This window comes from Pleurodeles waltl, chromosome 5 (genome assembly GCF_031143425.1).
Source record: "Pleurodeles waltl isolate 20211129_DDA chromosome 5, aPleWal1.hap1.20221129, whole genome shotgun sequence".
NCBI lineage: Eukaryota > Metazoa > Chordata > Amphibia > Caudata > Salamandridae > Pleurodeles > Pleurodeles waltl.
The window spans coordinates 1,717,699,345-1,717,987,702 of record NC_090444.1 but is presented as its reverse complement, the minus strand read 5'-3'; the positions used below and the strand labels follow the sequence as shown (position 1 = coordinate 1,717,987,702).

Below are 288,358 nucleotides of genomic sequence, written 5' to 3'. Positions count from 1 at the left end.
TCCTTACAGATGTCTTCATTCAGTCAGTTAATTCATTCATTCATTGAATAGCTTTATTTGGTCAATCAACCATAAAAGTACAATAAAAGCAGGATTTAAAAACATCATATTACCATAAAACCATAATATTGCTGAGCTATACAGAGAAAATTCACAATGCCCCTTGTAAGATTAAATAAGTAAAATTTAAACCCTAATGTGCAGTTTAATTTTCAAATTGGCCAATCATAAAAATACATCAGTGATAAACCTCTAGTATTGTTCCAGTTACAGGGCATATTTTCTTCTCAGTTTCAATGCTTGTGTGATGAAATTCAAGATAGAACAGCAAATCAGTGGGGACTCAAGGTGCTGAAGAAAAAACAGCCCTCCTGATGATTATTAAAGTGTCCCTCCGAGGATTGGACATAGAAATTGAGACCTAAAAGAAGAGTGTACGGTGCAAAAAAACAAAGTGCTTAGTTGACTGTTGAGACCTTCCATCACAAGGACGGCAAGGTAAGGTTGGGAACCAAGTACCTGCCACGGGGAAGGCCACTGAGAAATGAATCTTGATTCCCCCGGAGCCGTGTGAGATAAAATCTAAGGTCTGGGTCCTTGACCCATATCAAATAAGGCTTCATACCCATAGTAGTAGACAATGGCAAGTGTGATTGGACCATCACCGACTCCAGCATTTCCATGAGCCTAGCTTCCTCTTTAAAAACAATATACTTCTCCCTTATCAGATTTTTAGAAACTGGGGGTATCTTATCTGTCTCATCCAAAAAACCACTCAGGTTGTGCAGTGTTTTTAAAAATATATTTAAGCCAAGGAACTGCTTGCATATTACTTTGCGCGAGTCGATCTTTAACAATACAGGTTAGGTCCAATTTTAGAGGTCCAAATTTCAATCCACATGTAAACTGGGGCCATGCCTACTCTATCATCCAAAAAGTCTACCCTGAGTTCATCATGGGTAATCAAACTTGGGGTAGCCTTTAGGGTCCCTAATAGCTTTTGTAGAAATGTATTTTCTGCCCATTCTAGGGGCTCAGGTATTATATATCCCCAAATGCCTGCTCCATATATGCCCTCAGTAAGAGCTTTACTTTTATATTGCAGAACCGTTTCTACTACATACTTATGTCCTGGATTCCTGGCCAAGCTAAAAATGGACTCAGAAGAAGCCTCCATCCCCTGACTTCTTTGAAGTAATAGTCTTTCTCACTGCATGTTCTCACTGAACATAAAGCCAAAATAATTATAATCTCTTGTCTTTAGGATCTCCGTTCCCCCAATAACTCTTTTTTTGCGACCTGGTTTTCCTTGTGCCACATACGATTTCTTGCAGTTCATCTTGACTTTAGTTCTTGCATAAAATGATTAAAACCATTTAAAAGAGATTGTGTAAGCTATTTGCTTTGTGCATGATAAAAACCACATCATCTGCATATAAAAGTCCTGGGACTGGGCGGAAGCCTATTTTAGGGACGTCACAAGTAGAAGATATTAAAAAGTCTCCAATACATTAATGTAAAATAAGAATAAAAAAGGAGCTAAAATACAACCCTGCTTTACGCCTTGTTTGACGTTAATAAGCGGCGTGTGATCTCCTTGTTGGGTTTAGTGAACCTTCAGTGTTTTGAAGTAGACTTTTTACAATGTGTAAAAGCACTGGGTAAATCCCTGTCTGACTCATAGACCCTCATTATGACATTGGCGGTAAATACCGAATACCGCCGCGCTGACTGCCACCAGCATACCACCGAGGAGGCGGACATCCGTCTGCCAGATTATGACACATACATAGAAAACTGACAGAAAACAGGCACAGCCACAAATCCGCCAGACACACTGAACGTGATAAACTGTTGGTACTATCACCCATACCGTTACACCACCAATACTACGCCCTCCAAATAATGACCAATCACCACAGCGGACATTCAATTGCCGGTGAACACTGCCACTGCGGAAATGGCCACCCAAATACAAAACAAGACATTGGCCAGAACAAAAAACCCACACCTGACACAAATACACACACTCCACACACCCACCAACAGCAGTATAAAACACACACCCACATCACCCACAATCCTTTGCAAACACTTTGCTATGCCAATCCTAAAGAGAACTGCACACACATATCACAGCTTGCCTTATTCATCCGACATGCACCACACACCACACACCCCACCACTTCAGACATCACCATCTGCACAGTGTACACACATCACACAACACCCATGTCCCCACAAAGGTACCCCCGTTTCACCAATGAGGAGTTGCGGGTCATGGTTGAGGAAATAGTCAGGGTAGAGCCACATCTGTTTGAACACAGGTCCAGCAGATTTCCATTGCCAGGAAGATGGAGCTATGGCAGAGGATTGTGGACAGGGTGAACGCAGTGGGACTACATCTACCCACAAGGAACAACGTAAGGAAGAGGTGGAACGACCTACAGGGGAAGGTGCGTTCCATTGCAGCAAGGCACCAGCTTGCCATCCAGAAGACTGGCGGTGGACCCCCACCTCCTCCCCCACAGCTGACAGCAGGGGGGGAGCAAGTCTTGGCAATCCTGCATCCTGAGGGACTCACTGGAGTAGCCAGAGGACTGGACACTGATGAGTCAATATTTACTACCTACCAGCCCCCCATACCTGCATGCTACCACGACCCCTCACGCTGACACCCATCACCCCACTTCATCCCACACAGTGCACCACCACGATTACCAAAATGAAATGTCAAGCCCTGCATGCCATACCCACTGCATGTACATCCCTTCCAGCCCTGCATGTACACCCACCACCAATGCATGCACAGCATGGAGAACTCACAATCCCACAATCCATCACCACACACAACCAAAGGTGGCAGGGCAACAGTAATAACATTTGGGAAGCTAGTGATGAAGAATTTGTCACAGACATGTATCATTATAATCCACTTACATCCCCACAGGTGCCGCAGCCAATGCCAGCGGCGAGGAGGTGCCACGGCTACCCAGTCCCCCACCAGAAGATGCCCCCAGTAATGACAGCAACTCAGGAGCTCTGGATCTGGATGAACTCCCTGGCCCATCAGGGACCACTGGTCAGTCGGCTACCCCATCCCACACCCAGTCCACTATAGAGCCTCCCTCCCCAGAATCCAACACCACAGCAGCCACCCAACGTCCCCAGACCGCTGTCCCCAGGACACGTCAATCAGTAGTGTGCCCACCTGTGCAGGGACCCAAGTCCACACCTCACAGGCAAGACAATGAGGGTCCTGGTCAGGGGACACAGGCACAGGGGGCCAGGGACGGTTGGAGGACAGCTGTGCACCGGGGGGGGGGGAGGGAACAGGCCCAGGGAACCGACTGCCCAGGAGGCACTCACTAATGTCCTGGGGGCTTACCAACAGTCCCAGGACAAGATGGATCAGGTGTTAAATATCATGGAGGAGATCCAACGGCTGCAGGGGGAACACCACCAGGAGATCAAGCAGGAATTGCAGGCCTTGAATACCACCATGGTCTCCATTACAGGGGTGCTGGGTGACATGGCCATAATCATGAGGAAGTACACAGCACACCAGCGGGCCCCTTCCACTAGCCAGTGTACTGACCAGCGGCCAAATCTGCGGCAGCTAGTGGACGGAGGACCTGCCACAGGACCCACAGGCCACCAGCACCCCTCCACCTGCAGAAGGTGAACCACCCCGCAAACTGTCCGTGCAACCCAGACCGACACCAGAGACAGTTGCCAATACCAAGACCACCGCCAGGAAATGAGCCCCTCCTGAATGTCCCCCTTGTGTTCCACTGTGTCACCTTGTCCACTTTGAACTGCCGTTGCTCCCCTTCCTGTGGCCCCTTGGACACTGGACCTGTGCAACAAACATACTGGCCCACTACACTGGACTTTTCCCAACCATCACCACACTCTATTGCACTGAGCATTGTATTCCAGAATATTTAATAAACACACTCAGTCACAATTTGAGTAATAGTGCTTTATCTGAAGTGTATGTGCAATGCATTGAACTGTTCTGAACTGCATGGTCCTGTGCAAATGTCCTGTAATATCTTGATCCATCCTACATATGTGTCTCAGCAGTCTGTACACATCACAGCATTACACTGCTGTAACCACAGCAACATCAGCAATAAGGGAAGGCATAGGTGACAGTCTGGTGGGATGCAAAGGTAGTGACTGGCATTATGCGACAGCCACACAGCACAACACTGCAATGGAGAAATGTTTAGTTCAACAGTCTTTCCTGAGTGTCATTGGAAGTACTGCTGTATAATATGTGTCCGGTTGTCCACATCTTCCTCCTCTTCCTCCTCCTCACTGTCCTCAGTGCCCACTGCTGCCACAGGTGCATTGTGACCCCCCTCCTCCTGCGGATAGGGCACATGACATCTTAGGGCCAATTTGTGCAACATGCAGCACACAACAACAATCCTGCAGACCCTCTCAGGGGAGTAGCATAGGGATCCACCTGTCAGAGGGAGGCACCTGAACCTGGCCTTCAGGAGACAGAAGGTCCTTTCAACAATCCTCCTGGTATGCCCATGAGCACCATTGTACCCATTTTCAGCCCCTGTTCTCGGATTCCTATCAGGGATCAGGAGCCAGGACAGGTTTGGGTAGCCGGAATCAACAGCAAGAAGTGAGGGACACACATTAGCCTTGCACAATGGCAGGAGGTATGACTCCTGAAGGCATACACTGACACACGTTGGGTGGGGACTCAGGCTCACCTATAAGCCACACTCTGTGCCTTTGTAGTTGTGCCATCAGCTGTGGGACGCTGCTATTCCTCAGGACAAAGTCATCATGCACCGACCTAGGATACTTGGCAGTGACGTGGGAGATGTACCGGTCAGCAAGGCACACCATCTGGACACTGAGTGAGTGGAAACTCTTCCTATTCCTGTACACTTGTTCATTGGCCCGGGGGGAGGACTAAGGCAATATGGGTCCCGTCATTGGCCCCAATAACATGTGCTATATGTCCCATTGCATAGAATCCAGCTTTCACAGTGTGCAATTCATCTACCTGGGGGAATGCGATGTAGCTGCACATGTGTTTGAGCAAGGCTGCCAAACCCCTTGCAAGCACAATAGAGAACATTGGCTGTGACATTCCTGCAGCCAAGCCCACTGTCACCTGGAAAGAGCCAGTTGCCAGGAAATGGAGCCCTGAGAGTACCTGCGCAAGAGGGGGTATTACTGTGGTGCAATGGATATCAGGTAGCAGATCAGGCTCCAATTGTGCACACAGCTCTGTCATTGTTGCCCTGTCCAGATGATAGGTGAGTATGGTATGCCTGTCCACCAGAGTAGCCACATCTACCAGGGGTCTGTACACAGGTGCTTGCCTCCTCCTCCTTTTCCTCTGCAGTGGTTGGTCCCTAAGGGGCCCAAAAGTAAGAAGGGCATGACAACAGGAACTATGAACACACTACATCAGTGTACACAGAGCATGTTTGTATGTTGGACACTGGAATTGTCTAGGTGTGTACATTAGCCAACAATGACACACTTTTAAATCAGTACATGTGTACTAGCAGTAGAAAATGGCAACCGCCTGTCCTGTATGCAGGGACTGGTGGGAGTGACCTTACTCCGCCGGCGTCATGGCGGGAGGCGGTCTGCACCGCTGTGCAATTCCTCATTGGCTAACATGGGCCTCTATGGAGTATAGGAACCAATGATGATCAACACCGACGGTGACGGTGTTCACCGCCGCGGCAGTGACCACCATTTTCTTTCTACCACTTCACTTGATTCTTGACTTTCCACAGGACCATATCTCCACTGCGTGTGCCGCTGTGACCTGTGTCTGGAACCTACCATGGCCTGTGCAACCGGGCCTTAGCCTTCACGTCAGAGGAGTTGGAGAGGCTTGTGGATGGGGTCCTACCCCTGTATGGGCAGTTGTATGGGAACTCCAGACCAACAGGTGAGTACACCATGGGTACGTTGTATGTGACATGGCTGCATGGAGATGTATGTGTGCTGGCAGTGTGTCATTTGGGGGGGGTGGCCGGTGGCAGTGTCTGTGCAGTGGTACGGTTCATGTGTGTGCTTGATGATGGCCAAATGCAGTATGGGAGCCATTTCTTTGACAGGCTGGATTGTATGGTTAATGGTGTCCTTCTGTCTGTGTTTCCTCTGCAGGTCAGAGCCCATCAGAAGAAGCAGGGCAGTCAACCATAGAGAATGCCACCCAGGGGCTGGCACCCCAGATGCAGCAATGCAATGCCTTCCTGGAGGGCATTCAGGGTGGCTTAGTGGCCCTACAGAGGTCATTTCAGGATCTGGCCTCCTCCCTGATGGCAGCCAGTGTCCCTATTTCTTTCGTCCCTGTAGGAAAGTACCATCTTGCCTGGCATGTTACCCCCATTTTTCACTGTATATATGTTGTTTTAGTTGTATGTGTCACTGGGACCCTGCCAGCCAGGGCCCCAGTGCTCATAAGTGTGCCTGAATGTGTTACCTGTCTAGTGACTAACTGTCTCACTGAGGCTCTGCTAGCTAGAACCTCAGTGGTTATGCTCTCTCATTTCTTTCCAAATTGTCACTAACAGGCTAGTGACCAATTTCACCAATTTACATTGGCTTACTGGAACACCCTTATAATCCCCTAGTATATGGTACTGAGGTACCCAGGGTATTGGGGTTCCAGGAGATCCCTATGGGCTGCAGCATTTCTTTTGCCACCCATAGGGAGATCTGACAATTCTTACACAGGCCTGCCACTGCAGCTTGAGTGAAATAACGTCCACGTTATTTCACAGCCATTTTACACTGCACTTAAGTAACTTATAAGTCACCTATATGTCTAACCTTTACCTGGTGAAGGTTAGGTGCAAAGTTACTTATTTTGAGGGCACCCTGGCACTAGCCAAGGTGCCCCCACATTGTTCAGGGCCAATTCCCCGGACTTTGTGAGTGCGGGGACACCATTACACGCGTGCACTACATATAGGTCACTACCTATATGTAGCTTCACAATGGTAACTCCGAATATGGCCATGTAACATGTCTATGATCATGGAATTGCCCCCTCTATGCCATCCTGGCATAGTTGGCACAATCCCATGATCCCAGTGGTCTGTAGCACAGACCCTGGATACTGCCAAACTGCCTTTCCTGGGGTTTCACTGCTGCTGCTGCTGCCAACCCCTCAGACAGGTTTCTGCCCTCCTGGGGTCAAGCCAGGCTTGTCCCAGGATGGCAAAACAAAGGACTTCCTCTGAGAGAGGGTGTTACACCCTCTCCCTTTGGAAAATGGTGTGAAGGCAGGGGAGGAGTAGCCTCCCCCAGCCTCTGGAAATGCTTTCATGGGCACTTTTGGTGCCCATTTCTGCATAAGCCAGTCTACACCGGTTCAGGGACCCCTTAGCCCTGCTCTGGCGCGAAACTGGACAAAGGAAAGGGGAATGACCACTCCCCTGACCTGCACCTCCCCTGGGAGGTGTCCAGAGCTCCTCCAGTGTGCTCCAGACCTCTGCCATCTTGGAAACAGAGGTGCTGCTGGCACACTGGACTGCTCTGAGTGGCCAGTTCCACCAGGTGACGTCAGAGACTCCTTCTGATAGGCTCCTTCAGGTGTTGCTAGCCTATCCTCTCTCCTAGGTAGCCAAACCCTCTTTTCTGGCTATTTAGGGTCTCTGTCTCTGGGGAAACTTTAGATAACGAATGCAAGAACTCATCCGAGTTCCTCTGCATCTCTCTCTTCACCTTCTGCCAAGGAATCGACTGCTGACCACGCTGGAAGCCTGCAAAACTGCAACATAGTAGCAAAGACGACTACTGCAACTCTGTAACGCTGATCCTGCCGCCTTCTCGACTGTTTTCGTGGTGGTGCATGCTGTGGGGGTAGTCGGCCTCCTCTCTGCACTAGAAGCTCCGAAGAAATCTCCCGTGGGTCGACGGAATCGTCCCCCTGCAACCGCAGGCACCAAAAAGCTGCATTACCGGTCCCTTGGGTCTCCTCTCAGCACGACGAGCGAGGTCCCTCGAATCCAGCAACTCTGTCCAAGTGACTCCCACAGTCCAGTGACTCTTCAGTCCAAGTTTGGTGGAGGTAAGTCCTTGCCTCCCCACGCCAGACTGCATTGCTGGGAACCGCGACTTTTGCAGCTACTCCGGCCTCCGTGCACTTCCGGCGGAAATCCTTTGTGCACAGTCCAGCCTGGGTCCACGGCACTCTAACCTGCATTGCACGACCTCCTAAGTTGTTCTCCGGCGACGTGGGACTCCTTTGTGCGACTTTGGGTGAGCACTGTTTCACGCATCCTCATAGTGCCTGTTTCTGGCACTTCTCCGGGTGCTACCTGCTGCTGAGAGGGCTCCTTGTCTTGCTTGACGTCCCCTCTGCCTCCTGACGCAATTTGCGACATCCTGGTCCCTCCTGGGCCACATCAGTGTCCAAAAACCCTTACCACACGATTTGCAGCTAGCAAGGCTTGTTGGCGGTTTTTCGGCGGGAAAACACTTCTGCACGGCTCTCCACGGCGTAAGGGATCTGTCCTCCAAAGGGGAAGTCTCTAGCCCTTGTCGTTCCTGCAGAAATCTAAGCTTCTACAGTCCAGTAGCAGCTTCTTTGCACCCGCAGCTGGCATTTCCTGGGCATCTGCCCATCTCCGACTTGCTTGTGACTTTTGGACTTGGTCCCCTTGTTCCACAGGTACCCTCGACTGGAAATCCATTGTTGTTGCATTGCTGGTTTGTGTCTTTCCTGCAGTATTCCCCTATCACGACTTTGTCCCTTGGGGAACTTCAGTGCACTTTGCACTCACTTTTCAGGGTCTTGGGGTGGGCTATTTTTCTAACCATTACTATTTTCTAATAGTCCCAGCGACCCTCTACAAGGTCACATAGTTTTGGGGTCCATTCGTGGTTCGCATTCCACTTTTGGAGTATATGGTTTGTGTTGCCCCTATCCCTATGTGTCCCCATTGCATCCTATTGTAACTATACATTGTTTGCACTATTTTCTAAGACTATACTGCATATTTTTGGTATTGTGTATATATATCTTGTGTATATTTCCTATCCTCTCACTGAGGGTAAACTCTGGGATACTTTGGCATATTGTCATAAAAATAAAGTACCTTTATTTTTAGTATAACTGTGTATTGTGTTTTCTTATGATATTGTGCATACGCCACTAAGTGGTACTATAGGAGCTTCACTCGTCTCCTAGTTCAGCCTAAGCTGCTCTGCTAAGCTACCATTATCTATCAGCCTATGCTGCTAGACACCCTATACACTAATAAGGGATAACTGGGCCTGGTGCAAGGTGCAAGTACCCCTAGGTACTCACTACAAGCCAGTCCAGCCTCCTACATTGGTTGTGCAGCGGTGGGATAAGTGCTTTGAGACTACTTACCACTCTTGTCATTGTACTTTTCATAAGAGAAAAATATACAAAACAAGTTCAGTGTATATACACATAACCAAAAAGTTTTGCATTTCCTCTTTTCACACTTTTCTAAGTGCTGAAAAGTACTTCTAAACTTTCTAAAAAGTTCTAAAAAGTTTTAAAAGTTTTTTTTCTGTCTTTCTAAAAGTTCTGAAAACTTTTTTCTCTTTTTCTATCACTTTAACTCTCTCTAAAAATGTCTGGCACAGGTCAAAATGTTGATCTGTCCAAAATTGCATATGATCACCTTAGCTGGAAAGGAGCAGGGAGTCTCTGCATAGAGAGAGGTTTGAGTGTAGGGAAGAATCCTTCCTTGGAATTGTTACTTAACATGCTTAGAGAACAAGATAAGGCTAAAAGTGCCCCATCTGTTGAAAAAGTAGCTAATGGTTCCCAATCTGATCCAGGGACTCCCCCAGGAAAAGATTCAGGAAATAAACTTCTTAGCCTGCCCATTACTAGACAGTCTAGCATAGTTGTTACTGAGGTGGAGTCACATCATACAGATGATGTGCTCTCACATTACACTGTCAGCCAAGCTGATAGGGTGCCCTCTGTAAGGGACAGGTCTCCTTCTGTTCATTCTCATCATACTTCTGTATCTAGGAATGTCCCTCCCACCAACCCTGATGACAGAATGTTAGAAAGGGAACTCAATAAGTTGTGAGTGGAACAAACCAGACTGAAGCTTAAAAAGCAACAGCTGGATTTGGATAGACAGTCTTTAGACCTAGAGAAGGAAAGACAGAAGTTGGGTTTTGAAACCCATGGTGGCAGCAGCAGTATTCCCCATAGTCATCCTGCAAAAGAGCATGATTCCAGGAATCTGCATAAGATAGTTCCCCCTTATAAGGAGGGGGATGACATTAACAAGTGGTTTGATGCACTTGAGAGGGCATGTGTTGTACAGGATGTCCCTCAAAGGCAGTGGGCTGCTATCCTATGGCTATCATTTAGTGGAAAAGGTAGGGATAGGCTCCTTACTGTGAAAGAAAGTGATGCCAATAATTTTACAGTTCTTAAGAATGCACTCCTGGATGGTTATGGCTTAACCACTGAACAATACAGGATAAAGTTCAGAGAGACCAAAAAGGAGTCTTCACAAGACTGGGTTGATTTCATTGACCATTCAGTGAAGGCCTTGGAGGGGTGGTTACATGGCAGTAAAGTTACTGATTATGACAGCCTGTATAACTTGATCCTGAGAGAGCATATTCTTAATAATTGTGTGTCTGATTTGTTGCACCAGTACTTGGTGGACTCTGATCTGACCTCTCCCCAAGAATTGGGAAAGAAGGCAGACAAATGGGTCAGAACAATGGTGAACTGAAAAGTTCATACAGGGGGTGACAAAGATGGCAAGAAGAAGGATGGTAAGTCTTCTGACAAGGGTGGGGACAAATCTAAAAATGAGTCTTCATCAGGCCCACAAAAACACTCTGGTGGGGGTGGTGGGTCCAAATCCTCCTTTAATCAAAACAAAGAAAAGAAACCATGGTGCTATTTATGTAAAGTATAAGGCCATTGGACAACAGATCCCAGTTGTCCAAAGAAAAGCACCAAGCCTCCTACCACTACAACCCCTACTGCTACCCCTAGTGTCCCTACTAACAGCAGTGGTGGTGGGAGCAAACCTACTAATAGCCAATCCAAGGGAGTAGCTGGGCTCACTGTTGGTAACTTAGTTGGGGTTGGTCTTGTTAGGGAGACCACAGAGGCTGTGTTAGTCTCTGAGGGGGCTATTGATTTAGCCACCTTAGTTGCTTGTCCCCTTAATATGGATAAGTACAAGCAGCTACCCCTAATAAATGGTGTTGAGGTTCAGGTCTACAGGGACACTGGTGACAGTGTGACTATGGTCATAGAGAAACTGGTCCACCCTGAACAACACCTACTTGGTCACCAGTACCAAGTAACCGATGCTCACAACAACACACTTAGCCACCCCATGGCTGTTGTAAATCTCAACAGGGGGGGGGGTTACTGGTCCAAAGAAAGTTGTGGTAGCCACAGATTTACCTGTAGACTGTCTACTAGGACATGATTTGGAGACATCAGCTTGGTCAGATGTGGAGTTGGAGGCCCATGCAGCAATGCTGGGCATCCCAGGGCATATTTTTGCTTTAACCAGGGCTCAGGCCAAAAACCAAAAAGGACAGGGAAGCTTGGATCCTGGAACAATGGACCAAGTGCTCCCTAAAGCTAGGGCTAGTAGAAGTAAAGCACTTCCTACTATCCCTCCCTCTACAGTGGATTCTACTTCTGAGGAAGAAGAATTTCCACCCTGTGCAGAACCTACACCAGAGGAGCTGGAAGCAGACACTGCTGAGCTTTTGGGTGAAGGGGGGCCTGCCAGGGAGGAGCTGAGTGTGGCACAGCAAACCTGTCCCACACTAGAGGGTCTAAGACAACAAGCTGTCAAACAGGCTAATGGGGATGTCAGTGACTCTCACAGAGTTTACTGGGAGGACAATCTCTTGTACACTGAAGCAAGGGATCCTAAACCTGGAACTGCCAGGAGGTCAGTGATTCCTCAAGAGTACAGAAAGTTCCTCCTAACTCTAGCCCACAACATTCCCCTAGCTGGACATCTGGGACAAATGAAAACTTGGGACAGGCTTGTTCCCCTTTTTCATTGGCCTAGAATGTCTGAGGACACAAAGGAATTTTGTAAGTCCTGTGAAACCTGTCAAGCCAGTGGCAAGACAGGTGGCACTCCAAAGGCACCCCTTATTCCACTGCCTGTGGTTGGGGTTCCCTTTGAAAGGGTATGGGTTGACATAGTTGGCCCCCTTGACCCTCCTACTGCTTCAGGCAATAGGTTTATCTTGGTGGTAGTGGACCATGCCAAAAGATATCCTGAAGCAATTCCTTTAAGGACCACTACAGCACCTGCAGTGGCAAAGGCCCTCCTGGGAATATTTTCCAGGGTGGGCTTCCCAAAGGAAGTAGTATCAGACAGGGGAAGCAATTTCATGTCTGCATACTTAAAGGCCATGTGGAAGGAGTGTGGTGTGACTTACAAGTTCACTACACCCTATCATCCACAAACAAATGGACTGGTGGAGAGATTTAACAAAACTCTCAAAGGCATGATTATGGGTCTCCCTGAAAAACTCCGCAGGAGATGGGATATCCTGTTACCATGCCTCCTTTTTGCCTACAGGGAGGTACCCCAGAAAGGAGTGGGCTTCAGCCCCTTTGAACTCCTCTTTGGACACCCTGTTAGGGGTCCACTAACACTTGTCAAGGAGGGTTGGGAACAACCTTTAAAAGCTCCAAAACAAGATATTGTGGATTATGTACTTGGCCTTAGATCAAGGATGGCTGAGTATGTGAAAAAGGCCAGTAAAAACCTTCAGGCCAGCCAAGAGCTCCAGAAGCAATGGCATGATCAGAAGGCTGTTTTGGTTCAGTACAAACCAGGGCAGAAAGTGTGGGTCTTGGAGCCTGTGGCCCCAAGAGCACTCCAAGATAAATGGAGTGGACCCCACACAATTGTTGAGAAAAAGGGTGAAGTCACCTATTTGGTTGACTTAGGCACTGCCAGGAGTCCCCTTAGGGTGCTCCATGTCAACCGCCTGAAACCCTACTATGACAGGGCTGATCTCACCCTGCTCATGGCAACTGATGAGGGACAGGAAGAAGACAGTGATCCTCTACCTGATCTCTTCTCTTCCACAGAACAAGATGCTCTAGTGGAAGGTGTAGTTTTGGCTGATTGTCTTGCTGCTGAGCAGAAAGACCATTGCATAAATCTCCTAGGTCAGTTTTCTGAACTCTTTTCTACTGTGCCAGATACCACTTCTTGGTGTGAGCACACTATAGATACTGGAGACAGCTTGCCTGTCAAAAGTAAGATCTATAGGCAGCCTGACCATGTCAGGGACTGCATAAAGCAAGAGGTGCAGAAAATGTTAGAACTAGGAGTGGTTGAGCACTCTGAAAGTCCATGGGCTTCTCCTGTGGTACTTGTACCAAAACCCCATTCCAAAGATGGAAAGAAGGAAATGCGGTTTTGTGTAGATTATAGAGGTCTCAACCAGGTAACCAAAACTGATGGTCACCCTATACCCAGGGCAGATGAGCTCATAGATACACTGGCATCTGCCAAGTATCTAAGCACTTTTGATTTGACTGCAGGGTATTGGCAGATCAAATTATCAGAAGATGCTAAACCTAAAACTGCATTTTCAACCATTGGAGGCCATTACCAGTTCACAGTAATGCCTTTTGGATTGAAAAATGCACCTGCCACTTTTCAGAGGTTGGTGAACACAGTCCTGCAAGGGCTGGAAGCTTTTAGTGCAGCATATTTGGACGATATAGCTGTCTTTAGCTCCAGCTGGGATGATCACCTGGTCCACCTATGGAAAGTTTTGGAGGCCCTGCAAAAGGCAGGCCTCACTATCAAGGCTTCAAAGTGCCAGATAGGGCAGGGTAAGGTGGTTTATCTGGGACACCTTGTTGGTGGGAAACAGATTGCACCACTTCAGGGGAAAATCCAAACAATTATTGATTGGGTTCCCCCTACCACTCAGACTCAGGTGAGAGCCTTCCTAGGCCTCACTGGGTATTACAGGAGGTTCATTAAGAACTATGGCTCCATTGCAGCCCCTCTTAATGACCTCACATCCAAGAAAATGCCTAAAAAGGTGTTATGGACAGCAAACTGTCAGAAAGCTTTTGAGGAGCTGAAGCAGGCCATGTGCTCTGCACCTGTCCTGAAAAGCCCTTGTTACTCTAAAAAATTATATGTCCAAACTGATGCATCTGAATTAGGAGTAGGGGCAGTCCTATCACAACTTAATTCTGAGGGCCAGGATCAACCTGTTGCTTTTATTAGTAGGAGGTTGACCCCTAGAGAAAAGCGTTGGTCTGCCATAGAGAGGGAGGCCTTTGCTGTGGTCTGGGCTCTGAAGAAGTTGAGGCCATACCTGTTTGGCACTCACTTCATTGTTCAGACAGACCACAAACCTCTACTTTGGCTAAAACAAATGAAAGGTGAAAATCCTAAATTGTTGAGGTGGTCCATATCCCTACAGGGAATGGACTATACAGTGGAACATAGACCTGGGAGTAGCCACTCCAATGCAGATGGACTCTCCAGATATTTCCACTTAGACAATGAAGACTCATCAGGTCATGGCTAGTCTTATTGTCCTTCGTTTGGGGGGGGGGGGTTGTGTAGGAAAGTACCATCTTGCCTGGCATGTTACCCCCATTTTTCACTGTATATATGTTGTTTTAGTTGTATGTGTCACTGGGACCCTGCCAGCCAGGGCCCCAGTGCTCATAAGTGTGCCTGAATGTGTTACCTGTGTAGTGACTAACTGTCTCACTGAGGCTCTGCTAACCAGAACCTCAGTGGTTATGCTCTCTCATTTCTTTCCAAATTGTCACTAACAGGCTAGTGACCAATTTCACCAATTTACATTGGCTTACTGGAACACCCTTATAATCCCCTAGTATATGGTACTGAGGTACCCAGGGTATTGGGGTTCCAGGAGATCCCTATGGGCTGCAGCATTTCTTTTGCCACCCATAGGGAGCTCTGACAATTCTTACACAGGCCTGCCACTGCAGCCTGAGTGAAATAACGTCAACGTTATTTCACAGCCATTTTACACTGCACTTAAGTAACTTATAAGTCACCTATATGTCTAACCTTTACCTGGTAAAGGTTAGGTGCAAAGTTACTTAGTGTGAGGGCACCCTGGCACTAGCCAAGGTGCCCCCACATTGTTCAGGGCCAATTCCCCGGACTTTGTGAGTGCGGGAACACCATTACACGCGTGCACTACATATAGGTCACTACCTATATGTAGCTTCACAATGGTAACTCCGAATATGGCCATGTAACATGTCTATGATCATGGAATTGTCCCCTCTATGCCATCCTGGCATAGTTGGCACAATCCCATGATCCCAGTGGTCTGTAGCACAGACCCTGGTACTGCCAAACTGCCTTTCCTGGGGTTTCACTGCAGCTGCTGCTGCTGCCAACCCCTCAGACAGGTTTCTGCCCTCCTGGGGTCAAGCCAGGCTTGTCCCAGGATGGCAGAACAAAGGACTTCCTCTGAGAGAGGTTGTTACACCCTCTCCCTTTGGAAAATGGTGTGAAGGCAGGGGAGGAGTAGCCTCCCCCAGCCTCTGGAAATGCTTTCATGGGCACTTTTGGTGCCCATTTCTGCATAAGCCAGTCTACACCGGTTCAGGGACCCCTTAGCCCTGCTCTGGCGCGAAACTGGACAAAGGAAAGGGGAGTGACCACTCCCCTGACCTGCACCTCCCCTGGGAGGTGTCCAGAGCTCCTCCAGTGTGCTCCAGACCTCTGCCATCTTGGAAACAGAGGTGCTGCTGGCACACTGGACTGCTCTGAGTGGCCAGTGCCACCAGGTGACGCCAGAGACTCCTTCTGATAGGCTTCTTCAGGTGTTGCTAGCCTATCCTCTCTCCTAGGTAGCCAAACCCTCTTTTCTGGCTATTTAGGGTCTCTGTCTCTGGGGAAACTTTAGATAACGAATTCAAGAGCTCATCCGAGTTCCTCTGCATCTCTCTCTTCACCTTCTGCCAAGGAATCGACTGCTGACCACGCTGGAAGCCTGCAAAACTGCAACATAGTAGCAAAGACGACTACTGCAACTCTGTAACGCTGATCCTGCCGCCTTCTCGACTGTTTTCCTGGTGGCGCATGCTGTGGGGGTAGTCTGCCTCCTCTCTGCACTAGAAGCTCCGAAGAAATCTACCGTGGGTCGACGGAATCGTCCCCCTGCAACCGCAGGCACCAAAAAGCTGCATTACCGGTCCCTTGGGTCTCCTCTCAGCACGACGAGCGAGGTCCCTCGAATCCAGCAACTCTGTCCAACTGACTCCCACAGTCCAGTGACTCTTCAGTCCAAGTTTGGTGGAGGTAAGTCCTTGCCTCCCCACGCCAGACTGCATTGCTGGGAACCGTGACTTTTGCAGCTACTCCGGCCTCCGTGCACTTCCGGCAGAAATCCTTTGTGCACAGTCCAGCCTGGGTCCACGGCACTCTAACCTGCATTGCACGACCTCCTAAGTTGTTCTCCGGCGACGTGGTACTCCTTTGTGCGACTTCAGGTGAGCACTGTTTCACGCATCCTTGTAGTGCCTGTTTCTGGCACTTCTCTGGGTGCTACCTGCTGCTGAGAGGGCTCTTTGTCTTGCTTGACGTCCCCTCTGTCTCCTGACGCAATTTGCGACATCCTGGTCCCTCCTGGGCCACAGCAGCGTCCAAAAACCTTTACCGCACGATTTGCAGCTAGCAAGGCTTGTTGGTGGTCTTTCGGCGGGAAAACACTTCTGCACGACTCTCCACGGCGTGTGGGATCCGTCCTCCAAAGGGGAAGTCTCTAGCCCTTGTCGTTCCTGCAGAAACCTAAGCTTCTACAGTCCAGTAGCAGCTTCTTTGCACCCGCAGCTGGCATTTCCTGGGCATCTGCCCATCTCCGACTTGCTTGTGACTTTTGGACTTGGTCCCCTTGTTCCACAGGTACCCTCGACTGGAAATCCATCGTTGTTGCATTGCTGGTTTGTGTCTTTCCTGCAGTATTCCCCTATCACGACTTCTTTGTTCCTTGGGGAACTTCAGTGCACTTTGCACTCACTTTTCAGGGTCTTGGGGTGGGCTATTTTTCTAACCCTTACTATTTTCTAATAGTCCCAGCGACCCTCTACAAGGTCACATAGGTTTGGGGTCCATTCGTGGTTCGCATTCCACTTTTGGAGTATATGGTTTGTGTTGCCCCTATCCCTATGTGTCCCCATTGCATCTATTGTAACTATACATTGTTTGCACTGTTTTCTAAGACTATACTGCATATTTTTGGTATTGTGTATATATATCTTGTGTATATTTCCTATCCTCTCACTGAGGGTACACTCTGAGATACTTTGGCATATTATCATAAAAATAAAGTACCTTTATTTTTAGTATAACTGTGTATTGTGTTTTCTTATGATATTGTGCATATGACACTAAGTGGTACTATAGGAGCTTCACTCGTCTCCTTGTTCAGCCTAAGCTGCTCTGCTAAGCTACCATTATCTATCAGCCTATGCTGCTAGACACCCTATACACTAATAAGGGATAACTGGGCCTGGTGCAAGGTGCAAGTACCCCTAGGTACTCACTACAAGCCAGTCCAGCCTCCTACAGTCCCCCCTCCAACTACCCCTTCCCAGTCTCCTCACCCCAAACCCATCCCACGCACACATTCTGACAAGCATGCACACAAAACAACAGACATGACTTGCACAGACAAACACAGGCAGCACACTTCAGTTCACAAGCACTCACACATCCAACACACAGATGCACACACAACATCATCCACTGCCTCCACTGTACCCCCTCCTCCTCCTCCCTAACAGTCACATCTGCGATCACACCTGCATACACTGCATCAACAGTCTCTGAACCTGCCACCTGCACAGCCTTGCCCACAGTCACCACAACAGCAGGCCCGCAGACATGCACCCCACACACCACATGCGCAGTCATCATCACCACCATCACCACCTCATGCAGCACACTCACCAACTTGCAGGCACCACCACAACATCCATCCAGTTTGACCTCCCACACTAAGTCTGTCCCCCTCCAAAGACACACAAACGCTCGCACTCAGACCCCCAACAGCCATCCACTTCACACATGCACACTGTCCAGGCACCTCCACCCAAATCCAGCACACCTCCTCCTTCTACAACCACTCCCTCTGCCTCCACTCACATCCCTCCTCCCACATCCCGCCCCATTGGCCCTAAGAAGCTTTTCCTTTCCCGCCTTGACCTCTTCCCTCCCTCCCCCCTATCCTGCCCGTAAGAGAAAGGTCCCACACCCCCAGCCCAGTACCTCCAGCACCTAGTCTGACCCTGTTCCACCCCCAAAGACTTCAGCTGCCACTAAGGGGCACATGAGTGCGACTCTGGCCCCCCGCCCTAAGCCCACTTCACCATCCCCAAAATGGAAGGCTAAAGTGCAATCCCTTCCCAAAACAAAACCCCAAACCAAGGAGACACCTCCCAAAGCCAAAATCAAGGTGCCCCCTCCTAAACCAAAAGCCAGGGAAACCCCTCCCAAACAAAAAGCCAAGGAGACCCCTCCCAACCAGAAGCCAAGGAGCCTCCTCCAAATGAGAAGCACCCTGCCCCTCAGGTGCTTGCCTATTTCCAATATGATGCCCCTGCACAGAGGAGTCCCGATATTGTCAGGAGTCAATTTGGGGCTTTGACTTTGCCCTGTGTGCATTGCAGACTTTGAACTGCCCATTAGGCCTGCATGTAAATATGCAATTCTGTATTTCTTGGATTTGGGCTCTACATCCAACTGGATTACAGTGGTTGGAACTGAGGTATGTGTCCTGGCTTCATTTGCTCCTGGGTCCTGCTAATGTCGATTTACTTTGCAAATCGTATTGCTAAATTGTGAGAGTTCTAAAGGTGAAACAAGAGAAACGATCTTAGATGAGGGGTTATTGTTGCCACTGGTAAAAATATCTGTGAAATGCCCAGCCCATTCTTGCTGCAGGATATGACATTTTATGCCTGTGGGGGAATTTCTTGAAAAGAAAGTTAGATCACCAATTTCCCAGAGTGCCCGGTTGTCTTTCAAAAGGACTGCTCTTTCCAAGTCCTCCCAGGTTCTTGCCCTAATCTCAATAGCTTGTTTATTAGCCCGTCTCGTCCTCCTAACTGCAACCTGGTTCTGGCGAACTACGTTAGTTATCCTTTTTATGCTTTGTAGGCTTTTGTGCATGCATGGCTAAACAAGAATTGCACTTGATGCGCGGTCCGGGACTCATTTGAGGTTAAGGCTTCTGAGACTGATTTGCATATCTTACTGAAGCGACCACAAATATCCACTGGGTCAGCAGCATCCAATAGGCAACATTCAATCTTTTCCTGGTTCTTTAAATTAAGATCCCTGAATAATACGTTGGGGTTAACATGCAATCATCTTATTTGTACCCCCTTATTAGATGCGTATGTTGGGGGGATTGAGCTTAGTGAGTTGAGAAACTGGCAATTTGAATGCAAGGCTGACGATTAAGGGGTGGTGGTCACTAAAGTGTGAAGAGAACAGCTCAAATTGTTCTACTACGGGGACTAAATCCTCTGAGTGGAAAATATGGTCAATCATGCTGCCTTTCCCTCTTCCCACAAATGCTGGAACTTCCTTACTGTAATCACTAGTTATCTCTGAGGCAAAGAACAAGTTATTAGCTAAAATTAGACTTGTTAGGGCTTCCCCATATGCTGACTACTGGATGCATCCCACGTGCTCTCTCTGTTAGTCTCTAATTCCACAACCCGAGACCCACTGTAGAAACACTTAACAATATTAAAATGCCCCACCCAAATAATAGAAACCTTAGCAGGTTCTCTGCCCATGAGAACTGTAATAATAACTACCAAGTCCTCAATAATCCCCACTGATTGGACATGAAAAAAATTATCTCAAAGTTTCTAATAAAAGATAGTCACTCCTTATTTTTAAGCTTTGAGTACAACCCTGCTATATTCCAGGAGAGGACCTGTAAATCCTGAAAATGGTTTCCAGGTAAGTCTTTTATCCTAGGTGCCACAGCCTCAGACTCCAGTGCTAAGTTAGTGCCTGTCAATGTGCTCTTACTGGGTGAGATCCTTGTTAGATTAAGAGAATCTTGTAAGCCTGTACACGAGGGCCCTTTAATGTCAGCAATAATTGACCGAGTTAAATTAGCATGATGTAGATCGAATGTTGTCATCTCCCTCCAACCGGGCTTCAGCTTCACAGGCTGGAAGTTGGACAAAACGTCTCTTATGGCTAGAGGCTACAATTTCCTCTGTATGCTGGATTATATCTGAATGAGAATGAGAAAAAGGCCAAGACACTGATCCCAAAAGGTTCTCCAACTGGTCTGCTTTATGAGTGAGTCACTCATTAGAGTCCAGTCCTGTAAGTGGGAGAAATCTATTAGAGGTGGAGCAGGGGTGGCTACCTGTGAGGTTACTCCTTGCCAAAAGCTGCTGCTCTTTACCTTCTGCCCCTGCATGTTGATTAAGGAAGGGTGATAGAAATACCCCAGCAGTACTACACGCAAAACCGCATTTGTGTCCCCATTAGTGGGCTGTGTGCCAGACTTTATCAAATGGTAGGCCAGCTCTGGGTGTCTACAGTTTATCACTATACAATCTGCCCCAATTGATTTTAAGGATGAACCAATCCAACTGACTCTTCTCACCAAAATAATTCCCAATTTGCAAAACTGGTGTTTTGAGCAAGCCAGTGGCAGACTTTGTTTTTAAGTTTGGTATGGATTTCTTCTCCGTGAGCCTGGACCGGTGTGACACCGATCAGAACCACCACATAAGAGGTGCACTTTGGTGGTAAGTTCAGGGTCTGATGCGTTTTTATGGGTTTGAGCTGAGCAGATGTATTGTGCACACTCATAGAGTTAAGGGGCCTCTTTCCCCGGAAGCTGCCTGGCAGTTCATCTGCTTTCGATGTATGCCTTCCCCCAGAGCCCAGCTCGACACTGCTAACCACGTTGGCATCTATCCGGAGCTCGGGTCCCCCTCCCCACAGGCACACTGTGTACTGGAGTATCGCTTTCGCACCTAGGGATCATGGTGTTGGTTGATGTGGCACAATGACACAACTGCATGGGATCAGGAAGTGGGGGTTGCAATGTTAACCTAGATGTTAACTTTGATAATCCCTTCCGAGGTACTAATCTTCTTCTTGAGCGGGGAAATGGCTGTGGTCACAATGTTATTCAGTAAAGTCTGAATCTTTTCTCAAGACCGGTTCAAAGATTCCTTGTTCAATTCTGTGTGAATGGCGGTCTCGACCTCGTGTGGATATACTATATCAGGCATTCTGGACTTGCTTTTGCTAATATGCTTGTTAGATTTTCCGGGTGCAGACACAGGGTCTGTTCTTTTCTTTCTCTTTTTCTGCCATGGGTTCCTGAAAAATCAGGTATTGGCCTTTCTGTCTCTGGGACAAATTCCTCCACCCTTTCAACATATAGATCGACTGCACCAGCCCCCTCGCTGGCTCCATCTACACACTGTACCAAGCCAGGGCCACCATCATCAGCATCCTTAGAGGAAACTAACTGAGACAGACTCGTGCATGTGTGGGTAGTGCTTAGATCTTCCCCCCCCCCATTAAGGGACAACCATCTCTCTTCAAGTTCAATCTCGTTAGACACCACATTCACAGCTTGAGCTGAAAAAGAGTCCAATGTGGTGCCAGGGTGGGAATTAGTGGGATTAGTGAGGGGAGCGTCTTTCCCAGAAGCAAGTTCCCTTTCACTCATAATCAATTAGTGTAGTCTAGTGTTAGACTTTTCAACCATGGCGTGGTCTCCCTTAACTTTTTGCCTCTGTTTCCCAGGTTATTGATGTGTGCTGGAGTCTGTTTTTGCAATTTTTGTTACTCTAGGCACTTTACCACTGTTAACCAGTTCTAAAGTGAAACTTCCCCTCTACAAATTGTGTATGTAATTGGTTTATCCATGATTGGCATATCTTATTTACTAGTAAGTCCCTAGTAAAGAGCACTGGAGGTGCCGAGGGCCTGTAAACCAAATGCTACTAGTGTGCCTGCAGCACTGGTTGTGCCACCCACCTAAGTAGCTCCGTAATCATGCCTCAGACCTGCCACTGCAGTGTCTGTGTGTGCAGTTTTTAACTGTAAATAGGTAGCCCCAAGGGCAGGGTGCAGTGTATGGTTAAGGTAGGACATATAGTAATGTGTTTTATATGTCCTGACAGTAAAATACTGCTAAATTAGTTTTTTACTGTCACAAAGCCTGTCCCTCTCATAGGTTAACATGGGCGCTACCTTTAAATATGATTAAAGTGTAGATTCCCTTTGGGAGCGGATAGACATGTGGAGTTTGTGGTCCCTTAGCTCACAATTTAAAAATACATCTTTTAGTAAAGTTGATTTTGAGATTGTGTGTTTGGAAATGCCACTTTTTGAAAGTGAGCATTTTCTTGCTTAAACCATTTCTGCGACTCTGCCTGTTTGTGGATTCCCTGTCTGGGTCAGTTTGACAGTTGCACCTCTCACTAGACAGTGACATAAAGGTAGCTGGGGTGTAGTCTGCACTTCCTGATGAGCCATTTGTGCTAGGAGGGAGGGGAGGAGTGGTCACTCACACCTGAAAGGGCTGTGTCTGCCCTCACATAATGTAGTCTCCAACACCCTGGTGTGTGTCTGGGGCCTGGCATGGGAAAGGCAGGATTTCACAAACAAGAGAGACTTTGCTTTGAAGTAGGCCTACTTCAAAGGGCACAATGGGTAAAAGAAGGGCACCCAAAACCACAGATTTTAGAACACTTCTGGAAACCAAGAGGAACCTCTGCCTGGAGAAGAGTTGAAGAGCTGAGAAAGAAGAGCTGCCCTGCCCGTGACTGTTCTTTGTGGAGCTATCCTGCAGTTGCCTGTGCTAGAGGACAAAGACTGGACTTTGTGTTGCCTTCCTTCTTGTGAAGAACTCACAAGGGCTTGATTTAGAGCTTTCCTCCTGTTGCTTGAAGTCTCAGGGACAGCAAATACTTCTTTTTGCCAGCACCTGAAGCCTCTGCTGTGACTCCGACTTTGCCAAGTGGTGCCCATTCAGTTCCTGGGACCCTCAAAGGAGAAGCTGGCAGCACAAGAGTGAGAAATCCACACACCGACCGCCGTGCGGGGAAAAGATCGACGCAACTCCAATCTGCGGCTAAAAAATCAACGTGCCGCCGGCTTCACTGCTGGAAGATTGACACCCGCGGCTGGAGAAACGATACTCAGCGTCGCTTTCGGAAGCTGGTGAAATTGCAACCTGCGCTGCGTGGTTTTCGGATCATCGTGTGGCTGGATTTCTGACGCAAACACTGCTGGGCGTGTAAAAACGACACAAGGCCTGTCCGGACCCGAGCGTGCTGACCTGATCGACGCATCGCCGACCTGACTGAAGGACAAACGATGCAAGGTCTAGCTCGTGAGTGATATCGACACATCGCAAGTCCTTTTTGACCCACACTCACCCGTGAGGAGTTATTTTTGACGCGCCCAAGATACATTTTCATGCTAACAGCGTTAGCGTTGAGTTTAAAACTACATGGAGACATGTTTTGCATTTTTATTGATAACTTGACTTGTGTATTGTGGATTTTTTTCGCTTTGGTCTTGTTTTGTTTAGATAAATATTTTCTATTTTTCTAAACCTGTGTTGTGTCATTTTGTAGTGTTTTCATTAAGTTACTGTGTGTGTGTTGGTACAAATACTTTACACCTGGCACTCTGAAGTTCAGCCTCCTGCTCGTGCCAAGCTACCAAGGGGGTAAGCAGAAGTTAGCTGAGGGTGATTCTCTTTTACACTTACTAGAGTGAGGGCCCTTGCTTGGACAGGGGGTAACCTGACTGCCAACCAAAGACTCCATTTCTAACATCTAGGCATAGTAATTTGTGAATCAGCTCAACATGGTACCAGTGCTTCCCTCAATGGAGGAACCAAGAGGGTGGCCCAGCCCAGCCTTTTCCGGGCGATACAATAGTATTGTTTTAAAAATTAACATTAAAATGAAAAAGTTATTTTAAAACAAATTATGGTGTAAACATGTTAAAAATATAATTTTTTAATATTGAATGTATTTCATTAAAATTTATTTTAAAATGTACAAAGTTTAAGTACTTTATAAAAGTATAATTTATGGAATTAAATGTAATTTATTTTGAATATATATATATCTATCCTACAATAAAAACTTAGATCGATTTTCAAATTCAATATTTTACATACATCAATTTGTCTTAAAAAAACATTAAAATTAAAGATCTGCACAAATATATTTATTTTTTTAAATTTAAAAATAATAAATAATTTCATATAAAATTAACAAAATCTAAAAACATTTTTGATAAATTTAACATTTTGAATGAATTACCATATATTGGGGGAGATAGAGAGGTCAGATTTACTATGCCCAGTCCAAACTAAGCAACACAAATAAAAGTGTTGGACTCTGGAGGGGTGGGGTCAGATTTACTAGTCTTACTTCAAACAAAGCAACAGTGAGGAAAGTGTTTGAGTCTGGAGGGATCAGATTAACTTTTCACACTTTACACTAAATAGCACTGGGAAAACGTTGGACACTGGGGCAGTCAGATATACTATACCCACCCTGCATGAAAAATTGACTTTGACCTAAACTTCAATTTTTTCCCTTCCTTATTTATTCTGAAAGCCCCTCTGTTGCAAATGGGTTCCGCCCATTCAGAATGCCTGGATTTTTTGGTTTTTGGATCACCTGTTTTTTGACTTTTTACTGTGGGTTAGTTTCACTACATGTGTTTCACCCACAGTAATCACATGGCAAATGGACTGCGCATGTTTAGTGCCTGTGTCGATCTTTTAAGATAAGAACACTGCTATGCAGCAAATGTAAGGGGCACTTGGCTGGTTACTGTTACATTCCGAGGTTACTATGCCAGCCATGATGTCAGTGTGTTCCATGGTTGCAATAGGACCGGAATGGCATCGGCAGTTGTGATGTGATCTGCCATTATTGTATATTCTGATGCAATAAGCTCTACTCTACTGAAAGTGGCGTCTTTGCAAAATTGGCGACGAGGATGGGATCCTGCAGAGCTCAACCCCTGAAGTACGACTTGAAAGAATCGGGCAATCACACAGTTACAGTGTGACTTCTTCACCATTTGTTTTCCTCGCATCACTCAAACGGAGGAACTTTTGAACATTGTGGACAACGGAGAAGCCTTGGCTGGTGAAAAAAATCTAGGCAAGCAACTACGGTATGTTTTCTGACCATTGTTTGCGCTTGTGTTGTGTTGTGTCAATCCGCCGCACCGCACGCAAGGAACAGCGCATGTTCAATCCGCCACACCGCGCGCAGGGAGCAGCGCATGTTTTTACTGCTGTTGTTTATTAATTCGCCATGCGGTGAAACCGTGCGTGTGGACAACAGCGCATATCGTATTGGAAGATTACCGACGCTTCTTAAGCAGTGCATTCAGGAAAAAAGGACAATTCTGACTTACTTCTTCTGTTTGAATCGCCTGTACTGCATACAAGCTCCTCTACGTTCTCTGTATAAACAGCAATGGTAGTCCAGTTTTCATAGAAACTGAAGTAGGACAATGCTGATATTTTAACAACTAGACCGCAGAGTTGATTTTGGACAGCATGGTTTATTAGAAATAAAGGTCATTAGCAACTTTGTATTCTGTATTTGTCACCTATTCGGACATATTTATATATATATATCAACAGCATGGATGTTCAATCTATTACACCTCCTCCAAAATATTTACAGAACCCGGGCCAACCAATAATGCCATGGGAAGATTGGAAGGAAGAAGGAATCTTTTGAAATTTATCTGGAGGCTGCAGGAGGTGAAGTATTTAATTCCAAACGGAAATTAGCAATTTTAAGACATCATTTAGGTGTGAAAGGTAGAAAAGTTTTGAGAACCTTACCTATTCAAAGCAATAATGAAAACAATGAGGATGATGAATCTTCAAAACGGGATGAGGTAATGGAAGATGAATACGAGAAGGTGATGAAAGCTTTGGAAGACAATTTTGGAAGGAAAACCAGTATAGTGGTGGAATGTCACAATTTGTTTTCAAGAGCACAGCAATCTGGGGAAAATGTCGAACAATACATATCGGTATTAAGAATGTTGGCAAGTGCTTGTAAATTCAAAGACTTGCAAGATGAAATAGTGAGATACCAAGGGCCATATTTATACTCCGTTTGCGCCAAAATTGCGTCGTTTTTTTTGACGCAATTTCGACGCAAAACTAACGCCAACTAACGCCATATTTATACTATGGCGTTAGAGGCGAATAGCGCCAAAGTTCCCGGAATGTGCGTCATTTTTTAGCGTGAACCCCTTCCTTGCGTTAATGATATGCAAGGGAGGCGTTCCCGTCTAAAAAATGGAGTTGGCGTGGCTAAAAACGGCGCATTTGCGCCACTTTTTAACGCCTGCTCAGGTGCCCACAGGTGCCCTCCCATGCCCCCAGGGACCCCCCCCTGCCATCCTTGCCCACCCCAGGAGGACCCCCAAGGATGGAGGGACCCACCCCAGGGACATTCAGGTAAGTTCAGGTAAGTATAATTTTTTATTTTTTATATTTTATTTTGGTGGCATAGGGGGGCCTTATTTGTGCCCCCCTACATGCCACTATGCCCAATGACCATGCCCAGGGGACAGAAGTCCCCTGGGCATGGCCATTGGGCAAGGGGGCATGACTCCTATCTTTACAATGATAGGAGTCATGTTGATGGGGGATGGGCGTCGTTAGAAAATGGCGCAAGTCGGGTTAAGACGATTTTTTCGACGTAACCTGACTTGCCCCATTTTAAGACGCCCATGCGCCATTTTCCCCCTACGCCGGCGCTGTCTGGTCTACGTGGTTTTTTCCCACGCAAACCAGGCAGCGCCGGTCTGATTGCGCCGTCTAACGCCATTCCATAAATACGGCGCCCGCTTGGCGCTTCAGAATGGCGTTAGACGGCGCAAAACTTTTTGACGCTAAACTGCGTTAGCGCAGTTTAGCGTCAAAAAGTATAAATATGGGCCCAATTTATTAATAGAACAAAGTGTTCCAAGATACAAGAGAAACTTTTAGGGTTGAAGAATCCATTGCTCGACAAGACAATAATGATAGCTTGTCAAAGCCCAGCTCACCTGAGTTCTTGTTCAGTTCTGATGGAGGTTGAAGACAATCCGACCCCACCCTGAAACTGCTTGTTCCAGCACACTAGTTTTTAAAACAGTGCACTAAGAACAGAAGCTCAAGGGAAGGGGGGGAAGTGGATAAAATAAAAAAGAGAGACAACACCGTTCTTGCGTTTCCACTGTTGAAGTGCTGCACAAATCTGCGGCCCTTTCTGACTTCTGTAGAAACTGGTGCCTAATGAAACATAAACAAAGAACAGATAAGTGCAACCTATTCCTAAATGGGTTCCTGACTATCCCTTTATTTATTAGAAATTCTCTTCTAAAAGTACCTCTTGGATCCTGGTCTCTAGTTTCCAGGTTTGGAATGTGTTACTGCTCTGGGATGTGTTTTCTATTACTGTAAAGCTTCTAAAACATTAAACAAATACTGTTATCAGAATTACCAATATCAAACATTCATCATAATATAACTAAAGCCTAAATTCCCAATAGCAGACTCACTTTTCCCATATTTCCAGAATCTTTTATAAAACAAATACTGTACTTTTACATCAAAATACAGCATGTAATTTGTGCAAGTCCTTGATTTACTGTTTGCCTTGCTGTTAATGGTTTCCACTGTTCGATTCTTAAAAGTTCCATGAGAAAAAACAATGTTTGCTTCACAAAGTTCTGTACACGAATCCAGAAATTGTTGTCAAAGTTCTTTCAGGTAATAAAAGGTTTTGTACTTACTTGTTGCTGGCAAGAGATACTGATCAGTCTAACCTTGTCTTCTTTCTCTTTTGCAGGTTACTCATAGGAGAGAGGCTGAAGCAAGGAGGAACCGGAAACCGGAAGAAGGAAGAGCCAGAAGCTGCGCCCATTGAAGTCAATGAAAGTCTGTAAAGAGCAGGAGTGCCAGCGCCGAGGGATCTGTTCTCAGGTAAGCGGGAGGTAGACGAGCACAAGCACTGGGTGAGGCTCGGGGGATGCCTTTTATAGACAGGGCTGGGTGTGGTTTGAAGGGCTGGGTGTGGTCCTCACATGCTGCACATGTTCTTGAAAGGTGTGCAGAGTTTCAGTTATTATACAAATGAGTTGGACTAACACATGGCCTAGGGAGGAGTATTTTAAAGAAGCCTTGGTAAAAGCAAGGCCCAATGTGTAAACAAAACAGCACATTAAACAACATACATAGAAGCCTAGGGGGGGGGAAGGTGAGATAACAAGAAAGGCTTTCAATAGTAAGTTTAAAAGGGAGCTATTACAGAACCCACTAGTGCAGTGAGAGGGGACATGCTCTTTGCTGTGTACAAACCCTAACATAGCTAGGCGCATGGAAAATACCTCCAGGTATGTGAAGGAGTTGAGTGTGGAAGAGACGGAGGACACTAGCAAATCCAACAGTGTTCATCTTGTACAGAAAACGAGGAACCAGCCTAACAAGCTTAATGGTAATGGTAGCATTTAAACTTCACAAAAGGGTCAATCTTCCAGACGCCAATGTTATCGATGTTGGAAGCACTAGACATTTGGCAAAATCAGATTCTTGTCCAGCGATTAAGGCCAGATGTTTCAAGTGCAAGAAAAATGGACATTTAATTCATCAGAGGATAGTGAGGTGGACATTTTAATGGTAAAAGACAACAGACATCAAGAGGACTTTATTGGTAGTGTGAAGGAGTATCATCCTCCTGCGTGTTGGTTGCATGTGAATGGTAAAAAGATGCACATGTGGGCTGATTCATGTTCTCCCTATACTATCATTAACCGTGAAATGTGGGAAGGCACACTAAATGCTGATCTTACCACAGCTGATGTTCAACCAGAAGGCTATTCAGGAGGTAAAATACCTTTAGTCAGGGTTTTCAAAGCTTGTCTGGAGTATAAGGGGCGTGTTGCTGAGGCTGAAGTGTATGTGGTAGAGCATGGGAGAGCACTGTTAGGATGGAAGGAGCAGAGAAGCTTAGGCATAATTTTAGATCCAAACCATCCCGATCAAGTACGTTTGACAACGGATCAGGAAACTTCAATAGAAGAGATGTGGAGTAGCACATTTCCTAATCCTTTCTCTAATGGTTTGGGGTGTCTGAAAAACTTTGTACATAAAACTGTGTTGAAGGAAAATACTTCTCCTAAGGTACACAGGGTCAGAAATGTACCTTTAGTTCCAAGAAGCAAATTGAAGGGAGAACTCAATCGATTATGCAGTGCGGGTGTAATTGAACCCATAGAGTCGTCTGAGTGGTTGAGTCCTGTGGTTTTGGCAACCAAGGCAAATGGCAAACTTAGAATTTCGTGTCGACTTAAGAGATTTGAATGAGTGCATATGGGTGGATCGACATCCCCTCCGTGCAATAATGAGATGTTGATGAACATAAGAGGTGCAAATTATTTTTCGTCATTAGATCTTTCTAGTGCTTATCACCAGGTGAAGTTACATGCAGAATCAAGACACCTCACATCTTTTATTACTCCAGAAGGTGCTTTCCAGTTTGTACGCATGCCTTTTGGTTTAGCGTCTGCATCGGCTGTATTCCAGCATGTGATGCAAAGCATTTTATCTGGCATGAATGGCGTATTGTACTTTCAGGATGATGTCTTGGTATGGGGTGTTGTATAAAGTATTACAAAGAGTGGAAGAGGCTGGTTTGACTCTCAGCAAGGAAAAGTGTAAATTTTGTGTTCAAGATGTGGAGTATCTGGGGCATACTCTATCTTGTGAAGGAATTCATCCTAAGCTAAAATTGGTGGAAGCTATTGAGAAGGCACCTCCGCCGATGAATATAGAACAGCTTCGATATTTTTTAGGCATGGCTGAGTACTATTAAAAATTTGTGGAAATTTGTGGAACATTTTTCTGACAGAGTGCATGACTTGCGACTGCTAATGAAAAAGGGTATGAGTTATGACTGGACGAAAGAGCATCAGACTGCTTTTGAGGACTGTGACGGGCTAGAGCCTGCGCGCCCGCACATGGCTATCGCTTGTGCTGACTCTGCCCCTGTTGCTCCGAAGTTTCCTGGTCATGCTGCCTGTGATTGGTCAATCGTTCCGCAGCACCGGTCAAATATACCAGAGTCAGCGCTTTCAGCGTTGAGAGGGGGAAAGGAGGGAGACGAGGAGCAGAGCTCGACTGTGAACCAGCACCGAAGGTACCGTCCGGGTATCGGAAGAGGAACTGGGAGGCGATTCCGAGAAGACCCTGTTCCAGGCAACCGGGAGGCTGAAATGCAGCATCCCGCCACGCTCCAGGAGAAGCGTGGCCATTCAGGTGCGTGGGACTACGTCCCTGAGTGACTGTAAATAAGAGAGAGAGAGAGAGAGGAGTGGAGTGAAAAGGGTAACACGGGGAAAAAGGGAGGAGGGAATAGACAATCACCGAGGAAACGGGAAGGCACGAGCACTAGGGTAATAGGAAGGGAAACGGGGAAAAACAAACGAGGAGCAGGGAGAGACACGAAAACTTACCGACAGGCACCGTAGGCCACCTTTAGGGAAAACAGAAAGACAAGAAAGATTAGGAATCAGAATAGTACGAAAACAGAAGACAAGTACGGGCTAACCTGAAATAAGGAGAGTAATGTAATAGTGTCAAAACAGAAAGACAGGAAACATAACAACATTGTATAAGAAAAGAAATATCATAACAAGATCACTTACAGCTCTTGTTCTTTTTCTCTCCACATCCGCTTCCCGGGGAAAAGTCCTGTGAACAAGAGAGAGAGAAAGACGAGTAAGGAACGGACCTCAAGAACATCCCACCAATTAAGGCCAGCTTTGCAAAGACTGAAATAAACCTACCCGAATTCCACTATATACCATAACTTCAATAAATATCCTTTGTTTTAAACCTATCACGCAGTCTGGAGTTGTTCCTCCACACCCACACGGTTACAAGTGGTGTCAGAAGTGGGATTGTGGAGACACTGCCACCATGAAGGAAAAGGCAACAATGGCAGATGTAATCGTTCAGTTGGCAGAAGGACAGAGGCATCTCCAGATAATGTGGGAACAACAAATGAAAGAAGCTAAAGAGGAACGAGAGGCATTGCAAACAGCTCTTAAGAGTCAGGCAACGATTATGGCCAATAATCAACTCGTACATGAGACTGCCTTGGGTAAACTTACCGATACCATCGCTCATACAAAAGTACACCCCACAGTACTGAGTAGTGTGTTGCAACGCTATCAGGAACAGGAAGACCCTGATTCTTTTTTCACCAACTTTGAGAGGGTGGCCAGTACTGCTAACTGGCCAGAGGATAAATGGGGCCAATATATCGCTCCCCTTCTCACCGGACATTTACAAGCAACATATCAAGCTGTTTACCCCAGTGGTACTCTTCCATACAAAGATCTTAAGAAAGCCATACTGGAGAGAGTAGGTTTGGACAGTGAGAGTTATCGCACCAAGTTTAGACACATGAAAGGGCAGCAACAGGAGAACTCCCGTACTTTGTATTATCGAGTCCAACATGCAGCCGGAAGGTGGCTACTTCCAACAGAGAACATGAGAGAAGAAATGTTTGACATTATAGTCTTGGAACAATACTTAGATGCTCTCCCCCCTACCACCCGGAACTGGGTACGGCAACATCCTGGACTCACAAATGAAACCGCCATAGAGCTTGCCTGTGCTTATCATAGGGGCACGGATTTTAGGGCTAATGCTAGTCGGACCCCACCAACCCCGGCCCGTCCAGCCATACCTAGATTACATCTGCTGCAGCCTATAGGAAATTCTGGAATTGACCGATCACAACCAGCTGGCCTGGGTCTCTCTGGATATACCAGCCATGGACCCCAGTGTTATCACTGTTCAGAGTGGGGCCATATCGCCCGGCATTGCCCTCAAAAGAGAGAAACAGACGAACCTATGGAGATAGGCCTGACCAAGAGAAGAGTGTTCTGGGCTGGAGGGAAGAAACCCAAATATACCCTCCTTCTCCTCATCAATGAAGTAGAAAGGTTGGCTCTAATCGATTCTGGATGTAGTAAGAGCGTGATCAGGGATGATTTAATAATGCCAGGGCAGGTGGAACCAGAGTCACAGGTTCTTATTACCTGTGTACATGGGGATCAACGGTTTTACCCACTTATGACAATACAATTGAAATGGAAAGAACAGAGTGAAACCCTCAGGGTAGGGGTGCTCCCCAACCTCGATGAGGATATAATCCTCGGGACAGATTATGAGGATTTTCCCTCCTTGTTGGAAAAAGCAGGACAAGAGCACCTTCTGAGGGAATGGTGGAGGGAAGCACCAAGAGTAATGGATCCGGATGAACCCAAACAAGTACGAATTGCCCTCAGCAAAAGACAAAAAAGAGAACAACAACGCTCTTATATGCCGAACTGCCCGACCCCCAAAGATTCCATTGGTATTGGGAGGGTTTTCACAATCACTGGAGAGTTTCGACAAAATCAAAATGAGGATCCTACCTTAAAATATGCCTGGCAGCAGGCCGAGTCCGGAACAGCACCAGGGGTAGGTCCCCGATTCTTGGTTCGTAATAATCTCCTATATAGAAACCCCACGCCCACCAGAGGAAACGACCTACAATTAGTAGTACCTAAAAGTCACCGTCAACAAGTGTTGCAGCTGGCACATGGGGATAATGGGGAAGGACACTTAGGAAGGGAGAAAACAGAAGAAGCGGTACTTCGACGATTTTATTGGCCCGGGGTTTATGGCGTGATACGTAAGGATTGTTCTGAGTGTACCAAATGTCAGTTATACAACCCCTCTCCACAAAAACCCGTTCCCCTTCAGCCACTTCCCATTATTGACATTCCTTTTACCCGGGTGGGAATGGACCTTATCGGGCCCCTTACCCCTTCAACTCGGGGAAGACAGTATGTGTTAGTTTTGGTGGACTATGCGACGCAATATCCCGAGGCCATACACATTCCCAGTACACATACTAAAGTTATCGCTCAGGCTATGATAGAGTTCTTTTCCAGAGTAGGTTTTCCGAAAGAGATCTTGTCAGATCAAGGGACTCCGTTTATGTCCAGATTAATGGCAGAAGTATGTAGACTTCTAGGGGTGAGACAAATCCGTACCTCAGTCTATCATCCGCAAACAGATGGGCTAGTAGAAAGATACAATAAAACCATTAAATCAATACTCAGAAAAAGTATATCGGAAGCTGGGAAAGACTGGAAAAAGAAACTACCATTGGTTTTGTATGCTATCCGTACACATGTACAAGCGTCATTGGGCCATAGTCCTTTTGAAATGTTATCCGGACGACAGCCACGCACCCTGTTAGACATGTTAGTTGAACAGTGGGAGGATACAGAAGAGGAAGTAAAAGACCTCTTAACCTACACCAGGGAGTTAAGAGACAATCTACATACAGTATGGGAAGAAGCCCATACGGCCTTACAGGAAGCACAAGATAAACAGAAACAAAGATACGATATCCGGAGTGCTGTTCGCACTTTATCAGTAGGAGACAAAGCTCTAGTCTTGCTCCCTAGCTCTGACAATAAGCTATTGGCCAAACGGCAGGGACCTTTTGAAGTGATAGCTCAGATCAACCCCACCACATATAAGCTGGCCATTCCCCAAGGGAGCGGTAGGGAGCAGATATATCATATCAATTTACTGAAGAAATGGCTAGAACCCACAGAAGACAACTCCGTTCACTTTATCAACTCTGAGATTCCTGACGACATCCCATATCCCAAGATCACTTCCCAGGATCAGTCCAACCAGGTAAACCCATGGATCAATCCTGATCTTACAAAAGGGTATCACAATCAACTAACCCAGTTAGTACAGCACAATCAAGATGTCTTCTCTAGATATCTGGGTAGAACTACCCTAGTCCAACACCCCATCCGTTTGAAACAAAATACTGTCTCACGACAGAGGCCATACCGCATCCCTGACGCAGAGCAAAAGATAATTGAAGAAGAGGTCCAAAATATGTTGGCAGCGGGTATCATAGAACCGTCAACCAGTCCCTGGTGCTCGCCAGTAGTATTGGTACCCAAGCCCGATGGTAGTACATGGTTTTGTGTAGATTGATTATAGGGGTGTTAACAACTTAACCTATTTTGATGCTTATCCATGCCTAGAATAGACGAACTGATTGAGAGATTAGGCCAAGCCACATATCTATCCACCTTAGATCTCACAAAGGGTTATTGGCAGATACCCCTAAGAAAGGACGATAAAGAAAAAACAGCATTTGCCACCCCCTCTGGTTTATATCACTTTACTGTCCTTGCTTTTGGTCTCCATGGGGCCCGCTACTTTCCAGAGGCTCATGGACGAAATCCTACGTCCCTTTCAGCAATATGCTGCTGCCTATCTCGATGACATTGTTATATATAGCAAGACCTGGGAGGAGCACATGACACATCTAGAGACCATATTGCATGCTTTACGAAAGGCCAACTTAACTGCCAATCCTGACAAATGTAAACTCGGACAGACTAGTATCAAGTACCTGGGCTATATTGTGGGGAATGGTAGAATTAGTCCCCAGGTCGAAAAAGTAGAGGCCATTTCTAAAATGGAATTTCCCAAGAGAAAGAAAGATATTAGAGCTTTCCTGGGTTTGATTGGCTATTACCGGCGATTTATCCCTCATTTCTCCACCATTGCAGAACCTCCTCCTAATCTACTGAAAAACTCCTGTCCCAACACCCTTGGTCCCCCCTCTATGCCTGCATTATGTAGTTTTGAGCAACTAAAGGCCACTCTCACTTCGGAACCCGTGCTGTGTTGTCCTGATTTTGATAAACCTTTCGTGTTATTGACTGATGCCTCCGACGTAGGGCTTGGGGCAGTGTTATCCCAACAGCAGGCTGATGATTCCCTCCACCCAGTGTTGTACATCAGCAGGAAGCTTCTACCACGGGAATGTCATTATCCGGCTATAGAGAAGGAATGTTTGGCGATTAAGTGGGTGATTGAATCTCTCAGATACTACTTATCGGGCAGAACTTTTACCGTGATCACTGATCACGCGCCTCTCACTTGGCTTGCCCATCATAAGGACACAAATGCCCGTGTTCTCCGCTGGTTCCTTTCCTTACAGCCATTCTCCTTTCGGGTCCAACATCTGCCTGGGAAACACATGGTGGCAGCAGATTTCCTTTCCCGTTATCCAGCTTTGGAGCGTCTCGACAGGCCGCTCCCTAGGGGGAGTGTATGTGACGGGCTAGAGCCTGCGCGCCCGCACATGGCTATCACTTGTGCTGACTCTGCCCCTGTTGCTCCGAAGTTTCCTTGTCATGCTGCCTGTGATTGGTCAATCGTTCCGCAGCGGCGGGACGCCAGCCGGTCAAATATACCAGAGTCAGCGCTTTCAGCATTGAGAGGCAGAAAGGAGGGAGATGAGGAGCAGAGCTCGACTGTGAACCAGCACCGAAGGTACCGTCCGGGTATCGGAAGAGGAACTGGGAGGCGATTCAGAGAAGACCCTGTTCCAGGCGTCCGGGAGGCTGAAATGCAGCATCCCGCCACGCTCCAGGAGAAGTGTGGCCATTCAGGTGCGTGGGACTACGTCACTGAGTGGCTGTGAATAAGAGAGAGAGAGAGAGAGAGAGAGAGAGAGAGAGAGAGGAGAGGAGTGAAAAGGGTAACACAGGGAAAAAGGGAGGAGGGAATAGACAATCACTGAGGAAACGGGAAGGCACGAGCACTAGGGTAATATGAAGGGAAAGGGGGAAAAACAAACGAGGAGCAGGGAGAGACACGAAAACTTACCGACAGGCACCGTAGGCCACCTTTACCATTAAAAGACTCGCCGAAGCCCAAGCACAGAAATTGCTGAATACTAAGGGAAAACAGAAAGACAAGAAAGATTAGGAATCAGAATAGTACGAAAACAGAAGACAAGTACGGGCTAACCTGAAATAAGGAGAGTAATGTAATAGTGTCAAAACAGAAAGACAGGAAACATAACGACATTGTATAAGAAAAGAAATATCATAACAAGATCACTTACAGCTCTTGTTCTTTTTCTCTCCACATGCGCTTCCTGGGGGAAAGTCCTGTGAACAAGAGAGAGAGAAAGACGAGTAAGGAACAAAACTCAAGAACATCCCACCAATTAAAGCCCAGCTTTGCAAAGACTGAAATAAACCTACCTGAATTCCACTATATACCATAACTTCAATAAAAATCCTTCGTTTTAAACCTATAACGCAGTCTGGAGTTGTTCCTCCACACCCACACGGTTACAAGGACATAAAAAAAGCCATTAGTGAAGCTGTGGCATTAAAACCTTTCAATCCTCAGGATAAGACCATTGTTGTTACGGATGCTAGCAAGTACGGTTTAGGGGCTGTGTTGATGCAACGGAATGGCAATCAGGAGCGAGTGATTGTTTTAGCATCTCGCACCTTAAAAGGAGTGGAAGAAATGTACTCCACCATTGAGAAGGAGGCTTTGGCTTGTTGGTGGGGGATGCAACGTTTTAGAACGTATGTTTGCGGCACGCCATTTGAATTACGCACAGATCATAAACCGTTGGTAAATTTGTTTTCCACCAGAGGGGCGACGAAAGCGACTCCCAGAATTGCCAAGTGGTTGTTCCCATTACAGGAGTATAATTTCAAGGTGATGCATGTTCCAGGGTCTAGTAATGTAAATGCAGACTGTTTGTCACGTCTACCCTTACAGTGTGAGTGGGAACCAAGTTGTGATGAGGAATGGTTGGTAGCTAGCATTGAGGATGTGTCAAATGGGGCAATTTTGCAACTTGAGTGCCAACAAGCTGTGTCCAGAGACAGAGTTTTACAACTGATTTTGTCGAACATATCAAATTCTAAGGTCAATAAGGAGAAGTGGCCGGAATTGTGTGATTACATGAAAATATGGTCAGAATTATCGGTGTAAAATGGGGTTGTCAGAAGAAGTGGTAGGTTAGTGGTTCCAAATGAATTGTATACCAGACTCATGGAACTTATACAAGAAGGACGCAGTGGTATGTCTGCTATGAAGAGGAGACCTAGGATGGATTCCTGGTGGCCAGGAATGGACAGAGAGATTGAAAGATTTGTGAGGAATTGTACTGTGTACGCTAGAGGGGACAAATCTCATGTCATGGTTGAACCCCCCCCATCAAAGCTACAGAGTTTCCATCAAGAGCATGGGAACGAGTAGGAATTGACATTTGTGGTCCATTCCATGAAAAGGGGCTTGAAGGCAAGTATGCGGTAGTGCTTGTCGATTATTATTCCAAGTGGCCGGAAGTAGCATTTACCAAGGAAGTAAAGTCCCCGGACATAATAGCAATTTGTGATGAGATCTTTAGAAGAGAAGGCTATCCAGAAAGGTTGGTGTCGGACAAACGACCACAGTTTGTGGCTGAGGAGTTTCACAAGTTTCTCCTAAATCATGGTGTTAGCCATCATAGAACTGCTGTTTATAATCCACGAGAAAATGGTCTTGTGGAGCGTTTTAACAGGATGTTAAAATAATGCGTGCAGTTGGCTGTAGCTTCAGAATATGATTGTAGGAATGAAGTTAAAAACATGTTATGGAGTTATCGAAACACACCCCACAGTGTCACTAATGAAACACCTTTTGGTTTATTGAGAGATAGAGAAGCATGCACCAAGATTACACCTCCTTGGATGGAGAGAATGAACAAGTTAAGGGTACATGGTGACGAACATAGGATGCGAGTAAGTGTTTATCAGCATAAATATGTGACTAGGCACAATGTAAGATTAGGTAAAAGTGTTCCTAAAATTCATGAAGGAGATTGGGTAACGTCTCGGTGTGATGGTAGAGTGTCCAGGTGGTCGGATCCCCAAAGAATTGAGAAGCTTCAGGGTAACAATGTCTGGTTGAAAGATGGGAAGAAATGGAATATGAGGAAAATAACCAAGTGTAGTAAGACGGAATGGCACAGGATGGTGGGTGAGAAGGGAAATAGTTTTAAGGATCCAGAGAGACCTATGAGTAGCGTGGGGAAAAGAGTGATAAATAAACCAGTCAAGTTTGATGATTATGAAATGTAATTTTCACCAATGTATTTAGGCAATTTAAGTTGTTTATTCAGGGTTTACGGTTATATTAAATTTTTTCTGTATTGTCGTTTTTTAAGTGTTTGGATATATTTCATTTTTTTTTTGTTTGTTTGTCTAGTAAGGGGTGTGTGTTACATTCCGAGGTTACTATGCCAGCCATGATGTCAGTGTGTTCCATGGTTGCTATAGGACCGGAATGGCATCGGCAGTTGCGATGTGATCTGCCAGGGGTTGACTGTTAAACTTGTTATCGCAAACTTATTGTATATTCTGATGCAATAAACTCTACTCTACTGAAAGTGGCGTCTTTGCAAAAGTTACACATGAACATGTGTGCACATGCGCATGCCCATGTGCGTAGGCTGCGTGTAGGAGACTACTGTCCTGCACAGCCTAGTAATTGTGCACAGGTAGCCTGGTTCAATGGGGACTCTGGAATATTAGATATTCACCTGGGATATGCCTTATAATGTTAGGGTACATTGATAGGGAAATTCAGTGTGATTTACTGTTTCGTCTGTAGTGAAACTTTATTATACACAAAGGGAGAGAACTGCCTTAGGGTGCAGTTTCACTTCCCTTTGGCCTACAGAGATCATTAACTTCTTGAACTGGAGTATAACCTGTGCAGAAAAAATCAATTCTGATAATTTCCAAAATTATAGTTGTACACTTTATGGGTCATCCAGAGTTGTCATATTTCTCTGGCTCAGCTCAGGATCAGAGTCCAGCCCTTTTGTCATCCTGCTGTGTCAAGTTATTTACAGTTCTCTCCAGCAGCAGGAACAAAGGCCACCCCACACCAAAGGAGCAATTAACAGTATTTCACCCAGCTCCTGAGGAGGAAAGGGTTAGGGTAAAGTGATCTGCATTATTCACCCAGCTGTCACAGTGTACTCGGGATAGACCTGCCCAAGCCCACTGGACAAAGTAGAGAGCCTTAACAACTCGAGCAAACCCAGGAAGGGGGCTCCCTTTGAATGTTTGGTGTGTAGTACCCTGGCAGTGATGTCAGTCAGGGACAGAGCTGAGACACCAGGATCAGATGTGACCAGTGACTCTTCGATGATGCCATTTTGGACTGTCTGAGAATGCAGGAGCGTTAGGACACGGGTCGAGAGGTGATGTAGCACCATAGGATTGGCAAGGGGTGCCTGACTGCTGGAACCTTCCTCTCCCCTTCAAAAACTCTTGCACAAGGGGAAGACTCTCTCTTGCCTGTGGATTTCCCTGCTCTCCGCTGCTAGACCCTGGGACTACCATGCAGAACTGGAAGGAGGAACCCTCTGATGCCCACAAAAGTCTAAGGACTCTGCATATTTGACCCCAGGACCAGTGGATCTCCCAAGGACCAGTGAGACTGCCCCTGCTTAGACCACTTGAGGACTAGTTGGGGGAAAACAATGAACCTTTGTGTGCAGAAACCAAGATCAGAAGGAGAAATGGCGCAGGGAGCCAGGTGAACCAATTCCTTGATGACTGCACCACTTTGGAGGGAAAATGCCCATGTAGAGCTTGCCACCAATAGTAAAATAAGCTCAAGATTGGCAAAATGCCCTAGTGGGGCCTGAGATATGGCATTTACAAGTTTGGCAACCTTTGTCTTTTCCTTGCACGGAGCACATGGAGCTCTGCTGCCACGCCTAGTAAATACCTCTGGGGTAGGCCAGGGCCCAGGTGTCGGCGCAAGGATGAATCATATGTTTGCCATTGGAGGTGGTGTGTGTGAGACCCCCTCCCTTTACTCCTTTAAACGCCAGAGGCCCCATCCTGTGGGTGTGCTGCTTTTAGGGGAAGGGACCCCTCCATGATCCTGCATGCCAAAATGATGGGAGGGAGCTCTGTCGCACTCACCCCAACCATGGATAGACTGACCAACTCCCTGTGCCCAGCACAGGAGAGTGGGCTGCCCAGGCTGGGAGCCGGTGGGGGTGACCAGGGGTGGGTTCTCTGAGCTACTCCACCACACTGTGGATGTAGTGCAGGGTACCCGTGTGAGACCAGCCACCCATAAAAACAGGAAAACTGTATGATGCCATGTGGCAGAAGAGCAAAATGAACAAAGACCAGCCCAGCAGGAGAGTCGCTAATAGACTCCCAAATGAGTGCCCCATAATGCCCTGCAGGCCGGATTATTGTCTACTGTTTTGTCCCTAATTTTGGTTGCTTTTTCCTTTGTCATGGCTCCAGGATGGTGGGATCACCACCAATGATGTCAGCAAGTTCACAGCCTCCCCCCAAAAGGGACTTGTGGAGCCCCCACCCTAATTTGGGTGGGTCCCGAAAAGACTAACCTATCTAGAATTTCCAGCATATTTTCAAGCACTCAGAAGGCTGGAGCTTTTGCTCTACAGCTGGGTGTGCTGTGCTCTCTAGTGGTTATGTTTATGGTAACAGCTGGGATAGCCTGAAGATGGTTAAAGGAGATACATGTTTTGAAGTATCTCTTAAGGGCCAAATTTATACATACAATGTACTGGCATTATAGCTGGTGCCCTCTAAGGTCTACTTTTACAGTTGCAGTTTTATTGTTAAATTGTTTTTTAAGAATAAGCAACACAGGTTTTTCTTATTATACATGCTTTACTGGTTTCAATTAATAATGCCAATGATTACTGCTCACAGTGTATATGTTTTATTACCATTAATAGGAACATTTACACAACAGTATGGGTTTCAGGTGCATTTATACAGGGGCATTGTTTTGATGGTTGCATTTATGTGCCAGATGATATTTTCAACATGTGGAGTGTTGCTCTTGAACCTTGACAAAACCAATAGACTCTCTTGATAGGTTTGTGTGACCCCTTTTATGGGGAGGGACAGTGGTGATTATGCACTGTTACCTAGGGTATTTTCCACCTGCCAATGTACACATTTCTAAATTATTGCGTAGTATTTGGTAGTGTGTGCAATAAATGTACTTCTCCTTTTCCTATAGAAAAAGTACTGAGTGGACAATCATATATTGGGTGGTATTATTGTGTGCCAGTGAATGGTGATTAATAGCCCACGCCACATCCCATGAGTAGACCTTGGACTTCTCTGCCTTGCTACCCTGAGAGTCAAGTGGTACAATGGGGTGCTTGGTTCCCAGTAAGGGGATCCTGGACCTATTACTTGTGGAGGCTGCACACCTAATAACCCAGTTTCTTACACCCTCTATTTCCTTTCAAAATTCTGTATGTCTCTGTTATGTATAGAGTCCTCGGAATAGTGTTCCTATCTTAATTATTCTTTCTTTGAAACCATAACCCTTCAGCAGAGTGTTAGACCTGTCTACCTTAGGGTGGTCTCCCCCAAATACTGTGCCTGCTTGTCTCCATTCTGTCTGGATATTTGCTCTGTTGGCCTTAGAACTCTGTGCACTTTCCCACTACTAACCAGTGCTAAAGTGCATGTGCTTACTCCCCTAAACATGGTTTGATTGGCATATACCTGATTTGCATATTTATTTATGTAAGTCCCTTGTAGAGTGGTATACCATATACCCAGGACCTGTAAATTAAATGCTACCAATGGGCCTGCAGCACTTATTGTGGCACCTACTTAAGTGGCACCTTAAAACGTGTCACAGGCCTGCCATTGCATCCTGAAGGCAGTGTCTGCTATCATGTCGACTTGGTATTTAAAACCCCTTGCCAAGCCTTAAACTCCCCATTTCTTACATATAAGTCACCCCTAAGGTAGGCCATAGGTAGCCCATAGGGCAGGGTTCTGTGTAATTAAAAGGTAGGACATGTACTTTTTAGTTTTACATGTCCTAGTACTGAAAAACTCCCAGATTCTTTTTCTCACTAGTGAGAGGCCTACCCCTCCCATAGGGTAACATTGGGGATTCCTAATTAAAATTAATACGTTGTAATTGCTAAACCAGAGGGGGTAGATATCTCTTGTTTGGTACCTATGAACTTGCAATGATAAACCCTCTTTAATGGTAAAGTCGGATTTATCATCACAAATTTGAAAATGTCACTTTTCCTGCCCTTAGCTCTCTGTGCCTGTAACCTGCCTTAGGTCACATGACTGGGTGTAACTGACAGTTGGGAATTCACCCCAGACAGTTATACAATAGGGCAATTAGCTGAGCCCGAATAGGCCATTAACTGATTTGATGGGGGGTGGGCAGATCTAAGCACAGGCCCACTTGCAACTGAATAGGCTGGGCTCTGCCATCACACAATAGGCGTAACAACCCTTTATTGTCAGCGCAGCCAGCTAGGATCCAGGGCAGGGGAGGGAGGAAATTCATGGAACTTCAGATAACTTTTCTGGAAACTTCTCCCAACTTCTGGGAGGAGGCCATCTGGGTGTAAAAATAGCACTCTCAGACCTGCTCCTCAGTTCACTGCAGGACCTGCGGAAGGACTCTCAGAGGAGTGCCTGCTGCTGTGACCTGCTGTGCACTCTGCCAGACTGCTGCTGTCCCTGGAAGGGCTGCTTTGCTGCCTGGAGCCTGCTTGGGACCGTCAGAGACCAGCCCTGCTGCATAACCCTGCTTCACCAGCTACACCCAGGACTCCAGAAGGTGCTCCAAGGCCTAGTTCAGCCGGTCTCCTGTTTTGAGCAACAGGGACATAACAAGCTCCCACCATCTTAAACCTGCACCTGGACCCAGCCTGAGTGAGTATTGCACCCCAAGAGGCCTCCCTTCACCTCTGGATCATCCTTGGCTGTGGTACTAAAGGTGCTCAGGTGGCCATTTTCTAAAACTGAGGAGTTGCTATTTTGAACCTTAAACTTCACAAAATCATACCTCTGGTTCTACAAACTGGATTTTTATTGTTTTGGTGTCAACTCATTTATTAAACTTTTCTCTATTTTTCTAAATTGGTTTGGGATTTGTATTGTGTTGTGTTTTCTCTGTGTTGCTGTTTGTATACTGCATAAATACTTTACACAATGCCTGACTGATGTTTGTGCCTAGCTACCCGGGGTCAAGCACAAGGATATTTAGTGACTTTTTGTGGTTCACCCTGCAAGGGATTGTGGTTGTTGCTTGACCAGGGATCACACCACAGTTAGCCAACAACCCAGTTGCTCACACTGAGCAATAGCTATTCATTCCATCAAACATTTGCTTCTACATAACCCCCTCTAATTATCACACCTAAGTGATTAATGCACCACAAGGAAACTGGAGTAAATGCATGGAATTGTTTCTTTAAAAATACAAAATTACTTCCAATATCCACTGGATTAGCCACTAACATTCGGCTCCTGGGCAGCATGCTATTCACAGAAAAGTGCTTCAGTGTCTCTTCAGGTGTAGTAAGTGCTATATAAATGCAATTTGAATTGAATTCAATTGAAGCTAAGCAGCATTGGGGAAGTGTTGGATGCTGGAGGTAGGGATAGACTTACTCTTCCAAACTAAGTACAGCAGGCCAAGTTTACTATTCCTATTCATACCTATGCAACATTAGGAAAAGGGTTGGACTCTGAGGGAGGGAGTCAGATTTACTATTCCATCTCTAAACTAAACAACATTGGAAAAAGCGCTGGACTATGTTAAGATCAGCTTTAATATTACCACTCCAAACTAATCAACGTGAAGGGAAAACATGAAATAATGTATGGAAATAAATATAGAATTTTTTTTAAAAACATTACAAATATGAGAAATATATTACCTATTTAGTCACAATAGCAAAATAATACCATTAAAAAAAATCAAACCTGAAAAGTAATATAAGTAAAATGAAATAATTATTTTACTATATCTGACATTTATTTTTAGACTACCGTAATAATTTGATTCACAAAATGGAATTCTAAATTTCTCAAAATGTATTAATATTTAGCCTTAAAAAAATACATGTTTTCCAAAATCCTGAAAAATATTCTTAAAAAGACAAGTTATTATTTTTTGGTAAAAAATAAACAAGTAAAAATTTTAACAAAAAAGGCAAATATTTAAAACAAAAATGAAAATATTTAATGTGAAAGCACTACCTACCTGAAACCCCTAAAAATCAACAACCAGGTACATGAAATAAGAAATATCTATTTTTAAATAGTACATACATGAAAAATAATACTAAAAATGTAATGAGCCTCAAAATTAAAAAAAACATTATTCTAAAATACTTCCTACCCAAAATCGATAGAAAATCCAACATCCCTAAAAATAAATAACATTCAACTTAAGAAATTCGTTTTTTTAATGTAATTAAAATATAAAACAATATATTAAAAAAATAAAAAAATGTAAAGCATTAATCTAAAACACTAACCACTATCCCTATAAAACCTAACAACAAAGACATCATTGCAATTGCAATTTAAGTAAAATCCATATTAAATTAGCAAAAACATTAAAACACACAAGTAAAGCACAAATTAAAAAATAAAGAATATTTTTTTACAAAACAATAAGATTGTTTACACATTATTTAAAACACATTTAATCGATATTAACCATCTGGTACCTATGGGAAAGAGCAAACAGGCTTAACTTAGTGGTAATGTATAAGTATTTTTGCAGTATCAAAACAGTAATAAAGCCCTAAACAACACAAGAAAAATCCTAAATCAATTTAGAAAAATGTATTTTTAAAGTTTAAGTATAAAAATAGCACCCAAAACAATAAAGCACCAGCCAGAGTTATCTTGTTGTGCTTGAATGGTACTTATGCGCAAGGTAAGGTCTACTGGGATGGAGCTTGGGTTTGATACAGAAGCCAGGTTCGTCCCGGTCTGAAGTTTCACTTTCATACTTAGCAGCGTATTTACTAAACATTCATGCAACACAGGGCAGCAAGCTAAGTTGGCTTGCTGCATTGTTATAATCAGTAGAAAGCTGAACATATCTACTACGATAGGCTGCTGTTCTGCTCTCTACCTGGCCTGGCACACTTGAGGCTGCCTAGAGCCCAAGTAGGCCCCCATGTACCATGCTGCAGAGGTGCCAGCATTATAGGTTTTTTGTTTTTGAACAGAAAAGAACACCTTCCTGCATGAAACCAATCCTAAGAGGCAGTTTGCTGTTGCTGTGAATGATGCATAATGCATCACACATAGAAAGTGGAAGGATCGTCATTATAGCTCTTATGGTAGGCACACCATTTTAGCGCAATCACAGGATTACTATGTTCAGTAAATCTGGGATTTCATTCAATTCCATGGATGAATGAATGGGAATGCCGGTGCTCCGCCTATGGAACACTCACAACAAAGAAATGTATTGCAACACAGTGCAAGCCGCTACTTTGTGTTACATTTCCTTACAAAGTCAAACAAGATGGCTCCCACATAGCTTTTTCTCTGGCTTTATAAATTGCATTTAAGGGCTTGCGTTGCCTGCAATGACTTGTGTTATACAAGGAAAATGGAAGCCCTGAATAGATCTCAGCCTTAGTTTCTGAAATGGAAGTGAAAATGACTCAGTGGGGCAAGGCAGCAGGCTGTGGCTTAAGAGGGTTTTACAACATCAGATAGCCATTGGGCGAGGTCCCTGTGAAGCCGTTGGCTTTTGGTGGGAAACCTCCAAGTGGGAGAAGTTTTAATTTTGCGCCCACGAAAGGTCCCACGCTGGGCGTATACGTTTGTCACAGTCACACAGTGAAGAGTTTTACCTTTGAACTTATCTTCCAATAGGGAAAGGCTTCACGTTGAGCTTAAGAGGACCTCTTGAGGCTGGACTCCTTCTCCGTGAGGCCTCTTCTAGCATGTTGTTCTAGCATGTGGTGTCCCTGTAGCTTTGACAGAAGGTCAGACTTTTGAACCTTGGAGTCCACCTCTTCGTCCTGTGCACAAGAGGGAGAGCAGGTCCAAGCTTCTATGCATTTCTTATGTCACAGTCAGCCAGTCCAATCCTCTTTTGTTCTTCCACAAATCCAGAAATTGTTTTGCAGAAGGCAATGTAGGTGCCATATTTATGCTTGGCACCAGCATGTGGATGGGGGTGACTGCTGGCTCCACCCTAATCAAAAGGGCTAAAGTTCCCAGATGCAGTCCTATGCTCTTTTGCAGCACTTCCAGTGTGTCTTTTGGCTAACAATTTCACAGTGCACCCTCTCTGCCTAAATCCTACATAGTGAAACCCTTCTTCCCTTGTGCAGAGTCTGTGGCTATTTGGTTATTTGAAACCAGTTTTAGGAGCAGCTCCCCTCCCATCGATATTGGTGCCTGTCCGACTGAGGGAACAGTGAAGGGTCCCGCCCAGGTGTCAGCTAGCATTTCCCTAAGACAGGGTAAGCCTCTGTGAGGTTAATCAAGTTCCTAGACACAACCCAAATTTTCATCTTGCCAGAGAAACAGAAACCACCTCCCAACCCCCAAGCCTATGTCCTGTTCTTGGAGCAGTTTTCACAGCTGATCAAGGGGGCTGTTCAGCTGCCAGGAGACAGTTGGAGTTTGTGCAAATAATAATGTTACTTTCTAAAAATACCTTTTTCGAAATATCTATTAGAAATTCATCTTCTCCTGTGTATTGGGATTGCAACAACTATGCCAAAAGTACAAGAACTTAATTTGTAAGTGTTTAATATTGTATAGGCTATCCTGCTACAGTGAAAATAGCTTTAGGGGCCCTTTCATTATAAGTTCATATTTAATAATAAACATGCATGTGTCCCATGGCCGTTAAGGCCTACTTGTAGGTTACATATTAATATTTAAAGGAAGGTTTGGACCTGCCAAAAGGGGTTACATTGACAGGACCAATTTGCAGTTTAAAACTGCACAGCTAAGCTATAAATTGTGGGTCTGCAGTCATGTTTACACTGATACTGTAATGGATGGTATAATGGGTTCTGCACTCCACTTCTGACATTTAAGTTACAGGTCACGGCAAAACTTTTGTGCCATATACTAGGGACATATAGGTACATTTAATATGCCAATTAGGGGTACAGCAATTTCAACATGTTGAAAGGGGGAGCACAAGCACTTTACCACTGCTTGGTGGGGGAAAGGTGCACTGAGTCCTACAGCTAGCAAAAACAATGAAGGCAAACATCTGGAGTATACCATGCAAAGGATGGTAATTTCCAACAAAAACAGATTGTTAAAAAATACTATACACTTCAGTGGCACCAATATTCTGAAATCAATATTAAGGATCCATACGTGCCTCTGCATATCATCATCATAGTGCCAGAGCAAAGACAGACCTGGCAACTGCCAATGGTGCTGCAAATGGCAGATTGACAAGCAGAAGAACCTGCTGGTTTCACACACACACACAAACACAACATGTCACACACACACTTTCTCTCACACACACCTTGTCAAACCTCTGTATACTACAACTGGATATTGACTATAATGGAGTGTATATTTAGTATTGTAACTCCATGCTTGGCTTGATACAGGGTAGTTGTAAGAAACCTACCCCAGTGGATGGACGTCCACTAGTCACTAACCTGTTAAGTTCATTCAAACATTTTAGTAATTTGAATCTGAGCTCAACCCATGCTTGCTGGGGAAGAAAGCAGACAGGATTAACTAGAGAAAACATGTAAAGCATTCAGAAGAACCAAAGCACTTAAAAAGTCAAAAAGACAACACAATACAAATCCCACTCCAATTTAAGAAAATGTAATAAAAGTTAACAAAGAAAATGACACAAAAATGACAAAAGTCAAATAAGAGGAACCAGGGTTATGAATATTTAAAGACAAAAAGCACCAGGAAAAGGTAAAGCACCAATCATTAGTTCACTGTTCACCAGTGACTGCAACCTAGGCACTATTTTACCCTGACTGTTATGGACCATGGGTCAGATTTGCCAAGCAGGTCCGTCCCTGTCAAAGAGTGTACCTTAGGACTTAGGGCCTGATTTAGAGTTCACATCACACTTGTGACGGAGTAACCTGTGCGCTGTATTACAAGTCCATTAGATCCAATGGCACTTATATAGCAGACTGGATATCCATCACGTCTATTACGGAGTAAACTGCTTTCTGATCTCTAACTCAGGCCCTTAGTCTCTGAAATGAAAGTTGAAATCCTCCAGTGGAGCAAGGCTGCAGGCTGTATCCGCCGATAAATTCCACAAGGCTGGATACCTTCTCACCCTGGGTCCACTAAAATGGATTTGCTCCAGTGGAGAAATTCCTAGCAGGGGAAACCTTTTTTTCCAGACCAGCAAAGTTTCACCTGGGTTGGAATGGTTCGGCTAGTTGGTCCCAGTACTCAGGCGCCTGGAAGTCAGAATTATTTTAAGTCCAACAGATTTTCAAAAATTGTAAGAGAAGTCCAGTTAAACACAGACAGGGGTGCCAGGATCTGTGGGACCACACTAAAGGGTGAGAACTCAGTGCAGGTCCTGTTGCAACTGGTCAGGTGGTCACTTAAGTAAAAAGGCCTGCTGCAGCTTGTTGGGTTTGTAGCCAAACTGCCAACTAAACCTTGGAGTCCACAGGTCTCAAACGGCAGGTAGAGTCCATCTTCTGTTCTTCCACATTTCCAGAAAGGGTTCTGAGGAGGGCTCAGTGGATTGCCACAATTATGGTTGACCCCAACTAGTGGGTGGAAGTGACTCCTGGTTCCTCCCTAACCAATAGGGTAAAAGTTTTCAGGAGCAACCCTATCCGCTTTTGCAGCAGTTTCTGTTTGACCTACTGCAAACAATCCCACAGTACACCTTAGTCCTAAATTCCAAGATGGGGAAATATTTTCTCCATTATGCAGAGCCTGTTTCTCCACCCAGAAGTGTGCCCATGGAAATGAATAGACCTCTCCTTTCTGGTCTCTCAAACCTTGACCTAGGGTTAGCTTTCTCACCACTAGGTTTGGAACCAGCCTGACTGGGGGAACAAACATTTGCCTTCTTCAGACCTCAGCTTACATTTGCTTACATTTAAAAGCCCCTTTGCAAGTTAGCAAAGTTCATGGGCCCACCCTAACTGGTCTTCCTGCAAGAAAAACCCAATCTAGGGGCAGTTTTCACACATCATTAAGTTCAAGCAATTGGCTGGTGAGTTGCTGGAGAGCTTAAACAAATGAACCTGCAGGAGCCTCAGACAGGGAAATTGTAACTTTCTAAAAGCATTTTTCCTAATATTTATTAGAAATTCAAATTCATTTTTGAATTCTGCTCCTAATAAATGTTATAAGTAGTAGTTGAACAATTTCTCTAATTTGTCCCATATCCAAGACAGCAGGATTAAAATGTAATATTGATTCCCAGTGTTTCCCCATGGTCCAGCCAGAGCCTTCTAGAGTGAAAGTAGATTTTGAATGCATTAACTGTACGGACATGTTAACCTGATATGTATACATGTTCCACATGTATGTACCATGCATCCTGCGTTGTGGACTCCCAGGCCTACAAAGATGTGAATTATTAATATTTAAAAGGAAGGTGTCCCCCTTTCAAAAGGGTTATGTTGACAGGGCAGCCTGCAGGTTTAAACAGTAGTAGGCCTGAAGCCATGTTTTTTCTCCTGACAAAGTGGATAGCATAGTAAGAGCGGCAAACCAGATGTCAACTTTAACTTTACATGCCATGGGGTTATTTATGAACCATATTCTATGGCCTTATAACAAAGTTAACTAAGGCAATGGGCAACTGCCCAATTTTTACATGTTTTTGGGGTCACAGCACACACCCTAGACATACCCTAGACACTGAGCACCAGCTCCCTAGCGTGTAGATGATAAAAACTAGCCAAAAATGGGAGTAACCATGCAAAAGGAGGCATTTTCTCACAGTTGGTTATAAAGCAGACCAAAGCACATATAACTGTGCTTTAGTTTTTTGACCAACTGTCTCGAGGGTCCCTCACACTATGGGGACTGGTCCTCAAAGCACAATGATCCCCACAGAGATGGTGTTTGTCTAATTTAACCAGGGTTTACCAACGCTGAGGACCGGTCCAATCCCCACAGTGTATGTTAAGCATGTTCACTATATTTAAAGTGTAATTACACTTTCAAAAACAGAGGGGGCGAATATCGCCTTAAATATTGTGATTCCTGCTGAGACGCCGGTTTGCGCAAGATTTGAATTACAGTCAATGCACACTTTATTGCATCTAGTAATTAATTGCTGAGTGCTAAATAATTTGGCATTTACTATTAAATTTCGGGAGTTTAGAGATGTCATGAAAACAACTTACAGCCGTGAAATCATATTTCAAAGGTTTGCGTTCCCTCCTTAGAATTTCTAACATCATAACGTTTCTAATAAAAAATTTTTTTTAGACTTTTAGAATGTACATGATAATGTGTAACGCCTTTATTTCGGAGTGGGCAATATGTAGATGATGACTCATCAGCATTTGGAAGTAATGTTGCAATTGTTTAAACATTTTTTTAAAAGTTCAGGAGCACTCTTGGGAAGCAGGGACATTCAAAATGTTCGAGAACTACTCAGTGTGCATAGGTCTTTACACATCCATAATTCTATATGTTACACTTTCAAACACTTGTAAATGCTTAGCAAAATGCATTTACACACGGTGCCTTGAGTTTTCCCTGTGGAAGGTCCCCTCTACTTAAATCCTCATCAAACCTGGAGCTGTTTGTTTCTCACCCCCATTCTGAAAGCAAATTTACTGCTGCACTTGACACTTATTAGGTAACCTCCAATATGTCACCACTGTTTTAACAAAAAACAGAGGTGGGAATTCAGGGTGGTAGCACTCAAACTGTGATATATAACTGGTACAAAAATAATATACTCTCTACGAATATCATGGTTGATACCATACCAGCCGCAGTGGCACCAGCTGGCAGAGCAGTTCTCACAGGCGCTACCCTTTAACTGCATTGGCTCTACCCTCACTTGGATGTGATACCCTCCACCCCTCAACCAGGATAGTATTGCAGAATTGACGTGCAGTGCAAATGGTCACTGCACCAGAATTTGCGTTGTGGGACAATTGTTGTATTGGGGTCACAGTGTTTTGAGTGAGAGTTTGAGTGGAAAGAAAGATCTGTGTAAATCCTAGGTCTGCCAGCCAGGGAGTAAAGGTCCCTTTTCCTATATTTGTGTCAGAAAGAAGATCATTTACCGAAAGAACGTGTCACACACAGCTCCTGGGAGCAGGAGATAAGCTGCATAACAGAGATGATCACTTATTAACGAAAGCTTCTTCACACTTAGGAAGAAGCCAGGTTACAGCCAAGAGGGTACAGTTTACCTCTTCACTGATTACCTTCAGACAGATACTTCAAAGTTCAGTGTCAGCTTAACTTCTCTCTCATGGAGCCTACCTGTAGGCAGTTCGGCCGTGCTGGCTCCGGGGTCACAATGAACTTTTTCCTTCTCTTCTGTGTCTTCGCTCTGGATTTAACGTCCACCGCAGCCTTTACGGTATTGTCACCATTTGTTGATTTCATATTAGAACACTGGAATGTTGAGGGCTCCATTGAAGACAAAGGTGTGGCTCCTGGCATATAATGGCTGGTATACACCCGGAGCTCCAACATTCCACTGTTTGTCTTTCTGTTTTTCCCTTTTTAAATTACATTATACCCTTTATGGGTGGAATGTTCTAATAGCCTTATAGCCCTTCTGCCGCAGCTATACCGGTTGTTACAGGCCCTCTCCCTTAATAAGGGCCTTTGCCCGCAGTTTAGGTCCACAACTCGGGCTCAGGGCCTTTAACAACCATTATAGCCATCTGCAGTGGGCTATCAGGCTTAACCACCCTTCATGCACGATACTGCCACCTGCTCGTCTCTAATGTAACATTACCAATGTTGTCTCTCTTTTCTAGGTTCGCCGATCCTCGCTAGACACTGGTAATGCTCTATTACAAGCCTGTTCCAGGCAAACATTATTAGTTACAAATATTTTTTTTTGCTTCAACATAACATATATTTACAATTGTCTTTATTTTTTAATAGTTTATGATGTCGGTGGTGGACAGCCTATGCGGGACATCCCAGATATAAACGCTGGTATGTACTTGAGTGACAATCTATGAACAGATGAATGTTTACAGTTTCCAACTATTTGTTTTACATTCATTTTTGAATTTGTCCAAGCAGTAGTAATAACCTGTCTGCATTTGCTTTTTCTGGCAAAACTCAAAGTAATGATTAACCAATGACTGTATGTACATGTCCCTTGACAATGACAATCTTGTTATCTGATAGATCAATGGGAAAAGAGACGTCCCTTAATGAGACTCTTTCCATTACTATTCAAAGCGAGAGGTCTCTGGGAGCTAGAGTACATTCAGTGGAGCATTGCAATATCTTCAGGCTGGAGCAGAAAAACGTATTTTCCGTAATTTATGCCCATGATACCCCATAACTGTAACAAGTTTAGGTCTGATTTAAAAAACACTTACAACTTGAGCTGTGAACATAATATAATACTGGCGAGCTGATGGCACCAGTTAAGGAATTAATAAATGTCCTGACCACTTACGCTTTTAAAAAATAATACCTCGACGCCAGGGGTAGACCAAGGAGAAACCAATAATTAAACATAAATTGTAATGTTGTGGAGGCATCGAAGTGCTCAGCCACCAGATTTATCTATCGATATTTCTTTGAAGGCCTTTTCTTCTTCTTGATGTCCGCAGGTGACAAGCTGCAGCGCTGCTATAGGGCTAGTGCCTCTCAGAGCTCATTATATTAATCCAGCCCAAGGCAACTAGAAACGTCATTTAGTAATAACATTGAGTGCGTTTTCAGCTTTATTCTCACTGATGTAGCCAGATGAATTCAATCAGCAATTTCTTCCCACCAGCTCTTAATTTTATTCTCCTTCACAACAATACGCATCAAGCCAGCACAACAATTCCAATGTTTTAGCCAGGCCTAGAGAAAGCTATAGCTGTCCTGTCAATGTAATAATATCCAAACTATTCTAATAAAGATACATACATATTTACATACATACAATGGCTTTCAGTCAGACTCCTTCACACACTGGTCTGTTTAAGTGTCAGTGCATTTTGCTTCCACCCACCCCAGCATTAAATATCTGGCAGGGCAGTGGGTCAGCCCACCTCAACCAGTGGTTCTCATGCACTGTGTGTAATGCAGTTCAAGTGGCCACGTGTGCACAGCCACCTGCAAAAGGAGAGCCCTTCGTTGCCAGGGCTGGTGTGTCTGAACTTCTCGACCACTACATTATTTTGATTTTGCAGCCTATATTTTTGCATAGTTAGACACATATTCACATTTGCCTTATTAGGTTTTCTTAGATATTCCAAGGCACTACACCCTGCATCCAGATTGTAACGTGGGCCCTTATATGATCTGTTGTGGTGAATTTATCCACGACAGAATGCATAAGGGGCCAGATGTGATTTAAACTCCGAGGTAAGTCACATGTGACAACCAAACTGTTAACCCTTCACAAACAACCGTGTGATCTAACACAGAATATAGGGCCAGATTTATGGAGCCCTCGCACCGTTAGAATGCCACAGTAGCGTCATTTATTTTATGCTAATGTGGCGTTGGAAGGGGAAAAATGCTGCACCATATATACAAAGTGCAGCAATGCATGCATTGTGCCCCTTTGTAAACCCCCTTGCACCACATTATGCCTGTGCCAGGCATAATGTATGCAAGGGGGGTTTTACGGCAATAGGGGAGGCCGAAAAAATGGTGCAAAGGAATCTATGAGATTTATCTGCATTTTTTAACGCCTAAGATGCTCCCATTGATTGCAATGGGCCTCCGGGTGCTTTGCAGGATTAGCGTCATAATTGTTGATGCTAGTCCTGCAAAGTGCTGCACTAGCATAAAAAATTATGACGCCAGTCACCCTAACCACCTTGGTGCACCGTATTATAAATACAGCACACACATAGTGGCATTAGGGGGGCGCTAAGGGGTGCATAAAAAGTGCCACTACACTAGCTGCAGCTCCACCTTTCAGAAATATGCCCCCCTAGTGCCTTGAAAATGCCCTTGGTTTGTTAGCTGCTTCGTGGTGAAACGTGTCATCTGAGTAGTTCATTGAAATGCTGAAAAATCTGCTCTCAGGAAACCGCATGCATTGATACTAGGCTCAAAATACTCAAGATGTGTGTTAATAAGGATGTAAATAAAACTAATAAATGGTTTTGTGAATCAAAATTTTCTTTATAAACACATCTTGCATGAAGGGTCTGATTGCTTCAGAGGAGGTTTCTTTTAAATGTCGTAAGCACCCTGGTTATAACTCCAACCAGTTAGATCATAGCCACACTATGGAGGGTACAAAGAGGCATTGGTTCCTGTAGAATGATCATGGACTTACAGTCAGGGCCTGGCTTATGTCCTGGGTGGAGTGGGTAGAGGTGGTGCATAGGGATGAGGAGACAATTTGGGCGAGGAAAGGTTTTGGCCCAAAAGGAAGGAGCACTATGTGCTGCACCCGTGGTGCTAGAGGGACCCGGAGAGGGCCTAGATGTGTTTGTTTAGAGTCCATACCCTTCTCCAGTCGCAGTTTGAACTTTTGAGGATCCGCACGTGGTTTATGCAGTCAGTAATTTCAGGTAAAAGAACATCGGATCACTGATATTATCGCAGAGCGTAAACCCCCCATGGATACCACTTGATTATAATGAGGGCCTTAATAGGTGCAAATGTAATATGCAGTATTAACCCATAATATACGCTATTTCTGTACAAAGGGAAGAGGGATGAAGGGTTTAAGTGGTGTCTAATGTGGAGCTTATGATACAGTGAAGCTGACACAACAGTGAAGCCTCATCTTGTCTTCTCTACTTCACCCAACAAGTGTCCCACTGCCATTCTCCTACTCCTAATACATCACACTGATCATCACATTGCATCTTAACTCATCACCACAACGTTATTTGTTATGTAGGCTTATGTGAATACTTGATTTTGAATTGGGTGATTCCTTACGGTGATCTAGCAAATTGTTTTACATTGTTGCTTCATCATTTGCATAAGCACTTCTTCCCCTGCACTCCCCCATCTCCCCTTGATATTCAGGAACCCGAGAAGGGAGTCTTCATCTGGCTGCCTTGGATCTTCACAGACCCTCTACAGGGGATATCTTTCACCTCAGGAAACTGAGTGACATCTTAGCCAACTCGAGCTAAGCTCTTGTGACGTTTTAATGTCACTCAGAACCCTCTAGTGAAAAACATCTCCCTATTCACAGTTATTCATCTATCAATTCTACAAACGTACGTTAGAAATTTCATAGAATGCCATGTGTTTTCTTTTGATAACTTCAGAGCGCAACATGGGCCGAGGCTGTTTCAGGTAAAACAAGCATTTGCAATGCAATAGGTCTCGCATAATCTTGAGTTATAGCTAATGGCATTGTAAATTAATAACTGGACATTTCGTGCCACATAAATAGGTCAACCCTGCCTCATAATTTTGTTTTTTCCTGCCATATAATTCTAGAGGCCCTGCTTATAACTAAAGCACTTCAATTAACCTTCTTCCTCCATCTGCAGCAAAAGATGGAAATGTTGCCATTTAGCATCCTAATTTAAATCTGCCATGCTAATTCCAATGGAATACCACTTTCACCACCCTGCCATCAGAGTTGCTGGACGGCTAACATAGCTCTCTAAAAAATACACAAGAAGCCACGGAGGAGAAATAAACTAGAAGGGTCACCCAAACATATCAAGAGTGTTCAAACAGTCATTGTGTAATAAGGATGTTAAGTTGGCCTGAATCATGGTCATAATTGTAATGAGGAGAGATTATTAAAACGCATACAATTATCATATAAACCTTTATCAGAAATAAACTTCTAGCATTAGACTGTATTGCTCAAAATAGCCCCTAGAGGGCACCATAACAAAAATATTATTTGTAAGATACATGGTAATGTAACCATATTGTTAGCCCCTGGAGGGCATAACCTCATGAAAAAAACAGGAGAAGGAAATGCAGTGTAACCATATACTTAGCCCCTAGAGGGTGTTTTAGATATAGTAGGCATATTGCAATGATATTACAAACAAGGTCAATAAAACACAACTTCTACCAGCTGTAAAACAAAAGTTCCAACCAAGAGAGAACTTAAGAAAGATAATGAATGGCAGTAAGGGTTATTAGAGTCCCCACTAACATGGTGTGGGGACCTGGAGATGATGTAAACAGAAGGAGCACATTGTGGTCAATGTTGTGAAGGTGGTCCTATTGTCCTAGGACCACCATAAGCTGAGTTATAAGCAAAACTGTTTTGCAAAATATTTTAGTATGTTGATATGACTGTAATGCTTCAAACCGTCCCTAGAGAAAACCACAATGAAAATAGCATTTGTAAGAAACATGGTCATCTAACTATATAGCCAGCTACCAGGAGGGAGTAACCACACAAATAAAAAAATAACACATTATAACCATATATTTAGCTCCTAGAGGTCATAGTGCATTACACATGTTCAGGGGCTGGCAGGCCTACTGCAACAATATTGCATACAAGGCCCTTAAAACATTACCTACTCTCTGACATAAAACAAAAGTTCCGGCTAAGAGACCTTAAAAATACATTGACTGGTGGTAGGGGTTATTATTTTGGGGTCCCCACTAATCTAGTGGGATCTAGACACAAGGAGTATGTCGTGTGTCGTTTTGGTGGTGGTCCTGTTGTCCTAGGACCACCATAGGCTGAGTTATGAGCAAAAATGTTTTGTAAAAGTGATGCCCTGCAAAGCATCATGGGGCGATTTTCCTAAGTGCAGGGAACATTGTAGTATCGGCTCTCCAGCTGTGCTGGGGCAGCCGCTTTTGCTAAGAGGATTTCTGTTTGATTTAAAGCATTTACCAATTTTAAGTGATTTAAGAGGAGAGCCACAAGAAATGACTCTGATTAGGTAACTGTGAACAATTTGACCAGCACTCCAATACCGCAGATCAAGTTCACACTGTTGTGCCTGTTTGTGCTGTGAGCGCCATAGCTGCCATGCAGCACGAAGGAGAGAGACAAAAGAAGAAACAAAACATAGTTTGTTCACGCTGAAGTATGTTGCCAATCGTGCAATAATCATGTAACAGGGGCAGTCTGCAAGGCGTGACAAAAACAGCCTCAAGGCGGGACAAGCGTAAAGCATTTACCAATGACATCAAGTGATTTTTTGAAAGGCAAGCCCAAGAATGAATGAAAGTGATGGGCTTGAGATGGGCGTGGTTAAAAGCCCACAATACTTACAACAGGTGAAAGTGCTTGTGCACACGGCCTAAAAATAAATCCAAAAAAAAAACAAAAAAAAAAAACAAGCAGCTGAAACACAGCAAAAAGGAAGAGGTAGAGAGAAAGTTAGAGAGACAGGGAAAGAGAGAGAGGAAGTAGAGAGACAGAGAGATGGAGGAAGAGAAAGATAAAAAGATAAAGAAAGAAAGAGAGGGGGAGAGAGAGAGCATAGAGAGAGAGATAGAAAGAGAAAGGAAGAAAGGAACTTGAGAGAGAAAGAGAGGAGGGAGAACTAGAGAGAGAAAGGAGGGTGAGAGAGAGGAGGGAGAAAGAGAAAAAGTGAGAGTGACAGAATGAGAGTTAGAAATATAGAAAGAAAGAGAGAGAGAGAAAAGAGATACAGAGAAGGAGAGAAACATATAAACAGAAATGAGAGAGAAGAAAGTGAGTGAGAGACAAAGAGATAGGAGTGAGAGTAAAAAATAGAGAGGTGGGAGAAAGATAGAGAGAGATAAAAATGAGAGAGAAAGAGTTAGAATGACATTTCGAAAAAGAGATAGAAGGAGAGATAGAGAAAAGAGATAGAAATAAAGAGGGAGAAAGAGAGAGAAAGAGAAGAGGGAGAGAGAAAAAGATAGAGAAAGTAAAGAGACAGAGAAATAGAAGTAAAGTGACAAAGTGAGGGTGAGAGAAAGAAACAGAGAAGAAAATAGACAGGAGAGAGAGAGAGAGAGAAATATGTGATGGTGAAGTTGGATTTTAAATTACAATTTTGATAATGCCACTTTTATAAAGTTGGCATTTACTTGCCATAGCCATTTGGTTCCTACACACTGTCTCTAGGTCACATAACTAGGTGTTGTTGACAGTTGGGCTTTGAGTGTTCCTCCTAGACAGCCACACACAATAGGGTGCTTAGGTGTGCCGGAATGGCCATCACTGGCAGGATGGGAAGGAGGAGCAGGGCCCAACCCCACTTACACTTGAATAGGCTGTGGCCTGCCTCCACACAAAGGGGTTCACATCCCTGTAGTTACTTTGGAACCAGGGCCAGGAAGGCAGGACACCTGTGCACTTCAGAAGCCTGCCTGTAGATGCTTCTACCTACTTCAACAGCACAACTGTGTATAAATACTGGACTTCAGACACCAACTCTTCATTACACTTCATTACACTTCTTGATCTTTGGATATTCTGGCAGGAAGAAAGACTGCAGTGCTGCTGAAAGGACTGCCACTCTGATAGACTGCTGTTCTGAAGGACTGCTGCTCTGCTGTGGTGACCTGCTGCCTGCTGTCCTCTTCCCTGGGTGAGAAGGACTGGATCTGCATCTCTTGAACCAAGATCTCCAGAGTGACTCCAAGGGCTAGTAGGGTGACCTCCTGAGCTGAAGCCTTGGGAACATAACAGGCTTCCAACAAACTTGCAGCTGGACCTGGACTCTGCCATCTGAGAGTCTACCCTGCCAAGTGGTGCCACCCCAGTCCTGGACCCTAGGAAGTGGGTTTAAGGCACTCTGCCAGACTTTGTGGATCCAGCGGAACTGACGCCTCTCCCACGCTGCATGGCGCGACATCGAGCAGAACTTACTCTTCACAGCTGCTGCGTGGATTGAACCATCGCAAAAACCCACATCGCCACTTCAGCTTCTTCAGAACCACTGCTGCGTGACGTATCCTTGGTGCAGGGCCTCGCATTCCCTCATCGATGGCACCTTTGACGATGAAGCCAGACTCTGCATCGCAGCATCACATCTCCACCGAACCGATGAATCACCTCAACTGAGTGGCGCATACTCAATGCCAGACTTTGCATTGCAAGCCCTCGTTGGAAGGATCCTCAAAAACAATGCAGCACCTTGCATTGTAGCCTCACCGCACCATGGGACCAATCCTCGCAATGCTCCGCAAGCCAGGATTTAAGGTGCTTTAGTCAGAGGGCCTAACTGGATCCCTGTAGTCAGCCCATTCTCCATCATGGTCAGCCTGAACTTCTAACTTTGTCTTGGTCTGGCGTGTCCAGATTACCACAGTTGGTGCTTTGTGGTTTTTGATGCTATTTTCACTGATTTGTTTTTGTCATTTTGGTCTTGTTTTATTTATTAAAAAGTCATCTATTTTTCTAACTTGGTGTGGGATCCTTTTGTGTGGTGTTTTCACGTTATTACTGTTTGAAGTATTTCACAAATGCTTTACAAATTCCCTTTGAGTTAGGCATGATTGCTCTGTGCCAAGCTACCAGAGGGTTGAGAACAGGATAATTTAGGGTTGGCTTGTGCCTCTCCCTGACAAGGATTGTGGTTGCTGTCTGACCAGGGCTTATACCCCAGTCAACCAACAACCCAATTTCTTACAATTGCAAAAGTCCTTTCATTAGTTGAAAGACTTTTCAGATTCATAAAGGTCTTTAGTACATCAAATAAAGCCCTTTTCTAATCACAATCCCTGTGATTTTGGGAAGTGTAGGGTTTGTGATAGCAAAAGGTCTTTGCACATTAGACCCTAGTTTCTTTATGGCACGTCAAAACCAGTATATATTACTTGTTTCATTCTAGCATACATTGATCAGAGAACTATACCATTCACACTGTAATTGACATTATTTCATTCTAGGATCCGGAAAGAGACTATTTGAAGGTGACATCGTTTTGCCGGTAAGCTCTACTTACGAATGGAATTCTTTTATATATTACTGCATTCAAAAATGCTGTTGCCCTCTTAACTATAATGGAGCAATTCCTGGTAAAGACTGAATTCCAGCTACTCAGTCTAGTTAGTATAGCTTGCAGAAAAGTTCTGCACAGGTTATTTCTCCAGCTGTTGCCAAGGAGTGTGGCAGGTTGTGCTACTTCATAGCCTTCAAAAGATGAAGAGGTCTTTTATTATAAACAGGGTTTGCAGAAGAGTGATCTCCAAGAATCTGAAGTAAAACTTGTTTGTTAAAGATTTTCTGAGTCACTATGGTGCTAGAGCTACAGTTAATTCTTCTGGACAAAATACATTCAATTTCGTAGTTAACACGCATTGGCAATAGGTTTGACCTATAACTGAATGAGTCTGGACTCATCTGTCTGTGCTGTCACTCGTCATCCACGTGCTTTATCATTATTGCACTCATTTCTCTATCCATCCATCCATTGACTCATTTTTGCATGAATCCTCTTTCCCATCAACAATATCACACACACAGCTGCTAGTTTGTGAGGAGTGTAAGAATGCTGTTGATAGTATATAACTACTAGTCTGTGAGTTATTTAGAACGATTTTGGTTGTGTGTGACTGTTATTTTCATGCATTTGGAAGTGGTGCTCATTATCCAAACTGCTAGTATGTGATGGTATACTTCTAGAAGTGTGCGGTTAGGTGTGTGAGAGTGCTTCTGGTAGCGTTTGACTGCTCGTCTGCTAGAGATGCGAGAGTCTAGTTGGTATCTAGGGTAATTTGCTTTCCATTTTTAGGGTGATGGAGCAGGGTTTGAGTCTGTACGATGCAAAGCAAATTGAGGCTTTACGTAAACAGTTCATCATCATTTCAACAACGGGCAAAAATGGCCACAGCACACCGATAGTATAGTCCAATAGTGTGGCAGGGATAAGTGTCCCTTATCTTATGTTGCTATGAAGCAAAGTTGAAAGGAGTCTCAAGTCCTGTTTGTAGAGGGTGTCTTTTATTTGTAGATACTGGAAATCATTGTGTCATCAGCGTGATACAGCCTTTTTTTTTTTTTTTTTTTTGTAGAGGGTGTCTTTTATTTGTAGATACTGGAAATCATTGTGTCATCAGCGTGATACAGCCAACACGTGTTTCGTCACACCAGTGACTTTATCAAGGCTGCAAAATGATAATTAAAACAAGAGTTTCGGCATATAGAAGTATATGGGCACAAAAATGTGTTTGTAGGAGAGCACGTGAAGGAGACTCCAAAAATGGTAATAATGACCAGTGAGCTATGTGTGAGGCAAAGTGGGTATTCAAATGACAGGTGGGTAGGTGAGAGGTTAGAAAGTCTGGAGAACATAATAAGTGATAAGGACCCGAAGTGCAAGATTTGAGAAGAAGTGTGAATCACCGTGTTGTGTAATCTAGAAATAATGTGTTCAAAGGTATATGGACAGAATATAAGGTGGATAGAAACCATTATGTTACTGGAATAAGTGAGAAACGAATGTAAGGTAAAGGGAAAGACTGAGACAAAGAGATCAGATAAGTAGAAGAGTAAAGATATAGTAAAGGGGTTGAAAAGTCAAACGGAAGGACCACGTGAGTGGCTCATACCTGGGCCAGCCGGCCAGGAAGGTGCGTAACAAAGGTAAGTAATGGGGAAGCCGCGTGATCAGTTGAATGGGCTCAGGGACGTCAGTGGTGACTGAGAAAGGAGAAAACAGTAATCAGGTGAGCAAGAGTAGAGTAGAGAAAAAGCAAAAGCTTAAAATTGGATACAAAGAGGAAGAAAAAAAGAGGAACAGAAAGTCTGGGGAAAAGGTATAAACATAGTACGTAACGAGATAGTAGAGAGAAAAAGGAGCAAAAATACATACCTTCTTAGAGTGGAACTAGTGAGAATATGGTTGAGTGAGAGAACATGAATGCAGACCCTGGTAAGCCTGTGGTCGGAACCTAATAAGTGTTGGATATGAGGGAAAGGGAAAAGAAAATTGAGCTATTATCAAGAAAAAGAGGGAAAATTGCACATGAGGTAATTGCTGTGTGCAGAACACGCTAAAAAGCTTGTAAGAATGGTCGTGCAAATAACGAAGACTAAAATGTAGAGAGGTCCAGTATGGTGGCAAAGTCGTCATGATTGTGAAAAGTATATTAAACAGTATCCAAAGAATAGGCGAAATAATCGTTAAAAAAAGGGGGGGGGGGTTGTCGTCAGCTACGCGTAATCCCGAGAAAAGGGAAGACTTTGTGTTTAGTGAGCGAATTGGCCGTCAACCGGCGCGCACAATAATGCTGTTGAGGAGAGTATGGCGTAAAGCAAACCCGAGCACAAAGGGGCAGCGCACTAATAACGGGGAGTACTAGTTTAAAATGGGCAGGCGGTGAGACAAACAATTTAAGTAAAACAGTGCCGCAATTGAAAACCGCAGTGCGAAAATCAGAAGGGCAGCGTTTAGAGCGCTTATATGCTGACTATTAGGTAGTAGGCAAATATTGACAAATATCGTGAAAGAAGCCCGTGTGCACAGGGCAGCGCATTAGAATGCGGGAAGAAAGTAATGTAACTTGAAAAAGGGGCGAGGCACGGAGTGTAAGTACAAAATTGCAGCAACTTGGAGCCGAGGTATGGAAATAAAAAGGTAGTGCTTAGTATGCTTATGGGCACATCTAGTGAGTAGTAAGATAATTTAAATTGCTAGCAAGGAAGGAGAGTTAAAAAACAAAAATAAGGTCAGTCGAGGGCTTACCTGAAGTGGCGAGGGGACGTGTGTCAACGAGCTATTTTGGACGAGTACTGGTCGGAATAGACCTGTGCTCACAGCTTAAGAAGTGCAACTGGGAGTGGCACAGAGATAGAAGAGGGGCTCAAAGTAGGAAGTGGAAACAAACGGCGGCCATCTTGAGTGTAGGAAATAACGAGAGACTAGGAGTAACTGCCAGAGAATGGTATTCAGTAGGCGAAGAGAGAGACTAAATAAAAATTATAAAATAATAAATAATAAAGAAGAGAGAGGGCGGAACCCTAGAACGGATCAAAGTAAGCGGGAACGAAACCCTTAGATGAAATAAAAAAGTAAAAAGTAAATCGAAAGTATTAGGATGAGAAGCAAAACGAGTGGGGAGGTGAAAGAGGACGAACATATCCTAACCAGGTGCAAGTTGGAGAGCATTGTGAAGTTAGGGTAGTAGGTAGGTAGTATGAGGTAAAACTAGGTAGAGTAGATCGTAGTAAAAAAGGCAAGGGTGGTAATGTGAGTAACATGAACGGTAGGTGACAACGGTATCCTACTAGTGAAAAGGTAATTTGTGTGGGTGTAGTCAAGGAATGTAATGTTGTACATATTTAGTAGATTGCAAACAAGTACAGTGATAAAACATTTTCGTTAGGTACATTGAGTGAGCAGTAGCAGAACATACGGAGATCAAGGTCATGGGGCATGGTAATCAAGTGTACCGATTGGTTATATAAAGAAATGGGATAAGTGCTGAAATATATGATAAAAAGAAAAAACCACAACATTGTAGACATATAATACTGATACAGAGTAAACCGTGAGGTTAAACCATACAAATGTCCATTTGGAAAAAATGACCGTGAAGTGTATAGAGACCGAGGTCACGGGGCATAGTATTTACATGTGACAAGGCATGGTCTAGCTGGTGAAACAAATGAGCAGCAACGACATTGTTGACACATGTTGATAATACATCTTGATCGACATTGTTGACACATGTTGATAATACATCTTGAACCGTGAGAGAAACACAATAAGCCATATAAGGACCTAATTATGAACCAGGCAGACCACAAAGGAGTGGGAATTACCATTCATTTAAGAAAGTAGTGTAATTCTCGGTCCGTGTTCAGGCCTAGCTCCACTGCGCGGAGTTTTAGGATCCACTTAGCCTCGCATCTGCGTAGATCACCTGTTCTATCTCCCCATCTCGGAGAGTTGGAAACATGCGCGATGCCATGGAATCTGATGTTTAAGAGGTCTTTTTCCCCGTGCAGGTCGTTGAAGTGTATAGCAAGAGGATAGTTGGTATTGACATTCCTGATGGCTCTTACATGTTCTTGTATACGTTCTTTAAGTGGGCGTATGGAGCTTCCAATGTAGATTAAGCCACATACACAAATCAGGCAGTAAACAGTGCACTTAGTATTGCAATTCATGAAGGTTTTGATATGGTGCTTGGTCCTGGTATTGTAAGAGAATGATGTAGTTTTATTTAGGGCCAAACGACAGGATATGCAGCAGCCACATTTGTAGAAACCATTGGGTTTTTCTGGGATCCAGCCCAGTGGGCGAGTTGGGGGGGAGGGACAGAGAAAGCTAGGGCACAGAATGTTCCTGAGCGTGCGACCTCTAGTGTGTACAATATTGGGTGACACGCCCACTGAATTCTTAAGACATGTATCCAACATTAACAAGTGCCAATGTTTTTTGAGAATGCGCAGTACTGTTTTGCTCACAGGGCTGTATTGGGTGATGAAAGAGACTGGTCGCCTGTTAGGAGAACCCCTATTTCCAGGTTCTTTGGGTTTTTTAAGCAAAAGGGTGTGTTGGTTTTTGTTGGAAATGCGCTTACTAGCTGCTGAGATAAGTTTGTTGGTGTAACCTCTAGCCTGGAAACGTTCAGTTAGGTTCTTGAGTTCCTGCCTGAAAACAGCCGTGTCAGTGCAGTTACGTCTAATCCTGACCATTTCCCCGTAAGGAATGGCCCTGATTTGTGTGAGGGGATGGGCGCTTTGTGCATGAAGAATGGAATTGCAGGCCGTGGGTTTTCTGTACAGTCTAGACATGATCTTACTATTGGTGATGTACAACAGTAGGTCTAAGAATTCTATTTGACTGGTGTTCACTTTGTGAGTGAACACCAAGTTGAACTCATTCGTGTTAAGGTGTTCTATAAGTTGGTGGAGGTCAGTGATGTTGCCAGTCCAGATACCAAGAATGTCATCAATGTATCTCCCCCAGTACAAGATATGTTCAGTGATATGTGTAGGACAGTTGGACCACAGATGTTTTTTCTCAAATTGGCCCATGTACAGATTCGCATATGATGGAGAAAATTTGGCTCCCATGGCAACACCCTGACATTGCCGGAACCATTTACCGTCATGTAGGAACACATTGTTCTCAAGCACTAGTCGAGTAAGATCAAGAAGCATCTGCGTGTGTTCATACAGCGTGGCGTCACGGCTACTAAGAGTCAGTTGGAGCATTTCTAGTCCCTTTTCCAGGGGAATTGAGGTGTAGAGAGAGCTGACGTCAAGACAGATAAACATACAATCTTCCGTCCATTCAATATCCTCAAGTTGACATAACAAATCCCTAGTGTCCTGTATGTACGAGGGTAAGTTATGAACCAAGGGCTGTAAAAAAGAGTCAATGTACTCAGAAATGTGTTCCGTAGGGGATCCAATCCCCGAGATGATGGGTCTCCCAGGTGGAAAACCCCCTGGTTTGTGGACTTTGGGTAGAATGTAAATGCAAGGAGCCCTAGGCGTTTCAGTGTACAAATATTTGTATTCTGAGTCAGTTAGGAGACATTGATTCTTCCAAGCCGTTAGTTTCTTTTCGATGCGACTAGTGATGTCAGGAAGGGGGTTACCCTTTAATGTCGAGTAGGCCTGTGTGTCATTGAGTTGTCTATCAATTTCTGCAATGTAGTCGGTCCTGTTCATAATGACAACGTTGCCCCCTTTGTCTGCCTCCCTGATGACTATGTCCGTGCAGGTAGAGAGTTTGTGTAGCGCTCGAAGTTCATTGGGGTTAAGATTTTTGTAAGGTCTGTGGGTACAGATGTTGGTCTTATCCTCTAGGTTGTGGAGTTCCGTGCTGACGGCTTTATAGAAAACATCAATGTGATTGTCTGGTGGCAATATTGGTATGAATGTGGAGCTAGGTCTGAGTCCACTGTTAACGTCTAAGTTTGGTGTAATGTCAAGTTGAGTTAGTAGTATGTCAAGGCTCGGTGGTGATGACAGTGTATTGTCAAGGGAGAGGATGGTTTGGATGTCCTGTAGGTCTCTGATAGATTGATTGCAAGTGGGTGGTGAAATGAGGGCAGTACGGTCAATGTCTGGTCTATTTTGGAAAAACTTTTTCAATTTAAGATTTCGTATGAACTTAAACAGATCTATGTGAATGTTAGTGTAATCGGGTTTTGAAGTAGGACAGAAACCCAAACCTTTTTGCAACACATTTATTTCGTGTACAGATAGTTCCACATTAGAGAGATTCATGACCTGTACAGTATCCTCTGAAAAAGTACAGTTGTGTTCCATGGGAGGACCATTTAGGTTTGTTGGATTTTTGCGGTCGAGCGTGTTGTCATGCCCTCCCTGGTGTTTGTTGTGGTGTTTCCTGCCCCCCCTGCGGGTGGGTTTGTGTCTGTGCCTGACCTGTTGTAGTTCTGTCGTAGACCCTTTCTGTATCGGCCAAGTTCCTCTAAAAAAGAATTTGGCTGTTGGGTTGTGTTTTGTTGGTGAGCACTGGTAGAGGAACCATCTCCAGCTGAGTCTAAACAGTCGCTAGTGAAGCACATTTTTCCAACCGGAAAGTATCCACACACAAAGAAAACAAACACATTGTGTCTGACTCCTGACGGGGCACGGGCACTCAAATCTGTGCCCTAGCAAGGAGCCAAACGCAGTTCTGTGTCCTAAAAAGGAGCCAGGTTCATGTTTAATTTTCCAGTCACTACTGCTTCCCCCTCCCACATTTACTCCTAAAATGTAAACCTACGTGTGCGGAGATCTCAGCACACGTGGCTGAGATCTCGACACAGAAAAGATAGAAGAAGTGGAGGCCCTCAACCATAGTTTTGTGAACTACATTTCGTAATACATGAGCAGTACTACTGTAGAATGCAGTTTGTGAATCAGGACCATAGTTCCTCTACTCACAATGTGAGAGGAAGGCGAGGACAAGGTGAAATGGGTAAGTGTCTGTTCAGATTTCTTCTTAGCCCTACCAAACCTTTTTTTTCGCTTTACGCCTGCTTTCAATTTGGGTGGGACACAAGTGTGATACCCGTGGTAAGTCCCAGAAAGCATAGATGCCAGGAGAGTCTGAATTTTTTTTTTTTGTGGCTATCGACTTGCAATGTGAAGCTAAACCTGTAGATAAATTCAATAGATAGAGGCGAAAAGTTCTAATAGTTTGCATTCCCACTCTCCTCCCAGCTACCCCACAAGTGTGGATAGGCATTGCATCCAGGACAGGCTAGACATGACAGTGCACACAGAGGAAACTTGGCGTTAGAAAGAAATTGGTGAAAATCAGAAAAACATTTAATTAGAACATATTCTCTCATCCAGCCAGTCAGGGCAAGGGAGGTTATGCACCAATAAATTCATTATGTACAGAAGGAATAAAAAAATATATTGCTCTATACTCTCCATGCAGTTCTGTGTTATATATCTGTCATTCAAGGAATGGTGCACTATAAAGAGTGATTCTGCCACAATTTAATGATCTGAGCTAATATTAAATAATGGATTGCACAGACTGTATTCTCTTAAAAAATCCACAAATAATTGCTACTGCCAGACTTCATCTATTCAGGGCAACATTTCCTTGTTAGCGTTCTGCGAATATGTCCATTTGAGAAGTGCAATAAATTATTGAGCAAATTTGTTCCAAAAAGAAACATATGATCACAAATGTTATTCTATCTTGAGACTGCAATTAGATAAGGATTACACCAATGCATAGCCCTGAATATGTCGAAACATATATTTTTATGGGTGCACAAAGATTACCAAGAAGTACATATGTTTAAACACCTTGTGCCGATTGTTGTTAAAAAAACACACTCGGGCTCAGAATTGAACAAACACCCCAGCTGTAGGATGCTTATCGTGGAGTTCACATTGTAAAACTCCTTCCCATTTATTTGCCTCACAGTTCACAATACAAAACTCAATACCTTTGCACATGCCAGAGAGTTCACAGTGTAAACCATTACTATTGTATTTGTCAGAGTTCACAACATTACTGCATTTCTCACAGTCTTACACCTCAAAAGCTGTTTCTTCCTCTGCTTGACATGGGGTCTGTTTTAACAATGCCTGTCTCAGCTATGAGCAATGGAACTGCTTCATAGGTGGGTTTCTACAACTGCTACCCTATTGAATGCCTGTGAAAAGAATATCAAGAAATGACTAGAGCTAACACTCTATGGGGACCCAAATACTGGAGCCAAAATGAGCATCAGGTAACCCCTTCACCACTCTACCCTCAGAGTAGTGAGGCTGAGCAGTCCAAGACTTACCGAGGAACATAGGGTGGGCTAGAATCTCAGAACTTCGGAACACACAATAACACTTAATAAATCAATGTCCAGCCTCTGCAGGTACTTTAGTGCACATGCTACTCAATACTAAACATAACTTAACAAATGCTAACCATGAAAACCATCCCTCTTCAGTCCCTCCTGGACTACAGATCTGTGCATGAAGGTCTCGCAATGTTAGCTAGTGAAGGTCCCTTCCTATGACGTCTGCCACTGCTTTTGCACCGTAAAAACCCTTCCCACTGCATCTGTCACATAGTTTATCATGTAAAACCCCTCCTACCCCACAGTTTAAAACCCCTCCCACCCCACAGTGTAAAAGGCCTCCCACCCCACAGTGTAAAACCCCTCCCACCCCACAGTGTAAAAGCCCTCCCACCCCACAGTGTAAAACCTCTTCTATTCTATTGTGTTTGCTAGAACGTTCACAATGTAAAACCCATCGACACTGCATTTTTCACAAAGGTTATACCATGCAAACCCCCTTCCTTGTGTGTTTGTCAAGGTCCTTGTCTTAAAAATGTCACTATCAGTTATGAGCATTGGAATTACTTGACTGGGGACTAACACTGCAACCCAAGCAAATGCAAAACTATGGCGGTGTCTTTCCTCAACCCTATGACATGTCTGTGCACTCCATTCAAACTTCCATGAGAGGAGTTAGCTTTTAACATTTCTAATTGCACAACAAATGGCCAGCCATCCTATGAAAGAATAACATAATCCTTCCAAACATCCACTCCTTTTTTTATGTAACACCTCATGTGTTTTATCTACCTTAATCCTTCTCGTATGTGATTTTTAAAAATACACAAACAGAAATAATAATTACAAAACATCCGTTTGTTTTAATATATTCCGTGTCAATGTTTTGGGGCGAAAAGATACACAAGACTTTGAACAAATGCACAATCCAATAATTATTTAATAACTCTGTACGTGTTTCCTTCCTGGGTAGCGAGAGAGAAATGCTGTAACTGATCGATCAAAGCGATGGAAGTTTCCTATTCCTTACATCCTGGCTGATAATTTGGGTAATTATTGAATATTATTTTTTCTTCACCCACTTCATATTCACCCTATTCTCGCTACTCGGTTCACTTGAATACAGACACATTGAAAATAGGAAGGAATATGTATATAGACAACACTTACAACAGGGTGTAGGGCTCAAAACTCGTGAACACACCAAGATGAGGAATCATTCACCCCCCATCATGAAAATTACAGACAATAATGAACTTCAGGACAACATCGTCTGTGACCTACAATATGGATTCAGGGCAGGTTTAGGCAGTGTACAACAGTGCCTAAACTGTCAGTTAATGATTAATAAATACATTTTGGCCCAGGTAGGGCACATTTACCTAGTTTTCATGGACTTAAAGTTCGCTTTTGATCACGTGAATTGTGTCAAACTTTAGAGCATCATGCTAGAAATGGGAGTTGAGATCATGCTTGTCAATTTTCTTAGAGAGCTTCATAGCAAAGTCTCTGCTTCTGTAAGGTATGGTCCTGCGGGGGCAACTACCGATAGCTTTTTACTTTCTAGAGGTGTCCAGCAGGGCTCTGCATTGGCACCCTTTATTTTCACTTTGTACTAATTGCCTTGAACACTACCTGGCCAATTCAAATGCTGATGTGCCACGTATAGATATTCACTCTTTTCCCATACTACTTCACTCAGACAATGCAGTCTTAATTGCCAGGACTACACTTGGCCTGCAGAGGCTTTTGGATAGTTATTTAAGGTTGTCGTAAGGACGCTTGTATCTCAATGAGACTGCTGGTTTTGGGGCAGCAGCACCTCTGCTCGTAGGTGACGGACTCCCACACCAGTTGGCAGCTGTTGATCCACCACTCGCAGGTCTCTAGCAGCACCTCACCAAAATGGTAAAGGTGTTTTGTGGCAGCCTAGGGCATGGAAATCTGAAGACCCCTCGGGGAAGTCATGGTGAACAAGCCTTACCCTGTTCTCTCCAAATACAAGTCTCTTACACATACAGGGGCAAGAAAGGAGATGCAGTATAGTTTTCTATACATTTATTGAAAAGACTGCAATCTACGATTAAACGCATGAGCTGCAATGATTAGGATAAGGAGGAATAACAAATTCAGGATTGTGAAGATCAGAGATGTAAAGATGAACAACCCCAACATATTGCAATAAACATGAATATATAATTTCTACCTAAGGCCTATTTTCTAGCCTCTAGCGGGAGCATGGCTGTGTAAGCCCAATCTGTCCGTGCAGTGTCTATGGGAAGCACACCCCATCCAAGTTACCTTTATGCAAGCTTGGGCCCCCAGTCTCCAGATCAGGGTCTCTAGAGACACAAAGGCTGAGGTCAGCTTCAAACTGACATGCAGCCTAGATGGCAAATCCTGGCTGGAATCCCCTCTAAAACCCTTTGACCTACAAGGTGTCTATATAAGGAACATGTTTTGTTCTTGCAAAATAAGCCTGATGCAGGTATGTACCAAAGTATTAGACTGTTTGCGCAGTCTTTGGCGGCAAAACAAAAATATTATCTTGTGTTCTTCGTATTCTGTTCTTGACAACCTAGAGCAGAAGAACATGATGAAAATATGTCATGCATAGCACTGATAGTGACACTCTCTCAGAATTGCAACTGATTATGAAAATAAAAACACCACTAAAACAAGCTGTGCTAAAATGCACAAAACGAATACATGAAAACATAGCATATTATCTGGGTGGAAGGACACAGGCAGCAAGCCTAAGCTAAGCCAGATATTGTGCCCAAGCAAGGAGCTAAAATGGGCCCACAACAAGGTTTATGAACCAGCTGGAGCTGACTGTAAATCACTCCAAAACCCACATTAGAATTTATAGGCCAAAAATGAACAACCTTTTTCATTAAATCCACCAACACTGAACAAGTTTAATCTTTTCCCTACCTGGATATTCTCTTCAATGATCAAAGTACTTAATTAGGAATTGTCACCACTGCCAAGTGTTCTTGTACTTTGGAAGGCCTGTTCATGAGAGTTTATAAAGCTAAATGCCTGTCAGTGGCTACCTATGGCTCTGGAGTTTGAGGGACAAAATATTTTAAAACCCTAAAGAGCATTGAGAATGGTTGTCCGAAAATTGTTGTTGGGGGTTAAATGTAGCACAGCTAACTATCTACGTCACGCAGAACTCAGCCTTGACTATATTACTGATCTTGTTACAATCCGCCCACTTATTTTGTGGCTAGCAATTTTGAAAAATCCCAAAGCCTTCTTTAGCCGTAGTGTGATTAGGGAGTGCAGGCACTTAGAAAAAGGCTACCCATATCCTCTGATTAATGTATCATAAAAATATGAGTAATACTCTGGGCTTTTCTGATTCCTACAATTGTCCTGAGCGAATTTTCAACGGCTACTTGTGAGACCATCAAAGATTATTTTTGGAAGTGGACCGAATCAGACAAAAGTACGGTCTGTTTGTACAGCCCTTTGAATTCCTGATCCATCATTGAACCCTACCTTATGTGGCTAGGTAACGATTACCATCAGGTCTTATTAGCCAGGTTGAGATTTAGCACTTTACATTATTTGGAGGCTTTTCATGATCCTGTCAGATGTCCTACGATTCTTGCCTTGTATCCATGTGATAATTTGTCTGTACAATCCACTTTGAACTTAATGTTGTTTTTTAAATGTTATCACTTCTTCAGGAAAAATCTTTTGATTCCATTTTTAATGGTTATTAATATTAGAGATCATAGGACAGCTATGAATTATTAGCAATCTCTTCCATCACTATATGTTTGCTTGACCATTGTAAGTTATATACAGCACATTCTTAAGCACAGGAATTCTGGCTTGTTAAAGTTAAATGACTATCATGTATCATTCTGTGCCTAATCAGAGTTGCCCACACGATGAGCTTCCTTAATTATGCCATGGTGATATTTTATTGTTTATGCACATGACACTTTATGATGTTCTTTTTTAATTGGTTTCATATCAGGTTTGTGTGATGTGATAATACTCTTCTTTGCCACCTGTATATGATACTTTGCAATATTTATATTGACCATCTCATAAAGGGATATTGATTTTAACATTATGTTCATGTACTTTTATTATTAGATTTATTAACTTATTTATCTTTGTATGTATTTTACCTATCTTTTATAGCTTTTAGCCAAATAAAGTTTATTTGACTAAGTTAACTTCACTAGTTGATATTTATTTCTAACAGATGAAGGGGGAGTGCATTCTAATAATGACTGGAAAGGTCTCAAATTGTAGTCAACCTTCAAGCCCACTATGCAGGCAAAAGGTCCCGACCAGCTGTGGAACTGTTTCATTCCTGACATTTTCCTACTGGTGTTTGTGGTTCCACTGTATTTACTTTAATTAGTTTCCATATGAGCTGGGCACAGAGCCACAGGGATCCCCAAACAGTATAGCTATTGCCCATTATGGACATCCTTGGTGTACTCTAAGATGGAGGAGACCCTCAAATGATCCCCCTTTTGTGTAGTCTTAACGGTATGAGGGGGTATTCTCCCTTGATACCTTTGCCCAGGTTCTGGATGGTGGCAGTATTTTCAAGTTTTTGGGGTGCAGTATGCCCACCACAGAGAATCCACCTTATTGTAAAATAACAAAGCACCTCTTTACAGACCCTAACTCTTCTCCTCCCCTTATACCAAATCATGAAAGAACTGAAATATTTCATGAGTACCCTTTCAAAGTTTATGGGTTTTCTGTAGAAAATTGAAGTGACAGCTCTAAAATACATGACTGGACACATTTTTGAAAAAACTATTTTGGGAGAAACTTCTGATCCTCTCTGTGAGGAAGACCATCTTGGTTGCTTTGCACGCTCACTGAAGAACAGGCCAGAGTGTGTTTACACTGCTTTCGTTCATGTTCATCAGTTATGTAGAGGCTTAATCTGAACTGTGAATTAGCAGCACACATTCAAGACTTTAAACTTAAAAACAAAGGAACTGTTCACACACCCCTTAGATTCTCTGCCACAAACAAAAGATTCAGTTGGGGAGGGGAGGTGAGAGCACTAAAGCTGTGTCCAAATAGGTGGTCCCATTGGTGAAAGTAGGGGATACCAGTGATGGACACGGGTGGTACCAGTGGTGAAAGTGTACGGGAACCTCCTAAGAAGCATTCTGGGCCCTCACACCTATTTTATTGCAAAGTAGGCACTGCAGGACAGCAGGAAACACCAATGCCCACCACAGGTACTATGATATAAACTGGCTGCTCCAAGCCCACAGAAACTGCTTCCCAATGTTATGAAAGGATGTACTTTTCACTAAAAAGGATAGTCTTGTTTACATACCTGCACACGTGACGGGCATACCACTCTCATATTGGCAATTTAATATACACAAGAGGAAAACAAGTACACTGAAACGCATGAGGGCAGGAGCAAAGAAACGTTTAAAAAAAAATCTTTCTTTTTCCATTTTTTTGTAGTCTTTAACAAAGTCGCAACTTTGAGTTGGACCAAACCCAACAGCCTGCATAACACAAAAACGTAATTAGCATTATGTATACAGTGACATCACTCAACATGACTGTTAGACTTGACATCCTTAGGGTTCTCACCCCCAACTTTTTGCCTGACTCCCTCCATCTTTTGACACTGTTCTTTCTGGTTATAGGACTCTGTGAACTTTACCACTGGTAACCAGTGCTAAAGTGCATATGCTCTCTCTTAAAACATGGTGACATTGGCTCATACCCAACTGGCATATTTAATTTACATGGAAGTCCCTAGTAAAGTGCACTGCATGTGCCCAGGGACTGTAAATTAAATGCTACTAGTGGGCCTGCAGCACTGATTGTACCACCCACATAGGTTGCCCCTTAACCATGTCTCAGGTCTGCCATTGCAAGGCCTGGGAGTGCAGTTTCACTGTCACTTCGACTTGGCATTTAAAAGTACTTGCCAAGCCTGAAATTCCCCTTTTTCTACATATAATTCACCCCTCAGGTAGGCCCTGGATAACCCCCAGGACAGGGTGCTATGTAGGTAAAAGGCAGGACATATACCTGTGCGTTTTATATGTCCAGGTAGTGGAAAACCCCTAAATTTGTTTCCCACTGCTGTGAGGCCTGCTCCTTTCAAAGGCTAACATAAGGGCTACCCTCTTTTGCTGTTTGAGGGGTAAGTTTTGATCAGAAAGGGGTAGATAGGTCATATTGAATATGGCCAGAATGGTATTACACAATTCTGCTGACCTGTGAGGTTGGATTTTATATTACTATTTTAGAAATGCCACTTTTAGAAAGAGAGCATTTCTTTGCACTTTAAATCCTTCTGTGCCTTACAGCCTGTCTCCAATCCACGCCTGGGCTGGGCTGGTTGACAGCTCCCTTGTGCATTTCACCCAGACAGCCACAAACACATGATGCTCAGTTACACCTGCACACATCTGTATACTGAATGGGTCTTAGTGGGCTGGAAGGGTGGAGGGACTGACACTTACATTTCTAAGGACATTGGCCTGACCTCACACAATGGACTGCCAAACCCCCTACTGGGATCCTGGCAGACAGGGTTGTACTGAAAGGGGACCTTGTACACTTCAAAACCACTCTTTGAAGTATCCCCCACTTCAAAGGCACTTTTGGGTATATAAACTCGTCACTGACCCTACCAACTCAGACACTTCCTGTGACAGATACTCTGAACCAGATCCTGCAACCTGCCAAGAGGAGCTTCCTCGCTGCCCAAAGGACTCACCTGGACTGCTTTGCTGTGAAGGACTGCTGCCTTGCTGTTGCCCTGCTGCCTTGCTGGCCTCTGGCTCTGCTAAGAAGTGTTCTCCAAGGGCTTGGATTGAGATTGCCTCCTGTTTCCTGAAGTCTCAGGGCCAAAAATACTTCACTTCTGCAAAGAAACTCCTTGTGCGGCGCAAATTGATGCACAGCCTGCCTAGCGGTGAAAGAATCACTGCATCGCCGAACCAGAATGACGCAGCTCGGCTCCCTGAGTGGAGATCAACGCAGCACCAGCGTTGCGACTGGAACTTCGAGCCACAGCCCACTAGATCGACGCATCGTCGAGCCGGAACGACGCAGCCTGACTTCATGTGGGAGAAATCGACGCAGCGCCTGCCGTGCAACAGAAACTCTGACGCATCACCCACCGGATCAACGTAGCACCTGTGACTTCATCCTGCATGCCCAGGATTTCCACGCATCATCCCTGGGTGTCAAAAGACCCTGCATCACAAAGAGGATTCAAGCCTGCGTGCTGGAATTCGATGCAAAGTCCTTGCCGCATGGAAAATAAACAACGCATCGTCTGTGTGTTTTGGAAATCCAATGCACACCCTTCATTTTCCCCGCATACCCTCCTCTGTGGTCTCCGTGAGTGTAATTTTGACGCATGCCAGGTACTTTGTTCTTGCTAGAGACACTTGTTGCTTTTTAAAGACTTAAGACTGTTATTATTACAAAAGTGATATTTCAACTTGTACTTATCAAATCTTGATCGTTTTGACCTTAATTCACTCAGATATATCTTATATTTTTCTAAACCTGTGCAGTGGGTTTTTGTGGTGTTTTCACTGTGTTATTGCATGATTAGTTAAGCCTGACTGCTCAGTGCCAAGCTACCAGAGGGTGCGCACAGGATATTTTGGATTGTGTGTGACTTACCCTGACTAGGATTATGGTCTCTACTTGGACAATGGTATATACCTCTGCCAACTAGAGACCCCATTTCTAACAATGACATTTAAACACTACTATGTTCATGTTCTTGAGGTATTAGTGCTAGGGTCAATTATGCAGCCACGCATGGCCTGCCCTTACCCCACCCAGCACACCTCCCGGTGAACCCCCCATCATCTCCTGGTGCCTTTTTTCTGCCCCAATACTGGAGTCAGACCTGCTGCTCCTCTCGCGCTTAGCATGGATAAGCGCCCATCTGCCATATCAATCTCCGGGTGTGTGAGGGAGTCATCCCTAATGCCTTAGTGAAGGCACATCTTCCTCTGATGCTGAAACCTCCTGCAACATCTCAGCCTAGTCCATGCAGTCTTCCTGACCTCACGCATGCATCTCTCCTCTGCTAATGTCCATTCAGCCATGCCTGTCATGGAAGCCTGAAGGGATTGCCCCGCCTGTTCCATTGATAAGGCAGTGCTTCATGGAAACCTCTACCCTAAACCCAGGTCCCTTCTTCAGGTGCTGCACCATGGCCTACCAGTATCGCACCAACATGGGGGAATCTCTATATTATATGCAAGAACTTGGCACCTGCCGTGCCAGATCTGAAGTACAGGTAAGTCCTAGTTGGGTAGATTCTGCTTCACCGCAATGACAGTAGACAGGTAAGATGCAGTACATAAGAGTTAGTTAATTTAAATCCGGGTTGCTAGACACTGCATCGACATCTCTTGAACCAGTCCCCCTCCGACATAGGCTCTGACAGGTCCTCTTCCCATTTAGCTTTGGCCACCATTTTGAGCTTGCCTCTGTCCACCTTAACAGTCCCGTACAATCGAGAGACCAGCTTACAAGGAGGACTTCAAGTGTGCTTGTCTCCCGCAGTCCGTCCATTTTAGTACTTGTCAGCTTGACAAACTGGAAAAAGTGCCACGGTCCTACCCCAAATCTCTCCTGTGCCTCTAGAAATGTGATGCATCTAGCCTCTTCAACCAGGTCTCCCACGTGGTCATGGACATATCAGCACTTATTCATCAGAAAGTTTGCAGCCATAACAGCAGGAGTCTATGCTAGAAGGGGGTCTGCTGAATATGGCCTTCACTGCAGTCTCCCATGCCTGGACCACCTGATGCACAACATATTTTGATTGAGCAGGTTTGTGCAAGATTAACGAAGATAACAAAAAAAATACATTTTCGACAATCATCAAAATTGAGATCGTTAGCCACCAGACTCTGCTCGAGAACACAGATTATGATAAATTCACATTTGAAGAAATTTAAGAGGTAGAAACGTAAATACAATAGCTTTGATAAAGTGCAAGCATGCCCGGTGTCCATCAGCAACAAAACTAGATCCAATACATTATCAAATAATTAAAGATAGTTAGGTGTCAAAGTAAACTGGAGAACAGGAACTTGTGCAAAGTACGCACATATGAAATACCTAAAATATAATAAAGTGCAGGCATACTATAAAGTCCTAACTAGCTGGATTCATACACCACCCTAGGGCATAATAAAGTGCATCTCTAGCACTGAAAATTGCAAAATACATTATCAACAGCCAACAAAATTGAGATGGTTAGCCACCAGACTGTGCTCGAGAAGACTGGTTATACAAAACTCACATTTGAATGGTCAAGGGATAGATATATAAATCCAATAGATGTGATAAAGTGCAAGCATACTGTAAATCCCACCTTAACTCAATGATCTTATGTCATCCATCAGAAATCACGATTCACCCTGTCTCCATCAGCAACAAAACTAGATTCAATACATTATCAAAAAAATCATTAAAATTAGTTATGCACTGAACTGGAGAACAAAAAATTGTGCAAAGTACGCAGATATTAACTACCTAAAATATGATAAAGTGCAGGCATACTATAAAGTACTAACTAGATGAATTCATTTACCAACCCAGTGCCATAATAGAGTGCATACGTGCTGCCTATCTAGCACTTAAAATGGTGTGAAAAGTATCTAAAATATTAGGATACTGTCAGGGCTTAATCCTAGTGTACCTAAGGAGCTTCCAGTGAAATAAGCCACACAAACTGAAAGCCCTGGCAAAAAAGCGGGGTTGAACTATCCTTCAGAATTAATTCTTAGAAAGAGCACAACCATCTTCTTGAATTAAGTTCAGGAACGGCCAAGAGGCATTGAATCTCTCCAAGCCCCTTACCCATTTTGCAAATGCCTCCTCAAACTTCTTGGTTCTAAGCATTTTGTTCAACCAGTCTTGATATGATGGGACCTTATCGGTTCGCCACAATTGTAATATCAAAGAGCAGGCTATGAAAATGCAATTGATAAAAATATCTGATTCCATTTCCCAGTTGTTGAGCACTGACTTTGCTTGCTAAACCCAAACAGTACCATAGAAGATTTGATATCTATTTTTGTGCCAAAACCCCAATGCAGAGCCGAGGAAAACTGCTGCCAAAAACATGCTAGCTTATGACAAGTAAAAAACAAATATGAAGTCAATCCCAGGTGCCCCGATTGCACCAAAAGCAGCAATCCTTAACCAAAGGAAACATTCTGTGAAGGGCCGCCAGGGTACAATAAACCATCAAGCGAGATAAGAACAACATCCTTTTCAAGTTTGCCACCCTTAAAGACCTATGGCCTCCCTATGCTATAGTCTGCCAATCCTCCGGCAAGAAGCAACAGTGTGGTTGACCATATCTTCCGTAAAAAGTTAATTAAATACTGCTGTGGCCCTTCATTGTGTAGTAGCGTATGTCAACTGTCAATGACAAAAGTTTGGACCTAAAAATCGAGCATAAGGCTAGATGAATTTCCTGACTAGCTTCTTGATAACGGGACCACAAATGTGGACAATCTGTTGGTATCCTAGAAAAAATCACTTGGACTTATCGCCACACCGAGCACAGATCTCTTGCCATGTGATGCATTTACCCTGCACAAAAGGTGCCCCAACTCCTTAAATCCACGGGAATACCAGTATCTGATCTGGATACGAGGGATCCGCAGACCAGCATACCGAGACTCTTGGAGTGTAAGTAGTGTGCACCCTGATGAAATATGGTAGGAATTATACATAGCTGTCAGTCATGCACTCAAATCCTGCAATTGTTTGCATCTATTTTTTGGGGAAATTTTGGAAACTTAATAAAAACTGGAAGCGGCGTTCCAGCATCCTGCACCATTATGTCACAAAAAAAAGACCATTCGTCCCTCTTCCATCCATTGCTTTCACCAATAGATGTAAAAAGGCTGATTTATAATATGTGTGATCATGTGGAAGGGCACGCCTACCCTGTGCAATGTCCAATTTAAGTGTGGGATATTTGACCATAGGTGCCTTTTTATTCCAAATAAACTGTCTAATACGTGAATCTAAATCAGTAAAATAACTCCTGTTAATTTTAGTGGGGACGCTCGAAAAGAGTAACAAAAGTAATGGCAAAGTAGACATTTTAATGAGGGCCACCCTAACCGACCAATGTTAATGGAAGAAGTGCTCATCAATTGAGTAGCCCCATAATCTTGTGAAGCATCAAAACAAAGTTTAATTGAAAAAGGTGGGAGTAATTGTTTGTCACATAAGTTCCCAAATATTGTATCGGGCTTTGGGAATGAGCTTGTAGCTACAAAGAGACAGGAAGACAGTTGAGATATTAAAAAGAAGCAGCTCGGTTTTATTTTGATTGATTTTATAACCCCCTATACTTTTAAACAGATCAAACTCGTTGAGCACCTTCTTCACATTCTCCTTACAAGGTTTCAAGTAGAAAACAATATTGTCTGCGAACATTTTTAACTTGCTCATGGCTGGGATGGAGGCCTTGATTGCTTGCTTGGAGAGAAAGGGCACCACTGATGAGTCCCTCTATTGAGCGCCACTGAATCCACAAACTCAGAATGATCAAATATCTTTGCTTGTGCACCTTGATATAAATTCGCCAACATTCTGATGAATTGGGAAGGAAAACAAGTTTCGTCAAACCAAAAAACAACGCATCCCAATTAACCAGATCAAAAGCTGGTGTGGTTAACTGAAAAATAATCCAGCACCTCTACAAGAAAGCCTGTATCAACCTGCCCGCCACAAACCTAGTCTGGTCTCGACGAATTAAAGCCAGGGAAAGTGGGGTGGTACTTATAGCCCATGCTTTCATCAGAAGCTCATAATCGGCATTAAGTAAGCTGATAGGCCGATATGAATTAACACCCTTGGGATTTTTGCCTCTCTTTAAGAAGCTAACTATTGCAGACTCCTTAATAAGAGAAGGGACTTCACCCCCTTTACAAACTTTAACAAATCAGTCAAAAAAGGTATTAAACTGGAGGCAAAACTTTGATCAAATTTGGCCAGAAAGCCATCATTGTCGCAGGTCTTCCCACTTGGCATAGTGGGGAGAGCTGCTTGCATCTCCTCCTCAGATATAGTGGAGATAAACCCTTCAGCCTTAGAATTCGAGAGACACAGTAGCTTGATAGATTGAGAATATTAAGATATATTTGACTGTGAAGTCACATAGTTAGTTTAATAAACGGCTTTATAATGCTGCAAACAAACTCAAGAAACCCTGGCCTTTCCCGAAACTATTTCCCCAGTTGCTGGAGTCTCTAATTCCCTAACTACCAAAGCCTCCTGTCTCACCCCTGTAGACAAGGCCAAGAATTTCCCGATCATTTGATTCTCCTCATTTAGTGGCTAAGGAAAAGCTCTGGAGCGATTGATTTCCTCTAAAATAAAAAAAATCCCTCAACTTTTGCCTAGACTTTTCAAAATGGTTCTCCATGGGGGGGAAGAGGTGCCCTGGAGCCTTTTCTTAATCTGTAGGGCTTGATCTACTGACGATTGCAGCTGAGATATTTGCTCTGTACGCTTTTTGTGTTGCTGTGCTTTATAAGCAATGACGTGGCCCCTGGTCGCAGCCTTGAAGGCCTTTCACACCGAAAAGAGCAAAGCTGTGCCCCTGTTTAACTGAAAATAATACTGGATGGATTGCCTCATTTTTATGAGCCAGTCCTGATCCGAAAGGAGTGCCCGGTCTACCTGCCACCTGCGCCGTTTTCCCTTTGTTGCCTCCAACTTCACTATAACCGTGGTTCAAGAATCATCGGAGAAGGAGTTGGCCCCAATATCTGAGCCTATCCTTTAAATGGACTGGGAAATTTAAAAAAAATTCAATATGAGAGACAGTGTGGTACCGATGCAAGAAGCAGGTATCCTGAGAAATGCCAGGATGGTACACCTCCATGGGTCGATTAATGCAAAGTCATGCTTATGTGTATTCATTACCTTTTTAGTGTGATTCTTCAGTTGTTTTTTTTTGGTTTATTTGAAGTATCTTGGGCTAAATTCTGAATGGAATTAAAATCACCTTCTATTATTATTGGCCCCACCGAACCCATGGCAATGTTATAGATCTGCAGCAAAGCACCTGTTCCATCAAAGACAGGGCCATAATACTTTACCAAATTTAGAGGGGCCCCATTTACATTGAGCTTCATGTGGATCTCTCACTACATAACTGACTAACCAATCAAGCCCCCTTCCCAGAAAGGACCGCCAACTCCCTTGCTGCTAACACAGCAGATATAAAATAGGCATGGGAGTACTGCTTTGGAACAAAAATGTTCGGCAAGCTGTTCTTAAGATGGGTTTCTTGTATAAACAATACTTCTGGAGAAAGTGACCCCAGCCAACTAATCAGCCCCCCCTTACTTCCCTTTATTTGACATTCCATTTACATTGCACAAAATAAATTTGACTTAACATCCCATCACAGAGGCGCCTTTTGTTGACCAGTGATGTACCTGTATCACTCACCCCGACAATTTTAAGTCCTACTTCAGGTGTTCTCGCTTTCATTGCATGTGAAATCCACCACCCCTGAATACCACCCCAGAAACCCAAGTGCCCAAAAAAAGAAAACAAAAAGGAAAACAAGGAGAGAAGAAGAAAGAAAAGCACAAAAAGACCCCAGTCCCAGCGAGGGGGGAATTGCCCACAATACCCCACTCGCAGTTCTGCAAGATACACTGGGTGCCATGGCACTGCAACCTGTCACAGCCACATCCCTCCCACACACCCCGCCACACCAACAGTGATGTCACAGCTTCATGATCCTAGAATAGCATAGCGTTTAAATACCGGGCTCGAAAACCATGAGAAGGTAAGTCTGTCAACATGATGATCCTGTACAGCACACTTTCAATATATTTTATTTTTTCAAAAACACAATCCCAAAATGGAGTTTTCTTTTTGAAAATAAAAACAAAAACAAAACAAAAAAAACCCACCATGGGAGATTTCTGCCATGACGTGGGGGGGCACTAAAATGTTTTTACTTTCACTTACCACCATGGTTTGGATGGCAGGGTGAAATTAAATACTGCCCATTTGTCCACCCACTCTAAAAAGGGCAAGTGGACAATGGTCAAACCTCCAAAAGCCCTTACTCTGTTGGGCCATCGCAGGAGTTGGTAAGCAGCAGAGATGGAGCAGTCTCCGTCAATGACATAGTGACGTTTTGCCTGACGCTAAATGAGGCAGGTGGAACTTCAGTTTGGCAGAGAGGGTACTCCGTTGATGTTGTGACAGAGCACAAGGCGTGGCTCCTCCAGTAGGGTGGAGGAGCATCGCCCCTCACGGCCAGCAGAAGCAGCTGCAAACCTTTTACTACAAATCGATAATAAACTAGGTTTATTATCGTTTTGTAGTAAAAGGGTTCGGGCCACGGGCTGTGATGAGCACTGGGGGGGAGGGGGGTGCACATCACCCCCCTCAGTGCCCATGCATGTTTGGCTGGCCATCTCAGGCTGGCCCTGCGGACTGTTCTTTCTCCAGCCCGGCACTGTGTTGCCGGGCTGGAGAGAGCAGGCACAGGCTCCCTGTCTGCCTGGGAGCGCCCTGGCTGGGCGCTCCCAGCCAATCCTAACGCCGCTCTGAGCAGTATCAGGATTAGCTGCAGGGCAGGGTGGGAGCCTGTGCCTGCAGCAGAGGAGGGGCGCGGTGGTGGCAACAGTGGCAACGATGCAGGTAAGTGTTTTTTATTTTTTTAATTAACCCCCCTCGTGCCGCCCCGCCCCTACAAAGCACTGCGAGCCGCTCCTGCAAAAACCCTCTCCACCAAACTCTACATCAAGTCCTTTAGTAAATGTTCTGCATTGTTCATGTGAATTGCCTGAAAAAGTTGATTTGATATGTTAAGTGTTAAGCAGGCAATGATGTAATTCATACAGATAGTGCCAATCTGAGGAAAAGCCTCAAAGCCCATCTGTATGCTAATGAGAAGTATCTGAAACAATAAGGCCCAGACACAATTTTTACAACAGTCCAAATGTGAATTGAGTGGAAAAAACATAGAGATGTGCAGAAGATCACTCATTTTGTCAGGACGTAACACAGACTGAATTGACAATTGCTACTTACCAATTGTTGTTTGAACTACCAGGTGTGAGACCTTCTCACTCAGATGTTTAGATCATGCATTGTAAGGCACTGCAACACAATTATTAAAATAGATATATGTGTGTATTTTTCAGACCTAAATTCTAAAGGTGTGATCGTTCAAGCATTTGAAATGTTCCGTCTAAAGTCTTGCGTGGACTTTAAACCGCATGAAGGGGAGCAGACATACATCAAGTTTGAGAAGCTCGATGGGTAAGCTCTTTCGATTTAGGTCACTTGGGATATAGTGACAGCATATAAATGAGTGAGAGTCCAGTTCTCAGAAACAAAAAAGTGTATCTTCCAAATGTGGGTCTATATATGGTTTCCCACACATTTACAATTTTTGCAAATCATGGAAATCCGCAGCTGTACACATGGATATGTGGATCTACTAATTATGGGCCTGATTTAGGGTTTGGCGGAGGGTTATCCCTTCCGCCGAAATATGAATCCCATAGGATATAAGGAGATTTATATTTTGGCCAATGGGATATCTGTCACTGTTGTGACGGAGTAACCCCTCCAACAACCTCTAAATTAGGCCCTAAGTGTAAAAAGAAAGTCCAGAACATTATAGAGGCCGCTGGTCTTGCAAAGAAATCCATAAAACTTTGATATTTACATGTTTCCCTAAACCTACACCAGCTGTTTATCACAAGGCAGACAATTCACTGGTGTAAGGTAAGGGAAATGTACAGCTGTCCATATTTTGTCCTTCCTATTTTCTCCAACCCTTACCTTTTACTTCATTCTTTGAAAAAAAGCTGCCACAAAGGCCATGGGGGCTATTTTCCCACTTTTAATGCAAATTTTTTAGAAATGCGGACTTAGTGGGTGTTTCCAACATTTCGAACGTATCCCTATTACCGTCTCTTGGAAACATTTTAGTGATCCTGTTCTAAATGTAAAATAGATCGAAGATTGACTCCCTTGGAGGATTTCACCCTATTGAAAGTGAAATTTAAGATTTAAAATCTTGTTTCAGTAGATTAGAATTTCTAAATTCGAAGCATAAATTCAACGTTTTCCTAACTGTAGGAGACAACTGTGCTCAGAAAATGGTTTTGGCCATCAGCCCCTGAAGACAGAACCTTTGGCTGCCCAAATCAGGTGTTTGCAGTTCACGTTCACATAGTTTATTAAACAAACAAGTGTGAATGTTCATTTTTCATGTCTGCAGATGCTGGTCATACGTTGGTGACTTACAAAAGGGGCAAAGTCTGTCCATCGGGGAAAGATGCGATTATAAGTCCATTGTTGAACATGAACTCTTGCATGCTCTTGGATTCTATCATGAACACTCAAGGACCGACCGTGATGACTATGTCAAGATTTGGTGGGATGAAATCATTGAGGGTAAGCAGTGCATTACCCAATGCTTCTGATCATGTCATCAGAAAGGTTTGTCATGGAAAACTGTGCCTGTGGTGAGGCTCAGAGAAATTGTTTCCCTTCCAAATTTGGGAGATTGCTGTGATAATCCATGTTATTTCGCTGATTGGCTTCCTCTTCCACGGATGGAAAAATCAGGCTGTAGGCAAGCAGCCATCCAGCCATCGAGGGCAGTTCGTCAGGTTTGCATGGTTCGTGGATTTCACCGGACCATATTTTACCAGCAAGGGAGAACCACCTGGACTACACAAAATGGTAGGAATAGTCTATTTCTCTATTTGGCCAATATAGCAAATTTGGATTTGTGTGGCCCAAATCTGATGCTCAACAAGCAATGGCACAGCCAATAGGTCTGGCGTTGGCCTCCAGCCTTCTGAAAATTCTTATTAATTTTATAATGGTTTTGGTATAACTTTATTGTTTGAAAATATGCCAGGCCCTCATAAATCTAAAAAAATAATTTACTACAGCCAAATGTTTATTTTGTGTCATAAAACCTACATAGTAGCATAGTAAACTACTTTGTGTGGGGATGTGTTCCTTGTGAAAGGACGCCATGTTTTAACTCCTAGTTAATTCAGGTAGCGGCTAAAGTGGGGTGATACATTGCATGTTGGAGTGCATGGAAGAAAATGTGCATGACACCAACTACTGACTAATGGATGAAGTCTGGTTGAAACACATATAAGTAACCATGTTATACACATACGTTTGGTTAAAAAAAAGGTCTTGGCTAACACAGACCCAACAAGTCAATCGGTAATGAAGGAAAGAATGCAAGAATGAAGGGAAGAAGGAAAGAGAGAAAGAAACAAAGTGAGAAAGAGAAAAAGAAAGAAAAGGAAAGAGAAAGAAAGGAGGAAAGAAAGGAGTCAGAAAGGAAAGAACAGGCAGGAAGGAAAGAAAGAAGGCAATAATTATGGCAGGAAAGAAGGTAGAGAGGAAAGAAAGAGGATAGGCAAGGAAGGAAGGAAATCAAGAAAGAAGGCAAGACAAAAGGAAAGAGAAAGAAAGCAAGAAAGCAAGAAAAAGACAAGAAAGGGGAAAGAATGAAAGAGAAATAAAGAGAAAGAAAGCATGAAAGAAAGATGACGAGAGAAAGCGAAAGAAAGAAAGAGAATGAACAAAGGAAAGGAAAGAAAAGAAACACATGTGAAAAGGAAAGAGAAAGAGGGAATGAAGGAAAGATAGAAAGAGGGACAGAGGAAAGAGAAAGAAATAGCAAAAGATGGAAGGACAGAAAGAATAAGAAGCAAAGAGAAAGCAAGAAAGAAAGGTGGAAAGAATGAGACGGAAGAAAGAAAAGAAAGAAGGAAAGAAGAGATAAAGAAAGAAACAACAACGAATGAAAGAAGAGAACAAGAATAAAAAAGGATAAATTAATACAGAGTAGTTTCAAATGGACACAATCTGATCAGGTATGCTGTGAAATAGCAGCTGTCAAGAAAACAGAACACTCCAAAAGGAACTTACAACAGCATTGGTGGGAGATGGGAATCAGAGGTGTCCTGCTATCACTTCAGGCCCTAAGCACAAAAGTAACACTAAAGTCATTATGAAGTCAAAATAAAAAAACTGGCACTGAAAGGAACTAGCTTGGGTGTAGACGTGCTCCTTGTGAAAGAGCAAAATTCAGACAGTCATAGTAAAGGTAACCAGTGGCTTAAGTAGGCTGACTCACTGCCCCATGCTGTATGCTATAGTGGGAGGAAGCAACATGTGAATGATCCAACAATAGACCAATGGATGAAGAGAGGTGGCTGAGTTATATTGAGGCATTATTGCACAACATTGGTTTATTGAAAACAGCAAATTTTGAATTGTAGATTCAGCTGTTCAAATTATTTAAAATATGTAAGCCAAAAAACCTGTGACTTGTCTAAAACCAATGTAAGAAAATTGATGAGCTCAGGCAATTGTAAAGACTTTTTTATCCATTGTTGGTTCACAACCATATCGATAATCATAATCAGAGAACATGGAATATTTAGCAGTTTTGTAGCATCAATCTGTCTTTGGTCAGTCACAGGCAATGACAGCTGTAACCTCCAGCAAAATGAAACTTAAGCGGCTGCTTTAAATGCATTGTTCAAAGCCTGTGCTCTACAAGCGATCTCAAAGCTTGCAAACCATTTCAAAATATACTTGCTTTCTATATACATACATACATACATGCATACATACATACATCCTTTGGAGCTTGGCAGGTTACTCTGCAGAGTTGGAGGAGGACTTGGTTTTCCTAGAAATAACTTTATCTGTTCAATACCCAGATTCCCCTTCTTAAAGGTTATCTTTTTTTCTTTCTCTCTCCAATTGTATTCCTTTTCCTCTTATCTTTCTATTTCCCTTTCCCTTTCCCTTTCCCATCCCTACCTCTCTATTCCTTACCTGTCAGGCCCATTCCTCCTGTCCCTCCACTTTGCTTTTGTTTTTGGTGAGCTAACCGTAGCTTAGCCCTCTCTGATTTCCTGGCCTTTTCATCTTCTTTGGCCTTAACTCTCTGAAGGGGATACTGCAAGTTCAGTGTCAGTGCTAAAGAGTAACCCCTTGACTCGGTGACATTGGAAATCCAAGTGAAGATCACAGAAACCACGGAAAGCAAATTTGGGACATCCTCAATGTGTGGGGAAAACCTGTGCTTGGGCGATAAGCGAGCCTGACTCTACTCCAGTCTCTCCATGGGATCCTAACAAGGAATCCTCCCCAGAATCCATCATAGTTTATTCTATACCACCCAGTTTCTCTGATTGGTCTCTAATGTAACGCACATGGACTTCACTATCATTTGTTCTGGGAGACCCCACCGCTCTCCAAATGCAGACCCTGTAATGCTGTAAGGACTGTGTGTCAGGGTCTACTTCCTCCATCCTGGTATCTACCATGCCTATGTACTGTTAATGATATTATAATTGTAATTGTAATAGTATTTATATAGCGCTTAATACCCCTGACGAGGCGTCAAATCGCTTTTTGGCGAGAACCACGCTACTTCGGAACCCAAAAAGAATTAGTGGTGGATTAGTATAGGGAAATATGAGTACAGTTATAGTATTATTATGAGTTAATTTGAGCCGCGGATATGTGAGTTTGTTAGTTGGATTGACTGGAGTGTTGGAGGGGGGAAAAAGAGAAGAATCCAAAAGTGTTACTTGGGAGTTTACAGTAATAAGATTTAGGCTTCGAATGAGTAAAGGGGGGATGGAAGAGGGAAGAGTCGGTGTAAAGGGTTAAGGAGATGATAGTAGCAGGAGAGGTTTTGGAGGAGTTAAAGGTGAGATAAATGAGGGAGAAAAGCTGTTTGGGAGATCATGGTAGTAAACTGAGGTTTGGGTGGGTTAGATGTGGAAGAGGAGGGAAGAGCTTAGGCAGGGTTATTTAGGGGATGAAAGCAGTAGAATGGATTTGGGATGAGTCAGAGTGTGAATGGAGGATAGATTGATAGAGACATGACATATGGTGATGGGTAGACAAAGTAAAGCTTACAAGAGAGCAAAAGTATTTTTTGATCATTATTTTTATTTCATTTATTTATTTTTTCTGATTATTTTATATTTATATCTCCATATATATATATATGTATATATATATATTAGATTTATTTATAACTTGAATTTTATTAATAGATTATTTTTTTTTTCTCTAGTACAATAGGACTAGAGTACATAGTAAGGGAATATATGTCCAAGGAATATAATAATGGGTATAATATCTGAAGAAAAGTAGTATTGTATAAACACAGACCTTCAAGATTTGTAATATTTGAAGTTAATTAATAAGTGTACTTTTCTAACATTTACTTATCTTTACTCAATTTTTGAATAGCCAAATACCTATGATAATAAACATTTGATCAGTGTGATATTAAATGAGAGCAGGGATTCATAAGTATTTAATATAACGACTTATCTAAGAGCTATGCAATGACCTATGAATATGTTAAGCATAGAATAACATACACATATATATTTATATATATATATATATATATATACACACACACATACACATACATACACACATGAATACATACAAATATACACATATATATGTGCATAACTATACATATTTTAACCGTGAGTAAATATACATTAGTTAAACAGGTTTAAAGAGTATGTGTGTATTTTATTGTTATGACATAGTAGCAATACATATTTTCTAAAGAACTATATATATCTAGAATAGAATATACACATAATCAGATAAAAAATACTTGTCAACACAGGCATATGCAGTCCATAGCTGTTTGAATATGGTGGTTATGAAGGAAAGAGCCAACTCTTAAGTAGTCTTCTGAAGACAAAATAGTTATCTGTGGATCTTATAGTTGGGGGTAATGAATTCCATAGCTTGGCTGCTTGAACGGAGAAGGATGTACCACCTATAGTCTTTTTCTTGGATGGTGGTGTTCTAAGGCGGGGTGCCAATCTTGACCGGAGGTTTATTTGGTGAATGTATTTGATTATTTTGTTTCTGATAAAAAGTGGTCCTGGTCCATGAATAGCTTTGTGGGTGATACAAAGCAGCTTGAAGGTGCATCTTCTGGCAACGGGTAACCAGTGTAGTGCTCTCAAGGCAGGGGATATGTGGGCTTGTGACTGGCTTTACATGGAATAGTACCCTGGCTGTCGAGTTCTGAATTTGTTGTAGTTTTGTCATAGTAGATAGAGATGATCCATGGTAGAGGTCATTGGCATAATCCAGTTTGGATAGTACAAGCAAGATAGTAGCCTGCACATTGTGTGGAAATCCGAGGTGGGGGGAAGATGCGTCGTAGTGGCTTCAAGGTGATGAAGCTTGTTGATGCTAATTTGTCCACTTAGGCATTCATTGTTAACTTGAAGTCCATGGTGATTCCAAGGTTTTTAACTTCCTTGGATAATTGAGGAGGTGGTTCGAGATCGTCAGGTCAGGCGCACAGTGGGTCATTATTTTTCCAGTCACCACATATGTGTATTTCTGTTTTTGGAGGCATTCAGTTTGAGATGGCTCCAAGTCATCCACTGATCAACGGCTCAGAGGCAACTGAAGATTTGTGAGTTTTCAATGTTTCTGGGGCATTCTCATTTAAGTAGTATTTGTGTGTCATCTGCATAGTTGTAACATGTGAGATGAAAATCATTGATCACTTCTGGTAATGATATCATGTAGATGTTGAAAAGCAAATTTGACATGTTTGATCCTTGGGTGGCCCCTGCTTTTGTGAGGTAGGGTTTGGACGAGAAGAGGGGAGAATAGATTATATTAGTTCTTTTTTGAAGGTAGGATGTAATCCAGTCGAGAGCAGTCCCTTCTATGCCGGCTTTGTGGAGTCTTTGAATTAGGGTGTCATGGTCAACTGTATCAAAGGCAGCCGAGAGGTCCAAGAGAAGTAGTGCAGCAACTCCATTACGATCGGCTGTGTTTTTCAGATCATCCCAGATTGCTACGAGTGCCGATTCAGAGCCTCTTCCTGGGCACAATCCAGGTTGGTTTTCTGAAAGTATAGAATTGCCTTCAACGAATTGTGACATATAGGTGAATGCTGCTCTTTCTATCAATTTGCCCAGAAAAGGTCCATTTGTAGTTGATCTGTAGTTGTTGGGGTCTTGCGGGTCTAGGTTTGTTTTCTTTAATAACGGTCATACGTATGCCTTTTTCAGGTCTACAGGAAAGGTTCCTGTAGTTGAAGAGTTGTTGATGATTCTTCTTATAGGTGAGGCAGCAGAAGTAGATAAAGTAATGTTCTTGAAGATGTGTGGTGGGCAAGGGTCAGAAGGGCAACCAGAAGGTCTGCTTGCTTTGACCAAACCCATAAATTCACCTTGTGATATTTGTTTGAAGGACTGTAGAGGCTGGGTTGGTTTAATCTTAGAGGGTATTTTAGGAAAGGGGTTGGTGCTGATGGTTTTCTTCTGTTTTAAATAGGAGCCCAATGTGTCTGCCTTGGTTGTGTAATGAGTTGCCAGTTTGGTTGTGAAATCTTGAGTAGTGGGATGACTTCCTTCCATGCATGTAGGTTTTCGAAATTCATTGAGAATTTTATAAAATTCTTTGGCTGAAGAATTAGCATTTTAAATTCTGTCTGAAAAGTACCTTTTTTTAGCTTTTTTGATTGATGATTTGTATATTCTGTTAAGTTTGTATAGCTGCAGTTTGTCTTGACTGCTGTTTGTTTTGAGCCAGGTCCGCTGCAACTTTCTGATTTGTTGCTTTATCTTTTTAAGTTCTGTGTTTCTCCAAGGTGTTGATTTTCTTTTGTCGTGTTTAGTTTTTCTGACTGGTATTAGGATATCAAACGCTTCCTGTAGCCACTCATAAAGTCTTGGAACAGAATTAATTGTATCTAGATCTGTGTTGGCTATTAGTTGTGTTTCTAAGTCATCAAAACTGAGTTTGCTCCAAGGCCGATAGGTGCATGTATGTAAGTAGTTGTAGGGTGTGTTGATTTGTGGTGTTTTATGTTGGAAAGTTATCAAATGGTGGTCTGACCATGTGATTGGGGTGATGCTATGAACAGTAACTAGTTCAAGCTTAGCAAAAATGACATCTAGGATGTGTCCAGCGATGTGTGTGGGATTGTGTACAATTTGATGTAGGTTCAATGCGACTAGGCCAGGTGATGGGGCATATTGGGTTTGTCAAACTAAGTGGGTCATTACAAGCTTGGCGGGCGGCTACCGCCGCCTGCCAAGCGGTAACCGCCGTGCGGCCGCCAATGCAGCCGCCCTCCCGTGAACCCCATTACGACATTCCCGCTGGGCCGGCGGGCGCAAACCAAGTTTACGCCCGCCAGCCCAGCGGGGATGAGGCCGTAACATAGGAGCCGGCTCCTAATGGAGCCGGCGGTGTTGCGGCCGTGCGACGGGTGCAGTAGCACCCGTCGCGCTTTTCACTGTCTGCTAAGCAGACAGTGAAAAGCTGCCCGGGGCCCTGTTAGGGGGCCCCAGGACACCCCTTACCGCCAGCCTCTTCCTGGCGGTGCAAACCGCCAGAAACAGGCTGGCGGTAGGGGAGTCATAATCCCCAGGGCAGCGCTGCTTGCCACGGTTGTAATACGGGTCTCCGTACCGCCAGCCTGTTGGACGCCACATTACCCCTGGCGGTCTCTGACCGCCAGGGTCGTAATGACCCCCAAAATGTTTCGTCCCCAAGAATGCATAGGTTTGAGTATAATGTAATAAGGTTTGAGACTGTATCTAGAAAAGCTTCTGGGGATGTAGAGTTGTTAGGTGGAGGTCTAAAAAGGAGGAGAGAGTTACAGGAGGAAGTTGGAGTAGGGTGGCATCTGGTGAGGAGGGCTTCGCAACCTTGTATGGAAATGTTGTCTGTTTTACTGAGATTTATTGCCTGTTTGAATATAATAGCTAGTCCACCTCCTCTCTTGCCTATACGGCTTCGTGTGATGGTTTGATAGTCTGGAGGAAGGTCTTCATGCAACACTGGGGCCATGTCATCTCCCAACCATGATTCTGTTATGAATAGTAAATCAGGTTGTGTGTCTGTGAGCAGGTCGTAGATGTGGTGCTTGTTTTTTGAGAGTGACCGAGCTTTTATGAGCTGGCAGTTTAGAAAAAGTGTGTTAGTGGCGGTGTTGTTTTGTTTAGGAGAAGGGTGAGCAGTGTATTTTGAGCTTGTAGCGGGTGTGTTGTTCGTTGTGATAACTGTGTGAGGGTCACAATAGTCTTGTTTTTCAATATAGTGTTTCTCTTCCAGCAGGCTTAGGAGGCATTTTGTTGGGTCTGTGTGTGTGGGTGGTGGACTTGGTGGCTGAGAGAGACATGAAGAGTGTACTGTTTTTTGTGGGGTAGCCTTATTATGTAATAGACAAGGGGATGCAAAGTTGTTAAGAGTGGTATGTTGCTTATTTTGTGTGCGTCTGTTTAGTGTGGATGGAGTATGGGTTAGGGGTGGTGGAGGAGCATGTGGATCATGATGTAAGGCTCTAAATTGTGCAATGGATGAGAGGCGGGTGAATGAATGTTGCTGTGTTGGGGTGCTTGTGGTAGATGTTTGTGAAGAGTGAGACTGGAGGGGTAAAGATTGGATGGGATTTGTATTCTTTTGTAGTCATGAGGGTGGGAGTGGGTGTGACAATAAGTATAAGGAAAGTTTGTGTTGATTTGAGGTGCTGATGTGTGTGGTCTGTATTGTTTTTGTGGAATAGTGGAGAAGGGATATTGATGTAGCGGTTTTTGGTGAGGGATTTGTATGTGAGTTAGTGCTGGTGAGTGGAATTAGAGTTTTAGAGGGGGTTGTTGATGTGATTTGGAGATGAATGTATGAGGTGTGTATGAGGGGATGGATGTGAGTCAGGGGAGTTTGTGTTAGTTGTGATGACTGGAAGAGGTAATATGTGTGGTGGAGTGGAGTGTGAGGATTGTATGGTTGAGTGTAGTTGGTGAAGAGAGTGAAAGGGTGTTTGTAGATGGTGTGTTGGAAGGCTGGGCTTAGGAATTGTCATGATAAAAGGTGGTCTGTGGGGAGCAAATAGAGGTTAGTGTTGTTAGTTTGTATGAATAGGGAGTGTGTATCTGGAAGGCTGAAAGTAATGTATAGTGTGGTTTTGTGTTGTGTGGGTGATGGCAGGTTGTGTTAGTGGGAGTGGACAGAATAGTGTTTGCTGTGAGAATGAAGGTGTTTTACTGCTGTCGTTGTGGTGGATATGTGTATAGGTGTTGTATATGGGGTATTGTGTTGGATGGTGGGACATTGAAATCTGTATGTGGTCAGTTTGTGATGCAGGCTCAAATAGCCCTACTGGCCAATAGAGACCTAGTCCTAACCCTAACCAATCAGATTTCCAAACCTTATTCAAACAACCAATGGGAGACCCAGCCCTAATCACCAATCATACCCCTAATCTTGGCAACTAATCACAACCCCAACCCGAGAACCAGGAACCAATCAGAGTCTCAGCACTACTATCAATCACAAGCCCTGCCCTAAAAATCAGGAACCAATCAGAATCTCAGTCCTTCTACCAATCACAAGCCCAGCCCTAAAAACCAGGAACCAATCAGAATCTCAGCCCTACTACCAATCACAAGCCCAGCCCTAAAAACCAGGAACCAATCAGAATCTCGGCCCTACTACCAATCACAAGCCCAACTCTAATCCCTAAGCCAATAGAAAGACCAGCCCCAACAACCTATGTCAACACCATATGCAACAACCAATAGAAACTTATATAAGGGCCAAGTTAACTGAAGCACAGTCCCTGTGGGAAGGGAGGGGGGAGCTGCTGCTCAACTCACAATATCTTTGGATACAGACAGGCTGAATCCACACTTCCAAGCTAGCAGACTCTACTTTCCAGGTAAGGGAGAGATTATAAAAAAAACACTGAAATACAGCTTGTTGCGCACTCTGAAATGTGGCTTTTTTAAGGCAAAAACAGAGGATGCAGACAGTTTCTAAACACAATTTAAATCACAGAAACAGATTAAGCAGTCCCCTAAACACACTCTGGAAGCTGTATGTAGCCTTTTTACTTAGAAAAAAGGTGGAGGGGGAATTTATGCAGTCTTGAGCCACAAACTAAGAGGGAAAATTCAAACAGTCACGGCTAAAAAACAGCACTTTAAAAGGCCAAGCTGCCTGAAACACAGAGAGTCTACAGTAAATATATGTGTGTTTTGAAAGTACACGTTAGGGGTGTTTACTAACCTTTAGTTCTAAGTTAACATAATTTACAGCAGCCATAGGGAACAATTGTAGCTGTAAAGGATGCATTAAAAATACACTTAAGACTGTTTCCTGCCGTAGGTGTTTATAGTTCACATATTAAGTAAAGTACACCAGTCCAAAGGTTATGGATTGTAGAATGTTTTAACTTAACTTTGGAATTGCTGTTTTTTCTCACTTACAAATATTTTTGCCAAACATTTCTTTTCTTCCTCCACCCACCTGTAAACTCTGGTGATGGGTGCCATTTCCCATTCTTTTTGCAGCAGTTATGCTTGGAACTTTCCACTCTAAATTAAATATACCTATAAGTGTGGGAAACACACTTAAACATGTTAGTAAATGTTTAAAAAGTTACTTCTACGGTGAAGGGCATCACATTTATATTTTCCCATGACCTTGCCCTGAAATGACACTTGAAAAATTTAAGATTGTACATATTATAGATGCATACTTAAGTTACACGCTCTTATTTTGATTCCTTCTACCCTAGTAAATACAATGTAACTTACACAAGTTAGAGACAAAAGTCAGTTTTAAAGAAGAATATGTAATTTCTAAGTTAGAACTCACTGGGTGTTTACCACGTTTGTCTTGGGTTTCCTTTGTCACTGCTTATATTAACCCTGAGTATGCCCAATAATGTTCAAAAGCTTGAAAATTTAACTACATAGTCAACTAATGTGTGTGTAGATCATTTTGGTCCATTGCCTATGGATTAACACCTGTGTCTGGCTCTGTGGATCAGATGTAAATTTCACAGCTGTAAATACTGACTTTTTCCAGACCTACCACATTCAGACAGAAGAAAAAAAGTCCATGATAATTGGGATCACTAGATTTTGTCAAATGTATGACAGATTGGTAAAAATATACTGACACATCTCTTTTCAGGTTACGCATATGCCTTCGATAAGTATGATGATGATTTTATTTCCGACCTCAACACACCATATGATTACGACTCAGTTATGCATTACGGGCCACTGTCTTTTAACAAAAATTACAATGTTGCCACAATCACAACGAAAATACCTGCATTCAATGACATCATTGGGCAGCGACTGGATTTGAGTAAGATTGATCTGGAGAGGTTGAACCGAATGTACAATTGCAGTAAGTTTGTTCTACAATATTTTTCTTTACAAATCTGGCTCAGTACAATGTCACAATCAATCTTAGAAAAGATGTTAATGTCCGTATGAAAGACAGCAAACACAAAACAATTTAAAAGTCAATCCTAGTTGAAGCTAGGTGGGTCAGTGTAAGGAAAAATGTTAGACTCAGTTTGCAGAATGGATAATAGAACAACAAGGGTTTATGGAATTCATGAATCTACATCTAGCAGAAAGATTAATTTATGCTCATGAATCTGCCTACACCACAAGATTGTCAGGATTTATGACTCTGCATGCAACACAAAGATTCACAGGATTCATAAATAAAGGTAAACTACAAAGATTCTCAGGATTCATGACTGCATATACCACAACGATTCATGACTGCATACACCACAAAGATTCTCAGGATTCATTAGTCTGCCTACATCATAACGATTCTCAGGATTTATGACTCTGCATACACCAGAAAGATTCATGAACCAGAGTACACTACAAAGGTTAATTGCATTTGGGGATATGCCTACCTCACATTTGAATGCACCTAACTATTTGAGTTAGGGAATGTATTGCTTGACAAAGGGATTTTATGAATAAGGCTTCTAGGGTTTGCAGCATGGGTGTTCAGAGTAGGTCCTTTTCATACTAGAGTGTCAGGATATCACCATAAGATAAACTTACACACATTGACTCTGACTGGAAATCATTTACATTGTTAGTGGATAACCTGGTATTGAATGATTCCCTCCTGACCTATGTCGTTCATGTTTGTTTTTATTCCCAGGCAGCTAGGATGCAAAGAAGTGTTAGTAAAATCTTTGAATTAGACTACACCTGTTCCAATTGACCTCGATTGAGTTGCCTTTATTAAGAATTTCACGGAGACTGTCAGAGAAACTAAATCATATGCAAGCTGTTTTGTTAATAGTAAATTTCAATTTTATAAGGTTAGCACATGGCTCCAACACAATCACTTTTAGATAAGCTTGCAAGACAGTTAAAACAAGCCAAATAGTAAATTATGAAAATCATGATAAACCCTGTCATATTTTCACCTGTGCATGACATCTATTTTGTGTAACACAGCTTCAACGCTCGCCATGTTGGATCAATGTTCCTTTGAGTTCAGTAACATCTGTGGAATGGTCCGGATGGTACAGGATGGTGCTGAATGGACTCATACGATTAGCAAACCTGGAGAGGAAGATCATACTTTAGTTGGAGGCTGCAGAGGTAGGCTACATAGGAAGAAACCTCTTTTTGGGGAACTGTAATGTGCAAAGTACAGTACTACTGATTATAACAAAGAACATGGGTGGGAGGCATTAAATTGTATACATATTGACATAAGAAAAACTAAAAGTGTTGCTTAATTGACACTCAAAAACATGAGCCACCCTCAGGTGGGTGGACAACCAGAATACCTTAAAGGCCAATTGTATATTTGCTCTGCTATAATATGTTCAAAACATAATATACATTATTTAGAGCATTAATAAGCTGTTGGGTATATGCTGGTATAGGCATGTCTGTTTTTCAAATCGTCATATTTCACATTCTTACTCTGTTTGGAATGAGCTGTATTATGCTCCACTTTACCATCACACCTGAATCCGCAATTTATTTCAAATTGTTGACTGAAGTGTCTATATTTCCTTTTGAGATGGAGGATATTATATGTACTTGGACACCAAAAGTGGCAAACAGGGACAATCTGGTTTACTGGAGTCTCGCATCCTGTACCCGCAGAGGTCCAAAAAATGCCTCCAATTTTTTTACAAGATGAATGGGAGTCCACAGGATCAGATCATTGTCTGGATCAGAAAAGACGACGGAACTGGGAATGTTAGAAGGCTGTTAAAATTGAAAAGCATAAATGGTAAGAGAAATCTATGTGTTGAGACATGTTTTTTTTTTAAATGTTTGGATTTGATTTTTCATCAAACTTAATGTGGTGCCCAACTGTGCACCTAAAACAACAATAACATTGAAGTGGATTTGCATTTGTTCAATGTTCACAGTGGTACAGTGTAATAAAGTTGATTCTTGGCTGTCACTCAGGCATCAGGACGTGTCATGCAGTAAGCAGTCTTTCATTATACAATGTTGGCACTGTATCAAGAGGGGACCCTTCCTCCCTTTCTTCCTCATTAATGCCACAGTATTTCCGCCAAGGACCCCAAATGTTGTAAAACATCTTTGGGCATCCTCTATCCTTCTATGTTACCTTTTCGACCACCATATATAAGTCCATTCCCATTTTTCATTCCCTAATGGTGGGTGTCTTGGTGATCCCCAGTACTTGGCCACATCTATTTCGGCCACTATTAGGCCCAGATTTCTTAAAGGAAGCTTGGGTGTGATATGTCTCTGTTAGTTGGTATTTGCAGTAGGGCATATTTGGGACCTGGACGGATGTCCTCCTCCAGCACTTCTCCCACTTCTCCCAGGATTCCAGACCTGTATGATTGTATGCCGAGACAGTCCTAGAGTATGTGTAGAAATGATCCCGTCTGCCCCACATCATAGGTAGTTGGGAGACACTGCTCTCTAGAATTTGTGCAGGTAAACCCTCTTGTAGTATATCATGTGTAGGATTTTAAATTGTATCAGACTTAACCTAGATTTAATGGCCCCCTCCCTCGGGTGCATCAAGACCGCCACTTAGTCTGTGTTGTCCAATTCCCTTAATAAGGAATGTTTTAAACTATTTAACCTGCTATTCAACTATTTAACCTTCCCCTTGCAGGCAGTAAATTATACTGTGATTTGCCACAACCTTGAGGCATTTGGTATAGCACAGTTTAAATATAGGCTGCATCCTTGCACCTGTGTTTCCTCATTAAAATGGAAAAAGCTGTGGGATCTTCACCAAGTATTTGGCTCTATAAATGAGTGTTGCAGTCTAAATTCTGATGAGCACTATTAGCATTCCTGTGTGAAGGATTGCTGGTACCAATTATTATTTGTTACCATTTTCAATGTTTCATTTAGCTGATAAAATAATTGTTAGAGTACAGAAAACGACATCAGAGCACCACAACCTATATGGGAATTCTGAAAATATATGTCTTTGCATAGTTGATTTGTGAGAAGTTAGGTTGTTGGTAGAAGGGAGGGGGTAGTGGGGTGACTCCATGTTCAAGCAACAGCCACAATCCCTGTCAGGGTGGATTGCAAAAACTCCTAAATTACCCTGTGTTTAGCCCTCTGGTAGCTTGGCACAAAAGTAGTCACGCTTAATTTGGAGGCACTGTGTGAAGTATTTATGCAAAAAAGATTTGTTCCGCCCTTGCGTCCATCATCTGTTCTTTTTGCTTTTGTTGTCCTAAGTGGGAAGGGTATGCCCACATGTAGGTCCCATGCTCACTGCGCCACTCGATTCAAGCTAGCCAGGCTGATGAGAGGTGTTGGAAATGACCCTTTGTGCAGGCTTATTTCCAGACTTTTGGCTTCTGACCTCCTGTTTTTGATCCTGGACTGATTTTCGTTTTTGGTGGCTTTAGGCCTCTGGACACTTTACCACTGTTGACCAGTGCTAAAGTGCAAGTACCCTCTGTCTAAATTGCATTGGTGATTCGATTATCCATGATTGGCATATGCAATGTACTAGTAAATCCCTAGTATAGTGCACCACGTGTGCCCAGGGCCTGAAAATCAAATGCTACTAGTGGGCCTGCAGCACTGATTGTGCTACCCATATGAGTAGCCCTGTGAACATGCCTCAGACCTGCCACTGCAGTGTCTGTGTGTACAGTTTTAAACTGCCATTTTGAACAGGCAAGTGCAGCCACTTACCAGGCCCAAACCTTCCCTTTTACTACACGAAGTCACCCTTAAGGTAAGCCCGAGGCAGTCCCATGGGCAGGGTGCAGTGTACTTAAAAAAGTAGGACATTCACTGGTATGTTTTCCATGTCCTGATAGTGAAATAGTGCCAAATGTGGTTTTCACTATGGCAAGGACTATCTCTTCCATAGGGTAACATGGGGACTGCCTTGAAATATCTTTTAGGTGAAATTTCTCATTGGGAGCAGATGGAGATGTAGAGTTTGGAGTCTCTGAACTCACAATTAAAAAATACACTTTTTGGTGAAGTTGGTTTTTAAATTGTAAGTTTGAAAATGCCACTTTTAGAAAGTGGGCATTTTCTTGCTTAACCATTCTGTGCCTCTGCCTGTCTGTGAAATACATGTCTGGGTCAGGATGACAGTTGGGCTGTTTGTGAAAGTCACAGCTTCAGGCTGACCATGATGCAGCTCAAGTTGAATACAGGTACCAGGATAGTCCTGCTGAAAGAGTTACCCTCAAAGTCTAGGGCAAAAACTTCCGTCCGATTGGAAAAGGCTGCGAGGAGCAGCAAGAGCATCATGGATGGTTGTTGATGTAGCGCGAAAAGCAGGCGAGACGACGGGGATGATCGTTGCTGTAGTGTGAAGATCCTGTCAGACGTTACAAAAGGGGTTCGGTGGAACTTCATGTTGTTGGCGGGCATGGATGGAGAGATTTGGTTTGAATTGGCCCATTTCCATAGATCTCAAAGGTTCAGGATTTCTCCTTTTCTTTGGAGAGGTGCTCAAATGAGAGCCCCACCCAGGGTCCATGACATGAGTGGCACTGCTTGGGGGGGGGTCAGGAAAAGCAGAGGACTGCAGGGCTCAGGCAAGTCCAGTTGCAGGACCAGGCAGCAGGTCAGCTAGGCAGGTGCAGGGAGCCTTTGGACCTTGGTAGGTCCCTGCATCTTAAAACAGGAGGCTAGTCTGCTAACCCTTGGAGTCAATAGAGTCTAGGATGAAGGTGCATGTCCAGTCTTACTTCTTAGCAAGTGGGGCTGCAGGCAACTGAGCAGCAGAGTAGCAAGGCAACAGAGTGGCAGTCCTTCTGGCAGCAAAGCAGCACAGCAGCCCTTCTTCTGTAGCATACACATGTCCAGAGGTGTACTGAAGAGTGGGTCTGAGGGTCCCCTATTTATACATGGTACATAGAAGTAGGAGAAGTTTCTAGAGAATTCCCCTTGAAGTGCTTGAGGTTTCCTGACTCCCCTGCCTTGGCTCCAGACTAGGGGAGGATTTCTAATTACAATTTCTCAGACACTAAACATGAAATACTGTCCTGTTCCCAATCAAATGTTAGCACTTATTAAATGTAATTAAACAACCCAATGTTATCCTATAGGAGAGAGACACCTCCCAGTAGTGAAAAATTTATTTAGGATTTCTTGGTCCTGTTCACAGGTAAAACTTAAAAATACAAGTCCAACCTTTTAATTACAATGCACTCTGCCCTACGTGCTACCTAGGGCCTCCCTTATGGGTGACTTATATGCAATAAAAGGGGAGTTTAAGACTTGGCAAGGGGGAAAACTGCATTGAGGCTGACCTAGGACATGTTTTAAGGGACTACTTAAGAGGGTAGCATAATAAGTGCCTCAGGCCCACTAGTAACATTTAGTTTATAGGTCCTGCGTATATGGTATACCACTCTACAAGGGACTTATGGGTAAATTAAATATGGCAATCAGGTGTAGGCCACTTTTACCATGTTTAGAGGAGAGAGCACAAGCACTGTAACACTGGTTACCAGTGGTAAAGTGCACAGAGCCCTTAGGCCAAAAATTAATTCAGCAAAAATAGGAGGGGTGAAGGCAAAAGGTCTGGGGGAAGATTACCAGAAAGCTGATGGGTCTAACACAATTGTATTATTTATTCATGATTTTCAGTATTTTAAACTGTATAGATCTAGCTCCAAGAATTGGTGGAGCACTTACCGGAGAACATTTTTATTGTAAAGGGTGCATCTCAAACATACACGTAGAATAGCATACTGTATTGAAACTGATTCCAGAAGCTAGCATTTAATGGAACAGCTATGATGTAGGTGACATGTATTGGCAAAGTACTATTTAATGTAGAGAAACATAACATGATTTTCCAGAATCAAATGGATCCAGATTAGGGAGTGCCTAAACATTTAGAATAGGTTCTGACTTTTGACTTGGTATAGTTCTGAAAATATTTAATAGTTGGTTTATAAGAGTATCCTATCAGCAACATTTAGTCATTTGAATTAGTCAATAAAGAAAAAAAGTGCATTTCCAAATGTAATATTTTCGTTTTTACTTCTCCATGGAAAATAATCTGTGTGGAAAACATGCATTTCACCTACACCACATACCATATAAAATAGAGAGGACTATGTGCATTTTCAATGTAAGAAACAACCAACTACTCCTAAAAAATTTGTGAATAACTGCATACAATTTTTCGGAATTCACCTCATTTGCCAGGGGCATACGTTTTATGATGCCTCTTTTGGCACCTCTAACCCTAAGAAAGGCATCCCTTCCTGCAGAAAAACAATCCTGCCAACAACGCAGATCTCCTTGCACCACAGTGCCAGGGTTCCTGCCTTGGCTCTAGGTAGCAATTTGTGCACCAGCACAGGGGGAAAGGACAGAAATGCACTGAATCTTGTAAATAGAGTGCATTTCTGCCCTTTTGAAATGGCATAGAGCAGTGCAGCAGAAAGGCTTGAGGCGCTGCCCTGTGCCAATCCCTAGTAAACATGCCCCTACATTTCTGAAACTGAGATAATTTAATAAGTAAATCTTGAACATATGACATTCCTGCTTTTCAAAAAGAATAGGGCCAGACCTTAGGATGGAAACCATTAGTACAATAGAAAAATGAAATTCTTAAGGCACTATGCAAAGAATTATTGAATGCCAACTCTGCTACTGATGGCCAAGAAACCTGTGGTAAAACAACTGGAGTACAGTTCAATGGCCTCATTCAGTTGTTCAGTCAGATGGTGTGTGGATGATAGCTTGATGATTTGTAACTATTGGTGCCTGATCTATTCTAAAGTCTATTACAAACTTTTGAAACTTTGAGAATCCTTCTCTGAAATGATGACTTAAGGTAAACCATGCAACCTGACTATTTCCTTCACCTGAGCAGTTTGCAGAGTCCTCAAACCTACATTAGCATTCACAAATCATAGGTGTAAGAGTACAATGCATAGATATACACAAATGTATATGAATCAGGTGCTGCATTTCTTGAAATGGGAAAGAAACACATTACCCTGCAGTAACAAGAGTCAAACCATGAATTGTAATCTATGATCTGCAAACAAAATTACTGAGGAACCAAAAAAGATCTCTGGTGTCCGCCAGGTCATGAATTTAGCAATGTGACTTCTCTATCCTACCTGGTAGCAAAGTGTCTTTAACATGACAAAACTAAATGACTCAGAGGTATCTCTTTCTTTGTAGGTGATGCTAAGAACCTATGGAACTTGGCACACATCCCATTTGACATTGAGACAAAATTCCGCTATGCTTTCCAAGGCATCAAAGGGGATACAGCCAACTCCACTGGAGGGATCTATATTGACGACATCAGTCTGATGGAGACAAGGTGCCCCACTAATGTCTGGCATATAAGTAACTTCAGCCAACTAATTCAAACTACAGTCAAAGGTGATTTCCTTCTGAGCCCAGTGTACCATAGCTCTGAAGGTTACGCCTATGGACTCAAGCTTTACCCTCATGGAACACCCACTTCAGCCTATAATAATTATGTGTCCGTCACTTTCCATCTCTGCAGCAGTGAAAATGATGGTATTCTGGAATGGCCTGCCGGAAACAGACAAGTTGTCCTCACAGCTCTTGATCAAGAGCCCAATGCAGTTGACAGGATGTCTTTGAGCTTAAGTTTCACTAGTAAACCAAATCACCTAGTGGATGGTAAGTACACTTATTTTAATGTGCCTTAGATGTGATTAGGGGTGACGGACACCCAATCAGTGGCTACTGGCTTGTATTTACGGGTGGGTGAGGCGCAGGTGACACAATAAAAATAATTTAAAAAGAAAGAAAAGCCACTTACCTGATGGCAACACATCTTCCTCTTCTCACAGCGTCTTCCTCTTATTGTGGCTCCAGCGCAGTTGCAGGGACCAGGAAACAGCACTAACAAATCCTGACAATGCTTTTAGGCTGGTAACCATCATGAAAGCAGCATCAGGATTGGTCGGAGCGGCCTCTCTCAGCACTCCGAATAGTGCTGGATACCTATGTTTTCTCTAATCCAGCTGTCTTAAGACAGCTTGGTTAGAGAAGTTTAAAGTGCGCATGTGAGGTTGGCCGTTTCAAGATGGCCAGTCAAAGGGACATGTGCACTTTAAACTAAAGTGCACAGCTCCCTGCTGCTGTCACTCAGCAGCAGTGGCCCTGCCCCGTCCTGACACTCGGTTCAGGACGGGGTGCTGAATAATAAAATGGTAATAAATAAACTTTATTACCATTTTATTTTTCAGTTCTGGGGGCATTTTTGGCTGCATTTTTTTAGCAGGGCGACGCTCCTCCCCTCTCGTGGAGGGGCCGTCTCTGCACCCGCTTAACATTCCAGTGGCAAACAGCCTATCTATCTATCTATCTATCTATCTATCTATCTATCTATCTATCTATCTATCTATCTATCTATCTATCTATCTATCTATCTCTGTCTAGCTGCCTGCCTGTTTTGTGTTTTGCATAGTGTGAAAGCCTGTAGGATGCCAAAGTGACATCAGAGGGCCGAGTTGAATGGCATAAGTCATTTAAATAGAAGAGTTTTTATATTTCTCTAAAAGGCAGGAGTTGCTCTTTTGATCTGAGTTATTCAGGCAGACTTTTCTGAAAGTTACTTTCAAGATTTGAAAAATGATCTGCTTTTTGGGAACAGTATTTTCCAGGAAATCACCTAGAGGATGTTATAAAGAAGTCATAAGGAAAAATGCATTAGGTCCTCACTCAGCTCTGATCTCATTTTCTTTTCACGCCCACGCCAACCTCGTCTTCAGCTGTCACATTTCACCTTGTGCTCATAATACTGACACCGATCATCTTCGTACTCACACCTCTTTCCACACAGGGTCTCAATGAATTCACCCCTTCATTCTCACAGTGCTTTAAACACACTGCCACCATTCACCTTCATGTATTCATACCATTTTTCTCACACAAGACACTGTTCGCCGTCTTGTATTAATATTCTTCAATCTCATACTGCCTTCCGCACACTGACACCACAGTCTAACGCACTGATCCCTTGTCTCTCTGTGCATGTAATGTTTCACATTACATTAACCCAGCAACATAATAAAAACAGCAATATTTATCACCACCACCCTTAACTCTAACTCTAACCCTAACTTTAACCCTATGCCTAACCATGCACTTAACCCTAACACCAAACCTCCCCGTAATGCAAACCCCAAACCCAACTGGCCCATGCATTACCCAAACCTTAGGCCAAACACCAGCCCAACCCATAACCAAATCTCATAACCCTTCCCATGTCAGTGTAGCAGGTTCTATATAATGGTTAGTCAATTTAATGTGGTTGATGTAGAAGTAAGCATGGGTATAATACTATCTATGCAATCGTATGTCGATAGTGAAGGTACTGCAGGTAGTAAACAATAATGCAATACTGTTGGAAGCTGGTTATTAGTAGAGGTATGTACACCCCCACCACTAGCAATAATGCCCCCAAGTGAATGTCAAGTCAAGTCAAATTCTGAAAACATTAAAGGTCGGGTCAAGGTCTGAAAACATTAGCCCCTGGTTCAACCCCTGGTGACTTGGCATCAAGCAGGCAGGCTTAACTTAAGAGACAGATATGTAAAGCATTTACATACACCAATACAGTAAATAAGTAAGACGCAACACATAATAAAAATCTCACGTCAATTTATAAAAATAGTAAATATTTCTATCTTTCAAATGACACCAAAACATCAGAAATCCAATATAGGGAAACAGAATTATGATTTTTTTAAGATTAAATTAAAAATGTGCTTTCTAGTGCTTAGAAATTAATAGTGCCAGCTGGAGACATCTGATCTCACTTGACCAGGATAGAGTCAAAGTTTGAGGACGAGCATGATGAAGCTCTGCTTGGATACACTGAGCGGGAGGCCTCGGTCAAAATTTTACCTTCGCACTTTTCAGGAGTTTTTCTCTCTTGACATTGTGCGGTTCTGCCCAGCAAGCTAATTTTGATGCAACATCATCGTACTGCTTTTCCTCTGGGCCTGGGCCAAATCCTGGAAGTCTAGAACTCTGGAGCTTTCAGCGGGACAAACCTGCAATACTGGCCGGGTCGCGATAGAAGGAAGTCGGCTTGACTTACGATGTCCAGTTGGTCCACTTATGGAGCTTTTTCCAAAAGTTGCTCCAAACTTCTCTAAACTTCTGGAACTTCTTCCTGAAGTTTCTCTTGAGGGTTCAATGTGTCCAAAACACAAATCTAAGAAGCTTTGGGATGGTCCTGGAAGTTTAGGGCTACAATTCCCACAATGCACCTGGCCAAAGCCTTAAAAGTCCACTGTGTGCACACCAGACTAGGGACATTTGTGATAGTTGGTGCAGGCAAGCTCTGTTAACCTGTTGCTTTCAGGGAGCCCACTGCTGAATCCATTTTGAAGCAAGGCAAAGTCCTTAGGGCTGTTGTTACAGTGTACAACAGGAGCTGTACTTCAGTCCTCTGGGTTGCATACCAGGGTTCCAGCAGGCAGTCCTTCATCTTGTTGTAATTTTATGCAGCAGATCTGCGTTGCAATACAACTCTCAGATATTTATTGAATCATCCTGGGAGACAAGCAGGGGGCACTCCTATCAAATGAGCTGCAGCTTCCTCCAAAGTGTTGCATTTTCTTGTCCCATAAAGCTCTGCACTTTAAAATTCCAAGATGGACGATTTTCCTCCAGAGGAGCAAGACCTGGTTAAACCAACCTACTGATGTGGCTCATTTCCATTAACACTCCCTCTCTAGACATCTGCAAATTCCTTTCCTGGGCCTGCTATCTATCTGTGAGGTACAGGGTGAGAGGGATGGCCTGGCTGGCATTCCTTTCTGACCTGTTTCTTTTGAAGCCCAGTTTTATATACCCAGCCCCCTTCCTGGCCTCTGCAGCTGCAGACCTCCTCCCCCACATTAGATAACCTCTGCTCAGGGCAGGCCACTATCACCTCATCAAAGCAGTCTGGCTAATCCTGTTCAGGGCGAGCGATCAGGAGAGGCCACTGGCTTCCAGAAAAGAAAGTCTTATAACTTATTTTCTGTATTAGTCATGATAAATTCAACAGTGGCAAGTTGTTGGATTTATCATTACCAATCTTTTGAGTCTTTTCATTACATATTTAGCTCCTACCTAGCAATACCTATGCTTATGAAAATTATTTCCATGTTAGCCTATGGAGCTTAGCATCTACAATGAGGAAAAATGAAAGGTGCAGTTTTCACATCACCAGGGCATATAAAATATTGTTTATAATGTCCCTGCTTACAGTTACAAGGCACCCCATCCCTGTGGCATCTAGGGAATTCCTCAAGGGTGACTTATATATAAAGATTATCACTTTGGAACTACCTTTAATTACAAAGTCAAATTTGCAAACATTTTACTTTTTAAAGACAGTCGGCAAGGCAGGGCTTTCTTTAAAAATGACAGCAGGCAACACAACAGTGCACACTCCAGTGCAGGAAATCTACTCATCCTCTAAACTCCATGCCCTATTATATACTAGGGACTTATAGGTAGTTTGAATTCCCCCTTGCCCTATTATCTACTAGGGACTCACAGGAGTCTGTCAATGTCAATTGTAATTGTGCCACTTTACCATATACCTTCTATTCGGAGCAGTGACCCTAGGCCTGGTTAGCAGAGCCCAGGGCACAACTAGGGTCAATTACCACCAGTATCAGTCAGAAGACATGGAAGTGAACATGCTAAAAGGATGACTTTCTCACAGATACTGTTTATGGAAATTTATGTCAATAGTAAAGCCCATAATACAGTATACATAATGGTTTGTCAATAGTGAAGCTATTGTAAGTGGTAAACATCGATGCAGTACTGCCCGTAGAATAGTATGTAGATGGTGATGTGACTGTTGGTGGTAAGTGTCAATGTAGGTCTTCTATGTACTTGTATGTCAATAGCAAAGCTATTGTCGCTTGTAAGCATGACTGTAGTACTGCCTATGTAATGGTATGTTAACATTTTGTAGCTGGTAAGAATCAACATAGTGCTATCTAACTAATACCATGTAAATTGTGAAGCTATTGTAGCTAGTAGGTGTCAATGGGGTAATGTCTATCTAATAGTATGTCAATAGCACCTGAACGCTAAGATCCATGAGTACTGTCCTCCGAGATCTCTGCGCTCCATAAATGCTCGAATCCTGGTTGTTCCACCTTTTAAGAAAAAGAGGCAAGGGGCTCATCTTTCTCCTTTCAAGTAGCCTCAATTTGGAATCAGCTTCCATTCCACTTATGAAACATTACAAATGAGACTGCCTTCATGAAATATTAAAAACTCTCTTATTTAGTGCCCAAGGCTTCTCCATATTTGCCAAATTTAGTGACGGGACACTTTTAGTTAGCCGTGGGCTCTAGAAGTGATTTCATTCATTCATTCAATAGAGAGGCTATCATAACTGGTAAGTACTGATGTAGCACTGCATATGTAATAGTATGTCAGCAATAAGACTGTTGTAGATCTCAAGTATCGTTCTAATACTATTTCTCTAATAGTATATCAGTAATGCCCTTCAACATTTTTCTTGAAGCTATATTTTATACATTGATTGATATAAGGGTGTTATCATCTCACTGGTTTTGGTTCAATCTTCATGGTGAACAGCAGGTTTACGTTCTGTAGGAATTCTTGTAAACCGCTGGATCATTTTGACGAAAGATTTTTGTCAAGTGTATCCGTGCACATCCAGAAGGCTGGATGAAGGTTTCTAGTACTGTTCTTTTCAGTAAAGAAGTGTTTGAAAATAGGTCATTGATCATCCACCCGGGTCACATGCAAGTGCACTGAAATTTAAGGAATAGATACACAACATAACATATTGTAAGGAGCAGTTTACCACATATGCAGACCCCGAGATATATGGAACCCTCTAAAATCATACCTGATCATGCATGCACCTGACTTCCCTGAGACTCACTCAACGCATGCCTCGGAAGGGGAACTCCCCGGGGTGCTCTTTAGATCCCCTCCCCCCGCGACAGCAGTTGCATGAGCTGCATGTACATGAGATATCTGGTAATCCCGGCGTGTCCCTCGGAACACTGCATTGATGAGCTTCACCTGGTCTTGTGTGTATTGATGCCCTAGAAGCGAGTTGATAAATATTTAGGACACTGTATAAACATAGCACTGTAGCACCTGCTGTCACTGTGACCCCCATTGGTGGATGGGGAAATTTCTGTATCAGCAAGGAATTATCACCAGATAGATATAATTACCGTGTATGTAAGAATATATGTGTAACAAAGCTTGAGTGACGGATACCAAAGCTTTACTGCATTCTATGAAAAATAACCAATAAAGAACGTTAAAAAAAGTTGATTTTGACCCCCAGTATTTTGAAAACTGCATCGAAAACAATGGAGTGGCAGCAGGGTCTGAACGATAGTACACACCTGGCACAGGACCACATTTCAATGCTCCAGCCCACGGCCTCTGATCGCCACTCTCCTATGAACGAAAAGAGAATATGTTTGCACTACACATACACAAGTTATTATTACTTAGGTTCATCCTCAAAGTCCAAAAGGATACCTGCTCATTCCCGCCTATAATCGGCATGGATGAACAACACATTTTAATAAATGCAGAAGACATATTTGACCACATTTTGTTAAATTATAGACATACATGAAATCTAGTATCTGTCAGTAGAAATAATTTCATGACACCATGCAGAGTAAGTATTAGAAAGGTAGCATTAGAAAGATGGTACAGAAGGGAGTAAGACTTGTTATTGCTAACTGTGGTCTGCATGGGGGATAAGCTTTGGTGGTAGAATGTAAAAGAGCAGAGACTGGCAAATACTATAATGTTGGCCTTTCTGTAGGTGGTAAATATTAAGTCAGTTCTGGTTATGGAATTGTATGCAAACATTTGTACCTTATATGGTTTAAAGAAACAGATATATAGGGGGTAAGTAGTGCTATTGCGACCTTTCACTGCCAACTTCCATTAATCCAGTCTGGCTGTGTATTCTGCATCTTCGAATCTGCTGCTATTCACTCATTTCAACAGGTCGTCTTATTTGCCTTGAATTGCCTAAATGCCTGCCTTGAAGGTCTTCCACTGGCCTACAATAAATTGTGAATTTAAAATCCTTCTCTCCAGTTCATAAAGATTTACAAGGCAGACCACCAGACTACTCGGATAAGTCATTTGTCTCTTAACTTCCACCGGGGCGCCTATGATCTACGAACCATCAATGAATGTCCATTCTACCATCGATTACAAGAAATAGGGAGGAAGAATCCTTCAAGTGAAAGGGCAATCTGTAAAGAACATTCTTCCAGTGCATCTAATAGTACAATATGGCTGTCTTAGGTTGAGAAGGTTGCTAAAATCTCACCTCTTGAGGCAGACGTATGGTTAGTGTTTCAAGTGAGATGACCACCTTGACAACTGCTATCACCTAGACCTGCTGGTTAGGTTTCCAAACCCAGCATTCCATCTACTAAGGTCAATTCTCAGACTCTGTTGACTGCACATTCACTTCACAGACTCTGTTGACTCCTAGATAAGATTTGACAATCCTTTTATCAATATACGTGAATAATATTTTGTCTCTTGTTCATGGACGACTCTTGAGGGTGGCTAGCAGTCGCAGCTGCAACCTCTGGCAGTTTTCTTGTGACCCCTGGCGATGCCTTAGGCCCCTTGGCCACTGAGCCATAGTGCTAAATTGTACAACGGATGAAAAACCTTTTTAGAAATGTTCTGAGAGCTTATATTTTAAGTAGTACTGTATCATTACTGTGAAGCTGAATATGATAAATATATGGGAACCCTGTGCATTCATCCAGGTGGAGGTGGCCAAACACTTCCTAAACAGACTAAAGACCAGTTTAAGAAATGAGTAGGTGTTATATTTCTGCTGCAGTCTTTGCTCTCTGACTGAGGCTGGAACACAGTCAGATGATGCTTCCTTATCACAGTGTATATGATAAAGGGGCTTGGAGATTTGTGGAGGAAGAGAGTACATAGTTTATTAAGAAAATTAGGGCCTGATTTAGAAATTAGTGGACGAGTTACTGTGTCATCACAACGGTAATGGATATCCTGTCTACCGAAGTCCAAATCCTATTGTATCCTATGGATACAATCAGATTTTGGCGGACCAGATATCCATTACCATTGTGACAGAGTAACTCATCTGCCAATCTATAAATCAGGCCCATAGTGTATTGCACCCCCCTGATTTCTCCCCCTCTTTTGTCCTCCTCCCTTATCTGTTTTCCTTGTTTCTTGCTTCTCCATCCATTTTTGTAAGGAGAGAGATTGTCTGTTACCTTTATAAACATGCTGTATCTGAAAAGGGTAAAATGCTGGACATTAGAGGAACAGCTAATTGTTTCAGCATAACAGAGAATCACATGTAATACTAACTTATGGCCTGATTTAGTGTTTGACAGACAGGTTACATAGGATGTAATGGAATCGTAATATGGCGGACGGGATATCTGTCATGTTTGTGATGGAGTAACGCCATCTGCCAAACTCTAAATCAGGCCCTTAGTTTTTTGCAGACAGAATGATACCTAAGCATTGTTACTAACAGATGTTACTACTACCCACTCATGGTACTCAATTTAGTGACGTTCTGGCCAATGAATTATTGAGTGGTATTTACAGGGGCTAATGTTTAGATCGTTGAGCTATCCCTCTGGAAGTGGTTTTTTTTATACGCTTTCAAGAATTAGATGTTCCAGACTCAGGTCCTGTTGTGTGTTCATTGTCTGTTTAAATACAGAGCTTGAGTATGTCTGAGTAAGGATTTTTTAGCAGGAATTATGTTTTGAAACCAGAGCTGCGCCCCGGGGATGCCCCACACAACTTGCAGGCTGAATCTGCAGAAGGATGCGAGCCCCTATAATGAGCCGCACCCGGATAGTATTATAGCTCCCCCGCAGACATCCACTCGGACACTGCCTAGGTCGCACCTCTCTGGGGTGTGCGTTTGTTTTTTTGTTGGTTCACAGTTGGGGTTGGGATCCAGTTGGGGAGGGAGGGAGGGTAATTACCAGTTTGTACACCGCGGGTCTGCGCATAACACAAGACACATAGATGGAGGTTGGGGAACGGGCTGTAGTGGCGATGGGGAGGGGGAGGACTGCTTGGACCCCATCAGGGACCAGACTGTTAGATGCACCACTACGAAACAAACATGGCCCAGCAAACAGCCCACAACGTAAGCAAATATATCATAGTCACCTGGAATGTCAGGGGCCTAGGGAACCATAGAAAAAGGTCCAGGGTGCATGCAAGACTCAAACGCCAGGGCACACACATTGCAATTTTACAAGAAACCCACCTACTGGACCCAGACTTACAAGAACTGCGGAACAGATGGGGAGGTCAGATCGTAGGCACATCTTATTCAACCTTTGCGAGGGGGGTCCTGATATGGATGGCAGGGAGTGTTCAATTTCTTCTAACATCATACAGGATAGACCAGGGAGGTAGGTACGTGGTGGTGGAGGGTAAATTAGATGGAAAACAATTGTCACTCATAGGAATATACGCCCCGAACACTGCGTTGCCTGTGTTCCTGAACACGCTCACCCCAGCCCTATTGACTAACCCTGCAGCACCTGCAATATGGGGTGGTGATTTCAATAATACGCCGGACCTGACATTGGATAGGTCAAGCCCCCCCACACATTCAGCGGCCAACAGACGCCCCGGGTACCCACTGGTGACATGGGCCAGTGACATGGGTCTCTGCGATTTGTGGCGCATGAAGCACCCGCAGCGCAGAGAATACTCATTTTACTCAGTACCACACAAAGTATACACTAGGATAGATCTGCTATGGGGTACCCGGGACATTTGCACAGTAACCAACGGGATTGAATAATTAGCTAAGTCACTATCAGACCACTCACCGCTTAAAATAACTTTAGATTGGGGCAGGAGGCGACAAGCGATCCCAACCTGGAGATTACAAGTGGAAGCGTTGCAGGACCCTGCATTTAAAGACGCTTTGAGTACAGCGCTCAAGCAGTACTGGGAATTGAATGCTGGCACTACAAGCTTAAGAGCAGTAGAGTGGGACGCACATAAAGCACTGACCCGCGGGCACTGCATTTCCACTACATGGGGGGTAAGACGCACACTCCATGCAGAGGTTACCAAACTGGAAAAGAAACTAAGAGCACTAGAAAACGCAGTGGCCCGCAGCGAAACACCATATACGTCATTAAAAGATGCGCGCGCAGAATACGCAGCTGCAGACGCCACACTACGCCTACATGACTACAAATATCACTTGACCAGATTACAAGCGGAAGGTGACAGATCGGGTAGGCTGCTCGCATGGCTCCTGCGGGAGGAACGGCAATGCCCCCCAATAGGGGCAATAGTGTTAGGCGTAGGCGCAATAGCAACCACACAGGATGAAATTAATGATGCGTTCAGGAAATACTACACACAGCTATACAGCACACGCACATCATGCACCCCCCAACAACTCGAGTCCTTTTTGGTGGAATCCTCTCTGCCCCAACTCACACAAAATGACAGGGAGACATTAGAGGCCCCCATCACACTAGGAGAACTAAATAAGGCTCTTGAACAACTACCTAGAAATAAAGCTCCAGGGGCAGACGGCCTGCCATCAGAATACTACTCCACTTTTGCAACACACCTTGTCGCACATCTCCTAAAAGTCATGGAAGAAGCAGAGATCAAGGGAAGTCTCCCCCCCACAATGAGAGAGGCAATGATAGTGGTCCTCCCGAAACAGGGGCGAGACCCCACTGACGTTAGGTCCTATAGACCCCTGTCTCTACTAAATCTAGATTGCAAACTACTTGGCAAAATACTAGCCAACAGGCTAGCTCCTCATATGCACACTTTAGTACACGAAGACCAGAATGGATTTATCCCAAAACGCAACACCTTTCTCAACATTCGTAGGCTACTAAGCGTAATGGGCGATACCCCCCCGAGTGCATCTGAGGAAGCGGTGATCTCGCTAGACATCGAAAAAGCATTCGACACACTAGAATGGGACTTCCTGTTTGCCACCATGCAGCGAATGGGCATAGGCCTAAAATTTATAAGATGGGTACGCATACTGTACACCAACCCGCAGGCCAGGGTGAAGACAGGAGGAGTCATATCAGAGAGCTTCCCAATTAGCAGGGGAACAAGGCAGGGCTGTCCCCTTTCCCCCCTGTTGTTCGCCCTGGCGATGGAACCACTGGCCGCGCGTGTCCGTGCAAAAACAGAAGAATGGGGGGTGGTAAGGAACGGCACATCCCACGTCATATCATTGTATGCAGATGATGCTTTGATCTATATACGCAGTGTTGGGGAGGCACTGCCCCCGGTGATGTCATTGCTACGCGAGTTTGGAGAGATATCGGGCTTGATAGTTAATTGGGGGAAATCCTGTATATTCCCACTGGTTGGCCGGTCCCCAGCGAGACGAGAGAACACTTCACCAGGCCCATTAAAATGGTGCTTCGACACATTCAAATATCTCGGGGTTAACGTCTATCACAGTGCTGAAGACCTTAGGGATGGCAACCTGGGGAGAGCGGTGACATCTATAAAGAGCTCATTGCGTTTCTGGAATAAATTACCGCTCTCACCATTGGGAAAAGTTGCCATAGCCAACATGCTAGTGCTGCCCAGGCTGCTATATCACTTCGCTGCCCTGCCGATCATAATTCCTAAAAGTTTCTTCAACAGTTTAAATTCTGCATTGGTGCAGCTGGTATGGGGTGATGGCAGAAGGCGAGTCGCACTCAACACACTATATCACCCAGTGGCGGCGGGTGGACTGGGAGCCCCTAACTTTGAGCTCTACTCTGCGGCAGCACAGCTGCAGTGGATCTCAAATTGGATTCATAACTCGGGGTCGGCGGAAGCTGCCTGGCTGGTAACCCGACTCCGGGGAGTCCCCCTGCTTGAGTGGCTCTCGAGCAAGCAAACTAAAAGCACATGCGCAAACCCATTGATGGCAGCAGCACATGCATACTGGAAGAAGTATATTCAAAAAGATGCCAAAAAAATTCCCTACTCACCTCTCATACCACTAGAACGAATCCCTGGATGGGTGACAACTGGATCTCACCTATCCGCAACCTGGATAGAAGCGGGCATAATCACGGTAGGAGAATGCTTCGAGGAAGGAAAACTAATGTCCTTCGAAGATATACAGGCCCTCACAGAGATCAGCCCAGGGCAATTTCTGACATACCACGCTATATGTCATGCAATTAGAGGTACATGGGGGCCCGGGGACGCTGAGCCAGACATCTCAATGAACCTACAGCATATGCTGAGCTACGACACACGTGAAAAAGTAGTCTCAAATACATACAAACTACTAAATAAGCCCCCGGAGTCTAATCTGCAGAAAGCCCGAGAAAGGTGGAATGCCGTACTGCCTGACCCGATCACAGAGACAGAATGGCCAAAAGCCCTGAGCCACACACGCGAGGTCTCAAGGAACCCCAGATTCCGATACACACAATTTAATTACTTACATCAGACTTATTTAGCGCCAGCCAGAATTAAACGTATGTTCCCTGGATCGGACCCAACTTGCCCTAGATGTAAAACCCCAGCAGCACAGTTTTATCATATGGTCTGGGAGTGCCCGCAGGTAAGGGGGGAGTGGACCGCGCTGACCACTGCACTGTCGGAAATGACTGGCCTGGGCTTGGACGCGAATCCCAAATCCTGTCTACTTGGCCTCAGGACCAGAACAAAAAGGAGCAAATTTATGCACAGATTCGTAGACCTGGCTTATGCAATGTACAAAAGACTAATAGCCATGAACTGGAAGGCCTCTAAGGCCCCTGACCATGGAGCTTGGCTCGCCCTTACGCTTCGCTGGACACGTGCTGAATATCAGGTACTAACGAAACTGGCGCGAGGTGGTCCTCGACACTCGGGCTGTGAAACCTGGGGCACATTGGTCTCCAAACTAGAAACAAAGAATGACGAAAAACCTCCCTGAATAGCAGTCAGACGCGATAACATAGACAATTGTAGGTTTCACCCCGGTTGCAATACCACAGTAATCATGAGTAGCGCACACACCTGCCAATGGTGCCTAAGCACAGATATAAATACACTGCACCCCCAAATACACACTAGCCAATTAATACACACAGCCCATCGTCCCCAACTAGTAAACTCAGGGTCTTCAGAAGTTAAGTTGCCCCTTCCCCCGCCCCCCGCTCTCTCCCGTCCATCTTAGGGTTCGCCCTGAACTAGAACTCTTGCTGGCATCGAAACCTCCGCACGAAAGATAGTATCAAATGCGCGAACTAGCAATGCCTGTAAGTACAGACATAATAGCGCGGATCTAGCGGTGTACGAAAGATATTGGTTGTTTGTTAAATCTAATAAATAAGCGCCCAGCAAACTATTGTAACTGTAAACATCCTATCACTGCTGCTAAATGGATGCATCGAAATGTTTGATTTTATTGAAAATTTAATAAAGATATGTTAAAAAAAAAAAAAAAAAAAAAAATTAAAGCAAGGCAACTCATCTCTGTAGCCAAGAATAATGGTATTGAGTGAAGCAGAGTCAGAGGTCATCAGAATACATACCCCAAAATGGGAGTAACAACAATTTCTGGAATAATTCTTTGGGAATCAATATTGGCAGCTAGTTATAAGAAGTGGCCTGGCTAGATAAAGGCCTTCTCTAACTGTGTACTATACTTCTTTCCCTGGAAACTGTCAGTCAAAATATAAAACCAATTATATGAATTCGATACAAATAGTATCTTAGTTTAAAAACAACACGTATAAAGTGTTTACCTAATGTAATCTTACAGATTAATCACCCTGTTTTACTTTTTGCAGTTTTATCAGATATTGCATATGGCTTGTGTAGTACCAGATGAGTTAAGCATCGAAAAATTGGCAGAGTGGCTTGGGAACAAATTACGATCTTTGATTGGAAGCGAACTATTACTGCTTTACTTGCCAATGGTTCTGGCATTTTACTACATGTTGACTCCATATCCATTATGCAAACTTGACTGTCTAAACAGTGTATGTGTAGAGGTATCTGACAAACAAAGGATGCTTCACAAGCATTGTTAGACTTGGCATCATTGACATGGTCTCCCCTAACCTTTTGTCCCTACTTCCCAGGTTGCTTCCTTGTGCTGGACTCTTTTTTTGCTGTTTTGTTTGCTCTGGACACTTTAGCATTGCTGACCAGTGCTAAAGTGTAAGGCCCATATTTATACTTTTTTTAGCGCCACATTTGCAGTGCTTTTTGACGCAAAAGTGGCGCAAACTTACAAAATACAATTGAATTTTAAAAGTTTGCGCCACTTTTGCATCAAAAAATGACCCTGCGGCGCTAAAAAAGTATAAATATGGGCCAAAGTGTTTCCTGTATAAATTATATGTGTACATTACTTATCCATTATTTGCATATTTGATTTACTAGTAAGTCCCTAGTAAAGTGCACTAGAGGTGCCCAGGGCCTGTAAATCAAATGCTACTAGTGTGCCTGCAGCACTGGTTGTGCCACCAACATTAGTAGCCCTGTAAACATGGCTCAGACCTGCAACTGCAGTGTCTGTGTGTGCAGTTTTAAACTGCCAATTCGACTTGGCAAGTGTACCCACTTTTCAGGCCTAAACCTTCTCTTTTCAGGCATTTAAGGCATCCCTAAGGTAGGTCCTAGGTAGCCCCATGGGCAGGGTGCAGTGTATGTTAAAGGTGGGACATGTACTTATGTGTTTCACATGTCCTGACAGTGAAATACTGCCAAATTTCGCCTTTCACTCTTGCAAGGCCTATCTCTCTAATAGGTTAAGATGGGTGCTGCCTTTAAATATTATTAAAGTGCAGTTCCCTTTTGGAGGCAGATAGACATCTGGAGTTTGGGGTCTCTGAACTCACAATTTAAAACTACATCTTTTACAGAAGTTGGTTTTTAGATTGTGTGTTTGAAAATGCCACTTTTAGAAAGTAGGCATTTTCTTGCGTAAACCATTCTGTAACTCTGCGTTTTGTGGATTCCCTGTCTGGATCAGTTTGACAGTTGGGCTGTTTGCACCTCTCCTCTAGACAGTGACTCTAAGGGAGCTGGGGTGTAGCCTGCATATCCTGATGGGCCATCTGGGCTGAGGGGAGGGGAGGAGTGGTCACTTACACCCGAAAGGGCTGTGCCTGCCCTCACATAATGCAGTCTCCAACCCCCTGGTGTGTCTGGTAAGGCAAGATCTTGAAAACAACAGAAACTTCTCTTTGAAGTAGGCCTACTTCAAAGGCAGAAAGGGGTATAAGAAGAGCACCCAAAACTCCTGTGTTGGACCTGGCCCTTTTACAGGATCATTCCCCAGACTTTTTGCTTTTTGCCTCCTTATTTTTCTGACCTTTGTTGGCTGACGTTTTGACTCTGAGCACCTTTTCACTGCTAACCAGTGCTAAAGTGCATGTGCTCTCCCTTACAAGATTGGTATGATTGGATTATACCTAATTGGCATATTTAATTTACCTATAAGTCCCTTGTAAAGTGGTATCGCTATACCCAGGGCCTGTAAATTAAATGCTACTAGTGGGCCTGCAGCGCTGCTTGCGCCACCCACTGAAGTAGCCTGTCAAACCTATCGAAGGCCTGCTTGCGCAGAGCCTGTGTGCACAGTTTCCTGCCACAAGGACCTGGCATCTAAATTTACTTGCCAGGCCCAGAACTCCCCTTTTACTACATGTAAGTCACCCCTAAGGTACGCCCTAGCTAGCCCTTTGGGCAGGGTGCCATGTGTGTAGAAGGCAGGACATGTGCCATGTTGCGTGCCTGTCCTGGTAATGACAAACAGCCTAACTTGGTGTCTCACTGCTGTGAGTGCTGCCTCCTCAGAGGATTGCATTGGAAATGCCCTGCCTAATGTGTAAGGGGTATTGTCTGATTTATTAGGGGTAGCGTAGGCATGTTTTGTATGGTTGTGATAGTGGTGAGAAATGCTGCCTACTGGTGTAGGTGTATTTTTTATTACTATCACAGAAATGCCACTTATAGAAAGTGCACATTTATCTGTGCTTATGACTTTGGTGTGTTGCAGCTTGCCTCCAATCCACGTCTGGGCAGACTGACAGTTGGGGCTTTGTGCATACTTCTCAGACAGCCTGAACACAGGGAGGGTGGTGATGTCACAGAGGTGCATCTACATATTGTAAAGCCTTCCTGGGCTGAGAGAAGGGAGAGGCGGGGCACACCTGCATTTGTAAAGGCTGTGCCCTGGCCTCACACAATAGGGTCGTTTACCCCCCACTGATGTTTGGAGCCTGTGCTGGAGGAGAGAAAGGGCACTCCCAGAACCAGTTGTAACTGTTTGGAACCCCCTCTCCTGGCCATTGTAAAACACACTGTAAACCTAGTATAAGTACAGGGGAATTTTCCCCACAATTGAGACATCTTTTGGACATTCTTGGGACTCCAGGAACCTTACCTGGAGCTGGACGCAGGATGCTGTTGAAAGGACTCACCAGGACCACCTTGGACTGCTGCTGCTGTCCTTATGCCTCCTGGTTGTGCTGACCTGCTGCTGGGTTCTCCTGCCCTGCACCCCCCTTCTTCATCTGTTTTCTCCAGAGGCAGGGTGCTGTGGCCCCTGACCTTTGTAAACTCTCTGCAGCACGAGGAGTATGGGTCTGACTGACTAAAGCGCTGGGGAAGCGCTCCTGTGTGACTTGTTGGCACTTTTTAAAGCGCTCCCTGGCTGCCAGAAATCACTGCCGCAGCCTGGGGTCACCGTGGGGCCCCTTTGCGTTCTTCAAGAAGCGTCCTCTGTGCCAACATCAACGCCGCGGCCGTGGCCGAAACAACAAGGCATTTGCGCTTTTTAAAGCTCCCTTTTGAGGTCCCCAAAGTCACTGCCGCAGCCCAGTTATCTGCTGTGCCCAAAGTGCAAGGATCGCGCTGTTTCTGGTGCCCTCAGGGCACAAGAATAAACAAAGCCAGAGCAGACGTGCTCCTTTCAGCGCCCCGGGGGCACGGTCCGCTCTTGTGAATGCCCCCGGGGCACCAGCCGCCTCCCATCCTTCAGGAATCACTGCGGCGGCCCGGGAACCTTCTTCAGACACTCGCGGTGCAGTAGAGTGTCTTCTCGGGCCCCAGGAGGGGTCCGACCTACCAGCCTCACGAGCAGGACTCGGGGGACGGCCCAGGGAGCACCCCCTTCCCCGGGTCTCTGCATTAGGAGCAGGATGCTCCTTTTCCTGGCAGTTGTGTTCTCTTACCAAACGAGAAAGGGGGACCTCGACGGAGGCCCCCCTCCTTCTCGCCCCCATATTTGCTTGTTGGGCCTCGCCCTGGCCCCAACCCCGAGGACAGGGTGTGAGGAGGCTGAGGTCGGCCCCTATCCAAATCACGGGCCCCCAGAGGGGCCTGTTTTCTACAAGGAGAGGTACCAATCACCCCTCTCTACCCCAGAGCACCACATGGCCCCCGTTTCACGCATAGGAGCGCCGGGGGCCCCTCATTCCTCTTTTAGGCACTGTGAGTGCCTCTTCATCAGGAAACCAGGTACTTTTTAGGAATATAGTGGCTCAGTGAGCCAAGTATGGACCTAAGAGAATTCATATGTGTTACTTGTTTTTTCTGCCATTACATATACGTGCTAATGTTCCTTTTATGGGCCTGATTTGCTGATGTGTATTTTTATGACTTGGGAGATGTTTTCTAATGTTCCTTTTATGGGTATTAAGGAGTTATTCATGACAAGTGCATAGAATTCTTACTGTATTTCCTGACTACTGCTTATGTTGCAGAATCCTGAGTACTTACGTGTTCTAATGTGATAACTGCATATTCTTGCAGAGTATTAGTAACTTGTGTAACGTTCTGACAACTGCTAAGGTAGCAGGGTATTACTTACGTGTAATGTTGGTCTAATTATCTTTTGTGCAATATAGTTTATTTTTACATAGCTCCGTGTTGTGTTTACTTTGTGCTGTACATTTTGCGTCACGTGTGTTGTGTGTGTTGTGCAAACGCTTTACACATTGCCTCTGGGATAGGCCTGACTGCTCGTGCCAAGCTACCAAGGGGGTGAGCAGGGGTTATCTTGGATGTGTAACTCCCTTGCCCTGATTAGAGTGGGTAGGTTCTGCCTGGCTGAGGTGCATACCCTAGCCAACCAGAAACCCCATTTCTAACACCCTGAAAATCAGATTAATTCTGGAACCAAGAGGAACCTCTACCTTGGAGAAGAGCTGGAGAAGCTGGAGGAGGAGTACTGCCCCTTTGCCTATGATTGTGCTTTGCTGGGTTGGCCTACATTAGCTGCTTCTGCCTGAGAGAGGACAAAGTCTGACTTTTGTGTGACTTCCCAATGGTGAAGAATCTCCAAGGGCTTGGACTGAACTTGCTTCCTGTTATTGAAGTCTCAGGGACAACAAAGACTTCTCTCTGCCAGCACTTGGGCTTTCTTCTGAGAGTCCTGCCTGCCAAGTGGTGCCCTAACCTGTCTCTGTGCCCTTGAAAAGTGCAGCTGGTAGAAAACGACCGAAATCCATGCAAAGACCGCCGTGCAGGAAACTTTGGGTGCACCACCCGCCTTGCAGCGGATAACCGCCGTGCCGCCGGCCTCGCAGCTAAAATCGATGCTCCACATGCATCACGGCTGGAAGATCGACGCAACGCGGCTGGAGAAACGGTGCGCAACATCTGCAGCAGCTGCTGTTAACGATGCAAGCCCCACGCAGCGCGGTTTCTTGACACCGTGCAACCGGATTTCAACGCAACATCGATGGGCACGTAAATTCAACGCAAAGCCTGCTCGGACCTGAGGTGCCCGTCTGGATCGAGGCATTGCTCTCTTGCAGGAGAGAAGAAATGACACCATGCCAACCCGACCGCAGGAGAAACGACACGTTCTCGCTTGAGGTGAGAAATCGATGCATCGCTAGCCTTTTTCGATGCACACTCGCCCGTGCGGCTTTATTTTGACGCTACCAAGGTACTATTGTGAAATAACAGTGCTCTCACTGTTTTCTAAGGATTAAGGGCCAGATGTAGCAACTTAAAAAATTGCGAGGTGCAAAGTGCGACTCGCAATTTGCACCTCGCAAATTGGTATGCAGTACGGTGTCTCAGACACCGACTGCAACTTGCTATGGGGTCGCAATGACCCACCTCATGAATATTCATGAGGTGGGTCGCAAATTGCGGCCCCATAGCGAGTATAGGCACTCGCAAACATGGAGGCCTGCTGTCGTCAGCAGACCTCCATGTTCGTGACTGCTTTCAATAAAGCAGTTTTTTTTTTTTTAAGTGTAGCCCGTTTTCCTTAAAGGAAAACGAGCTGCACTTAAAAAAAAAAACGAAACCTTTAGTTTCGGTATTTTTTCAGGGCAGGGAGTGGTCCCTGGGACCACTCCCTGCCCTGAAAAAATATTTTTGGGTCCATTCACAAAGTGGAAGGGGTTCCATGGGGACCCCTTCCAATTTGCGAGTGGGTTACCATCCACTTGCAGTGGATGGTAACTGCGATAGCATTTGCGACCGAGTACGCGGTCGCAAATGGTATTGCATACCACTCAGACTCGCAAATAGGAAGGGAACACCCCTTCCTATTTGCGATTCTGAAATGCATATTGCGAGTCGGTACCGACTCGCAATATGCATTTCTGCATTGGGAAACGCGTTTAGCAAGTCGCAAACGGCAATTTCTGCTGTTTGCGACTCGCTAAACGTTTCCTACATCTGGCCCTAAGACTCTTATTCTTTTTTAAATTCATAACTTGGCTTGTGTTTGTCGGATTTTGGTCATTCTGGTCTTGTTTTGTTTAGATGAATATTATCTATTTTTTTAAACCTGTGTTGTGTAATTTTGTAGTGTTTTCCCTGAGGTACTGTGTGTGTTGGTACAAATACTTTACACATTGCTTCTGAAGTTAAGCCTGCCTGCTCGTGCCCAGCTACCAAGGGTCAGAGTGGGGGTTAACTGAGGGTGAGTCTCCTTTACCCTGACTAGAGTGAAGGTCCTTCCTTGGGCAGGAGGTAACCTGACTGCCAACCAAAGACTCCATTTCTAACATGCATGTTGTCAAAGTTCCATCGGTTGAGGCAATTTTGGACCCCATTACAAGGACACATGAGAGGGATGTTTGTTGGTAACTTAAAATTCATAAACATATTGATCTGCTTGGGCACACCAGAGAACAGAGGGTGATTAGACAGCCTTCAAATAAATTTAGTACTGTCCCCATTAAATATCATTAGATGTGAAATCAGGACTCTGCAATTCTTTGCAATACTGACTTTTTCTAATTGGTGGTCATTTTGAGAGATGACGCCTCAAATGGTTAAGGCACCTCAAACTAAAGAGTGGAAACCTTGGGCTTAATGAAATAATTTTTAGAAAAAATAAGCATTGTGATTAGTCCAGGCTAAGAATTTGGCTAACAAAACAATGAAAATTTTAAAGGGTTAGCGGAAGAAAATTAAAAGGGGCCCATATTTACAAAAAATGGCGTTACACCTCCTTGTAAATATGGAGAAGTGGTTAGCACCACCGGAGTACCACAAAAAGTGACACTCTGGTGGCGCTAGGGCCTTGTAAATCTGGCCCCTCATGTTTGGCTGGCATATAATTGGGACCAGGAAGCGCCTCCGAGGTGCCGAAGAAACTTGGCCTCAATGTTCTGACATAGAACCGTTTTCTTGCACTCAGGAGACACCAGGACACTGTAGCTTGAATTAGCTCGTGCTAATGAATTCCAGTCTAATCACAACGTACTTAAACATGTCTCAGTGATGTGTGGAGAACAAAAAGATCTGTAGCATTTTCTTTCATACGCTGCTGGCATTGCTCTCTGCTCTTTAGTCTGTACACAATTTTCACAGTTCGAACCTTTTAGTGTTCTCTTACCATTTCCTCTGCTACACGTTCATATCTCCATAACCAACCTTTTGTAAAATGCTCTCTCTAACAGCTTGCCAGCCATCATTACAGGAGACAACCATTTCTCAGGTTCTTCCTTCTCCCATCTCAGAATCTGAGCCCTGCTGCTTTCCTCTCTGTATGCTATCTAAAAAACACTTAGGGCCAGATGTAGTAAACTCCAATTTTGCGACTTGCAAATTGCGAGTCTGACGGACTCGCAATTTGCAACTCGCAAAAATGGATGCAGAAAGGTGTCTCAGACACCTTCTGCGACTCGCTATGGGGTCGCAAAGACCCACCTCATCAATATTCAACCCCATAGCGAGTCCCTGCACTCACAGGGATGGTGGCCTGCTGTAGTCAGCAGACCTCCATGTCTGTGACTGCTTTGTCAATAAAGCAGTTTTTTTTCATTTTGCAGCCCGTTTTCCTTAAAGGAAAACGAGCTGCAAAATGAAAACTAAACCAAAACCACTGCCTGCTCTGAAAAAATATTTTTTGGGGCATTCACAAAGGGGAAGGGGTCCCCTGGGACCCCTTCCCTTTTGCGAATGAGTTACCACCAGTGTGACACTGGTGGTAACTGCGAGTTGGTTTGCGACCGCATTCGCGGTCACAAAGCAACTCTGAATGGCGATGCGGTCGCAAATAGGAAGGGAACACCCCTTCCTATTTGCGAGTCACATTCCCAAATTGCGAGTCGGTACCGACTCGCAATTTGGGGATGAGCATCACGTTCGGCCTTTTGCATGCCGAAAACTGCGTTTTTCGCAGTTTGCGACATGCAAAAGGCTTCGTACATCTGGCCCTTACTGTGCTCAGCTATATTCCCTACTGGTAGCCATCGGCAGTGATGCCTCTAAAATCCTTAAAACCTTTCCACAACGAATGAGCCTGCATACCTACGATATTATTTAAGACCTGGGCAGCTGCTTGGCTTTAAAATGTATGCAAGGATGCCGTCTCCCAGCACCTTATGATGCAGTTGTCTATTTGAATTTACTAATGCATGAACAACCAAGTGACACACTTGTCACGGACAATGAAAGTCGACAGAACCTGAACATACACTCCCTTAACTGTAGGCCCTTTCTGAGAGACCCTTTTCAGGCCAGTGCCCACTTTATTTACAAACAACAGTCCATATTTACAAGTGGCCTTCACAGTCGGAGTGTCACTTTTTGCTTTGTGTGGCTTTTCATGGCCTTGTAGATATGGAGCAAGGCAACACAGCGCAAGTCGCTACGTTGCGTAACTTTGCGTGAGTGAGAAGTTTCCATGTGTGTTGCCTGGGTGTTCCCTCGCAACATCCATGGATTTTGACGCATCTTAATGCATTCCCAGATTTGCAAGTTTGCAGTTTTGCAAACCTGGGAATGTGTTGAAATCCTACGCCACCCCACGGCTGGCGTAAGAGTGCCACAACGGGGAGAAATGCTTTTATTTCTCTCTATTTTTTCCTCTTTCCATGTGTGCACATCGGAGGAAATCACCTACATTGATTGTTTTTGTGCATGAAGGTATCCCTTACTGCACAAAAACAATCCTACCCACAACGCAAGGACACTTGCTCTATGGTGCAAGAGTGCCTGCGTTGGTGCATGGCAGCAATTTTTGCGCCAACGCAGGGGGAGAGGTCAGAAATGCGCAGTATCTTGTAGATACAGTGTATTTCTGCCCTTTCCCAGTCACGCAGGGAGGCTCAGCAAGGCACTTGTGCGCCGCACTGCATCACAGACCTTGTAAATATGGCCTAACATATTCAGATGAAATAAAAAGTCTTAGTCCGGCATCTGGGCAAGAGTGTGTAACAGATAAAGTGCTCCACCAAGTATACCTCAGTTTTGCGAAGTCAAGTCTCAACCCGCTAAAAAAAGACAGAAAATGCCCAAGGTATATTGCATTTGCTAATTCATATATGTTATGACCCAAGTGTTTACATACAATCTACTATGAAAAATTGACTGCTCAAAATGTTTATGAGATAATGGGGAATCTATCACGTGTGTTAAAGAAATGTACTGAATTCACTCGGATTTTGGAGGATATTGAGTAATTATGCAAAGCAATTTATCAAGAATAGCTTCCTTTTTACACTACTTACACAATCATTAAAAACAACTATTAATGCATCAGCTTTCATTTGAGGAGCCTTCATTTAATCCTCCATCTTCCCTCATCATTATACCTGCCCCTTCCTTGTTCACAGCTACTGCTTCCTCCCTGCTTTACATCATGTTCTGTGTTTTCACGGCCTTGTTTAGAGCTCTCTGGTCTCCATTTGTCTTGCTTTTTTAACTCTTTTGTGCACTGTGCACTTGTCAGTTTAGTTAATAAGCTCAACGAACCTTTTTCTACGTGCGTAAATCTATTTTTTCCAGTTCACAGAAGTTGGCTTTCCACTTGTAAAATGATTTACTTACATGAACCCCTACGTGTCTGTGCACATAGACAAACGAGAACACTGTGGATCTTCACAAACCTCTCTAGGATCCAGCATGGTACGTCAAGGATTTACTCCTGTCAAGGGAAGGAGCAAAATCCTTACACTGGGAAGGGGACACCTCCAAAATCGGTGGCGATTTATGGTTTCTGCAGGGGAAAATATATTCCATATGGAGGCAAATAAAAGGAAAAAAATGATTTTGCCTTCACATGATGGTATTTTCCTTAGGTTGGTAATCATAATTAACACCTCACAAACCCAGGTGAAAGTTTAGTTCCTTGTTGTCTGCAACAGTATGCAGTTCTTGATTGAGATAGCTTTTGTTGGTCTTAATCTGCGGTTTACAGAGACTTCGTGCCATTAAATTACTTTTTCGTCTGCTTTTTTTGATTGAGACAGCTTTTTGCTATTCCTGAAAGCGGTAGGTTGGGGGTGCGTGTGGTGGCGTTTAAACACCTTTGCAGGGCACAGTTTATCATTCTATTTTTAGTACTGCAGCTGTAAATCTCGGTCACGTTTTTGTGTTTATATCTAGACAATAAATTCACGTTCCTAATAAATCTATGTTTTTATTTTTTTCAATAAACAGGACAAAATAATACATTATTTTGGGACAAGCCATCTATAACAGGGACCTTCGATACATCCTGCAACTGCTTCAGAGGCCCAGACATAGGATGGGTCACATTTGTGTCACACAATGAAATCCAAAGAAAGAACTTTCTAAAAAATGATGATTTCTTCCTTTTTGCTGATTTTGAAGGTATGGTACTATTACCTGCAGCTACTATACAACACAGATAAGTATTATGTTATTTACATGACAAACGAGATAAAAAGAAAATTAAAAACAGATCCTAGGCTCTCATGCGTTGCAAACCCCGTGATTTGCAAAACCATAGGGGTTGTGAACACAAAAGGTTTTTGTTTTATTGTTATCCAAACCCTTTCAAGATTCAAAAAAGCCTTTCTGAATCGCAAAAAAATGTTTGCCATCTTATTTTTAATCTAATTTAATAGAGGGTGTAAAAGAGGAAGTGGTAATTAATTGCTCCTGTGGAAAATTTTCCGATTTGAGAATTGTGCCAGGTGGCTTGTTAAAACAGGCAATCGTAAATGCAGTAGGTTTCGCCTACCGATTAATAATAAGCTGCTTTTTTGTTGTAAGTTCTAGCTTGGTAAAAAGTTCTGCAATATAAATTACTGAAAATTTGTTAAAGTCTTATGACTTGTTTATTGAGAAAGGCAATATAGAGTGCTGTTACTGGTGGTACTATAAAGCGGTGGGCACCAGCCCATTTAAAGCACTGGCTACATCTAGACCTATTCAAGTGTTATTTCTACTAAACTCACAAGGTATCAGTGGGGCAACAGCGGTTTCTTCTCTAGGGCAGGGGAGCGTCATCCTCCCACCCAGTGCGAGACATGCAGCCAAAAATAAAATGGCAATGAAAAGATTTAATTGCCATTTTATTTTTATTGATGTGCACACTGCAGCAGCCTTGAGCCCAGACACATGCTGGGAATGTCAGGAAAGGAGCAGGGCTGACTCAATGCTTTTTTGCGCAGGCCAAAGTGACATGCGCATTTTGAAGCTCTCCACACAGCAATCTTAAGACAGCTGGGTGGAGGCCAAGCACAGGCTTCCAGGACCTGAAGGAGCATCCGGCCAGCCCCCTCTATCCAATCCAGGTGCTCTTCTCATGCTGATTAACAGCATGAGAGCAACATCTGGATTGGTTAGGGGAGCTCTTCCTCTATCGGACAGCAGAAGAACACAGAGGCGGATGCGCAGCCTCTGGGCAAGTGTTGTTTTATTTTATTTTATTTTATTTCAAATGTGTAATGCATGTAAGTGTGTAATGCATGTATGGGCAGGGTCGGATTGGGAAGGTGGGCCGTCGGACATTGGGCGATGGGCCGGTGCCTAAGGGTGACTTGTGGGCCGCTTTTGTTAGGACATCTGCAACCGGTCCACGGCATGCCCTTTGCTTCATTCCCCTCCTGGCAGACCATCACACAGCAGGCTATGATGGGCGGGGGAGGGAGTGAGTCTGAGATGTGGCTGGTGTTACTGGGGGCCAGGTACTGCCCTACCCAGAGGCAATGTCTTTCCCCTGTTCTCCCATATCCTCAAAGCCTCTCGCAGGGCCATTACAATCAGGACATGTTGGGCAGGCTGGGTAGGGCTGTGAAGGACCTTCCTGTTCAGTTGGATTTGTGACTATAGAGTCATCTTCAGCTCAGACTTCCCTCATTCCCCCCTCAGGTAGCGGTTTTGTGCTTTTCTTGACTCCTCCCCTACCATGCCATCATCCCGAGGCTTTGGTGGCTGGGAAGAAGGTAAGAGAAGCACCATGGGTCTTGCTGGCGGGGGGCAAATGGTTTTGTGGGCCTTGACCCTCTCCTTCTTGTTGCTGGAGCAGTAGTAGCTGTGAGCTTTTACTGTCGCCCTCCTCTGTCACTTTGCCTGAGTTTCTTACAGGCCTTGGTGGGTGGGGGGGTGGTTACATAGGCCTGCTGCAACACCACCTTCCCCACAGGAAAAAAATAATAAATGTTGTAGTGTTAATGTCAGAGCTGCCAACGTTCGAACTGGGAACTACATTCCAGGAGTCCCGGCGTGGTGTCATCATCCTGTGATTGTGGGCGAATCACTCGAAGTCTAAGCTAAAAATGTATGTGGTATTGTGTAATATATTTAATCAATGGCCCCGGTGTCCTTGGGCTGCATTCACGATATATGAAGCTACAAAAATAAATAACCTTCTCTTTGACTATGTTTGAAGATTCTGGAAAGGCCAGAGCATGATCATTAAACAGGGCTCTGTATATGAAAACATCCATATTTATTTTCTAACATGAGTTTTATGCTGTTGTTTAGTCACAAGGCAGCATTAGAACACAGTGCTTTTTGCCTTAGAGCTACATTAAAGTACACGGTGATCAGAAGAAAAAACACCAGTTTTGTGTGATTTTCTTTTTTTTGAACCAGGTAGGACATTATAATACAAGTCATGTCGCCGGGTGGTAACCCTAACCTCATGGGTGTTGTGGCTCTTCGCCGTGTTTTTCACCTCGCACACCTGGCCAATTTGTAGTACTCCTAATTTTAGCCAATGTGACTGGCTCTATAAACTTAAGAATGCTTAATTTACCAACATTTCGATATAGATTAGTTCATTCAATGAGACTAACCAAATGGTGTTTCATGAAAGGGCACGGTATGTGGGCAACCTTTTTCCGGACTGCCTGGGCCTAATTGTGATCCCAATCTGACTCTGTATGTGTAGTGGTCGTGTTTATTTTGTAGTTAGTGTTAGTGTTTATTTGGGCTTTTGGAGGGAGAGGGTATTTTAGTTTGGGCTTTTTTAGGGAGGGGTGGTTTACTTTGGGGTTTTGGAGAGAGGGGGTGTTTTATATTTTTTTGAAAAGTGGTGGGGCACTTCACTTGCCCCCGTAATTTCAAAGGGTACCAGCCACCCCTACAATGGGGTAGATTGGATTTTGCTTGATTGCTATGGATTGGGGTGTGGTGAGGTGGATTGGATTGGAGTTGGGTGGATTGGATTGGGGGTGAGATGGATTGGATTATGGTGAGGTGGACTGGATCTGAGTGGGGTTGATTGGAGTAGGGCAGATTGGAGTGGGATGTATTGTTTTGGATTAGAATGGGGCAGATTGGAGAGCCAGCACGGTGAATCGTGAAAAATGAAATGATAGTAAAATTATTTTATTATCATTTTATTTTTCTTATGGCACTAGAGCCAGCCGAGACTAGGAAGGGGTGGGGCCATGAGGACAGCAGGGGAGGAGGAGCTGTGCGCACTGTAAGTGCACATGTCTGTTTGGCCGGTTGCCTAAGGACAGCCAAACCGACATGCGCACTTAGATCTCTCCACCTGAGCTGTGCTGCACAACTAGATGGAGAAGAGGCACAGACTCCCAGGCCATGAGCGAGTGTTAAACCAGCCCACTCAGGCCAATCACAGCACTGCTCTCATGCTGGTGAATAGTATTACCAGCATGAGAGCAGCGTCTTTGATTGGTGTCTGGGAGCTTGAGCAGTGTCCACCAGCCCGTGGGGAGTCTGGAGTTGGGACCAGAGAAGAGGAACACTGAGACGACAGCCGGCAGCGACAGGTAAGTACTTTTTTTATTTTATTTTTTGGGTATTTACCCCCCTGCCCTCCCACCCCCTGCCCCATCACTTGTCATTAGTAGCAGCCATCACTGTTTTTAATGTGATTGAAATCAAATCTATCGCCATATGTTTAATGAAATTTAGATTTTCTCAGTTCTATCAAGGAAATTCCCGAATATGTATTTAGAAATGTATACCAATATAGAGTGAGCATTCCAAAGTTTTAGAGTTTGAGTTCTACCTTCTGAAAACTTACAAATACATCGTAACCAAACTAAATGTATGTACTGTTTATATAATTGAAAAGACAGAAGTGCGCTATTAACCTAACTTGTAGATATTCATCTCTTCTGTGTTATATTGCAGATTTAACTCCTCTAATAAAGACTGAAGTCTGAACACATTCTGGAACGGAGCAAAACGTAACTATCTCACTGTGGACCTGGAAACAACCCTGTCATACTACAGAAATTCACCTTCTTAAACGGATACCACATTTTCCGACATATATTTTCTGTGTGCTGACTTTTTTTTTCTCATGGATTTTGAATGAATGCCTCAATTTGCACTAGTATTTAAAATGGTTTAATTTGATTTGTTGTCAGGCACTAAATATTGCGGATGAAGTATGAGAAATTGATCACTTCATCTTTAGAAATGGACCCAGGAAAATACACTGTATGTTGGAAGGAGTTAAATGTCTATCTATCTATCTATCTATCTATCTATCTATCTATCTATCTATCTATCTATCTATCTAATATAAAATAAAACAATTATGTTGTTAAGATAATCTTGACATCTTTAACCTATGATTCAACTGTTATTGGTCGATGTTGGTATGTCTTACACCATTTCTGTTTCCTCTGATATTCAGAACGCAAGTACCAAAATCCCTATCCGTCAAGTCCACCTGGAAGGAGTCACATCCTTTTCAGCAAAGAGGCAAAAAAACATCAAAATATCCCATTTGCAAGATTACACTGGTAATTTGCTAACAGGCGACTGGCACACTTCAGATTTTACAGTTACAAGGCACAAAATACAAGATCCATCAAAAAGTCTCTGATTTTCTACATCCGTCATCTCTTTACGGTTCCTCAAACAAATAATGGTGAATTGACCAGTATATACTGCACCCATAGGCAGGTGTTGTCTATAATCACTGGTACACTTACCATTTAGCACTGAAAATCCCACAGTGGCCCAACATTTGGTTCATATGTTTTAAGAAGCAGGACACCCTGATAATGATGTGAAACAGTTTATTTTAGCCCAGAGCAACAACCCCTTACCCGTCCTCTCTGAGTCCACCTTTTGCCACAGCTACCTGCTTCCTCTGCTAGAACACACAATCAAGAATCCAGCGGCGCCAGCATCGGTTGCTAGGATACAACTCATCTCCCCTTTCACAAATTTGATAAGTTAAATATATACAGAATTTCTCAAATATACATCCTAAACATTGAAACTAAATACATCTTCAATTGATAATACATTTAAGAACATACATATTATTCATGCCAGTCTGCTTTCCTTCTGCAGGGCTCTTTTCTGTTTTCCACATTAGAATTCGCATTTAACTGTGACTTATTTCCTCCCTCCTTATCCAACCAAACTTTGCATTCTAACACACTGCACAAAGTGATTTTTCTCACATTTCACTTCCTACAATCATCTAACTATACTCTATTTCCAATTATTTTTTTATTTCTTTGGGCTTAGACCATTAAGTAAGGCCATGCTTTTGACTGCCTATTAGAGGAGTTTATACCCAATCCCTTACATCAAAAGTACGGGTGCTCCTTTTCAACCTGTCATTATGTCTCTGTACATATGTCCATTGATTTGTACATCCACACAAGTGTTGCCAAGGTGTACACCAGCCTGCCTTTCAACAATGAAAAAGGAATCTCCCTAGTAGCCATATCGGCATATTGTGGGAACTCCACAGCATCTTTTTGACAGCTTCTTTACTATCGTTTGCCTATTCCTCCACCAATTGGACATGCTCTTTTAATACACAATTAAATCTCTCCACAAGACCACTTTCTCTTTGCTGGTACACTGCTGTCCTGGGATGTGTCACCCCTGTTTTAATTTTTTTTTTTTTTAATTCTTCAGCAACGAACTGTGGCCTATTGTCATTGACTACGCATTCTGGATATCCCTCTCTCTTAGACACTTCTTCACAGAAGTTTATTATGTAACTCGCTCTTGTTTCCCTTACAAATGGTACCTCGGACCATATAAGAAAGTAATCCACTAAAACTATGGCTCACTTTACTTCTATTCCCGTTATTACTAAATGATCCGCAAATGTCAATGGCAAGTTTTTGTCAAGGTTTATCCAGAAACTGAGTTGGTGAAATGGGTGTTTCTTCTGACCTGTGTTAGCGCGTTGGTCCTAAATAAGTAAACTTACAAGGTGACGTGTATAGGTCGATGAACCCTTTGATTTGAATGGAGTAACCTAGCTATGATGTGACCAATGTCTCAGTAATCAATGCACAAAATGTAATAACCATTATATAAATCATTGATCAGTTAATCAATAAAAAGCAATAAACATCACACCATGACTTTTCAGCAATGAATAACCACACCTCAGTATATGTTTTAGTATTTTTTTCCCTTTTTGTTACAATATTAAGTCATGAGATTAATTCAGATCAATTCAATTCAGGTCAGTAAAGCATTAATTTGTTAGAAGACACCAGAAACATAATCTAGTCAAAGCTTGCATCAGAGTGTATTCTACAGCATTAGCACAAGTCAAGAAGAAAATCAAAAGCAATAACTCAATTCTAGTCATGAAGTTCAGCAGACCAGTCCATCAATCATTTGTCTCTTTAATCTCTCAAATCGTCATGTAAGGAAACATCATCTAACCCAGATTAGCATCAGCATGTGGGACTTCATGCAAAACAATTTAGAAACAAGAATTGAGAAAACATCTAGCTAAGAATACTATATAGACAGCGCAAGTGGTACCTAGAAAGGAAAGGCACAAAAATACAATTCAGTCACATTGTCATATCTACCTATCCATGGTATAGGTCAGCAATAGAGTCAGTCTTCGTCCTCAGGTCATCAGTCGATCAGCATCACATCAGGCTGTTGGTCAGAGAGTATGAGCCCCATGACAGAATCTCAAATCACTTCTGCGGTCTCGCAATTTCAAATAAGGTCTGCTCTCGCAATCCTTTCCCCTAACATCTGAAGTCTTTTCCCTCTGTCACGTTGTTATATCAAAGTCACCCAGACTGTCCCCCAATTTCCAATTGGTCAATTAATCATACATTATGACTCTATCCAATAATGTCTATGTACCAAATCTATGAATTCTAATATTTCACAGTTCACATGTCATTGATTAGTTCGCCTTGCGATGTTCTCATCATCCGGCTCGCCAGGTATAAAAAATGTTGCATCTTCTTCTTCAGTCAGTGTCTTCATTGTTCGCGTCCTGGGAAAGTACATCTCATGCATGTTAAACATAAAAATGATACAGTTCTAGTAACTTCATCTCCAGTCCATCGGTAACCATAGAAAGCTTCAACTAAGCATTTTACTAAAACAAAAGACAGTTCACGGTTAGTTCATTTTGTCAGCATTTTCCACTGAACATAAATAAATACAGCTTCTGCATGAGGCCTTGTAAGACTAGACCAAGACTCTTGCTAAGCTAAGGTCTACAGTTAATGAAGAACATAGGTTATAACTCTCAATATGACATATTACTACATTAATCTAATACATTTTTAATATTTTGTGTATGTTAATCACTCATTTAGTACATTTCGTGAATACTGGTGGCCATTCTCCGAAGTCACAATTTCAAACATGCACATTATTTTTCTACTTTATTCATTTTCTACTAAATTCATTATTCAAAATACATAAACATTCATTAATAATTTCTAATTAAGACGTGTGTGTTAACACCTGTGAACGCAGGAAGAGTTTATGCTAAGTTCTTAATTCAAACATGGTTCCCCCTGATGTAGGTCTTGAAATGATTCACACCCCACCAGTATGCTAGTGCTTCCCTTCGAGGGTGTGTGAGGCAAAGGCAACTGCTCTTTCTTGTCCATTCTTCCTTTGCATCAGTACCGCCCCCAATCCATAAGTACTAGCATCCGCCACACTATGGATTCATCCTGGGGATCTAAAGGCATTAGTGCTAAACCTTTTACAATGCCTGACTTGAACCTTTTAAATGCTTGTTGACATTCTTGCATCACATATACTGTACACCTTTCTTCATTAACCCCCTCAATATACGTATTTTGTCTGCAAAATGTTACACAAATCTTGAATAATACTCGGCTAATCTGAGAAATGAACAAATTTGTTCTTTGTTTGTTGGCCAAGGTGCAAATTACATTGCTTCTGGAAGTTTCATTTTGGGTTGCACCCTTTCTCCTGCTAATGTATGTCCTAAATAATCAACTTGTAATACACCAAACTTGCACTTATCCATGCTCACTGTTAAACCTGCATCTTGTAATATGGACAATACTTCATCCAGTCTACGATCATGACCCTCCATACTCGCACCCCACACCAAAATGTAGTCTTGGAAAACCAGAACATTCGAAATCCCCTTCAGTCTACTATTCATAAGTCTGTGGAAGACTGCTGAAGCTGAAGCCAGTCCAAATGACCTCCATGGAAACTGAAATGCACCTTCTGGAGACATAAATGACGTAAGTGTTTCAAGCCAGAAAGCAACTGGATCTGATTATATGCACTTGACAGATCTATTGAGGAGAAGTACTTAGCATTTTTGATACTTGATATCATCTAATTTATATGTGACAGAGGGTGGCGATCTATCCATATGCTTTGGTTAAGATCGCTCAAATCAACACACATGCACACTTTTCTGTTGGCTTTGTGCGCTAAATCTATGGGACTGAACCATTCAGCAGATTCTATTGGCTCTATTACCCCTGCCACACATAAACGATAAAACTCCTCTTTGAGCTGAGCTTTCAAAGCAAGAAGTACATTCCTCAATTTATGCACTTTGGGTTCACATCCAGATTTCACAATTATGCTAAAAATCTTTAAAGAAACCAAATTCACTGGAAAACAATTTTAGGTACTTCACATGCCATTTGTTTCTTTGCACCTTTTCAGTTAGTAACACTTATTCAGGGTGATTAGGATCTAGAACTATGCCACGCGCATTTTGCTCTCTCTGCCCCAAATGTGCTCAGCCTTTTTCCACAACATATACCATTCGTTTGGCACACCTGTTCTTGTGCGCTATTTCACAATTAAAATATTCAATCATGGGTAATTTTACGCCACAATAACCTTCCAGTTCCACATCAGGTGGCATTAATTTGCATTCTCCCAAACCCTTCCATACATATTTTTTCAATTATAGTGTAAGGAGAACACAAGTCTGCCCACAACGCAATTCTGTTTCCATTCATTCCCATTGTTCATTTGGGAGGGTGGTACCCTTCTTTTATTTACCCCACTGTATCCTTTTCTTCCCTTATATCATCACTTATTACTAATACTTAAACTCTATTTTCATCTTCATCATCTTCTGAATAAGTATCACAATTGTCATTCACCACTTTTACTCTGCGTTTGATCTCAACATGACTCTCTGCTTTACACATGCAAAAAAAAATGTTCCAACCTTTTTCATTTGAAGCATTTTGCTCTCAACTGCATCAGCCATGTTTTATATACCACTGCATTCATAGCACATCCGTTTCACCTTCGCTACAGGATCCTTATGTATTACAAAATAAAGTAATCAGTCCTGATGACGATGACTCCACTCAACCAATTAGGTGCGGAGTCACCAGGTAAACACACATTGATTTGTTTAGAACAATTGCCCACACTCAACCATAGGAGACATGCTTCATCATTGGGCAAAGCTCCTTGTCAGACTGGCACTGCAATGCCTGACAGGCCCCACAACAGGGCTCGTTGCAGGAGATCCTTTGATTGTTACTGCCAGAAGCGATGGGGTGAAAAGGGAGGACTGAATAATGTGAGATTACAAATGACTATAGATAACAAAAAGGGAATCTTTTTATCACAGTATGGGTAGGAACCTATGTCAAGATTAAAAACTTATAGAGGGGACAGATCAGTATGATGGACTAATTCCCTACCGGTGCAAAGGTATCCTCTACTCACCATGTAAAGATGGAGAAAAATGCCAATGTCGGGTGTGAGTACTTATCTACACTCCATATATTATGGGTCAACATGTTTCTTGCCCTAACCATCCCTACGGATCGGACAGCAATTCACAAGGATCTGCTTGCTCTGCTGGAAACCACAATCTAGAACCCAGCTGAGCTAGCATCGGTTGCTGGGATACAACAAGATGTGTTCTAAGGGATGTAAGAGGTGTCCATTCCTCTGCGGAGAAATCTAAATAACAGGTGAAGATTTCAGCTTGAGGGCAGGAGTAGCACCTCAACACCCTTTGAAAATGGTCCTCAGAGTTGATACATCCAAATTTCAAAAACATTCTATGGAGACATAATCATGAAAACATACACTGAATACATATGCTTCAGAAGATTAATGGTGGATGAAAACTCCTTTCCCCAGCACAGGGTTGGTAATGAAGCATGGAAAAGTCATAACATCCCACAGAGAGAGAAATCAGGGCAAAATTGTGATACTAAGTACCATCTTTAGGTTACAGTAATACATAATCTAAAATCAAATGTAAGAAACATTCAAGTGGCAGAACATGTTGGTAAGATGATTGTACAAAGTCAAATCAAATATCCTGTTAATCTATTCTTAGCTAGCACAATCCAATTTTATAAATTGCACTGTGTGAGGAGTTGGAAATGCATGGAATCAATAAGTCAAAAGTGGTACAATTAATATAACAAAATAATATTAACATCGAAAAGAAGTGCGTAGGTGGAAAACTGTTATCTCAACACTCCTTCCGTCTGGTGGAATATCACAGCTTTGTGTGAGCAACTTGCAGCTACTGTACAGGTCTGCATGAAATGCTTCAGTTTTTCTGTCTGGGACGAGGCCACACCAAATTCTGTCAGTTTGTTAAAAGAGGTTCCAGATTTCTTATTGAGTGTATATTATTTTATGTGGCATAGTTGGGGTACAGGAATTGTTTCACATACAGAGCACACTTCTTTGGATTTGCCATTAGACTGTTTGTTTGCAGAAAGCTGAGGTTATTTTCAAAGTGTTGCAGATGTACTTTCATGCATTAGCTGAATATAACAGTGATATCTAAACGTGAAGATGAATATTAATTGTTTCTCCTTAATAGAGTGTCCATTGGCATCTGAAAAGTTACGAGTGCACTATGCAGCCCAACCCAGATCTGTGACTGGGGGTGAATGTTTGATTGGTTCCGCATCCTGTCCATCATTTGTGTTTTGTTTTGCTTTTGCCGCCATAAGTGCGACGGGTATGCCCAGACGTGGGTCCCGGGCTCACTATGCCACTGGATTCAAGCTAGCCTGGCTGATGAAGGGTGAAACCCTGAAACCAGTCTGAGGATGCTTGTTTCCGGTCCAGGGAGGACCTGGCCTGGCAGTTCGGGCTGGACTGTTCTCATGGAGAACAGGGTCAAGACTGATTTGCATATGGCTGGGTTCAAACTGGGGCAGCATGGTGAGCAAAGGAATTGATGGATTAAACCCAGATCTGTGACTGGGGGTGAATGTTTGATTGGTTCCGCATTCCGCCCATCATTTGTGTTTTGTTTTGCTATTGCCCAACTAGAAGGAAGCAGAATCGAGAAAGCCATTTTTTAATGGCAACTGCATTATCATGTCAAACCATTGATCTTTGGGGAAGCTGTCACTATTCCTTAGCAAGATCTTGGGCCCTTATGAACTGGGCTTTTCCTAATCATTTAATGAGGGCACCACCTAACAACATTGGGGACTAATCAAAAGTGGGCACTTGATTTTGCTTTTCTGAATATCAGTTTAAAACCTGGTTGATCCATTCTGCTTTAGTACAGTCACAGTGGGCAAATAATAGTCACCTCTAGAGTGGTTAGTAGTGCCCATACCTAGCATCACCCTTAAATTTAAGTGTGCTACCGTTTTTTGACCCTTTTGAATTATGTAGTGTCTTGGATATACCCTTCCGTGTACTTTGGTCTGAATAGCATGTTCATTTAGGGTAGTGCAGTCAGGTTGTCAAGAGATGAAATCCACTTTTTCTAATAAATTAACTAAATCCTATTTTTGTTCCTCAAATAAAAAACATTTTTTCAACACTCTGTAGGTGGGACTCTAGTTGCAATATTCACTAATAAAGTTTAATTTGATTTGGGCAGTATATTTATCACAATCTTCAGATGTCTACCAAATTAGAGCTCAAAAGACTACATCCTGTTAAAGATTGTTGTATGTATCTCTTAGCCTGCTTATCCATAACTGTAACACCTATACCGTTAATCCCTATACCATTAGCTCTTAAACTCTAACCCCATGCCCTTAACACCCATATCCCTAGCACTAAGGCCGAAACTTAAGGAAAGTGGCGTTTCATGTCATGAAGAGCCACTTTTCTTGTGGCCCATTGCGCACCCCTACTGCCACCATGGGTCCGCAGCATTTAACATATGGCGCACCATGGCGCAGGTTAGGAACAATAGCTTTTATAATTTTTGACAGTATTGTTGTACTTTGCAGGATTAGTGGCAAAAATGTTGGCGCTTATACTGCAAAGTACATAGAGGCCCATTATAAATAATGGTGTGCCTCTTTTTAGTGCCTGCTCTGTGCAGGCGTTAACAAAGCTGATAAAAATGAAGCAGTGGAATCTCATAGATTCAACTGCACCATTTTTTCAGGGCCCCCTAACAGTGAAACTTCTCCCCTTGCATACATTATGCCTGGGGCAGGCATAATGTGGCGCAAGGGTTCACAAAGTGGTGCAATGCAACCATTGTGCCACTCTGTACGTATGGCATGGCGTTTTTGCCACACTGTCATCACATTAAGGTAAAAAAAAATATGCTAATGTGGCAATAGTTGGCGCTAGGCCCTTCTTAAATTTAGGCCCATATCTCTTAAACGTATTTACAGTACTTACTTCTATATATTATACATAGGTTTGGGCTAAGATAATTTTGGCCCTGCGCAAGCTCAAACCTACTGGAGTGGTGCCCAACCTGGCCAGATATATAAAACTTTACACAATCAAACTTGTAGGGAGCTGTTCTGAAGAGCCACCAATATCACAAATAAAGGTATGGTAAGTTATTTTTCATTCCAATTTGTTCTCAAGATTGTCTCCTGTGTCACATTTCTATCCAACATTCTACTTCTTCCAATACCTTAGAGAAACTGTCATATAATGAAATCCAACCGAAATAATAGTATCACCATATTAACAATGTTATCTAAGGATGAAAGAAAAAGCTTCTGATCGTCACTGTCTCCTGTTGATCAAAATTATACATTTTCAGCCAACCCATGTTTTGCAGCAATACATGGCACTTCTTCGGGGTTGAAATTTACAACATCATTTTTTTTTCACTTTCTAATTGCAGGTATGTTATAAATGCATTAACCCCTTCGCTGCCAGGCCTTTTCCCCCTCAGGTGCCAGGCTTTTTTTGGTCTATTTGGGGCAGTTCGCGCTTAGACCCTCATAACTTTTTGTCCACATAAGCCACCCACACCAAAATTGCATCCTTTTTTTTTCCAACATCAAAGGAATTCTACAGGGACCCAGAATTGTTGGGTTCCCCTGAAGGAGACCAAGAAATTAGCCATAATACAACAAAAAATTTTTTTTTTAAACATTGGAAAAAGGCCTGCAAAAGGCTTGTGTTTTTTTTCCCTGAAAATTGTTTCAACAAAGGGTTTGCTGTGCTAAAAGAACCATCTTTCCAGCTTTCAGGAACAGGCAGACCTGAATCAGAAAACCACATTTTTCAACACAATTTTGGCATTTTACTGGACATACCCCTTTTTTACTGTTTTTTGTGCTTTCAGCCTCCTTCCAGTTAGTGACAGAAATGGGTGTAAAACCAATGCTGGATCCTGGAAAGCTAAACATTTCTGAAAAATAGACAACATTCTGAATTCAGCAAGGGGTCATTTGTGTAGATCCTACAAGGTTTTCCTACAGAAAATAACAGCTGAAATAAAAACAATGTTGAAATTGAGGTTAACAAAACTGTCATTTTTCTCCACATTTTACTCTGTAACTTTTTCCTGACATTTTTTCAAGCAATATACTGCTACCTCTGCTGGACTCTTCTGGTTGCCGCGATATATAGGGCTTGTAGGTTCCTCAAGTACCCTAGGTACCCAGAGCCAATAAAGGAGCTGCACCTTGCAATGGGTTTTAATTCTATACCGGGTATACAGCAATTCATTTGCTGAAATATGAAGAGCGAAAAATAGGTATCAAGAAAACCTTTATATTTACAAAATGGGCACAAGATAAGGTGTTGAGAAGCAGTGGTTATTTGCACATCTCTGAATTCAGGGGTGCCCATACTAGCATGTGAATTACAGGGCAGTTCTCAAATAGTCGTCTTTTTTACACACTGTCTTACATGTGGAAAGAAAAAATGTTGAGAAAGACAAGGGGCAATAACACTTATTCTACTATTCTGTGCTTCCCCAAGTCTCCCGATAAACATGGTACCTCACTTGTGTGGGTAGGCCTAATGCCTGTGACAAGAAACGCAACATGGACACATCACATTTTTACATTGAAAACTGACATGTTTTTTGCAAAGTGCCTAGCTGTGGATTTGATCCCTAGCTCAACTGGCAAATAGGAAAAACTACCAAACGTGCATTTTTTTAAACTAGACACCTAAGGGAATCCAAGATGGGGTGACTTGTGGGGCTCGCACTAGGTTCTGTTACCTAGAATCCTTTGCAAACCTCAATCTTTGGCCAAAAAAACACTTTTTCCTAACATTTCAGTGACAGAAAGTTCTGGAATCTGAAAGGAGCCACAAATTTCCTTCCACCCAGCACTTCCCCCAAGTCACCTGATAAAAATGGTACCTCACTTTTGTGGGTAGACCTAGTGCTCGCAACAGGAAATGCCCCAAAACACAATGTGGACACATTACATTTTCCAAAATGAAACAGAGCTATTTTTTTGCAAAGTGCCTGGCTGTGGATGTTGGCCTCTAGCTCAGCCGGCAAATAGGAAAACCTACCAAACCTGTGCATTTTTGAAAACTGGACACCTAGGGGAATCCAGGATGGGGTGCCTTGTGTGGCTATCACCAGGTTCTGTTACCCAGACCCCTTTGCAAACTTCAACATTTGGCCCAAAAAACTTTTTCCGCAACTATCGGTGACAGAAAGTTCTGGAATCGGAGAGGAGCCACAAATTTCCTTCCACCCAGCATTCCACTAAGTCTCTTGATAAAAATGATACCTCACTTGTGTGGGTAGGCCTAGTGCCCACGAAAGGAAATGCCCCCAAACATGGTGTGGACACTTCCAAATGATCAAATACAAAACTACCTGTTTTTGCGGGGGCACCTGTGTTTTTGGACCTGGGCTCAGCAGCCATATAGGGAGACCTACCAAACCCAAACATTTCTGAGAACTAGACACCCAAGAGAGGTGTGACGTGCCTGGATCCCCCAGTTTTTTCTTACCCAGAATCCTCAGCAAACCTCAAATTTAGCTAAATAAAATCACATTTTCCCGCGTTCCTGTGTGGGATCACCACACTGGCACAAATTTCCTACCACCCAACGTTCTCCTCAGTCTCCTGGTAAAAATAATACCTCACTTGTGTTGGTGGGCCAAGTGCCTGTGACCGGGAAGAACCAAAAACATTGAGGGGGAACAAAATAGGGTCCAAAAGGGCAGTTTGAAAGAAAACATTTTTGGGTTGACAAGTGGGGCAAAATATTTATCTGTATAGATGAAACAATGCTGGGTGGTAGGAATTTTGTGGATTCCTGCAGATTCTGGAAGGTTTCATCACAAAAACTAGGGAAAAAATGTGTGATTTCCAGCAAAGTTGGAGGTTTGCAGGGCATTGTGGGTAAGAAAATGGTGCGGGGTGCATGTGAAACACATCATCCCTGGACTCACCCAGATGTTTAGTTTTCAGATGTGTCTAGATCTTGTGGATTATTCTACATGGCAGTGTCCCAAATTCCAAAAAGTGCAGCCCTCACTATTCCATGTGGGACGATTTTGAGAGTTAGACAAGCTCTCATGGCACAAATGTAAAACCAAAATAATAAAATGTTCTCATGCTTGCTGTAGGATAAGATGTTTTAGTGTGCGGGGTAGAGATGAAAGACTGTTACCCCCTTCAGTTTGGGTGGGGGCATAACCATGCCCAGAATTAAAATAAAATAAAAAATAGTGGGTTGATGGCTACCAACCAGTATGGTTGGTAGCCATCAACCCACTATTTTTTATTTTATTTTAATTCTCTGCCATCTTGTAGGCTTTCTGCCCTCCCTGCGGAGTGGATCGGGGGTAATTGCCCCTTCTGCCCACCGGTGGGCAGAACAACTTTGGCCCCATTTATTTGGGGTGGGAGTATGGCCATAACCCCAACCTCTTTAAAAAAAATAAAAAAGTCTTCCCAGGTCTCTGGTGGGCTTTCTGCGCCCTTGGGGGCAGATGGGCCTTCCAAAAATAGGCCAATGCAACCATTGCCAAGAGCGAGACCAGTATTCAAATTTGACACAATATTTTTAACATGCATTCAGTGGTTTTGAAAAAAGTGTTCTGTGAAATCCCATATTAAAACAACACATTCTCAGACCAAAACACAAATACAAACATGCATCTCTCTTGGATATCCTTCTATAAACAGATGTATGGATCAATATTACTATTGTACATTACAACCTTTCAGTTAATTTCAATTACTAATAGCAAAACCTATGTGTGCTGCTTGGCAATCCTTGGATAATCTTTAATGATATTCCTTGCTTATTCTCCTTACTCACCTCTTCTGCTTGGTTTGGAATTTACCCAACAATCTGCAATGCTCTGCAACCAGAATTTAGGGCACTTTGGCTTAGCGGGCCCAACTGGGTCCCTGTAGCCAGCCTGCACTCCATCGCGGTTGGCCTGAATATTTAACTTTTTCTCAGTCCTGCATGACCAGATAGTCCCACTTGACGTTTCTGCTGCCAAGCGCTATTTTACAGTTTTATCTTTAAAAATTCATAACTAAAATTCTACTTATTGGATTTTTCTGTTTTGGTCTTGGATTTTTCATTAACTCGTACTCTATTTTTTAAACTGTGGATTCATTCTGTGTGGTGTTTTCACATTTTTACTGTTTGAGGTATTACACATTACCTTTAAATTAAGCCTGACTGCTCTGTGCAAAGCTACCAGAGGGTGAGCACAGGTTAATTTGGAGTTTGCCTGACATTTTCCCTGACTAGGATTTTCTTACTGTTTGGTTAACATTTACACCCCAATCAACCAATAACCCAATATCTATATGTAATGGAACCAGAGAGTGATAATGCAGGGGACACAACATCACTGTGAGAAATTGTTTTATTGGTTGACTGGGGTGTGAGCCCTGATCAAGCAGCAACCACAATCCTAGTCAGGGTAAGAAACAAGTAATCCCAAAATTAACCCATGCTCAACCACATTTAGCATGGCACAGAGCAGTCAGGCTTAACCTGGAGGCAATGTGTAAAATATTTCTGCTACAGGAAAATAGTGAAACAGTGAAAACACCACACAAAAAGGACCCTATACCAAGCTGGAACAATGGAACTTGATTTAATAAATAAAACAAGACCAACATCACAAAGATCCAATGAGTACAACTTGAGCTATGAATTTTTAAAGAATAAACTGTAAAAGTGCTTAGAAGCAAGAAGTGCCATCTAGGGACATCTGGTCACAAAGGACTGGGACAAGTCAAATGTTCAGGCCTATCATATTATAGTGTGGGACAGTTACAGTGACCCAATGAGGCCCTCTGAAACAAAGTACCTTAAATCCTGATTGCTGAGCATTGCTTTGGTTCGAAACACATTTTTGTCAAGCAGCCGGGGCGATGCATTAGTTCCAAGATGCAGCAAAGATGCGGTGTGAGATCCTGGTTTGCCGACATCAAGGACCCTGTCGGTGGAGCATGTGATGCGAAGACCGATGTTGATGATGCACAGCATAGTTGAGATGATGTGTTGGTTCCAATCCACTCAGTGGTGGGGATATGGAGGTTCGGAATTGTTGTTGAGGCTTTCGTCAACAAGAGATGCAAGGACCTTGTGCCAATGAAACCATTGCACAGCGGTAGTTGCGAAGTCAATACGCTAGTCTCAAGATGCAGTGATGTCAGCATGTTGTGTTGGTTCCGACCCATGCAGTGTGGCAATGCACTAGTTCTATTCCACATAATAGCAGCAATGCATCAGTTCTGCTCCCTGCAGCAGTGGATGCGTCAATTCAGCTGGATCAGGCACCTCAAGTCCACTTCTAAGGGTCTAGGACTAGTGTGGCACCACTTGAAAGGACATACTCACAGATGGCCCCAGTACATCAGCAGAGTGGCTGGAAATCCTTTATATCGGAGAGACTTAAGATCAGGAGGCCATCCAACTAGCCCTTGGAGTCACACTGGGTTCTAGGTTGGAGAGTTGCAGGTCCATTCCTTGTCACCCCCTGGCAATAGGGCAGCAGGCACAAGTCAGCACAGCAAAGCAGGAATCCAGCAACACAGCATTCCAGCAGAGTGGTAGACCTTCATCTGCACAGCAGTCCTTCTTCCTGGCAGAGTATCCACAAGTCCAGTAGTGTAGTGAAGAAGAGGTGTCTGAGGGCCAATATTTAAACTTTAATGTCTTGGTTCTAGAAGGTGGGAGGCCTTCTAGACAGTGACTTTGACTTGCAAGAAAGAAATCACCTTCCTCCACTGCCCTGGCTCCAAGGTTGCAGGAACAACAACACAGGGTCGATAAGCGCTTTGTATGTGGACAAGCCACAGCCTATTCAGGTGTAAATGAGACTGTGCAGTTCCACCCTCCAGTCTTGCCCAGGATAACCCATTAAGTCACGCCTAAGTTCACATTGTGTGTGGCTGTCTAGGAGGAATACACAAAGTCCAAATGCGAGCTACACCCAGTCATGCAACCAGAGACAGGTTGCAGGCACCAAGGCACATATTTATACTTTTTGACGCAAAACTGCGTGAACACAGTTTTGTGTCAAAAAGAATAGCGCCAGCTTGTGTCATTCCAGAGCACCAGCCGGGTGTCAAATTTATGGAATCCCACAAGCCGGCGCAAAGGGTGGGCTAGCATCTGGGAAAATGACATTAGCCGGGTGGGGGTGCTGGTATGGGGGAAGGGATTTTGCCTAAAAAAATGATGAAAGTCTGGTTAGGCTCTAACCAGCCTAGCGTCATTTCCTGACACAAAAGCATCCATACCACATCACTACTGTCTTATAAATGGCCCAATGGCCAGCACAGGAGATCAGGGTTCCCTGGGCATGACCATTGCACTTAGTGCCCTTTAGGGAGCCCATTTCACGGCCCCCAATGGCACTTTAAAAATATGTTTTTAATACTTACCTCTACTTACCCTATTTACCTGGGATGGGGTCCCCCCATCCTCTGGTGTGGGTGGGGGTATTTCTGGGGCTTGGGGAGGGCACCTGTGGCCTCTTTCCATTGTGTTTGACCATGGAAATGGATCCACTGGTCCCCTAATGCCTGCTCTGACCCAGGCGTTAAATAATGGCGCTAAGCAGGCTTAGCGCCATTATTTAGGCCCGCCTCACCTGTGCACCATTTTTTGCACGGGAGGATAAATAAGGCACTAGGGACTTCATTTTGGACGGGAACGTCTGTCTTACATCTCATTAATGCAAGGAGATTTCATGCATCCAAAAAATTATGTTAACTCCAATATTTTTACGCTAGATGGGTCTAGCGTCAAAATATACATATGAAGTTAAATTTGTGCTGAATTTGCATTTAAAAAATGACGTAAATTCAGCACAAACATCGTGTAAATATGCCCCCAAACGTCTAAGGCAAGAAAATGCCTACTTTATAAAGCAGCATTTTCAGAATTGCAATTTGATATTATAATTCCAGATACACCAAACATGAAGGGGTCATCTCTTCCCATTTGGAAGCTACACTTATGAGATGGAATATGACAACCCTAATGTTATACTATGGGAGAGATAGGCCTTGCAATAGTGAAACACAAATTTAAGATCTCCTTCACTACAGGACGTGTAAAACTAAACAGTACATTTCCTATTCTTTGAATACATTGCCCACTCCCTCATGGGCTGTGCATGGCCTACCCAAGGGGTGACTTTCATGTATTAAAGAGGAAGGTTGGGGCCTGGCAAAAGGTTTATTTTTGCCAGGTTGGCATGGCAGTTTACATTGTACACACAGTCTCTGCAAAGGCAAGTCTGGGATGTGTTTAAAGGGCTACTTGAGTGGGTGGCACAATCAGTACGGCGGGCCCACTTGTAGAATTTAATCTACAGGCCCTGTGCACTTGTAGTGCACTTTGCTACTGTGAGAAAGTCATCCTTTTTGCGCTGATCACCCACATTTTTTACTGATACTGGTGGTTACTGACTCCGAATGTGCCCTAGGGGAGTGAAGTGAAAAGTTAACCACACCTGCGGGTTGGGTTAGCCAGACTCGAACTTCAATGAGAGATTTTCTCCATTTCAATTTTTGTGGAGATGTGCTTTCTGGGACATAAATATCTCACACCTGTCAGGAAGTAGTCATGACAGAGGGTGCCAACTTGAACCCCATTGGTTGGGTGTGCCCCCTCTTGCCAGTCCAGAATCTGGAATAAATATGGGAGGACTGCACTGTACCTCAGATCCCTGTTTGGAAACATCAGGAGAAGAAGCACTGTCCTGCTGAACCCTTGAACTGCACAAAGAGAGGACTGCACTCGGGAACGACTACACCTACTGCATCCTCAAGGTTTCCCATAAGAGGACTTTGCCGGTCTTAAAAGATCAAGGAGTGGACTCTTAGATCAGCAACAAGAAGAAAAGTACTGTAAAGAGTCACCTGCATCAACTGCCACAGAACAAGCCCAGGTGACCAGCTTCACTTGGACTTTACTTGGATTGACCAGGTGCGTTGTGGGAATTGTGGACCCCAAACTCCAAACCACAAGAAGCAAATCAGGTCTTTTGGACCCTTGGCTGGTGTTGTGGATCCTTGAAGACCCTCACAGGAACATTCAGAGGATGTTCTGAAACTTTGGGAACTTTTGGACAACTTTTTGAAAAACCTCCAGAAGAAGAGTGGCTCGTTGTCGAGAGTAAAGCCACCAACGTCGAACCACTACCCAGCCTGACTGCACTGGTTTGTTCCACCTGAAGCTCCAGAACTCTGTCTATGTAAAGACAGGTGTTATGCCCCCCAGTCCAAGCTAGGCCCCCTGTAGCACTTAAAAAATATTTTTAATATACTCACCTCTACTTCCCTGGGATGGGGTCCCCCCATCCTTAGGTGTCTTCCTGGTGTGGGTGGAAGTGTCCCTGGGTCCAGGGAAGGGCACCTGTGGGCTCTTTTTTTGGTCTCTAACCATGGAAATAGGCCCACAGGTCCCCTAACGCCTGCTCATATCCAGGTGTTAAATAATGATGCTAAGCAAGCTAAGCGCCATTATATAAGGCCCTTATCCCCGTGCATGATTTTAGCACTGGGGGATAAATATGGCGCAAGGACCATAGCGTTGTTTTCTACATGGGAACGCCTTCCTTGCATCTCATTGACGCAAGGTAGGTTTCTGCGTCCAGAAAATGACGTTAACTCCTTAACTTTGGTGCTATACGTGTCTAGTGCCAAAGTATAAATATGGAGTTGGGTTTGCATTCAATTAGCGTAAACAAATGATGCTTATTCGGCGCAAACCGAGTATAAATATGCCCCTAAGTGCGAAGGTAAAAACTTGACTGGCCTTAACCTCTTGTTGTATCTGACCCGCGTTCTATCGCAGTCAGCCTAAAACTTTGACTTGGTCCCTGTCCAGCATGACCAGATAGCCGCAATTTATGCTTTTCACTTTTAGGCACCAGAAAACACTTTTTTTGCATTTAATCTTAAAAAATCATATTTCCAGTTCCCTACAATGTATTTTTGTCACTTTTATGTCATTTTAAAGATAAACATATTCTATATTCTTATAAATTGGGGCTGAATTTTTATTGTGTTTTGTGGCTTACTTATTTACAGTTTTGGTGATATTAAATGCTTCACACAACAGTCTCCAAAGTTGAGCCTAGCTACTGATAAGCCACACTACCAAGGAGTGAGAAAGGATTCATTTATTGAGAGCTGATTGGACCTTACTTGTGATTGTGGTGTTATTACTAGTTGTAGTTACTTACACTCGTAAACCACCTTCCAACAACTATGGACTTATAAGTAAATTGAATTTGCCAATTGTGGATGAGCAAATAACAACATGTTTTAGGGAATGAGAACATGAACTTTAGCACTGGCTGGCAGTGCCAAAGTGCTCGGAGTCTAGGTCCAGCAAAAATGGAGGAGAAGGGACAAAAGGTCTGAGGGAATACCCCCCCCCACCAAGGATGCCAAGTCTGAAAATCTCTAAATGTGGAATAGGTATATGAACGAGAAGAAGAAGAAAATGTTTCAACTGTGATATTTCATAGGTCATTGCCTTTTGATATGTCCAACCAACAAACACTTGTATAGAAATGGGAGAACTGGAGAAGATTTGAACGTTTTCTTAATGCAACTTGCAAGAGACACACTGACGGCCAAACAAAAAAACGTATTCATCAACTTAGTAGAGATGAAGTTGAAGAGTTATTAGTGACTTTTCCTGAACAAGAAACAAGCACATACAAAGGACTGATTAAATGTCTAAACAAAGGTTTTGATCCACAAAGGAATATAGATTTCATAGTATACATGGTCAGCATGGCTGAGGAATCCATGAAAGATTTTGTAACTAGGAACTTAAACAAAAAAGAAAAATATGCTACAAATGTGGTTTACAACTTTCGCAATTATGTCATAAATGTGTCATAAATGAACCATTTTGCTAATGTTTGCAGATCAAGCATCGTTATGGCGAATTTTAAAATTGGAAGAGATCAGGAAGAGGAGGAGAAAATTCAAAAATATATATGGAAGATTAAAAGTCACTGAAGAAGCAAGTGATAATGAAAATGTGGAAAATTAACAAGCATGTAAAATGCACAGAGATTATCAAAAACAGCAACTGTAGTGATATTGTTAGGCAGAACATTTGTTCTGCACAGTGGAGGGACATGATATTGTATGTCACAGAATATGAAAAACGTAAAGAAAAAACTGTTTTAAGTCCATCAAATGTAAGTGTATTCTAATGGGGAGTAAGAAAACCATTGACATGCTAGAAAATGTATAGATACTTTAAAATCTGAAAATCTATCTAGTGAAGAAGAAATTCATGTTGTAATAGGAGAGGTTCTGGGGCCGTGTTTGTTGAGTGACATTACTGCACATGAAATGGGACCATTTGCAATGGCTTTTAAAGTTACAATTGAACACTGTATTAAAATTGTACCTGAGTTTTCTCTAAGGGTTAGGTAAATTGGAAGGTAAAACAGTAGCAGTACACATAATTGAGGCAGTCAAATCAGTGGCAAAGACTCAGAGGCAAGTTCCTATACATCTAAAAACGAAAGTAGATGATGAAATCAGTTCTCTTCTCAACTAAGGCACTGTTCAACCAGTGAAAGGACCAACTACTTGGGTTTCTCCAATAATTGTGATGCCCAAAAATAACACTACTAATATCAGAATATGCATAGATATTAAAATACCAAATTTGTCAATTGAATGAGAAAGACACCTATGACAACCTTTGGATGATATGAATAGCAACTTAAATGGACCAGTGGTATTCTCACAACTTGATTTGTATAAAGGATATCACCAATTGGAGTTGGATGAGTAATTAAGGTACTTCGCAACTTTTTTTAGGCATATTGATCATTTCAGGTATGAAAGACTAAATTATGGTATATGTTCTGCAGTGGAAATTATTTTGAGAATCTGCAAAAACATCATTAGACCTATTGAAAATTGCATGAATTACAGTGTTTTTGAAACATAAGAAGAATAAGATCATGGATTAAAGTGCATATGTTAGAATCTTAAATGTGAAATTGATAAAACAGAGCTAATTGTCTATGGACAAATATTCTCAAAACCAGCATGCAACCAGGTCCAGCAAGGGTAACATTGTTGGTTGACCTGTCAGCCTTAGGGTGGTCTTCCCCATAATTTCCCTTTACCCTCCTATTTTTCTAAATTTTGTTTTGTAGACCTTATGACTCTGTGCACTTTACTACTGCTAACCAGTGCTGAAGTGCTTCTGCTCACTCCCTAAAATGTGGTAAAATTGGTTTACCCATGATTGACATATATAATTTACTTATAATTCCCTGGTAATGTGGTATGCCATATACCCAGGGCCTGTAAATTAAATGCCAAATATAGGCCTGCAGTACTTATGGTGTCACCAACTTAAGTAGCCCTTCAAAACATGTATCCGGCATGCCAATACCGTCTGCTGGCAGTTTTAAACTGCCAATTCAGCCTGGCAATATAACTCCTTTGCCAAGTTTAAAACTCCCTTTTTAATATATATAAGCCATCACTAAGGTAGGCCCTAAACAGCCTTGTAACTAGAAAGTTGGACAGGTACCTTTAAGTTGTACATGTCTTTGTAGTAAAAAACTCATACATTTGTTTTTACTACTAACATTGGGTTCCCTTATTAAATTTAATGAGTGCTAATGCTTGATTGGGAGCAGATAGGAAAGTCATGTTTGGTGTGAGTAGAATGGTAATTTAAGATCCTCTTTAATGGTAAAATTGGATGTTAAGTCACAATTGTAATAAAGAAATTTTAGAAAGTTGGCACTTTTTGTGGCCTCACCATTTGGTGCCTGCAGTCTGTTCTTGTGACCCCGAGCACTACCGTAGCATCTCTTTCTAGGGCTGCGATCGGGCTGGCGGTCTGAGTTTCGGGATGCCGGCACCGCCGTGGCCCATTTCTCTGTCAGCATATTTCCATGGTGCGGCCCAGGAGACACATTTCTTGCTCTGGGCCGCGCCGCAGCCCCTGCCAGCCTTCCTGAATTTGTCTATACTTACCTCCTTGGTTTTATTTCCTCTTCTTTCCTCCTTTTCTGCTTCTTTTTCTTCCATCTTCGTTTCTTCTTTTTTCTTTGGTGGCTATGTTCTCTTCCTCCTTGGTGTTCTTCTTCCCAGCATGCCTTTTTCCTCTCCTTTTCTACTTGGTCTTTTTTCCTCTTCTTTTCTATATGATCTTTCCCAATCCAAGATGGTGTCGCACTTTCTTCCTGTGTGTCACTTCCTGTTGTCTAGTATATAAGCACTTCAGTTCTTTTCGTCCTTGCGTTGCAAACACTTCAGCTCTGGTGGTGATCCTCACTCCTGATTTTCTGTGTTCTCCGTGTTCCTGTTTTTTCCTGCAAGATTTATTCTATTTTTTTCCTTTTTTCATTGTTTTGTTTTTTAGGAGTTTATGTGATAGAGGTTTTTTCCCAAATTGTTGGGTTTTTCCTCGGGGACTCCTTATGGAGGGTACGGTCTGCCTTGACGTCTTTTCCAGTCAGCAGCACCGTGGCTCCTAGAAAGGGTCACCCACTATCTAGGCCAATCCAGAACCAGTAGAAGACCAGGTGTTCCTTCAACCTCTTCAGCCAACGGTGGTAAGAGACGTACAGACCGTGACAGTTCTTCAGTCACATGAATAAGTGTGATTGGCAGTTGGCCTTTGTATATTCTTTCAAAACAGTCACACAAGAGAGGGAGTAGGGGCCTCATTTACAAGAATCTGATACATCGCCATTGATGCATCAGATTTTTTACTCTTCCCTCAAATCCCCTAATAATGCTATAGATGCACTGTATTTACAATACGGAGTTCCATGGCTCGTTTTCACAGATGCAACAGACATTCTGAAGCATCTCTTGCCGCTAAACTCATGCATTGCTGGACTAGCATTGTTAAACTGAAGCAGCTTCAACAATGACAGGAGTCTCCCATAGGAAAAAGCCCTGGGTCAATTTTGTGTCTACTCTGAGCAGGCAGTAAAATTCTGATGCAGTGAAGTCACAAAATGACACAGTGAAATGTACATTCCAGAATGCCAGTTCTGCTTTGCTTTTCCCATGGGAACGCACACCCTCCATACGTTATAGCTGCTGCAGGTATAATGTAAGCCAGGGATTTACAAACTATTGCATGGGGCCCAATGCATCAGTTTGCAAATATGGAACAGTGTAGTGCACTGCTAGTGCCACTGCTGCATCAAAAAATGATGTAGTGGTGGCACAAAGAGCTTGTAAATGAGGCCTCCGGTGTGCCTGAATGGGCCATCTCAGGCAGGATGGGGGCAGAGCTGTGCACAGCCCCACTTATACACCAATAGCCTGGGCCTTGCTCACACACAGAAAACGTCAATCTAGATTTTTGTGCCTACAGCCAGGGTTGAGCCAGGGCATGGAGATAGGAGCTTCAAGACAATTCTGATGGGGAAAGTTTGTAGTCGATTCTCTCAATTCAAAGCAGGCACCAGGTATAGAAAGGGGAACTTTCAGACTCTCCCTTCAGTTCTCTTCTGAATCTGGGAAAGGTCTCTGAGAGGACTGCCTGCTGCTGTGGCATGCTGTGTACTTCAAAGGGAATGCTGTGCTGCACAAAGAAATACTGCTCTGCTGCCTGAAGACTGGTCTGAGCCCAAAAGCTCTACCTTGCAACTTAAGCCCCGCTCTTCTGTTTGAAACCAGGACTTCCAGAAGTTACTCCAAGGGCTTGTTGGCTGGCCTCCTGATCAGAACCTCAGGGACAGAAAAGGCTCTATCTGGAACCCACAGCTGGACCCTGCGTGAGTTAGTCCTGACTCTCCAAGTCGTGCCCAACCTCCCCCCGCCCATCCTGGATCGTTTGAAGAGGTGCTAAAGGTACCCAGATAGCCTAAGTCCAATCTTTGTGACTTAGAACCTTTTCGGCTAAAAAGGGCTCTGACACCTGTGAGAAGACCATAACCTACCTGATTGTTGATCTGCTCAAGGCTTCATCGCCTGTAGGCTTGACTTCTTGGTAGCTCCTGCTATGTTCTTTTCTGCAGCAGCAAATCATGTCAGTGGCTCCTCGCAGAAGAGGTATCCAGCCTTGTGGAGCCCTCGTCAGCTGCAGCCTGCAGCTTTCTCCCTCTGCAGATTTTTACTTAAAAAAAAGAGACTGAGGGCCTTATTTAGATTTCGACAGATGGGTTACTCTGTCACAATGGTGACAGATAGCCAGTCCATCGAAATATAAATCCCATTATACCCTATAGGATTTATATTTCAGCAGACGGGCTAACCGTCACCATTGTGATGGAGTGACTTCTCTGTCAGAATCTAAATCAGGCTCTAAGTCTGATTGAAGGAATCTTCACCCCAACTTCATCCAGTGGCTCATTGGTCATGATGCCTCCTCATCGGAGATCGTCTGCTGTCTTCCCACGCTGAACTTTACCTTCTCAGACATCTTTTTCTTGAAATTTCTTCTAAGTCCAAAGGTAAGCAGACATAAGGTTCAATTTGTTTTATGTATACAAACTGTACTCTATTGTGGCTGGTCATAACTTTCAACTTTGTCCTGATCTTGTGTCCTGACATATCCACAGGTGGCCCTTTGGCCTTTTAGGCTCTATTTTCTATCTTTAACTTTGAAAATTCATAACTCCAGTTCTACTGATTGGATTTTGGTGTTTTAGTGCCAACTAATTTATTAAAACCTACTCTTTGTTCTAAATTGGTGAGGAGTTTTTCTTGTGCTGTGTTTTCACTTTATTACTGTTTGTGCACTGTATAAATACTTTACACATTGCCTCTAAATTAACCCTGACTGCTTTTGTGCCAAGCCATCAGATGGTTAAGCACAGGTTAATTTAGTGACTTTTGTGGTTCATCCTGACAGGGATTGGGGCTGTTGCTTAAAAAGGGCTCACACCCTCCTCAACCAATAACGCAATTGCTCACAATCAGTAAAATGTAATGCAACCGTCAAAAGATTTGTCTGGATTACGTTGTTAACTAGGGATGGCCAATTTCTGTTCCCAGTATATTACAGATTATGCTACAACCAGTAACCCGCTAAGACAACTAATAAAAAAAAGGAGAATGTTTCAATCGACTCAAGAGTGTCATGATTCTTTTAAGAAAATTGGGAACAAATATCTTCAGCAAAACATTTAGCATATTTTGATTCACAATTGTGCCAGCAGAAACAAGGGAGAGAAACAACCAGACATGCAGTTTAACATGCCAGTTGTAGTTCGACTGATATAGGGAAGAAAATAATCTTAATAAGAAAATGAAGGTCTTGAAGTAGTGTGTGTCACATCCTCCCAAGCCTGGGTACTCGCCAATGACTATTTCACACGCGGAGCTAAATATTACACTCCTTTATTTTTCTGTTCGTAACTACAAACTAAACATTCTAAATCAAGCTTTCATTGCATTCTGCTCCAATCACTAGGTCACACATCTATGGAGAGTGTTCAGAGCCAAAAATATTCCGTCATAAAACTTGCACGATACTACAGTGTAGGTTTGTGAACATTATTATACTTTCTTATATAGGAAGGCTTTTGTGATCACCAGGCATTGAAACAGTAGTTGACAACTCAAATGTACGCGTACCACCACATATAAAATAATAGGGCATTAGATTAATGACTATAATTTCAAACCTGTGCACAGACCAAGAAACCAATGTAGCCCCCTGGATTATTTATCAGGACACCTTTTGATAAACAAAGAAAATAAAGACTCAGTTGCTGAAAAGTACTTGTACTTTCAAATACAAACAGCAATTACAGAAAGAATCTCAGAAACAAAATTGTTGGAAACAATGATGTTGAAAAGCACAATACAAGAAGTGAAAAAAATAATTGAAACAAATAGTTAGATATTTGTTAAAGAAACATCAGGTTTCCTCAAATGAATGTATAAAAATATGTCTTGGTTTTAAAAAAAATACAAAGTGAATTATCTGTAACTTCAACCAGTATGTTATCACAAGTGTTGGAAAATGGCCCTCTCTGAAGGTTCACCCCATTTTTTACTTGCCTTTCTCCCCTCTTTTTCTGACCTCATTTTTGTTGGCCTTAGGACTCTGAGCACTTTACCACTGCTAATAGTGCTAAATTGCATGTGCTGTCTCCCTAAAACATGGTAACAGTGGCTCATTCCCAATTGACATATTTAATTTACTTGCAAGTCCCTAGTAATGTGCACTAGATGTGCCCAGGGCCTGTCAATTAAATGCTACTAGTATACCTGCAGCACTGATTGTGCCACTTCTATAAGTAGCCCCTTAACCATGTCTCAGGCCTGCCATTGCAGAGCATGCATGTGCAGTTTCACTGCCACTTCGATTTAGCATGTCAAACTACTGGCCAGGCCTTAAACGTCCCTTGTATAACATATAAGTCACCCCTAAGGTAGGACCTAGGTAGCCCATAGGGAAGGGTGTCATGTAAGTAAACAGCAGGAAATGTACTTGTAAGTTTTACATGTCTTGGTAGTGAAAAACACCCAAAAGTAATTTTTCACTCTTGTGAAGCCTGCTCCTCTCATAGGCCAGCATTAGAAATTCCCTTATGTGTTTTTAAGTGGTAATTTCTGATCTGAAAGGAGTGGCATTGTCATGTATGGTATGGTTGGAATAGAAGTGAGAAATCCTGCTTACTGGTGAAGTTGGATTTAATATTACTATTTTTAAAAATGCCACTTATAGAAAGTAGGCATGTTCTGCTCTCTGTGCCTTACAGCCTGTCTTCAATCCAAGTCTGGTCTGTGCTGGTTGACAGCTCCGCTTGTGCATTCCACCCAGACAGCGATACACACAGGACACTCAGCTGCACCTCCATACTGATGGGTCTTCCTGGGCAGGAAGGGTGGAAGGGCTCTCTCTTAGACTTCAAAGGCCAGTGGCCTGCTCCCATACAAAGGACTGCTAAGCCCCCACAGGGATCCTGGCAGACAGGACTGGGCTGAAAGGGGAACTTGTGCACTTCAAAACCACTTTTTGGAGTTCCCCCACTTCAAACACAGTTTTGCGTATATATACTGAGTCCCTGACCCCACCAGATCAGACACTTCTGGATGCACAGCTGGACTCTGTTAGAGGGCCTGCCTGGCTGCCCAAAGGACTCATCTGGACTGCTTTGCTGAGAAGAACTGCTGCCCTGCTTGTTGCCCTGATGCCTGCTGGCCTCTGACTTTGTTGGAAGGACTGCTTTCCCCACAAGTACTCTTCACGGGTTTGGACTGAGCTTGCCCCCTGTTCTGAATTCTCAGGACCCTCAAAGACTTTATCTGAAGGAGAAAGTCCACACAGCTGGGAAAACTGATGCAAAGCCTGCAAAATTCAATGCAATGCCTGCAGAATCAATGCAGCACCTGTCCCGCTGCTGAAAAATCACTGCAATGCCTGCCGCATTGATGCAGCACCTGTTATCTCTTCACAATACCTTTTTAATTTTCCATGCATTGTTCCTGGGCATCAAAATATTTCCTCATCACAGTGAGGAACCAAGGCTATGAGCCTGAAAATTGCCCCATCACCTTACCGCATGGAAAGAAACGATGCATCACCTTCGCAGCGACAGAAAAAACGACATCGACAGCCAACAAGACAGACTTCACCTGTCTCTACCTAAAGAAGGAGATTTGCTCAATATATGTTTCTGTCTGAATATCACAAAGAGGCTGTCTTTGTGTAGATACACCAATGATTAAAGAAAAACTGTGATTTTTTGAGTAGTTTGTTTTTTGTGGTGTCTGTTTCACTTGGGGTGCACTTTTTTCACCATTGCGTCTTGTGCGATTACTATAGGAAGATATCTTATGCTTGGATATTTACTCACAATAATAAAAAAATATGTGTACTTCATGCATCTGAGTACTGGTTGCAATATAGAAAAAATAAAAAAAATGTTTTTAACAGATTGCCTGACTGTCCATAATTGAGCATTGTTCTCTGATTAACTCAGTGGCAGGATTTTCTGTTTTAGCATATAATTTTCCTTAAGTGAGTTTCATGTGAATGTGTGTTCTCTAGTGTTGCTGTGTGCAACAGTCAGGTGAATGTTGGTGTGTGGGGGTTGTTGTCGTGATGTGTGCAGATGTACTGGTGTGTGCGTGTGTAGATGAATGTGTAGTTGTGGCAGTTGTGGTTGTGTCATGTGTGGGTGCAGCATCAATACTGTGTCTGTTGTGTCATGAATGTATGGCAATGTGCGTTTTCTGCATATACATGTTGTGTGGTGTTGGGATGGCAATGGATAATAGTATGTACATAGTGCGTTGTGCAGATGAACATGTGGTGAAGGTACAGTGTGTGAGTGCCACTTACCTCCATTTCTATAGCCACTGCCATTGTACGATGTCTATTGGGTCCAGAGACCGTCTCCCTCCATCAGCAATCCACCAGCAGTACACCGCCTGAAAGACTGTAACACCTAAATGGGGTCAGCAGGTACCCCCCAGCCTAGCGGCTAGGTAGAGCGCTCCATTGTGGCGGCATATGGCTCAGAAGCAATACCTCTAAATACGGCAGATGGAACACTGTCGACGTGATGGTGTTTACGAGTCCATGGCGGCGGTGGATTGGCAGTGATACTGCTGCATCTTAATCAGACCCTAAATGGCAAAAAAGAAAATGAAGAAATGTACTGATAGAAGAAGACATACGTAAACACAGGAATATCAAATTGTAGATCTACTTCTTGCTAAACAGTGCCAAACAAGAACATCTAGTACTATGTCCCATCCTGTGCCATTATCATTTACAAATATACTTGGTACAATTATTTCTAAACAAAATGAGGTGAGGTCAACCACCAGGAATATTTTTCATTAAAAAAAATTATAAGTGAACAACAACAGTAATCACAAGAACGATTGTAATGCTCATAGTCTAATTTTGCCTGATGAATTATGACAAGATAAAACTGAGCTTAATTGAATACAAATAATGGTTTGTGCAGTAACTAGAAAATCTGCGAGATCACACAAGAAACCTTGTAGATTAATTGAACATTGTTAAATCTTAATTCTTTGTATGAATTGTTGTTGTTGTTTGTTAGCTGTTGTTTTTTATGAAGCAGTGATGGTGTGAGCAGCTGCTGTTTTGTTAGTTGTCTTATTGTTAATAGTTCATGATTATTTTCTTGTTTTTTGTTCTTGTTTCTTTCTTCGTTACTCATGGATGTGGAGATGTATTGGTGTGTGTATACATTTAAGCTGGAAAATGTGTGCTAGGGTCTAAGTTAGAACAGGAATGTTTGTTGGAATTTAAAAAGGTTGTTTGCAGTTGAGTGATGAAGCAGATTAAATGCTGTGCTCCTGTAAATATACAATAAAGAGGACAAGCATAAAACTTGCTCGGTTATGGAACAGTGATTTTTAATCAACACAATATTGTGCAGAATTAAACGTGTAGAAATAACATGTAGGCCTGAAGACAAGAAAGAAATGCACTTATTTTCCTTTCTGTGCTATCCCAGCAGCTGAAAGCACAAACCAACAACAATCTGTAGGCTTTAGTTGAAGAATGTACAATCAAGCACATATTTTATTTGATTTCTCATTAGTGACCTAAGTTAAGAATGTATATTGAATAACTGCTAAAACTTGTTTAGAAACTCTTAACAACCAGCCATGCTGTAAAACATATTCTTTTTAACCTTCACAAGTTCAAATAATGAGTAAAAAATGATAGTAATATCACAAAAAGCTGCGTCTTTATGAATAAGCTGGATAGAAAAGAGTGTATGGGAAATTAAATTTGAATTGCACATATGCATTACACTAATCATGAATATTGTCTCTCTTGTTTCTTGAAATGGTGGGAATCGGCATCCAGTAGATAGTTTAGTTGCAACAATAGAACAAAATAAATACAATGTTTCTTAGCTGCTTTGTTTAGATAGATTAGTTGATGGACTTTGTCCTGTTCCCATTTAGTCATTGAAGTTTGATTGCACAACCAGTGGTGGAGACAAAAAAAGAAGATACAAGTTTCAAAATTGTGCGATTATCAAATAGGTGTTCCTAGATTAGTGTGAGAAGACTTTGTAAAACAGTGAGAAACCTTTGGGAAGCTTTGAGCCTTAGAGGCTTGGGCTCATTCAGCAGCAATCCTACTCCCAATTCTGATACTCTGCGATTTCTTGCAGACTCTCTCTGACATGCTACTCAAACACACTTTGAGCTGCTTTAATTTTGTAACTTAGATTCAATCCAAGACTTTTTGCCTGAAACTTATTTGCTCTAAAACTCTTCTGGGTTTCTAAAAGATTTCCGTCTTTGACTTATGAACTCTTTATGGGTTGTTCTAGCTAATTGATTAACCCCTTTCACCAAGCCATTCTCTAGATCAGACTAGGAAAATTAAATTGTATGGAATGCAATTTATGCATTGTTCTGTTTAACTTTGATATAGAATGTCTGATAATATCAATAAATTTGAGAAACGAAGAGAATTTATAATACAAATACTACACCGTCTTCAAACTCTTATCATTGACTCATATAAAATGCCATTGATATGTTTGAGATTTGTTAAATATTTTGATTACAACTTCTCCCTTTCTCATACTACACCTCACAGGTTCATTGCCTGGGACTCAGTAGTAAAGCAGAAAAGCTTTTACATTATTCAAACAGCGTGTTCTGCACTAACAGTTAATTTAATGATTTTCTATTTGAAGCCTCATTAGACAGGCCCTCTCAGTCTCCACACACAGGATATGATATGACATCCCCAGTAATGTCAGAACACTCCATATCTCCATGTAATTGCAAAGGGAAATGAAAACTCAGCTCTTGAAAAAGCAACTATGACACACATGAGACCGGTACCCTAATCAAACCCTTAGAAAACTAGTTGAACAGTATTGTTCAGTGCTCCATTGCTCTGCACCTAGATTTGCGCTATACAGCTACTGTTACACATATACATACACACAGGCAGTAGGTCACAGAGTGCATCTTGTCCAAAGGCATAAAACAGTGAAACACTGGGTGCACTGGAGGAGATTTGGGAAGGAGGGCAACAAACAAATTGGATCAGGAGATGCCAGCAGTTGGAGGAGAATCGGGGTTTTGAGCAGCAGATCAGTGACCAGAGCAGAACTGTGTATTTAGCTAACAAAAAACCCCATCATGCCACATTTTGTGTTCTTCTATTTTGAATTCAATATTCATATTGCTTTTACTGCATCACTGCCATAATCAGATAAATACATTAAGAATCAAAGATATGCTTTATACAAGTCAATATTAATACAGCGGATTTGATAAAATTTAAAATGTGTTAGATTATCCGAAACATCTCCATAGTCCTTCACATACCATAGAAAATCTACATTCCTAAAAGGCATTATTAAAACAAGCATTTGCAATGCAATGGGTCTCTCATTTGTTCGACTTAGAGCTATTAGCATTGTAAAGTTCTAACCGTAATTTTCTTGCCACATAAATTGAAAATGAAAAGTAATACAGTTTTACATAAGCAAGCCGATTTAAAGCACCACACCATGAGCATGATCATGAGGGAGCACACAAAAGGAAACAGAAGTTTGCTCCCAGTCAAACTTATCAGCAGTTATGCAATTATCTATGTAACAGGGTTGATGTCATGCAATGCGCTCGACTATTGCCCAGCGAGATCGCGCTGAGTATGAAATAAAAAGAAAAAGTAGTCCAGAAGCCATGCAGAAGATATGGAGCTTTGTAAGTTTTCAGTAGTTTAGCGGTGTTCTCGAGGAGGGCTAAACACTTGAAAAGGCATGATTTATGCATGCCTTTCACAAATTAAATCAAGCAAATCTTAAAAGGCAAGCCCACAAGCCAAGGAAACTGGTGGTCGTGACATGGGCGTGGTTAAAGGCCCACAGAGAGATTACAACAAGGCCAGAGCGCTTGCGCGCTCGACCCTAAAAACTAGTAACTGCAAACTGGGTTTGGTCTCTTATGAAGAGCCCATACATGTCTATGTTGCTTAATGGTGAAAAATGAAAAAGTTAAAAAAATATCCTTTACTGTAGATAACTAGTTCAATAAACAAGAAGCAATCTATGATATCCCAAATACTTTATTGCAAACTTCGGGATATGTTATTCTAGTAGGTCTTTATTATGTTATGCTATCTTACTATAACTTATAGAGAGCACATACAACAAATGGTTTCTTGGAGCTGAAGTAACTGCCCGAAGAAGGCTCAGTCTTTACAGAACCAACAGGCAGTGTGCACCTCGTGGACAGAATAGATACGTTTCGTAACCACCCAATATTCGGCTAAGCTAATGGGATATTGACTAAAGATGGACGTTCAAAACAAGGCTGATCCAAGAGATGCATCGCTAAGCCCCAAGCAGGAGGGGTGTAATTGTATTATCATGTCAAGGGAAGGGGTTATAGAACATTGTTAAATTTTAGAGGCCAGCAATATTTTTGTTATCAGAATATTTTATCACCCCTGTGAAGTTTCACTCTGAGGAACAGCAAGGAAGTCTACCTCCATTTCCAGTTCTGTAAAGATAATTGAATAAATGCATTTAATCAATTTCTGCTCAGCATCCCTTTAACAAATAAAAGAGCGTAAGCTCAAAGTAATGTGCCTGTGGTATATGTAATGCTGGACTATCTGTCAGAATTGAGACAACTGCATGTTACCTCGAGCTGCCAGGGCTTCTGGAATATTTCATCCAGGGGCGTGGCTTCCACTGGCGCAGAGGGTGCAGTGGCACCTGGGCCCAGAGGCTTGTGGGGCCCAGTGATCTCTGATTATTACTGTATTTTACAATTCAAGCAGCAGCCGGGGGATGGGGGCACATCCATCCTTGTACTATGGCCCGTAAAGCACTGTCTATGACACTGATTTCATAAGCAATGGACTTGGGATATTGATAAAGTAATGTGCTCAGCAGTCTGACACGCTTTTTCCTTGTCAAATTGCAGCTCGTTTCTCTCCGTTGATTGGCTTATTTCTGGAAAACAGTTCAAAGTGCACATTATAAATATACATGTAAAAACAGATACCTGCTCATCTGTCCCTGCAGCAGCCATGTTCTCTTCTGGGGTTTTACCGTTCCTTTTTCTAATTTTAATATTCGTAAAATCGGAAGCATTTTCGGTAAGCTTTTTTTCCTGAAGTGAGATTTTGGCAGTAATAATTTTCTACCAATAATTTAAAATCATATATTTTTCTTTCTTTAAGGTTAAACGACAGCCCTTACTAAAAGGTAAGCAGTGAGTGATCAATTGAAAGTCTCTTCTAACATATATTTCTATTTAACGCGATATTAATATTCTTCAATTTTTTTTAAGAATATGAAGCAGATGCGGGTGAATTACGAGAAGATATCCCTGAAATAAATAGTGGTGAGTTTTATTAAGTGCAAATAACATAGTTTCTACTGTGTGATAGAAATAAAATATAGAAATATATAGAAATACATAAGTGTATATGTGTGTGTATATGTATATAATATATATGTGTACATACATACGTATACAAGTAAATAAGGATATAAGTATGTAAGGATAGAAATATATAAGTAAAATTACGCACATAAACTCAGCAACCTAGTACTGCTTATATATAATGTGCATTTAATGGACGTTATTTTCCTTGGATGTCTTAAACACCAACCGCCATCTCGCAGCAAATTTTGCAGTTCCTTATTCCCTCGGTCAGTACGTGAAGTGAAATGAAGGGTGTATCTCTGCTTCCCCTGATTGGCTGCTGAGTTTGGGGACTGGTCCGAGTCTAGCTTTCCTGCAATTAGACCCCTTCCCAGAAAATGCGAACTAAATGAATTCTTGACTGGAGTCATATGCAGTCGAGTACGGTATTGGGTGGATGGGGGTAGGGAGAGAGAGAGAATAGCGGCCATTCCCCATGCCCCCTCGCCCCCTTCCACATGCCCACTGGGCAGAGTACACACTGCAAGTGCCAGGCACTCGTGTCGCTGCAGCGGCTCACATGGTCCTGACACGAAAAAGCTGCCAGGTGGTTCCCCTTCTATGCGCAATAGTTACATTCAACTGTTTGCATTAAATGATATTTGAATATGCAATTTACATCCTGCACTATAAGTGTGGCGTTATCTATCGGTATATTAAATTGCCACTTGGCGTCGAGACAACGCAATATGCTGCCTCTATTATGTAGTAATAGTTGCTAAGAGATGTCTAATTAAGTGACATCTACCCCAGAAGAAGGAGTGGTTGAGTTAAACCTGCAAGGATTCAAACGTGTGCCTTGCAGGTTACATGCAGATGTTTAAAGCAGGTGGTTGATTCACCAAGCTATTTCGCCAGGATTGCCGCCGTTATCTGGTGGTGATACAGCGTCCTTTGCAACAAGCCTATTATTACACGAGGACGTAATGTTAGGATCTTCGGGCTACCCTCAGCGCCAGGCAGGCTCCATATTTACTCTCTAAACTGTTTCATGAGGAGTCAAACTTGCGACCAGCCGACTACACAAAGATCTCTGTAGCAAGTGCATTAACCTCCTCAGCTGTCTTAGTGCAAGGCTCTGGGTTTGGGTGGCGATATTAGTCATTGTTCATGTAAGTTCAATTAATAAACAGCTGCTGTTGTGCTCATCCCTAATTAGGCAGACAGCGCCACCATGTGGCAGACTGTCATAAGTGCCGGTGCTGACCTTTAAGTATCACTGCCAAGCACTGGAAACCACTGGCTCACATTAAGCACAGCGACCTCGCTGTTCCTACCAAAGAAAACAGTAAAATAGACAAACTATCAATATTGAGTGTTTAGAGATAACATAGCTATAAGACAGAGATGTACCAAAGAGGGATACCTCATGGTCTGATATCAGGCACATCAGGGCTTGAGATCTTGCAACAGCCAGGCTTTCATTGTTTAACACATAATACATCATGATTTACAGGCATATTTCTATTTTTGTCTTGCAGCTTTTGGACAGCGTCTGTTTCAAGGTGATATCGTAATGCCGGTGAGTACAGGTGACCCTTCTAAAAATCTTCTCTGAGAGTGAAGTGAGGTGCTTCTCTACATTGGTCATAGTTTTGTAACCTCTCCCTTCCTTGAACAGTCTGAGCGCAATGGTCTGAGGAACGAGAGCTACAGATGGACTTTCCCCATCCCTTATATACTGACCGACAGTCTGGGTAAGATAACTTATGCTTTATGCTTTCTGGAAAATTATGTTGTTAAAAATAATATTTAACAATAGTGGGCTCCTAATCTTTGGAGGCAAAATGAAAAGTGTGCACAACCCCCAACAATTTGTTCTTTTATTGCCTCGATAATTGCAAATATAATTAAGTGCTTGCACTGACATTCCATAGAAAGACTTTAAACACTGAAGAGATTATGGCTCTGTTTGTAAGCTGAAATACCTCCTTCTGGTGCCACTCTCCAGTTTGAGCTGTCTCAAGAAGTCTACATAAAGAGGAGAGTGACTCTGAGGACTGGGTGCCAGGAGACACTAACTTGTGATCTGAATAAAACAATGAAGAGTATGGAGGAGTCTGGACTACTGTAGCAAGAATCAGTCGTCACGTGTCTGACGTAGGTCCAACAAAGGGCCAGGAGGGAGGATCCATGCCCTTTCTCCAACATACCCACAGAAACTATATTCGTGCATAATTAATCGGAATGAAGCTGTTTTGCAAAGTCATCGGCCTGGCACTGTGGCCTGGATCTAGTTCCCCTGAACCTATGATGGCCCCTGCCATATGCCAATGTTCCATTGCATTCTACTCTGTTTGGTTCCCATGGCCATGTGGCCTCAATGTTTTCTACATTGAGCAGCTTATAATTTATTTAAATGTCATCTAGTAAGACCCTCCAAGTGTGCGGTTATAAAGAGAGAGTGTGACTGGTACAGAGCAATGAGGTGGTCATCGACATCCATACTTTGATCACGGAAGGATATCAGGCAAATGGTTTCTTGGCTAAGACCTTCAAACCCATGTCCCAATGGAAATCTGATGACTGTTCACAAATAGGACGCTTGGGCAACTGACCTGCCCCACTGTGATGGCTTAGCGCCACAGTGGATCTTGGCAAGCGAGCCTTTTAGTTGCCTTGTCGAGAAAGAGCTTAAAGGATGACCCTAATAGTTGCTGCCCAATAGCATTATTGGGCTTTGAGGGGAGATTTTATGTCAAACATTCCTTAATGACCAGAGAAGAATGGGTGGCCACAGCGGCCTGCTACTGCTTGCAGGAGTTCGAGCGACCTCAAGCACAGTTGATGCATTAAAGCTTTGTGCTGTAGCAAATAATGCTTTATTGTAGAGTAAGGCCTAAGTTTTACTGTTGCTACGTCGACTATTTCACAAAGGTTTATCGTATGGGCGATAACCTGCAGTTACACATTAATACATGTTTGCAATCATTGATTAGGACATTGCCCTCACATGCTTGGGCCAGAATATAAATGGAGGAAGGGATAGGTAGAGTCTGGAAAATCAAGATATTTAATTGGCTGAAACTGGGCTGCGTTCTCTCTCTGGTGCTAATTACCCTTTGTAGGGCACTTTTAGCTTTAGGGTTTAGTGGGGTGCACTGCCCACCCTCTAATCCTGACTCCAAGCCTCTATCTCTCTTAATATTTTCTCAATAATCCTATTTTATTGACTTTACAGTGAGCAAATATATTAACATAATAAAATCACAATCTTTTTTTCATTTATGTGGATCACTTTCTCACTGATTGATGAGACCCCAGTTGGTGTGCAGCATTTGAGTATGGTTGTACAGCTGTAAAACTAAACTACCTGTGTGTTACTTTAGGGGGCATCCCAAGTACACAGGGCTTTGAGCCCCAAAATACGCCTCTTTGTGACAGTAGCAAAGTAGGAGAATAGTTTTTTTTCTCAAGACCTTTAAACTTTGCCTATGTGCTGCACTGTATAACACAGATACAAAGTAGGGAAAGTTTAGAAGTATATATAAGGATGGTATTTTGTATTGGAAGGGTGACAATAATTGAGGTGCATGAGTTTCATGTTAGACATGTCATTCATTCTTGGTGTGGTCTTGTCTGTTTGCCTTCACCTCTCCTGTTTTCTGAATTTCGTTTTTGCTAGCATTAGGACTCTGTGCACCTTATCACTGCTAACCAGTACTGAAGGGCTTGTGCTCTCTCCAGACTTGACACAGTGAGATTACGGCCCAGACATTAGAGGGTAGTTTTATACATTCTGCTAGGAAGAAGGGGATGCAGCGTCAATATTGGATCCAAATTGTGGCGATCATGGAGCAGCACATTTTGATGCTGTTGTCAATTCTTCCACAGTTCAGTTAAGGCTTGCTTGCAGAAAGAAGAACGTGGGCATGTTCTTAGACCACAGTGCCGGCACACAGCCAAAAAGGAAGAGTGCAGGTGTGAAAAGAGTACTTTTATTCACTTCCACGTGCCTTTTAAATACTATTGAGTAGGGGCAAGAAATATACTATATATATGTGGATCAACTAAACAACATGGCCTTCCATTTGTGATGCTCTGCAAGTGCATGCATGCAAACCATCAATGCCAATCTGTGCAAGAATGCCCGGGAGCAATGCTAGGGGATGAGAACACAGCCCCATCCTTGAATAGACTGGTTTAATGTAAAAGCAGGCAACCTATGAGGACATCCCTCCTAGGGCTAGTTCTCTGTTGAAGGTGTGTCCCTAAATAGCATGCCATAGTTTTTCTGGTATTACACTGAGGCCCAATAGTTGCTGCAAATGCCTATACCCTATTAGCTGTAAGAGGTGTATGTATTCCATAGGGAACATAGTTCAACATGGTTGCTCTCTTGCATGAGTTTTTGTTCATTCACAATATATTTGTTCATGTAAAAATCACAAAAGAACAGTTTAGATATGAGTTATTTGTAGAGTTCCCTGTTTTAGAGCAATCGTGTGGAAATAGTTATATAAATGTAATGCAGAGGGTGTACATATGTAGGTACAGCTGACAGCAACTGTCTCTAAGACCTGTTGTTACCAATGCTTCAAAATATATATAGAATGGGTTTTGACCCCACTCAAATAAGTACTTGTATCTCACCTCATACTATTGGCATCATTCTGCCTCCGGAGGGCCTGCATTGCAATACATGGGGGTCTATTTACATCTCATAAGAACACTGAGTCATCATACATAAGCAATTGGGTTACTGATTGAGGGGGGTGAAACCCTGCTCAACCAGTAACAACAATTTCTGTTGAAGTGAATTCACAAGCAACTCCAAATTAACTTGTGCTTAACCCTCTATTAGAATGGCACGGAAGCAGTTAGACTTAACTCAAAGGCAATGTGTAAAGCATTTATGAAGCACTTCAAACAGTAATAAAGTGGAAATAACACAGGAAAAATACCACACCAACATAGAAAAATAAGGTAAAATGTATAAAAATGATTTGAGACCAAAATGATGAAAATCCAATCAGTATGACCGGAGATATGCAATTTCAATGATTTAACTCTTTGGTCGCCATGGACGTAACGGTTACATCCTTGGCTGCAGCACTGAGGCGCTGAGGACGTAACCATTATGTCCTGGGACTGGCTCATGGAGGGAGCACTGTGCCTTATGATCCTCCCCCCAGCCCCCCATGGCAGGGATGGAAGAGGAATCGATTCCCCTTCCACCCCCACCCCCCATTGATGTCTCATGACATCAGCGCGCGATCGCACACTGACCTCATCAGAAGCCGCCCCCATCCTGCTGGAAGCTCAGCTTCCAGCATGATTGGAAGAGAAATGTTTGCATTTCTCTTCCAATCAGGGGGTGAGGGCGGCACAGAGACATGAAAGGAAAGGAAAGGCCTTTCCTTTCCTTACATGTCTCTTTGAGCATTTCTGCAGCCCAATCGTGAAGCAATTGGACTGCAGATATGCCCTCTAGACACCAGGGATTTTGTGTCAGTGTCTGTTTAAGTGGGTTTACATATAAGGGGAGCGGCCCCTTTGGCCAGGGCTGCTCCCCATGGGGGCAATTTATTATTAGGCCTTTTCTGCCCTCCCTGAGGGCAGATCTGCCTATTTTAATTAGGCCGATCTGCCCCCATGGGGGCGGAAACCACTTAGGCACCATGGATTGGTGTGTGTGTGTCTTGTTTTGGGGAGCAGCCCCTTGGGCAAGGGTCGCTCCCCATGGGGTCATATTACTGTTGGCCATTTCTGACCCCCTTGGGGGCAGATCGGCCTATTTCTGGAAAGCCCATCTGCCCCCCAGGGGGGCAGAAAGCCCAGCAGAGACCAGGGAAGAATTGTTTTTTTTTAAAAAAGAGGGTGGGGGTATGACCATAACCCCACCCCAAATAAATGGGGACAAAGTTTATCTGCCCACCCGTGGGCAGATGGGGTAATTACTCCCGATCCACTCCCCGGGGGGCAGAATGCCTAATAGATGCCAGGGAATTAAAAAAAAAAAAAAGTGGGTTGGTGGCTACCAACCAGTGTGGGCATGGTTATGCCCCCACCCCAACTAAAGTGGGTAACAGTCTTTCAGCTCTCCCCCACTCACTAAAAGATCTTATTCCCATGGCAAGCAATAGGACGTTTGATTATTTTGGGTTTTGGTTTTACATTTGGGCCATGAGAGCTTGTCTAACTCTCAAAATCGTTCCACTTGGAATGGTGAGGGCTGCACATTTTGGACTTTGGGACACTGCCATGAAGAAAAATCTACAAGACCTAGGCACATCTGAAAACTAAACATCTGGGTTAGTCCAGGGTGGTGTGCTTCACATGTACCCAGAACCATTTTCCTAACCACAATGCCCTGCAAACCTCCAACTTTGCTTGAAATCACACATTTTCCCCACATTTTTATGATGGATCCTTCCGGAATCTTCAGGAATCCACAAAATTCCTACCACCCAGCATTGTCGCATCTATACCAATAAAAATTCTGCCCCACTTGTCAGCCTAAAATATTTTTTCTCAAACTGCCCTTTTAGACACACTCCCCTGCAATTTCAACATGTTTTTGGCTCTTCCCTTTCGCACTTGGCCCACCTACACAAGTGAGGTATCATTTTTATCAGGAGACTGAGGGTAACGTTGGGTGGCAGGAAATTTGTGCCGATGCAGTGAGCCTACACAGAAATATGGGAAAAATTTGATTTCTTTTAGCTAAAGGCCAAAATCCACAGCTAGGCACTTTGCAAAAAACAGGTCAATTTTCTTTTGGAAAATGTGATGTGTCCATGTTGTGTTTTGGGGCATTTCCTGTTGCGGGCACTAGGCCTACCCACACAAGTGAGATACCATTTTTATCGGGAGACTTGGAAAAATGCTGGGTGAAAGGAAATTTGTGGCATCTCTCAGATTCCAGAACTTTCCATCACCGAAATGTGAGGAAAAAGTGTTTTTTTGCCAAATGTTGAGGTTTGCTAAGGATTCTGGGTAACAGAAGCTGGTGAGAGCCCCACACGTCACCCCATCTTGGATTTCCCAAGTTGTCTAGTTTTGAAAAATGCACAGGTTTGGTAGGTTTCCCTAGATGCCGGCTGAGCTAGAGGTCAAAATCCACAGCTAGGCACTTCCCAAAAAACATGTCAGATTTCAATGTAAAAATGTGATGTGTCCATGTTGTGTTTCCTGTCGCAGGTATTAGGCCTACCAACACAAGTGAGGTACCATTTTTATTGGGAGACTTGGGGGAACACAGAATAGAAGATCAAGTGTTATTACCCCTTGTCTTTCTCTAAATTTTTTCCTTCCAAATGTAAGACAGTGTGTAAAAAAAGACGTCTATTTGAGAAATGCCCTGTAATTCACATGCCAGTATGGGGCCCCCGGAATTTGGGGATATGCAAATAACCACTGCTTCTCAACACCTTATCTTGTGCCCATAGTGGAAGTACAAAAGTTTTCTTGATACCTGTTTTTCACTTTTTATATTTCACCAAATGAATTGCTGTATATCCAGTATACAATGAAAACCCATTGCAAGGTGCAGCTCATTTATTGGCTCTGGATACCCTGGGTTCTTGATGAACCTACAAGCCCTATATTTCCCCACGACCAGAAGAGTCCAGCAGACGTAACGGTATATTGCTTTAAAAAATCTGTCATAGCTGGAAAAATGTAATAGAAGAAAACGTGGACAGAAATGGATCTTTTTTTCACCTCATTTTCAAAATTGTTTCATTTTAACTGTTACTTTCTGTAGGAAAACCTTGAAGGATTAAACAAATGACCCCTTGCTGAATTCAGAATTTTATCTACTTTTCAGAAATGTTTAGCTGTGCAGGATCCAGCATTGGTTTTACACCCATTTCTGGAACTAACTGAAAGGAGGCTGAAAGCACAAACAGTAATAACAAGCATTTGCAATGCAAGGGGTCTCGCATTTGCTCGAGTTAGAGCTATTAGCGTTGTAAACTCCTAACTGGACTTTTCTTGCCACACAAATTACAAGAAAAAAAACACAGCGTGATCGCGCTGTGTAAAATGCATCGCGATCACGCTGAAATTGAAAACGGAAAAACCAAGCGCTATTGCGCTATGTAAACCCCAGCGCGATCACGCTGCGTGGAAAATAAAAAGATTAAGTAGTCTGGAAACCATGCTGAGAACATCGAGCCTTGAATGGTTTCAGTAGTTTACCGGTGCTGTGTAGGTAGGCTAAACACCGGGAAAGGCATGACGTATGCATGCCTTTCACAAATGAAAGCAAGCGGATTTTAAAAGGCAAGCCCACAAATCAATGAAGGTGACTGACGTGACATGGGCGTGTTTAGAAGCCCAAAGAGAGATTACAGCATGGGATGGAGCGATTTGTGCTTGCCCATAAAAATGGGGTATGTCCCAGTAAAATGCCAACATTGTGTTGAAAACTTTGGTTTTCTAATTCAAGTCTGCCTGTTCCTGAAAGCTGGGAAGATGGTGATTGTAGCACCTTTGTTGATGCCGTTTTCAGGGGAAAAAACACATGCTTTCTTCTGCAGCATTTTTTCCCGTTTTTTTTTTTAAAGCAAAATTTTAGCTGTATTTTGACTGATTTCTAGGTCTCCTCAAGGGTAACCTACAAATTCTGAGTACCTCTAGAATCCATAGGATGTTGGAAAAAAGGACGCAAATATTGGCATGGGTAGCTTATGTGGACAGAAAGTTATGAGGGCCTAAGGGCAAATAGCCCCAAATACCCCCAAAAAAGACCTTCCACCTGAGGGGGAAAAGGCCTGGCACCGAAGGAGTTGAGGTAAGTCTAGTGCCTAAAAGCACATAGCCACACTCACGGTAACCTGGTTGTGCGAGACAGGGTGACAGTCACAAGATCAGGCCACTTTCGATGGAGCATAGGTTGGATACAGGCACCCGGTTAGTCTCACTGAAAGAGTTAAATTCAAAAGTCCAGGGCAAAGAGTTAAGTTTGCTGTGAAGGGGACCGTGAGAAGCAGGCAAAGCATTGGGGATGGTTGTTGCTGTGTTTCCAAGAGCAGTACGGACATCATGGATTGTCGTTGCTGAAGTGCAAAGATTCTGTTGGGGGTCATGGATGGTCATTGCTGGAAATTCTCATTGGCATTCACAGTGGGCTGTCAATGCTGTAGCTCGAAATGCAGATCTTACGTTGCTAGGCATCGCTGGTGGTCGCTGGGGGAGCGAAAAGTCAGGTTCACCAGAGGTGAACATTGATGGCGACGCCGGCGGCAAGCTCTTGGCATAAATACGCTGGTTCATGGTCTCAAAGAACCCAAAACTTTAGGATTTCTCTGTTTCTTGGAGCGAGAGCTCAACTGAAGCCACTTCAATTGTCCTGGAGCTGAAGAGTACCTCTTGGGGATCTGGAACTCTCCCCAGCAGAGCCCAGCACAGCTCAAACAGCTCTATTGCCAGTCCAGTTGCAGGACCAGGCAGCAGGTCAGCTGGGCAGATGCAGGAAGGGATCTGGAGCTTGTTATGTCCCTGTTGCTCAGAATAGGAGGTCAGTTAGCTGACCATTGGGGTGACTCCAGCCTGGGATGAAGGATGCAGATCCAGTTTTCTTTCTCAGCAAGTAGAGCGTGGCTCGAGCGGACGTTCATCAGGACATCCTTATTTTTTTGTACTGAGGAGCTGGGTCTGAGGGTCAAATATGTATACCTGGTGTCAGCTTTGAAGTAGGATAAGTGGAGGATTATACCCCCAGAGATGCTTGGAATTTCCTGCTGCCTTGGCCCCAGTTTGTCACAAGTGTCAAACTCTTTGTGAGTGTGCTTGTGGAAAGGCTTTGTGATGTGCAAGCATGGTAGATGACAGTACCTTTCCTTCATTAAGTCAAAGATGACCCTTCCTGCCAACACCTATTCCATCTTTGTCTCACTGTCTCGGAGCAATACACAAAGACCAACTGCCAGCGCACAAAATGGGGAATGAAGAGCGGAGAGAGAGACTTAGAGAAATGCTGGAAAGTGAAGAAAGAGAACATACTAGAGAGATTAAGGCAATAGAAGAGAACGCACTGGAAAAACTTACAAAGATGCTGGAATGAGCTAAATATTTGAAGGGAAAGTGAAAGACTAGCATTAGTTGCAGAAAAAAAAGTTCAACAATTCAGAGAACAGTGTGAGGAGCTACGTTCCCTACTGTTTCGGAATAATGAACATCAAGTGTGTACAGAAAGACTGATCCAAATGCGTATCAAGGAACAACTACAAAATTAACAGAAGGAAGAACATGACCTTTATGCCGAGCTCAAGGAAAAAGACCAACTGCTAAAGGAAAAAGAAGAAGAAAGAGCAGAATAGAGGCATGCTTGACGTATTGCATCTCCAGATGGCAGCTACAGAGAACCAGTAGATGGAAGCAGAATGTGCTCAGAGACAAAAATGACAGAAGCAGCAGGCGACAAGGAACATGCTTGATAGTACTCTGCGCTTGAAGATAAAAAGCCTTGCACAAGGGCAACAGGAAGAACACACTCTTGACTTGAAGTGCTTGGACCAGCTACTTCAGGACACACAGGATGAAACTCTTGGAAATGAACAAAGAGGAAATGCACAAGGAGAAGCAGATCTATTAAGGCCACGTAGCCAAGCAGATAGAAGAGAATAAACAATAGGAGAAAAAAATGAACAAATTGATTGATGCCAAATTGCAGAACCTGGATTGTTTAATGCTAGATGTCATCCAACATCTACAAATATGTGAAAAATTGGCAAGAAATGCAGGCAAATTGGAAGAACTTGCCTGTGACCAAGAACTCTTACAGAAGGCAATTGAAGGGCACAAACAGCTAGAACTGGAAAGAACTTTACCAGGCAAGTAACAGGCTAAGGAATATAAGGATCAGCTTCTATGTCAGGTAGCATATCATAAGCAATGCAATGAAATGGAGACTGAAGAGGAGTGCTAGGAATTTAAAGCCAGGCTTCAAGCTGAGATAGATAGAAGAAACTGAAGGAAATTCTGTCAAGGTCGTATGTGAGCCAGATAAATGTGCACCCTTTGAGGAAATCACAGATTTGGAGTCCCAAATAACTGCTTATGAGGGTAAGAGTTCCCATTTAGCTACACTAACGTGATTGTATGATACTTTAAGACTGAACTACAATTAAGTGTAAATGGACCATGCTAACATTTGAGCAGTTGAATGTTCTTCACTTTGATTTTGCACCAATGGTATTCTTAAAATTGATTAGTGCTTAACTGTGTTTCAACTTTCCTTATTTCTGTCTGTATCATTCCCTTTGTCATCCATTCTTGATGTTACTTTTGCTTCCTTAACATTTTTCAAATTCCAGTTTTGAAGAACTATGTTCGTTTTGCCCATTATTTTGGAGGAAGACCATTCTTTTCATGCCACCATAGGCTGTACATGAGAACAATAGTAACAAGGTAATCTCACTTTAGTAGTGGGGCAATCTTTAACAAATCAATATTAAATACCTCACATGTCTTAAGTCCGCCAGCATTGAACATTGACAAATGAATCAATGGTGAACTCAGAACACAAGTGTGAGGACTTTTAAACTGTAATGCAATGTTGTTTTAATGCAATAAAACTGATTACATCTCTTTGAAGAAAATCATGAAAAATTCACCTAGTCAGATGACCCAGGATATGACTGCAGGCACCAAATGGTTGGGGTAAGAAAATGCCAACTTTCTAAAAGTGGCATTTTCAGGATTGTGACTTAAACTGAAAATCCATCCATACAATTTTTTGATGGCTCTAAATTACAATTCTTTAGACACCAGTCTTACTTGCTCCCAGTTGAAAGTTGTCAGTTATTAAATATAACAAAGTAACTCAATATTACCCTAAAGGAGTGGTATACCTTGCAGTAGTGAAAAACATTTTCACTACCACGACATGCAAAACTTAAAAGTACATGGCCAGCTTTCTAAAAATACTGTACCGTGCTCTACATGCTGTTTAGGGCATACTCTAGAGGTGATCTATACATATTAAAAAGGACAGTTTAGGCCTGGCATAATTTTTATTTTGCTAGGTCAAAACAGTAGTTTGAACTGCGCACACAGGCTGCCATGGCAGTCCTGAGACATGCTTAAAAGGCTACTTAAAAGGGTGGCACAATCAGTGCAGCAGGCCCACTAGTAGGATTTAATTTAAAGGCCTTGAGTATGTGTAGTACAATCAATCAATCAATCAATCAATCAATCAAATAATTTCTTAAGCACACTACTCACCCGGTAGGGTCTCAAGGCGCTGGGAAGGGAAGGGTCCGGTTTCTGCTCGAAAAGCCATCTACTACTTTACTTGGAGCTTACAGGTAGATTAATGTTCCAATTGGTTGGGTCCAATTCTACCATGTTATAAGGCGAGAACACAAATACTTTAGTACTGGTTAGCAGTGGTAAAGAGCACAGAGTCTGAAAGACCAAGAAAAACGGGTTCAGAAAAAAGGAGGGTGAAAGCAAAACATCTGGGGAAGTTCAACATCATACAGTACGATATTTATCTCATAATAGTATTGTATACAGGAAGCAATAGTTTTTGTTTCTTTTCACTGCAGCAGTAGTTTAAAATATTTTAGACTAGTCCTATTGACTTTGCCAGTGCTTGTTAAGTACTTACTTCTTGCTGAGCCAGGATTAATGAACTGTAAAGCTATGTATGATGTGATTTGGTGTTTCTGTGCCTTTTGCAGCCATGATTTTCATGCCTGTGGTTAAATGACTGAGTAAAGACTACAAACATGTTACAGTGGTGGCCCTTAGAGAATTAGTTTTATAAATGCCATGTGCAGTGACTAACAAATGGTTAGTTTTTATTTGCTGGAGCCCTCAATTGGCATGCAAACAATCTTGTATGTGGTTTGTTTTATTGCATTTCAACTATTGCAATATGGCTCAGTTTAATCCAGAATACGACAATAGTTTTTCTGTTTTCTAAGACGATTCCGCTTTATCTTCACTTTTGAAAGCAGTGAGCAGCTTAATAAGGTTTCTTAATACAAATCTATTGTGTTTTACAGATCTTAATGCTAAAGGAGTCATACTTAAGGCCTTCGAAATGTACCGCTTAAAGTCATGTGTAGATTTTAAACCATACGAAGGAGAGCCAACATTCATCACTTTTCAAAAGGGCAGTGGGTAAGTCTTATAATGAGATTAGACAATTATACTAATGTCAGTTTGCTATGCTGGGTTCCATTCACCTCTACCAAGAAGGTAAGAATGATGGCAGTTTTATAGTAAATCAGAAAATTGCCATTAAGTACAAATGCATTCAAAGTCTACCTTCCTCAACTTTTTAATTCTTCATACTGGAACTTTACTTCATTGACCCTATCCCAGCCAAGCTTAACATCATCTATCGTCCTACCAGCATCAATGTTACCTTTGTGGATTAACTATGGAGCACATCAAGGCCACAAATAACATTTTCAGAGTTGACTTTGACCTCCCAACAACTTCACTGTTTCCCAGTTGTCTGCCTTCCTTGTTTTACAATAATGTGACACAACAGTGGAAGAGGCCTTCATAATTTCAAAGATGCCCTTTTCTCTACGGATGGCCCCATGACAGTGAATTAGTCAGGTCACTACCAAATACATTTTACCTTTTTGTTTGCCAAAAACAAGATGATTGGTCAACTAAAACAAATGTAGGCCTGGGCCCATATCACTAAACAAATCAACCACTTTTGCAGCATGTGTTCCTCTAGTCTGCTCCTCTTCTCTAACTGCAGGAAATAAATTCCCTTCCTCTTACTTCAATGAAACCTTAAAAGGAAAATTAATGAAGACTAAGAAGTCAGTATTGTAACACAATGAGTTCTCAACATTGAGAGTACCACAGAAAGTAATTTCTGTCAAACCCTTTTTGTATAGTCATTGGCAGAAATTCACTCAGCTAGGAAATTGTAGAATAACATGTTCTTATGCTAATTTTTCTCCATCAAAGTTCAATTAAAACTCAACCGAAAACACTTTGACATTGTCAACAAGCCCTGCTACATTGTCACTGGGTTGGCCACCAAATGCAGAAAACTTTACTCCTTATTTAAGTCAGAATCACCGAACTTCATTTAAACTCGCTCTAAAACAAATGTCTGGTCAAACTTAAAGAGATTTCTCAGAATGGCCTAGTCAACATTATTCCTAATCTGAGAACCTTTAACCCCATTTTCAATCCCAAATGTGCCTCTATGGCTATGGACATGAACTCTCCTCTGGCCCAATACTGGGTGAATCTCATCAACATCTCTTTTGATATAAGCAAATTTCCCACCTGTCTTAAAATGTGACAAGCCCCAGTCCCATCTCTTCCTAGCTTCCAACAGTTTCACTGACCTGCACTTCTTTGCTAAGTTAGTGGAAATGTGTGTTGATGCCAAACAGTTCATTGGCAATCACCATCACCCCAACAACCTACAATTTGGATTCAAGTGAGGCTGCTTCACTCACATGACCATTTAGCAAATTATTCCGGATGCTACATTTATCATAGATAATGGTGACTCCTCCCTTTAAATGTTTCTTGAGCTGCATGTGACTTTCAACGCAATCAACCATGGAATACTTCTGGACATTTTGCAAGATAATAAAGCCATTGTGAATCCTATGCCAAATGATTTACTTCTTATTTCTAGTGCCTGAGTCTCTAAACATACATCTCTCCCTTACTCACTTGCAACAAGACTTGATTAGTGTTCCCACTTTACTTTGTGGAGATCTCCTCCATATCTCCGGAAGAACCCTTTATCATTATGCCAATGACACCTAACTATGTCTGATGTCCTCCGGTCCTTAACAATAGCTGTCTGATTGCCACCAGTCTTGAGATTATTGAGGTTAGAATGACTTTCCATCACCTTAAACTGAATTTCCCGAAAATGAATCTGACCTGGCTAAAATCAATATCTTTGACTTCTTACCAGCCATTATTGAGTACACTAAATCCCTTAAATTCATTCTTGAAAAAACACTCAACCTTCACACACATATCAACAAGATGACCATAAAATGACCGTCATCAGTTAGGAGTGAAGGATCCATCCAAGGTGTTTCCAGACTTCTTTTGAAAAAAACATTGTATTGGTAACTAGGCAAAAATACATTGTATGTTCACAGGTATGCATGAGATGGAATAGCACAGAAGAGACAAAAGCACAGTATGTATACTCTCCGTTTCCCATCAGAAGTCCCTCCCCCATTTCCAGTCCAGTGGAGTCATTACTAGTGCACTTTCTACAACGTGGTGCGGTCAAGTTGTGGAGTGGTGAGTTGAGCGTAGACCGCCTCCATATTCATTAATTTCCCCCAAATTTTCCCCCACTTCTGTGGGCCCCCTCGACTCTCATATGTTACCCTCTCCCCCATCATGCACCAGTCCATGTTGTACTTCCAGTCTCGCAACACTGGTGCCTGGTATGAACCCCAAAGCCAGGCAATGTTTCTCTTGGTAATCACCATGCCCAAAGTCATCAGCAGAATCTCGAGTCATCTAGGATCCAAAGTATCCCAAATATTTAACAAATACCACTTAATCGAGGTTGCCCATGCACTGTTACAGAACTCATTTAGACATACAATCACTGATGACTAGTAGTTCCTGATATTCAGGCATTCCCAAATAATGTGCAGAAATGACCCAACCAGTCCACACCCTCTAACAGAGAGACTGTCTGGTACTCTGCCTTTTTTGGCTGTAACTGAGCATGACATATACGTTCTATGGAGTATTTTCAACTGGATCAAACGAAACCTTGATTGGATCCCCACCTCTCTTGGAGATGCCAAAGCCTCGCCCCTGTGTCTCCAGACTTGAGTATGGGAACTCAATTCCATGGGCATCCCACAAATAAATCACCTTCCTCAGAAAGCTGTCCTTCACACTGCTGCTTTTCTTTTATCAAAGCAACAAAAGGTGATGGTTTGCAGAAAAACCTAAAGCAACTATTAATCACTCAGACCACATTCCAGTTGATAAACAATTCTACATTATTCTCATAGTGGGACCTGGACTGAGAATATTCAATAATATCTCCCGGTCAAGAAGGTCTCTCCATTGGCTATGTGTCTAGGAGAGGATCAATTTCAAATGTATGTGTATCTTAAACAAGTCCATATTACATCAGCCCTCTAAATGCCTGATGTACACACTTCTGTTTTTGCAAGAAGACAGAGGGCATTTTAAATCTTGTTGGAGGAGGAACTCCTTTGTCAAGCCTTAAACTCCCTTTTTATTACATATAAGTCACCCCTAAGGTAGGCCCAGGATAGCCCACTGGACAGGGTGTTGCGTAATTAAAAGGGTGGACAAATAATTTTAAGTTTTACATGTCCTGTTAGTGAAAAACTCCCAAGTTCGTTTTTCACTATTGCGAGGAGTACCCTTCCCATACTATAACATTGGGGCTTCATTATTGCATTTAATAAGCTATAATTTCTAAATGAGAGGAGGTGCATATCGCATGTTTGGTATGTATGAAATTGTATTGATAAATCCTCTTTAACAATAAAGTCAAGTTTTTCATTACAATTTTGAAAATTACCTTTCAACTATAAAGTTGGTATTTTCCCACCCTTAGCCCTTTGTGCCTGCAGCCCGTCTTGGGTCACATGACTGTTTGTAGCTGACAGTTAGACTTTATGAATTTCTCCCAGACATTCACACAATAGTGGGATTGCGTGTGCCTCAATTGGCCATCAACTGGCAGGATGTGGGGCGGAGCTGAGCACAGCCCTATTTGCACCTGAATAGGCTGTGTTGCCTGTATTCTCACAAGAGGCCCTGTATTGTCACTGCAGCCAGCTTGAAGCCAGGGCAGGGAAGTCAGGAAATTCCAAGAACGTCAGGAAAAGGTTCCAGAAACTTCACCCACCTTCAGGGAGAAGGGTACCATGGTGTAAAAGCAAGACCTTCAGACCAACTCTTCAGTTTGCTACTGAAGCTGTGGAAGGACTCTCAGGTGACTGTCTTCTGCTGTTACTTACTGTGCATTTTGCCATACTGCTGCTGTACCTGGAAGGAATGTCCTGCTACCTGGACCCTGTCTTGAACCCTCGTAGACCAGCTTTGCAGTTTCATCTGCACCCAGGACTACCAGAAGTGAGTCCACAGGTTAGTGTGACAGCCTGTTGTTAAGAGCCACAGGAACACAATATGCACCAAATCATCTTAAACTCACAGCGGACCAAGCCTCTGGGTGAGTCCTGAACCCCCAAGAGGTCTCCATCCTCTCCTGGACCCTTGGTTGTGGTGCTAAAGTTGCCCAGATGGGCATTTTCCAAAACAGAGGACTTAGACAATGTGTGGCCAAAAAGTCCTCTGAGAACCAGGAGGAGACCGGGATCAACCTGGTCGCCTATCTGCCTGAGATGCATTGATGGTTGGTTTGACTTCCTGCTTCTCCTGCTGCGTTGTTCTCCACAGCACCAGTCCATTTCAGCGGTCCTTTGCCAAAGGGGTATTCAACCTTGTGGAACTGTGTTCCACTACAGCCCTCTGCTTTGTCCTGCTGGAGATTTTCGACTTCCATTTAGGCGACTAAGGCCCATATTTATACTTTTTTTGCGCTGCATTTGCGTCATTTTATGATGCAAAAGTGGCACAACCGTACAAAATATAAGTGTATTTTGTAAGTTTGAGCCACTTTTACATCAAAAAATGACGGAAATGCATTGTAAAATAAGTATAAATATGTGCCTAAGTCCGAAGATAAAAATCTTGACTGCTGCTTTGCTCCACAGCGACCTTCCATCCTTGGACACTCTAGAAACCTTGCCACACTGAACTTCTACTTTCTCAGTCATTTTTCTCTCAAACTGTTTCTAAGACTGAAGGTAAGCACTGACTGGGCCCAATCCACTTCTTGTATCTGAAACGTGTTTTTTTGCAGTCAACCCTAACTTTTGACTTTGACTCAGTCTTGCGCGACCAGATGTCTGTGGTTGGAGGTATTATGGTTTAGGAGCTGTTTTGAACCTTAAAATGTAAAAATTAATTTTGGTGTAAAGTAATTTATTAAAATGTACTTTATTAATTTGTTTGGGACTTTTCTTGTGTTGTGTTATCACTTTATTAGTGTTTGTGTGCTGCATAAATACCTTACACATTGTCTCTAAATTTAGCCGGGCTGCTTTTTGTGCCAAGCAACCCTGGGTGAAGTACAAATTACTTTAGTGACCTTTTTTGGTTCACCCTGCAAGGGACTGGGGCTTTTGATTGGGGCTCACACCACAGTCAACAAACAACCCAATTTCTCACACCTAACATAATCACCAAAGTATTCAGGAGCTGCCTTCTTACTTACACTCCTTCTTCAGAAAACACTTACACATATATTACCTGACATAATCTCTTAGATATTCAGAAGTTATTTTCTCTCCTACACTCCTTCTTCTTTCCAGTAATCCTCTCATTTCCCCTCTGACTCTTCAAACTTCCTCTCATTTCTCACCACAGTCGTTTTTGCCTTTCTTTCTGCATCTTCTCCCCAGGGGACCTGGAATTTCCTCCCCACTGTTTTTGTTTTACATTCACCGATCACTTGTTTTGACAGCACATTTGAACACTTTAATCACCTTTATGCTCTTTGTGAATTTTGACCACTCCTAATACCCAACAGATGCTATTATTTTCACCCAATCTCTCAAACCAATTATCACATTAACCTTTTTCTTCCTTCCATAAAAATCATTCCTCCTCTTCCTCAGTCTCGTTCATTCTTTGTCCATTTTTCCATATTTCGTTCTCTTAAAACCTTGTTCCATTTCATTGAACCTGGACATATTTTTGTGTATGGAGATCTCCCTTAAAATAACCTAAAAGGAGATGTTCCTGTTACTTATTGAGGAGTCACCCTATATTCTGTGATACGTTCTTGTATCATATCTATCCAACACAAATTGTTTGCCTTTGCCATTTGTATGTGCTCTTTCAAAATGTATTCATCCTTTCCACCATTACATTAGTCTCAGGGGGATACATTGAGCAATTAATATGCAAAATACCACACTCATTGAAATCCTTCTCTTTTACACTGGAACAAAACTGTGGACCATTATCGGACAAGATACTTTCTGGGTAACTTTACCTTTTAAAAAATTCTTCCATAAACCTAATTTTGGTGATAGACTTCACATATCTTAAACTTGCAACTTCTACCCACCTTGAAAATATATCCACCAATACTACCAAGTACGGTGTTGATCATGCCTCTCTCTGTGGTCCTTCTAAGTCAAACGCTTCTTCCTGCTATGAATAAATGGGTAAATCATGACACACCATTTGGTCATTTCTAGCTTCCAAAGGTTTATTGAAGTTACTAAAACTTACACAATCTGTTATCAAACATTCAACTTCTACATCCATCCCTGACCACCAAAAGTCTTCACAAATTCTCTCTTTTGTTTTAACAATTCCCATATGCCCTTCATGGGCCAACACTAACACTGTTTTATGTAAACCCTTAGGAGGAACCAATTTTGTACGTCTTAACAACAAACATTTATCCACAGCCAACTCACTATACACCATGTTCCATGTTTTATCCAACAGTTTTCCCTTTCTAGTTTTCTACCAACTCCATCAGCTCCATTCTCAATTCCTCATCTTTGTCAAACTTGGTTGTTTATCATCATCGTTTATTGCACCTCTCGTGATTTCACATAACTTTGTAATCTAATCCTCAAACTGATCCTCACTCACAATTGTCTACCCTATGTTAACTAACCTTGACAAGTAATCTGCTGAGTTATTCCTGATGCCTAGGATGTACTCTACACTAAAACAATAATCAGATAAAGAAACTACTCACTTTCTTATTCTCACAGAAATAGCATCCATACCTTTCTTCATAATCACTAAAAAGTTGAAGATACAAACATACCTTAAAGTGTGCTCCCCAAATTGAATTTCAGAATTTATTCACTGTCCAATAAATGGCCAGCGCCACACTTTCTATCACTGAGTAATTCTTCTCTGAATCTCTCAGACATCTTGATACACAAATTATGAGCCTTTCTAAACCAGTCTATCTCTGTAACAGTACCCATTCATTTTCCACTAGCATCTGTTACTACCAGTGTATCTTCACCTGGTACAAATGCCTGTAAAATTGTAGCTCCCTTTAAGTCATCTTTTAACTTGTTAAATTCACTCTGACTGTCATCCTCCCACTCAAATTCCACTTTCCTAATCTCCTCGAATGACAGGTGTTATCAGCATAACCTCTAATGAATGTACCATAATATTCAACAAGTTTAAGAAATGGCACCAATTCGTCTTTGCTCTCAGGTTCTTCCATCTTCGAAATAGTATCCACTAATTATTTTTTTGGGGCGATACCAGCACCTGAAGGAGATGTCCTAAATACCCTACTTATTCACCACCAAATTTACACTTTCAACAGTCATTTACACCTTTGACAATCCATCCAACACACTTCTCACCCTCAAATAATGTTGAATCACACTTTTTCCATGTATCAAAATATCATCTTGATAACAGTTCACCTGACTGATGTACCCAACAAATTCATCATAACATTCTGAAACACAGAAGAAGCAGATATCAGCCCATATGGCAGTCTCCTGAATCTGACTGTCCCCATGGCATTATGAATGTTGTTTAATCATGGCTACCCTCTTGCAAATCAATTTGATGGTACAGCAAAGTCAAATCCTATGTTGTAAAAGACTTAGCTCCAGCCAGCGTTGTAAGAATTTCATCAATATTTAGAAGGTGATATTTATCTATAATCACTTCTCGATTTAAAGCACTCAGATCAACACACAAATCTATGTCCTCTGAAACCTTCTTTTCTACCACCACAGAAGCAAGCTACTAAGGCCCTCATTACGACTTTGGCGGTCAGTGATAAAGTGTCAGTAATACCGCCAACAGTCTGGCGGTAACTACCGCCAAATATTGGCCATGGTGGAAAGATCTCTGAAAGACAGCCATTGTACCACACCGACCGCCAGGGTGGAAACAACAGGCACCACAATGGTAGCCGCCTACAGCCAGGCGGAAGTCAAAGTTACGCCCACTATATTATGACAACACAATCCGTCACCTTTTCTGGGGCGGTACCAACGACATCAAAAGCCTGTCGGAAACAGAGGTCAGAAGTGAAAGGACTCACCATTGGAGAACCACGTCACCATGGAACCTGAACTGCATGTATTTCCGATGATATTCTACGCTCTGCTCCACCACGAACACCAACGCTGGTGAAGACGACAACGTTGAGTACAGCCGCCTAGCACACAAGGCAGGAGGGGAGGAAAAAGAGAGTGACACACATATGCACCACACACACCCCATACACACACATCATATACACAACCAGATGCACAAGAAAACAAGTCAATGCTCCCTAAAGTGGCTGAAAAATGCAAGGACAACACAATTTTACTAAAGTGAATGTAATAAGATCAACACATTCTAAAAATAATTTAGCCAATGTAACAGATATCTGCAAATGTACAGAGAAAGGGACACTGCCCAGTCCTCAGTTCGCGTGGGCCACATGGCCACAGGGCAAAGTCCAAGGCGCCACTTGTCACCTGCATCAATACGGAGAGAACACTGTAGGGGCATCAGTTGGCAAAAAGGCAGGCACCTCGGGGTGTGGGCACCTCAGCCGGGAGCGGAAACAAGACCACTGGTTCTGGAAGGGGCCTCATGCCATGTGATCGGTCCTGAGGAGTGAAAGGCCACAGTCTCTGTAGTGGGTGTCTCCCCCACTGGTTCTGGAGGGGGCAATATGCCCTGTGCTTGGTCCTGGGAGGGATAGGCCACAGTCTCTGGAGTGGGTGTCTCTCCCACTGATAATGGAGGGGGCAACATGCCCATTGCTCTGTCCTGGGGAGTGATAGGCCACAGTCTCTCAGGTGGGTGTCTTCCCCACTGCTTCTGGAGTGGACAGGCCGCACAGCTGCCCATGGAGGCAGGATCACATTGCACTGTGGTGGTGCTGGTGGTGGTGGTGGGAGGCTCCTACACAGCCCCTGTAACCTCAGATGGCTGCACTGTGGTGGGAGGCTCCTGCACATCCTCTGCACCCTCGGATGGCTGCACAGCCAAGGTTGGTGGTGGGGGCTCTGTGTCAGCTGCTGGTGCAGGCTCCTTGCCCTTCTTGCCTGATAGTGCAGGCTCCTTGCCCTTCTTGCCTGCTGGTGCAGGCTCCTTCTCCTTCAGTATATGTGGCCTAGAATCCTTTCCACCACGAGTAGGTGTGGATGGAACTGGGCCCGTGGACTGTGTGGCTGAGGTGCATGGCTGGGTTTGTGATACCCTGGCCATACGTGTAGGGGGGAGAGGTAGGGAAGAGGTCAACGGTGGAAAAGAAAAGTTTCTTAGGGACATTGGGGCAGCAAGAGGGAGAAGGAATGGGAATGAAGAATGAGTGAGTGTTTTTTGGAGATGTTTGTCTGCTGGATTTGGGTTCAGGTGCATGGGCTGTATGCTGTTGTGAGGTGGATGGCTGTTGGGTGTCTGAGTGCTTGCGTTTGTGTACTTTAGGGGGGACAGACACAGTGGGAGAGGACACAGGGGACGTGCGCATGGCTGTTGTGGAGGTGTCTACCAGTGATGTGTGTGTTCTGCTTGGTGTTGTGATGATGCAGGTAGTGGATGATGATGTCGTGCATGCAGATTTGAGTGTGGAAGTAACTGGGTGGGAGGTGGAGGAGGAGGAGGGGGATACAGTGGAAATAGTGGATGTTGTTGTGTCTGCAACTGGATGGTGTTTGTGTCAGCACCTGTGTGATGAAGTGTGGTGCTTGTGTTTGCCTGTGACACTCTTGGGTGTTGTCCTGTGTGCATGCTCGTCTGGCTGTGTGCTTGGGATGGTTTGGGATTGAGGGGAATGGGACTGGGAAGTGGTAGTTGGAGGGGGGACGGTAGAAACAGGGACAATGGCTGCCATCAGAAAGGAGGCCAGAGACTGGATCCATCTCTGTTGGGCTGACTATCCAGTGTGAATGCCCTCCAGGAATACATTAGATTGTTGCATCTGGGCTGCCAGCCCCTGGATGGCATTCACAATGGTTGACTGCCCTACAGAGATGGATCTCAGGAAGTCAATAGCCTTCTCATTCAGGGCAGCAGGGCTAACTGGGCCAGGGCATGAGGTGTCTGGGGCGAAGGAGATGCCCACCCTTCGGGGTGAGCGGGCACGGGCAACTCCATGAGGGGCTGCTGGGAGGGCGGTGCTGGTACCTGGGTGGCGGCTGTATCTGTAGCTGGGGTGGTCACAGAAGTGTCCACCACCACCAGGGAGCTTCCATCAGAGGAGGTATCTGTGTCTGAATTGTCCCCTCCAGTTTCCGCCGTGGTGCTCCCCTCGCCCTTCGTCCCACTGGTGCCCTAAGTGTTGGTGGACTCTGCCTCCTGGCACCTGTAAGATGCAGCTCCCTCCGTCGCTGGTGCCTCTGCTCCTCCGCCAGATGATGCTAATGCACATAAGGACAGGATGACAAAACAAGAAAGGGGGGAGAGAGACAAAGGATACACTGGGTCAGTGGCTGCACCAACACCACCGTTGGCGTACACAGCACCCTCACACACAGGGAACTGGCCTATGCACTATGCATTGCACCACCACTGATATTGCTAGCCACCAAGGCATGAGGAGGGGCACACACCGCCAACTGCAGCACAACTGGGACCCACGCAGCCCTGACCAGTAGTGGATGCTTACAAGCTAGGTAGGCAGGATTATCCCTTCAGAACCCTAGCCACCACACGACCTACGCTGCTATGTCAGGCCTGTCTAGGGGCACCCACTAACACACATCCACCACCCGGATACCACCCCACCAGCCATAAGTTGTAATGATAGCCACTGTACTCACCCCCTTGTGGCTGCTGTGATGCCCTCAAGCGCCCATCCAGCTCTGTATGCGGGCCATCGGGGGGGGGGGGGTCAGGGTTTGACGGGCACCCCTTCTTCATTGGAAGGCCATCCCAAGTTGGGCCTCTGCCATCTTCCGTGCCCAGCGTCTCAGGTCCTCCCACCGTTTGCAACAGTGGGTGCTCTGCCTGCCATAGACCCCCCAGGGTCCGCACACAGGAAAACACCATTAGACAAACAGTCCAGCCAGTTACACATATGGCCCACATACCTGTTTTCATTACCATTGGCACACACATAGCCCAGCACACAACGTGTACACCGCAAAGAGGAAATCCACCCACCTCCCTTACATGAGGCCTTCACACACACAACTCCATGCATGCATGCCACATGCCATATGCATCGCGCCCACAGTGTACTCACCTGTTGGTCTGGAGGCCCATACAGGAGTTTGTACTGGAGTAGGACCCCATCCACCAGTCTTTCCAGCTCCTCCGAAGTGAAGGCTGGGGCCCTTTCTCTGGTCACACAGGCCATGGTAGGTTCCAGACACAGGTCACAGCAGCACATGCAGTGTAGGTCCTCTCCTATGGAAGGTCAGGTATCAAGTGAGGAATCAGATAGAAAATGGTGGTCACGTCCGCACGGAGCATACTGCCACTGCCGGCGCAGATCACCATTGGCCACTGTAACCCATAGGGCCCAATATTAACCAATGAGGAGTTGCATGGCGGTTCCCGACCGCCTCCTGCCACGGCGCACAACGTCAGCGGAATTGCCTCACTTCCACCTGTCCCTCCACACAGGACAGGCGGACGCCATTTCATGGGGGGGGCAGCTCTGTGGATTCATGCTGCGTCACAGGAGAAATAGGCACATACTGGACAAATCACACTGACCCATTACAAGTTCACAGACTGTAAACTCCTGTTGTGGCTCCAATGTTCAGTTTGTGACAGCCTCCTCACTCTTGTGTCCCTTAGATACCTACCACTGCGGATGAATAGGAGTTGGAGACATACCCCTGTGCACAGACCCCTGGTGGACATGGCAACACTGGAGGACAGGCACCTTATCCTCTCCTATAGACTTGGCAGGGCCACAATCATAGAGCTGTGTGCCCAATTGGAGCCTGACCTGATATCTGCTATCCGTCACCCCACCGGGATCCCCCTCTTGTGCAAGTGCTATCTGTACTCTATTTCCTGGCAACTGGGTCTTTCCAAGTGACAGTGGGCTTGGCAGCAGGAATGTCATAGCCAATGTTCTCAATAGTGCTGACAAGAGTGTTGTCTTCCCTGATAAAACACATGTGCAGCTACATTGTTTTCCCCCAGGTTGAGGATTTGGCCACAGCGAAGGTTGAGTTTTATGCAATGGGACATATCCCCAACATAATTGGGGCGATTGATGGTACACATATTGCATTTGTTCCCCCCCACCGGCAGAATGAACAGGTGTTCAGAAATCGTAAGAGTTTCCACTCCATGAATGTTCAGATGGTGTCCTTGGCAGATCAGTATATCTCCCACGTCAATGCTAAGTATCCTGGTTTGGGTTGGTGCATGATGCCTTTGTCCTGAGAAATAGCAGCACCCCGAATGTGATGGCCCAACTACAGAGGCACAGGGTGTGGCTAATAGGTGAGCCGTGGTTCCCACCCAGTATATGTTGGTGTATGAATATGGTGTGGGCCATATAGGATAGTGTGTGGCTATATGTTGTCCCTCAATATTTGCAGGTGACTCTGGTTACCCAAACCTATCATGGCTGCTGACCCCTGTGAGGAATGCCAGGAGAAGGGCAGAAGAACGTTATAATGAGGCACATGAGTGAACCAGAGGGATCATTGAAAGGACCTTTTGCCTCCTGAAGGCCAGGTTCCGGTGCCTCCAACTAACCGGTGGATCCCTGTGCTACTCACCCAAGAAGGTTTGCCAGATAGTAGTGGTATGCTGCATGTTGCACAATCTGGCCCTCAGACGCCATGTCTCTTCTCTGCAGGAGGAGGAGACTGGAGATGCCCGTGTGGCAGCAGTAGACCCTGTGGACAGTGAGGATGAGTAGACAATTGATGAGGACAACAGAACATCAGTTAGACGACAATACTTCCAATGACACACAGGTAGGGTAGTGTAACTTTACATTTCAATCACTTTGGTTGTAATCTGTGTGGCAATGGCATGCTGATATTTCCCAGTTCTATGCCCACTTACTGTTTCTTCTGGTAGTTCATTTTGCAGATATTTGGTGAATTGACATATACTCCTGATGTGATCACTACAGCCAGCTACAGGTCGTTAATCTATGCTCATTCTATGTACAGTTCATTTGCAATGTTTGTACCGGTTTCAAATAAAACATATTTGATATATGTGACATACTCCAAATGGATTTCTTTCAAAGGATGTTTATTGAGGTGCTAACATATAGGGGGAAAGTGCAATGGGATGGGCTGATGATGGAGGAAAGTCCAGGGTATTATTCCAGTCTGTTTGTACCACAGGTGCATTGTCCAAGGGGACATAGGAAGGGGAGCAATGGCAGTTCAGGGTGGACAGGATGACTGAGTGGGACACAAGGGTGACAATCAGGAGAGTCTAATTTCTTGGCGGGGGTCTTGGCAAGTGTCTCTGGCTTCTGTCTGGATCACAGGGAACGTTTGCGGGGTGGTTCACCTTCTGCAGGGGGAGGGGTGCTGGTGGCCTGTGAGTCCTGTGATGTCTGGCTAGTGGCAGGGGCCCCCTGGTGTGAGACTACCTCCCTCATAATGTTGGCCATGTCTGCCAGCACCCCTGCTATGGAGATCAGGGTGTTGTTGATGGCCTGCAAGTCCGCCCTGATCCCCTGGTACTGTCCCTCCTGCAAGTTGGCCAGGATCTGGCCCATCGTGTTCTGGGAATGTTGATAGGCTCCCAGGATCTTAGAGAGTGCCTCCTGGAGAGTCGGTTCCCTGGGCCTGCCCCCCCCCCCCCCACCTGGTGCACAGCACTCCTCCCAGATTCCCTGTTGGCCTGTGCCTCTGTCTCCTGAACCGTGTGCCCACTGCCACTGACCCCAGGTCCCTGATTGTCTTGGGGTGAAGTGTGGCCCGGGGTCCCTGTAGAGGTGGGCACACTGCTGATTGACATGTCCTGGGGACAGAGGTGTTGGTACACTGGGTGGGTGCTGTAGTGGTGTTTCCAGATGGGGGAGGCTCTGTGGTGGTGTTTGACTGGGCTTGAGTAACTGGCTGTCCAGTGGTCCCTGATGGGCCAGGTAAATCATCCAGATCCTGAAGACCAGAGTTACTGTCATCACTGTGGGCCTCTTCTGTTGGGGGACTGGATAGTGCTGGCACCTCCTCTCCAATGACATTGGCTGGGGTACCTGTGGGGATGTAAATGATGTGTTATGGTTTATGTGTCTGATATATTGTACATCCCTGGCTTCCCCTCTATGGTTGATTTTGCCATGCCAGCTTTCACTTGTGTAAGTTAGTGTATGGTGGGATTGTTAGTTCTCTATGGTGTGCATGCTTTAGTGATGAGTGTCCATGCAGGGCTGTGATGGGTGTCCATGCATTGGTACAGCATGCACGGCTTGGCACTGGGATCAGTTAGATGTGATGGTGGAGTGTGTGGGATGTGGTGGATTGATGGGAGTGAGGGTGCAGGTGTGTGATGGCATGCAGGTATGGGGGGTGATAATGGTTGAAAGTTGACTTACCAGAGTCCAGTCCTCCTCCGACTCCGGCCAGGCCCTCAGGATGCAGTATTGCCAAGACTTGCTCCTCCCATGCTGTGAGGTGTGGGGGAGGAGGCGGGGGTCCACCGCCAGTCCTCTGGATAGCGAGCTAGTGTTTTGCTGCTATGGAACGTACCTTCCCCCGTAGGTCGTTCCACCTCTTCCTGATGTCATCCCTAGTTCTTGGGTGCTGTCCCACGGCATTGACCCTGTCAACGATTCTCCGCCATAGCTCCATCTTCCTGGCTTCTGATATCTGCTGCACCTGTGCTCCAAATAGCTGGGGTTCTACCCTGACAATTTCCTCCACCATGACCCTTAGCTCCTTCTCTGTGAAACGGGGGTGTCTTTGTGGTGCCATGGGTGTTATGTTTGGTGTGCTGGTGAGGGTGTGTTGGGTAATGTGTTGGGGTGTGTGATGTGGAGTGCGTGAGTGGTGTATAGGTGTGAGTAGTTTACAGCTCTAGTTGTGTCAGTGGTCTTGGTCTCTGTCTGGTGGCAATGCTTTGTAGTCGTAAAGGGTTGTGGGTGATGTGGGTGTGTGTTTTATAGTGGTGTGGGTGTGTAGGTGTGGTGTTTGTAAGGGTGTCAGGTGTGTGTTTGAATTGTTCAATGTGGTGTTGTTTTGTATGTGGGTGTCCATTGTGAACGCGGCGGTATATACCGCCAATGGTTTACCGCCGTTGAATGTCCGCTGTGGTGATTCGTGGGTCATAATGTGATGGGCGTTGTTCTGTTAGCGTAAAGGTGTGGGTTTTGGGACTGCCACTTTATCATTGACCTTTGGACTGGCGGATTTGTGTCTGTGGCTGAATTCTGTCGGATTGGTGTGTGTGTGTCATAATATGGTGAACCGATATCCGCCGCCGCCGCAGCAGTAAGTTGGCAGCCGTCAGCGTGGCAGTAAATGGGATTTAAACATGATTCGGCCATTTGATAATTATAAGTTGTGAATTAGAAGATTGCACTATGGGACTGAACTTGAAGTGGTATGAAATGCCTTAACATGAGAATATTCATAGGTAATACACTTGAGGATACCTTCCAAGAATTGCAGACTAGGGCATTTGGTGGGGAGATTTCATGCTAACCTAGGTTCCCTTGTACAATAAATCCAGATCATATAAAGTTCAGTTTCATTATCATGTACATTGTGAATTTCTTAGTGAGAGAAAAGTTCACTTTGGTAACATGAGCAACTCAAGATTAGGAGCTAATATAAATCGCAAGTTGGATTGGGGAAGGTCCTTTCTAAATTCTGAAATCAGGTTCTTCCTATGTGCCCATAGGATCTTACCAAATTGAAGGTTTGCACGAATCCCAACATGTGCAAATATTTTACTTGCTAAGCACATACAGTAGTCAGAGACATATGGCACATAAGAGACTAAGATTGATAGAGCTTTACTTTACCTTCTCAGTCTTAGCATGCTAATTTAGTTTCTGTATCAGTTTCTACTGTGTCTGTTTTTCTTTTTTATACTATTTTTAGAAGGCGCTAGAAGGCCGTGGGAGAGATAGAGAGCACGCTGAAAAAGACTGAGGTGGCATTCCTAGGTGGGGACTTCAAAACTGAGAATGGCATGGCTCTGTAGCCAGGCAGCAAGGGTGAAAGAGGTAAAATGGAGAGGAAGACTGGAGTTAGGAAGAGAGAGAATGGTCTATATTTGAATGGATTTCAGTGCCACTTTGAACTAAACCAACAGTAGGAGAAAGAAGTATAGCTGGAGTATCATTAAGGTTGGGCACATATTAAATGGCACTTTTAGCAACTTTTTCCCCTAAGGTAAATATCCACACCTTAATCAAAAACCAGGTTTAACTTTCTCAAATGAGAATAGGTCACTTCTGTTAGATTTCTACTTTGGAGCATCCTCTTTCCTCGGATACCAACAAGCATTCACAAACACACCTCCTCACCCAGGGCACAAGGAAATGTTTTTCATGCGCTCTAAACTCTAAAGACCCCTGCAAGGAAACTCAGAAGTGCATACTTTTTATGTCCGGCATCATTGCTTACTCATTGCCTTCTTGTGCACTGTAAAGTGTAAAATACAAACGTCTCTTCTGGATATATATTGCATAATTGTGAATAATGTGTATTGATTCATAGAGTTCTTGCAAACTTCAGTACATCAACAAATAAAGTAGAATGATGTTGTTATTGTGAGTCAGCTTCTTTTCAATAATATCTATATTTATGTGTCTCTGTGGCAACAAAATATTAGTTGGTGAAACAAAACCAAAAGTAATTTGATCTAATATCGTTGAAGAAAGGGTCAGCTGAAAACTAACTATTTTTTTAAGACTTGGGACTCTTTATCTCACTACTCCTGCGGTTCGCATCTAAAGGCTTTGTTGCCTAAATCCAAGCATATATGTTTTCTTTCTTCATTCTTTCTAAATTCTCCCTCCTTCCGGTTTATTTGACTTGTAATTCTGCACCCACAATGTGAAGTTATATATTGTCGATAGGTTTCTACCCTTATGGTTCATTCTGTGAGATCTTCATCAGGCTTTTATGGATCTATCGGGAAAGCGACTGCAGTATTCCTAAAAAATGCTCATTAGTACTTCTATCTCTGCTTGTGGTGCTCAGTCATTGGTTCATGCATTGGTTCTTCTCTTTCAGTAGCAGCTTTGGTTGTGAAATTTTTATTTCATTTATAACTGCACTGCCGCCCTAACAATCAAAATGTCTTTATATATGAACTAACCCAAATAATGTAGGACCCTAAAAGATAATCTCCAATATCCTTCTCATTTGTACACTGAACTACCCTAATCATGAGTCTGTCCTGTTGTAATTATGGTTCCTGTATGACACAATTAATGAAGTACTTCGAGTGTCTTGCTCTTCTCCATTTCAATTTTCATGAAGGATTGGCCCCTACCTTGCATCTAGCTGGGGACCCTGGAGGCTTCCACACTGAGTACCAGTATGGAGGCTCCAGAATTACTTTTATTTACAAAACACTCTGTATGGGGTAATGCCCGCACAAATAGCCTCTGGAAATATTAGTCAATCACAGTCAGTTCTACAGTTCCTCACAGTGTTTTGGCTTCAACCATCTTTCATTTCAGTAGTTATTCTTCATCTCTGTAACTTCTGCTACTGGGACACACACACACACTCAGCTTTCAGAATCTGCACATGCTCCACGTGCATAAACAGAACAACCTGCATAATGTAAATAAATGTTGTTTCTGATTGCTTGTGCCTGGCTACTCTTCTATAATAAACTTTTCTTTTTAACGTATGAGTGGTGGCTCCTTTATGTGAATGCCAGAAACTGAAAAGAAGCTTCTATGACTGCGCATGTGCTAAAAATTCTGTTTGATAATAATTGGCTGTCAAAATTGCAAATGCTTTCACCTTACAAGAAAGGAGCATGCCCACAGATGTCGGGCTTGCCGAGAAGAGTCTGTTAACATTTATAAAAGCATTTTGCCTGCAAAAAACGGAACGCGTCATGTTATTGAAGGACTGTGGCTGTTAAGACATGAACTTTCGGGTCCACAATACATAAACTACCCAAGTGGTTGGCTGAAACAGGTGATAATTACCAACAAATTGCATATTCAAAGGGAACACTCTTTTGTTCCATTTCTTTATGTCCCAGAGTATTGCTAAGGCACAGGCTGACGGGTATGGTTTCCTGCTTCTGCTCCATACTGATATAAGTAGCCTCACACCCAAATGTTTCCACTCTCTACAGTATATAGCAGAGCACATTCATTGACCATGCACATTAAATTCTAATCATTAACCTTTAGAGTGCTCCTTGGTAGGGGTGCTTTGACACAAGGTACAATATTTGAGGGTGGAATGGATTATGGAATATGTTGATGACATCTTGTCAAAGTGCCAGGACCTTTTTAGATACATTGGGCTGTATTGGGTAGATGGCAGGGGGCAGAGGTGAGGTCTACAGTATCTATTATGAGGGAAAGGAGTCCTTTGAAGGTACACTGATTATTGGCCGTTTTTCTGATCTCTTTGAGAAGTGGCTGTAAATAGCTTGGTGCAGCCTGCTGTCACATTTTATACTACTGTGGTGTGGTGTGGTGGGCATTCAACCTGGAGACTGTCCTGATGGGCACAGCATCCTTGCAGATATAAGCCAGGCTTTTGACGTGGCTAGGATACATGAAAAGGGAAGTGAGCCAAGATGGTTCCAAGGCAAAAAACCTGGAATACACATCTTCTGCCTGCAAAATCACTCCCATCATTTATCATTGCTGTGATCTCTTCTACAAGGGAGGGGATACTCTGCGAATTACTGCAAGACTACTATGCAGCCAAGGGTTGGTGTTACACTGACAGCTGACTCCCCAGAAGCAAGTGAACATCACCTGAAGTCTGATATGAAGGAGAAATTACTGACTCTTCTGGGTGCCAAGACACCCTACTTGTAAGCGAGAGAAAAAAGCGCCAACCCTACAAGAGGAGTGGATCGTGAAAGGGACTGCTGTTATTGACCCTGGCATAGTGTCTGTCCAACAGGGACTAGCGAAGCAGGAGCACTGAAGGAATCGCAGTACTACTGGATCAGGTATTATGAATATCCCTGTCATAGCCACTAGGCCCTGCGAGTCATGCAACCATATGGTGGGCTGGACTGAAACTAGGAGAAGTGCTTGCTCTTGGCCCATGTGCCCGGTAAGTGGATGGGGGACTGCAAACCTGTCAAGTGTGCATTTGGTTGTGACTGGTCCTGAGCTCTAAGTGACCTGGGAGGTACTTGGGGTACCTTGTGAAGAATCAAGGTTGTTGTCTGGGAGACTGCATGAGGAAGATAGACCTGGCATCCACTGCTTCAAGGAACCATGATCTGTGGGCTTGTGGCCAGCATGACCAAGAAGAAAATGCACCACAATGTGAGTCAAGTACTTACTGAAGTGCCAGAACAAGTTGTTGTCTGCTGCTGCTGCCCGGAATGGACCAACAATGGAAGCCTTCACTCCTGCAAATACCCCTTCAAGTGTCACACTGCATGGCTGGCTGCTGCGGAGCACCTACAGGACTGCTGTGTTCCTCCTGGAGTTTCCTACCTGCTATTGGGAAGATCACACAATAACTGGAGGGCCCAACGCAGCCCTACATTGCTTCTGGACTCCCAACACATGCCACATGGAGGATCCTCCTTGCTATGCTTGCTACTGCTGAGACCCTGCTGCTGTAGGAGACCTGAATGCCACCCTGTGCTGCTACCCTAAACTTGGGTGAGAGACTGAAAGAGGCTAGGCCACAGAGACTGAGGCCCTCATTACGAGTGTGGAGGTGCTGCCACTGTCTGACTGCCAGCACCGCCAGGTTGCCGCCAGTTGAAAGCCTAGCTGGCTCGGCGGTTGTAATCCACCAGGGCAGTGCTGCAAGCAGCGCTGTGCTCCGGATTACGAGTCCCCTTTCCACCAGCCTTTGCATGGCGCTCAGACTGCCATGCAAAAGCTGGTGACAAGGGAGTTCCGGGGGCCCCATGGAGGCCCCTGCACAGTCCACTTAGCATGGGCAGTGCAGGGGCCCCCATGGACAGCCCTGTCGAGCTTTTCACTGCCCGGATTACGGGCAGTGAAAAGCACGAGAGGTGCGATGAATCGCAACATTGCCACCCTCTCAATTATGAGCCGGTGTCAATGTTGTGGTGAGTTTCCTGCTCGGCCAGTGGGCGGAAACAGCTAGCCCAGTGAGAAACTCATAATAGGGCCCGCAGAGGGACAGCTGCATAGGAGGTCATCCCGACGCGGGACTTTGGCGGGCGGCCTCCGCTGCAAGTCATAATGAGCCCCTGAGTGTTACTGATCAAGAGGGAGGGCTTAGCTGCACCCACTAAGCTTACCTTAAGACCCCAAGCCTGCACCAGGGTGGATCCAGTGCAAGGGGAGACACCGACTAAAGGCAGGTGAATGGCTAGTCAATCAATTAATCAATCAATCAATCAGGTGGTATTTGTATAGTGCGGCTTGTCACCCGAGTGGGTATCCAGGCTTTTGCTCCAGGTGTTTATTTGAAAAGCCAGGTTTTCAGTCCCTTTTTGAAGTGGGTCAGCGAGGGTGTGGAGGTGGAGAGCGCCCCATGCTTTGGCGGTGAGGTGGGAGAAGGAGAGTCCTCTGGTGTGGTATCTTTGTGAGGGTAGTGTGTGCCGACTGGAGGTTCCTGGTCAGTTGGTGAAGACGATGGTTCAAGTAGGCAGATCCTTGGTTATGGAGGGCCTTGTAGGCATGGTGGAAGCACTGAGCTGGGCATTGATCTATTTGAGCTGCCGGGAATATTATTGATTCTTGTGCTTGAGTAACCCCCACACTAATCTCCCTGAAAAGCCTGTAACGGCAAGTGCTTAGTTTGTAGAATAATAAGTGCCAGGGCTCTTGTCAGGAGGCCACTGCAGCGTGCACCATTCATTGCCCTGTCAGCGCTGCCAATGACGGCACCCACACACCTACTGACCATCACGCTCCTACAAATGTGACAGTTCAAACTACACCAAGCCCACAAACTATAAGAATGGCTTGCAAGGCAGATATTAGTCATTTTTATGTGTATTGAATTAGAGTTGTGCAATACACAAAAAAACACAAAAAACGTAAAAAAAAAACCACCTTCAGATAAGGGTTCTGAAATAACAGAATCCCTCTAAACACACAATACAGTAGTAAGCCAACAACAATAATTATTAAAGAACCAAAAAATCATTAATGGCATTCAATGAAAAATTGATACAATTTAATGATTCACATACTTGATATACATAAACAAAGTCATGCAAACGTGCATTACCCTCCTGAGAAAAAGCAATTGCAAATAAAAAATATACAGCCATCCATACTCAGACATACAAGTTAAAAAAGAACCTAGACACAGCCGTAAACAAATGACAGTATAAATATAGATTGAAAAACAAATATCCCCTTTTCCCCTAATAAATCCAAGAAGAAATACAACGATATAGTAGTTCTATAGCAATACCAATGTACATATCCAGAACGAAGATGTTATTTTGACATTTTTCACAAACCAGTTCCTTCAATATTGAAGTAGTGTTCAGCTATAGAAAGGTCTTTTCTTATAAATTGATCAGTCTTTTTCCTCAATGGATCACACTTTCCAAAATACGGGGGAAATAAGGAAAACAAGTCCAATCAGCAGTCTTCGTCTAGGTATTTAGTGCCCATCTCCAAATTAGACAAACAGTGTTTAAGTACCAGTGATGACAATTAAGTGCTGTTGCTAAGCCCCGGGAACCACCAGCTCAAATTAAGCACTGGCAACAGCTCACTTATGCTACTACTTAGAGTCAAGTGTGCAAAGGGTTGAACTTTGTCTAGTTTTCGGAGCCAATCAATCAATCAATCAATAATTTATAAAGCGCGCTATGTTCCCGTTAGGGTTTCGAGGCGCTAGGGGGGGGGGGTGCTGCTATCGTTCGAAGAGCCATGTCTTGAGGAGTCTCCTAAAGGTGAGGAGGTCCTGGGTCTGGCGCAGTGAGGTCGGGAGTGAGTTCCAGGTTTTGGCGGCGAGGTAGGAGAAGGATCTGCCGCCAGAGGTCTTGCGCTGGATTCGGGGGACGATGGCAAGGGCAAGGTTGGCAGAGCGTAGTTGTTGTGAGGGAACGTAGTTGAGTTTGGTGTTCAGGTAGGCGGGTCCGGTGTCGTGTAGAGCCTTGTGTGCATGGGTGAGGAGTTTAAAGGTGATCCTCTTGTCCACGGGGAGCCAGTGGAGGTCCTTCAGGTGAGGGGAGATGTGACATCGGCGGGGTATGTCGAGGATCAGGCGGGCGGATGCGTTCTGGATGCGTTGGAGTCGTTTGATGTCTTTTGTTGGGATGCCTGTGTAGAGTGCGTTGCCGTAGTCGAGTCTGCTACTGACGAGGGCTTGGGTCACTGTCTTTCTGGTTCCTGTTGGAATCCACTTGAAGATCCTGCGGAGCATTCGGAGGGTGTTAAAACAGGAGGATAAGACTGCGTTGACCTGTTTGGACATGGTGAGGGTGGAGTCGAGGATGAAGCCGAGATTTCGTGCGTGGCTGGCTGGGGTGGGTGGGGGTCCCAGGGCGGTGGGCCACCACGAGTCGTTCCAGGCCGAGGGGGTGTGCCCGAGGATGAGGACTTCCGTCTCGTCAGAGTTAAGTTTCAGGCGGCTGTTGTTCATCCACTCGGCGATGGATTTCAGTCCCTCGTGGAGGTTGGCTTTGGTGGTGAGAGGATCTTTGCTCAGGGAGAGGACGAGTTGGGTGTCGTCGGCGTAGGTGAGGATGCTGAGGTTGTGCTGGCGGGCCAGTTGTGCGAGGGGGGCCATGTAGACGTTGAACAGCGTTGGGCTTAGTGAGGAGCCTTGGGGTACGCCGCAGATGAGGTTGGTGGCATTGGAGCGGAAAGGGGAGAGTCGGACCCTCTGGGTTCTGCCGGAGAGAAAGGAGGAGATCCATTTGAGGGCCTTTTCTTGGATGCCGGCTTCGTGTAAGCGGGTTAGTAGGGTGCGGTGGCAGACTGTATCGAAGGCGGCTGATAGGTCTAGGAGGATCAGGGCTGAGGTTTCGCCGTTGTCCATTTGTAGTCTGATGTCATCTGTGGCAGCGAGGAGTGCAGTCTCTGTGCTGTGGTTTCGCCTGAAGCCAGATTGGGAGGGGTCAAGGATGGGGTTGTCTTCTAGGTAGTGGGCGAGCTGTGCGTTGACGATCTTCTCGATGACTTTCGCTGGGAAAGGGAGGAGGGAGATCGGTCGGAAGTTTTTGAGATCGTTGAGGTCAGCCTTAGGTTTCTTGAGGAGGGGTTGGATTTCTGCGTGCTTCCAGCTGTCCGGGAAGGTAGCGGTGTTGAAGGAAAGGTTGATGATCTTTCGGAGTGCGGGGCGATGGTGGCGTCGGCTTTGTTGAACACGTGATGTGGGCAGGGGTCAGAGGGAGATCCTGAGTGGATGGAGTTCATGGTCTTTAGGGTTTCGGCGTCGTCTACTTGGGTCCAGGTGGTGATGTGGTCGGCGTGGGAGGAGTTGTTAGGGGTGGGGTCTGGCGGAGGTGAGGTGTTGAAGCTGTCGTGGATGGCTGCACTTTTCTGGTAGAAGAAGGTGGAGAGATTGTTGCAGAGATTCTGGGATGGAGGGATGTCGTTGACAATGGCGTTGGGGTTGGCGAGTTCTTTCACGATGCCGAAGAGTTCCTTGCAGTCGTGAGCGTTGTTGTTGAGGCGTTCTGTGAAGTGGGAGCGCTTTGCGAGTCGGATCCGTTGGTGGTGTTCACGGTTGGATTCCTTGAGGGTAGCAAGGTTCTCCGGTGTGCGCTCGAGGATCCATTTTTTCTTGAGTTTCTGGCAGGTGCGTTTGGAGGTGGTCAGTTCGTCTGTGAACCAGGCTGGTTTTTTCTTTTCTTGGTTGGCGGTGGGTCTCTTAAGTGGTGCTAGGATGTTGGCGCAGTCGAGGATCCATTGTTGGAGGTTGGTGGCGGCGGAGTCCGGGTCGGTGGGGTCGGGTGGTGGGTTTTTGGCGAGGGTGTTGGTAAGTTGATCTTCGGTGACTTTTCCCCAGCGGCGGTGCGGTGGTGTTCGGTGTTTTTCTGGAAGGAGAAATGGACGCAGTGATGGTCGGTCCAGTGGAGTTCGGAGGTGTGGCTGAAAGAGATGTGATTGCTTGAAGTGAAGAGTGGGTCAAGGGTGTGGCCGGCGATGTGGGTGGGAGTGTTGACCAGCTGACAGAGTCTGAGGTTGGAGAGGTTGGTGGTCAGTGATGCGGTATTGATGTCATTCTTGTTTTCCAGGTGGAAGTTTAGATCTCCCACGAGGATGTAGTCTGAAGAGGCGAGGGCGTGGGTGCTTGCGAGGTCGGAGACGGCGTCGCTGAAGAGGGCTCTAGGTCCTGGAGGGTGGTAAATAAGGGTTCCTCTGAGGGTAGTGTTGGGGTCTGTGTGAATCTGGAAGTGGAGGTGTTCGGCTGTCTTGAGGGTGTCGTCCGTGTGGGTGTGGATCTTAAGGGTAGATTTGTGGGCGATGGCTATTCCTCCGCCGATTCCGTTGGTGCGATCTCTTCTGGTGATCTTGTAGCCGTCAGGGATGGCGATGGCGATGTCAGGGGCCGAGGAGTCGTTCCACCAGGTTTCGGTCAGGGGCGGTGGTGTCGAGCAGGTCCCAGAGTTCGATGGCGTGCTTTCGTGCTGAGCGTGTGTTGAGGAGGATGCAGTGCAGGTGGTTGGTGTTGGTTGTTGCTGGTTTCATTGCTTTGTTGCAGGTGAAGTTGCAGGTGCGGCAGGAAAAAGGTCCTTTGGTGTGCTTCGGGGTGGCCAGGAAGCACTCTGAGGAGGGGCCAGGGTTGAGGGCGAGGAGTTCGCTGGCCGAGTAGCGAAGGCATGGGGCGCGGGGGGCGTGAGGACCAGGGGGGGTGGCGCTGGGCGCGGTCCAGGCGCAGACGGGCACAGACGGGCTTGCCTCTGGCGCGCCAGCGGCGCGTTCGCTGCGCGGATGCGCAGCTCCAGCCATTAAGAAGGGAGGGGGGAGGGAGGAGCAGCTGGGAGGCGGGAGGCGGGAGGGAGCGGCGAATGGGGGCGCGAGGGGGGCGGGGCCGCAGGGAGGCAGCGGCAGGGAGAGAACTGCAAGGGGGAGCGCCCAAGGGGCGAAAACACGAAAAACAAGGCACAAAAAAGTCGGGCACAATTAGAAAAACAGTCACAAAATACACTAATGGCACAAAATACAATCGGGGTACAGCAAGCCAGCAAGCCAGAGTATGGCTGGCCCTACAATAGCAGTGGTAAAAGCCCATAACTCCCACACTTGTGACCCAGTAGCTCCTACCTGCCCCTTAAGTCTTCTGAATAGGCTCCAACTGTGAACTATTTCTACAAATAAAAATAAATAATTGAACTTACATGTGGATCTTCTTTCCATGTAACAGTCACTACCATGATTGTTTTTAATTATTGCACTGAATACCCCAATAATTCATTGCAGAAGAGGAAGAAATATCAACACCCAAAGTTTTGGAATGACAGGTTTGACCATAGCTTATCACAAACACGAGAATAGGGGTCATTTAATCCTGTTTCTACTTGATACACCACATTACACCTTGCTGTTTATTCATCTGATGAGTACCATGCCCCTATCTTGCAAGCAACGTGTGGGCCCCCATAGATACCGTCATTTACACATAGGGCCTAATTACGACCTGGGTGGAGGGATTACTTTACAAGTACCATAGGACATAATGGAACTTGTAATAGGGCGGGCGGGATATCCGTCACGTTTGGGCCGGAGTAATCCACCAAACTCATAATGAGGCCCATATTGTGCATAGAATGGATCTAAATGAATTTATAGTACAGAAAGTATTTTTCCTTTTTCGAAGGTCATCAATCCTTTCTGTTGAGGATGTATGTATTTTGAGAGGTAGTAAATCAGCAACAAAGGGCGGAAGGACGGATGGTAAACAACCTTCTGGAGGCAGGAAGTGTAGGGTGGTGGAAGAAAGAAGCATAAGTTGGTATCAAAACTAGGCAGCCTTGGTATTTGCCAACCTTGGCATTGAGCAGAGCTGGCAATGGGGTTCTGTAACAACTTTGGTCCCCAGCAGTAATGCTTTTACAAAATAACGACTGTGCTAAATTTAATTCATGTTGAAGTGTTTTGTTGGGGCAATTCCAATGTGACAATAATTTGCTTTTAATCGTCAAATCTTGACTGTATACCATCTGCACAGTTTATAGAATACAGCTCAGGTTCCCACAATACACAATCTTTTTGATACTGAAAATTCGTGAAGAGAAGACGTTCCTACACAGGGGCACTGTTTCTTCTTTGAGGCAATCAGAATGTATAAGTATTGAGCTTGATAGTCTATTTTCTGTCTACCGTTTGCACCCTTGCATTTTCGGAAGAGATAATGACAAAGTGCCTTTTTTATAAACATCATTGGGCAGTAAACCTGTCATGAACCAGTCAAAATGTACCAACTAAAATGCCCCACAATCAATGTTTCTACAAGTCTGATTGGCCCATTGGTACACAGTCCGCCTTGTCATAATGGACAGGTCTCCTGTAATAGCTTCTAGGCTGCCTGGAAGAGGCTCTCAGTAGACTTTTCCTAGTGGAAATACTTGCAGAAAACAGATCGTTTTATAATATTTCGGACACCATGCCCAGAAAATGATTTCAAGATATCTCATGGCATTCTGCTGCAGCTGCGTCTCCTGTGACCACATTTTGAAGAGAGCAAAGCCTTGGTCTAGGAAAAGTTCAACAGTATTAGTTATATGAGTTCTGCCTAGCACTACTAATGCGTTTTACAACTTCACACAACAAGGTGGAAACCATTAAAAGGCTTGAAGCCATTCATACTGAAGAAACCTGCAGTGCCCATCCAGCAGGGCTCTTGCTTCAAACAATCTGAATTAGGGAGCGCACACTTGTAAGAGTTGTCACTGACTGGAAGTGATGCACTTTGAAGCATTGAGGGAGATTTGCTAACGTATTATGCAACGCATCACAGCAACAAAAGTTGTGTGAAAAGGAGCAGAATAGCGCCATACCTACTGAGCTCTGAACCTGTCCCCCCCCCCACGCACCAGCCCTGTTTGAACCTACCTTGCACCAAGCAGTCACCCTTTCGCCCCAAGTGCAAGTGCATGTGTGAGGTGTTTAGCATAATATTTTGTACTGGAAGGATACTCTTCCATTGCAAAACACTAGGCGTAGACATATTTTGAAACCTTTTCCACATTCCACATTGGATGTGTATTGTACAGTGCAACACACATGCAATTTTGGAAGTGATGGGAGAAATGAGAACATTCTTCAAAGAGGCATGTTTTTGGCACAAAGTCCTGTTTGCAATTTTTAGGAGACAGGGCTTTCCATCAACATCCATGGGGGGTTGGGATTGGACAATCGCAAAGGGCGCGACCCTCCAGACAAGCTTCTTGGGAAATAATCCCATCAAAAAACATAAGAAAAGGACATTTCTGATTTAGTGTTTCTGTTGAAAATCGTGATTGTCAACACTGTAATGTATGAGGATAAGGTATTTTGCTTTTTGCAGCTAAAACGATAACTGATTGAACTGAAAGATGGATGACAACTTTTAAATTGTCTTTAAGACCCTTGGTTAAAATCTAAATTTTTTCTTTTTTAAAGATGCTGGTCGTATGTTGGGGATTTTGGGACAGGGCAAGTCCTTTCCATTGGTGAGAGATGTGACACCAAGTCAATTGTGGAACATGAGCTTTTGCACGCTTTGGGATTTTATCATGAACAATCACGGACTGACCGCGATGACTACGTGCAAATCTGGTGGGATGAAATTGATGAGGGTTAGTTAACGTTTGCTCCAATTCTAAATTTGCCGCACTTAACTTATTATGGTACATGTCATTTCTTTCAGTATATCCTGTATTAGTTATTACATATTTCTATATCAGCCCTAATGAAATACTTTACATTTATTCGTTTTTCGTATTATAAAACTCTTTTTTATTGTTATTTAAGGGCAAATCAAGTAAGACATTAAGAAAATAACTTCACGACTAAATCTGGAGAGACAATTCCATTCAATTATTCTATTGCTAATTGAAATACAACATTAATTTGTTTGTTCATTATGCTCCCATCTATTCACACATTTAAGACAAATGCATGTTTATATAGCAAATAATTAATTTGGGTATGGTTTGATGTGCTGGAACCCCAAAAAAACAGAAGAGAACATACTAATAATAAGAGTTAACATTAGCAAAATTTTCATGTATCTTTTTTCTTAAAAAGTGATGTGAGAATATCACGGTATGTAACAAGCTCTGTAGGAAAGAGGATCTTTTCCCATGACTCCTCCATTTTTTTGACTGGACGTACTGTCATATTTGAATTTGGGCTCCAGGAGGCTGCTAAGCACTTTCCAGTTTGCAATCAATCAATCAAGCATTTGTAAAGCGCACTACTCACCCGCTAGGGTCTCAAGGCACTGAGGGGGGGTGGGAGGGAACTGCTACTGCTCGAATAACCAAGTCTTGAGGCGTTTCCTGAAGGTCAGGAGGTCCTGGGTCTGTCGTAAGTGGGAGGAGAGGGTGTTCCAGGTCTTGGGGGCTAGGTGGGAAAAGGATCTGCCGCTGGCTGTAGTTCGATGGATGCAAGGGACGGCGGCGAGGGCAAGGTTGGCAGAGCGGAGTTGGCGGGTGGGGGCGTGGAAGGAGATTCGCTCGTTGAGGTAGGCAGGGCCCATGTTGTGAAGAGCTTTGTGGGCATGGATGAGGAGTTTGAAGGTGATCCTTTTGGTGACGGGAAGTGACGGGAAGCCAGTGTAGGTCTCTGAGGTGGGCTGAGATGTGGTCACGGTGTGGGATGTTGAGGATGAGACGTGCGGAGGCGTTCTGTATACATTGTAGTTTCTTCTGGAGTTTGGCTGTGGTTCCTGCATAGAGCGAGTTGCCGTAGTCCAGTCTGCTGCTGACGAGGGTGTGGGTGACCGTCCTTCTTGTTTCGATGGGGATCCATCTGAAGATCTTGCGAAACATGCAGAGGGTGTTGAAGCAGGAAGATGAAACGGCGTTGACTTGATGAGTCATGGTGAGCTATGAGTCTAGGATGAAGCCTAGATTTCGTGCATGGGTGGTCGGTATAGGTGCGGTTCCTAGGGTGACTGGCCACCAGGAGTCGTCCTATGCAGAGCGGTTGGAGCCGAGGATGAGAATCTCTGTCTTGTCCGAGTTGAGTTTGAGGCGACTCTTATCCATCCAGTTGGCGATGGCATGTAGTCCGTCGTGGAGGTTGGTTTTGGCAGTGGCTGGGTCCTTGGTGAGTGAGAGGATCAGTTGGGTGTCATCGGCGTAGGAGATGATGTTGAGTGTGTGGAATCAGATGATGTTGGCGAGCAGTGCCATGTAAATGTGGAAAAGAGTTGGGCTGGGAGAAGACCCTTGGGGGACGCCACAGATGGTCTTGGTGACTTCCGACAGGAAGGGAGGGAGGTGGACTCTCTATGTTCTGCCGGAGAGGAAGGACGTGATCCAGTTGAGGGCCTTGTGGTGGATCCAGATTGGGGGATGTCCAGAATGTTGTTGTCCTCCAGAAAGCGGGTCAGTTGACCGTTGATGATCTATTCGATGACCTTCGCCGGGAGATGGGTCGGTAATTCTTGAGGTCTTCGGGGTCTGCTTTGGGTGTCTTTAGCAGGGCGTTGACTTCAGCGTGCTTCCAGCTCTCCAGGAAGGTGGCAGTCTCAAGGAGCTGTTGATGGTCATGCGGAGTTGGGGGCGATGATGGGGCTCGCTTTGTTGAAGACATGGTGGGGACAGGGGTCGGAGGGAGATCCGGAGTGGATGGTGCTCATGGTTTTTGCAGTGTCCTCGTTGTTGATGTGGGTCCAGGAGAGCAAGCGGTTGGTGTGGCTGGGTGCGTTGAGGTTGGTGGTGTTCGTGGTGGGCGAGGAGTTGAAGCTGTCGTGGATTACTGTGATCTTGCGATGGAAGAAGGCGGCGAGGGAGTCGCAGAGTTCTTGCGATGGAGGGGGTCGATGGAGCATGACCCGGGGTTGGCGAGTTCCTTGACGATGTTGAAGAGCTCTTTGCTGTTGTGTGCACTGTTGTTTTTGCGATCTTTGTAGAAGGATCTTTTGGTGGTCCGGATGAGCTGGTGGTGCTTGCGGATGGCTGTCTTGAGGGCTGCACGGTTGCTCTCTGTTGGTTTGCGGCGCCACCTCTTCTCGATTTTCCAGCACTCCCGCTTTGAGGTCTGAAGGTCGGTGGTGAAAGAGATGGTCTTGGTGCTAGTGTGGTTGTTGGAGGATTTCCTGAGCGGGGCGATGGTGTTGGGGCAGTTGTCTAACCAGTGACTGAGGTTGAGGGCAGCTGTGTTGGGGCCGGTGGTGCTGGGTGGCGGGGCCCGGGTAAGGATGGAGATCAGTTGGTCTTCCGAAATCTTGTTCCAGTTGCGGCAGGGGATCTGTTGAGGGCGGTTGTGAGTGGCGGGTTTCTGGAAGGTGAAGTGGATGCAGCGGTGGTCGGTCCAGTGGCGTTCGGTGGTATGGCTGAAGGTGATGTAGCTGCTGGTGAAGAAGACGGGGTCGAGTGTGTGGCCAGCGGAGTGGGTGGGCGTCGTGACCAGTTGTTTGAGGCAGAGGTTGGCGAGGTTGTCGATCAAAGCAGTGGAGTTGCTGTCGTTGGCGTTCTCGAGGTGAAAATTCAAGTCGCCGAAGAGAATGTAATCTGTGGAGGCCAGGGGCTGGGTGCTGATCATGTCGGCGATGGAGTCGCTGAATTGAGGACGGGGACCTGAGGTCCTGTAAAAAAGGGTTCCTCTGAGGGTGGTGTTGGCGTTGATGTGGATCTTGAAGTGTAAGTGTTCGGCAGCATCAAGGGTGTCTTTGGTGTTTGTTGAGATTCTGATGGTGTTCTTGTGGACTATTGCGATTCTTCCTCCCAGCCTGTTGGTGCAGTCTCTGCGGGTGATCTTGTAGCCTTCGAGGATGGCTATGGCGATGTCAGGTTCCAGGGACGGAGTCCTCCAGGTTTCGGTGAGGATGGCGACGTCTGGGGAAGATGAAGTGAGTAGGTCCCAGAGTTCAACGGTGTGCTTGTGGACGGAGGGGGTGTTGAGGAGGATGCAGCTGAGGTGATTGTGTGTGGTTCTGGCGTGGTGCTTGGTGGCAGGAGAAGCTGCAGATCCGACAGGAGAAGGGTCCGTGGGTGTGCCTAGGGGTGGCTTGGAAGCAGGCGGTGGAGTGGCCTGGGTTGAGTGCATGGAGTTCGTTGGCATTGTAGTGGCGTCTGGTGGCGTGGGGATCATGCAGGCCAGGGGGTCTGGCTTTGGGCGCGCCTCTGGCGCACCAGCGGCCACCATTAAGAAGGGTAGGTGGGAGGGAGGAGCAGCTGGGAGGCGGGAGGCAGGAGCGGTGGGCAAATGGGGGCGCGAGGGGGGTGGGGCCGCAGGGGGCGCAGCAGCAGGAAAGTAGAGAGCGGCAGAAGCCGCAAAAATACGCGAGGCAAGCGACAGAAGGAAAAAGTCAGTAAAAGGCAGAAAAACATGGGCAGGAATGCACGGAAAGGCAAAAAGGCACAAATACAAAAAACAATAACAGGATAGACACACAGGGGGTCATTCTGACCCTGGCGGTCATTGACCGCCAGGGTCAACGACCGCGGGAGCACCGCCAACAGGCTGGCGGTGCTCCCAAGGGCATTCTGACCGCGGCGGTATGGCCGCGGTCAGAAAGGGAAAACCGGCGGTGTCCCGCCGGTTTTCCGCTGCCCTGAGGAATCCTCCATGGCGGCGCAGCTTGCTGCGCCACCATGGGGATTCCGACCCCCTCACCGCCATCCTGTTCCTGACGGTTTTGACCGCCAGGAACAGGATGGCGGTGAGGGGTGTCGTGGGGCCCCTGGGGGCCCCTGCAGTGCCCATGCCATTGGCATGGGCACTGCAGGGGCCCCCGTAAGAGGGCCCCAAAAAGATTTCATCGCGACGGGTGCTACTGCACCCGTCGCACCCTTCCCACTCCGCCGGCTCCATTCGGAGCCGGCTTCCTCGTGGGAAGGGGTTTCCCGCTGGGCTGGCGGGCGGCCTTCTGGCGGTCGCCCGCCAGCCCAGCGGGAAACACAGAATAACCGCGGCGGTCTTCTGACCGCGTAGCGGTATTCTGTTGGGGGAACTTTGGCGGGCGGCCTCCGCCGCCCGTCAAGGTTGGAATGACCCCCACAATTCTTACGGCAACCACTAGAAACCAGGGATGAGGCGCAAGCGGGTGCCTGCGGGTGGTGGAGGGCCTTGAACTCGCAGCAGCAGCGAGGGTGGGGTCGGGGGCACAGAGGCAGTCAGGAGGGGCTGCGCGGCGTGAGGAGTGAAACCTGACCTAAAATCAGGTGAGGGGTTTGCATGCTCTTTCTCATGGCAAAAATAACTAATTGTAATTGGCATGTCCAACTCTTAAGTGAAACCATGGAAAAATATTGCGCAGAAAGCAAACCAGTGGCATAAAACCTAAGATATCACTTTTGGCTGAACTGTGATCTTACTCCACTTACATTAGTGAGCCCAAAATCATGGCATCTGGGTTGCCTCTGCCACCTTGAGCTGCTGTAAACAGAAGCTGCAGTCATCAAGTCACAGTAAACCTAGACATGATGAAATACCTACTTTTAACACTATCTAAGTAATGCCTAAGTGGTGCCTGGGTGCATGAAATGTCATAGCAGCATGCCAAGCATGGAACTGGCTCATTTCTGAAAGAACAAGATTAAAAAGTACCATTGTTTTGCATGTGACTGAAGCAGCCTTTCTATTTTGTTGAGGCCAACTTTATGTGGTAAAGTAATATGTACCCAATTTGGATTGGGAAAGCCTAGAAAAATCATTGTTGCAACACTGTGAAATGTATCAACAATCAGTTTCACCTAGATAATTACTATAAAAGGTACTCATCTCTGCCTCAGTCTGGACTGTCATCAGACTGGATCTGGGAGGCTGTCAGCCCTATGGTGATCATAGATTTTCCCAGCCCAAAGGTAAAAGACAGCCATCAAAAGAAAAAAGGTATTTTAGTGCAGTAGGCTGCAGGAAGATTCCAGGTAGTAGTGCTGGTATTCTCATAGACAGGCTGGATCCTTTTACTCCAAAAGGTGATCACTTACTGAGAAGCAGCCTGGGTACATTTTCTGCTTTTGGGCAGAGGGAGTGTCTAATTTCTATAGGCCCCATCCTGGGTGGGAGGATGAATCACCAACAGTGGAAAACACTTGAAAACTCCCCTGGAAAGTGGCTTTTGGGATTGCTTTAGCTCAAGTCACAGAGCTCCAGAAAAAGCAGCAAAGGGTCCACTGTGGGAACTTAGCAAGCATAGGTTTAGATCACTACACCAGCCACTGGTGAGGTGCTTGCTACTGTTACTTGGTACACCACTGTTGAGATGCTGCCTTTACCTGGTGTTCCCACCACTGGTGACATAGAAGACATCTGCTGACTCTGACTGCCTAGGAAAGGAATGGGGTCTAGATCCTACTCTCATTGTACTAAACGTTTTGAAGTACTCCTCAAGTGTCATATCTGCTGACTTCCTAAAATCCCAAGGAGACAACCCAGATGACCAATTGGAACTTGAATTTGGCTGGGTCTTAGCCAAAAAGAGTGATTGTGCCTGTCTCCTTCTACTGGCTGTGCCTCTTAACCTAGAAGCTGTTCATTGCAGACAGGTAGTTTAAGCTTTATTAGTAGGAAGAAAGATAGTAGTTTGAAAAAGTGGGACTTCAAAATGTTTTTCTTGAAAGGGTACTAGGATAAGGTGTTAACATTATGCGTGAAAGATGTTACCTCAGTGGGCAAGATGTCCTGGTTTTTCCCACTCCTGGCTTTTTGCTGTGAAGTTTTCAGCTCCAGTGAGACCGTTGACCCTACCTTGCTGTACCTCAGATTTGTTCCACTTGAGATTTTGAGAAGCAAAAAAGTGACACATTTGGAACATACAGTGTCAGCTGTAAAAGCGATACCAGTAGCAAAATGACCTTAGAGCTTTTGGCGCCTGTTAGAAATGGGGTTTTTGGTTGGCAGTCAGGTTACCCTCTGTCCAAGCAAAAGCCCTCACTCTAGTCAGGGTAAGTCACACACAATCCAAGATTATCCTGTGCCCACCCTCTGGTAGCTTGGCACGAGCAGTCAGGCTTAACTTAGAAGGCAATGTGTAAAGTATCTGTGCAATAAATCATACAATACCACCATATAGCACCACAAAAATACACCACACAGTGTTTAGAAAAATATATAATATTTATCAGGATAATTGTAGGTCAAAAAGAATAAAGTTGCAATGGGAAATTGTAGAGATATCACTGAGAAGTGATATAAAGTGTCTTAACTCTTTAGAATATAAACAAAGTCTCTTTCAAGCACAAGTACCTGGTTTAGAGTGGAAAAATCTCCTCCGAGGGCCACAAAGGAAGAGGTGCGTGGAAAAAGGATGTGTGCATCGATTTCTCCCCAGCACACACGGACTTGCGTCGTTATTCTCCACGCGGGGAAGTCGTGCGTCTTTTTCCGGCGCGCGGACAGTGTCTTTCTGTGGATCGCGGGGATTACCAGATGTCCTGGGTCTGTGCGTGGATTTTCCTGCTTGTTCTCCGGCTGCGCGTCGGTCTGCGGGGCTGCGCGTCGAAATTACGATCTCACGGCAGGCGTCGCGTCGATTTCTTCTCTCGAGGTCGGTCTGCGGGGCTGCACGTCGAAATTACGATCTCACGGCAGGCGTTGCGTCGATTTCTCCTCTAGAGGTCGGGCGGCGTTGTCCTTGCGAAGCCGTGCGTCGGATTTTCGATCGTCCCAAGAGCGTCGCGTCGATCAGCGTCGGTGTGCGGCGTTTTTCTCGCCGCGGAACAAGCTGTGCGTCTAAATTTTCGCCGCACGGAGCGTCCAAGTGAAAAAGAGAAGTCTTTTTGGTCCTGAGACTTCAGGGAACAGGAGGCAAGCTCTATCCAAGCCCTTGGAGAGCACTTTCACAGCCAGACAAGAGTTCAGCAAGGCAGCAGGGCAACAGCAAGGCAGCAGTCCTTTGTAGAAAGCAGACAGGTGAGTCCTTTGAGCAGCCAGGCAGTTCTTCTTGGCAGGATGTAGTTTCTGGTTCATGTTTCTTCTCCAGCAAGTGTCTGATGAGGTAGGGCAGAGGCCCTGTTTTATACCCAAATGTGCCTTTGAAGGGGGGGGAGACTTCAAAGAGTGGTTAAGAAGTGCACCAGGTCCACTTTCAGTTCAATCCTGTCTGCCAGGGTCCCAGTAGGGGGTGTGGCAGTCCTTTGTGTGAGAGCAGGCCCTCCACCCTCCCAGCCCAGGAAGACCCATTCAAAATGCAGATGTATGCAAGTGAGGCTGAGTACCCTGATTTTGGGGTGTGTCTGAGTGAATGCACAAGGAGCTGTCAACCAAGCCCAGCCAGACGTGGATTGTAAGGCACAGAAAGATTTAAGTGCAAAGAAATGCTCAATTTCTAAAAGTGGCATTTCTAGAATAGTAATATTAAATCCGACTTCACCAGTCAGCAGGATTTTGTATTACCATTCTGGCGATACTAAATATGACCTCCCTGCTCCTTTCAGATCAGCAGCTGCCACTTCAACAGTGTATGAGGGCAGCCCCAATGTTAGCCTATGAAGGGAGCAGGCCTCACAGTAGTGTAAAAACAAATTTAGGAGCTTTACACTACCAGGACATATAACTACACAGGTACATGTCCTGCCTTTTACCTACACAGCACCCTGCTCTAGGGGTTACCTAGGGCACACATTAAGGGTGACTTATATGTAGAAAAAGGGGAGTTCTAGGCTTGGCAAGTACTTTTAAATGCCAAGTCGAGGTGGCAGTGAAACCTCCCACACAGGCCTTGCAATGGCAAGCCTGAGACAAGGTTAAGGGGGCTACTTAAGTGGGTGGCACAACCAGTGCTGCAGGTCCACTAGTAGCATTTAATCTACGGGCCCTAGGCACATGTAGTGCACATTACTAGGGACTTATAAGTAGATTAAATAGTCCAATCAGGTATGATCCAGAGTTACCATGTTTAAAAAGGAAGAGAGCATATGCACTTTAGCACTGGTTAGCAGTGGTAAAGTGCGCAGAGTCTAAAAGCCAGCAAAACATGGTCAAAAAAGTGGAGGGAGGCAGGCAAAAAGTTAGGGGTGACCACCCTAAGGCATGTCAGGTCTAACAGCGCCCAAACTGAAGGTGTTAGTGCAGCCTTTATTAAGTGTACCCAACTTTGTGGAGCTCTTGTCATCTATAGTGCCCTACCTTGCCCTGTTGCAGGAATTTGACTTCCATCTGAGAACCTAAAGGCCGGATTTAGAGTTTGCTGGATGGTATACTCAATCACAAATGTGACAGATGTCTTGTTTGCATTACAATTTATAGTTATAGGATTGATGCACTTGTCATAAGGCAGATGGGATATCCATCGCAATGGTGACAGAATAACATGTCCTCCAAACTCTAAATCAGGCCTTAAGTTTAAAGTAAAACTGTTGCTGAGGTGAACAGCTACAATCTGTGTTACAATTTGGTTGGCCTGAAAAGATACTACACACACCTCATAGACTTACAGTGGCAGTTACCGTCCCATAGTTTCCTGTGGTCAATTTGTGACATTATTTTTAAAATACTTTCCTGCTCTCCTTATCACCTTATGCCATTTTTGTCATTTTAGTCTTGTTTCATTCATTACTTTAGTATTCCTTTTACTGACTTGGTTTGAGATTTTTGCTTTTTGATTTATGGACTTTAAGGTTGTGTTAGACCTGTCAGCCATTGTCACTTTGTTCTTATTTCATGTATTACATTAGTCTTCTTTTTACTGAATTGTTTTGCAATTTTTACTTTTTGATTTATGGACTTTAAGGTTGTGTTAGACCTGACAGCCTTAGGGTGGTCTCCCCCCATCCTTTTGCCATACTCCTCCACTTTTCTGATTCTGTCTTTACCTTCTCTAGGACTCTCTGCACTTTACCACTGCTAAACAGTGCTAAAGTGCTTGTGCTATCTCACGTAAACCTGGTAATATTGGTTCTTTCCCAATTGGCATATTTAATCTACTTATACGTTCATAGTAAAGTGGTACTACATGTAACCAGGGCATGTAAATTAAATGCTACTTGTGGGCCTGCAGCACTGATTGTGCCACCCACTTGAGTAGTCCTTTAACCATGTTCAAGGCTTGCCATTGCAGATCCTGTAAGTACAGTTTACACTGCCATATCGACCTGGCAAAATTACCCTTATGCATGCCCAAACCATTCCCTTTTTATACATATAAGTCATACCTAAGGTAGATCCTAGACAACCCCAAGGGCAGGGTGCAATGTATTAAAAGGCAGGACTTGCACTTTTCAGTCTTGCATGCCTAGTAGTGAAAAACTCCCAAAATCGTTTTCACTACCACTAGGCCTATCTCTTATTGAGATTACCTTATTACAGTTTAAAAATGTAATTCACACTCTGGAAGAGATATGTTTTTTGAGTTTGGTGTCTCTGGAATCACAATTTATGGTGATCACAATTTTAAACTGTAATTCTGAAAATACCATTTTTAGAAAGATGGCATTTCCTTACTTTAGCCATTTGGTGGCTACTGCCTGTCCTTGATCACTTTTAGGTGGTGGGTGACACACGGGCTTTGTGTATTCCTCTAGACAGCCACACACAATGGGAGCTAAGGTGTGACTTGATGGGCCATCCTGGGCAGGATGGGAGGGAGGAGCAGGGTACAGCCTCAATTACAGTTCAATAAGCTGTGTCCTGTCTACACCCAAAGGGTTTCATAAGCCCCTGTGGCAGGACCTCTGTGCACTTCAAGAGCTTGTCGTTGAAGTTTCCCCTACTTCAAATGCGCAACTGGGTATAAGTACTGGACCTCTGACACCACCAACTCAGTATACATCTGGACCTGTGGATACTCTGCCAGGAAGAAGGACTGCTGTGCTGCTACAAAGAATGCCACTCTGCTGGACTCCTGCTTTGCTGACCTGATGCTCGCTGCTCTTTTGCCTGGGAGTGAGAAGGAATGGACCTGCATCTCTTCAACCCAGAGTGGCTACAAGGGCCAGCTGACTGGTCTCCTTATCTGAAGTCTCAGGGACATAAAAGACTTCCAACCAACCTATATCTGGACTCTGCCATCTGCAAGTCTGTCCTGCCAAGTGGTGCCACCCCAGTCCTTGACCCGTGGAAGTGAGCCTTAATTGCTTGCGGTAGCTAAAACGATGCATCGCCGCTTCTGAGCAGATCAGAGCCAGCGCATTTCCCCTGTTGAATGAATGTGAGTCGACGCATTGCCTCTACTGTGTGGATGAACCTCAGCGCATCACCTTCAGAACAGCCGCATCTCAGACCCAAAGTATCGCTGCTGTTGCATGGGAAAAAGTTGACTCTGCTACTGTATGGGAAAGATCGACACATTGCCTCTGCTGTGGGGATGGATGCTGATGCATCGCTTCAGCCTGCTCCCCACAAACAATGTTGACATAACCAGGATTAAGGTACTTTTGTTCAGTGGGCCTCACTGGGTCCCTGTATCTGACCTGCGCTCCATTGCAGTCGGCCCGAATGTGTGACCGGATATTCCTGATTGGCGCTTATTGCTTCTAATCACTATTTTACAGTTTATTCTTTAAAAAAATGCATATCTCAAGGTTAACTCATTGTATGTTTGTTGTTTTGCTTATTACCTTTTGCTCAATTTTTCTAACCTGTTGTATAATCTTTTGTGTGGTGTTTTCACTGTTTTACTGTTTGAAGTGTTGCACAAATACTTACAACACTGCCTCTAAGTTGAACCTGACTGCTCTGTTCCAAGCTACCAGAGGGTGAGGAAAGGTTAATTTAGGGTTTGCCTGAGGCTTACCCTGTCTAGGATTGTGGTTGCTGCTTGACTAAGGTTAACCACCCTTTCAACCAACAACCCAAATTCTGACAGGTTGTTTTCATGCTGATTTAGTACTTTACTCACATTCCTCTGAAGAAAGCCTGTTGTGTTTGTTCTATAGCTACTAGGAGCAATCCCAGGACTTACCAATGAAGCTGTATTTTTCAACTAACTAACTTTGTAGAAGCATACTTTACTCTCTCCAAAGTAATCAATCTAGGATCTCAGTATAGGAAAGATTTTATGTATTCATTGTATGTACATACAATTCAAGAAGGCGTTCTTCGTTTAGGTATCAGCTAGTTAGATTTCTTCATTCATACACTCCAAAAAGAGTCTTATCTTTTGTTAAGTTTCAGTTTTTTTCAGTTGGCATATGCCCAGTAACAGGGCAGGAAAAACCAGTGGGCTGTACCTGAATCAGGCAGTAGAGAAGTGTATGTGGCAGTAAAGTGAGAAGCACAAATGAGTGCTTGGGAAATCACTCCCAACAGAGGAACCTATTCCTCCCTCTGGATGTGGTAAGAATGAAGAGATGAATTAGTCTGATGTTGAGGAGGATGAGAGGCAGCCCTCGATTCTCATTATAAATAATGAGCATAATACCACATGTAATGAGGGATCTAGTTTATTTATAATGCTGGTGTGCTGGTTGCTGGGTCACTTTTGCCTCTCCTTGATTTGGACACTGCCCGTATCCTAGGATGAGAGTTTATTTCTTGTGTGGCAGGTATTTTGAGTCAGCCACAGTGCTAACACACCTGGCATACATATCAGTTATGCTATCTACCTAATGTACACAAGCCTGCTATGTTTTCAATCAGTTGTGTCAGAGCCTTGTAGCAGGTGAGCCATTTATTACAACCAATACCACAGATAACTAGGAACAGCCAAGACAGTGATTTATTTCTATAACCATCAGAGCAGATGGGGTTTCACTGGGGTCGAAACTGAACTACTGAGAAGCAAGCATGACTACCTCCGGTTTAACAGCTAGTGCCACTTCTAATGGGGTCTATTCATCCCGTCACATCTAGCGAAGATGCCGGCATGGACTTGCTATACATTGTTATTGGAAAATGATTTTCTTTTGCATTGTCTCCCCCATTTTCTGCTGATACTGATGGTTTTTTAACTCTGCATTCTGGGGCTACTGCTGTCCAGTGCCCAGTGTATGTGGTCTGACTCCTAGTACATGGTAAAATTGATCAGTCCCCAATTGGCGTATTTACTTTTCCATCAAGGCCATTGTAAATAGTGGAGGAAATTAATCAATGGCATGGGCATCTAAATCTCACTGAGGGGGTTTGAGGTGCTGTACCTATTGTACCATCCATCAGATTGGTACGGAAAAAAACATGACTTGGCCTGACTGCAGCAGCTTTTAAACCTGCAGGGGAACCTGCCAAAATAACTATTTTTTAACAAAAAGGAACCATGAGTTTAAATATTAGGTACATCACCTCTAAGTAGGACTTGTACCCCACAAATTAGGGTGCCTAGTAACTAAAGGTGAAAAATGCAAGAATTTAATGTTGCCATGTTCCTACAATGACTAGCCCCTAACAGTAAATGACGCCATATAGGGCTGTAGATGTTCCTATGAGAAAATCTAAAGTGCAATTAAAATACTAGTTTTGCAAATGTTGGTTTGAATAACCTACATAATTCATACAACCGGAGTATTTCATATTTATTAAAAATCTAACTCAATGGTGACGTTGGATTGTTGATAAATATATATGAAAAGTAACTTCTAAAGTGTTAGTTCTAGTCGGCTAATTAGAATTATCCTGCCGGTCAGTGAAGTCTACCCATTCATAGTTAAGTGTGAAGTTCAGTGTAAAATGAGAACTAGCAAAGAGGAGCCATTTGATCCCAGAGCACGTTGTAGCCTTCCTGGTACCATCTAAGTGGGAGGGGGAAGATGGTCCCAGAACTAGTTTAGTGCGGTTGAGGAGGGACTGCCCATTTCACTGGACACATCCTTCTCTAAGAATAGAGCACTATGGGGTGTTTTGCGGTAAGGTAAACAGAATGTGGCGCACCAGTCAAATATCTGTGACTAGACATGTATCTTCTCATTTTCCTTCCCAGTGGGTCTCTAGGGAAACGTGCCCAGAGCTCTAGGATGTATTTTTGTTAAGGACAGTCTTAACATTCCTGGCTGCTTCTGCCTCCCATTTTGTTTAGTGTATTCTAAGTGTTGTATTGTAGCTCCATTGAACAAATTGTAGTTTTATCAACTACAGAATTCCACATATTTGACGTCATCTGGAGCAGGTTACTGGAATGATTTGTGTCAGATGTACAGGTAATTATGAGACAGTTTCTCAATATATGTTGGTAGATGTGCAAGGAGTTGCCATTTCATAGGTGTTTGATAGTCTATGTACAGAGAGGCTGTGGTGTCAATTCAGATGCTCCACATCAGGCTCCTGTTTTTCATACCTCATTCCCGGTCCAACAAAAATCTCGCAAGTGACCTAAATATGTGATATATAAAAGCCCTGTGTAATTACCCAGTTAACAGGAAGCTGAAAGTCAACTGCACGGGAAAGATCCCTTAACATGCGTGCACTGGACTCCACGTTTCACAGAATAAGCAGTATCCCGAAGGAAGATCCATGCAGCCTGTAACAGCAGGCAGCAGACTGAGCAGTAGAGTAAACAGAGCTGGTCCTGATCAACAGCCTTAAAATGAAAGAATGAAAATAATGTAACAATCTGTAACGTTGCTATTGGGAACTGCTAGTATTTCTCAGACATAAAGGGCCGGCAGCTTTCCCTTGGAGGGTTAGAATAGATTCACAGCTTGTTGTTGATATACAACTTTTGTGGATCCACAAACATCCCCTGACATACTTCTGTAACTCTGTGGCAGCTGTAGATTTACTGGAGTACTCCTTCCAGCAAAATATCTTCACGTTGGTGTTTCACAGGGTACAACATTGGAATGAGTAGGTCAGATGGGAATGTAAAGATGCAGGTTTACTTTTTCTACAATTAGAACATGCGCTTTGCTGGAAATGAATATCTTTGCCTACACTTCCCTGGGATTTAATGGTGTTCTGTACCTATTACCTCATTGCAAATACAATTTATTTCACCTCATTTGGAAATAACTTAATAAATGTTCCCAGGGTGAAAATGGGCATGTCAATTGTTTGTGAACAGCCACAAACCTCTGGGTCTGTGAGTGATCCATATATACATTTAGCATAGCTATAATGCCTTTGCTAGTTCATATGTCCTGCTGCCAGAAAAATACAGCGATGAAAAATCTAATACACTGTGGGGTTTCCATTAAGTAGGTTGCCTACCATATGGTGTTGTTTACTATATTTTGTCATAAGAGAACATTGCTGACACATTTTTGACAATTAAAGCAAGATTTGCCTTGACAAATATTTTTTTCTCCACAGGAATGGAACACAATTTCAACACGTACAATGATGATTTCATTACTGACTTGAACACCCCCTATGATTACGAGTCGGTCATGCACTATGGGCCTTTCTCCTTCAACAAGAATGCCAGCGCCCCTACCATCACTGCCAAAATAAAAGAGTTTGATGACATCATTGGGCAGCGCTTGGATTTCAGTGCTCTAGACATAGAACGCCTTAACCGCATGTATAAATGTCGTAAGTACATTATAAACACCTACATGCAATTCACAGGGATATTAATTTGTTAGTTGAATGAATGATCATCGAACAATTGCAGTATTCAGCCCTATAAGAAGCATATATGTGGACTTATATTTTTCTTTGTAGAATCTTTTAAAAACTAATCTCATGCATACTTGTTTTATGTAAATATGCTACCAAAAGACTGTTGTTTTATGTTGAATGTCACTATATCACGTGATAAAATTGACATACAATAATCTTGCATCTAATATTCCCCTCACCACTACATCATATGGTGAGAATGGATTTACTCTTTATAAACCCACCTGTACTGTCCTCCAAAGTTTTTTTTTTTTTAATTGAGTTTGCTTAGAACACATCCAAATTCAAAAAAACTAAACAAAATGGCAACGAGTCAGTCATAGGTGATACATATTAAAAAGAGAACAATTCCTTATAGGGGGGGGGGTACTGAGAGAAGAAGATAAGGTAGGGGAGGGAGCGGGAAAGGGGGACATTCAGGAAGTTGGCCAATCAAGTTGAATTATGCACCAGTAAAGACAGAATACTGTTACAACACAGCCAGTATAATTGTCTCCAGCATTATTTATCATCTCTGATGTGTGAGGAGGCTCATGGGGAGCCTGCAGTATTCGCACCCAGGTAAGTTACCAGTAGAGACCGAGGCCCTGATTATACTTTTTGGTGCAAAACTGAACTAATGCAGTTTTTCACCAAAAAGTTTAGCACCGGCTTGCACCATTTTTGAGCACCAGCCGGGCACCATATTTATGGAATGGTGCAAGCCGGTGCAAAGGGTGGGCTAGCGTAAAAAAAAAGTGACGTTAGCTGGGTGAGGCAGGTGGTATGGAAGAAGAGGGTTTTGCACCAAAAAAAAATAAAGCCATCTGGTAAAATGATAAAGTAGTCTTGCCTACAGTCTATATGGTGGCTTGCATCAACACAGTCTTGGAAACCATAAAGTGCCTGTGGTGGAGTCAACCCAGGGGGTCCCCAAATCCTATAAGTGGTGCCTGGTGCATGGGGAGCAGGTCGTTACTAGAGCAGGTTTGAACAGTCTGCGTGCCTGCCTTGACAGTCGGGTGGTATAGGGCCCAAATATACTCTCTAGAACATAACTTCTTGCATATAAGGGTCAGTTGTCATCATCAGGGCCCCCAGGGTCCATCCGGGGCATGTCAGATCCATCCCAGGACCAGCCAAATTAACGTGGTCTCCAGCACATTTAATTGTGCATAGCTAGAGGGCAAACAAGTGCCATGGGCAGCTGAAGCAAGGGGAATCCAGCCCACTCCTCTGTTTCCTCTGGGACCGCCTGAGTCCCTCCTCAGAGTGGCGCAGGCTGCACCCACAATCTAGGTTGCACTGCGCCAGGTCATCAACTGCCCGCAGCCATCCAGGGAGTGGGGCCCGCAGCAGAAAGTTTTGTGGAAAAATAAACGCTGCCTCCTGTGACGGTGAGATGCAGGGCTGGCTTTGCCACTGGTGGCGCCCTGTGCAAAAGTCTTTTTTGGCGCCTCTCACCCCATGAACACCTTCTTGGATTCACTCACTACCACTTGGCAAATGTGCCCCTCATCTCTCCATAGCCCCCCTTTCACATACATTCATTTGTTGTAAAGCACTTGTAAAGGCGGGCTTTACTAATCCCCTCAGCTATCCACGTAAAATATGGTTCTGTCCTTTGCAACAGGGATCTTAACCCTCTGTGCTACTTTATGGCGAGTCAAAGCTGCCCTAGACAAAACTCCCATCTCTCTCCCTAGCAGGAACATTAATCACAAGCGGTATCTTGACATTTTCCTGAAGGCTGGACACACAAGGAACGTTTCAGCAGGTGCTTTCAAATCGCAGGTTTTGAAAGTCATTGCTAAACATAGTGCCCAGCTTCGGTCAGCGCCCCCCCAATCAAGGTCAGCACCCGGTGCGGCTGCACTGCCCGCACCACCCTAAAGCCAGCCCTGGTGAGATGCATGGATATCATACCATCCCAGTGGGGCGCCAATCTTTGGTCTGCAGAGCCTCACAAGGTGGCGGCCATCTTTCTGTCGGACTCTTAGGCACCCCCATAGACACTGTCCAACCTCAAAAGATATATTTACCTTGCAATGTAGAGGAAAGATATATATGTAATAGCATTGTTATGTGAGATATGACATTTGACATATTGCCCCCCCCAAAAAGAAAATTCTGCTCTAAAAGCATTTTGAAAGAAATACAGTTGCTTTATAGTTAGATGTATTGCTGTGTGTCCCTTCCTGCACAAAAACAATCCTGCCTGTTAGGCAGGCGCCTTGCAACATGGCCTACCAGTGCCAGTTTTGATGCTAGGAGGCCACAAGTGTGGCAGCTCTGGGAGAGAGAGGAAGAGCACCATACCCTAACAGATATGGTGCTCTTCGGCTCCCACCCATTCATATAACGCAGCACAGCAAATTGCCTTGCTGCCCTGGGGTGTGCGAGTCCTTAGTAAATCTGCCCCTGTTTGTATCAGGCAAAAGAGTGACCTGGTCAATATCTGTTCATTATCTCAAGCACTTATATCTCATTTTTCGTTCTCTAAATCACATTTTTCAGCATTTGTTGCCAATTGAGGGAGCGAATTGAGAGGGAACTGTGCATGATAGCTATCCATCCACATACAAATTATCCAAGTCAAATGTGAAAAACGGATGATTGGTGAGGGCATTTTATGGTAAATTTCTAAACATACCTGCCTGCGAATTTGTCCAAGTTAAATCATTCCGACATTTTAAAATGTATTATTTTCCCCAACATTTGACTGAGGAGATTTTCAAAGCAATGCAATATACATTACAAAGTAATATACTTCATTAGCGCATTTATTCAAAGGATACTGATGTTGTGTATAGCAGCATTTCCCATGTAGTGGCTATTGTCTTAGAACTTTGTGTCACTTTGTCCCAACATCATCGTTGGCGGAAGATTACCAATTTTAATGGATTCACAGCCAAATCCATAGATCACTGGCCAGACCTGAGATCCCCTAGTCACTCTGCTTGAATGTACTGTGCGGCCATTTTGTTTAATCCTAAGAGAAGATCCATCTTCCATGTGCATCTTACTTGCCCATCTCACATTGTGTCTTCCATCTTTCAGCTGAAACCCTCACTCTTCTGGACCAGTGCTCTTTCGAATATATAAACATTTGTGGCATGATTCAAGGGACCAGCGACACTGGGGACTGGGTGCATGAGAAGAGCACCCCTGGCGGTTTAGACGATCACACGTTACTGGGGCAATGTGCAGGTAAACGCCTCAGAATACCACACTGATAACTTGTGTAGTCTCTGTGAGACTTGTAAATACAAATGCCATGATGAAAAGAACCTTCAATTCACAAGGGCAAAGACCATTCGCCATGGCTGAACTGAGGTTTATGAATATAATGTAATAAAGAAATGGGACAAGGTCTCAATGAACCCAAGAAACAAACGTGTCCTTAGGGTTGAGGGTTCTTGTTAATTATAATGCTTATATTGACGCCTTGAGCCCAATCAGCTATTTATTAAGTCGACTGGATTCACTGAACATATTTTTTTCCATTTATATTTCTTTATTGCAAATCATGATTTATGTTGCATGTGTGTGTTGCAGTATCAAACACAAATAATTCTCATTTCATATTTACTAAAATTGTAAACGCACTACATGAGTTTATCCAGTGTTGAACACTATTTTGTTGGTACAGTTTTGCATCATCGTATGTAAAACTGCATTTGCACTCTTGTGCATCGATGTAAATAAACCTCATGTTTGCAACAGTTGGTCAATGTAAATAGCAGTGAAAAATGATTCAAGTACCGGTAGAACATTGTCAGTCAGTGCTATCAATTCTGTCCCCGAAAGGTAGGCTGTTTCTTCCATTTTTCATTTTTTTAAAGAATTACTGTTTTCTCCATGCTTATATATTTGAGAGATGGTTGGAACTTTCTGCTAAAACTCTGACATGCACATTCATTATAATTTGGGATCTCTTCATCCACCCTGCCTTTTAGAAAATTATTAGGAGCCCAATTCGTAAAGTGTGTGTGCTCCCCTGTCTAAACATGTTATAGTAGGTATCCACCTGAATGGAACATTAATTTACTTGCAAGTCCCTAATATAGGATACTACATGTACCCAGGGCCTGTAAATTAAATGCTACTGTGGCATGTGCCACCCACTAACATAGCACTATGAACATATCTCCAGGCTTGCCCTTGCAGCCTAGGAGTGCAGTCTAACTGCCATTTCAACCTGACAAACTAAGAGCCTTATTTATGAGGCTCTAGCAGCACACTGCGCCACTGGAGCGGAGCGTAATTTTGTTATGTTCCGGTGGCGCAGTGTGTCAGCCCATATTTACAAAACCACCCAAAGCCACCTTGTGTAGCTTTTCATAGCCTTGAAAAAACGGATCCCTTTCACGCATAACACTGCGTGAAAAGGGAGTTCCATAGGTGTGGCTTGGGGTGTTCCCACGCAACATCAATGGAACCAGAGGAATTGGCCCATTCCCAGATTTACAAATCTGGGAATGCGTCAGATTTCTACACCACCTCAGGGGTGGCATAAGAATGACACAACAGGGATAAATATCCTTATTTCTCCCCATTGTTTCCTCTTTCCATGTGTGCAGCATTCTGCAGCACACATAGAAAGAGGAAAACAGCTCTTGTGATTGTTTTTGTGCAGGAAGGTGCCCTTTCCTGCACAAAAACAATCATCCCCACAACGCAGGCACCCTAACACCATTGTGCAAGGGTGTCTGCATTGGCGCTAGGCAGCAAGTTGTACACCAGCGCAGGGGGAGAGGACAGAAATGCGCAGTATCTTGTAGATACAGTGCTTTCCCGGTGGCGCAGGGCAGCGCAGCCAGGTACTTATTGTGCTTCCCTGTACCACACGCATTGTAAATGAGACTCTAATACTTTTGCCAGGCTTAAACCTTCCTTTTTAAGTACCCTGGTGTAGGCCCTATATGCTGTTAGGGCAGAGTGAATAGTTTTTAAAAGGTAGAACATTAATATTTACTTTTTGTCTTCACCCTTCTATTTTCTGACCCTGTTTTTGTTGGCAGTTTGACCTCTGTGCACTTTACCACTGTTCATGATTCCAAAAGTGCTTGTGTTCTCTCCTTCAAACATGGTAAAATTGGCTAATATCCAATTGGCACATTTAATTTACTTGTAATCCCTACTAAAGCGGTATTACATATTCCCGGCCCTGTAAATTAAATTCTTCTAGTGGCCTGCAGCACTCATTGGCAACCCAGTCAAGTGGCCCCGATATACATTTCTGAGCCCTGACACTGCAGCCAATGTGTGCAGTTTTTTACTTCCATTTAGACCCGCTAAGTCAACCTTAGTCTCACTCAATGATTTATGTAAAACCAAGAATACCTTGTATTCTGACATCAAAATCATTTTCAGATTTTTACATCCTCCTATGTGTTTATTTGGGGAAGTTTTCCTTTTTCCACATTTTGCTAGTCTCCTATTTTGCACCTGTGATTTTCGCAAGAATGGAGGGGAGTCTCAGCAGCACTGAATTCTCTGCTGTGGCAGAGCTGAAGACGTGCACGTAGAGGAGGCTGAAGCTAGGTAGAGGATCTAAGAAACTAGAGTACCACTCAGGGCCTCATGCACAATGGTAATGGTTGTCTCAGTGGCCAGCTTACAACCTTGTGCTCTACCAGCCACATAAGTTGTGACTTACAAAATACATTAAAAACAACAATCCAGTAGTATACGGTTTGCATCAAATCCTACATACAACAGTGCAACAAAGCTTCAGCTTGCACTAGACCAGAAAAACAACGTCTTATACAGGGTCTTGCTTGTAATTAATTCCAACAAGAAATATACATTTGATGTGGCTACAATCTGCTCCAGTGGATAGGTTCAGATTCAGAGTCAGTCACTTGTATGAGTCTTTGAAAAATATGCAGACCCCTTAGAATATTGCATGCACAAACTGGGAGCACTTAGAAATCGACTAAATGCTGTCAAGTGCTCTATAAACTACTAAACACTTATGTTGGCATTAAGTTGGAATTATATTGCAACAAGCAGAAACACTTAGAAAGAAGACTATGTGGGGAAAAGGATGACAGTAAAAGGTATGACAAGTAATCAGGAAAACTGGGCCTGGCCACTGGAGTCAGGTGAGTTGGGCAAGTTGGAGCAATGATTAAGGATTTCCAACAGTCAAGGTAATAGATGACAATAATCTGGGTTAAGAGTTCATCAACGTGAAAGCAATAACAATACATTTCTGTATTGTGACAGATAAAGTGACACAGACTGACAAAGTGGGGGAACCAATAGGTTTCTGACAGTAAACCTCAGCTGACACCTCCAGCAGAAACCCTTTACCCACAGAGTAATTCCTTTGGTCACTTTATTTAGGGTAGGGCTGCCAAAACTAATTCTCTTGCCTGAGTCCACATGGGAGGCACAGAAGAGTCTGCCAGGTCAAAACAAAAACAATGGTCCCCAAGAGCAGATACAAAATTCGCTGCTCATCAGTGCTATTGTTTTATTTTTATCATAGTAAATCTAATTTGAGGGGGTGGTTTGTGAAAAACTAAAAAAGGCCTTTTCACCAGCAGAGGCTCTTTTAGAAAACAGATCTCTGCAAAGCAGATGGGGATCTCTAACTATGGAGGGTGGTTCTTTGCTAGGGGTTGGGGGGGGGGGGGGGAAGCCCTGCTCTTTCTCAGCTGGCTGGTGCGCTGGCCTCTAGTAATTAAATGATGCCCAAAGTGTATTCCTCTGTACTAAAAATTGGAGAGAAGTATTGAATTGAAGAAGTAAGGTAGTAGGCAGTGACTGCCACGTCAAATTAGGACGTGATTAACAGAAACAAATTTTGATAGAGGATGTACTGTCCTACAATGTTGGTCTGAAGGGGTTGAATAGCTATTATCATTGAAGATTACAGTATGACCTTTCACTGATGCTGTGCCGTTGTGATTCAGGCACCATTACTGACTTTGCAGTATGGTGGACACAAGATGCCATATGCTGTATGTTAATGACAGGGCCAATTGATGTGGCTTCTTCAGGGATTTGGAAATTTGCCTGCCAATTTCCTTTTTCTGCTAGTAATCTCTGAGAGTCAACATATGCCTCTATATTGTCTCACCCCTTTTCTGGAAACTTCAAAGTCCTTGACACTGCAGCAAGCAGGCATTGTTTTAAATTCAACCCTATCATATGCTTGTGAAAAACTGAACATCTGTAATTTCATACTATGAAGATAATAACATTTTTGAACGTGCACCACTTAGAGTAGAACAATTAAGTCCACATAGTCCGTATCATCATAAGAATATCTTCTCTTTATTGATGATGATTTATGATGATACGGACTATGTGGACTTAATTGTTCTACTCTAAGTGGTGCACGTTCAAAATTTCTATTATCTTTCAAGTTAGTACCTTGGCGGCAGGTACTGTGATCGGTGCACGCTTTGAATCATCAACATTTGTTGTTTATCTACAAGGATTGTATACATTTTTGTGATAGGAATAGGTGCATCCTTTCTCTGAACCCGCTGCCACTCCTTTGAGTAATTTCATACTATGCCTGCAGCAATTATAGAACTCACTTATTCCAAACATTCATATGCTACCTACAGTCCAAATCATGATGATTTTCTGTAGGCGTTACATATAATAAAACCATGCTTGCAAACCCCCATTGAAAGGCAGAAGGTGCTTCTCGAATTACTGATTAAGGAGCAGAAAGAAGTTGAGAACTCTCTTTAGCCTATTCATAGACATCTTGTGGGCAAAACAATTAACAAGCCATGATGAGGAGTTCTAAGAGGGCATGCCAGTGTATCTTATAAATTTGGATGCATGGAAGGGAGACGAGTTCCCAAATATACCTTTATGGACCAACGCCAATCATTCAATTCCGTGGATCTGAAGCAGGATAGGTCAAATATAATCATATTTTCTTGGGCCTGCAATCAAGCCAATGTGCCATTATAGACACAAAAAAAATATGCAAATTAGTCTTGGTCATATTTTAATAAGAACAATAAAGTTCGAACTGCCAGGCCAGACCCCCTCCAGACAGGATCAGAAGCAACCCCTATACCTTTTGTTTTGCTCAGTGTGATGTCCTAAGTGAAACAGACATGCCCATTTGTGGGTGCCGTGCTCTCCTTCCATAGGAATCAAGTAGCACTTCACTGCTGAGGCCCAATAGGCTGAAACTGATCTGGGGTTGCTTGTGTTCTATTCATTGGGGACCTGGCTGGCAGCTTGGTCTGAACTGTTCTAATAAGAACGGAACCAAGTCTGATTCATATGACGGTGAGTTTTTTTTGGAGTGGCACAGCTGGCAAAAAAATGGTGAACTGGAATACAGATCAGAGGCTGAAAATAATCCAAACATTCGACCGACCACCATTTTGTTTTCCTTAGTTACCAGACGTCTTCCATGTCTGGTGAACTGCCACCTGGAAACAAGATTCTAGGAACGATACGGCCCAACAGAGTGGCCTCAAATGGTAAAAACAGCGAGGTGCCACTTTAGAAAACAGTTTTTCAAGGGAGTTATTGTCGTCCAGGGAGAAAGTCACATTTTTCAATTTGTAGTGGGTGCCGGCAAGGACCCTTGGAACACTCCAGACTGGTCAAGCTTCCAGTGTTTGATTCGCCGTGTTTGATACACCGGGCGCAAAGCATGTTTGTCTTGGGGGAAAAAAACAAAAACTTTGAAACAGATCAGTATTCAGTGATGGTGGAGTGGTGGGAGGATTTGTTGAAGTAGGTGGGAGAGACTTTTAGAACGATAACATTTATACCGATCAACGTGAGTTTTGGAGCTGAGAGGATCAAATACAAACTTACTGTAAAGCACAATTTATATTCTTATACACAGCAATGCAGGAAATAAACCAGGAGTGGGAGCCAAGGTAAAGGTAATTCATGTGAAGTATTGGCCTTGAGAGTACTTTTCAGCTTGGTTGACTTACATGTTCGTTTTCAGAGGTTGATAAAAAGTGTTATAATAAATATGGCCATAGGGATACGTACTTATAAAGCTCCAAAGTTACAAAGTTGTGATTGCAAGAACTGTACTAAAAGCATGTTAAAATGTCGATTCAAACTGTTCTATTACATTTTCTCTGCAGGTGCTGGATATTTCATGAGTTTTAACACCAACTCCGGAAATACGGGTAACACTGCCCTTTTGGAATCTCGCATTCTGTACCCAAAGAGATCGGAGCAGTGCCTGCAGTTTTTCTACAAGATGACTGGAAACGTCACGGATAAGCTCGTCATCTGGGTTAGAAAGGATGATGGCACTGGAAACGTTCGCAAATTGCAAAAAGTACACACTTTTACAGGTATTTATGAATAACGTTAACCAACGTTCACAGTATTATTTAATGCTGTCCTCAAAACGGTAGGCTTTATTGGGAGTTTGATGGAGCATGATCCCTGCCGTAGATGGCCCCTACCTTTGGAACCCTTTGACCAGCACCGTAAGTTAATGTACAACAGAAACCTCCCCATATTCTTGAGGGTCCTTTCAGCTTACATCTTTCTGTTAATCTACGACAGGGTAAATCAGACTGCTTTGAACAGGAACCAATAGGAATGACCCAAATGGGGAAAAAACACTCAGAGCATCAGGTCATTTGCTTTTTGGTTCTCAGGCTTTCTGGTCTGTTTTCGAAAGAAATAAAGTGTGCCAAGTGGGCCGCCAACTCTTCATACTTCTCTGCCTTCTGTGCATCAGCAGCACCTCTGGAGGCACATCGTGCTATGACATCCCCCACCAGGCAGGCACCCTGCACCACTGAATGTGCACTGTGCAATCAGATCTACACCAGGGAGGCACACTGCACCACTGGATGTGCACTGTGCAATCAGATCTACACCAGGGAGGCACGTTGCACTTCTGAATGCGCACTGTGCAATCACATTCCCACCGATCAGACATGCTGTGCCAATGAAGGCATATCGTGCAATGACATCCCCACCAGGCATGCACCCTGCACAACTAGATGCACATTGTGCAGTTACATCCACACCAGGCATGCTGATGTTTCCTAAGAAGGCAGCGGTCCTCCACCAGGGTGGGGGGGGTGGGAAGCAGGGCTTCTCACGATGTAGCTGGCTCATGGGCCATCTCCCTACCTTTAAATGTGTTCCTTATACAATTGTAGGTAACAACTTCTACCACTAATTTAACACCAGTTGATTCCTACTGGGCCATGTTTGATTGTTATTTCAAATAGGTCATCATATCCCTGGGAGCTTTAATGGATCAAAACAAACAAGCATCTTGACAATATTCTTATTTTTATTATACATGAAGAAACACCTCATCTTTAGGTTTCACCTGCACAGCGCTTGCGCTGTGCTTGTGAAATCTGTTTTATTTAGTGTAAATCTTGAAAGTGGCTTACATCCCTCCTCCTTGCTTTCCTTTGGTTCCTGTGCTTGCCACTTACTTTTCCTCCATTTCTATTGGCTGTAGCATACTGTTTCCTGTTGTTTCTCGTGTGCTTCTCTTATCAGTTTCCTGTCAAACAAGTACTGTTTCTATCCGCTTTTGTGGAACTACTTTTTTAAGGTTTTTCCAGCACAGCGCTTGCGCTATGCTTGTTCCTTCTGTAACATCTTTGACCATCTTCACATTTTAATACTAGCACGTGCTATTTTACAAGCATTTAGCCGTGTCTTTACATCATGGGAATGCTCATTTGCTCTGCAGTCTCTGCATCTATCCTTCTTTGGAAGATGTGACATTAGTTGTGGTGCTTCTGCACTATTGTCAACATCAGGACAGTGCGTGCTCTACGGGCGACTAAAATGCAAAAACCCAGTCTTTATGCAAGAGCATAATTCATGCATTGTGTTTATATGCAGTTTGTTAACCTTTTGCATTGCAGAGTTTTACCTTGAAACCACTATAGATGTTTGCAAATAATGTTCATTTGCAAGGTATTGCTGCAGGCTTACTGAGTGTATCAGGGTATGGTCCCTTCTAGGACCTTCTAGAAGCTTTCTCTGCAGCATGACTGGGTGTGGTTGTGGGCTGGGCCAGACTCTATATAAGGGAGCCAGCCCAGATCCACATGCTCACTATTCAGAGGTACCGGTGCAGAGGAGCAGCATTTTTCCTGAGCTCCTGTTCCGGAGGCCAACCTTGACATTCCAGGCCTGCCCTGCATTCTTTTGGTGATCCTTGAGCAGGGTGGTAAGACGGAGGTCGGGCTGGGCCCGACCCCGTTCTAAGAGACTCTTGAGTTCTGGGGCCTAGTCATGAAACTTTCAGAGTACGCAAAATCATTGTTCTAATGCAAATCTTGGTGTTCAGATCGGCAAAGGCTTGCGCGATCATTTCATGGCATTTGCATATTCTTGTTTGAGTCGGCAGTGTGCGCGATTCATTTACCGCATGTAAATCTTGGTGTTCAAATCGGCAAAGGCTTGCGTGATCATTTCATGGCATTTGCATATTCTTGTTTGAATCAGCAGTGTGCGCAATTTATTTACCGCATGTAAATCCTGGTGTTCAGATCGGCAAAGGCTTGCACTATCATTTTATGGCATTTGCATATTCTTGTTTGAATCTGCAGTGTGTGCGATTAATTCCCGCATTTAAACCTTGATGTTCAGATCGCTTACAGAGTGCGCGACCATTTCATGGCATTTGCATATTCTTGTTGGAATCGGCAGTGTGCGCGAGACATTCCCGCATTTAAACCTTGATGTTCAGATCGCTTACAGAGTGTGCGATCATTTCGTGGCATTTGCATATTCTTGTTGGAATCGGCAGTGTGCGCGATTCATTCCCGCATTTAAACCTTGATGGTCAGATCGCTTACAGAGTGCACGATCATTTCACGGCATTTGCATATTTTTGTTGGGATCGGCAGTGTGCGCGATTCATCCCCACATTTAAACCTTGATGTTCAGATCGCTTACAGAGTGCGCGATCATTTCATGGCATTTGCATATTCTTGTTAGAATCGGCAGTGTGCCCGATTCATTTCCCGCATGTAAACCTTGGTGTTCTGATCGCTAACAGTGTGCGCGATCATTTCATGGCATTTGCATATTCTTGTTAGAATCGGCAGTGTGCGCGATTCATTTCCCGCTTGTAAAACTTGGTGTCCAGATCGCTATCAGTGTGCGCGATCATTTCATGGCCATTAAAACTTTGATGTGTACTGTTTCTTGAAGTGCACACATTTATCCTGGGCCTTTGGATTTTCTGTGTGCATATTAAGTCCCTAGTACTATTCCTATTGTTTTCCATGGAATGTTTCAGATTGCTTTTTGTCCTCATGTAAAGATGCAATGTTTGTTCTGAAACATTATTCTAGAAGGTTCTTGTATTCCTAGACAGTATGTGACATTTCATGAAAGGTTCATATGAAACATTGTGTTAACCATTCTTGATTTTTTTTCTAGATACCTAGATTTCTTGAGGCCTAGTTAGAGTCTAGTTCTAGGCCATCCATTCATGTTTCTTCAGTCTACGTGTTATTCCATGTTCAGAGTATCATTGAACCCTAGACTCAACAGAGTGTTATTTCATGTTCAGAGTATCATTGAACCCTAGACTCAACAGAGTGTTATTTCATGTTCAGAGTATCATTGAACCCTAGACTCAACAGAGTGTTATTCAATGTTCGGAGTGTAGGATTATTTAAGAATATAGATAGCTTCAAACAAAGTCTATTGAAGGTCAATGTGATTATATCTTGATATTGTGTTGTTTAACCTTTTGCTTCCTACAGGTCTCCTTCCCAGCTGTTCCCTACCTAATTCCCTTTTCGCCCACTTGGACTCTCTCAGGCTCTGTGATATTTCTATTGGAGATTTGGAGCTGTCTAGTGGTGGACATGTTGGGAACATGCGCAGGTCCCGAGGATCTGGTCTCCCTGACAACTATCCCCCTGCTCCCTTCAGTTCTATTGTATAGGAACTAACACATCACGGCTTTACAAAGATTGGCTGTTGCTCATTTATTACCACTTTCGATAAACTAGGTATGTCACAGGCATGCCTATTCTTCATTTTCCATGCTAAATCCATTTCACTGGTGTTCCCTCCTGGGTATCATATCGTCTTCTCTGACAAAGCACCATTTTACATTTTTCATCCCTTCATAAGCGCCGCGGGCGAAGCATGTTTGCTGCTTGATGAAATGAAAGCAGCAGACTGTGTCATTGACACACTACTGAATGCCAACGGTCACCAGTCAGCGGAGGTGCAGGAAAGGAGCTGCAGATGCAATTCACTCCACCATGTCACCCAGGGGGCAGAAATGTGGCTTTGCTGACCCTTTGCCTTAACCTGATCACAAAACCTGCTGCAGATATCTACTGAAGAGGCATGTGTTTTTTTTATGTGTCTGTTTTTTTTGGAGTAAAATTTGTGTGGGGAGTAGCACCAGTGGCATAACTCCAAATCATAGGGGCACCCCGCATAATATGAGAGCCACGCCTATCACTCAAAGATATTCATCAGCCTTGGGCTGCCATGAAGGATGGAGGAGCCCTCTGCATTGCTAGGGCTTGTGTTACGGCCCTGAATATCACTATAGGAGCATACTTGGTTATGGAATGATTCTTTTTATTAGTAGTAAAGTCTGTACCAACGGTTACACAGCGATTAAGCCTACAACCCTCTGGACTGGCCGTGAAGATGCAAATAAAGTGCGTTAAACATTTGCTCAGTAAATGCATGTGAACCAGGGGCCAGCAGCAATCATTAAGCAGGAAAGGAAACTGTATACGTGGGAACAGAATGGAACGTCCACCCACCCCGTCCCCCAGCCCTGGTGCCATCACATCAGATTAAGCCTGTGTCCTAGTGTTAATTGGAATCACTTTGTGTGGAGTCACCGATGGGGGTCCTGGCCAATTCAGGGTTCTGATTAGGGATCATTTGCAGAAGTTTCAAATAAGCAGGGCAAGCTAATTCTCAGAACTCAGAGGAAAGCAGGCGTATGAAAGAGGCCCCAGGTCAGCATATGTGGCAAAATTCAACTCGGTTGACATAGCCAGTTTCTCCATCCCTAGTATAAACCAAAGTTTGTAAAGCGAGGAAGTATAGTCTGGTGTCTTTTCGGTGCCTTAGAGGAATAGGATAACCCAATGGGCCGCCGCCAGCACCAGAACCATTTGCCTACCTCTAATGGAACACAACAGATATGAAAAGGGGTTGGGGAGACCCAATAGCATGTACACGGGGAACCTTGGAATAGAGGTTATGAAAGCTGTGTCAATGTCCTGCAAGACCTGGTCCCAGTACCGTGTGAGCTTTGGGCAATGCCACAGGAGATGGACAAGAGTCCATGTGGTGCCGCAGCCCTGCCAGCAATCTTTTGAACACATTGTGTTCCAGTTGTTTATATAAGGTGGGATCAAGTACCAGTAAGAGACAATTTTATATGCAGATTCAGTGCCAGCCATGTTATATGTAGTATGGTGGGCTCTATAGAAAATGTCACTCCACTCCTTAGCCGTTAACGTTCTGCCTAGCTCCACTTCCCAACAAAGTTGACCTTTGGTTTTGAGTGGTGCGTCCTCTCAAGTTAAGCAGGTATAGATTTCAGATATAAGACGCTTGTCCTCTTGTTTAAGTAGAAGCCATTGTTCAAAGGGGCTGACCCCTGTCCCCAACACCCAGTTGCCAATCTGGAGGTAGTACACTTGGTCGGCATCTGTCAGGGAGTATTCATCCTGCAGTTGGATGAAGGATATAAGCCCCTGAGTGTCAAAGAGACAACATAACTGTCTGCATCCTCACTCCGGCCATCATCAGAATCCCTGGGGTGAAGTTAGGGTTGGCCAGTATGGGAGTCATAGGGGAGGGGAAGAGGTAAGACCTACCCTGACTGCTACAGAGTCCCACACCACAAACATTGCACGAGTAATGGGCGACGAGGAGAGACCTAATGCCCTATGTTTACGAGGAAGCCACACTTCCTTCCAAATGTGGGAGCCAGCTATGGATTGGTCCATGAAGGTCCAATGCTTCTCGCACTTTGGTTGGCTCCATTCTACAATGTATTGCAGTTGAGCCTCCTGGTAGTAGTATAGCAGCTGTGGTACAGCCATGCCGCCTGATGTTTTGTGATGAGACAGTAAGTGACGGTGCTGACAGAGTTTCTTACCATCCCATATGAACCTGTCAATGTTAAGTTGGTGGGAGCAAACCATTTCCCAGGGGTAAGGGTCAGTGGCAAACTCTGAAACAGGAAAAGGATGCACAGTAGAATAGTCATTTTAACCGTCGCAATCCTGCCCATCCAAGAGAGGCAGAGGTGGGAACATGATGACAAATCCTTGTGAACCTGCACAAGCAGACTCGAGTAGTTAGTCGCCACAGTGCCAGGGAGGGTGCGAGCTAAAGAGATGCCCAGGTATAGTATACTGTCCCCTGTCCACCCAAATGGGAACAGCGATCGTACGGTGTGTTTGTGGGCACGGTCAACCAAGACGTTCTAGATCTGGGACTTCTGTAGATTGACTTTAAATCCTGATACCTGACCAAAATCTTGGAGTTTGTCTACTAGTGTGGGAAGAGAAGTTAGGGGGTTTGTGATGGAAAGTCTGATGTCATTCGCATAGAGGTTGAGGAAGTGTCCATCTCCGCCAAAAGAGATCCAGTTATGTTCAGGTTCTGCTGTAGTCATTGAGCAAAGGGCTTTATGTACAAAGCAAAGAGTAGGGAGTGACGGGGACAGCCCTGACCCCTTCCCCGTAGTATAGGAAAGGAGGGGGAAGAAGCAACATTGACTTGGACCAAGGCTCTAGGTGCACTGTCAATGCTTTGAACCCATTTACAGAAGCGGTCTGCAATCCCAAAGCGGTGCATCATTTCAAAGAGGTATGACCAGTGAACACAATCGAGACCCTTCTCTGCATCAATGTGAAGAGGAGTGCAACTCTGCCTGAGTGATGCATCTTGTCAATAAGGTGCAGGAGACGCTTACCAATTTCAAAGCTTCTCAGACTGACACTAGAGATGTCTATCCAGTGCTGTTGATTTGGAAGTAGAACACGATCGTCTTGTGGAGAGAGTCAACCGTCTCAGAAGAGTGAAGCCGGGAATCCTGCAAACGACAGGTGGAGCAGATAGTCCTGAGGGGAGGGCAGGTGTAGTGTAAGAGATAGGGGGGACATGATCAGAGACGAAGCATGGGGTTATGGATGCATCTGATGTATGTGCTAGCATGGGAAGTGTGGCGAAAAAGTAATCAATACATGCATAGGTCTTAAGGGTGGCGGAGTAGTATGTGTAATCTCTAGAAGGAGGGTGTAAGTGCTGCTAGGCATCTTGCAGGCCGTGCTCTACAAGCCAATGTATGCCAGCGGCCAAGTGGGCCCCCATTTGATCTGAGCTCTGTCCGGATCGATCTGTGTCAGAATCCATTACCAAGTTCATGCCCCCTCAGCAAAATTGCTGCGTCCGGAGTGTGATGCATCGATGTTAGCGAATTCATTATGAAAGACTATTTGTGTGTATTGGGTGCATAGATGTTCACTAGCATGATGTGGAAGGAGCCTATCATAATTCTAAGAACCAGTGGGTGCCCTTCCACATCTGTTGCTGTGCAGAGAATGTCCCCCTTGAAATCCGGAAGAAAAGAAAGGCAAAGCTGCACTTTTTGGTAGAGTTAGAGGACCAGAACTGATGTGGGAACCAGCGGGAGTACATCCTATGTACACCTTTAGAGAGTAAATGTGTCTCCTGTAAGAGGTAGATCTCACATCTTGATTGTTCAAGGAGAGACAGGACAGCCAGCCTTTTTGTGGGGATATTAAGACCCCGGATGTTAAAACTAAGGATTTTGAGTTCTTTAACACCTAAAAGAGTTAGGCGATCGCTCAGAGAAGTCCTCTTGAGGATCCAGGGAGCGATATCCATGGGATCGTCGGGCTCCAGCACCATTCATTGCAGTGACAGACAAGAGGTCAAGAAAAAGACGTGTCTGCTGAAGGCATCAGAGCCCCCAACCTGTCCCGTCAATTTGGGTCCTGCCGCCCAAGGAAGAAGGTTGAAGCTGGGGTCGCAAGCCCTTAGATGAATCCAACCTGCCAGTGTCCCGTGTTAATGATTCCAGTACAGCCCTTCTCTCTCGAGGGCCATAGTCTCGGGGTCTGGGCGTGCTACACCTGTGGTACGGGTCAGTCAGCATTTCCACGGCCACTTCTGTGTCATTAGGCCTTTGGGGTTAGCTGGGCGGCCATCTGCGAGGGGCTTCTCGATACACAGCAGGCGGCAGGCCTCTTGAAGGGATCCGATCTGATGGAGTTTCCCTTCAAGATGGAAGACAATTCGAAAGAGATGGCCCCAGGAGTATGATATGCCAGTGTTCCATAGGTGGGTGGTGACAGGGCAGAGCGTGATGGCCGCGAGGTCTTGGAAAAGCAGGGGAGTGTGGCCTCTAAACTGGAGTGGGTGCAGGGCACGGGCCTTGCATAGGATGGATTCCTTCAATTGGACATTATGCAGGCACACCAGAATATCTGCAGGGGGGGCTCTTCGCCCGACGATGCAGGCTCACTTGATCAAGTCTATCAAGCGTTATCTCCTTTTCAGGGGGATCCTCTAGTATGTGCCGAAAGAAGTCCGTGACATATTCATTTAAGTGGGAGCCCCAACATTAGTTAGAACCCCTATGATATGGATGTTATTCCATCTACAGAAGTTTTCTAGGTCTTCTGTGTGTGCCTGAAGGTCTAGTTGCTGGTCCTGGAGCTGAAGAATTTCTTGTTAGAGCCATTCTATCTCCTTGCTGTGGCCATTGTCTTTATCCTCTAGTGCGGAGACTTGGACGATGTCGGCGAGACATCCTTGACATTGTCCAAGTCATGGCGTACGTCACACAAATCTGCTGAGTGGTGATACTTGACTACTTGTAGGTCATCATGGAGGGAGTCGAATAGGGTCTTGAAGAAGGCACGTGTCACCAGGCTGTCCACATCCTACTTCTCTGGCTATCGCTCCGCCTCAGAGCTAGGCACCCTATCTACTCTCAGGCCCCAAGAAGGTCTCGTCAGCATGTTTCTGGGGAAGCAGTCCTTTTTGTTCCGGGCTGTGGACACGGTGGCGATGCTCATGCCCAGTCAGGAGCACCCACAGCCAAAGAAAATAGTAGGGTGCTCATTTGCCTTCAGTCCCCCAGGAGGTCCCAGTAACAGAGGCAGAGAACAAGCTCTCTGCACAGGCCCTACAGGGAGCAGCCACCAGACACAGGAGGATCAGCCGCCAAGATGGCACGCCCTACCTTGGTGAAATCCTAGGGCCCATCGTGGGTTTTGGCTGCTGTGCTTACAAGGAGTGCAGGGGCGCTGAAGGGAGGTCATCGCTTGCAAGAGTTATTATCATCCATGAAGTCGTCTGCCAGGGATCCTCGTATGGTGAGCATAGGAGATGTGGGGGGGCCATGCTAGTCTAGCGCCTGTGTTTTCAGTCCAGGGGCTCCTTCAAATACCCCACAAGAAGGCAGAAATGGCTGAGCGCTTCCTGTGGAGGTCGTCACACAGCGGGGGGCCTGGCAGCAGGATCAGCAAACTGGAGTGCACAACTATGCCCTTCTGTTCAGGGCAGGCTGTCAGGCAAGCTGCTGTGCACCAATAGGCTGCGCTGGAGTCAGCAGGAATCCCAGCAACAGGTAGATGCAGGTAGACCCCTGAATGGTGAATCGCCAGCCGCAAGGGTGCTCATCACCTCAGTAAGGCCCGGGTGTCATCTCTCGTCTCGCCAGGTTAAAAAACTTGGGCATCATTGGGATCCCCCAGGATCAAAGGGAGGATGTGCCACTCACTGCTAACTCCCGGTCCGCTGGCAGGGTTGCTGTGTACGCTGGTGCCCAGTGTTACCCCCATACCTGGATACCTGTCCAGTCTTCAAGGCCGCACTTGACATCCAGCTTGGCCCACCTTTGCCATTTTAAGTCTTTTGCTCTGAGGTCCGTCACATTGGGGCGCAGGCCGCCGGAGCCAGAAACAAGCACTTTAGAGGCCCCGTGCGAAACTGTAGCCCCCATACCAGTCAAGGGGAGGCTGGGGAAAGCAGAGGTTTCGGCAGGAAGAGCGCTGAGTGATGCAAAATATGTCAGGTGGTGGAGGGACAGGGAAATGCATCTTAGCTGACTGCCATCTTGGCAGGACCAATGACAAATCTATGACAAAAAGGTCATGTGACAGTTTAAACTTGGAACAGGAGGAAATTAGCCCAAAGCAACTGAGTTGACTTAAAATAAATCCAACCATGACCAAGATGAAAGTATTTGTGGATACGGTATACGATGCTGTCAGTGACAGACACCTGGGGCTGTTTGTTGTAAGACTGCTTTCTCTACAGGGTGAGGACTACACACATGTGTTTTACTGTCTGTTTCCACGTCTTCAATGATGCCTCAGTCCAGAATTTGAGTCCTTGGTGCAATTCATTTGTCTGTTCTTAAATCATGGAATGTGCGCCGTGATTATGCTATTTGCCGCCGCACTCTCTGTCTGCAAATGGCGTAGGCACATTATCTGTGGTGCTGGTCGAGCACCCTGGTGCATCGCTTGCTGCAATGAACTGTGTGTAATCTACACATCCGTTTTCAATCCTCAGAAAATAGCTCAGAGGTTTTGTGTGCATGCAACCTGTGGGTCACCGCTGTGAATTCTAGTAAGAGAGCTCGTTTCTTGCAGATACATATGTAACCTGGCGGTCACAAGTTCCAGTTTTGGTAAAACAGCTGAGGGGATTATGCTCGTACTGTAAAGACTCGCATGTTACCAACAAGACATACATTTTTATTAATATTTATTTGTATAATGTAACAGACACTTTATAGAAATGTATTTACAACATACAAACACCAGAGAAAGACCCAGAACCTGAGCTTGAAATGTGTAATTCCTTCTGAAACTAAAGAACAGCTGCAGTTTTTGGAAGGGTCCTGGGTTCACGCAGCGGACGCGCTCTGCACAGAAAGTTATTACCCAGTTCAATAACGTATGACTGACCCACGGAATGATTTGTTCCTGTTAGATGATATTGGCCCGGGAGGCTGATGGTTGGTATGTTCACAAGCACTGGGGAGGGTATCACGCAGGCTCACATCTTGTCTTCAGTCTGAGCTGTGTTTGGATATTACCAGAGTGTATTGTTAAGCATAAGGCATCTGTTCGACATCAATCTGTAAAGGTCTGTGCTGCTCTTTCGGTTCTGTGATACTCCTCGTCGGTTCTGCTTTTCCCCTCGCGCACCCTCTCTCCATTGCTCACCCCTCTCATTACTGTTTTTTTTTAAATTATATTTTAGATTATTTATGTATATTTTTTGGTAGCGTGGAGACAGGCAACAACGCACTGCTGGCCCCTTCACCTTAAACAATATAAATGGTTTTCCATTACATTTTCATTTTATTTTAATTTCCTTTTGTAGTTGTGCAAGCGTAATGACACAGGTATGTCATCGTACTTGTTTTCCCTTTATCCATGCTGCACAGCAACCTGGTGTTGCCTTACAGCAGTGGCAAAAGATTTTGTCCATGCTAGTAGGTCCCAAAGGCGATACCTGTTGGCTTTGCCAATGCTTGCTTAGAGATGGTGCTATCATTTCTGTTTGGTAAAAGGGAACTATTTTCATAGTTTAATCCTAACATAGTACTATTAGGTCTGACGTGGATAGGGCTGCAGAGAAAATTAAATGCATTATTTACATGTAAAAATTTCTCAGACTTGTAATTAATTTACATATGAGTAGAGTGAAAAAACAGTACTCAAAAAACTCAAATACCAAATTTAAGTGTCATTTAAATGGTAAACTCTTTGAAAATGTTACTGGTTGTCATCAAGGAAATATATAGGGCCTGATTTAGATATTGGTGGACAGGTTACTCCGTCATAACTGTGAAGGATAACCTGTCTGCCAAAATCTATATCCCATAGGACATAATGGGATTTAGATTTTGTCGGACTGGATATCCATCATCATTGTGATGGAGTAACCCTCCCGCCAATATCTAAATCAGGCCCCTAGTGTATGTACTGCCTTCTGTAGGCAAATGGTGGATAAAATCAAACACATTTATGAAGCGCAATACCAAGGGTAAATATAATAGAGTACAAGTTTTGTAAATGAATAATGTGCATGGAAATACTCAAATTTTGAAAACTCTGTATGCTTATATGTGGCACCAGGAGAATCCTTGAGACAGTATATACTGGAGAAGCATCTCAAAGGATCATTGGCCAGTGGATATTGTCCTCTGTTTTTTTGTTACACTGATAAAGGATGAACTTTTTGGATTTCCATTAAAGAATGTTATGATAATAAACTAGGGAAACAAGCAACATTTTTTAAAACTTCTACAACTACTTGCAGACGATAGTCTAAAGGGTGACATATCGTATTACTATTACGGAATGTTGTATCAAGTATTTAGACATGTTTAAGTGAATTTTAAAAACTGAGGTCTTAAGCTAAACGTTCATTTTGGGCACATAGAGCAGGAGGTGCAAGCGTTTGGAAACAGCACAGAGGATTTATCACATGTACTCCTTATAACAAAACAATGCATTTCCTTAGGGTGTGATGATATGTAATAGCAATGTTTTTTACTAGTGGACACCAGCGGATGTTAGTCCGTTAAAAATGTCCAACCCTCAAAAAATGTGTTGTATTTCCACAGTATTTTATAACTAAATGTTTTTGTTCAACTTTTTAAAATAGTTATACAAAATACCAAGACGAAATAAAAAAAAGTTACCTGATCTAAATGAGTAGAAACAGAGCAAATAAAATTGAAAGCACACCTAGTTAGCGCTATATAAAAACAAACAAAAAAATTATTACAAAACTTTTCATAGTAAATAGAATTACTTCAAGCCTAATGTAAAATAGAATTGCAGACAAGTTACCTAAAAATAAGACTTTTAAAGAATGTAGGACCACAAGATTGACTCGATTCCTACAAGAGAATCTCTCTTGTAGGAAATTGCTTCTCACAAGAAATACTCACGCATTTAAGCCTGAAGGGGAAACTGAACTGCGAGTTTCAATAATAAATAAATGTTTTTGGATCCGGGAATATGTTTAACTATGACCTCTGTTTTCTTCCTCAGGTGATCAAGATCATGGCTGGAAAATTGCCCATGTTACCCTAAACGTGAACGAAAAGTTCCGCTATGTCTTTCAAGCTGTAGAGACCTCACCCGGAAGCTCTGCTGCAAAGATTCTGGTGGATGACATCACCCTGACGGAAACCCCGTGCCCGGGTGCTGTGTGGCAGATTCGGAATTACAGTCAAATTCTTCAAACCACTAGCAAAGGTCACTTGATAAAGAGTGATTGCTTCTACAGCCCGGAAGGCTATGGCTATGGGGTCAACCTCTATCCCCATGGTCAGAACTATTCTTCCTACACCGGGTACACAGGTATTTCTTTCCACTTGTGCAGCGGGGAGAATGATGGAATCATCGAATGGCCGGCTCTAAATAGGCAGGCCATTCTGACAGTTCTCGACCAGGACCCCGATGTCAAGCTTCGGATGTCTTCCAGAAGGAGCTTCACAACTAGCAAGGACCACATTTTGAATGGTAAATAATGAGGTTGCAAGCGGTGATCTCTGTGGGCGTCTGACTTTATTTGGTGCCTTGTAGTTAATTTTTAGGGGGATGCGTTAGAGGTTCGATGGACCTTTTGATTGAGCTTAGAGGTATTCCCACCATACGCCCAATTTCAATACAAATCAATAACAATATCAAATTCAATGGTAACAGTTTTCTAAGAAGTCAGTAATTAGTACACACCATGACCCTTTGGCCATGAATAACCGCACCTTTAGGTAAACATTAGAATGTTATGTCCCTGTATTAACAAGGCGAATACCACGTAAATCAATCTCAACACATATAAGAACAGCACTGGTTACCCGAATCTTCTAAAGAATCTCAATTGAGCAAAGGATGGAACACTATGCCTTCTAGAATTACAGTACAAATTAATAGTAAGAACAACTGCGCAATAGAAATGGCATACATTTAGATTCAGCAACTGAATAACATAAATTATTTATCAATAGCAATTCTTTAGCCTTTCAGGACTTCCCTTTCTAACCTTCTAATTAGCATGTTGGGCTTCATGCGAAAACAAGTTAGTCAACACAAATTTGAAAAAAAACATCTAACAAGGGCTCCATTAAAACAGTCAAACAATACACATATTCATTTCTCTAAACAGCCATTTTAAATGAATTATTTAAACAGTGCAACTTAACATGCAGCAGTGTAACTTAGGCCCAAACCTTGCTAACTTAAGGCCTACAATTAATAAAGCAAATACATATTAAGTAATCATGAATATAACATAATACTACATTAATCTAAACATAAGCATATCATTTCATATTAAATATGTCATTAATAAGGACACTTCGTGATTACTGACAGTCACTCTGGTAGGCACATTTTCCAAGTTGTGCATTATTTCTATATTAATTAATTTTCTGTGCAAATTCAACATTTGGAATACATGAATATTTATTAGAAGAAATTCAGCGTTCACAATCCCTCCTCTAATGACTAAATATGTCACCACACTTACATCTTCCTACACAAAGTTTGCTCCGTTAAAATTTGTCCTCCCTACCTCTTCTTTCTCTTCTCAAATTTTCCCTAAATAATTTTTCCATTTTGATTTCCTCCCGCCTCTGATCATTAATACTTTTCTTAAATTTAATCACACAGTACAATTTACATATTCACCATGATCCAATTAAAGAAATCACAATGATCAATATTACTTGTATAATTTTCATTATTATCCCTTTCCCTAGATTGCCAAGCCAATTTCCCACAGAAGCAAATTCTTTTCCAGCCTTTTCCCAAACTCCTGGTTCTTTCAGCTCCTTCAAATCTGCATTATCATTAGTTAAACTCCTAATTAAGCTTCTCATTTCTTTACTATTATCAGGAATATATGAGCAACAATGCTTTGAGTTCAACATTTTGCAAACTCCGCCATCCTTTGCTAAAAGAATGTCTAACGAAAGGTGGTTCTGAAGAGTCATAGATCATACCGCAGCCATTTCTGTATCCATTAGAATCATAGCTCCTGAAAAATGTGTCAGCATGTTATCCACAATAGTAGACAACTTTTGAATTTTCACTGAATTCAGAACAACTCCTACTGAAGGAATGATTGTTCTAAATATGTCTCCAACTATACCAGAATATGATTCTCACTTTTATCTAACATGATGTAATTCAGTCATTTTAGGTAATTTACTCAAGTTCTCTATCTGAAACGTCTTTGGGAAAACTATCTCCAAGTAACAGGTGCCATACTATCCTCTTGAAAGATGGTAATACACATTTGGTCCACAGATGTAATAAACTCCAGGAATCGCCAGATCCTGTCCATTCAACATGAACGTTCACGTACTATGAAACAAAAACACATGTCTGCATTCACTCATTCCCACAAACAATCTATCAATTTTAGATTAAGGCCTATATCCACAAAGCTTTCCTCCATGTTGCACATCTAAAGCTGTGCCTTTATCTCAATAAAAGCATAATAATTTCTAAATGTCCTTTTCTCTGAGCCTTTTTCTAATTTCTCTTTTAGTGCCTTTCTCATGTCACCTGTCTGACCTAAAAAGCTCTTTTCTATGGGTGTAAGCAAGCATGTAAGATTGTTTCTATGTGCATGAGCTGTGCCAAATGTCAACATCGGCTCAAAGAATCCTCTCACTAACTCTATAGTGTTCTCCTTAGCTACTATACTCAAATACTAAATTTTAGGAACAAATGAAAAAAACATGTCATAATTGGAGTAGAAATACTGAATATACTCCTGGTTATAAAATCTTGTTACTAACAGACTACAGCTTACCCCGTAAGTGAGGGGTAGACTATAAAAAGTAACTCCTTCCTCAATTGAAGGAATTTGCGTGCAAAGATGACAATCTCTCGCATTCATCGTCTCAACATACTCACTCAATAAGCAATAGAAAACAATGGAAGAAAGTTTTCATTATGTGCCGTTTATGTGCAGATATTTCTCGTTTAACCTAAACTTCTCTATTTCTGTGAGTGTAGTAGTTGTCTCTAAAGCTGGCATGTGGTTGCCTGTACTCGTGTCGAGAACAGTCACATCCACAATCAATACCAGACACAATACCATGCACACAATCACTAAACCAATACCCATATGTTTACACCACCTTTTCTTCCTACCCTGCTGGCTAAAGTTACTCATGATCTGTACAGAATCAGAAAGTAGAAGGAAAAAATTATAACTATGCAGCAAAATCAAAACAAATCTTCAATCTTCTTTAGGAATTGTTTACAGCTTTCAGTCTTTCTTCCAGGATCCCTTTTTGTCAAAAATCGGTAGCTTGTCAAAATGAGTTTAGCAGTATGTCAAATCATTTTATTAAAAAAAAGTATTTTCCAATTGCTTCAATACTGTCTTTTCTTGCACTTCCTCAACAGTTCAGTTCCTTAATTTCTTTAAAGTGCCAAAATATTGACCTGGAATATCTCGGTCGAAACAAAAGGACAAAAATTATCTTTGCCATTCACTTGTTACATACGCTCATTGAGGACCAGTGTACGTCTGACCTGCAATTCTCTTTCTTTTTAACTTTTGATCTCCATTTAATTCTCCATCACTCAGACCTTCTTTCCTTGTTGTGTCTAGTTCTTCCTTGATTGTTGCCTCTGTAATTGCTTCTTTTCTCTTTGAGTGTCTTATTTCAGTGGACCTTTAGATAATGTTTTTTTCAGTGTCAGACTTGCTATTTCTCCTTGTTCTGAAGGATATTCTCTTGACAGACCTGCAACTGGTTAAGAAGGAGTCAGACCACATTGGCTTTGATCCACCTCAACTCCTTCCCCCTCGGGGTCTGTCACTTGCTATGCTTGTCTCTCAAGACTGTCTGCTTCAGGGAGGGCCCTTGTAAGAAATGGGGTCTTTGGTTGGCAGTCAGGTTGCCCCCTGTCCAAGCAAGGACCCTCACTCTAGTCAGGGTGAGTCTCACACAATCCAAATTATCCTGTGCCCACCCTCTTGTAGCTCGGCACTGAGCAGTCAGGCTTAACTTACAAGGTAAAGCATTTGTGCAATAAATGATGCAATAACACAGTATAACACCACAAACATACACCATACAGTGTTTAGAAAAATATATAATATTTATCTAGTTAAATGCGGGTCAAAATGATTAAGATTCAATAAGTATATGTAGAAATATCACTGTGGAAATGATAGAAAGTGTCTTTAGTCTTCAAAAAGCAACAAGTGTCTCTTGCAAGCACAAAGTACCTGGTTTGTGTTTAAAATCTCCGCAAGGGACTGCAGAGGAGGAAATGTGTGGAAAACAGGGAGGTGTGTGTCGATTTCTCCGGGCGCAAACAGGCGATGCGCCATTATTTTTCACAGAGGGAAAGCTTTGCGTCGATTTCCGATGCACGGACCTGGATCCTCTTCGGGTTGTGGGGTTTTCAGACGCCCCGGGGATGATGCGTTGAAATCCTGGGTGTGCAAGACGAAGTCACAGGCACTGCGTCGATCCGGTGGGCGTTGCGTGGAAAAATCTGTCACACTGCAGGCAATGCGTTGATTCTTCTTCTCTAGAAGTTGGGCCAAGTTGTTCTGGCTCGGCTGTGCATCAATCCAGTGGGCCGGGCGCCTAATTTCCGGTCGCAACTCTGGCGCTGCATCGATCTCCTCTCGGGGAGCCGGGCTGCATCGTTCCGGTTCAGCGTGCTGTGAATTTGTCACCGCAATGCAGGCTGTGCGTCGAATTTTCGCCGCACAAAGAGTTCTTTTGCAGGATGAAGTCTTTTTGGTCCTGAGACTTCAAGAAACAGGAGACAAGCTCTACCCAAGCCCTTGGAGAGCCCTTCTTCAGCAGAACCAGAGAACAGCAAGGCAGCAGGGCAAGAGCAAGGAAGCAGTCCTTCTCAGCAAAGCAGTCAGGTGAGTCCTTTAGGCAGCCAGGCAGCTTCTCTTGGCAGGTTGCAGGTTCTGGTGCAGAGTTTCTTTCCCAAGAAGTGTCTGAGTTGGTAGGGGCAGAGGCCCTGTTTAAATACCCAAATGTGCCTGTGAAGTGGGGGAGACTTCAAAGAGTGGCTTGGAAGTGCACAAGGTCCCCTTTCAATTATATCCTGTCTGCCAGGGTCCTAGTAGGGCGTGTGGCAGTCCATTGTGTGGGGGCAGGCCACTGTCCTTTGACATGTAAGTGTCAGACCCTCCACCCTCCCTGCCCAGGAATACCCATTCAGTATGCAGATGTGTGCAGGTGTGGCTGAGCATCCTGTTTTTGGGGTTGTCTGAGTGAAATGCACAAAGGAGCTGTCAACTAACCCAGCCAGGCGTGGACTGTAATGCACATGAAGATTTAAGTGCAGAGAAATGTTCACTTTCTAAAAGTGGCATTTCTAAGATAGTAATATTAAATCCAACTTCATCAGTCAGCAGGATTTTGTATTACCATTCTGGCCATTCTAAATATGACCTTGTTACTCCTTTCGGATCAGGATCTATCACTCAAACAGTATATGAAGGTAGCCCTAATGTTAGCCTATGAAAGGAGGAGGCCTCACAGCAGTGTAAAATGAATTTAGGAGTTTTACACTGCCAGGGCATATAAACTACACAGGTACATGTCCTGCCTTTTACCTACATAGCACTCTGCCTAATGGGTTTCCTAGGGCCTACTTTAGTGGTGACTTGTGTGTAGACAAAGGGGAGTTTGAGGCTTGGCAAGTTACTTTAAATGCCAAGTCGAAGTGGCAGTGAAACTGCACACACAGGCCTTGCAGTGGCAGGCCTGGGGCACGGTTAAGTGGCTACTTATTTGGGTGGCACAATCAGTGCTGCAGGCCCACTAGTAGCATTTAATCTACAGGTCCTGGGCACGTGTAGTGCACTTTACTGGGGACTTACTAGTAGATGTTAGGGGTACCACCTAAGGCTGCCAGGTCTAACAGCCCTTCTCTGACTAGACCCTCCTGCTGTCTCAGTTGAGGTTGGTTCACTTTCACTTCCCTGTGGGTCTTCCCCTTCGTCTCTCACAGGGGTGGCTGAACCGCTTTCAGTTTGCTCAAGTTCAGTCTCAGTTTCTCTTCCTCCCCTCTCCAGCTCTGGGGTGGGTCTGGACATTGTTGGTACTCTCACCAACTCCTCTTCATTGTCCAACGGAAAGGTACTCTCCCAGTATGGCTTGCATGGATCCAATTTGGAACTCCAGTGCACTTCACAGCTGTGGTAGTGATCAGCACTACCTGGTAAGGACCCTTCCACCCAGGCTCCAAACATGTTTTCCTCATGTGCTTTTTGATCACAGTCACCTGCTCTCAGGTTGTGCCCTTGATCTTGAGAAGGTTGCAGTAAGGTGGCTTCCACCTGATGAGAGAAAAAGGGAACCACATCAGCCAGACCTTTGCAGTAGTCCAACACGATATCAGCAGTTATGTTCACAAGGGCATTTGCAGGAACCACTGGCAACCTCATTGTTCTGCCCATGAGAATCTCATGCGATGACAGTCTTGTTTTCCTCAGTGTCATCAGAACTAAAGGTAGTGCGTCGGGCCATTTCAGATTCATGGAGGCACACATTTTCGCCATTCTTGACTTCACAGTACCATTAATCTGTTCCACCAGTCCTGATGCTTCCGGGCGATAGCTACAACGCAACTTCTGCTCAATGTTTAAAGCTGAACTAAGCAATTTGATCACCTCAATGTTGAAGTGACTTCCTCTATCTGATTCTAAAGAGACCGGAAAACCAAAACGTAGTACCAGTTCCCTAAGTAGTAACTTTGATACGTTAAGACTGTCATTTCTTCATCTAGGGTAAGCTTTCATCCAATGACTAAAGGTGCAAACAATCACCAAAACATATCTCAATCGTCTACAAAAAGGCATCTCAATAAAATCCATCTGCATTCTGCTGAATGGACCTCCTGCTCTTTCAATGTGGCTCAAATTGACCACTGTCCCTTTACCTACGTTCATTTGCTGGTAGATGATGCAATGAGAGCAAACTGCTTTGACAACCTGTCTAAACCTTGGATTGAACCAATTTTGTTTGAACACTCGAATCATAGCATTCATCCCAAAATGTGCTTGACCATGATACTATCTGGCCATTTGAGTTAGCAAACGATTCAGCAATACTAACTGTCCTTCTTCTGCAACCCACAGTTTATCCTTGCATTGGACACATTTCAATTTGACACACATTCTTTTTTCGTCCCTGTCCACATTATCTTGCAATGCTTTCAATTCTTCTAGGTTACCTACAACATGTAATGCATAATTTGGACACATCTCGTCTTCATCGGGTAACAGTTCCCATTTATCTTTGAACAATATACAGTTCAATGTTCAAAACCTTGCAACTTGATCCGCATTTCCATTTCCCATTGAAAAAAATCTTGTGATTTCAGGTGTGCACTGCATTTTCACCACAGCAATCTTTTCTGGCATTTGAATAGCCTGTAATAATTCATGAATTCTCTCACCATTCTGAAAGGTGAATCAGAAGAGGTCAGGAAACCTCTCTGTGACCACAGCTGGCTCAAATCATGGACTATTCCAAATCCATACTGGTTATACGTATAGATGATAACTTTGAGCTGTGCAGAAACATAGCATGCTCTAGTAAGGGCTACCGGTTCTGCCACTTGCGCCAAATATACCCCTCGAAGCCAAGATGCTTCAAGTATCCTAGAAATTGAGCATACAGCATATACTGCTCCCAGTATTCCCATGTTATCTTTTAAGCAGGAACCATCAACAAAAATAATTTGGTAGTTTTCTTCCAATCACGTATCTCTTATGTCAGGTCTCAGTTTTGTGCAAAAGTCAGTTACTTCAAGACAATCATGCTCAACTTCTTCCAATTTATCAATTTCAACATTCTCTTCTGGGGTAATGTTGCTGGTATAGCACTGTACACCTTTTAAAAAACACACTATTAGACTTCAGAATTTGAGTCTCATAACGGGTCAGTCGTGCAAGACACTGCGTTTTTGTTTTGGTGAGTAAAGCTACAATGGAGTGAGGGACCATTACTGTCAAAGGGTGTCCCATCACAATGCTCTCACTCTGATTGAGGCTCAAACCAACTGCTGCAATTGTATGCAGACAGCTTGGTAAAGCTGCTTCAACTGGGTTCAAAGTAGCTGAAAAATATGCCACTGGGCGGTCTACACCACCATGGACTTGAGTCAAGATAGACAATGAACATGCATCATGCTCATGACAAATCAACGTGAAGGTTTTGCGTAATCAGGCATTCCCAAAGCCGGGGCTTTGCACAAACCTTCTCTCAACTCAGGAAATGCTTTCATACAGGCTTGATATAACACTAAGGGATCAGCGACTTCTTGATGAGTTAGCTTCTGTATTGGCTTCGAAATGACTGAAAAGTTGGGAATCCAGTGACGACAATAGCCCACCATTCCCAAAAACATCCTGACATCTCTCTGTGTGGCTGGGGGATTCATCTGCAATATGGCTGTAACCCTTTCTCTGGAGATTTTTCTAATTCCTTTCTCAATTAGGTGACCCAAATATCTTACCTCTTTCTGACAGTACTGTAATTTTGCTGGGGACACTTTATGACCATTCTTTCCTAAATGATTCAGTAAGGTGACAGTATCATACTTTCAGCCTTCTCTCATCTTGGATGCGACGAACAAATCATCAATGTAATGTACTAATGTCGACTGGAAAGGCATTTCCAATGACTCCAAGTTCTTTTTGAAGATCTGGTTGAAAATGGAAGGTGATTCTGAAAACTCTTGAGGAACTCTACACAAACAGTAGACTTTGTCCAAAAATTTGAAACAGAAAAGAAATTGACTATCCTCATTAAGAGGTACAGAAAAGAATGCTTGTGACCGGTCTATTACGGTAAACCACTCAGCATCGCATGGAATCTGAAACAATATCACTGCTGGACTTGGCACTACAGGGCAACACTTAATCACAATATCATTCACTTTCCTCAAAACTTGAACAATTCGTAATTTCCCACAGGGCTTTTGCAAACCCATTACTAACGAATTACACAGGTTGCTCAACACTTCTTTCAAAACTCCTTGATTTACGAATTCTGCAATTATGGGTGCAATCCCTTCAATGATGTCTTGTGTCAAGTGATACAGTGGAATCTGGGGAAAAATTGCATTTGGCTTGACTGGAACTTTAACTGGTTCAACCCCTTTTATCATACCAATGTCTTTTTCTGTAAAATCCCACACTTTCATTTTAACTGTTCCCTGCAAATCAGAAGGAAGATATCTCACTGTGAAAACTGGAAAGAAGCTAATCAATGGGTATTCCTCATTTATTGTTTCACAATCAGGTTCTGGGGATGGGTCATCTTCATCATCACTGTTTGTTTGAATTTCAATCCCGACATTTGAGCAAGTAATTGAGCATCTAGTTTTATACAAGTCTCTTCCCAGTAAGGATACTGGACTTGAGTCACAAACTACAAATTTATGTAATCCCTTAAAGTTGCCAATTTTAACCTGAGCGTGTTCTGTGATTGGGTCGGTGAAATACTGATTCGCGAATTCCTACAATCTGGACTGTTTTCCCTGAAATGGGCAAATTTGGAACTTCTGCACTTCTTCCCGTAGAGCGTGTAGCTCCTGTGTCAACCAAGAATTAAACTTTGTGACCCTTTCACATATGGACCCTTCTGACCTACCTCTAAGGAAGCTGCAAGCACACATTCTTCTTCATCCAAACTTTCACTCACCCAATCATCGTTTATTCACTAACTTATCTGTCTGTTGGTACTAATCTACTGGTTTCTCTCTTAACCTGGGATAATCATTAGTAAATGACAAAATTTCACTCCTGCTCCAACGGACATGAACAAAATTCCCTTCCGAAATCTCTCTCATTGGTAATATTTTCACTGGGTCCTCAGCCTGTTGCGCATTTGCAGTAATATTCACAGAATCCCTTTTTTTATTGTCTCTTTTCTTTGCCCACCTGCCTTCCCATTTGTCCAAGACTACCCATGTTTGGATGCTCTGAAATAATTCCCTAGGGTGAATCTTCATTCCTGGTACTCTTATGTTCTCAAAATCCTTTGAGTCAAACTCCAACCTGCAACTCCTCTTCAGCTGCTTTGTTTTCTCAATATCTACATCATATTTTTCTGCTAAATCTGCTAATTTCTCATGCGCTACTCCTGCTTTGTTAGTGATTAGTCTGCAGAAATAACATAGTTCTTCTTCTTGAAATTAGTCAGTTCTGTCCAACCTTATCGTTCCCTCAATCAGGTCTTCTGCCTCTAATCTGAGCCTGGTCAAATTCAGGGCACTTCCTCCGCTAGACTCTCCTTGGTTGCTACTCAATTTTTCTTACCATTCGGTTAACTGCTGAGCCTGCAGTGAAATATTGTTGCTACTTGTAGCTGGCATCTGTTGCAACACTTGATTTGGGGTATCTGGTGTCAACAAACTTGGATTGGGGCATGTTTTGTAACTTCCCTAACTAGTTGGAGGTGTCCTAAAGGATCCTAAATCTATTAACGGGCCCGTTCCATCAAATGTTGGTCTCATGGGAGTCATCATTCTTTCATTTTCATGAGATCTTTCCTGTTCTACACTCAAGTTTTTCTGCTCACTGCTCTCATTGTTTCCCTGGGCAAACAAAGGTATGACAGGATCTATGGTAACTGGAAGTGATACTGCATCTAGACTCGTCAGGCATTTGGGGCTCTCGGAGTACATTACTCCTGCATTTGGACTCATCAGTGCAGACATTTCTGTCCGTGATCCTATTAAGGGGTTGTATCCCGGAATTTTCTGTGCTTGAATTGGGGGCATCAGATTCGGTGTGGACTGTATCTGAATCAGAGTCTGCTTCTGATAAACCTTTCCTATTGGCATTACTACTTTTGTTGCGGTCTCTACAACAGGCAGATCTGGATAGATTAAGGGGAAGCTCAGTCTGCGGCATTGGCTTCTGAATGCCAGAAATATTCTGGACACTATGGCTAACCTGTATCTGGCTCTGGGTGGATTCAATTGATGCTGGAGCTGTGGGGTCAAAACTTGTCTTTGAACCTTGCTCATGTGCTGCATATGGTGGGGGACGGTTTCTCAATAACTGTAATATTAATGCATCATTGTCTGACCCATCATCTCTGGTCAGAGACCTTCTGCTTTCTGTAGATTTGTGCTCTTTGTCATCTGAAGGGTAAGAATCCCTCTTTCTGCTGTTTTTCTAGCCTCATTCCCACTGTGGAATTGCAGGAAATAACTTAATTGCTTGTAAAATCTCTGCTCTCCAAATTCTCTGCTCTCAATCCCATCTTCCCTCAGCTAAAGTCTTTTCAGCTTTTCTCATTTTTCTCTTGAACTTCAATTGCTGTTGCTGCCTGGCTACTAGTTCCCAGATCGCTAATGCCTCTAGCTGTGCTGATCTCAGAAGAGGTTTCAAATCATATAATACTCTTCTCAAATTCTCTAAAATATTCAGATTAAATGTTTCATGGATGGGAAACGCTAAGCTCCCTTCTTTCTCTGTCACCTTGGTCCATTGTTTCAACCAAAGACATGACGCAGCACCCTGTTCTTCAAATACGATATATGCAGGTGCAGGTTACCTTCTGGCAGTGTAGCTTCTCCTATCCTAGTTGGGATATATGTATCTCCCTTTAGGGCACTCTTTAAAGCTTTGAAATTTTTCATTTTCAACAATTTATGCTACTTTCAATCAAATCAGGAAGTGACTTTCAATCCCAAAATCCTGTTCACCCACCTTCTCAACCAATGATGCTTCACGGTTGTCTGCTAATCCATGCGTGACCCTTCTCACCAACCGAACTATCCCTGCGTAGCTCCAGTGAAGTCACACTCACACATACAGTGGCTGATGAAGTCTTACGGCTTGTCCTCCTAACTCGGTCTCACACAAAACTAAGGCAAAATCATTGTGAACCCTAAACAAAATTTAAAACCCCTTTTGTCTATTTACTACAGGTAGGATGACTCAATCACTTCAGGAACCTTACAGATTTTTCACTGACGGCCTCTTGCTCTAGCAGCTACTCTTTCTTTCTCAGTTCCCCTGATTTGGAAGCAAAATTCGACCCGCAAATTTCATTTTTAACTGGTCTTTGGGTCTGTCCTGGTGGACACAGGACTCGCTGAGTCTCAGTCACAAAGCCTTTTACTCACTTAAACACGCACTCTCAAGTCTGTCAACCTCGCCCCATTGACCTATTAAACCAGACAAATTACAACACTAAACAAAGTGTCTCATACACTTTTCAATATACTCTGGAGTCTTAGACCTCTCACGGCCCGTGTACCAACAACAATGTGGACAGTTTTTGAGCACAAAGTGCCACACATGTGGGAAGTTCAGTGACTTTCCCACTCTCACACTTTGGAGTATGCAAACTCCTTCACAACTTTTATTTGGAGTACGCAAACTCCCTAAATCCTCCCAGATATCTAAATTCACCTGCGATTTGCATAAACTGTGCAAGCGCAAAATCTAATCCATTCACACTGAAATCTAATCCATAGAACACCAAGAACATCTTCAGACAAACATTGACAAGCTCCAAGGTTCTGGAAAATTCATTTGAGGTTCTTAGGGACACATCTTCTCTCCACTCTGTATCACTGAATCTGAAATTCAGAACCTTCGCCAATTTCTCTTACCCAATTTGCAAATTATTTTCTCAGTAAGGGGACTAACCATTACCCTACTACCATCTCTGGGTACCAGCTATTTTCAAGGGGAAACTTTTTGTTGTAGCCTCTTAAGGAGACGTAACCATGTACTGGGCCTTTATGATAGGTTCATAAGGAGACAAACCATCCTCTGCTACCATCGATGTGAGCATGTCTGACCTTATTTGGTTCCTTGTAGCTAATTTATATGGGGACACGTTAGAGGTTCGATGGACCTTTTGACTGCGCTTGGAGGTATTCCCACCATACCCAATTTCAATACAAATCAATAACAATATCAAACTCAATGGTAACAGTAAAGGAGTCAGTAATTAGTATACACCATGACCATTTGGCCATGAATAACCACACCTTTAGGTAAACATTAGAGTGTTTATTTCCCTATATTAACAATGCTAAGATCACATAAATCAATCTCAACACAATCTGATACACATTTAGGAACAGCAGTGGTTGATCAAATATTCTAAAGAATCTCAATTTGAGTAAAGCATGGACCACTACGACTTCTAGAATTACAGTACAAATCAATAAGAACAACTGCGCAGTAGAAATAGCATACATTTAGATTCAGCAACTGAATAACATCAATTATTTATCAATAGCAAATCTTTCGCATTTCAGGACTTCCCTTTCTAACCTTCTAATTAGCATTAGCATATTTGGCTTAATGCAAAAACAATTTAGTCAACACAAATTTGGAAAAACATCTAACTTGGGCTCTATCAAAACAGCGATTGGTACCTAGAAAATAAAAGACAACATGTCTATAATAACATTAGCAATTTATATACCTAGCCTCAATATGGATCAGCAAGCTGTGATTGTCTTCATCAATCGGACCTCTGTTTGGTGGAGAAAGAAACAGAAAAGTGTGACCCTCTCTCTTGGTGTGGTCAGGCTATGTCAAAACTCTCTAAACTCTTTCCCATATTGCTATTGGTCAAATAATCGTACGTTAGCATTTAATCCAATGAAAATAAAACTACAACTCTAAAATATGACTAAGCTCTCTTTCACATGCCGATGATTGGCTCCTCTTCTCCTGTTCCCATCATCCGGCTTGTCAGGTAACAATTTTGTATAGTTCGGGTCTCCAATCAGTGCATCCATTGTTAACTCCTGGAACATTGCTTTCACACACACTAAACTTTACAATGTAACAATAACTAGTACAACCATTTCTAGCAAACAATTCTCATGAGAAAATAAGTCATCTATTAGCATTTGGTCAGACCAGTGAAATAATACATGTATTCGTTTCTCTGAACAGCCATTTTAAATGAATTATTTAAACAGTGCAACTTAACATGAGACAGTTTAACTTAGGCCCAAACCTCGATAACTTAAGGCCTACAATTAATAAACCAAATACATGATAAATAATCATGAATATAACATACTACTACATTATTCTAAACATAAGCATATCATTTCATGTTAATTAAGCCATTAATAAGGACACTTCATGATTTTTGACAGTCACTCTGGCAGGCACATTTTCCAAGTAGTGCATTATTTCTATATTAATTCATTTTCTTTGCAAATTCAACATTCGGTATACAAGAATATTTAGTAGTTAAAATTCAGCGTTCATACCAACAAAGGTTTGCATACAGAAAACTATGGTGTATCTTTTAGTTACTTCTACTTCATTTACTTGTTCTTCCTTAGTTGTTTTCTAATGTTGTCAAAGTCACTTAGGGGCATATTTACAAGAAAGTGGTGCATCGGCCCTGATGCACCACTTTTCTTGCACTCCCTTGCCCCACTTAACAACACCATGGTTGCGCTACATTTACAATACGGTGCACAAAGGAGGTTGTTAGGACAACAGCATCAACATTTTTGATGCTATTTTGGCACTTTGCTGCACTAGTGGCAAAAATGTTGACGCTAGTGCAGCAAAGCACAGGGAGGCCCATAGGTTACTATGGATGCGTCCCCCCTTGCATACATTATAACTGATGAAGGCATAATGTGGCGCAAGGGATTACAAAGTGGCACAATGCAAGCATTGCGCCACTTTGTAAATATGGTGCATGAGAAAGGCCACCTTAGCTTAAAAAAAATGACGCTTAAGGGGGCGCTAGGGGCTTTTAAATATGCCTCTTTGTATTCAGCCTTCTTTTCTTCTCTAACCCTATATGGTAGTCATACATGCCTTTCCTCAAATGTTCCAGCATGTCAAACCTTCAAACTTTCTCTTTTCTGTAACTGCTTCAGCGTACGCTTAAAACCCTCCATATATTGTTCCTGTCTTAAATTCATTTAACATGAGATGTGACTTTCATAGTTCAGGCTAATGAATTGTATCCTATGTACTCTATGGTTCCACATTAAGCTGAAGTTGCTGACGGACTTAATGAACTGCTGCACACCGTTGATGGTAACAAATTTGAAGTAAGAAAGATGGAATCAATCTATCTATCTATCTATCTATCTATCTATCTATCTATTATGTTAAATTACAAGTTGTGTTATGTTATGTAGATTTGTAAAGACCACTCTCACTTGGTGGTGAGCATGTGTAATTCTAGACAAGCCTAGGGGCTAATGTAATTACTCGAAAACCCAGGTTTTCAGCTTCTTGCAGAATTAAAAAAAGTGAGGGGCAGGCATGGATGTGTAGCAACAGGTCGTTCCATGTTTTAGGAGCAAATTAGGATCTATCTATCTATCTATCTATCTATCTATCTATCTATCTATCTATCTATCTATCTATCTATCTATCTATCTATCTATCTATCTATCTATCTAACTATTCACTTAAAAGACCAAAGGTTATAGGGACATTATAGTTAGGCTCACATTATAAACGTACCAAACCATAGAAATTCACCTGTTATAGTACGGTTATCTAAAGTATCTATAACCTGTGCCCTCAGCTAACTATAACTCACCCCCCACTTTGCACAGTTATCTGCTCAAAAATATAACTGCAGATGATACAGTGACATTATCAATGATATTATCAAAGATGTCATGAGTGCTGCATTTTGTGGGGTAATTAGTAGTGCATGGCGAGAGCGCGAGTTATAGTTAACTTTATACAACTCTACCTATAAAAGGTCCATTTCTATGGTTTGGTACGTTTAAAATGTGAGCCTAACTATAACGTCCCTGTAACATTTGCTCTTTTAAGTGAATTTCTATGTTTTCTTAAATTATATTTCCTAACTATAACGTTCCTGTAACCTTTGGTTTTGTAATGAATTTCTATGCTTTTTAAACATAAAGTAATGTTCATTACTATACATTAATCCAACCATTGCAGAAGGCCGTGCATGGCAGTGGCTGACCCCCTAACCACCAACCCTCATGCTGCGCACAGTCCTTAGGCCACCCAGGGCGGGTGTTGGCCATGGCCTGTCTCTCTGGGTGTGAGAAAAGGTCTGATAGGGTGTATCTGAGGGTGAGAGTGGGTGTAAGAGTGTCTGTTTGAGTGTGACAGTGGGTGCATCAGTGTCTTAGTGGGTGCGTCAATTTCTGTGTGGGTCTGTGAGTGTGTGTGTGAGGGCTTCAGTGGGTCTGTGAGTGAGTGCATGAGGGTCTGAGTGGGTCTGCGAGTGGGTGAGTGTCTGAGTGGGTGTGTGAGGATCTGAGTGGGGCTGTGAGTGGGTGCACAAGGGTCTGAGTGGGCCAATGAGTCAGTGCATGAGTGTGACTGGGTCTGTAAGTGGGTGCATGAATGTGAGTGGGTGTGTTAGTGGGTGCACAAGGGTCTGATTGGGTGTGTGAGGGGGTGAAAGAAATTGAAAAAGAGAAATTGAGATAGACAGAAAGAGAGTGAAAAGGGGAGAGATAGAGAGATTTTTAAGCTTTGATAGATGATATGCTTTTAAATTTTAAAATAAATTAAAGTCACACCTGTACCAGAACCCTCAACTTTCACTATTAGGATTTGTGACCTTAACCATTATGGGATGGAAGAGGGAGTGAGAGAGTGACAGGACTGCAGGGAGACCCTCAAGGCCCCGGTGGTCCTAGCTGGCTCTCCACGTCCTGTAGGAGCTGGCACAGCTCCCACAAGCAGGGAGCTGCTTTAAGTAGCAGCTCCCACAATGTGGAAGCAATGTTTTCAACTCTCTTCACTGCACACATAGTTGGGAAGACAGATGAAAACGTGGCTTTCTGTAAGGGAGAGCTGCTTGACAATGCTCTGTTGCAGAAAGCGGACTTTGTTTGCTTTTGTTTGCTGTCAGCCCCCATGAAGCAAAAGCAAACAGCTATGTCCCAGGGCAGGGGTGCATTGTGTGATGGCGTCCCCAGGACCATCAGTGACTGCTTGAGGGAGGCTGCACATCCCCATCCAACTCTATATGTAGCAATGGGGAGGTCCCTAGGGCCCCAGGGGTCTAAAATGGACCTATTCTTTTTTTTTTAAATTTGCCTAGGGAAGTGACATTCTCAAGGGCTGCAGGGGGGGGCACAGACTCCTGCATTGAAATAGATGTGTGTCCCAGGTAGGCGGTGGTTCTGTGGGCTGCGGATTGGGGGGAGCTGCATGCTCCCCCCACATTGAAATAGATGGGTGCCCTAGGGAGGTGATTGACCCTAGGGCTGCAGGGGAGTGTTGCACCCCCCACATTGAAATAGATGTGTGTCCTTGAGAGGTGGCTGTCTCTGGGGTTGGGGGGGCAGGGAGCCCCCACTGCTTTTAATTTGAGCCCTGGGAAGATGGCAGTTCCTGTGGCTGCGGGGGGACCAGAGGGGCCCCCGCATTTAAAATATAAATGCACCTGTCACCTGGCCCACCCACGGGCTGCAGTGAAACAGGAGCAGGAGCCCACACTTGTTTTTCTTTCATTTTAAGTGGATTTGCGGATCCGCTGCAACAATGGCCGGAAATTGTTTTTTTTTAATGCTTTTGTGTTCTGGAAGAGTCCCTCTGCGACCCCGGCACCGGAGCTAAGGGGTCAAGGTGATTCCACTATGGCCCCTTTTCTTATTGTTTTACATTTTGTTTTAGGACTCAGCTGAAGCCAAGTTCCAACATGGAAGCCAACATTTCCTTGTTGAAGTTTTGGCAGGCAATCAGATCTCAGCACAAGATCTGGAGGGTTAGTGAAGCCTTCATGTCCCTATTTAAATTAAATTGGGATTTTCTATAATTTCTCTAAAACCACTGAACGGAGTTACACCAAATAATGAAAACATCACTTTCTGGAATAAAAGCTACCTTTCTGCCAAATTAGGTGTAATTCTGTCCAGTGATTAGGCGCTATTGCTGTTCCAATGCCTATGGAAAAATGAATGAGGAAAAAGCATTTAGGATCCCGCTTGACAGATCACCCTGAACTTTCCAGACAGATGCTGAAGTGTGAGTTGTATTTTCTTGGAAAGTTTTGTGAAGATTCAACAAATGGTGCTAAAGTTTTAAGCAAAACAAAACACACTTTTTCTATAGAAACTAGGTCCTAACTATACCTACCTAGTGGTGACCGCCACTAGGTAATATATATATTCACAAAAAAACAAAGGTTACAGGGACATTATACTTAGGTCCAGCTTTTAAACACACAAAAACATAGAAATTCAGCAATTTTAGTTATAGTTATTGCAAGCTACTACAGCTCGCGCACTGAAGTAACTATAACTCAACCCCCCACCATGCATAGTTTTCTCATCAATAATTTCACTGCAAATGCTGCAGTGACATTATCAATGATATAGAAGATGTCATGAGTGATGTAATATGTGGGGTAATCATCAGTGCATGTTGAGGGCGCAAGTTATAGTTACCTTAAGGCCTAAGTTATAGTTACTTGAGATAACAAGAATTATAACTATTGAATTTCTATGTGTGAAATCTGATACTAACATAACGTCCCTGTACCCTCTGTTTTTTCATTGAATTTCTAATTATTTTTTACATTTTATTTCCTAACTATAACATCCCTGTAACCTGGGTGTTTGAGTGACTGTGAGAGTGGTTGGGTAGGTGTGTAAGTGGGTGTATGAATGTGTGGTGGGTGTGTGAGTGCATGTGTGACTGCATGTTTTGGTCTTTGGGTGGGTGGCTGTGTGAGTGGTTTTATAGGTCTGTGAATGGATATGTGAGTGGCTGTATGGGTGTGTGATTGGTTGTGTGGACATGTAAGAGGGTGTGTGAGTGGGTGTGTAGATGGCTGTGTGGTTGTGTGAGTGTTTTTGTGGGTTTGTGAGTGTGTGTGTGTGTGACTATATGACTGTGTGAGCGGTTGTGTGGGTGTGTAAGTTGATGTGTGAGTGGATACATTGGTGCATGGGTAGTTGTGCGGGTGTGTAAATAGTTGTGTGAGGGTGTGAGTAGGTGCGTGAGTGGCAGTGTGGGTCTGTGAGTGGGTCTGTGAGTGGGTTTGTGGGTATGCAAGTGGGTGTGTGAGTGGATGTATAGGCGCGTCAATGGGTGTGTGAGTTGTGTAAGTGTGTGAGTGAGTGTGGGTGTGTGAGTGGAAGTGTGAGTGGCTTTGTGGGTCTGTGAGTGGGTGTGTGAGTGTGTGATGGGAGTGTGAGTCCATGTGTAACTGGCTGTGTGGGTCAGAGTGGGTGTGAGAGTAGCTCTTTGGGTATGTGAGTAGGTGTGTGAGTGGCTGTGTGGGTGTATGAGTGGTTTTGTGGGTATGTCATTGGGTGCATGAGTGGATGGATGGGTGTGTGAGTGGTTTGGTGGGCTTATGAGTGGGCGTGCGAGTGGCTGTACTGGTGTGTGAGTGGTTATATGGATTTGTAAGTGGGTGTGTGAGTGGTTTTGTGGGTCTGTGAGTAGGTGTGTGAGTGGCTGTATGGGTGTTTGAGTGGGTGCATGGGTGGATGTATGGGTGTGTGTGTGTGTGTGAGTGACTATGTGGGTGTGTGATTGGGTGTGTGAGTAGTTTTCAGGTTCTGTGAGGGTGTGTGCGAGTGGCTGTATGGGTGTGTCAGTGGGTGTGTGAGTGGATTTGTGGATCTGTGAGTGAGCGTGTGAGGGGCTGTAGAGGTGTTTTAGTGGGTGTGTGAATGGTTGTATAGGTGTGGAAGTGGGTGTTTGAGTGGGTGTGTGAGTGACTGTATGAGTGGGTGTGTGACTGGGTGTGTGAGTAGTTTTCTGGGTCCGAGTGGGTGTGTGAGTGGCTGTATGGGTGTCTGTGGGTGTGTGAGTGGGTGTGTGAGTGCTGTGCGGGTCTGTGAGTTTGAGTGGTTTTGTGGGTGTATGAGTGAGTGTGCGAATGCCTGTATGGGTGTGTGAGTGGTTGTGTGGGTTTTTAAGTTATTGTGTGTGAGTAGGTGTGTGGCTCTTCTAGTGTGTATATGTGTGTTTTTTTTATTGTGGTAAGGATCCATGGATCCACCCAAATCCATAAGTGTCCGGGTGGATCCGTGGTTCCTTGCACACTAAAAAAACTAAACATTTTTGGACAATTTCATGCCCATGATGGGTTCCTCACATACCCATCCGTCAGTCCAGTCAGTCAGGGTACCTTAACCTGACACCTTGTATAACTTTTAAATGTTAGTTTCCTCACTGGGAATGGAGTCCTGATGAACATAATTGCTGCCACAACTTTCCTCTAAGGTTATGGCCAGCCAATCATGGGTATTACTGTTGGCACATAGGTCTGCGAAGCCACCCAGCTCTGAGGAATATCCGTGCTGGATCTATGTCTCTAGATAAACATAAATCTTTTTTCTTTACTAACTCCAAAACTACTGAACAGAATTACACCAAATTACAAAAAGAGATATTCCTGGACCAAGATCTAGGTTCCTGCCAAATTTGGTGTAATTCCATCCTGTTGTTCGGTCTGTAGTCATGTCTGAAATACCTATGGGAAATTGCATGGGGAAAATGCATTTTGGGACCACCCCTTTTTCTCGGCCCTCACTTGTCGAATCACCCGAAAACTTTCCAGTCAGCAGCTGAAGTGAGTGGCAAACTAGTTTTGATTCATCAAACAGGTCCAAAATTATTAGCAAAAAAAACCACTTTTCCTATGGAAACTAGGTCCTAACCATAAATACCTACTGACGACCGCCAGTAGGTAACATATATGGCCATATGACTTAAGAGACCTTGAGTGGCTTATGCTGCCTTTCCTCTCCCCGCCACACATTTTGAACTTTGAACAATTTGCTAATTTGAACAAGAAATGTTATTTCTAGCTCAGGTTGATGAAAATATAACTGCCAGAGTATGTGCCACATAATCTGCCTTTTTTTAGTCATAATTTAGATAACCTCGCTGAATATTGTGGTGGTACATTTCCTTCATTACTGTTGTCCATAGCCCTGCAGAGAGGCTAGAGGACTGTCATTATAATTGTACAACCAATAATTCCACTTCATTTCTTGTAATAAAAGCATCCAAACATTGATATGGAAAAAATATCTGTTTTATAAAGCTTGAATCACAGAATTGTAAAGGACCTATCTGCGTCAACAGGATGGGTGAATGGAATACTTGGTTCTCCAGGGCTCTGGCAGAACCAGAAGCTTAAGTAAATCAGTTTGTCTCTGCAATGTCCATGGGTGCCTCTTTGTTCTGATACTACTGTTTGTGTTCTTATCAAATATAATAGCAGCTGACATTACTTGAGTGCATAAGTACGCCACCGTCACCAAAAGAGGCATACTTCAAATGACCGCACACAGGGCCTCATTGCTGCTCTGTTGCAAGCCCCCTCCTTTCTTCTGCTATATTGCTGTAATCAACCAGGGATCCAGTACTTCCAGTTAGGTGCCTTACAAAGTGTTAGACCTGTCAGCCTATAGGTGGGCTAGCCCAAGCTAGAAGAGGGTTAAGCACAGGTTAATTTAGTGACTTTTTTGGTTCATCCTGAGAAGGATTGTGGTTGTTTCTTGAGTACGGTTTAACTCTGCTCAACTAGCAACAGTATTTTTCACACTACACGAGTAAAGACCTTCGCTGAAAGTAGTAAAAAGTGCTGAAATTAAAAAGTCACACTAAGGCCCATATTTATACATTTTTAGTGCCGCATTTGTGCCACTTTTTGACGCAAAAGCGGCCCACACTTACAAAATACAATTGTATTTTGTAAGTTTTCACCTCTTTGGCGTCAAAAAATGGCGCAAATGCGGCACTAAAAAAGTATAAATATGGACCTAAATATCAATTACAGACGTGTTTGAGGCTTACGGGAGATATGTTTGATCCCACATACTGCATCCGGTCATATAAAGTGCTCATCAGTGAGTTAAATATGTTTGCCGTTTGTAGAATATGAAGGATTTGAATGATGTTTGCAGTGCCACTGAAGACCTCAATCACTTGTGTTATGTCCTGCCTACTTTAAGAGTTTTCTACTACCAGGACTGGTAAAACTTAAAAGTACATGTCCAACCTTTTAAGTACAATGCAGCCTTATGGGCTACCTAAAGCCTATCTTAGAAAGGGAAGTTTAAGACTTGGCAAGGGTGTTATATTGCCAAGTTGAATTGGCAGTTTAAAACTCCATTCAGGCTGCAATGACAGGCCTCAGACATTTTTTAAGGGGCTACTTAAGTGGACGGGCAATGTGTGCTGCAGCTCCACTGGTAGCATTTATAGGTCCTGGGTATATGGTATACCAATTTACTAGAGATTTATAAGTAAATTAAATACACCAATCAGGTATAAGCCAACTTTACCATGTTTGAGGGAAAGAACACAAGTTCCTTAGCACTGGTAAGCAGTGGTAAAGTGCACAGTCCTAAAGCAAACACAAACAAATGCAACACATAGGAGGGTGAAGGCAAAAGGTTTGGGAATGACTGCACCAAACGTGTAAGGTCTAAAAGCAATACTTGGGGGGAGGGAACAAGTATGAAATAATAATAACTGTGGCACTATGAACTGGTTGCATTGCACACACCAACCATGTAGGCCACTTTTGACTTTGGGATTGGAGCTAGAGAGTTGGGCGTGGTTCACAACAACCCAGTCTTAAGGCGGACTACTGTTGCCATTGACCACTTAATTCTTTGTAAACCTGTGCTAGGCCCACTGATCTCCATTCCAAGTCTGTATGTGAGAGAAAGAGGGATTCCTTCTTTGCTTTAAGATTGACGATTCCATCCTTTGCCCTTTATAGCAAGTAGGAGAGGAGCTGGCCTAACCTACACCTGAATCTCTACTTGCAAGGACTTCCATAACTGCAAGGACTTCCAGAACTGTAGTTGACAATCACCTGAGTAGAGCATAATTATTTAAGACAATTAGCTTTTGGAACACAAGTATGTTGTTGAAATTGCTCTCTGAACCTTTACGCTCCTGGCACTGAAAGGTCCTGGAATGGAGAAAGCCTGCTGATCACAGGAATCAGCCCCTATTAACCACCGGAGTACTGGTAGGACTTGTGGCTCTGATGCTGAGTAATGCTGGATCCCTTGAGAGCTATATATGTTCACTGGAATGTGTACCGAAGTATCCAGAAAGAATTGCTTGGTAAAACAGTCCTGACTTAATTTTTGAGGCTTCACAGACCTCCAGCTGAGGACCAAGAAAAAAGGGTTGACTCACACCTATCACATTGATTCTAGCCTATAACAGGTAAGACTATACCTGCTCCAGCCTGTCAATTGCGTCTGCACATAATTCACTGTGGCTTGGCTATATCTTGGACCTATAAGTCCTTCAATTGCATACCTGGATTGCTGTTTGGTCAGAATATCTTCACATTTTACATGCCATAGATTTCTTTCAAGGCTTGTCTTTCTGCTCAGTTCATGCTATCGAAGGTGAGTTAAGGATACTCAAGGAAATCCTGGGTTCCACTTGTAGGTCCTCCAGTTTGGATAATGTGGAATCTTAATCATAATTCTCATTACACCTTTTATCTCTGCATCCTGTGGTCTGCCATAGAGATTCAATACAGATGCAATAAACACCCAGAGCTAGCGATAACTCAAAATGTGTATTAGATATCATACCTATGGACATCAGTATATTAATATAGGTGGCACAAGTGATCAAAAACTTTTAACAAAGCAAATAATTTTGTCTTTTCGCAGATGGGAAAAATACATCTGTGTGGGAAAAGCCATCGTTAGCTGGAAAGTACGATCCTGACTGTGATTGTTATCGAAGTGAGGAACGTGGGTGGACCACCTTCATATCCCACAATCAGCTGCATCGTAGGAGTTTCCTGAAAAATGATGACCTCGTCATATTTGCAAATTTTGAAGGTACAGAACATATTTACTGCAGACAGATTTTTATTGAATATGAACACACCAATGAATGGTAGTCAGTAGTACAATATTCTACTAATAGCAATTTTAAGACTGAGGAGGGAGACTCCGCTGTTGGGGCAGAGAACTTTTTACATAAAAAGTTTGGCCAGTTCTATCATTTTATGTGCGGAGTCTCTGTTACAAGTGCAGATCATCCGCAGTCATTACATTGCTATTAGTAAATTAAACTTGTTTGTGAAGACCAAAAAATTAGTAAATTTACACAAAAGCATAAGCTTGCCTCTGTGAATTAGGCCCAAAAATAGGATATACAATACCTTATTTATTTGACTAAAAATTGCTTGCAATACTCTTTCCCTCACTCTACCTCTTGCACAACTTCATATGAATGGCTGTATAAATTCATCATGAGAAGATGCTCTCACTTTAATTTTTTAAGACATATCAGCAAGGTTACCACATCTCCTTTGGAGGACCTTGTAACCATGTATTTCTCTTTAATCTTAGTTTCAGTGTTTCCCTCCATGTATTTAAATAATATTTACACATGTTTATCATACCACTATGCAAAAGATGGGGGGTATGTAGATCTTTACTTCTTGCAGTTGTGAACTAGAGGTTTAGAAGGAAGAACAGGTGAATTACAACCACTGGTCCAGAAGGAGAGCATCTTCTGGAGGATTTTTTCATGCTCCAGAAGGAAGACACAGAAGAATTGGAGGAAATTGACACTTGCAGTGCTATGAATGATCTACCAAATCATCTACAATCTGTGTGGAGCACGACACAGCCTGCTCATGGTGTGTACCTGGATTTATCTCTTGGCCTGCAGGTGGAACATCAAAAGCTAACCCACACGTGATAAAACAATGTGAGCTTTCCTGCTCGTTCAAGCTGAACATGACATTTGTGAGAACATAGAGAATTTTCACTGACAGCAAAAGAAATGACTTCTGACCCTTTTTTAAATGAATATATTTTCTGTGGAGTATCAGATTTTAGGTGAATATGGTCTGTGGGTTTTTATATTTTGATCCTGTACTTTTTCATGTGGACTAGCAGATCTTGGGATGGTAATAATCAGGAGGCCGTCAGGTTTTGCGCCTATGCTTCAAATTTTACTCTGAGGCTGCACAGAGAGAAATAGATTGTCACTGTTATTGGTAGAATTGATGGCAGAATGAATGAACCTTTGAAGACCCTCTATTCTAGAAACTATCAGACAAGCATTCACAATTTTTTCTGAGATGTGTGTTTTCTTTGATTAATGCTTTTGAAGTCGGTCCCAATGAAAGCCAGGCCATGTTACAATTCTGTATACAGATATATTAGTGGGATCCTATGGATGTAGGATTCAGTGAGGCCTTACAACCTGAGATTAAGGAGCCCTCTTTATGACTGAATTATGATATTGTCACATACCGATTTGGCTTGGATTTTTCTGGGATACCTAAAACCTTTCCTCAAATGAGAGGAATTTAGTCTTATTAATCTTCTTGCAGAATTTGATGATCAACCTCAGAGGTCCAAGGCAGCTCCAAGCTGTAGCCCATGTCCAAAGGACAATATTAACATCATTTTGTTTAAAAAGTTTGACGAGTACTGTGAGAGACATATCCAACAACAGGTAACTTTGTTGCCTGGAGACACCTGCAGGTATGTCACTTAGAAGGTTAGTTTCTTGAATGAGTAGCTGAAAACTCTTGAACAAAGAGGATGCCCCACATAGCACTACCAAAAGGCAGTGAGTAGTAGTCTTGGAACAACATCGTTTTTCCTCAATTTTAACTCCGGGCAAAGTGTGTGCTCACCAGTGGTACAGATCTTGCATGACCTCACCAAATGAAAATGTCCCAGCACAACACTGGGGCCTTGTGGGAGACATGACCTACTGGGTAGAGCTGTTAACTTTAGAACATGCGGAACTAGGCTGGTTCGAATATTTGCCAATATCCTTTGATTCTGGTGAAATCACTTACACTCTGCAACAACGAAAAAAAACAATGTATAAAATGGATTTGTACTGTTGTGAAGTATTCAATGCTTTTGGGCCAGGTTTGGCTAAAGGAAACTGAGGGAACAATACCACGGTCACTAAAAAGTGAAAGTTAAGACCATGCATTTAACTAAAGGTGAATTAGTGTTATATGCAGAAGCCGCTGCCAACATTGTTTATGTGAACAATGTAAATGAGAAAAAACTGAATAAGCACATCTTCCTGGAACAGGTTGCAGCAACCATGGAGGGGCACCTGAGAAAGCAGAGCACCAGGAGAAGCCCTTCCATGCCTTTTCCCATACAGAGTAAGCTGAAGAACTGCAAAGGCACAATTGGTGATGCATTGCTAGAGGAGTTGACACAAATAAATTAAAATGGCTGGAATGTTTAGAGAAGCTTTTAGCATGTTTTGCCTACAGTGTAGACTTCATTACCCATTGCAAATACACAAGAGCAGGGCAACAGATTACAATTGATATACTGCTCCAGCATACCCAGGCACAAAGACAATGTTAGCTGGCAAAACATTGTCCCAAATTGTCCCTCAGAAATACCTCTTCCTCACTGGATGTGACATGACAAAAAATTAAAAAGAGTTTGCATGTGTATGGAAACCTCTGAAACACAGCTCATTCTGCCATTACTCTCTTCCTACTGACACTGTGCCCTCAAAATTACTTCTTGAATCATTCCCTTTTGACACTAATCTCTTTCACTGTTCTACAGCTGCCCATATAGCTTCTTTCTTTCTCATATGCCCCAATCCCTTTTGTTTCCCTCTTAATTCCCTCTTTTCTTTTCATCTTTGCTACCTCTTTCCTTAACCAGAATATATGGGTTGTTTAATCTGAGTGACATAAGTGCTTGATTCTGAGAACCAAAAGAATGTGGAAAATACCAGGGGGCCAGAACAGTGGCAGCTGCAGGAGCTGTACTCATTTGGCCCATTACCTCTTTACAGCCAATTTGCTTCCCAGTGGTGTGATTGTATTGTATGTCACAGTAGTGCATGTAATCAATATTTTAAAGAGGTTATCAGGACATACCATGGGAAAGCTGGAGAGACAGCATTACTGTGAGAAAGACAACCTTTTAGCATGTTCGCCCCAAAGTTTCTGACTGATACTGGTTGTTGGACCTGGATTTTTGACAGGGTCATCCCCAAACTTTTTGCCTTCCTCCTTTTCTTTTTCTGACCTCATTTTTTCTGGTTTTTAGACTCTGCGCACTTTACCAGTGCTAACCAGTGCTAAAGTACATATGCTCTCTCCCTTAAAACATGGTAACCTTGAATAATACCTGATTGGACTATTAATTTACTTATAAGTCCCTAGTAAGGTGCACCCTGTGTGCACAGGGCTGGTAGATTAAATGCTACTAGTGGGCCTGCAGCACTGGTTGTGCCACCCACTTAAGTAGCCCCTTTTCCTTGTCTCAGGCCTGCCATTGCAAGACCTGTGTGTGCAGTTTCACTGTCACCTCGACTTGGCATTTAAAAGTACTTGCTGTGTGGGTGAAAGACAGGACATGTACCTGTGAAGTTTACATGTCCTGGTAGTGTAAAACGCCTAAATTCGTTTTGCACTACTGTGAGGCCTGCTCCCTTCATAGGCTAACATTGGGGCTGCCCTCATACACTGTTGAAGTGGCAGCGGCTGATCTGAAAGGAGCAGGAAGGTCATATTTAGTATGGCCAGAATGGTAATACAAAATCCTGCTGACTGGTGAAGTCGGATTTAATATTACTATTCTAGAAATGCCACTTTTAGAAAGTGAGCATTTCTTTGCACTTAAATCTTTCTGTGCCTTACAATCCAAGTCTGGCTGGGCTTGGTTGACAGCTCCTTGTGCATTCACTCAGACACACCCCAAACACAGGGTACTCAGCCTCACTTGCATACATCTGCATTTTGAATGAGTCTTCCTGGGTTGGGAGGGTGGAGGGCCTGTTCTCACACAAAGGACTGCCACACCCCCTACTGGGACCCTGGCAGACAGGATTGAACTGAAAGGGGACCTGGTGCACTTCTTAGCCACTCTTTGAAGTCTCCCCCACTTCAAAGGCACATTTAGGTATAAAACAGGGCCTCTGCCCTACCTCATCAGACACTTGCTGGAGAAGAAACCTGAACCAGAAACTACTACCTGCCAAGAAGAACTGCCTGGCTGCTCAAATGACTCACCTGTCTGCCTTTCTACAAAGGACTGCTGCCTTGCTGTTGGCCTGGTGCCTTGCTGAACTCTTGTCTGGCTGTAAAAGTGCTCTCCAAGGGCTTGGATAGAGCTTGCCTCCTGTTCCCTGAAGTCTCAGGACCAAAAAGACTTCTCGCTTTCACTTGGACGCTCCGTGCGCCGCAATTTTCAATGCACAGCTTGTTCCGCGGCAAGAAAAACGCCGCACACCGACGCTGATCAACGCGACTCCTTCGGGACGACCGAAACTCTGACGCACGGCCTCGCAAGGACAACGCCGCCCGACTTCTAAGGAGAAATCGATGCGACGCCTACCGTGAGCTCGAGACTTTGACGCATGGCCTCGCAAGGACAAGGCCGCACGACTTTCAAGGAGAAATCGACGCGACGCCTGCCGTGAGACCAAAACTTCGACGCACGGCCTTGCAAGGACAACACCGCCCGACTTCCAGGGAGAAATCGACGCGACGCCTGCCGTGAGATCGAAACTTCGACGTGCAGCCCCGCAGAACGATGCGCAGCTGGAAAACAAGCAGGAAAATCCACGCACAGACCCGGGCCATCTGGTAATCCCTGCGATCCACAGAAAGAGACTGTCCGCGCGCCAGAAAACGACGCACGACTTCCCCGCGTGAAAAATAACGACGCAAGTCTGTGTGTGCTGGGGAGAAATCGACGCACACACTATTTTTCCAAGTATCTCTTCTCCTGTGGCCCTCTTAGGAGATTTCCCGCCAGAAACCAGGTACTTTGTGCTTGAAAGACACTTTATTTGCTCTTTAAAGACTTAAGACACTTTGGTGGTCATTCCGACCTAGGCGGGCGGCGGTTGCCGCCCGCCCGTCGGAATCCGCCTGAATACCGCCCCGCGGTCAATTGACCGCGAGGGGTATTCTGACTTTCCCGCTGGGCCGGTGGGCGATCTGATTCAGATCGCCCGCCGGCCCAGCGGGAAAGCGCCTTCCACAAGGAAGCCGGCTCGGAATCGAGCCGGCGGAGTGGAAGGCGTGCGACGGGTGCAGCAGCACCCGTCGCGCTTTTCAGTGTCTGCATCGCAGACACTGAAAAGCCTAGTTGGGCCCTGTTAGGGGGCCCCTGCCGTGCCCATGCCATGGGCATGGGCACGGCAGGGGCCCCCAGGGGCCCCACGACCCCCCCTACCGCCATCCTGTTCATGGCGGCTTTCCCGCCATGAACAGGATGGCGGTAGGGGGGGTCAGAATCCCCTCGGCGGCGCAGCGAGCTGCGCCGCCTTGGAGGATTCTAAGGGTCAGTGGAAAACCAGCGGGAGACCGCCGGTTTTCCCGTTCTGACCGCGGCCAAAGCGCCGCGGTCAGAATGACCAAGGGAGCACCGCCGGCCTGTCGGCGGTGCTCCCGCACCCGTTGGCCCTGGCGGTAGGGAACCGCCAGGGTCAGAATGAGGGCCTTTATATCACTTTTAAAGACTTAAGACACTTTATATCACTTTTCAGTGATATCTTTACAAATTCATATTGCAACTTTGATCGTTTTGACCTGCAAATACCCAGATAAATATTATACATTTTTCTAAACACTGTGTGGTGTATTTTTGTGGTGGTATATTATGGTATTGTATGATTTATTGCACAAATGATTTACACATTGCCTTCTAAGTTAAGCCTGACTGCTCGTGCCAAGCACAGGCTGATTTTGGATTGTGTGTGACTTACCCTGACTAGAGTGAGGGTTCTTGCTTGGACAGAGGGCAACCTGACTGCCAACCAAAAACCCCATTTCTAATACTGGTGATCACTGACCCTGACTGTGCCCTCGCTCTGTTAAACAGGTCCAGTGTCAGTGCTCTAAATAAAAGGTAAATAGTGAAATGGTACATTGTTATATTTCCAATTGGCAATAATAGAACCTGTACGTCCCTAGTAGATAATAGGATAGTTTATAACTGGGCAGGAAAGTTTAGTGGCCCAGTAGATTTCCTGCACTGGAGTGTGCATTATTGTGGTGCCTTCTGTCATTTGTAAAGGCAGCCCTGCCTTGCAGACTGTCTTTAAAAAGTAAAATGTGTGCAAATTTGACGTTGGGATTTAAGGGACTTGCCAAGTGAAAAACTACCTTATTTGTTTACATAAACCTCACCCCAAGGTCTCCCTTAGATGCCCAAGAGGTGGGGTGCCATGTAACTATAAGCACCATATATGTTTTATATGTCCTGGTGAGGGAAAAACTGCACCTTTCATTTTTCCTCATTATAGACACTTTGCTCCATGGGATAAAATGGGAATATTTTCTTTAAGCATAAGTATGGCTAGGTGGGAGCTAAATTTGTCATGAAAGCACTCAAATGAGTGGTAATGATAAATCCAGCAACATGCCCTTGTTGAATTTATAAATACTAGTACAGAAAAAAAGTTATAAGCATTTCTTTTCTGTAAGCCAAAGTGCAGCCTGCTGGTGGTCTCTCCTGATTGGCGATCCCTAACAGGATTAGCCAGGCTACTTTGATGAGGTGATAAGTGGCCTGCCCTGAGTAGAGGCATTCTGATGGGGGAGGCTGGCAGATGCTGAGACCACGGCAGGAAGTGGCTGGGTAAATCAAGCTGAGACTCCAAAAGGAAGACAGTCAGAAAGGAATGCACCCAGAATTGCCCTCTTACCCTGTACTCACACAGATAGATAGTGGGCTTAGGAAAGGAATTTGCAGCTATCCAGAGGGGGAGTTAATGGACATGAGCTACACCAGTGGGTTGGTGTAGCCATGCCTTGCTTCTTTGGAGGAAAATAATCCATCTTGGAATGTTAAAGTGGAGTGCTTTATGGAACAAGAAGATGCCACACTTTGAAGGAAGTTGCCGTGCTCCTGGGAGGCACCCTGCAGCTCATTGGACGAAGATCCCTACTGACTATCTCCCAAGATGATTGAATAAAAGTGGCTGATCTGCATTGAAATTCAGATCTGCTGCCTGAAACCACGAGAAGAAGAAGGACTGCCCTGCTGGAACCCTGGTCTGCACCCCAGAGAACTGCATACTGGAGTATTGCTCGTGTTGCACACTGGAACAACAGCCCAAAGGACATTGTCTTGCTTTTAAAAGGACTCAGGAGTGAACTTCCTGAAAGCAGCAGGTTAAAAGACCTTCCCTGCACCAGCGTCCACAAACGTCCCTAGTCTGGAGTGCGTCTGTGTCCAGTGGACTTGCAAGAATCTGGCCAGGTGCATTGTGGGAATTGTAGTCCAAACGTCCCAAGGAGCAACTCAAGGATTCTGTGACCTTGGATTGGTGTTGTGGACCACTATCCTGCATCAAGAAAAATTTCCTGCATCAATAAATACTTTCCTGAATCAAGAAACACTTCTGGAAGTAAGTGTAAATGTGTTACATTGCTGGAACTCTTGACTGTGTCCCAGGCCAGTGCAACCTTCCCTTTGAGCGCTATTTGTTTCTAAGTGCTAGTTTTACATTTAGGGCCTGATTCTAACTTTGGAGGACGGTGTTAAACCGTCCCAAAAGTGGCGGATATACCACCTACCGTATTACGAGTTCCATAGGATATAATGGACTCGTAATACGGTAGGTGGTATATCCGCCACTTTTGGGACGGTTTAACACCGTCCTCCAAAGTTAGAATCAGGCCCTTAATCTTTAAAAATCGTATCTCTGGATCCCTGTATTGGATATTTGTCATTTTAGTGTAATTTTAAATATAAAAATATTTCCTATTTTTATAAATTGGCATGGGGTTTTCATTGTGTGTTGTGTCTTACTTGTTTACTCGATTTGTACATTTAATTTAAAAGCTTTATATATCTGTCTCCTAAGGCAAGCCTGCCTGCTCGTTTCCCGAAAACTAGGGGTTGAGCCAGGGGCTGATGTTTTGAGACCTTGACTGGACCTAACCCTGTCTGGGGGCACTAGTGCTAGTGATAGGTGTATACTTGCCTCTACTAATAACCAGCCTCAAACAATTACTTACCACTAAACCCTGCACTTTGTATTCTGTGGTTTGCCACTGGGCCCTTCACAGGAGTGGAACATGGGGGCCCTGGGATCTCATCTTAGCTCCAGAACACCATTTTGTCAGGTATTCTGTGACTCTGTTAAGCCCTACTGAACTGAGTGGGTGTTGTAGAGAACATGCTAACCTATCCATCAGGGATTGCGGTGTTGGTAGAAGGGAGAGGGGGGCAGCTAGAGCACTACCAGCAAAGTGGTAAAGGGTATGTCCTTACCAGGACTTAAGTAGCACAAGCGCAGTGAGGGCAGCATATCGTAGCATGCTGCCCCAGTACGCCAGGTGGGGGGGGGGTGCAATGAAGATTAAGAGCTGCCGTTCTAGTGCATCACTTTGATTGAAAAGGGCCATCGCCTTGTCCAGTGTTGTAACCCCAATCAATCAATCAATCAATCATAGTATTTATAAAGCGCGCTATGTACCCGTCAGGGTTTCGAGGCGCTGAGGGGGGGGGGGGAGCGCTGCTGATTTAGCGTCGAAGAGCCAGGTCTTGAGGAGCCTTCTGAATGCGAGGAGGTCCTGGGTCTGGCGAAGAGATGTGGGGAGAGAGTTCCAGGTCTTGGCGGCGAGGAAGGAGAAGGATCTGCCGCCGGATGTCTTGCGCTGGATTCGGGGTACGATGGCGAGGGCGAGGTTGGCGGATCGGAGTTGACGTGTTGGAGTGTAGAAGTTAAGTCTGGTGTTGAGGTAGGAGGGTCCGGTGTTGTGAAGTGCCTTGTGAGCGTGGGTCAGGAGTTTAAAGGTGATCCTCTTGTCTACCGGGAGCCAGTGGAGTTCCTTTAGGTGAGGGGAGATGTGACTTCGGCGGGGTATGTCGAGGATCAGTCGGGCGGAGGCATTTTGGATACGTTGGAGTCGTTTGATGTCTTTGGTTGGGATGCCTGTGTAGAGTGCGTTGCCGTAGTCAAGTCTGCTGCTGACGAGGGCCTGGGTCACCGTCTTTCTGGTTTCTGTTGGAATCCACTTGAAGATTCTGCGGAGCATTCGAAGGGTGTTGAAACAGGAGGAGGAGACGGCGCTGACCTGTTTGGACATGGTGAGGGCGGAGTCCAGGATGAAGCCGAGGTTTCTTGCGTGGCTGGCAGGGGTGGGCGGGGGTCCGAGGACGGAGGGCCACCATGAGTCGTTCCAGGCCGAGGGAGTGCGCCCGAGGATGAGGACTTCCGTCTTGTCGGAGTTGAGTTTCAGGCGACTGTTGTTCATCCAATCGGCGATGGATTTTAGTCCGTCGTGGAGGTTTGTTTTGGCGGTGAGCGGGTCTTTGGTCAGGGAGAGGACGAGCTGGGTGTCGTCGGCGTAGGAGATGATGCTGAGATGATGTTGGCGGGCCAGTTGAGCGAGGGGGGCCATGTAGACATTGAACAACGTAGGGCTGAGGGAGGATCCTTGGGGGACGCCGCAGATGAGGTTGGTGGCTTTGGAGCGGAAAGGGGAGAGACGGACTCTCTGCGTTCTGTCGGAGAGGAAGGATGAGATCCAGTGGAGGGCTTTATCTTGGATGCCGGCTTCCTGGAGGCGGGTCAGTAGGGTGCGGTGGCAGACGGTGTCAAAGGCGGCTGATAGGTCGAGGAGGATGAGGGCTGAGGTTTCGCCGTTGTCCATTTGATGTCTGATGTCATCTGTGGCGGCGAGGAGAGCAGTCTCAGTGCTGTGGTTGCGTCTGAATCCGGATTGTGAGGGGTCCAGGATGGAATTGTCTTCGAGGAAGTGGGTGAGCTGAGTGTTGACGATCTTCTCGATGACTTTCGCTGGAAAAGGGAGGAGAGAGATCGGACGGAAGTTTTTGAGATCGTTGGGGTCGGCCTTGGGTTTTTTGAGGAGGGGTTGGATTTCTGCGTGTTTCCAGCTGTCCGGGAAGGTGGCAGAAGTGAAGGAGAGGTTGATGATCTTGCGGAGTTCGGGGGCGATGGTGGCGTTGGCTGAGTTGAAAACATGATGGGGGCAGGGGTCCGTGGGGGAGCCTGAGTGGATGGTGTTCATGGTTGTTATGGTTTCTGCCTCGTCCACGTGGGTCCAGGCGGTGAGGCGGCAGTCGCGGGAGGAGACGTCGGGGGTGGGGTCTGGCGGTGGACCGGTGTTGAAGCTGTCGTGGATGGTAGCGATTTTCTGGTGGAAGAAGGTGGAGAGGTCGTCGCAGAGTTTCTGGGAGGGCGGGATGTCGTTGGAGTTGGCTTTTGGATTGGAGAGTTCCTTCACGATGCCGAAGAGTTCTTTGCAGTCGTGGGCGTTGTTGTTGATGCGTTCGGTGAAGTGGGCGCGCTTGGCGATGCGGATCCGTTGGTGGTGTTCGCGGTTGGCGTTTTTGAGGGCGGCGAGGTTGTCGGGTGTGCGTTATTGGATCCATTTCTTTTTGAGCTTCTGGCAGATGCTTTTGGAGGTGGTTAGATCGTCTGTGAACCAGGCTGGTTTTTTCTTTCCTTGGATGGCGGTGGGTTTCTTGAGTGGGGCAAGGGTGTTGGCGCAGTCGAGGATCCATTGATGGAGGTTGATGGCGGCTGTGCTCGGGTCGGTTGCGTCGGGTGGAAGGTTGTTGATGAGGGTGTTGGTCAGTTAGTCTTGGGTGACTTTGCCCCAGCGGCGGTGGGGAGGTAGCTGGATGCGGTGTTGCTCTGTGGTTTTCTTATAGGTGAAATGGACGCAGTGATGGTCGGTCCAGTGGAGTTCGGAGGTGTGGCTGAAGGAAATGTGGTTGCTTGAGGTGAAGAGGGGGTCAAGGGTGTGTCCGGCGATGTGGGTGGGCGTGTTGACTAGCTGGCGGAGTCCGAGGTTGAGGAGGTTGGAGGTCAGTGATGCGGTGTTGACGTCGTTGGCATTTTCCAGATGGTAGTTCAGATCTCCCAGGAGGATGTAATCCGGGGAAGCGAGGGCGTGGGTGCTTGCAAGGTCGGCGATGGTGTCGCTGAAGGGGGCTCTTGGTCCTGGAGGGCGGTATATGAGGGTTCCTCTGAGGGTCGTGTTGGGGTCCGTGTGGATCTGGAAGTGGAGGTGTTCGGCTGTCCTGAGGGTGTCGTCCGAGTGGGTGTGGATTTTGAGGGTAGCTTTGTGAGCGATGGCTATTCCGCCGCCGATTCCGTTGGTTCGATCTCTTCTGGTGATTTTGTAGCCGTCCGGTATGGCGATGGCGATGTCCGGAGACGAGGAGTCGTTCCACCAGGTTTCGGTCAGGAAAGCCACGTCAGGAGCAGTGGTGTCGAGCAAATCCCAGAGCTCGATGGCGTGTTTTCGTGCGGAGCAGGTGTTGATGAGGATGCAGTTCAGGTGGTTGGGGTTGAATGTTTCAGTAGTTGGATTGGTCGTTCTGATGCAGGAGAAGTTGCAGGTACGGCAGGAAAAAGGTCCTTTAGTGTGCTTCGGGGATGCCCGGCAGCATTCAGTGGAGGGGCCGGGGTTGAAGGCGCGGAGTTCGTTGATCGAGTAGCGGATGCGGGGGGGCGCGAGGGCCAGGGGGTGTGGCGCTGGGCGCGGTCCAGGCGCGGACGGGCGCAGACGGGCTTGCCTCTGGCGCGCCTCTGGCGCGCCAGCCATTAAGAAGGGAGGGGGGAGGGAGGAGCAGCTGGGAGGCGGGAGGGAGCGGCAAATGGGGGCGTGAGGGGGGCGGGCCGCAGGGAGGCAGCGGCAGGGAACGGGGAGCCCACAAGGGGCAAAAAACACTGAAAACAAGCAAAACTACAAGCAGTTACAATGAGAAAATACAATCAGAAATACAATCAGAAATACAATAATGGCACAATACACGATCGGGGAGACAGCAATCAGGGGGGCACAAAGGGGGCAGAAGCGCCGGCGGCGAGGCGCTGAAAAAACGAAAAAGCCAAAAAACACTTACAGGACGGCGGAAGCGGCACACGGGTCAAGTGAGCCCACTAGCCACCAGGGATGAGGCGCAGGAGGATGCCTGCGGGTGGAGGAGGGCCTCAAACACGCAAACGGCAGCGTGCTCGTGGGACAGAGGCAGAAGGCAGCAGGTTGGTGCTGCGGTCGTGGGGGGCGAGCTCAGGACCTGAAACAGGTCAGAGTTCGCTCACTCGCGACGCGCAGCGCCAGCCATTAAGAAGGGAGGGGGGAGGGAGGAGCAGCTGGGAGGCGGGAGGCGGGAGGGAGCGCAAATGGGGGCGCGAGGGGGGCGGGGCCGCAGGGAGGCAGCGGCAGGGAACGGGGAGCGCACAAGGGGCAAAAAACACTGAAAACGAGCAAAACTACAAGCAGTTACAATGAGAAAATACAATCAGAAATACAATCAGAAATACAATAATGGCACAATACACGATCGGGGAGACAGCAATCAGGGGGGCACAAAGGGGGCAGAAGCGCCGGCGGCGAGGTGCTGAAAAAACGAAAAAGCCAAAAAACACTTACAGGACGGCGGAAGCGGCACACGGGTCAAGTGAGCCCACTAGCCACCAGGGATGAGGCGCAGGAGGATGCCTGCGGGTGGAGGAGGGCCTCGAACACGCAAACGGCAGCGTGCTCATGGGACAGAGGCAGAAGGCAGCAGGTTGGTGCTGCGGTCGTGGGGGGCGAGCTCAGGACCTGAAACAGCTCAGAGTTCGCTCACTCGCGACGCGCAGTGCCAGCCATTAAGAAGGGAGGGGGGAGGGAGGAGCAGCTGGGAGGCGGGAGGGAGCGGCAAATGGGGGCGCGAGGGGGGCGGGGCCGCAGGGAGGCAGCGGCAGGGAACGGGGAGCGCACAAGGGGCAAAAAACACTGAAAACGAGCAAAACTACAAGCAGTTACAATGAGAAAATACAATCAGAAATACAATCAGAAATACAATAATGGCACAATACACGATCGGGGAGACAGCAATCAGGGGGGCACAAAGGGGGCAGAAGCGCCGGTGGCGAGGCGCTGAAAAAACGAAAAAGCCAAAAAACACTTACAGGACGGCGGAAGCGGCACACGGGTCAAGTGAGCCCACTAGCCACCAGGGATGAGGCGCAGGAGGATGCCTGTGGGTGGAGGAGGGCCTCGAACACGCAAACGGCAGCGTGCTCGTGGGACAGAGGCAGAAGGCAGCAGGTTGGTGCTGCGGTCGTGGGGGGCGAGCTCAGGACCTGAAACCCAAGGTGCTGTTGCTCTGTTGTTCTCAACCCCCATATGCCAAATGGTGACATCGCTGAAGATTAATGGCTGTAGCCCTAGTGCATTGCTGTGATCGAAGAGGGCAGTCCACTTGTGCAGTGCTGTGACTCGAAGGAGCCATCCCCTGGAGTGCTGCTGTTTATGACCCTTTTATGTCTGGTGGGGGATGTGATGAGTAGAGAGGGCCTTTGCCCTTGAGCAGTTTGTGAAAGTGAAGTGTTGCGGGTTGTGACCCGTGTATGCAGAGCAGGGACTCAACCACCAGAACCTCGAAGCCATCAGAGCCCTACAGCAGAATTCAGGAGGGCTTACCCCACGACTGGAGCAGTGCTGAGGATGCTTGCCGCCCTGCCCACAGCATCCAGAGTACTGTGCATCGCTGGCTCTCTGACAGATCCGGGCCTTCTGTACTGCAATATCAGCAGGAACGGGAAAGACCAATCTCTGGGCAGCAGAGCTTCTGGGGAAACTTGCTCTGACTGTCATACTACAGTGCTGAGAACCTGTGCCTTAAAAAAAGCCATAGTTGAACTTCTAAGACTTGTACTCACTTGCAGGGTCTGAATGTTGCCCCAAGTAAATGGGGAATAACCACATTCTGTTAACCAGGAAGTGGGACTCAGCATCTTACCTTGCCAGCTCCAGAGTGCTGGCCCTACAAAGACTCTGTATCTCATATGTGATGTGCCACATTTCACTTTGTGTTCGTATATAAATACTATTTTTTCATAAAAGCAATTATCTAGCAGGAAATGTATTTATTGAGGTTGATGTGCGTATCTTGAGTCTTGTGCCCATGAAAACCTTGAATTTACCTCCGCCTGAGAAGCTTTTGAGTGCTTAACCCACCTTACCACTGAATCAAGTGCTGAAGGGTTACTACATGGCCCAGTTACTCAGGACCCATAGTGGGTGGGACCAGGGACATTATGAGTAAAAGGCCTCAACCACCAAGGTTGGGCCGAATATCTCCTGCTTGCCCCATGACTCTCTGAAAGGGGTTCTGACAGTTGCATTGTGGGAGCAAAGTTGTTGACTTCAGCCACCTTTAAAAAAATTGGCATCTTAATGAATTATTACATCCAGAGTGCTCCAGGAAGAATGGCTGACACAACAAAATGTAGTAAAGTTACCAAAAGTAGGTATGGTTATAATAATCCATTTTTCACACTCTTCAGGTGCAAGACTCCTTTTGCAGTATTTGAGAAACAGTGGGTGAAGGTATTCAGTCTGAAAATGCCACAAAAAGGGGAGCATGTAATTGTTTACAATACACGCCATGTTTTATTCCTTGGGCCTTTAACCATGTATTATAAACTTCACATTTTATCATTGTTCTCTACATTATTATTTTAGCACCTTATACTGTTATGTCAACTATGTTACAGAAAACAACTCATGCTACGCCACATTTTAAATGGTTTTATTATACTTTTTTATTGCGCAAGATCTTACACATCTTATCAAGTCAGAGGTTCCTGTTAGGCTACGTCAGCCCAGCCTCAAGGAAGTTGTTCACGAAAGACATGCGCGGTCAGCTGAGGACACCAAGGAATTCATCAACCAACCTCGTTATTCCAACTCTCCCTGTGACCCGAACCCCTGTCAGAACGATGGCGTCTGCGTGATTGAGCATGGGAAGGCAAGCTGCAGGTACAGTACGTCATTTCCTATTGCAAACAGCCTTGTAGTTTAGCTGTGTCATCCAAAACGAATCCAGCGATAACAAAACCTCGAGTGATAACAACAGTTAAACTGATTGTGTTTTACTGTCTTTATCTACTACTAATTTGCTACAAAGTCTGACATGTCTCTATGTTCTGTGGAAAAGTTGAATATTATTTTCTCTTGAAGGAGGAAACCTTTGCTCCTAGCCGAAGCCTGACCTTTGCTATCCTTGCATCATTAAAAGGGGGCTGTTCGGGGGTAGGGTTGGGACAAGGCGTCAGCCCTGAAAGGTGATCACTAGTTTAGGGTGGCCTGATGTCACTTCGGCTACGACTGGCATTTTTATGAATTGATATGGTTGTGCACCAGGAGTCTGTATTCCTTTCAGCTGTGCTACATGTGCCAAAACCTGGATTTGCAGCCACTCACGGGATCCAGGTCTATCACTTTAGCCACACTCCTACCTACCCAGGTGCTGAAATGCCCAGCTTCACTGTAGCTGCACTCACGGTGGCGTGCTCAGTCAGTATGGCAAAACATGGCTTTTGTTAATTCATTTATTCAATATATGTTGTTTGTGAACATTACACATAACCGAACGATGATTTACACGTGAATTGGCCACATGGCAGTTGCTCTGATGGTGAAGTGTTCTGATGGAAATATACAACCATTTTTAGGGATCGTTCCCAGGGGCAGCTCCTCCGTTAGTGCAGTGGAGCGTCACCTCCCCACTGGCAGCGACAGCAGCCAAACCTTTACAAAGCTTGCCAAGAAAACAATAAGAAACTATGGCCCTGATTCTAACCCCGGCGGTCTTCGATCAGAAAGCGGTCAGAAAGGGTAAACCGGCGGTCTCCCGCCGGTTTACCGCTGCCCTTAGAATCCCGCCAGGAACAGGATGGCGGTAGGGGGTGCCGCGGGGCCCCTGGGGGCCCCTGCCGTGCCCATGCCAATGGGCACGGCAGGGGCCCCCGTAAGAGGGCCCCGCAAAGTATTTCAGTGTCTGCCTTGCAGACACTGAAATACGCGACGGGTGCCACTGCACCCGTCGCACCTTCCCACTCCGCCGGCTCGATTACGAGCCGGCATCCTCGTGGGAAGGGAGTTTTTCCCTGGGCTGGCGGGCGGTCTTTTGGAGACCGCCCGCCAGCCCAGGGAAAAACTCATAATACCCTCCGCGGTCTTCTGACCGCGGAGCGGTATAATGGGGGCGGAATTCTGGCGGGCGGCCTCCGCCGCCCACCGGAATCAGAATGACCCCCTATGTTTCTTATTGTTTTCTTGTAAAGGGGCGGTGCCAGAGGGGTGACAAGCAGTGCCCTCAGAGCGCATATGTGTTTCGCCGCCTACCTTGGGCCGGCCAAACACACATGCGCAGTAGGCTCTCCCCAGCCCAGGAACACAGTTGCCGGGCTGGTGAGAGCATGCACAGGCTCCCAGTCTGCCTGGGAGCACCCTGGCTGGGCACTCCCAGCCAATCTGGCCTCAGGGCAGGCTGGCAGCCTGTGCCTGCAGCGACAAAGCAGGGGAGAAGGAGGAGCGGAGAGGCACGGTGGTGTGCAGGTAAGTGGTTTTAAAAAAAATTAATTTCATGTTTACTTAACCCCTTCCCCGCCCTCCAGCGCGCGCTGATCCTTCCCTGCCCCGCAAGCTGTGACTGATTGTTCCACAGCACAGCAGACGCTGCAAATTATATGATCACCAGAAAGAAAAGCACTCCTGAGAGAGGTGCTTTGGCTCTGCCCACATGTTGATCTTCCTCCTTACTGGATGTGAAAGTGGTGTGCTTCTGCTGAAGAAGAGGTCTTGTATTGCACAGATTATGCTCATTACTGTAGGCATTAGCTGGTTATGGTGACCTACCAATGATCAAGGCTGTAGGTCTGGTTGGATCATTTTGAAAAGTCATTTCAGCTACCAAAGGTGTGGCTTTGCTTGGCCTCATAGATATGGATGAGAGACTACTGCCGCTGGAGCGTCAAAAAAAGTGATGCACTGGCAGTGCAAGCCTTTCATCCATATGGTGTTTCTAGAAGGAGAGTTAATGAGTATGTCAATGTATACTTTAGAGCTGCTTAAATTGTTTCAACTATTGGTGTTATTATCAGAAATTGTGATGCTAGACAGGCATTTTGAAGAGAAAAAGTGTTGCTTTGAGTGCTGAAGTGATTGAATAGCTGGGCAATTGCTTCACTTGCTACACTATAAGTATTTTACATTGACTGTGATAATCTCTGGATTATTTTATTTCTTAGGTGCGCCTCTGGGCAAGCCATGTTCTACACTGGTGAGCAGTGCCAGACAACACAAATCCATGGGAATATTCTTGGAATCATCACCGGTGGCATTGCTGGAACAATAATGATGACCATAGTTATACTTGTTATGTTGAAAAGAAGATAAACATTTAATGTGAGAAACTCTACAAAATTATGATGCCTAGCCTTCAGTGCTTTGATGAATAATAAAATTTAAAGAAATTCAAAACTAAAGGACATTATTGTTATTATTGTTATTATTAGTGGTGGATACTTGAGAGACTGCTTCATTCATTTTGCACTTTTTTTATAGCACCTTTAAGAAAGTGGGTTATTAATTGGGGAAGATGTGAGTCCAATTCAAGGAATAAGGCCACAAACATGTTACAGTAAAGCACAGTTTCCATGATTTACACCTGGGCTCAAACCACTGGTAGCTGTGGCACAAAACAGACAGGCTTAGCCAAGGAAAATGTGCAAAGTATTTAGCCATAATAATCCAGTTAAAATGTCAAAATACAGTACTATAAAATTTTCACAACCAATTTCTAAAAGTAGAGAATATTGTAATAAGCAAAATGAGAAATGTCTAATAAAGGGAACCAGTGAAATGAATGAGGCAAAAAGTACTAAGAAATATTTAAGCACCAATCAGTAGTCTCTGTTCACAGTTTACCAGGACCTAGGCTCGATTAAAGGCTTACTATGATGGAACGTCGGTTGGATACACCTAATGGGTTGGAACAGTCAAAGATTTTTTATCTTTCAGCAGAGTAAACTTAAAGACTGTGATCGATGAGCTTCACTTGAAGCTGGATAACCTTTGGATGAGGTCCAGCTAAAGCTGCTGGTTTTGGTGTGAAAGCTTTAGCGTGAGAGAAATTCAAGTTAAACAGCTGCCAAAGCCAAGATTTCTATCTTTGAAGTCTTTTTTATGGACAAGCCTGAAGCTGTAGCTGATTAAAATCAGACACCTTTACTGCAAGGTCCCCCTGATCCTCTGGAGTTTGAGGTTCTCAAAACATTTCCTGGGAAGCAAACTTTCAAAGTTTCTGGTGACACATTTCTTGATCAGTTCTAAGTCTCCCAAGACCTGAGGGGCAGCCCTTAGGAGCAGGACTCACTATAGCAGAAATGAACAGCATGATCTAGTTCAGGTCCAATTGCTACTGGTTAATTTGGCACTTTAGGATCAAAGGTCTCTTTCAGCTTACTGTTTTCCCGTAGCCACGCAGGATGTCATCCAACTGACCCTTTGAATCCAATTCTTAGTCCTTGGTGCAAGTGGGAGCAAGTCCAGCCCTATAGGTCACCACACGGGTCTCCAACAGCAGGTCCATTCCTTTAGTGTTAAGTTCGCTGTTCCAGAAGGTGTTCTGATGAGCTGTTGGTGATGTGCAATGTCTGTACAATACACTAGCCAGTGGGGGGGGGGGGGGGGTTGACTCATCGACACTGCCTAGCCAATGAGTTAAAAGTTCCCAAGGGCAATCCTTCCTACATTTGAAGCATCTCACAGTGCACTATTCTGAGGCAAATCCAATATGACAGAATCTTTCTGCCTCTAGAGGAAGTGTGTGTGCCAGCTAGGAGTATGTTAAAAAAGATGAGCAGTTCCCTCCTCCCCAACCACACCAAATTCCACCTCCCACTGGGCTGGTGCCAAATGTGCTAAGGAGAGCCCAGGGGACAAAATACTTCTCTTCCCAGGTCTCCCTTTTGCAATTAACTGTAAATGAGAAGGCTTCACCTTGGTCCCATTAAAGAAAATTACTTTCCTAAACTCTCTCCAGCAGTCCTTCCTGAGCTAATATGTGTCATTGTACTCTAGGAGCACTGCAGTTTTTACACCTCATTAAAGGGAACGACTGGCAGGGCCATCTGTCAGTAGGATAATGCTAATGAGTCTATTGGAGATTCAGCCAGACAAAGTCTAACTTTAAAAAAAAACTTTTCCTAAATATGTATTAAATATCAAACTAGGCCACTAAATTGGATTGTTAATAAACATTAGAAATAGCGTTTGAATTGTTCTAGCACTTTGTCTCAACCCAGAATTATTTTATTTGGAACTCTAGATTTTCACATAGGATAGCTGCAGCCGTTTATACTGAAAATAGCTTTTGGGGGCTAGTAATTTTACCTACACAACATGCAATACCTTCCTGCACAAAAACAATCATTAGGGGCTAATTCCCCTTTGTACGTGTGCTGTAGAATGCATCTCACATACAAAGAGGAAGTAACAGAGAAACAAAGATATTTCTCGTCATTACATCAAGGTTGGTAGGTGCACCATTATGGCACAAACTCAGATTTATTGAGTTTAGTAAATATGGATTTGCATAAAAATACATGGGTGGAGTCATGGGAACCAACATTCTCCACCCATGTAACACCTTCCTGATGCAAAGTCATACAGTATTTTTTTTCTCAAAAAGTCACGCAAAGCCATGCAAAATGAGCTTTGTAAATGAAATACATTTTGTGTTATGGGCTCTGCCAAAAAAGTGGCACACCCATGGTGCAAAATGTTAGTAAATCTGGGTCAGGTCTGAAGATCAGGGACCTGGCTTAAATATTTTTTCTGCAGTATATAGGTGAAAGACGGAATAGTTCTTTGTCATTTCGTACCATTAGAAACTCCTCTTGGGAGGCCCACAAACTTTGGGGAAAAATTGCACACTACATATTTATAATTTTGTGAAATTGTGCACCTATTGAGTTACATTTTGGGCAAAAATTTGAGATTAGTGGTCTTGTCACAGTTGTGTTTTAGTGATCTCTCAGTGTTTGTACCCTGAAAAGAAAGTGTTCATCCTTTATTGGGCTAGTTTTTGCAATTTTCTTTTAGTGAAATTCTGGTGTTTTACTTGCTCTGGAATATTCATGTATCCTTATATTTGTTTCTCTTCCAGAGCCACCTATACGTGAAAGGTTGTTTGGGCAGTAGACAATATACAAATGTTGTGTTGCAATGAATCATGTCCTGTATTTTCTCTGTTTCAGTGCATTGGGAGCTGATGGTTGTCTTGCTGAAACTGAGTTTGCAAACAGAGCAGTTGATGCATACCGTGATTCTGTGTGGGTTATTGAATGCAGAAGGACTCTTAGGCATATTTCCTTCATTTTTAAATCTTAATATCCCGTGTTTCTGATTACAATTGGGTCTGTATAAAACCCTGTTTGCTCCTGGGCCAAAATTACAAGTTGAGTAGTATTTACTTCATCCGATAATTATGGGGTGCTTTAAATCTTTCAACCTTCAGTTAATTTCAGTAAGTCAGATAGGAGTCATCTTGGAGCCGCTTCATTGACCGGGCAGCCATCGGACTGCTGCCCTGGCAGTGGGACCGGGCATGACAGCCTCCAGTCCACAGGGGCCCGCTCGCCTTGCCTTTATTTGTTGGGCCCTCTGTGTGCGGTGCACGGTTGTTTGGGAGGTGATGAGCTCCCTTGCTGTGGTGACTACCCCCGTTTGTACCGCCCAGACCCCTGACGGGCAGGTGGCCCAGTAGCCTGGGCCTGATGTGTGCCAGAAGACAGTGTTCTTCCCAAGGGGCACTACAGACTGGATGCCTTGCTGGGGCCTTGCAGCCTAGAAACACCTGCAGGCCACAGTCAAGGTGGTCGCACGTTTGTGAAGTTATCATCCAAAGAAGATTGTTTTAATGGGATTTTATTCAGTCCAAAGTAATTATCTCATCCACAATAAACGATCCAGCAGCTCACAACACCTCCCTCTTTCTTCCTCCTCTCATCCAGTTCTCCTCATTCCAGAATCCCCACAAGACTCCAACATCCGTTTACCCAATAACATTCTACAGATAGAGATGAGATGCTCAGTACATGAAGATACCACACATCTTTCCCCCCGAAGCAAACAGAATATACAAAAAAAACATATAACAATAGAAACTATGTACAATATCATAATTATAAGATAAAAAGCGCACATAGAAAAGTGGAAAAATAAACAAGAATAAGATTCTACATGGAATCTTTACACACATTTGTTTTTAGAAATAACAATGCGATTAAAATTCCAAATTCTTCCATCACTCACTTTTACAGCATTTCTAAACAACTTAGTAACAGTAAATAGTCCCCAAAACTTGCTCCCACTTTTACCAAAGGTTGGTTTCTTAATCAGAACCTTGTCCCCAACTTCCACTTTCACATCACAAGTACGTTTCGTCATATCAAAATAATCCTTCCTCTTATCCGCAGCCTTCTCCTCATGTATTCTACCAGACCAAGACACAGCATCATTCTTGTCTCCACCAACCCAACCAGGGACCAGCATAGTATTAGCCTTCCTTCCTCTAAACAACTCAAACGGAACAACCCCTGTGGAAGTATGTGGAGTAAAACGATAAGCTATCAAAAATGTCTTCAATCCTTCCTTCCAACATCTCCTTGCTGCCATCTCTAACTGAACACACTCTTTTACACATTTGTTAAATCTTTCAACAATTCCATTTCCCTCAGGATGATACAGAGAACACAATTTGTGTTTAATTCCCAACTTCTTAAAATACTCTTCCATTTCTTTGGAAACAAATTGTGGTCCATTGTCCGTGAGAATAGCATTGGGAAAACCTTCCCGAGCAAAAATTTCCTCCAGAAGAACTATAATCCTCTTGGTTTCAACACTATGCACAATACCTATCTCCACCCACCTGGAGAAGTGATCGACCAAAACCAAAATATAGCTATTCCCCCCTTTAGCATAAATAGGACCCACGATATCCATACCCACAATATCCCACGGTCTTTTAGCCGGACTTCTGATACACATCGAGGGTATTCTCATTCTATAGATCTTGTCACTGTTACAACAGTCAGGACAATCCCTGACCACCCTTTCTATACCCACATCCATTCCTGGCCACCAATAATTCAAGCGTATTCTAGATTTGGTTTTACTTATTCCTTGATGACCTGAATGTCCAAGTTGAATGATCCTATCCACCAAAGTACCAGGAACTACTAATCTTTCACCACGAAGTAACACTTTATCTGAAATTGATAATTCATCTCTTATCATCCAAAACCCTTTTCATTTTTCAGAGTTCCTTAAACTTGCAAAATTCCACTCGCTCTTTATGAAATCACATACATTTTGTAGAATAGGATCATTTGCAACCTCACGTACCCACTCATCATGACTAATAACTCCCTCTGTAATACTACACACACTACACTTGTCCTCCTGTTCCTCACAACTGTCCTCCTCTGAAACTAACGTAAGTCTTGATAAGCAATCAGCCGTGTTATTGCATGCCCCTGGAACGTAAAATACCTTGAAATCAAAATCTTGCAAATTTACAACCCATCTACTAATCCTGGATGATATTTGATCAAGGCCTTTGTTCATAAACACCTCAACTAATGGTTTGTGATCCGTGTACACATAAAAGGATCTTCCCCATACAAAATTTTTCAATTTGCCTATAGCCCAAGCAACACCAAGAGCTTCCTTTTCAATAGTTGAGTAGTTCTGTTCCGAACCTCTTAAAGTCCTTGAACAATACGCTACAGGTTTCAAATTATGTTCATCTCCTTTTTGTAGAAGCACAGGACCTGGGCATCTCCAGGTACAGTTAAGAAAAAAGGAGGAGGTGGTATGTTCTGCATGTTTGGATTAAAATGTAAAATATTTATCTTAAATGTACAGTTCCTTCACTTTCTTGTAAATAGGCTTACACCAAATTCAGCCTTAAGTACAAGCAAATATTTAGTACATTTGAGCCCTCGTTGTGATACACAAAACGAAGAGGCTATTTTCCACGCTGAGTTCGTCTTGTTTTATGAGAATGTATTCAATACACGTAATAGTATTTTTGTGTTTACACAGTCTAAGAAAATGCTTAACGATCGTTCAAAGCGTGTGCACAGAAAATCCAGGAGGCGAGCTGAATCCAGGAGGTGAGCTGAGTATTCCCAGCTCTACAAAACAAACATGTGGCAGTTCGTGTTTGTTTACTCTGAAGAACCGGCGAGCGCTCGAGGTGAAAACCAAAGCTTCAGAGGAAGCGCGAGCGCTCGCGTCTAAACACCGAAACCTGACACTTGGAAACAACGCGTGCCGGGCTCACGCGGTGAGTCGAATATTCAAAAATACACAGGCGTCGACCGGCAACTGTCAGCAATAAATCAAGATCCATAGAACATTGCTGAAATTGATGAAACTGTACGCAATCCACACAAAAAAATATGACCCATAGTCAGTTAAGCCCTAGACTCAGACTGTACATCTCTGTTATTAATTCCCCGTTATTTTTTTTTAATAAAAAACAAAAACAAACAGAGACAGGGCTTAAGGCAGTCAATCCAAAGATCGAAGTATAAATATATATCCTTGCAGGTCCTCCTATTATTGCCACATACCTTGTTATTTCGATTATTGGATCAAAATAAAATCATCCAACATAGGAGCTCCAGTTCTGTGTTCAATGTAGGAGTTCCAATAACTGTGTTGAGATAATTTCACCAATGTATCCCATCCTCGTCGCCAATGTGAAGTTATCATCCAAAGAAGATTGTTTTAATGGGATTTTATTCAGTCCAAAGTAATTATCTCATCCACAATAAACGATCCAGCAGCTCACAACACCTCCCTCTTTCTTCCTCCTCTCATCCAGTTCTCCTCATTCCAGAATCCCCACAAGACTCCAACATCCCTTTACCCAATAACATTCTACAGATAGAGATGAGATGCCCAGTACATGAAGATACCACAACGTTCATCACTGGATCTACCCCCATCGTGAGTGTCTGGCTTTGCTGCATGCTGGTGCCCTGCACTGCAGAGGTTGAGCTCAGCTCCGAGACCATGGGAGGCCTGGAGTCACATTTGTACCCTGATGACCGGATACAGTTTGCCCCTAGTGGGGCGCTAGCAGGACTCACTGATTGTGTTTTAAAGCTCTAAGGGATCTGATGAGTGATGGCAGGTGAAGGGATCAGCTGAGGGCCTGGAGGGGATTGAACCTGAGCTGCTATCTTGGCCTGGAACAGCCTGTTATCCTGTGCTGGGGATGGACCCGGCAGGAGGATTTGGCCTGGCTGGGCCATAGCTGGATGCTGTGTTCCAATACTGTGCAACGGAACCCCCACTGGTTAGAGTTGTGAGCAGAGACCTACTGGGGTTAAGGCACCGGTGTCCTCTGTGGTAGAGGCCCCTGTTGCAGCTGC

At 44.0% G+C, this 288,358-nt stretch overlaps 2 protein-coding genes and 1 pseudogene across 3 annotated transcripts; all 3 read left to right on the top strand.

The window, feature by feature from the left end:
- The first annotated feature begins 51,217 nt into the window (after nucleotides 1-51,217).
- Nucleotides 51,218-132,507, top strand: LOC138296699 (meprin A subunit alpha-like). 2 transcript variants are annotated; one of them, XM_069236074.1, is made up of 13 exons: nucleotides 51,218-51,387; nucleotides 51,794-51,818; nucleotides 51,924-51,977; nucleotides 59,766-59,806; nucleotides 69,079-69,154; nucleotides 83,318-83,435; nucleotides 84,406-84,581; nucleotides 95,178-95,399; nucleotides 96,488-96,634; nucleotides 97,065-97,280; nucleotides 102,677-103,150; nucleotides 126,407-126,580; nucleotides 130,328-132,507. In XM_069236074.1, the coding sequence occupies exons 1-13, from the start codon at nucleotides 51,277-51,279 to the stop codon at nucleotides 130,357-130,359; spliced, it is 1,866 nt and encodes a 621-aa protein (XP_069092175.1). In that variant the 5' UTR covers nucleotides 51,218-51,276; the 3' UTR covers nucleotides 130,360-132,507. The 2 variants fall into 2 exon arrangements, with proteins under 2 accessions (XP_069092175.1, XP_069092176.1); XM_069236075.1 differs by lacking the exon at nucleotides 102,677-103,150.
- A 29,582-nt stretch (nucleotides 132,508-162,089) lies between these two features.
- MEP1A (meprin A subunit alpha) lies at nucleotides 162,090-281,381 on the top strand. The gene is made up of 14 exons (XM_069236073.1): nucleotides 162,090-162,178; nucleotides 162,263-162,287; nucleotides 162,373-162,426; nucleotides 163,992-164,032; nucleotides 164,132-164,207; nucleotides 175,473-175,590; nucleotides 203,153-203,328; nucleotides 217,826-218,047; nucleotides 221,177-221,326; nucleotides 227,215-227,430; nucleotides 240,184-240,657; nucleotides 263,782-263,955; nucleotides 278,678-278,882; nucleotides 281,156-281,381. Exons 1-14 carry the CDS (start codon nucleotides 162,110-162,112, stop codon nucleotides 281,301-281,303), a joined length of 2,148 nt encoding a protein of 715 aa, XP_069092174.1. The 5' UTR covers nucleotides 162,090-162,109; the 3' UTR covers nucleotides 281,304-281,381.
- On the top strand, nucleotides 171,548-173,511 carry LOC138295200 (cilia- and flagella-associated protein 53-like; annotated as a pseudogene).
- Nucleotides 281,382-288,358: the final 6,977 nt, after the last annotated feature.

Excerpts from the sequence above, each read along its gene's own strand:
- MEP1A (XM_069236073.1), top strand. The coding sequence starts at position 162,110 with ATGTTCTCTTCTGGGGTTTTACCGTTCCTTTTTCTAATTTTAATATTC. Across the intron at positions 164,033-164,131 it reads AAGGTGATATCGTAATGCCG|TCTGAGCGCAATGGTCTGAG; the intron begins GTGAGTACAGGT and ends TTCCTTGAACAG. Across the intron at positions 203,329-217,825 it reads GTGGGATGAAATTGATGAGG|GAATGGAACACAATTTCAAC; the intron begins GTTAGTTAACGT and ends TTTTCTCCACAG.
- LOC138296699 (XM_069236074.1), top strand. The coding sequence starts at position 51,277 with ATGGAGCCTACCTGTAGGCAGTTCGGCCGTGCTGGCTCCGGGGTCACA. Across the intron at positions 51,819-51,923 it reads CCGATCCTCGCTAGACACTG|TTTATGATGTCGGTGGTGGA; the intron begins GTAATGCTCTAT and ends ATTTTTTAATAG. Across the intron at positions 97,281-102,676 it reads AAAATTGAAAAGCATAAATG|GTGATGCTAAGAACCTATGG; the intron begins GTAAGAGAAATC and ends CTTTCTTTGTAG.